This window comes from Trachypithecus francoisi, unplaced genomic scaffold (genome assembly GCF_009764315.1).
Source record: "Trachypithecus francoisi isolate TF-2019V2 unplaced genomic scaffold, Tfra_2.0 Lachesis_group1, whole genome shotgun sequence".
Taxonomy (NCBI): domain Eukaryota; kingdom Metazoa; phylum Chordata; class Mammalia; order Primates; family Cercopithecidae; genus Trachypithecus; species Trachypithecus francoisi.
In genome coordinates, this window is record NW_022681454.1 from 2,602,051 (window position 1) to 2,872,567 (window position 270,517).

The 270,517-nt window shown below is 47.4% G+C and overlaps 2 protein-coding genes across 10 annotated transcripts; one reads left to right on the forward strand and one right to left on the reverse strand.

Annotated features, from left to right (window-relative positions):
* The first annotated feature begins 1,621 nt into the window (after nt 1-1,621).
* FAM193A (family with sequence similarity 193 member A) lies at nt 1,622-198,833 on the forward strand. Of its 5 annotated transcripts, none has more exons than XM_033213510.1 (21): nt 1,622-1,778; nt 60,627-60,872; nt 88,707-88,840; nt 89,801-89,968; nt 95,322-95,556; nt 103,049-103,173; nt 109,779-109,926; nt 121,261-121,338; nt 123,010-123,122; nt 123,263-123,505; nt 125,992-126,145; nt 126,263-126,442; nt 136,217-136,468; nt 152,874-153,072; nt 154,044-154,316; nt 158,271-158,574; nt 159,623-159,806; nt 161,022-161,252; nt 163,539-164,400; nt 180,385-180,466; nt 198,034-198,827. In XM_033213510.1, the coding sequence occupies exons 1-21, from the start codon at nt 1,659-1,661 to the stop codon at nt 198,125-198,127; spliced, it is 4,425 nt and encodes a 1,474-aa protein (XP_033069401.1). In that variant the 5' UTR covers nt 1,622-1,658; the 3' UTR covers nt 198,128-198,827. The 5 variants fall into 5 exon arrangements, with proteins under 5 accessions (XP_033069401.1, XP_033069402.1, XP_033069399.1 ...); XM_033213511.1 differs by lacking the exon at nt 1,622-1,778 and adding an exon at nt 1,850-1,962 and having other exon boundaries at nt 88,704-88,840; XM_033213508.1 differs by lacking the exon at nt 1,622-1,778 and adding an exon at nt 2,868-3,404 and having other exon boundaries at nt 88,704-88,840; nt 198,034-198,833.
* Nucleotides 198,834-210,509: 11,676 nt separating this feature from the next.
* Nucleotides 210,510-230,412, reverse strand: TNIP2 (TNFAIP3 interacting protein 2). Of its 5 annotated transcripts, none has more exons than XM_033213514.1 (6): nt 230,051-230,412; nt 218,400-218,690; nt 215,565-215,654; nt 214,183-214,431; nt 213,877-213,996; nt 210,510-211,397 (listed from the first exon to the last, which is right to left on the reverse strand). In XM_033213514.1, exons 1-6 carry the CDS (start codon nt 230,324-230,326, stop codon nt 211,134-211,136), a joined length of 1,290 nt encoding a protein of 429 aa, XP_033069405.1. In that variant the 5' UTR covers nt 230,327-230,412; the 3' UTR covers nt 210,510-211,133. The 5 variants fall into 5 exon arrangements, with proteins under 5 accessions (XP_033069405.1, XP_033069404.1, XP_033069409.1 ...); XM_033213513.1 differs by having other exon boundaries at nt 218,388-218,690; XM_033213518.1 differs by having other exon boundaries at nt 229,986-230,373.
* Nucleotides 230,413-270,517: the final 40,105 nt, after the last annotated feature.

The following is a 270,517-nucleotide window of genomic DNA, read 5'->3' on the forward strand; positions in this document are numbered from 1 at the left end:
CCTCTGCCTCCCGAGTTCAAGTGATTCTCCTGTCTCAGCCTCCTGAATAACTAGGATTACAGGCGCACGCCGCCATGCCTAATTTTTCTGTATTTTAGTAGAGACGGGGTTTCACTGTGTTACCCAGTCTGGTCTCGAACTCCTAAGCTCAGGCAATCCACCCACCTTGGTCTCCCAAAGTGCTAGGATTACAGGTGTGAGCCACTGTCCCCGGTCATATTTAGTTTTTAATTTTTTTTTTTTTTTGGTGGAGCCTTGCACTGTTGCCCGGGCTGGAGTGCAGTGGCACACAATCTCAGCTCACTGCAACCTCCACCTCCCGGCTTCAAGCGATTCTCCTGTCTCAGCCTCCTGAGTAGCTGGGATTACAGGCGCCCACCACTAAGCCCAGCTAATTTTTTGTATTTTTAGTAGAGACAGGGTTTCACCATGTTGGCCAGGATGGTCTTGAACTCCTGACCTGGTGATTCGCCTACCTCAGCCTCCCAAAGTGCTGGGATTACAGGCATGAGCCACTACGCCCGACCTATCATTATTTTTATTCTTTTCTTCCTTTCATTTTGTTTTGTGTTTTTGAGACGGAGTCTCGCTCTGTGGCCCAGGCTGGAGTGGGATCTCGGCTCACTGCAAGTTCCGCCTCCCAGGTTCATGCCATTCTCCTGTCTCAGCCTCCCCAGTAGCTGGGACTACAAGTGCCCGCCACCATGCTCGGCTAATTTTTTGTATTTTTAGTAGAGACGGGGTTTCACCGTGTTAGCCAGGACGGTCTCAGTCTCCTGACCTCGTGATCTGCTTGCCTCTGCCTCCCAAGTGTTGAGATTACAGGTGTGAGCCACCGCACCCAGCCTCTTTTTTTTTTTTTTTTTTGAGAAGGAGTTTTGCTCTTGTTGCCCAAGCTGGAGTGCAATGGCACTACTGCGGCTCACTGCAACCCTCGCCTCCCGGGTTCAAGCTATTCTCCTGCCTCAGCCTCCCGAGGAGCTGGGCTTATAAGTGTGTGCCACCATGCCCAGCTAATTTTTGTATTTGTAGTAGAGATGGGGTTTCGATTTGCTGGCCAGGCTGGTCTTGAACTCCTGACCTCAGGTGATCCGCCCGCCTCGGCCTCCCAAACTGCTGGGATTACAGGCATGAGCCAAGGCACCCAGGCCTAATGGTCATTATTGTCATTCATTGATTCAGCAAATAGTGGGGTGCTGGGTGCTCAGCCCCTTGCTTTGCAGTAGCTTGGGTGTCAGAGGTGTGTGAGGCATTCCCAGGTTCTCTCCTGCCCAAGAAAACCTTTTGTCTTTGGGGATACTGGTGACACCATGAATCCCAATGCTGTGCAATGTGCTATGACAAAGGTAAAGGACAGGGGTTGAGGCAAGGGGCAGGTGTGAAGGCAGGGACAGTCTATGACACTGAAGGAGGCCAGAATCGCATTCCTACCCGCTCTCTCAAACTCCATGTTCAGTGGCAGGATCATCCAAAACCCTCTGATGGGGCGGGGGGCCTTTTATCTCCTAAGATGGTATCTGAGTGGCTTTAAGGGTAGCTTTCTTGTGATCACATGAGATTTCTGCTTGTGTCATAAAGAATGGGTCAGAGGATCAGGAGGCTGTGGCTGAAGCTGGGGCGGGTTGTGGGGACCCAGCACGAACGGTAGGGCTCGGTAAATGCTGAAAGTGGAGCCTGGCAGGCCGCACATCCCAATGCCAAGTCCGCCGCCTCTCGGCCTGACACCACCCCTGAAACCAAAAAGGGGAAATCATGTCCTTTGTGCCTCTGTGTCTGCGGTAAGCGGGGCCCTCCAGGGGGCGGGGCCGCCGGCAGGGTCCCCCGTGGCCCGGGTCTCAGGGCAGAGCTGTGCCTGGGGCTCGCAGATGTCTGCAAGGCCGCGGAAGGAGGAGGGTCCAGACACAGGCCCTTATTTCTGACCCGGACTTCTGCGAGGATCTGACCCAGCTAGTCGTCCCTGAGGTGCGTGAGTGCGAGGGTGTGGGAGGCGGCCGGATCGTCCTCGGGCTCCCCGGGGTAGCAAGGAACCGGGACCTCTGGAGAGAGCTTAATGGGGTAGCAGGGAGAGGGCGGGCTCGGGAAGAGCAACCTCTAGGCGAGGGGTTCTCGGGAACCGACCGGCGTGTCGCAGGCCCGGGCCCGGTCCAAGCTCCGCCGGCTCCGCCGCTGCCTCCGCACCCAGGCGGACCCCGTTGCGCCCCGCCTGGCTTTCCAGCGCCGCCCGAACCCCCACCCAGCCCACGAGGCAGGGATTCTGTGGTCCTCACTGAGTCATCTGGACCCGAACTAGACTAGCCCAAGGTCACCGGGCGTTCCTGGCGAGGCCAGGGCCGCGCCGCGCCGCCCCTGGTGCATCCCGGGAGCCGCGCCGGTCTGCGGCACCTGGGCGGCGGACAGGGGCGCGGGCGGGGAGGGCGGGCAGCGGGCGCCGGTCAGAGAGGCGGAACTCCCTGCCGCCAGCCCTGTAGTTCGCCTCGCGGGCGGCGGAGCGGCCTCCTGCCGGGCCAGCCCTACGTCCGACCACAACGCCCAGAAAGCCGCGCGGCGCGGGCGGGACCTGCGGCGACTAGCGCGGCGCTGACATCACCGCCGCATCCAGCTCCCTGGCCCCAGCCCCTCCCAGGGTCCGGGCCCTCGGCCTCGCACAGCCTGACGGGAATCGTGGTCCGCCCTCGGGCGCCGCCAGCGGCGGCACGGGTAGCACGGACTTCAATTCCCGGCGTGCCCTGCGCGCCGAGGCACGTTAACGGCAGGAGGGGGAGGGCAAGCAAAGGGAAAAGCGGCGCCCGGGGGGCGGAGTAAGGCGGGGTGGGGGGTGGGGGCCCACACCCCTCCCCCTCCTCGCTGCTCCTTCCCCCTCCCCCGACGTAAACTGGGATCCCTTTCCCCTTGTGTCCGCCATATTGGACTCTAACTCTGGTCAGCCGCGGCGCCGGGACTGTGGACTCGCGGTTCCTCCCGCCCAGCGGCCTGCCCCGCAGCTCCCGCCCGCCCCAGCCCTCCCCGCCCCGGACGCGACCCCGCGCAGCGTCCTCCGGCTGGCCGGAGCGCCCGCCGCCGCCGCCGCCTCAGCCTCCCCGCCTTCCCCGCCCTCCGCCGCCGCCCGCGGCCCCCGCGCCCGCTCTGCGCCCCTCTCCCCGCCCGCCATGAGCCCAGCCGACGCCAAGCGCGGGGCCAAGCGCCGGAAGAACAAGCGGGGCGGCGGCGGCGGCGGCTCGGGCGGGGGTAACGGTGGCGCGAGCAGCGGCAAGGCCGGCCCGGCGGCGGCGCTGCGCGGCTCCCAGGCCGCGGGCCTGGCGGCCCCGGGCAGCGCAGGAGGCCTGGTGGGCGGCGCGGCGGCGGCCAACGGGCCCCTCGGCGCGGGCGCGAGCGCGGGCGGCGCCGCCCCCGGAGGCTACTTCGAGGTAAGCGGCGGCAGCGGGCGGGGGTCGATGGCGGTACGCGGTCGCAGTCCCCCCGCGCCTTGGCGGAGCTCGGCCTCCCGCTGTCGGCCTGAGCGCCCCGGGCCTGGGAGCGGGATGCTGCGGGCGGGCGGATAACGGGTCCTGCGGCGCCGCGCTTGCCGGGGTCCCGGGGCAGGGCGGCAGGTGGGCCGTGCTTGGCGTGACGCGGTCTCTGTCACTTTCTTGAGAGGAGAACCTGAGCAGAGGCGGCGGGAGGGCGACACCGGGGCCGCCGCTCACGGCGACGGGCTGGTTCGCAGGCTGGAGCAGCCCCTGAACGGGCGGGGACGGCTCCCGGGTGCAGCTCCGCGCACGGCGCTTCGCCTTCCGCTGGACCCAGCGGGTGATGTCCGCGAGGCCCGGGCTTCTGTCGTGGAGCCTCGCCCGCTGCAGCAGCTCCAGAGCGACTGCGATTCCAGGGATGAGCAAAGCTGCCCTTTCGCTCCCAGGCCTTTGAAATGTTTCTCTCTGTCCGTCTTCGTTATGCCCTGCGCGTGATGAGTGAGAAAGGCCTCCCGGAAGTTTTCCTTTGGTCCTCCTGTGTGGTTATTTGAAATCTACCTGACAGCCACCTGGAGCTGGCAGCCCTGGTCCCTCCTCCCCCGCTTTGTTAAGTTTTCAAGGGTGTTTAGTGGTCTGGTTACTCAGGTATGTATTTAGGGTTCGAACTTAAGGAATTTGAAAGGTGTTTTTTTAAGTTTTGTTTATGAAGACAGCTAGCACACATAGCACCTACCAATTATGGATTCCTGCCACTTTTATTCAACCGTTGGTCACAACATTTTAGAGGGTACAGTATTTATAAGGGGGTATGTCATTGGCGCAGTCATTTCCAGTTATCCCATTGTCTCCTGAAAGAGAATAGATGTTTAAAAGTTGCGTTCTTATAACGTTATTTGAACTCTTAAATTATGTAGTTTTAAAGGCATTGCAATTAAAAACGAAATAAGCATTGGGAGTATTTTTGTGCTAAATCATGACAGAAATTGTTTTTTTTGTTGTTGTTGTTTGTTTGTTTGTTTGTTTTTTTTGAGACGGAGTCTTGCTCTGTCGCCCAGGCTGGAGTGCAATTATGGGATTATCTCAGCTCACTGTAACCTCCGCCTCCCGGGTTCAAGCGATTCTCCTGCCTCAGCCTCTCAAGTAGCTGGGACTACACGCATGCGCCACCATGTCCGGCTAATTTTTGTAGAGACAGGGTTTCACCATGTTGGCCAGGCTGGTCTCGAACTCCGGACCTCAGGTGATCCTCCCGCCTCGGCTTCCCAAAGTGCTGGGATTACAGGTGTGAGCCACCGCCCCCCGCCGTTTTTATTATTATTACATTGTTACATTAGGGTCTTGGGCCTTAGTGCTGGACTTCAGTCTCCCGAGATTGCCCTCATCCAGTATCCTGTGATCAAAACAGGCTGGAGATCAAAACAGGCTGTAGTTCTTGAGATCAAAGATGAGGCGGGAGCGTTTGGATCATTGGGGTTTTTAAGGGCAGTGTTTGCTGCTGTCGGGAAGGATAGGGTGGGGGGTTTGACTGTGCATATCCTTACAAAAAATATTGATAATTTTTGCTGTAGCTGGTTGTGAAACATTCATTTCTGTTGATTCAATAAAAACCAGTTGGTGGCACAATAAAATTTTTAGGTTTAGTCTTTCATACCATTTCAAGTTTTAATAATTCACATTTGCTTTGCAATACTTAGGTAAAATATAACTTTATTATTATTTTTATTTATTTATTTTTTCTGAGACAGAGTCTTACTCTGTTGCCCAGGCTGGAGTGCAGTGGTGCAATCTTGGCACACTGTAACCTCCGTTTCCTGGGTTCAAGCGATTCCCCTGCCTAAGTCTTCCAAGTAACTGGGTCTACAGGTGCCTGGCACCATGCCTGGCTAATTTTTTTTTGTGTTTTTAGTAGAGACGGGGATTCACTAAGTTGGGCAGGCTGGTCTTGAAGTCCTGACCTTGTAATCCACCTGCTTTGGCCTCTCAAAGTGCTGGAATTACAGGTGTGAGCCACCATGCCCGGCCCTATCTTTATTATTTTTGTCACATTATTCAAAATCAGATAACTGTATGCATATTATTATTGTTACTATTATCTTGCTAAGTTGCCCAGGCTGGCCTTGAGCTTGTGGTGTCAAGTGATCCCTCTCATCTTAGTTTTGCTAATGGTTTAGGGTACAGACCCTTGCCACTGTGCCCACCTGAGTATTATTTTTGACAGGACTGTGATATTCTGTTAAACTGGTATGCGTTAGGGTTGTTGTTTTAAAAGAGACATCGTCTCTCTCTGTTGCATAGGCTAGAGTACAGTTGCATGGTCATAGCTCACTGTAACCTCAAATTTCTGGACTAAGTAATCCTTCCAAGTAGCTAGGACTCTAGGTATGTGCCACCATGCCTGGCTGATTTTTACTTTTAATATAGAGACAGGGTCTCACTATGTTACCCAGGCTGGTCTTGAACTCTTGACCTCAAGCTATCCTCTCATCTCTGCCTCCCAAAGTGCTGGGATTACAGGCGTGAGCCACTGCACCTGGCCTATGGCTTTTGACCATAACCCACTCTTAAGAAATAAAATCTGTTAAGATCTAGGAAGCGTACACATAAATACAAACAACAAAAATTTCACAAAATATTTTAGGGCCAGGCATGGTGGCTCATGCCTGTAATTCCAGCACTTTGGGAGGCTGAGGTGGGTGGATTACCTGAGGTCAGGAGTTCCTCAGTCTGGCTGACAGATGATGAAACCCCAGAGATGGTGAAACCCTGTCTCTACTAAAAATACAAAAATTAGCCGGACATGATGGTGTGCACTTGTAATCCCAGCTACTCAGGAGACTGAGGCAGGAGAATTGCTTGAATCTGGGAGACGGAGGTTGCAGTGAGCTGAGATCTAGCCATTGCACTCCTGCTTGGGCAATAAGAGTGAAACTCTGTCTCAGAAAAAAAAAAAAAAAAAAAATCCCATTGTGGCTAACACGGTGAGACCTCGTCTCTACTAAAAATACAAACAATTAGCCAGGCATGGTGGCGGGCGCCTGTAGTCCCAGCTACTCCGGAGGCTGAGGCAGGAGAATGGCATGAACCCGGGAGGCTGAGCTTGCAGTGAGCCGAGATGGCACCACTGCACTCCAGCCTCGATGACAGAGTGAGACTCCGTCTCAAAAAAACGAACAAATGAACAAAAACAAACAAACAAAAAAAACTGGCCGGGTGGGGTGGCTCACGCCTGTAATCCCAGCACTTTGGGAGGCTGAGGCAGGTGGATCACCTGAGGTCAGGAGTTCAAGACCAGCCTGGCCAATGTGATGAAACCCCATCTCTACTAAAAATACAAAGATTAGCCGGGAATAGTGGTGGATGCCTGTCATCCCAGCTACTCTGGACACTGAGGCAGTAGAATTGCTTGAACCTGGGAGGCAGAGGTTACAGTGAGTCCAGATTGTGCCACTGCACTCTAGCCCAGGCGACAGTGCAAGACTCCGTCTCAAAAAAAAAGAAAAAAGAAAAAAGGCCAGGCGCAGTGGCTCACACCTGTAACCCCAACATTTTGGGAAGCCGGAGCAGAAGGATCAGCTGAGGTCGGGAGTTTGAGACCAGCCTAACCAACATGGAGAAACTCCGTCTCTACTAAAAATACAAAATTAATTGGGCGTGGTGACGCATGCCTGTAATCCTAGCTACTCTGGAGGCTGAGGCAGGAGAATCGCTTGAACCTGGGAGGTGGAGATTGTCGTGAGCCGAGATTGTGCCATTGCACTCCAGCCTGGGCAACAAGGGCAAAACTCTGTCTCAAAAAAGCAAAACAAAAAACAAACAAAATATTTAAATACTTTTCTGATCTTTTCCATGTAGTCTTATTAATACAATCTGTTTTATAGTTCACAGAATTAGTTCATTGTGTATTTTTTTGTTTCTGAGATGGAGTCTCGCTCTGTCTCCAGCCTGGAGTGCAGTAGTGTGATCTTGACTCACTGCAATCTCCACCTCCCGGGTTCAAGCGATTCTCCCACCTCAGCCTCCTGAGTAGCTGGGACTACAGGCGCCTGCCACCACACCCAGCTAATTTTTGTATTTTTAGTAGAGACAGGGTTTCACCACGTTGGCCAGGATGGTCTCTATTTCTTGACCTTGTGATCCACCCACCTTGGCCTCCCAGAGTGCTGGTATTACAGGTGTGAGCCATTGCAGCTTCTTTATTATGTACTGTTGAGTTGTGTGCTGCACCTTGACAGTTGCTTTTACTGTATTTTAAGCTTTTAAAATATGCCCCCATCTTGGATGGTATTTTATTTTATTTTTTTACTTTTGAGATAGAGTCTTGCTCTGTTGCCTAGGCTGGAGTGCAGTGGTGCCATCTTAGCTCACTGCAACTTCTGCCTCCTGAGTTCAAGTGATTCTCCTGCCTCAGCCTCCCGAGTAGCTGGGACTACAGGAGTGCACTACCACACCTGGCTAATTTTTTTTTTTTGAGATGGAGTCTCACTCTCTTGCCCCAGCTGGAGTGCAGTGGGGTGATCTTAGCTCACTGCAATGTCTGCCTCCTGGGTTCAAGTGATTTTCCTGCCTCAGCCTCCTGAGTACCCTCCTGGGATTACAGGCACGTGTCACCATGCCTGGCTGATTTTTGTATTTTAATAGAGACGGGGTTTCACCATATTGGTCTAGAACTCCTGACCTCGTGATCTGCATGCCTTGGCCTCCCAAAGTGCTGGGATTACAGGCGTGAGCAACCGCACCCGGCCATTTTTTATATTTTTGGTAGAGACAGGGTTTCACCATGTTGGACAGGCTGGTCTCGAACTCCTGACCTCAAGTGATCTATCTACCTGCTCGGCCTCCGAAAGTGCTGGAATTACAGGCATGAGCCACTGCACCTGGCCGATATTTTAAACTGTTAAAGCTGTCTTTAGTTTTTAAGTTTCTTTGTAAGTATTTTAATAATTGTTCATTAAAGAAAGTCTTTGTGGTAATTGGGGTAAAATATTCTTGACACAGATCACAGAAAGTCTTAATGTAATTCTGAAGCTTCTGAATTGTTTCCCCACAGATGGTGAGCTTTTTGGAATACCTTGTATGGTGCAAAATGGCACCCAAAACAATGTCAGCAAGAAACAGTGAGTGGGTTCTGGTCCTATGCTTCCCAGGGGGGCTTTCTGAGTCCCGGCAAGCAGCCTCTACACTCTGTAGTCACCAAGCCAGAAGGTGGATAAGAGAGAGGGCAGAGTGGAAGGAGTGTCCTGATTTTCAGGAGTGGTCGCAGTCCCACTGTCCTGTGTGCTGGACACAGCACTATGTGTTATACCCAGGACCACCTTCATCGAGGTGGCTGCTGAGCCAAGGAGGCTGTTGTTTCTGCATGTGGGTAGCTTCAACAAAGGAGGAGGGGCCGGGCGCGGTGGCTCAAGCCTGTAATCCCAGCACTTTGGGAGGCCGAGACGGGTGGATCACGAGGTCAGGAGATTGAGACCATCCTGGCTAACACGGTGAAACTCCGTCTCTACTAAAAAATACAAAAAACGAGCCGGGTGAGGTGGCGGGCGTCTGTAGTCCCAGCTACTTGGGAGGCTGAGGCAGGAGAATGGTGTGAACCCAGGAGGCGGAGCTTGCAGTGAGCTGAGATCCGGCCACTGCACTCCAGCCTGGGCGACAGAGCGAGACTCCGTCTCAAAAAAAAAAAAAAACAAAAACGAGGAGGACATGGGAGGAGCAGGAAAACAAAACTTAGCTTATCAGGTCTTTGACCCAAATCAGAACTCTTATACACAAAACTTGGGGAACCACAAATTCGATAGGCTCTGTTCTATGGGCAAGGTATCAACCTTGCACTACCTCAGTTTTCTTTTTCTTTTTTTTTTGAGATGGAGTCTCGCTCTGTTGCCCGGGCTGGAGTGCAGTGGTATGATCTCAGCTCACTGCAGCCTCCGCCTCCTAGGTTCAAGTGATTCTCCTGCCTCAGTCTCCCAGGTAGCTGGGGCTACTGGTGTGTGCCACCATGCCTGGCTTTTTTTTTGTATTTTTAGTAGAGATGGGGTTTCACCATGTTAGCCAGGATGGTCTCGGTCTCCTGACCTTGTGATGCACCCGCCTCGGCCTCCCAAAGTGCTAGGATTACAGGTGTGAGCCACTGCACCTGACCACTACCTCAGGTTTCTAGATGATAGGGCACCACAGGCTTGGTGATTCATACCTATAATCCCAGCATTTAGGGAGGCCAGGGTGGGAGGATTCCTTGAGTCCAGGAGTTCAAGATCAGCCTGGGTGACATGGAGAGACCCTCCCCCCTACTGCTTTATAGAATATTAAAATAAAAATTAGCCACCATAGGGACTGGGCGTGGTGGCTCGCGCCTGAAATCTCAGCACTTTGGGAGGCTGAGGTGGGCAGATCACTTGATGTCAGGAGTTTGAGACCAGCCTGGCCAAGATGGAGAAACCCCATCTCTGTCAAAAAATGCAAAAATTAGCCGGGTGTGGTGACGAGCGCCTGTAATCTCAGCTACTCGGGAGGTTGAGACATGAGAATCGCTTGAACCCAGGGGTCAGAGGTTGCAGTGAGCCAAGATTACACCATTGCACTCCAGCCTGCACAAAAGAACGAGTCTTTGTCTCAAAAAAAAAAAAAAAGTTAGCCACCATACAGTGTGTCCTCTGCTTTGCTGGTATGATCATTGTGTAAACAATGCTGGCGTGATTATTATGGATCTTTGGGGTACATCAGGGTGCACTTAGAAGCCTTCCGTGTGTTGTAGAAATTGCTACCATGGTGAAATTAGGTTATCATTAACTCTAGTTTACAGTTGCCTTAGTGACCTGAGGAAATAGGTTGAAGAAAAATGTAGAACTTCCTGTGTCTTAACTAAAATTAACAATTTTAACTTTAAAAAGTTTAAATGATTACCATACAGGCTTTAGAAATGGTGCAGCTGCAGAGAGCATGTCTGTGATTCAGTGTTTTTTGTATGTGTACACCTATGTAATGGATATATCAAGATAATTGTATATAATTCGGCACAGTGGCTCATACCATAATCCCAGCACTCTGGAAGGCCCAGGTGGGAGGATTACTTGAGGCCAGGAGTTCAAGACCAGCTTGGGCTATGTGGTAAGACTCTGTCTTTTTCTTTTTTTTTTTTTTGAGACGGAGTCTTGCTCTGTCGCCCAGGCTGGAGTGCAGTGGCCGGATCTCAGCTCACTGCAAGCTCCACCTCCCGGGTTCATGCCATTCTCCTGCCTCAGCCTCCCGAGTAGCTGGGACTACAGGCGCCGCCACCTCGCCCGGCTAGTTTTTTGTATTTTAGTAGAGACGGGGTTTCACCGTGTTAGCCAGGGTGGTCTCGATCTCCTGACCTCGTGATCCGCCCGTCTCGGCCTCCCAAAGTGCTGGGATTACAGGCTTGAGCCACCGCGCCCGGCCTAAGACTCTGTCTTAACAAAAAACTTAATTCTAATTAGCCTGGCCAGGCGCTGTGGTTCACGCCTATAATCCCAGCACTTTGGGAAGCCGAGGTGGAAGGATCGTGAGGTCAGGAGTTCGAGCCCCGCCTGGCCAACATGGTGAAACCCCATTCTCTACTAAAAATACAAAAAAAATTAGCTGAGTGCGGTGGCAGGCGCCTGTAATCCCAGCCTGACCAACAGTTTCCATTTAGTGGAAACTGCGTCTCCACTAAAAATACAAAACTTAGCCAGGCGCGATGGCATATGCCTGTAATCATAGCTACTCAGGAGGCTAAGGCAGGAGAATTGCTTGAACCCGGAAGGTGGAGCTTGCAGTGAGCTGAGATTGTGCCACTGCACTCCAGCCTGGGTGACAGAGCTAGACTCTATCTCAAAAAACAAAAACAAAAAATTTTTTTTTTTTTTTGTGAAGATGGGAGTCCCACTGTGTTGCCCAAACAGATCTCAAACTCCTGGGCTCAAGCAATCCTCCCACCTTGGCCTCCCAAAGTTTTGGGATTACAGGTGTAAGCCACTGTCCCAGCCAAAATTGAATGTTTAAAATGTGCATTTTAACAACTGTAGGTTCACATATCTACTACCGCAATCAGGATACAGAACGGTTTAATTGTTCACAAAAACTCCCTCATGTTATAGTTATACTCTCCCCAACTCCTAAAGTGTTGGCAGCCATTACTCTGTTACTTGGTATGATTTTATCTTTTGGATGAGTCCTATAAATGGACTCATACAGCGTGTAGTCTTTTCAGGAAGGTTTATTTCACTCAGTATAATGACTGAGAGTCATCCAAGTTGTTGCATGTATCAGTAGCTTGTTCTTTTTTACTGCTGTGTAGTATTCTGTTGTGTAAATGTACCACAGTTTGTCCATTTTTCCATTGGTGGACATTGGGGTTGTTTTCAGGTTTTGGTGATTATAAGCAGAGTTGCTGTAAACATGTCTATAAAGGATTTTTGTGTGAAAGTGAATTTCAGTTTTCTAGGTGAATACCAAGGAGTAGGAGCTGGTCATATGGGAACATTTTGCGAAACCGCCAAACTGTTATCCAGAGTGGATATACCATTTTGCCTACTCACAGCAATGTCTGAGAGTTCTAGTTGCTCTGCTAGCACTTGAGATTTTCCGTCGTTTTTGCCTACACTATTATTATTATTAATATTTTTTAGTAGAGGTGGGGTTTCGCCATGTTGCCCTGGCTGGTCTCAAACTCCTGAGCTCAGGCAGTCTGCCTGTCTGGCCTCCCAAAGTGCTAGGATTACAGGTGTAAGCCCTGGCCTAAACTATTTTTTAAAAAACTCGTTTTGTGGGCCGGGTGTGGTGGCTCATGCCTGTAATCCCAGCACTTTGGGAGGCCGAGGCAGGCAGATACTGGAGATCAGGAGTTTGAGACCAGCCCAGTCAAGGTTTTGAAACCCTGTCTCTACTAAAAATACAAAAAGTAACCGGTTGTGGTGGCACACACCTGTAATTCCAGCTACTCGGGAAGTTAAGTTGAGGCAGGAGACTCACTTGAACCTGGGAGGTGAAGGTTGCTATGAGCCAAGATTGCCCCACTGCACTCCATCCTGGGCAACAAGATCGAGACTCTGTCTCAAAAAAAAAAAAAAAAATTCTTTTTGTGGAAATGGGGTCTCACTATGTTGCCCAGGCTGGTGTCTTACCTTCTGGGCTCCAGTGATCCTCCCACCTTGGTTTCCCAGTGTTGGGATTACAGGTGTGAGCCACAGCACCCAGCCTTAAACTATATATTAGTTTATAATTCCTGACCTTTATATATATATGTATGTATGTGTGTGTGTGTATTTTTTTTTTTTTTGGAAGTGGAGTCTCACCCTGTCACCCAGGCTGGAGTGCAGTGGTGCGATCTTGGCTCACTGCAACCTCTGCCTCCCAGGTTCAAGCGATTCTCCTGCCTCAGCCTTCCCAGTAGCTAGGATTACAGATGTGCGCCACCACACCCGGCTAATTTTGTACTTTTAGTAGAGATGGGGTTTCACCATGTTGGTCAGGCTGGTCTCGAACTCTTGATCTTAAGTGATCTGCCCACCTTGGCCTCCCAAAATGCTGGGGTTACAGGCGTGAGCCACTGAGCCTGGCCTCTTAATACTGTAATAAATAGGTCTTTAGTGGTATCATAGTTTTAATTTGCATTTCCCTAGTGCCTAATAATATTGAACATGTTTCCTGTGTTTATATGCCATTCCTGTATCCTCTTGGGAGAAGTGTTTTATCAAGACTTTGCCTGTTTTTTTTTTTTTTTTTTTTTTTTTTTTTTTTTTTTTGAGACGGAGTCTTGCTCTGTCGCCCGGTCTGGAGTGCAGTGGCCGGATCTCAGCTCACTGCAAGCTCCGCCTCCCGGGTTTACGCCATTCTCCTGCCTCAGCCTCCCGAGTAGCTGGGACCACAGGCGCCCGCCACCTCGCCCGGCTAGTTTTTTGTATTTTTAGTAGAGACGGGGTTTCACCGTGTTAGCCAGGATGGTCTCGATCTCCTGACCTCGTGATCCGCCCGTCTCGGCCTCCCAAAGTGCTGGGATTACAGGCTTGAGCCACCGCGCCCGGCCTGTTTTTTTTTTTTTTAACTTTTTTTTTTTTTTTGAGACGAAGTCTCACTCTTATCCCCCAGGCTGGAGTGCAGTGGCCCGATCTCAGCTCACTGCTACCTCCATCTCCTGGGGTTCAAGTGATTCTCCTGCCTCAGCCTCCCCAGTAGCTGGGATGACAGGTGCCTGCCACCACGCCCGGCTACTTTTTGTATTTTTGGTATACACAGGGCTTCACCATGTTGGCCAGGCTGGTCTTGAACCCCTGACTTCAGATGATCCGCCTGCCTTGGCCTCCCAAAATACTGGGATTTCAGGCATGAGCCACCGTGCCTGGCCTACTTTGCCTATTTTTTGAAAGTTCTCCATGATTCTGAATTCAAATCCTTTGTCACATATAATTTGCCAACATTTTCTTCACCTCTGTGGCTTATCTTTTTATTGAGACAGTGTTTCATTCTGTCACCCAGGCTGGAGTGTGATGGCATGATCTCGGCTCACTGCAACTTCCGCCTTCCAGATTCAAGTGATTCTCATGTCTCAGCCTCCTGACTAGCTGGAGTTACAGGGGTGCACCACCACGCCTAGCTAATTTTTGTAGTTTTAGTGGAGATGGGGTTTCACCATGTTGGCCATGCTAGTCTTGAACTCCTGACCTCAAGTGATCTACCCGCCTCAGCCTCCCAAAGTGCTGAGATTATAGGTGTGAGCCACCACACCCAGCCTGTTAACTGTTTTTTTTTTTTTTTTTTTTTTTTTTTTTGAGACGGAGTCTCGCTCTGTCGCCCAGGCTGGAGTGTAGTAGCTGGATCCTGGCTCACTGCAAGCTCCATCTCCTGGGTTCACGCCATTCTCCTGCCTCAGCCTCCCAAGTAGCTGGGACTACAGGCACCCGCCACCTCGCCCGGCTAGTTTTTTTTATGTTTTAGTAGAGACGGGGTTTCACCGTGTTAGCCAGGATGGTCTCGATCTCCTGACCTCGTGATCCGCCCGCCTCGGCCTCCCAAAGTGCTGGGATTACAGGCTTGAGCCACCGCGCCCGGCCGACGTTAACTGTTTTTTTGCAGAGAAAAAAAAATTAATGTGAATGAAGTTCATTTTACCAATTTTTTATTTTATGGATCATGGTTTTGGTGTCATTTGTAAGATCTCTGTTTTAGCTCAAGATTATGAAGATTTTTTTCCCTCTATGTTTTCTTCCAAAAGTTTTATAGTTAACTTTTTTTTTTTTTTTTTGGTGAGACGGAGTCTCATTCTGTCGCCCAGGCTGGAGTGTAGTGGTGTGATCTTAGCTCACTGCAACCTGTGCCTCCCAATTTAAGTGATTCTTGTGCCTCAGCCTCCTCAGTAGCTGGAATTACAGGCGTGTGCCATCATGCCTGGCTAATTTTTGTATTTTTAGTAGAGACGGTATTTCGCCATGTTGGCCATGCTGGTCTTGAACTCCTGACCTTAAGTGATGAGCCGACTTTGGCCTCCCAAAGTGCTGGGATACAGGTGTGAGCCACTACACCCAACCTGTGAGCCGGTTTTTTGCAGAGAAAAAAAAAATTAATGTGAATGAAGTTCAATTTATTAATTTTTCTGTGTGGATCATGGTTTTGGTGTCATTTCTAAGATCTCTATTTTAGCTCCAGGTTATAATGATTTTTTCCTTCTGTATTTTTTTCTAAAAATTTTATAGTTTTACTTTTTTTTTTTTTCTGAGATAGAGTCTCGCTCTGTTGCCCAGGCTGGGGTGCAGTGGCACCATCTCGGCTCATTGCAACCTCTGCCTCCCAGGTTCAAGCGATTCTTCTGCCTCAGCCTCCCAAGTAGCTGTGACTACAGGCGTGTGCCACAGCACCTGTCTAATTTTTGTATTTTTAGTAGAGATAGGATTTCACCATATTGGCCAGGCTGGTCTCGAACTCCTTGTGATCTGCCCTCCTCGGCCTCCAAAGTGCTGGGATTACAGGCGTGAGCCACTGTGCCTGTCAGTTTTTTTTTTTTTTTTGAGAGAGAGAGAGAGAAATATTATATATTTATTTATTTATTTATTTTGAGATGAGTCTCACTCTGTTGCCCAAGCTGGAGTGCAGTGGCGTGATCTCTGCTCACTGTAAGTTCTGCCTCCCAGGTTCACGCTATTCTCCTGCCTCAGCCTCCCAAGTAGCTGGAACTACAGGCACTCACCACCACGCCCGGTTAATTTTTTATATTTTTAGTAGAGACGGGGTTTCACCATGTTAGCCAGGATGATCTCAATCTCCTGACCTCGTGATCTACCCGCCTCAGCCTCCCAAAGCGCTGGGATTACAGGGATGACTTCTCCTTTGACCTACAGTTTATTTAGAAGTTGATATGGTTTGGCTGTGTTCCCACCCAAATCTTGTCTTGAATTGTGGCTCCCACAGTTCTCGTGTGTTGTGGGAGGGACCTGGTGGCAGGTAATTGAATCATGTATGTAGGTCTTTCCCCTGCCTTGCTCCGTGATAGTAAGTCTTACGAGATCTGATGGTTCTGTGAGTGGCAGTTTCCCTGGGCAAGCTCTTTCTCTTTGCCTGCCACCATCCATGTAAGACCTGACTTGTTCCTCCTTGCCTTCCACCATGGTGGTGAGGCCTCCCCAGCCATGTGGAACTCGAGTCTCGCTCTGTAGCCCAGGCTGGAGTGCAGTGGTGCAATCTCGGCTCACTGCAAGCTTCGCCTCCCGGGTTTACGCCATTCTCCTGCCTCAGCCTCCTGAGTAGCTGGGACTACAGGCGCCCGCCACCACGTCCGGCTAATTTTTTGTGTATTTTTTTTAGTAGAGACGGGATATCACCATGTTGGCCAGGATGGTCCCGATCTCCTGACCTTGTGATCTGCCCGCCTCGGCCTCCCGAAATGCTGGGGTTACAGGCGTGAGCCACTGCTCCTGGCCAGAACTCTTTTTAAACTTCTTTTTCTTCCCAGTGTCGGGTATGTCTTCATCAGCAGTGTGAAAATGAATTAATACAGAAGTGTACTGTTTATATCTGTATCTTTCCCATTTATTTATTTATTTATTTATTTATTTGAGACAGGGTCTTACTCTGTAATCCAGGCTGGAGTGCAGTGGCATGATCTCGGCTCACTGCAACCTCTGCCTCCTGGGTTCAAGTGATTCTCCTGTCTCAGCCTCCCTAGTAGCTGGGATTACAGGTGCCTGCCACTGTGCCCAGTTAAGTGTTGTGTTTTTAGTAGAGGCAGGGTTTCACCATGTTGGCCAGGGTGGTCTTGACCTCCTGACCTCGTGATTTGCCCGCCTCGGCCTCCCAAAGTGCTGGGATTACAGTCTTGAAGCCACTGTGTCCGGCCACCTGTATCTCTCTATTACTGAATTCTTGTCTGATTTTTACCATTATAGTCAGAGATCATTCTTTTTATGATCTAAAATTTTTCAAAAAATTTAAGGTTTTATGGTCTGTTTAGGTGAATGCATATACACTTAAAAATGTATGTACTATTATTAGATGTTTTCTGAATGTCAGTTAGATCCAGTTGGCTGATAGTTTTATTTTGGTTGATGGTTTTGTTCGCTTCTATATTCTTGCTGAGTTTTTGTCTACTAGTTCTTTTGATTGCTAAGAGAGGAATGCAGTCTCTGCCTAAAATTGTAGATTTGTTCACTTTTCCTTACAGTTTATTTAGTTTTTGCTTCATGTACGTTTGAAGCTGTGTTTGGTGCATATACATTTAGGATTGTTAGGTCTTGGTGAATTGACCTTTTTGTCATTTAAGCTGTATCCCTCATCCTTGGTAGTTTCCTTGTCTCTGAAGTCGCTTTTGTCTGATACTACTAATATAGCCTCTCCAGCTTTCTGCTAATTAACATTCGCATGTTATATTTTTTCTATCTTTTTGCTTTAAACCTATCTATATTATTTGAAATGAATTTCCTGTACATAACTGCCTGATTAATTTTCGTTAATTATGCTTATTCATATTTTCATTTTAAATTGTAATGTGGGCCGGGTGTGGTGGCTCAAGCCTGTAATCCCAGCACTTCGGGAGGCCGAGACGGGAGGATCACAAGGTCAGGAGATCGAGACCATCCTGGCTAACATGGTGAAACCCCGTCTCTACTAAAAAAATACAAAAAACTAGCCGGGCGAGGTGGCGGGCGCCTATAGTCCCAGCTACTCGGGAGGCTGAGGCAGGAGAATGGCGTGAACCCGAAAGGCGGAGCTTGCAGTGAGCTGAGATCCGGCCACTGCACTCCAGTTTGGGCGACAGAGTGAGACTCCGTCTCAAAAAAAAAAAAAAAAAAATTGTAATGTGTATGTGAAATATACTTATTGGAGACCTCTTTTCCTGGCTTAATTACTAATTTAATATTTATTTGTTGCTGTTATAGGATCCTGCTTTGAATTGTATTTGATAAAGTTCTCTTTACTAGACTTTTTGACCCTGTAGGCTTTGTAAACTGATTTGCTAGATTACGTGAACATGGTGACACGAGCCATCTTCATTTTAGGGTTTGACCAGTATGAGTTCAAATCATAGGCCTCTATATACCATGGGCCTCTATAACATTTATTTTGTTTTTACTATAGAAGTAAGTTTCAGCTGGGCTCAGTGGCTCACACCTGTAATCCCAATACTTTAGGAGGCTAGAGATAAATATATAAATCCCCAAAACACATAAAAATCTGTAACTTAGGCCGGGCGCGGTGGCTCAAGCCTGTAATCCCAGCACTTTGGGAGGCCGAGACGGGCGGATCACAAGGTCAGGAGATCGAGACCATCCTGGCGAACACAGTGAAACCCCATCTCTGCTAAAAATACAAAAAACTAGCCGGGCGAGGTGGCGGGCGCCTGTAGTCCCAGCTACTTGGGAGGCTGAGGCAGGAGAATGGCGGGAACCCGGGAGGGGGAGCTTGCAGTGAGCTGAGATCCGGCCACTGCACTCCAGCCTGGGTGACAGAGCAAGACTCCGCCTCAAAAAAAAAAAAATCTGTAACTTAGTGACCAAATTCTAGATAATATTGGGGTCCAACCGATTATGAAAACTTACTTTATTTTAATGGAATTAGCAGCTGGGTCCAGTGGTTTACAGCCATAATCCTAACACTTTGGAAGGCCAAAGTAGGAGGATCCCTTGAGCCCAGGATTTTGAGACCAGCCTGGGCAACATAGTGAGACACTGTTTTTTTTGAGATGGAGTTTTGCTTTTGTTGCCCAGGCTGTAGTGTCATGGCCTGATCTCGGCTCACTGCAACCTCCGTCTCCTGGGTTCAGGCGATTCCCCTGCCTCAGCCTCCCAAATAGCTGGGATTACAGGCATGTGCCACCACGCCTGGATAATTTTGTATGTTTAACAGAGATGGGGTTTCACCATGTTGGTCAGGCTAGTCTTGAATGCCTGATCTCAGGTGATCCGTACGCCTTGTCCTCCCAAAGTGCCAGGGTTACAGGCGTGACCCACTGTGCCTGGCCAGTGAGGTATTGTCTCTTTTTTTTTTTTTTTTTTTTTTTTTTTGAGATGGAGTCTCACTCTGTTGCCAGGCTGGAGTGCAGTGGCGCGATCTCGGCTCGCTGCGATCTCCACCTCCCGGGTTCAAGTGATTCCCCTGCCTTAGTGTCCTGAGTAGCTGGGACTACAGGTGTGCACCAGCACACCTGGCTAATTTTGTGTATTTTAGTAGAGATGGGGTTTTACCACATTGGCCAGGATGGTCTCCATCTCCTGACCTCGCGATCCACCTATCTCAGCCTCCCGGAGTGCTGAGATTACAGGTGTGAGTCACCATGCCCAGTTGAGATACTGTCTTTACAAAATAAAAGAAATGAGCCAGGTGTGGTAGTGTGCACCCATAGTTCTAGCTACTCAGGAGGCTGATGTGGGGGGATCACTTGAGCCCGGGAGGTCGAGACTGCAGTGAGCTGCAATCGTGCCACAGCACTCCCACCTGAGTGACAGAACAAGACCCTGTCTCAAAAAAAGAAATGTTTCAATTTCTAAACTACCTTGGAGTAATTCCAATAATGTTTGTAGTATAGAATTACTGCTTGTTGTTTTCCTGAGGAAATTGACTTTTTCCCTTACATATGTTAATAGATGGTGATGTCAAGTAAAGAACATTTTTCTCTTGAATATTTTGAACACAGTATTAGATACAACTTGAAACTGAATGAGAGGTTGTAGAATCCAAATCTTTTGGCACAGGATTTTTAAAAATAAACATTTTATTTTAGAATAATTTTAGATTTACAGAAAAGACACCAAGATAGTACACTACCCCATTACCTGCAGGGGATACATCCCAAGACCCCCACTGGATGCCTGAAACTGCAGATAATACTCAACCCTAATATATACAGTGCTTTTCCTATGTGTAATACCTTTACCATAGGTAAAGCTTAATTTGTAAATTAGGCACAGTAAGAGATTAACAAAAATAACTAATAATAAATAGGACAATTATAACAATACACTGTAATGAAAGTTATGTGAATGTGGTCTCTGTCTCTTACTCAGAATATCTTCTTATACTGTCCTCACCTGTTTTTGAACTACAGTTGATCATAGGTAACTCAAACCACTGAGAAGTGCAGCTGTGGATGAGGGCAATGAGGGCTTACTGTTGTGCCTAGAGTTCTCTTCAGCCAGCTTTCCCTAATATGGATATTCTAGAGAACCTTAGTATATTTGTCAAAACTAAGAAATTAGTATTGGTACAATATTATTAACTACAGATTATTTGGATTTTTAAAATGTTCTGTTTCTGTTCCAGGATCGAATCCAGTACACCACAGTGCATTTAGCAGCCCACAATTTTAATTTTAATTCTTTTTAGTTTTCTCACCTATGAAATGGTGAAGCTTTTTTTTTTTGAGGCGGAGTCTCGCTCTTTTGGCTGCACCCGCCACCTTGCTTGGCTAGTTTTTTTGTATTTTTTAGTAGAGATGGGGTTTCACCGTATTAGCCAGGATGGTCTCGATCTCCTGACCTCGTGATCCGCCCGTCTCGGCCTCGCAAAATGCTGGGATTACAGGCTTGAGCCACCGCGCCCAGCCGCTGAAGCTTTTTATTTCCTTCAAAGGATTCCTGAGAGGCTAATTAATACTCAGTTTTATAGTATGGTAGTAATTTCATGTTCATGCTAAAATTCAGTAAAATAGTTAACTGTTGGCTGGGCATGGTGGCTCATGCCTGTAATCTCAGCACTTTGGGAGGCGGAGACGGACGGATCATGAGGTCAGGAGATCAAGACCATCCTGGCTAACATGGTGAAACACTGTCTCTGCTGAAAATACAGAAAATTAGCCGTGTGTGGTGGTGCGCGCCTGTAGTCCCAGCTACTTGGGAGACTGAGGCAGAAGAATCGCTTGTCACTGCACTCCAGCCTGGGTGACAGAGTGAGACTCTCTCTAAAAAAGAAAAAAAACCGTTTAATAGTGTACTACAAGACTGGGCGCTATGGCTCACGCCTGTAATACCAGCACTTTGGGAGGCCAAGGTGGGTGGATCAGTTGAGGCCAGGAGCTCAAGACCAGTCTGGCCAACATGGTGAAACCCTGTCTCTACTAAAATACAAAAATTAGCTGGGTGTGGTGGTGCGTGCCTGTAATCTTAGCTACTGGGAAGGCTGAAGCAGGAGAAACGCTTGAACTGGGGAGGAGGTTGCAGTGAGCCTAGATCATGCCACTGTATTTTGTCGTGGTTGACCCAGCGAGACTGTATCTCAAATGAAAAAAAAAGTGTACTACAATCTAATTACTTTTCCTAAAAATACTTGGTAATTATTTCACTTAGGTGAAAGTAGCCCACCCAGGCAAACGTTGTCTACAAGTTACTAGAGTCCAGTCCCTGTTGCCCAAGCTGGAATGCAGTTCCACTGTCATAGCTTACAGGCTGGAGTGCAGTTCCGCCGTCATAGCTCACTGTAGCCTCCCACTCCTAGGCTCAAGAGATCCTCTCACATCAGGCTGTCAAGCAGCTGGGACTACAGGCACAGGCCACCACACCCAGCTAATTGAAATTTTTCTGAGGGGGATGAGGATCTTGTATGTTGCCTAGACTGGTCTCAAACTGTTGGCCTCAAGCAATCCTCCTGCCTTAGCCTCCTGGGTATTTGGGGTGACTGGGATCACAGGTGGGAGCCACTGTACCTAGCTGCTTTCTGTCTTTAAAAGCAAACAAAATCAGGCTGGGTGCAGTGGCTGCACTGTAATCCCAGCACTTTGCGAGGCCGAGGTGGACAGATCACTTGAGGGCAGAGGTTCGAGACTAGCCTGGCCAACATGGTGAAACCCCGTCTCTACTAAAAATACAAAAGTTAGCTGGTCATGGTGGCATGCACCTGTAATTCCAGCTATTCAGGAGGCTAAGGCAGGAGAATTGCTTGAACCCAGGAGGTGGAAGTTGCATGAGCTGTGATCGTGCCACTGCACACCAGCCTGGGTGACACAGCGAGACTCCGTCTCAAACAAAAACAGAAACAAGCATAGGAAGACAGCTATAGTTATTGTTAATATTTTTCCTTCCTTTAAAAGAATAATGGGATGGTTTGGATCAATCATTTCAATTAAATATCTCTGCACAAACTGAATTGAACTGTTCTTTGTGTGTTTGTACATTTACAGATGTCCACACCTGTATTCCAGTGGGAATGCTGTGATGGTCAAATCATAGATGCATAGAACTTCAGAACTGGAGGGACAACAGCAGAACCCCTGTTTATTGCCTAGATAGTATTTGTTAGCTGAGGAAACTGAGGCCCGAAGACTTGAGTTCGAAAAATTCCTCTAATTGTTCTAGTCAGTGTCCCCTCACATACCTTTCAATTTCTGTTGGCTTTTGTCACGTCTCAGTACCAACTGAGATAAAGAAACCATCTTGCTATTCTTTTTTAATTTTTATTTATTGTAGAGACAGGATCTTGCTCCGTCACCCAGTCTGGAGTGCAGTGGCACGATTATAGCGCATTGTCAACTTGACTTCCTGGGCTCAAGCAATCCTCCCGCCTTGGCCTCCCAAAGTGCTGGGATTACAGGTGTAAGCCAGTGTGCCCAGGCCTGTCTTACTAGTCTGGTCTTCCTTACTCTTGCTGTAGTCTACTGCATTTTCTCTTCTTTGTGAACACACTCTGCTGCTTCCTCCTCCCTCTGGATGTCTTCCACCTGCCTTTGTACCTGAGCACCTGAATGTCTTCAGCTTCCTTTCGTGGCCCCTCACTTGCTCCTGCCACCCCTGTCTGCGAGACTCTGGCTGCACAGACAGCTGAGTGTCCTTGCTGTTCGCTTCCTTCCATCTCGCTGTTCCACTGCTGTCGCAGTGCCTCTGGGGCACTGCAGTGATCCTGACCTGCTTGTGTAGTGCGGCCTGCATGGCCTGATCAGGCCAGGTTTTTCTTAACTCTGTGCCTTTGTGCATGCTTTTCTTTTCTTTCTTTCTTTTTTTTTTTTTTTGAGATGAAGTTTCACTCTTGTTGCCCAGGCTGGAATGCAGTGGTGCGATCTTGGCTCACTGCAAGCTCTGCCTCCCTGGTTCAAGCCTCCCAAGTAGCTGGGATTACAGGCGCCCACCGCCATGCCCAGCTAATTTTTTGTATGTTTAGTAGAGGTGGGGTTTCGCCATGCTGGGCAGGCTGGTCTCAAACTCCGGACCTCAGGTGATCCACCCGCCTCGACCTCCCAAAGTGTTGGGATTACAAGTGTGAGCCACCGCACCTGGCCTGTGCACGCTTTTCTTTCCAGTGTGTTCTTCTGTCTTTGCCTGATTAACCCCTTTCTTTCTGAGATGGAGACCATGCTCTGTCCCTGTGGGAAGCATTCCTTCACCGTCCAAGGCCAGGCTGTACCCTCCCTTCTGAGTTCCTGTGGTGCCCGTCCTGGCTCAGCCACACCACTTAGACTGGATTGGAACATGTAAACGGTGCACTGTGGCCTGCTCAGCGTGTAGTACATGGACAGAAACATTGCTCAGAGAGCCAGGCTCTTTCCTCTTCACCTTTTTTGGGACATCTTTTGTCTTTTGATTTGGAAGAAAGCATCTATCCATTTTTCCAAAGTTAACTGTGTGCTCCAGGGGTTGTTAACTGATGGTTTTCATGAGTCTGTTAATTCATGGAAACTCACTGCAGAATTTATGTGTAGTACGTTATCTTGAGGCTTCTTCAAAACAGCTTTGTCGTTTCTCTCCTGTGTCTTGAATTTTTCCACTTCTGTTGGGTTGTTTTCCTTCGCATTCAGATTCTCTTTTCTTCCGTTCCCCTTCCTCAGTGTTTTTGTTTTTAGTTTTTGTGGAGGCAGGATCTCACCATGTTTCTTAGGCTGGTCTCGAACTCCTGGGCTGAAGTGATTCACCTCACCTGCCTCAGCCTCCCAAAGTACTGGGATTACAGGCGTGAGCCACTGCACCTGGCTCCCTTTGAGCTTTTTGCACGTGACTGTGATATCCACCTTTCTGGAACTTTCTTTTCCTTCCTCTGCGTGGCACCATGCCATTGTAGTTCTCCTCCTGACTGTTGCTTTGCTTACTCTCCAGGCTTTGGTGAACTCACTTATTTATGTCCTTATAACACAGGTTGTTCTATGTTGGGTTCTTCCTCTCAAGTTCACACTTAATATGTTAGGCATATGCTGGTAGAGATTTCTTTTTTCTTTTTTGGACAGGATCTCGCTCTGTCGCCCAGGCTGGAGTGCAGTGGCGCAGTCTCAGTTCACTGCAGCCTCTGCCTCCTGGGTTCCAGGCAGTTCTCCCATGTCAGCCTCCTGAGTAGCTGGGAGTACAGGTGCGCACAACCATGCCTGACTAATTTTTATATTTTTTGGTAGAGACCATGTTGGCCAGGCTGCTCTCGAATTCCTGCCCTCAAGTGATGGGCCTGCCTTGGCCTCCCAAAGTGCTGGGATTACAGGAATGAGCTACCATGCCTGGCTGCTTGTAGAGATTACTTTTTTTTTTTTTTTTTTGAGACAGAGTCTCACTTTGTCGTTGCCCAGGCTGGAGTGCAGTGGCGTAGTCTTGACTCACTGCAACCACCATCTCCCGGGTTCAGGTGATTCTCCTGTCTCAGCCCACCGAGTAGCTGGGATTATAGGCGCTCGTCACCCACCTGGCTAATTTCTGTATTCTTAGTAGAGATGGGGTTTCCCTCCACCGTGCCCAGTTAATTTTTGTATTTTTAGTAGAGATGAGGTTTCACCATGTTGGCCAGGCTGGTCTCGATCTCCTGACCTTGTGATCCACCCACCTCGGCCTCCCAAAGTACTGGTATTACAGGCATGAGCCACTGCGCCTGGCCTTTGATCTGCATTGCAAACAGTTATGGGTGAGTCTTAATCTGTTCTGAGGCAAGAGAGACGCTTCCAACTCAGGAATTTGTGTGCTTGACACTTATAGCTGTGGAAGCCTTGGCAGTTAATGAGCGCTCAGTCAGTACATTCTTGAGTTCTGCTGTATAATTTTAATTAAACTGGTCTTCACAAAAACAGAGGCTGGGCACAGTGGCTCACACCTATAATCCCAGTACTTTGGGAGGCCGAGGTGGGAGGATTGCTTGAGTCAGGAGTTCAAGACCAATCTGGTCATCTCTACGAAAAAAAAAAAACCTCCCAAAACCAAAACAGGTAGTCTTCAGAGAAACTCTGGATCAGAGGTAATGCTAATAGTGTACATGGAACAGTAAGGACGTTTATGGCAGAGCCAACACTTCTACTTCCTGAACAAGCTCTTCATTGGCCATGTAATGAAGTTTAAAAAAATCTCAGCAGAACTGGGAATCAGCCCTCAAAGATTATTTGAAATCTGGATTTACATCCACTTTTATTAATGACAAGCCATGCCTGAAGTGTTTATCTTGCCTTGAGATGTTAGGGAAGGAAAGTATATATAGCCTTCACATTCACCAGAATATTTTAAGCATTCAAAAGAGAAACATCACCTGTAAATTTTGCAGCTGTATTTAAAGTCATGCACTACACAATCTAGTATTTGTATTAAACTCAAAGAGAAACTCCTTTTTGAGGTTTCTAACTTTTATTTCTATATTGCTTAGGGTTCAGATGCAGAAGCAACTGTAGTTTTCATAGGCAGACATTTAATATGGAGAATTAGGAGCATTTAAAATTATTATATCTGTTTATTTTTTGAGACGGGGTGTTGTCTAGGCACTGGAATTCAGTCGTGTGATCATGGCTCACTGCAGCCTCAACCACTCAGGCTCAAGTGATTCTTTCATCTCAGCCTCCTGAATAGATGGGACTACAGGCGCCTCTACCAACCTGGCTAGTTTTTTTTTTTTTTTTTTTTTTTTTTTTTTGGATACGGGGTCTTGTTGTGTTGCCCAGGCTGGTCTCAAACTCCTGGGGTCGAGTAATTCTTCTGCCTTGGCCTCACTAAGTGGTGGGATTACAGGCATGAACCACCACCGCTGACCAGGAGCATGCAACATTTTTGAAAGGTCTGTTGGAAAAGGCTCTTGTCTGGGCTTCCGTGAATGACTTCCAGCACAAAAGGACAGCATTCAGCTGTGGAGGTGGTGGAGCCAGTCTGTAACTCTGCCACAAGTATCTAATACTGGGAACAAAATAGCCACCTACTATTTGGGAAAAGGATATTTTTCCAGTAGGGGATGGGGGAGTGAGCAGAATGGCAGAAATAATACATGGGAAGCAATATGGCAACAAAAGAAATACATTATTTTGTCAGTAAATATTTTTGGAGTATTCATAGACTCAATTCTAGGAGATTTGGAAGAGTAACTGGTTAGAATAAATGATGGTGTAGGGGTCTGCTCTGGGATGATGGAAGCACTTGTGGTTTTTTTTGTTCTTGTTTTTGATTTTTGAGATAGGGACTCACTCTGTCGCCCAGGTTAAAGGGCAGTGGCACCATCCATTGCTCATTGCAGCCTGAACTCCTGGGCTTAAGAGATCATCCTGCCCCAGAGTAGCTGAGACTACAGTCACGTGCCACCATGCCTGGTTAATTAAAAAAAAATTGCGGAGACAGGGGTCTTGCTATGTTACCCAGGCTGGTTTTTAACTCCTGGCCTCAAATGATCCTCCCACTGTGGCCTCCCAAATTACTGGGGGAGTATAGGAGTGAGCCACTGCACCTGGCCACATGGGTATTTTTATAGGTGTTAACTTGTTCTTTTTTTTTTTCTTTTTTGAGACAGAGTCTTGCTCTATCGCCCAGGCTGGAGTGCAGTGGCGCGAGCTCGGCTCACTGCAAGCTCCGCCTCCTGGGTTCAGGCCATTCTCCTGCCTCAGCCTCCTGAGGAGCTGGGACTACAGGCACCCGCCACTGCGCCTGGCTAATTTTTTGCATTTTTAGTAGAGACGGGGTTTCACCGTGTTAACCAGGATGGTCTCGATCTCCTGACCTGGCGATCCGCCCTCCTCGGCCTCCCAAAGTGCTGGGATTACAGGCGTGAGCCACCACGCCCGGCCAACCTGTTCTTTTTGATAGATTCTAGTTGAGTACTCTTTTGATGAGACACAAGCTTGTGGATTCTGAAATGATTTCGTTAGTAAACAAGGTTTTGTGGAAATACTGGATATACACAATGATAGGGTAGCTTTTTTTTTTTTTTTTTTCTGTAAGATGGAGTCTTGCTCTGTCGCCAGGCGGGAGTGCAGTGGCACGATTTCGGCTCACTGCAACCTCCGAGCTTCAAGTGATTCTCCTGCCTCAGCCTCCTGAGTAGCTGGGACTACAGGTGCCTGCCCCAGGCCCAGCTAATTTTTGTATTTTTAGTAGAGACGGGGTTTCACAGTGTTGGCCAGGATGTTCTCCATCTCTTGACTTCGTGATCCACCTGCCTCGGCCTCCTAAAGTGCTGGGATTACAGGCGTGAGCCACCGTGCTCAGCCAGAGTAGCCACTTTGTAATAAAAAAAATTAATGTAGTCCATCAGGTAAGAAACAAAAGTAAAAAAAGATTCTTGGGTAGGGCAGGATTGCAGAGAGAATAATATGCGAAATTGGTTTACCACATGATGCATAGGGAACTGCTTATAACAACCAGTTGAAGCCAGAAGCACTCCTGGGTCAGCCTGAGACCTTTATAGAGTAGTATATCTTTACAGTATTTTGTAATGAGGGGGGAGTAACTGAAAATACTTGGCAAGACACAGGGGTTTGCTGGCTGTCTTTTGGCAAAGGTAAAAGCATTGCCTATTCTGAAGGTGAACTGAGTGTTTTTCTTTTACATAAAGGTAAGTGGTCTAAATTTGCAGACCTTTGCTGTAATAAGTGGGTGTCAGTAGAAAGTCATCTAGCAAATTCAGTATTTTTGAGAAAAAGAAACACGTAACCTGTCCCCTCAAGGTAAAGGTGACACTTTAACAATGAGTGGAAAATTGCTTTTGGATAGAAAGTTGCTGTGCTCAGCATTTTGAAAATGGACGTTTAAGCCAGTCACGGTGGCTCACACCTGTAATCCCAGTGCTTTGTGAGGATGAGGCAGGTGGATCACTTGAGGTCAGAAGTTTGAAACCAGCCTGGCCAACGTGGTGAAACCCTGTCTCTACTAAAAGTACAAAACTTAGCTGGGTATGGTGGTGTGCGCCTGTAGTCCTCAGCTACTCGGGAGGCTGAGGCAGGAGAATCGCTTGAATGCGGGAGGCGGAGGTTGCAGTGAGCCAAGATTGCACCACTGCACTCCAGCCTTGGGAGACAGTGTGAGACTCTCAGAAAGAGAAAATGGATGGATGTTTAGAATTGTCTCCATTGTGTGTGTGTATGTTTGCTAAGAATAATGTAAATAGTCATCTTACTGCACACTTAAACTTGGAAATGAAATTTTTTAGCTTGTTTAAAAGCTTCCTTTTGTAACAATAGTGTCTTGAACTTATTTATTAAAAATACAAAAATGTGATACCTTCTGATTACTATGTAAGAATAAGGAACTCTAATGAAGAGGATGTAAATTGACTAGCTGAATTTCCTTTTCTGTTTTGTTTTGAGATGGAGTCTTGCTCTGTCGCCTAGGCTGGAGTACGGTGGCGTAATCTCTGCTCACTGCAAGCTCCGCCTCCTGGGTTCACGCCGTTCTCCTGCCTCAGCCTCCCTAGTAGCTGGGACTACAGGCGCCCGACACCACACCCGGCTAATTTTTTTTTTTTTTTTGTATTTTTAGTAGAGATAGGGTTTCACTGTGTTAGCCAGGATGGTCTCCATCTCCTGGCCTCGTGATCCGCCCGCCTCGGCCTCCCAAAGTGCTGGGATGACAGGCGTGAGCCCCCACACCTGGCCTGACTAGCTGAAGTTCAACAGAAACCTTGCATAATTAATTGGTGAGACTGAAAACCAGTTTTCATAATTGAGCAAGTGCAGCCAATGATCTGCTTCTTCTACTTCGCTTTATGTATCTTTGAGTGGGACCTTTTTCAGCAAAGATTGCCAGTAAAACTGACTCTCTAAATAATTGAATTTAGAGTACTCCTAAGATCTGGTTTTAACACAGAGTATTCAACCAAGATTTTTAAAATAATGAAGTACATTCAATCATACTGATCTCCTTAAGTTTTTTTATCATGATTTTTGGTGACACAACAAGTTTTGTGTTGTTAATAAAAAATACGTGAAGTACATTCAATCACATTGATCTCCTTAAGTTTTTTAGTCATAATTTTTTGTGACACAACAAAGTTTTGTGTTGTTAATAAAAAATATGTAAAAATACAATTTTATTTTCATCTCATTGTATGTTTCTATATTTTGTGTATTTTTTAATGAACATAAATTACATTCATTAACTGCTGCAGAGTGCCTTCTGCATTACCAGTAGGAATTACATGGTGATCTCAAAAGCCATGCACCTTGTGCCATGCCCAGATGAACAGGCACAGTTGTGTAGACGCAGGATATGTGTGCTCAGGCCTTACTGGCCAGGCGACCCTGCCGATGCAGTCTCCTGGTGACTGAGCAGGGACTCCTTGGGTACCTCAGTCATCTTTCCAGGTGGGTCCCTTCCTCCTTTCTTCCGTTACCTTATGCCTCTGCAGGGGTGTGGCTGTTGTCCTCCAGCACGTCCTGTTTTCATGTTGGGGTCATGGCTTCTGCCTTCACTCTTCAGAAGCCTGTTCTCTACTACTGCTCGTCTCCATTTCCCACCCCTCCTCCTGGTTCTGCCTCTGAGAATCCTTCAGGGCCTGGCTTGATGCTGCCTTTTCTTTTCCACTTACCTTCCAACCACAGTAGCAACTTCTCTAGTGATACTTTACACCTTTGTTTTACCTATACATTTATTATCTTTTATGAGATTGGTATTTTAAAAAATATGATGTTAGCTGTGGGCTTGTAAAATTTTTTGTTTAAAAGAGTGGAAGTTTGTTGAATATAGAACAATTTTAAGGCATACTACCTTGTTCATAGCCAGTAAGTGTTGTTGACTGAATCAGATTAGATATAGAATTAGGGATTTTTTAAAATTGTGTAAAAATTGTAATGTCTGTAGCTGGACTTGGTGGTGCACACCTGTAGTACCAGCTGCTCAGGAGGCTGAGGAGGGAGGATCACCTGCGCCCAGGAGTTTCAGGCTACAGGGAGCTGTGATTGTGTCATTGCACTTCAGCCTGGGCAGCAGCAAGACCCTGTCTCTAAAAATAAATAAATAATTTTAACATCACATTTGGGTCTGTAGAAGTTTTCTGCCATGTGAATTTAGACAGAGGCCAGCCAATTTCGTCTGATTTTCAAACGTACGTTCTAATCCAGCTATCCCCACAGTGAGGTGTGTGTGATTACCAGGTATAGTGACCAAAGTGTAAAGGAAAAAAATGAGAAGCATTCCAGTGAAAGAGCAGGAGTGATTATTTGGAGAATAGTAAATCTTAGGAATGATTGCTTGAATGTGGCTTTTTGTGTACAACACAATTGATTGAAAATTTAGTTACTTCTGATTCTGGATTATAGAAGGAAGGATTCTGTTAAGATTGTTCTTTTCCTTTTCCTTTGGCATGGAAGCTCAGAAAGTACAGAATTAAGACTTTAGATCATTCTGGAAGTTTAACACTAATGTAGTTACTCATTCAAATTCTTTTGTTGTTGTTATTTTGCTTTTTTTTTTTTTTTTTTTTGGTGTTGCTCTGTCTCCCAGGCTGGAATGTAATGGCACGATCTCGGCTCACTGCAGCCTCCGCCTCCTGGGTTCAAGCGATTCTCCTGCCTCAGCCTCCTGAGTAGTTGGGACTACAGGTGTGCATTAGCACACCTGGCTAATTTTTCGTATGTTAGTAGAGATGGGATTTTGCCATGTTGACCAGGCTGCTCTCGAACTTGTGAGCTCTGGTAATCCACCGTGGCCTCCCAAAGTGCTAGGTTTACAGGCATGAGCCACTGCGCCCGGCCCAGATTCTTGTGTAGAGCCATCTGATCGGAAACCCGTGTGTGGGGGTTGAGAAATTGTCGTGGAAACTCTGTTGCTAACAGTGGTGGAATATTGGATTGTATTTAGCAGTAATACAAAAGCAGCCCAAAGGTAGTTTATCGAATCATATTTATTTTATTGTCATAGTTAAGCACAGTTGTGCAGATGTGAGTTTAGTGCTGTTCGCCATTTTTATTATTGTTAAAACAAATTCTTTTTTTTTTTTTTTTAAAGAGACGGAGTCTCGCTCTGTCACCCGGGCTGGAGTGCAGTGGCCGGATCTCAGCTCACTGCAAGCTCCGCCTCCCGGGTTTACGCCATTCTCCTGCCTCAGTCTCCCGAGTAGCTGGGACTACAGGCGGCCGCCACCTCGCCCGGCTAGTGTTTTGTATTTTTTTTTAGTAGAGACGGGGTTTCACCATGTTAGCCAGGATGGTCTCTAGCTCCTGACCTCGTGATCTGCCCGTCTCGGCCTCCCAAAGTGCTGGGATTACAGGCTTGAGCCACCGTGCCCGGCCAACAAATTCTTTTTGAGACAGGGTCTTCTCTGTCATCCGGGCCGGAGTGCAGTGGCCGATCATGACTCACTGCAGCCTTGATCTCCCAGGCTCAAGCTATCCTCCTGCCTCAGCCTCCCGAATAGCTGGGACCACGGGCATGCACCACCACACCCGGTTAATTTTTTTTTTTTTTTTTTTTTGAGGCGGAGTCTCGCTCTGTCGCCCGACTGGAGTGCAGTGGCCGGATCTCAGCTCACTGCAAGCTCCGCCTCCCGGGTTTACGCCATTCTTCTGCCTCAGCCTCCTGAGTAGCTGGGACTACAGGCGCCCGCCACCTTGCCCGGCTCGTTTTTGTATTTTTAGTAGAGATGGGGTTTCACCGTGTTAGCCAGGATGGTCTCGATCTCCTGACCTCGTGATCCGCCCATCTCGGCCTCCCAAAGTGGTGGGATTACAGGCTTGAGCCACCGCGCCCGGCCACACCCGGTTAATTTTTAAAACATTTTTGTAGAGACGAGGGTATTGCTATGTTTCCCAGGCTGGTCTTGAACTCCTGGGCTCAAGTGATCCTCCTGCCTTGGCCTCCCAAAGTGTTAGAATTACAGTTGTAATCCACTGCACCCAGCTGCTAATTCCGTTAAAATAAAATAAATTTTCATAATCGGTTGGACTCCAGTATTATCTGGAATTCGGTCACAAAGTTACAGATTTTTAGATGGTTCTGGGATTTATATATTTATCTCTAGAATTTTAGGGTGGCAAATTGTTGAGGGTGACCATAATTTGATTTCGTCTCATTCAGATGCTCTTGAAGTTTGAACCACACTGTTAGGGTCAGATGCTGGATAAGTCAAATGCATCTGGAGGTTTTCACATCTAATAAGTTACAGAAACTGAGAGTATATCTTCTCTTCTTCACTTTTGGGTATCTTCTGAAATTGTGACTGAACTGCTAAATAGCCCAAAAGTTCTTCAGAATCCGAAATTCTGGACAGTTTGTCGGTAGTGAATGTTCGTAGTCCCCACTTGCCATTTGTTAAACTCATGGGGCCCGTTTGAATCTGTACTTCCTTGGACAAATCATATTACCCTTATATCTACCTGCAGGTTTGAATTCAGTGTGTTCAGATATCTTCGTTTGTAAGAAAGCAGTACATTCTATGAGTTACCGTGGATTTGGTAACCCTAACCCTAAATCTCTAAGTTCAGAGAGTCATTCTGTGCTAACGAAGCAACTCTCAATCTCTGCAGTGAGCTTTGGTGACATGGCTCAGGAGATACTGAAATAAACCAAATCTCCTTATGTTTTTTTCTCCATATATCTTTAACTTTTCCCAAGGTTCCATGAACTGTTATCCTCCTTGCAGAGGTCATGCCACGTCTTTCAGTATAGGACACAGCAGTAAAGGGCCTTCTAGCCTGCTCTATTGACTGGAATAATGGGAACTCATTTCTCCCCATCATGGTGACACAGGAAATAAGCCTTGCCACGTCTAGGTGCAAGGCTGTGGGCAGTTTAGGAGACAGTGTCTCTGTAGGTGGACCAGTTACCCCATGGGTATGGGCCTTGGTGAGCTCCTCCTCAGATCAGGGCTAGGCTAGTTTTCAGCCCCACTCCCTGGCCTGGGAGCTTTTGTGATTTAGGAGAATACGTATTTACTGCAAGTCTCACTCACAGATGGGCCTTACTCAGGTGGTCATGTCTCCCGTGTAGTAAGTCAAGCACTTTGAGTGCCGAGCACACAGGGCCTATTTCTCTTCTGCTTTACGCTTCCTCCCCTACCTCTGCCTGTTGTCTTCAGGGTTCACCCACTCAATTTCGCTTATGGAGTGGGCGGCGGCATGGGCAGCTGTCTGTGCTGTGGCTGTCTCCCTGTGGGGTGACTTCGCAGGACCTCTTTCCTGCCTTGTCACCTTACCCATAGGCTCTGCTCTTTAGTGACTCCCCTCCGTGGCCCCAGCCCTTCCTTCTGGCAGCCTCTAATGATGGATTACTGGCCAGTGTCGCTTTGTCTTTAGTTGACATTTCTCATAAGTGGACCAAATTATGTTTTTATGTCAGGCGTTGTCGTGGGTCCTGAAGAGAACAGCTGTATTGTACAGGCTGCCCTGTACCCTGTGGGTTAATTATCCATTCTGAGCCCTGGAGGAGAGGGCAGGTTCTGGGGTAGTAGGCACATGTGGCACCACCTTGCCAGCAGCTTGGAGACTAGTACTGGTTGGCACAGTGAACTTCTGTTTGGTTATGTATAAAAAATTTACATTTGTACTAGGGATTTGGGAATGAATGGCTTCTGAGGTAGAAGTCCTATTTAAAGAAGTCATTGTGGAAAGAGATTTTGAGAGGTATGTGTAGAGCGAATTACTAGACTAGAACTTTTTTTTTGTTGTTGAGAGAGTTTCGCTCTGTCCCCCAGGCCGGAGTGTAGTGGTGTGATCTTGGCTCATTGCAAACTCTGCTTCCTGGGTTCAAGCGATTCTCTCACCTCAGCTTCTCAAGTAGCTGGGATTACAGGAGCGTGCCACCAAGCCCAGCTAATTTTTGTGTTTTTAGCAGAGACAGAGTTTCGCCGTGTTGGCCAGGCTGGTGTTGAACTCCCGACCTCAGGTGATCAGCCTCCCAAAGAGCTGGGATTACAGGTGTGAGCCACAGCGCTCTGCCTAGACCAGAACTTTTGTTTACTACTTTCTAAATCTTGGTCAAAGGCCGGGTGCTGTGGCTCACGCCTGTAATCCCAGGACTTTGGGAGGCCAAAAGGGGCAGATCACCTGAGGTCAGGAGTTCGAGACCAGCCTGGCCAACATGGTGAAACCCTATCTCTACTAAAGATACAAAAAATTAGCTGGGCATGGTGGCGCGTCTGTAATCCCAGCTACTAAGGAGGCTGAGGAGGCGGAGGTTGCAATGAGCCGAGATTACACCACTGCACTCCAGCCTGAGCAACAAGGTGAGACTCTGTCTAAAAAAAAACAGAAACACAAAAAAACTGGGTGTGGTGGTGCGTGCCAGTAATCCCAGCTATTAGGGAGGCTAGGGCAGGAGAATTGCTTGAACCTAGCAGGCAGAGGTTGCAGTGAGCCAAGATCGTGCCACTGGACTGCAGCCTAGGCAACAGAGCAAGAATTCATCTCAAAAAAAAAAAAAAAAAAAAGTAACATTTCAAGTTTTCTAGTACCGTTTTCCCCTGAAATGAGGTCGTGTACGGTGCCTGAATGGAAACCTGATTGTCTGAGGTTGTGGTCTCACAGTGCTCACTGCAGTGGGGACTTAGGCGTTCTCCAGTCTTCCTAGGGACACTGTATGTCCTCCTGATTTATAAACTGAGAGATGGAAGTGAGATTAAAGGCTGTAGCGTGAGCCCAGGCTGCGTGTAGGTTGAGCCCAGGCTGAGTGTAGGTTGGAGTTATCAGTTCCAGGTAAGAGGAGCCCTGTGCCACAGCTTGGTGTGGGAGGGGACATGTTGCTGGCAGCTGAACATAGAGGAAGGGGCCTAGAGGAAGTGGGGGAGCTCATGTGGGACCTGGAGGGCTGGGGTGAGGATTTTGGTCTTTAAATGTAGTTGGAAACAGTTGAAGGGCTTTGAGCAGAGAAGGAATTTTTTTTTTTTTTTTAGACCTCTGGCTGCAGTGAGAATAATGGTTTGCTGGATAACAGTGGAAGACAGATAGAAGGCTTTTCTGTAATCCAGGGAGAAGCAACAGTGGCGATGGGGGTGAGAGAGAGATATGGGTTGAACGTAGCAGGATCAAAGCTAATTCTTAGGATTCTGACTTCAGAAATGATTTCCTCTGGCACAGGGAATACTAAAGAAGGGCTAGATTTGGGGAACAGCTTGTACATTTTGTTCTGTTTCTTTATTTTGGGTCTCATGCTCTTGGATTCGTGGTTGACTCAGCGTCAGATAAGCAGGAATCTCCTTTCTTCTTCTTCCTTTTTTTTCCTACCTCACTCTTACCTTCATGTCTCTCCCTCTCCTGAATGTGCTCTACTCTCAGAGGTTTGTGTATCTGGACATGCGTGAATCTGTGTTTTAAGAAGCCCCTGAGGCCAGGTGTGGCTCATGCCTGTAATCCCAGCTCTTTGGGAGGCCGCGGCTGGCAGATCACCTGAGGTCAGGAGTTTGAGACCAGCCTGGCCACCATGGTGAAACACGTCTCTACTAAAAATATAAAAATCAGCCAGTGCGTGGTGGTAGGCACCTGTAATCCCAGCTACTCTGGAGGCTGGAGCAGGAGAATCACTTGAACCCAGGAGGCGGAGGTTGCAGTGAGCTGAGATCGTGCCACTACTTTCCAGCCTCGGCGACAGAGTGAAACTGTTTTCAAAAGGAAGGAAAAAAAAGGCCCTTGTGTGGATGTGTGTTTTTATTGCCACGTGCGGGACATGGGTCCTTCTCTGCTTTCACCGCTTTGACTGCTCCATGCCTGCAGTCCCTCAGTGCTACTGCGCCACCCCTCGCTTGTGCATTTGTTCCAGGAGTGTCTGCTGGGCGCCTCCCTGTCGGGCTCTGTTCTAGACTCCCTACTGCCTGAAGCTGACTTTCCAGCTAGGGAGGCTGATGGACAAAGCCTGTCCCATGGTGGGAAGAGGTAGGGAGGGGTGGTCGGGAAAGGCCTTGCCAGTGTGGTGATACTTGAACAAGGCCTGAGGGAGATGAGGGGTGCGCCCAGCTCTTTGTTTTATCTGGGAGAAGAAGTTTCTAGCCAAAGGCAGACAAGCAGTACAGAGGCCTCGTCTGGGAGCACCCTTAGGTGTCCAGGTAATAAGGAGACCTGTGAGGCTGGAGCAGAATGAGTCAGAGAGGCTCGGGACAAATATGAAAGATTTTTGTTAAACAACTTTGGTTTTTGTTGTGTTATGAGGGGAGTGTGGGAGAGTTTTGTGCAGAAGAGTGATATTGTGTCAGTTCTGAAAGAGCTCCTCCAGATGCCTTGTGGTCGTGGGGGCAAAGGCTGGGGCAGGAAGACCAGTTAGAGATGCGGTGTCAGTGTGGGATGGGCGTCTGATGGGGCATGTGCTGCACCCTCTCGATGTGTGCTGTGGAACGTGGGGAGTGGAGCACAGGTGGAGATTGAGAGGGCTGGCCTGTCTCATGCCGAGACTGCTGCATCTGCTCACCTGCGTTGTCTTTGCAGTAGACGGTGCCTGAGCATCTTGTGCTCTCGTTCACTGCTGCTGCAGATGCCACCATGCATAAACTTGGCTTGGGACATGTTGAGTTCAGAGTGCCTTTGAGATATGCAAGGGGATATGTGAATTAGGCAATTGTACTACAGACATTGACCCCTAAATCCAACTTCTGGAAGTTGTGTGTATTGACGGTCATGGATGTGGTTGGTGGAAGAAGAGCATCAGGTGGGAAGTGGCTGAGAATGGAGCCCTGAGGGTCTCTAACGCTCAGAAGCGAAACGCATGCTTTCCAGGACTGCAGCCTCTTCTGTGGCATCCACGTTTATGTCTAACCTGCCTTAAATAAATGTGGAGCTGGGAGAGGGTAAATAAATACTACATGCATGGCATTTTTTAATGAGATGAAGTAATCATTTTAAATTAAAAACAAGCATTTAAAAATTTTATCTTTTCAGTGTTTCTTCAAAAACAACATTAAGTCATTAATTCTGACCTTTTGGCCTATTGGCAGCATTGGAAAGCTGAATGAAATCAAGAAAAACTTCTGGAGAATAGAAGCTTCCAGCCTTTTGGGTTTGTGACCCGCCTATGGGAAGGAGGCCTGGCATCTCTCCCCTCTGTTGGTTCACACTCCTCTAACTTCTTCCTCCTCCTCTTTCTCCCACACACAAATGTGTGCCATGCTCCTCTGCCTAGGCCTTGGGTCAGAGCCAGCACTAGGCCTTCCAGCAAGGGACATGAGTGACTGATCAGGCAAGGCAGCAGAGTGCACAGCAAGCTTCGGGGCCAGGGTGGCCGGGACACTTCTCAAGTGAGAGATGTCAGAGGCCTATTCCACAAGAAAGCATCGAATCAGGTCAGGTGACGAGATGGTGGAAGAAGATCCCAGGTAGCCGTGGCAGCATGTGCAAAAGTGTGGTACACCGGGGGCTTGGACATGGTGGTTGTGGAAGTTCGAGAACAGGAATAGTGGCGCTCAGTCAGGGCTAGGCATGAAGGAGGATCAGGAGCATGGACTTCATGGGGAAACCGTTTCGAAGATGCAGTTTATTAAGCAAACAATAATTGAGTTTTTAAATGTGTTAGATACTGGGATTTTTTTTTTTTTTGACATGGAGTCTCTTTCTGTCACCCATGCTGGAGTGCAGTGGCGTGATCTCAGCTCACTGCAACCTCTGCCTCCCGGGTTCAAGTGATTCTCTTGCCTTAGTATCCTGAGTACCTGGGATTACAGGTGCCCTCCACCACACCTAATTTTTGTATTTTTAGTAGAGACGGGGTTTCACCATGTTGGCCAGGCTGCTCTTAAACTCCTGACCTCAGGTGATCCACCTGCCTCGGCCTCTCAAAGTGCTGGGATTACAGACATGAGCCATCGTGCCCGGCCAGATACTGGGATCGTAACATTTAGAAGAATTATGCTCCCTGCCCTTCACAAGTACACACCATCAGCCATAAAGATGGGCCCTCTGCCCTTCACTGGTGGTGGACACTATCTTCCCTACATTTTCTTGTGTGTTGCTTGCCATGGTCAAATTACAAGGACATGTCACATGGAGTGGTCTCTGCCCTCAGGAGACTTAGGTCTCAGGCGAGTTAGACAACAGTGAGGGATGCAAGTAGCAGCAGTCCAGGACTCTTAATAGAAGAGAGGTCAGATTCCTTATAGTTCTTTTGGCACTACTGAATGATATATGCAGTAATACTGAGTAGCTGTGGCACACACCCAGTTATTTTTTATTTTTTATTTTATTTTTTGAGATGGAGTCTCGCATTGTCGCCCGGGCTGGAGTGCAGTGGCGTGATCTTGGCTCATTGCAACCTCCACCTCCCAGGTTCAAGTGATTCTCCTTGCCTCAGCCTCCCAACTGGCTGGGATTATGGGCATCCCCCACCTCGGTGCCTGGCTAATTTTTTTGTAATTTTAGTAGAGAGGGGGGTTTCACTGTGTTGGCCAGGCTGGTCTTGAACTCCTGACCTCGTGATCCCCCTGCCTCGGCCTCCCAGAGTGTGGGGATTACAGGCGTGAGCCACCGCACCTGGCACACCCAGTTATTAATATTAGAGCAGGACTCAGTGGCATGCACCTATAGGTCCAGCTTCAGGGGGCTGAGGCAGGAGGATGGCTTGAGCCCAGGGTTTTAAGGCTGTATTGCACAATGATTGTGCCTGTGAATAGCCGTTGCACCCCATTCTGGGTGACATAGTGACACTTGCTGTTGCTCTGCCTCTGTCTCCCAGGCTGGAGAACAATGATGCTATTGTGACTCAGCGTCTTGAGTAGTTGTGATTACAGGTGTACACCACCTGTTAATGCCATGGTGATGCCTGGTGAGACCTTATTTCTTAGAAGCAATCTAAATCTGTATATCTAAATACTAGCCAATGCTTATCAGACACTGTTCTCAACATCTATATATGTGTGTGCTTCTAGTCCTCAAAGTAATTTGAAATAGTAGGTGCTGTTGGTTACCCCAGTTTTATGCTGTGGTAATAGGCAAAGGCCTTTGCCTTGTTCAGCGCTTTGGGCTGAAGGGGCTCACGGAGATACTGTAGCAGATACAGAGGCAGCAGGAATAGTGATGTGCCGATTCTCTGACCAGTCTTTGTAGTTTAGAGCCAGTAATTACTGTAACATATTCACAAAGCATCTTGAGATTTTCATTTGGTTGCTTGGTTTTCTTACAGGTATTCATCTTAAAGTTACATTATCTAAGGTTTTAGTTGACATGAGGACTAAAACACCTGAACTTCTTTGAGAATATTATGGGGTCCATGTAATATTTATTCCAGGTAATTACTGTTATTACTACTTTTTTTCTTTTTTGAGAGGAAGCCTCGCTGTGTCGCCCAGGTGACATATCATACCTTACAAGATATTTTTGGTGTTAAACCTTTTAATTTTCAACTCCATGAAGTAAAAACACATTGTTAGTGCTTGGGATTATTGTGTTCCTTAGAAGACCCATTAAACTTTCTAGACCTGAAAATTTATTTGTGGTCATCGGTCTAGGTTTAATGTTATTCTTGCTGAATCAATTTTGACAATCTGTTCACTCAATTAAAAGTGTTTTTTTTTTTTTGGAGACGGAATCTCACTCTGTCACTGAAGCTGGAGTGCACTGGCATGATCTCAGCTCACTGCAACCTCCACCTCCTGGGTTCAAGTGATTCTACTGTCTCAGCCTCCTGAGTAGCTGGAATTACAGGCACCTGCCACCACACCTGGCTAATTTTTTTATTTTTAGTAGAGATGGGGTTTTGCCGTGTTGGCCAGGCTGGTCTTGAACTGCTGACCTCAAGTGATCCACCTGCCTCAGCCTCCTGAAGTGCTGGGATTAAAGGCGTCAGCCACCACACCTGACCTCTGATTCATTAACTTCTGTTTTAATATTTAGTAACAACTGGCGGGCGCCTGTGGTCCCAGCTGCTCGGGAGGCTGAGGCAGGAGAATGGCGTTAAACCCGGGAGGCGGAGCTTGCAGTGAGCGGAGATCGCACCAGTGCACTCCAGCCGGGGCGACAGAGCGAAACTCCGTCACCAAAAAAAAAAAAAAAAGAAAATTTAGTGACAACTCATTCCCATCCTCTTTAGGGCATTTCTGAATTGATTTCTAGTTTTGAGCTGTTCAAAATAATACTAGCAATTAGAGCTATGAACTTTAAGTATGGCATTGGCCAGACATCTAAAGTTTTGTTATACTGTATAATGTTCTCAGTTTTGTTGTTTTTCTGAATCTGTTCATTCAACAAACATCCATTAGCACATTATTATGTACTGATTACTGTGGTAGCTACTGGGAATATAATGACTATCCCCTATCCCTCTCTTCAGGTACTAAATATTGTTAGGACTGTAATTGTAGATTTATTTCTTTTGTTTTTTGTTGGTTTGTTTTTGAGACAGGGTCTTGCTCTATCACCCAGTGGTGCAGTCAGGCTCACTGCAGCCTTTACTTCCCAGGCTTAAGCAATTTTCCCACCTCAGCCTCCTTGAGTAGCTGAGACCACAGGTGCATGCCACCCTGCCCATTCCTAGTAAAGTAATCTGTTCCTTACAATATTTTTCTGGTTTTAATTTGCTACCCATGCATTTTTTTTTTTTTTTTGCATTTTCCTGCTTTATTTTGCTTGTGTTTGAAATTTCATCATTTTAATGATAATAAATAACTGCCATTTTGACTAATGATTATTGTGTGCTAGACTCTGTATCAAGCACTTGATTTACCATATCTCATTTGATTCTATGGCAACCTTCTGAGTAGGTTTTTTTTTTTCCCGTCAATCCTCCATTTACAAAAAAGGAACTGAGGCTTGGAGGGGTTAATTCTTGCTTAAGGGTAAACAGTGAGTTGTCTTCAGTCATTTTTATACTGTCTGTTTTAAGGACAGTTGACCCTTGAACAAAGCAGGGGTTAGGGATGCTGACCCTCTTGTGCTGTCAAAAATTTGCTTATACCTTTCAACTCTCCAAAACCTTAACTACCAATAGCGTACTGTTGACCAGAAGCCTTACCAATACTATAAACATTCGATGAACAGATACTTTGTTTCTTTTTTTTTTTTTTTTTTTTTTTGAGACGGAGTCTCGCTCTGTCGCCCAGGCTGGAGTGCTGTGGCCGGATCTCGGCTCACTGCAAGCTCCGCCTCCCGGGTTCACGCCATTCTCCTGCCTCAGCCTCCCGAGCAGCTGGGACTACAGGCGCCCACCACCTCGCCCGGCTAGTTTTTTGTATTTTTTTTTTAGTAGAGACGGGGTTTCACCGTGTTAGCCAGGATGGTCTCGATCTCCTGACCTCGTGATCCACCCGACTCGGCCTCCCAAAGTGCTGGGATTACAGGCTTGAGCCACCGCGCCCGGCCGATACTTTGTTTCTTATAGGGATTAGCTACTGTATTCCTACAATAAAGTAAGTTAGAGAAAATAAAATGTTTACTGTTTATTAAGTGGAAGTGGATCATGATAAAGGTCTTCATCCTCATTCTCTTTACATTGACTAGGTTGAGGAGGAGGAGGAGGAAGAGGAGAGGTTGGTCTTGCCATCTCAGGGGTGTCAGAGGCAGAGGAAGTAGAAGGGAATGCAGGCACACAGTGTAACTTTATTTTTGTTGAGGCAGGGTCTCGCTCTGTAACCCAGGCTGGAATGCAGTGGTGTGATCACAGTAAATGAGGTGGAGGTCTTGCTTTTGTTGCCCAGACTGGTCTTGAACTCCTGGCTTCAAGCAGTCCTCCCATCTCAGCCTCCCAAAGTTCTGGGATTACAAGTATGAATCACCACTACGCCTGGCCAGCAGTATACGTTTTAAATTAATCCAGAGTGTACCTTCAGATGATATCATGACTGGGCGCGGTGGCTCATGCCTGTAATCCCAGCACTTTGGGAGGCTGAGATGGGTGGATCACGTGAGGTCAGGAGTTCTTGACCAGCCTGACCAACATGGTGAAACCCCGTCTCTACTAAAAATACAAAATAATTTGCCAGGTGTAGTGGTACACGACTGTAATCCTGGTTACTTGGAAGGCTGAGGCATGATAACTGCTTGAACCTGAGAGGTGGAGGTTGCAGTGAGCTGAGATCGTACCTCTGCACTCCAGACTGGGTGATGGAGTGAGACTGTGTCTCAAAAAAAAAAAAAATGCTGTCATAGACCACTTCACAGTAGTACAAGAACCTTGTACAGTATATGGCCAATTCCTCCCTTCATCCTTTGTGCTATTGATGTTACACATTTTGCTTCTACATATGCTATAAACACATAGTACATTGCTATTTTTGTATTTGAAAATCAATCTTTAATTGCACTAAAAACGCAATTAAAAATAAAGCTGGCTGGGCATGGTGGCTCATGCCTGTAATCCCAGCACTTTGGGAGGCTGAGGCAGGAGGATCACTTAGGCCCTGGTGTTGGAGACCAACCTGGGCAACCTAACAAGGTCCTTTCTCTATAAAAAATAAAAAATATTAGCCAGGTATGATGGCACTTGCCTGTGGTCCCAGTTGGGAGGCTGAAGTGGAAGGATTGCTTAAGCTTGGGAGGTTACAGCAGCAGAGACCAGTGATCATGCCACTGTACTCCAGCCTAGGTGACAGAGTGAGGCCCTGTCTCAAAAACGAAAACAAAACAACAACAACAAAAAAAGTGAAAACACTGATTTTTCAGCAGTGAGAATGACTGTTATTAAAAAGTTAAAAAATAACAGATGGTGGTGAGGTTGTAGAGAAAAAGGAACGCTTATACATTGTTGGTGGGAGTGTAAATTAACCATTGTGGAAGATGGTATGGCAATTCCACAAAGACCTAAAGTCAGAAATACCATTCAACCCAGTAATCCCATTATTGGGTATATACCCAAAGGAATATAAATTGTTGTGTTACAAAGACACATGCATGCACATGTTCATTGCAGCACTGTTCACAATAGCAAAGACATGGAATCAACCCAAATGCCCATCAATTATAGATAGATTGGATAAAGAAAACATGGTACATATACACCATGGAGTACTATGCAGCCATATAAAAGAATGGGATCCTTTTCTTTTAAGGGACTTGGATGGAGCTAGAGGCCATTATCCTTAACAAACTAACACGGGAACGGAAAACCAGATACTGCATATTCTCACCTCTAGCTAATGAGAACACATGGACACATAGAGGGGAACAATACACACTGTGGCCTATCAAAGGGTGGAGGGTGGGAGGAGGGAGAGGATCAGGAAAAATAACAACTGATGGCTACTAGGCTTACTACCTGGGTGAAGAAATAATTGGTACAACAAACCCCTGTGATACATGTTTACCTGTGTAACCTGTACATGCTGCACATGTACCCCCCAAACTTAAAAAAATAAAATGACACATCCCCCCCATTTTGGAGCTAGGGTCTGCTGGGAAGTGTTGGATCACGGAGGTGGGTCTTCATGAATGCCCTCCCCATGGTAATGAATGAGTTCTTGCTTTGTTAGTTCACTTGAAATCTGGTTGTTAAAACGAGCCTGGGGCCTCCCCATTCTATCTCTGACTCCTCACTCTCTTGCCATATGATACATTTGTTCCTCCTTTGCCTTTTGCCATGAGTAAAAGCTTCCTGTGGCCTCACTAGAAGCTGAGCAGATGGCTGGTGCCATGTTTGTATAATCTACAGAACTGTGAGCCAAATAAACCTCTGTTCTTTATAAATTTTTTAAAAACCCACTGATTTGGCCGGGCGTGGTGGCTCACACCTGTAATCCCAGCACTTTGGGAGGCCGAGGCGGGCAAATCACAAGGTCAGGAGATCGAGACCATCCTGCCTAACATGTTGAAACCCCGTCTCTACTAAAAATAAAAAAAACTTAGCCGGGCATGGTGGTGGGCGCCTGTAGTCCCAGCTACTCTCAGGAGGCTGAGGCAGGAGAATGGCGTGAACCCGGGAGGCGGAGGTTGCAGTGAGCCAAGATCGTCTGGGCGACAGAGCAAGACTCCGTCTCAAAAAAAAAAAAGAAAAACCACTGATTTATTTTATTCCATTTTTGGGATTGCCATTTCTTTTGTAGATCTAGGTTTTGGTCTGATACCGTATTCTCTCTTTCTGAAATATTTTCTTGCTTTCTTTTTTTGGAGGCGGAGTCTTGCTCTGTAACCCAGGCTGGACTGCAGTGGCACAATCTTGGCTCACTGCAACCTCTGCCTCCCAGGTCCAAGCAATTCTCCTGCCTCAGCCTCCCGAGTAGCTGGGATTACAGGCGCATGCCACCACGCCCGGCTAATTTTTTGTATTTTAATAGAGATGGGGTTTCACCGTGTTGCCAGGCTGATCTCGACTCCTGAGCCCAGGCAGTCCGCCTGCCTCGGCCTCCCAAAGTGCTGAGATTACAGGTGTGAGCCACCATGCCCAGCTTCTGAAATACTTCAACGTTTTACGTGGGTTAGGTATGCTGGCAATAAATTGCCTGTTTTTGTTTGAGAAAGTCTGTCTTTCTCTATTTATTTATTTATTTTTTTTGAGATGGAGTCTCGCTCCGTCTTGCTCCAGCTCAGGCTGGAGTGCAGTGGTGCGATCTCGGCTCACTTCAAGCTCTGCCTCCTGAGTTCACACCATTCTCCTGCCTCAGCCTCCCGAGTAGCTGGGACTACAGGTGCCCACCACCACGCACGGCTAATTTTTTGTATTTTTAGTAGAGATGGGGTTTCACTGTGTTAGCCAGGATAGTCTCCATCTCCTGACCTAGTGATCTGCCTGCCTCGGCCTCCCAAAGTGCTGGGATTACAGGCATGAGCCACCGCACCTAGCCCTTTTCCTTTACTTTTAAAAGATTCCTTTGCTGGGTATAGAAGTGAGAGTTAAAAGCTATTTTTTTCCCCAAGATTTTAGAAAAATCATTCTCTTCTGGTTTTTATGGTTTCTCACAAGAATCCTGCTGTAATTGTTTTTGTTCTTCCATGTGTAATGTTTCTTTTATTCCTAGCTGCTTTTAATCTCTCCTCTCTTCCCCTGGCCCCCATTCTTTTCAAGACAAGGTCTTGCTCTGTTGCCCAGGCTGGAATGCAGTGACATGATCACAGCTCACTGCAGCTTCGACCTCCCATGCTCGAGCATTTCTCCACCTCAGGCTCCTGAGTAGCTGAGACCACAAGTGTGGTCTAATTTTTAAAACTTTTTTATAGAGATGAGGTCTTGTTATGTTGCCCAGGCTGCTCCCGAACTCCTGGGTTCAAGCAATCCTGTCACCCCAACAAGTGCTGGGATTACAGGCACGAGCCCTGTTGCATACTTGGTCAGTGTTTGTTTCCTTCCTTCCTTCTGCCTCCTTCTCCCTCCCTCCTCTCTCTCCTTTCTTTCTTATTTTCGTATTCTTGGTTGAGCATGACTTTTGTCCTAATTAGTTGTGTATCCAGTTGTCTTTTGTTTTGAGAAGTGAGGAAGTGATAGGACCAGGTGTTTGTTTTGTTGTTTGTTTTTTTTTTTAACGTTTTCTGTGCTTCTTGGATCTGCGGTTTGGTGTTTGTCATTAATTTTGGAAAATTCTCAACCATTATGTCTTCTGCTCTGTTTAGAGTTGGCCTCAGTTTATTATTTGATGTGTGTTATGCAGCACAGGCTTTGAATTTTTGTAGAGGCGGCTTGGATCTAGGATGAGGAGTGTTTTACCGTGGCAGTGTTTGAAATTCTGTTTTAAGTCTTTCTTTCTTGTATTTCACAGGCGGTTTCTTTGCATATTCTTCTCTCAGCTGTATTCTGCTGTTGGCTGTTGTTTGAAGCTTTTTGACTTGGAAGTGTGTAGTGGTAGTGGGGTGCTGCCTCCTTTTCTGGTTAAGGCTCAGTTTTTTTTTTTTGGTTGTTGTTGTTGTTGTTGTTTGAGATGGAGTTTTGCTCTTGTCTCCCAGGCTGGAGTGCGGTGGCGCAATCTCAGCTCACTGCAACCTCCACCTCCCGGGTTCAAGCGATTCTTCTGCCTCAGCCTCCAAAGTAGCTACAGGCACCTGCCACCATGCCCAGCCAATTTTTGTATTTTTAGTAGAGACGGTATTTCAGCATGTTGGCCAAGCTGTATTTCAGCATGTTGGCCAAGCTGGTGCCAAACTCCTGACCTCAGGTAATTTGCCCGCCTCAACCTTCCAAAGTGCTGGGATTATAGGCATGAGCCACCGCGCCTGGCCGAGCCTCAGTTTTAGACATGTCTAGTAACCCTGGACTTCAGAGGTGCAGCTGTCTCAGCTCCGCGTTTTCCCTGACTGGGTGTGTAATCTTGCCCCTTTTGCAGAACTAGGTCCCTCCTCTCCGTCTCCCCTTCCCCCAGTCACAGTAAGTGTTCACCAAAGCCTTCCCCCCCCCCGCCCCGGCCCCCCACAAATTAGGACTTTTGTTTCTGAGTGGAGATTGAGAGGAAGGATTTGTTTTTTGTTTTTTGTTTTGAGACGGGGTCTCGCTCTGTAGCCCAGGCTGGGGTGCAGTGGCGCGGTCTTGGCTCACTGCAAGCTCCGCCTCCCGGGTTCACGCCATTCTCCTGCCTCAGCCTCCTGAGTAGCTGGGACTACAGGCGCCTGCCACCGCGCCCGGCTAATTTTGTGTATTTTTAGTAGAGACGGGGTTTCACCCTGGTCTTGATCTCCTGACCTTGTGATCCGCCCGCCTCGGCCTGCCAAAGTGCTGGGATTACAGGCGTGAGCCACCACGCCCGGCCGAGAGGAAGGATTTGAGTGGAATTTCTTGCCCCTCCTTCCTGGCTCCTAGTCCCCTCCCTGCATTCTGCGCTACTGTCTGTGCTTCTTAGGGCTCTTTCAGATCTTTTCAGTGATTGCCTCGTGAGTACCACAGAGAAAAAGCCTGTGAAGTAGTGCAGGTGCTCCCAGTTTCTGCAGCTGCCAGAAATTGTCTTGACAGCCTGTACTCAGCCTTTTGCAATTTGTCTTTTATTCTTGCCGAACTCTTCTTACCGGTGTCTGATTGTGTCTACCCCAGGTGAGTGGATGTGTTTTCTTTCCCTGAAGGCACTTGAGATTATGGGCCAGTGTTTGTTCTGTAACCTCAGCAGGTTCAGAAACAGTCATGGATATGAAGTTAGTCTGGCTGTTTTGCACTGTAAGGGTGAGCAGTATGCTCTCCCAGCTCTCTTCATCCTAGTGCAGAAGCCAGAAGCAGCCATGTCTTGAGGAACAGAAGTTTTTTGGTGTAAGTCCAGTTTACCAATTTTTTTTAATGATTAGTGCTTTTGGGGTCTCAAGAGATCTTTGTCTACTCCAGGATTGGGAAAACTTTCTCCTTTGTTTTCTTCTAGAGGTTTTGTAATTTTAGCTGTTATATATGTATAGGTTTGTGATCTATTTCAAGTTCATTTTGGGTATAGTGTGAGGTGAAGTTGGAGGTGTCCCCCCCTCCATATTCATATCCAGTTGTGTATAATTTATTGAGAGAGCTCTCCCTATGGAATCACCTTGTTCATTTGTCCAAAATGTATTTCTTTAAAGAACATTTCTTAAAAAAATTAGCCATGCGTGGTGGCTCGCACCTGTAATCCCAGTTACTCAGGAGGCTGAAGCGGGAGAATTGCTTGAACCTGGGAGGCAGAGGGTGCAGTGAGTGAAGAGTGTGCCACGGCACTCCGGCCTGGGCGACAGAGTGAGACTCCGTCTCAAAAAAAAAGACCCCATTTCTAAAGAATATTTCTTACTGTTACTGTTATATACTATAAAAATGCATAAAAGTAATGTACAGGTTTGCAAATTAATTTGACCCCTGGTATAAGCACCGTTCAGATGAGGAAATAGAACATTACCAGGACTCCAAAAGCCCACTAAAGGCTACTACTTGATTACAGTTTCCTTTCATTTCCTTTTGTTAAACACTAAACAGCAGGGCGCAGTGGCTCACACCTGTAATCCCAGCACTTTGGGAGACTGAGGTGGGTGGATCATGAGGTCAAGAAATCTAGACCATCCTGGCCAACATAGTGAAACCCCATCTCTACTGAAAATACAAAAATTAGCTGGGTGTGGTGCTGCGTGCCTATAGTCCCAGCTACTCAGGAGGCTGAGGCAGGAGAATCGCTTCAACCCGGGCGGCGGAGGTTGCCGTGAGCCGAGACTGTGCCACTGCACTCCAGCCTGGTGACAGAGCAAGACTCTGTCTAAAGGAAAGGAAAAGGGAAAGGGAAAAAACTAAACATCTCAGTACTATAGTTTTGCCTGTTTTTGTACCTTATATAGATGGAAGCATCCATACTGAATAATCTAGGGTATACAACTCGTCTCACCCAACAATATTTGAAAGATTTGTTTTGAACTTAGCCATGGTTTATCCATTTTAATTCTTATGTAGTATTTCACTGTTGAGATGACCATTCATTCTACAGTTTATGGGTTAGTTCTAGTTTGGGACTGGCATGAATACTCTTGTACATGTATTTTGGTGCATACAGGACTTATGAGGAGAGGTAGATATCCAGAAAAGGAATTACTGGGTCAGTCTTCATGTAATGCCTATTTCCCAAAGTGGTTATACCTATTTTCACTCTCCCAGCAGTGCTTGAGACTTCCCATTGTTTCATGTTTTTGGTTGAGCATGGTTTTTGTCCTAATTTTTTATTTCAGCCTCTTTGGTGGGTAAATGGTGGTACTGTGATTTAATTTATCTATGATAAGTAACATCATCTTTTCATGTGTTTATGTCTATAGACCATTTGGGTCATCTGTTGTAAAGAACCTGTTCAAGTCTTTTGCCCAATTTTTTCAACCAAGTTGTGTAATCTTTTTCCTATTTTTCTCATTTTTCACTTTTTTTGGTCTTTTTTTCATTTTCTTAATGTTTATCTAATAGAAGTTTTAAATTTTAGGCTGGGTATGGCGGTTCACACCTGTAATCCTAGCCCTTTGGGAGGCTGAAGTGGGCGGATCACCTGAGGTCAGGCATTCAAGACCAGCCTGGCCAACATGGCGAAACTGCATCTCTACTAAAAAAACAGAAATTAGCTGGGCATGGTGGTGTTTACCTGTAGTCCCAGATGCTGGGGAGGCTGAGGCAGGAAGAATTGCTTGAACCTGGGAGGTGGAGAGTGCAGTGAGCCAAGATTGCGCTACTACACACCAGCCTGGGTGACAGAGCGAGACTGCATCCCTAAAAATAAATGATTTTTTTTTTTTTTTGAGACGGAGTCTCGCTCTGTCGCCCAAATTGGAGTGCGGTGGCCGGATCTCAGCTCACTGCAAGCTCCGCCTTTCGGGTTCACGCCATTCTCCTGCCTCAGCCTCCCGAGTAGCTGGGACTATAGGCGCCCGCCACCTCGCCCGGCTAGTTTTTTGTATTTTTTTAGTAGAGACGGGGTTTCACCGTGTTAGCCAGGATGGTCTCGATCTCATCTCCTGACCTTGTGATCTGCCCGTCTAGGCCTCCCAAAGTGCTGGGATTACAGGCTTGAGCCACCGCGCCCAGCCAAAATAAATGATTTTTAAATAGTTGAATCTGGGCTGGGCGCAGTGGCTCATGCCTGTAAGCCCAGCACTTTGGGAGGCTGAAGCAGGCGGATCACTTGAGGTTGGGAGTTCATGACCAGCCTGATCAACATGGAGAAACCCCATCTCTACTAAAAATACAAAATTAGCCAGGTGTGGTGGTGCATGCCTGCAATCCTAGCTACTCAGGAATCTGAGGCAGGAGAATCACTTGAACCTGGGAGGCAGAGGTTGCAGTGAACTGAGATCATGCCATTGCACTCCAGTCTGGGCAAAAAGAGCGAAACTCTGTCTCAAAAAACTGTGTGTATATAGTTGAATCTGTTGATCTTTTCCTTTATGCTTTAGTGCTTTTGGTGTCTGTCTTGAAAATGTTTTCCTTTACCCAAGGTCATGAGGATATTATCCATCATGTTTCACATTTAGGTCTATAATTACGGAATTTATTTTTGTGTATGGTGTGAGATAGGGGCCCAATTTCATTTTTCCCCCTGATTTGGGTATCTAGTTGTTCTGTGTTAACTTTAAAAGGCCATTCTTTCCATAGTATTGTAGAATGCCATCTTGGTTATAAATTTAGTGTCTGTGTATCATATCTTGATTCTATATTGTTCCTTTGTCTATTTTTCTTTCTTTCTTTCTTTCTTTTCCTTTCTTTTCCTTTCTTTCCTTTCTTTCTTTCTTTCCTTTCTTTCTTTCCTTCTTTCCTTCTTTCCTTCTGTCTTTCTGTCTTTCTTTCTTTCTTTTTTTTTTGAGACAAAGTCTTGCTGTGTCGCCCAGGCTGGAGTGCAGTGGCGTGATTTCAACTCACTACAAGCTCCACCTCCCAGGTTCATGCCATTCTCCTGCCTCAGCCTCCCTAGTAGCTGGGACTACAGGTGCCCACCACCTCGCCCGGCTGATTTTTTCGTATTTTTAGTAGAGACGGGGTTTCACCGTGTTAGCCAGGATGGTCTCGATCTCCTGACCTCGTGAACCGCCCGCCTCGGCCTCCCAAAGTGCTGGGATTACAGGCTTGAGCCACCGCGCCCGGCCTCTTTGTCTACTTTTCTATCCTTGGGTGGCCAGTAAGTACTGCATTCTCTGAAATACTGTAGCATTTTTTATTGTTGAGAACAGGGTCTTGCTCTGTTGCCCAGGCTGGAATGCAGTGGCAGGAGGATGGCTCATTGTAGCCTCAACCTCCTGAGCTCAAGCAATCTTCCCACCTCAGCCTTCTGAGTGGCTGGGACTATAGGTGCGTGCCACTATGCCTGGCTTGTTTTTAAATGTTTTGTAGAAACAGGGTCTCCCTCTGTTGCCCAGGTGATCTTGAACTCCTGGGCTCAAGCAGCCCTCTCACCCAATCCTCTCAAAGTGCTGGGATTACAGGAGGGAGCCACCATGCTCAGCCTAGTATAGCTTTTTAATAAGCCTTAATAGTCACTCTGTATTGTTCTTCATGAGTGTTTTGACTATTCTTGGCCCTTTATAATTTTATATGCTTTATGTGAAATTAAACTTCTATGTCTTAGTCCGTTTGTTTTGCTATAAGGAATACCTGAGGCTGGATAATTTTGCCCCTGGTTCTGCAAGTTGTATAAGAAGCATGGTGCCGCATTTGCATCTGGTGGGAGCCTCAGGTTTTTTTCACTTATGACACAAGGTGAAGAGGACCCAGTGTGTCCAGATGACATGATGAGAGAAAAAACAAGAGAGTTGGGGAAGGAGGTACCAGGCTCTTTTTAACAGCTAGCTCTCGGGGAACTAATAGAATGAGAACTCACTCAGTGCTGCAAAGACAGCTTCAAGCCATTCATGAGGGATCTGCCCTCATGACCCAAGCGCTTCCCGTTAGGCCCACCTCCAGCATTGGGTGTGATAGCACATGCCTGTGGTCTCAGCTACTCAAGAGTCTGAGGTGAAAGGATCGCTTGAGCCCAGAAGTTCGAGACTGGCCTGGGCGACCTAGCAAAACATCGTCTCTACTAAAAATACACAAATTAGCCGGGCGTGGTGGTGCATGCCTGTAGTTCCAGCTACTTGGGAGACTGAGGCAGGTGGATCACTTGATAGCCTGGGAGGTGGAGGTTGCAGTGAGCCAAGATCGTGCTACTGCAGTTCAGCCTGGGCAACAGAGTGATCCTGTCTCAAAATATGTAAATAAAAGAAAAAGAAAAAAAGTTTAAAAAGAAAGAACTGGGGTGGACAACTCTGAAGGAGTTTGCTTGAGAAAGGAAAAGATAGGCAGTGAGAAACTGGGGCAGAAGTGCCACTGAGAGGAGATCATTGTGTTTCTTCAGAATGGGAGACACAGCATGTTTGCATCCTAATGGAAGTGATACAGGAAAGAAAGAGAAAATGATGATATGAGAAGAGGACGGAATCAATGGGGTGGTCCTCAAGTGGCGACAGGGTGGGGTCTGGTGCACGTGGTTGCGAAGAGGTAGTTGGAGGACATTGGAAAGGAGGGCACAGGCACAGATCTGTGGATGTGTGGGAGCTGTGAAAACTACTGCCAAGTACTTTTCCAAAAGATTGCTGGCGCTCACACCACCCTCAGCAGTCTGTGAATACCCATCTTCCTTCATACTCCTCAGCACGGAGTGCCATGTCCCTGTTCTTCCCTACTGGGCACCCTGCTCTGCACTGACCAAGCTCGAGATCCCCACATCTACTCCACAGCTCCCCTTCCTCTCAAGTTCCCTCGTTAGGCTCAGGGACCTTGCCCCTTTCCTTGTGTCCTGCCATGAAAGTTCCAGTACCTCCTTACCTTAAGTCATCTCCTCATCTTTTGAATTATATGGACCATAAAATTTGTAGTCGTCAGCTTAGTGACTTAGCTTTATCAACATTGTATTACGGGAAGGAGAGGATTCTATAAAAAAGCAAGTATTGCCTGTGGGCCCCACTGTTTTAGGTCAGTGGCTAGCCTCTGGTTTGGCTGTCCTTGGGCCACATGCCTCCCTGCTGCTAGGGGAGCACAGGTGATGGTGATGGACAAGGTCCCATCAGAGATGTGGGTGACTTGGGGCATGTCAGGTGTGCAAATGACTGCTTTGGAATTGCTTCAGGTCAGTTAATTTTCAGATGCTACCTACCTATTCCATTTATTGTCTCTGAATAAAAGCCATTTTCAGCCATTTTTCTATTTAAGTAGTTTTATTTTTCCCTCTGGTCATTTCTGGGTATTGCTGTAAAGACTGTTAATACCTTACGCAAAATGACTGGTTACTTTGATTTTTCAGGAACCTTCAGAGATTGAAGGGGATACAAACTGCAGTGTGAGAAGTTAGCCCTTTTATACCAACTTTTTATTTGACCTTAGTAGATTAATTTTACTTTAAAGATTGGCAAAGAACAGTATGTTGGAAATACGTGTAAGTCTGCTGCTGTTAATAAATTCAAGCTGTTTTGCTCTTTTGCTGTATGGAGCTTGAATGTAGAGACTAGAAGTATTTTGTAGGTACTTGTTGTACTGTCCCATGACAGAGCAGGGATACAAAACTTGCCCTGGCATCCAGACGTGTTCTGAGGCTGGCTCAGACATTTATTTTCTTTTGGATAAGTAGCATCAAAACAAATAGTAATTATGTTGTTTAATAGACTTAGAACATAGCAACCACATTTGTATAGGAAAAACCATATTAGTAACATACATGGAGAAAAACATTTTATGTAACTATAGTTCCAACAAATACCACTATGCCTTCATTAATGCCTTAAAACCATCTTATTTACGTCTATGGAACCACTGGCCATTTAATAGGGCAATTCAGGGGCAATCATTAGAAACAGTTGCAGTTTTCATTAGATTTTTCTCGTTTTTTTTCTAATATGTAAACTGAAATTAAAAGTAAATCCTTCAGAGTTCATTCTTTTTTTTTTTTTTTTTTGAGACGGAGTCTTGCCCGGCCCCCCGGGCTGGAGTGCAGTGGCCGGATCTCAGCTCACTGCAAGCTCCACCGGTTTACGCCATTCTCCTGCCTCAGCCTCCGGAGTAGCTGGGACTACAGGTGCCCGCCACCTCGCCTGGCTAGTTTTTTGTGTTTTTAGTAGAGACGGGGTTTCACCGTGTTAGCCAGGATGGTCTCGATCTCCTGACCTCGTGATCTGCCCGTCTCGGCCTCCAAAGTGCTGGGATTACAGGCTTGAGCCGCCGCGCCCGGCCAGAGTTCATTCTTTTTTTTTTTTTTTTTTTTTTTTTTGAGGCGGAGTCTCGCTCTGTCGCCGGACTGGAGTGCAGTGGCCGGATCTCAGCTCACTGCAAGCTCCGCCTCCCGGGTTTACGCCATTCTCCTGCCTCAGCCTCCCGAGTAGCTGGGACTACAGGCGCCCGCCACCTCGCCCGGCTAGTTTTTGTATTTTTAGTAGAGACGGGGTTTCACTGTGTTAGCCAGGATGGTCTCTAGCTCCTGACCTCGTGATCCGCCCGTCTCGGCCTCCCAAAGTGCTGGGATTACAGGCTTGAGCCACCGCGCCCGGCCCAGAGTTCATTCTTAAAAGAAGTAAGTCCTAAAGGAAAACTGTTACGTTAGCTATTTAAAAGATTGCTGTAATAATGTAGAATCAATCACTGTTCGTTGAATTTGATTGAGTTTCCATATGGAACAGCCTTGAAATTATAAATTGCTGAGTATTTACTCTGTAAGATTACAGAAATTATCACAGAGCCTTACATACTTAAGGTAATTTTGTGCCTAACTCATGATATGATTGTTACCAATCCCTTTGTAACCACTGAGAAGGAGGTTTAAGTATTAATGTTAGTAATTGCTCTCCAGGGAATGCGTTTTGCTCAAAGAAACCTGCATATGCTTTGGGAAAGCTGAGTTCAGGAAAGAAAGGGAAAAGGGCACAGATATTTTAGTGACTACACATAACAGTGTTCCCTGGACTTGAGTGCAGGTAGCTAATAAAATATCACGTATAGGCTGGTCTTGGTGGCTCATGCCTGTAATCCCAGCACTTGGAGAGGCCGAGGTAGGCAGATCATGAGGTCAGGAGTTTGAGACCAGCCTGACCAACATGGTGAAACCCCGTCTCTACTAAAAATATAAAAATTAGCTGACCATGGTGGCACAGGTGTGTAATCCCAGCTACTCAGGAGGCTGAGGCAGGAGAATTGCTTGAATCCGGGAGGCAGAGGTTGCAGTGAGCTGAGATCATGCCACTGCCCTCCAGCCTGGGCAATAGAGCGAGACTCCATCTCAAAAAAAAAAAAAGAAAAAAAGATCATGTATAAAAATGCAGAAAATTGGCCGGGCACAGTGGCTCACGCCTGTAATCCCAGCACTTTGGGAGGCTGAGGCGGGCAGATCACAAGGTCAGGAGATCAAGACCATCCTGGCCAACATGGTGAAACCCCATCTCTACTAACAGTATAAAAATTAGCTGGGCGTAGTGGCTCCCGCCTGTAGCCCCAGCTACTCGGGAGGCTGAGGCAGGAGGATCACTTGAACTCGGGAGATGGAGGTTGCAGTAAGCTGAGATGGCGCCACTGCATTCCAGCCTGGTGACAGAGGGAGACTCTGTCTCAAAAAAAAAAAAAAAAGAAAAGAAAATTGTGGTTGAGGTAGACAAGACAAAGTGTGGATTATTGATTTGGACTAGTCATTTCAGTTCCCTTAGCATTTACTGGGTGCCTACCGGATGCTGGGTGCATTATAGACATTCATAATGTTGAGTATCTAATGGGAAGATGGATATGTGAAAGATAATTTTGTAGTATAATGAATATATGATAGTCTATAGAAAGTGTAGAAGTTGGCCAGGCGCAGTGGCTCACACCTGTAATCCCAGCATTTTGAGAGGCTGAGGTGAGTGGATCACGAGGTCAGGAGATGAGACCATCCTGGCTAACATGGTGAAACCCCATCTCTACTAAAAATACAAAAAATTAGCCGGGCATGGTGGCGGGCACCTGTAATCCCATCTGCTTGGTAGGCTGAGGCAGGAGAATCACTTGAACCTGGGAGGCAGAGGTTGCATTGAGCCGAGATCGTGCCACTGCACTCCAGCCTGGGTCACAGAGCAAGACTCCCTTTCAAAAAAAAAAAAGTGTAGAAGTTGTACAGTTGTTGTAATTAGCTGTGTGTGACATGTATTGATTGAAGGGTAGGGAGCAAAATTCACAGAAAAAAAAAGTTACCATAGTGGGGTTTGAAGGGATGCCTCCCAGTTGTCTCATAAAGGAAGGGCGGGGAGATTGGTGTTTTAGGGAAGCAAGCAGCAAGTATGAAGGAAGGAAGAGATAAAGCCACATAGTTGGATGGGGTGGGAGTGTGGAACTGTAAGGAGTTTCAAGTGGGTGATTTTGGAAGAACACACTGACCAAGGGCCTGGTGTATCCTGCTTGATCCTTTGCTGAGGACTTGATCTTTTTAGGCAGCAGGAACAATAGAAGGGTTTAAGGCAGAGAATGTTCTGGTCATAGGTGCAGTGTGAGGGGGTTTTGACAGGAGATGGAAGACAGGTAGGGGAGCAGACAGCCCTGAAGGCCAGTCGACAGGAGGCGGCAGTGTCACCAGCACGGGGCCTTTGTTTTGTGTGCCTCCGGCTTTAGCCTTCGTGGGGTTGTGCTACCGTTACCAGAGAGGATATTGCTTTTACTGTTTTTTTAACCCTAAAATGCCCTTTTTTCTTCATGTTTATAAGAAGTTTATCTGTAAAGTATTTTTAGTAAGTCTGAGTTTTCATGTTTAATTTGGAATTTCATTTTGGAAACAAATTTCAAAACTAGAATATAAGCCTAGCAAGAAAACAAATACTATTATGATTTAGTGTCTTTTATGATATACACACATCTCCCACCCCCATGCACACAGGCCACAATCACTGGGTGGTAGAAAAATCAGTTTATTCAGAAAAGGTAAAATACATCATAGATGTAGAACTCAGCTGTTAGTAGTGTTCCCAAAGTGTTTTCAGCAATACTGCCATCTTAGCCATATGTCCATATTCTCCTATGCAAAAATTTCTGGGTTATCTTGGTCCCTTACATGGATATATATACACATTTTATATGTTTACTTATTTCGTCTATGTGTGCGTAGGATTTGGGGGATGATACTAGTATAATGTTCATTCTGGTGTGTGTGTGTGTGTGTGTGTGTGTATGTATGTATATGTGTGTGTGTGTATATATATAAAACAAATATATATATATATATATGTGTGTTTTTTTGTTTTGTTTTTTGAGACGGAGTGTTGCTCTGTTGCCCAGGCTGGAATGCAATGGTGCGATCTCTGCTCGCCGCAACCTCCGCCTCATGGGTTCAAGTGATTCTCCTGCCTCAGCTTGAGTAGCTGAGATTACAGGTGTCCACCACACCCGGCTGATTTTTTGTATTTTTACTAGAGACGGAGTTTCATCATGTTGGCCAGGCTGGTCTTGAACTCCTGACTGCTTGATCTGCCTGCCTCGGCCTCGCAAAGTGCTGGGATTACAGGCGTGAGCCACTATGCCCAGCCTGGTACATCATATTTTTAAAAATATGAATGTAACTAGACTTCTGCTTCCAAGCAATAGGTAGTAACTAAAAGTGAATTTATCTTCCTCCCTCAAACAATGAAACAAAGCACAAAATGTACCAAATAGTAGTTTTCCAACACTGGACCACAGGCAGGCAGGACATGATCCCTGAGAGAAGGAGAATAACCGCAGCAAGCCCCAGCCTTGCCCAGGCTTCCTGCCTGGAGAGAGTCTGAAGGTTAGGACTTGGAGAGCTGCCCATACTGAGCCTGAGGATCTCCTTGATTGAGAAGGCTGAGTTGAGACTTTGGGGAGGCCAAAGTAAATTTGCAGGGCGGAGTACCAGAGTAGAGAGAACTGCAAAGAGGGGAAGGAAGAGCTCTGCATAGGGTTCTCCCCAAGCCAAGTTGAGGGCGCATAAGCACGTGCATGTGGGGAAGCCCTGCGCCTGGACTAGCATCCCGGAAGTGAGGAGCGGGACAAACCTGGGAGCTCACACAGGGCCAGGAGCAGTGTGTGTTCCCACCAGCCATTGTGGGAAAATCTTACAACCTGCAGGACCCTGGGTGGCAGCTCAGGGGGATATTGCCTCAGTTGTGGGTAAGAGGAAAGGCGCTCCTAGGCTGCCTTACAGAGCCTATAAGCCCTAAAAGGACCAGACTCTTCCCAAACAACCCTGCTATGGCCCACGACTAAGCTGAGAAACTGAAGGAATGAAAAAATAGCCAGCACCTGATGCTTCATGCTTGCCCCTGGCTCTTCTCCTCCTCTCACACCTCACAGGTGGCTCCTTCACAGCCTTGTCCACTTCCCTTCCTGCAGCCCTGGTCCAAGCCGCTGCTGTCTGGCTCCTAAGTTGCAGATAGTCGTTTCTTCCCATTCTCCCATCCCATCTCTCTGCACGCAGCCTCAGAGTTACGCCTTGACTTGAGTGGCCCTCAGCTCTCCTCCATCTCCCCTTCTGCTCTTGCCGGCCCAATGCCAGCCACTGGGCTCCCCACAAGGTACAGCCATGTGGGCTTCAGGGGTCTCCTCAAGGAGACCCTCACTGGCCACCAGATTAAAGGGCACAGATCCTCTTTGCTGTTATGTTTTTCTCCTTATCAGTATTTAATTAGTTAATATTTTTCATGTATTTGTCTTATTTATTGCCTTTGTCTTTGACAGTTTTCTTCACCATTGTGCTCCCAGTGCCTGGACCAGTCCCTGAGCATGTGGTGGGCTCAGTAAATCCTGGATGACTGCTGAATGTCCGGGAGCTGAGCTGTGTGCTCTCTAGTCTCTCTAGTCATTTCTGGCTCTTACATTATGATTTCAGGCTTGGGGACCTTTGGGTCTGTAGAGCCCAGCATCTCATTCTGTGATTAAAAGGGCAGGCCAGAAAGGTCTGATGGCTGTGGCTGGCTGTTCTGCCAGCAATGGGAGCTGTTTTCTAAGACCTGAGTAAAAGAGGTGGCTTTATATGGGGGTAAATCGGTGTGCTTTTTTTTTTTGGGTCATCATTTAGGTTTTTGGGATTTGTTGGTATGGAAAAATACACGGATTCTCATAGTATTCAGTGGTTTGAGTAGTCTGGCGCTCCCTAGGACACTGTGGGGAGGTAGGACCCAGTTCTCTGCCCCTGTGCCCCAAACATTCAGCTCAGGATGGCTGCTGAGCTGGGTTCGGGAAAACTCAGAACCCTGTGAATGTAACAGGAGTCAGCAGTTTTGATCACTGGGTCATGGAAACGTGAGAATATATATGAACATCTTTTGAGTCTTGCTGGTGGTGTCATTCATTCTTTCAATCACTATTTCATTTACTTATATATTGAGCCCCTTGTTTAAATATGTGCTTCCTGCCAGTCAGCAGGAAGTCTTAAGAATGGAGCCTGGGATCCAAATGAGAGCCCTCAGTGGCCGTTAAGGGGCCAATCTGTCATGCACACTGGGTCCTTTTGAATACCACCAGGTGGCGGGATGGGGAGACAGCTCGAGGCTGTGGGAAGAGCTATGGGGCTGGCCGGCCTTGGAGAAGCTTTTGGGTGGAGATGGAGACTGAAAAGCCAGAACAGCCTCAGCCAGGTCCGCTCTCTTCCCACCTGGCATGTCCTGCAGCAAGGGCACCCCACATGGCAGGAGAGACCAGCGGGGGTTCTCTCACCTCCACCTCACTGTGTGCCCTGGTTCTGGCTGCCTCTGGAGTGCCTCTCTCCAGCCTCTCCTCAGAGTTGAAGGGGCTTCCTCCTAAGGTGCAGAGGTAGCCCTGTGTGAAGGACCCGCCTTAGGATTGGGTTGATAGGGGTTAAAATCTTGTGTCTTCCCCCCCCAGCCCCACACTTGCTGACCTTGGGTCTTTACCCTCATTTCCAGGCACGTGAGACTCAGTTTCTTTCTTTTTCTTTTTTTTTTTTTTTTGAAACTGAGTCTTGCTCTGTCGCCCAGTTTGGAATGCAGTGGCGGGATCTCGGCTCATTGCAGCCTCCACCTTCCTGGTTCAAACGATTCTCCTGTGTTAGCCTCCAGAGTAGCTGGGATTACAGGTGCACACCACCGTGCCTGGCTAATTTTGTGTTTTTAATAAAGACAGGGTTTCACCATGTTGGCCAGGCTGGACCGACCGACCGACCGACCGACCTTCCTTCCTTCCTTCCTGCCCTGCCCTGCCCTGCCCTTTCCTTCCCTTCCCTTTCCTTCCTTCCTTCCTTCCTTCCTTCCTTCCTTCCCTCCTTCCCCTCCTCCTCCTCCTCCTCCTTTCCTTTCCTTTTTCCTTTCCTTTCTTTTCCTTTCCTTTCCTTTTTCCTTTCCTCTCCTTTCCTCTCCTTTCTTTTGACACAGGGTCTTGCCCTCTCACCCAGGCTAGAGTGCAGTGGCATGATCACAGCTCACTGCAGCCTCGACTTGCTGGGTTTTAGCAATCCTCTCACCTCAACCTCCCTAGTAGCTGGAACTACAGGTGTGCACCAGTACGCCTGGCTAATAGTTGGATATTTTGTAGAGGGGAAGTCTTGCTGTGTTACCGAGGCTGGTCTCAAACTCCTGAGCTCAAATGATATGTCACTTCTGCCTCCCCAAGTGCTGGGATCACAGGCGTAAGCAGCTGTGCCCAGCCTTCAGTTTCTTTTTCTGTATTTGTGTTTTAAAGGCTAATTTTATTTTATTTTTTGATAGAGTGGGTGGTTATCTTTTGAGAGGTTTTAAGGTATAATAATCTTGCCTTTTTCTCCTACCTCTAAGGCCGCTTCCCCTTGCCCCACATTGTAGGACCTATTTGAAAATGCAGATGTTTATTTACATCAGGTGATAGGGGATGAGCTCAGCATCATTATTGCTGGGCCTGAATGGCAGGCTGGGCCTTGAATGTGCAGCTGCCATCATTTCCCTGTTTATCTTGAATCTGGAATTTGGACAGCCCACCTCAGAGATGGTTTAGATCTGCAGACACACTTAAGCCAGAATTGCCATCTTGGGCCTGAGCCCTGGTATACAGATGCCTCTAGAATAGTGGTTTCAGACTTTGTTGGTGGTAACCAGTTTTGGTAAACAGTCTGAAAATCGAGGCTGACAATTTCTAGCGTGTGGTGAAAAAGTAATACAGAAGTCAAGGTGAAGGGCTTAATTGGACAATTTTCTAATTCGTGCTATCTAAGATTTTCTTTATGGCACTGTTATTTTATTTGAAGTATTATGAGTTTCTAGAACGTTAGGTTTAGTTTTATTCAATAAATTTCCTATTTTATGTTTCTGTATATAAGCATACATATGTATTTTAGTTTGTTTTACAACCATACATATATCTTAATATTGGCTTTATAGATGAGGTTTTGAAAATAGAATATTTTTTTTTTCTATTCCAGACTCCTTTTAGTTTTGGCATGAATCATAGGACACCACCCTACCCCGCTGGGGATTATTGTCTTCTGTGCAGAAGTGAACGGAAAGACTCCTCATTCTTAGAGAGTGGAATTAAGACTGCGAGCAAATTGGCCCTTTCCATGGCTCCCAAGGGCAACAGCGTGCTGCACCTGCCGCTATGGGTGTGCCCGGACTGCCGCAGGACCGTGGAGAAGGAGGAGAGGCATGGCGGCCTTGACCAGCCAGTGGTGAGTGGCTGCCAGCACAGGCAGCGCAGGGTGTTGGCTCCCCCGACCCCAGGTTATGGGGCCAGCTGGCAGTGAAAGAAATGGATTTGCTTTTGCTTCAGAGGGCACTCCCTCCTGCACCACCTTCTAGTCTGTTCCTCCTGGTCTTCCCTGCCGACACTGCAGTAGGTGGCAGGACACCTGCCCTCCTTGTCTGGGCATAATTCAGTCGTCAAGCTTTGTGGCCCTGAAGGGTGATTTTCGGCTTTGAGCTTAGTATTTCTTTGGTGGTGCAGTTTCTTGAAAAGGGAGTACAGTTTTCATGTGTTTAGTTCTCGGCAATTTGACATGCAGGTTAATTCTTTATCCGAAGCAGCTCTTAAGCCTGGCCTTCCCCTTGACTTGTTTGTGCCGCTTCAGCCTCTTGGAGGCCACAGCAAGGCCAGCAGGCTTGGCTGGGAAGGCCACACCCTTACTCTCATCTTTGACCTGATGGACGTTTTGGTGGGCCCTTGTTCCGGGCAGGCTTTCACATGTACTGTTTGGGATCTGGAAGGAGTTGGCTCTTGCAACTGTCTGAGGCCCCACATTCTAGGGCTCTTCTGTGCCCTTTGATTTCTGCTTGCAAGTGGCTAATTATTGTCTGAGCTCTTCTCTTCCTTCTGATACCTTGCTGTGTGCAGCCAGGAAGCATGTGCATTACCTGCTCCTCTGTTTTCTCCTGCAGAACTGCCTTGGGGGAGTCCTGGTGACAGTCTGAAGAGCATGTCCCCACTGCCTGGTGTGGGTTTCCATCTTTACTGGCCTTGAAGGCATGCTCCATCTCCAGGGCTCCATCTCTATCCTTGGGGTCTCGTTGTCTGAATTACTTTCTCACTCGGTCCCTCCCACACGTCCGCCTTTCCTGCTGTACTTCTCTTCCTAGCACTTATTTCTTTCTTTCTTTTTTTTTTTGAAACGGAGTCTCGTTCTGTCACCCAGGCTGGAGTGCAGTGGCGCGATCTCGGCTCACTGCAAGCTCCGGCTCCCAGGTTCATGCCATTCTCCTGCCTCAGCCTCCCAAGTAACTGGGACTACAGGGGTCCACCACCACGCCTGGCTAATGTTTTTTTTGTATTTTTAGTAGAGATGAGGTTTCACCGTGTTAGCCAGGATGGTCTCGATCTCCTGACCTTGTGATCCGCCCACCTCAGACTCCCAAAGTGCTGGGATTACAGGCATGAGCCACCGTGCCCGGCACTAGCACTTATTTCTAACATACTATGTATTTTACTTACTCATTTGGTTTGCTTTCTTCTTCATTAGAATATAAACTCCACAAAGGCAGCCGTTTTTATGGTTTTCTTTGTGTGGTTTTCGTTTGTTTGTTACCAATACCATTTGCTTTGCTTTTTGTGGTGTTTTTTGTTTGTTTGTTTTCTCCTTAAACTTTATCAACTCTTCTTCCTATTCCAGCCCTGCTCTTGCATTTTAGCCTGCCTCTGCCCTTGGGAACAGGCTTCTGCTGTTTGCACCTGGTTCAGAGGCCAGTGGAAGTGCCTATGGTTCCCTGCAGTTCATCTTGCCTGGGTTGGGGGAGGATCTCATTTCCCAGCCCCTGGCTTGTCTTGGTAATGGATAGTTTGTCAAATGAGCCTTTCTGTCCTCACCAGAAACAGTGACCTTGGGAACAGCAGAGGTGTAGTATTGACCTGTGTTTGTGGACTCAGACCATCTGTTGCTTTGTAGGTCGGCTTCTTTGTTGGAGCTGGCCTTTAAAAAAATAATATAATTTACCTTCCATTAAGATTCACTCTTTTTTTGCTTAAAAAATGTTCACTACCACAGTTAAGCTACAGAACATTTGCATCACCCCATAAAGTTCCCTTGTTCCCCTTGGTAGTCACTTCCCTTTCCCTACCCTAGCCTCTGGTAACCACCTACCTGAATTTTTTTTTTTTTTTTTTGAGGCAGAGTCTCGCTCTGTCACCCAGGCTGGAGTGCAGTTGCACAATCTTGGCTCACTGCAACCTTCACCTCCTGGGTTCAAGCAATTCTTCTGCCTCAGCCTCCCCAGTAGCTGGGACTACAGGCGCCTGCCATCACCTCGCCTAGCTAATTTTTGTATTTTTGGTACAGATGGGGTTTCACCATGTTGGCCAGGATGGTCTCGATCTCTTGACCTCGTGATCTGCCTGCCTCTGCCTCCCATAGTGATTACAGGCGTGAGCCATTGCGTCCAGCCTGACCTCATTTTTGTTCCTACAATTTGCTTTTTCCAGAGTGTCACATACACTTCTGTAACTTGCATGATGCTTTTGAGAGTCATCCAAAATGTTGCATGCATCCGTAGTTTCTCTTTTTCACTAATTGTACAGATAAACCAATTTATGCATTCACCAATTAATTGATGGATGTTTGTGTTGCTCCCACATTTGGGCTATTTTGAAAAAAGCTGCTATGACCATTATTTTTCTTTCTGTGGACATCCTTTTTATGTGTTGCTGGATTGATTTGCTAAAGTTATGTTAATGATTTTTGCATCTGTGCTCATGAAGGCTGTCTGTCTGTAGGCCTCTTACAGTGGTCTTTGGGGCCTCATAAAATGAGTTGGAATGTGTTCCTGTTTCTTCTCCTTTCTGGAAGAGTTTGTTAGAATTGGTATTATCTCTTCCTTAAACGTTATTGGTTCTTGCTTTCTGTTTCTCTTGTTCTGTTTGGTCAGATGCCAGACAGTGTGCAGTGAGCGTCAGGCTGGAGTTGTTTCCTGTTGTGCACCTGAGAGGCCAGGTCAGTCCAGTCGGCCTCAGCTGGGCTGTCTCTAGCACTGTGTGTGCTTGTGTGGGCCTGTAGAGGGGAGTTTCTCTCTACTACCTCCTTGGCAAGCTCTCCGATGGTGGCACCTTCTCAGTTCCCTCCTCTAGCCTGACTGTTGGGCAGCTCTGTGCTCACGGCCTTGGGGGCAGCTTTCCCAACGAACCTGCCTCTGCCCAGTGGCAGCCAGACTCTGTCTTGTATCTGCAGGGATCTGACCAGCCCGGTGTCTTGTGCTGGTCCTGGCCTGTGTGGGGCACATGCCTTTCTCCAGGACAAGGAGAAAGGCATGTTCCCTTCCTCTCAGCTAGTGGATTAGCCTGGAGACTTGGGCGCAGGTCTCCTGGGAATGAGTGGGAACGTTTCTTTTGGGGCTTTCCAGGAGTTAGACTCCCACACTTGACACTCTCAACCTTTCAGAATTTGTTTAAAGTTCAGCTGTTTTTTTCTAACCACTTTTATGGCCTCCTTCCACTTTCCTTCCTCTGCCAAAGGTGAAACAGTAAGTATGTCCCCTTGTCTGTGGAGAGGCTACTGCAGTTTGTTGTGTAATTCCCTCCGGCAGCCTGGTCACTTCAGCTCTCCAGTGGCCCAGAGATAGGATTTTATCATTTGTCCTGCTCTGGCTCATCCTTAGGGTCAGGGCTCACTCTCCCTCCGCTTTCTGCATCCAGAGGGGAAGTGGGTCTGAATTGCTGTCCTCTAGATAAGCATTCTGTTATCAGCAGTTGTAGGAGAATATTGGTGGGAATTTTTCTTAAATCCTACCTGACAGTTGCATGTTGCAGATTTCTCTGGAGACCTCTTCTTCCAAGACTGACCCATCCTAGCATCATGTCCTAGACATTGTCATGTCTGGAAACCTAAGAAATCTCCATTTCAAACTTTCATCTTGATCATTGTCTTTGTAGCTCACTTGCTTGACTGTCTTCTCTTGCCATAGTTTTTTTTTTTTTTTTTTTTGGAGACAGAGTCTTGCCTGTTGCCCAGGCTGGAGTGCAGTGGCACGATCTCAGCTCACTGCAGCCTCACTTCCTAGGTTCAAGAGACTATCGTGCCTCAACCTCCCGAGTAGCTGGGACTATAGGCATGCGCCATCACACCTGGCTAATTTTTTTTTCTTTTTTCTTTTCTTTTCTTTTCTTTTTTTTTTGAGACACAGTCTTGCTCTGTTACCCGGGCTGGAGTGCAGTGGTGTGATGTTGACTCACTGCAACCTCTGCCTCCTGGATTCAAGCGATTCTCATGCCTCACCCTCCGGAGTACCTGGGACTATAGGCGTGCAACACCACACCTGGCTGATTTTTGTATTTTTAGTAGAGACAGGGTTTCGCCATGATGGCCAGACTGGTCTCAAACTCCTGGCCTCAAGTGATCCACCGACCTTGGCTTCCCAAAGTGCTGGGATTACAGTCGTGAGCCACCGTGCCCGACCTGCCGTAGTTCTTTGACCTCATCTATCCCTATCAGTCCATGGATTCCATTCCTGTTCTGTTTATCATGTCTCCCTGACCTCACTTCTAGGGGCCTGAGTTCCCTGACTTGGCACTGTGACTCTTCCATGGCTCTCAGGCAAAGGCCCTGAACTTTTTTTGGTTATGCTGGTCTGGCCCTATCTCTTCCCTCCACGTGGCAGAATATTCCTGGAGAAAATTGCTGGCCTCAGTTTACTGCTTCCTCTTAATAACTTCATGACTCCAAGTCATGCATAGGCATCTGGTGCGTTTTTCTGGCTTAAGTACCTCCCCAAACTCCTTGGCAGGAACCCTTCCTTTTCCTTGCTTCTTAGACTACCTGCACACTCTTTACCCACCCCTTGCTCAGCTCAGCTATTGACCTTCATGCTTCAGGGATAAAATCAAAGCTAACATTGGGCACCTCCCTGTATCACCTCCAAACCCCCATAGCTGAGGGCGTTTTCTCCTCTCTTTCCTCTCCAAAGCCCACCCCCACTGGGCTTTCAAGTGCCTATCTGTTTTCATCTTCTTCAAGACTTTGTTGCTTTGATTATTGTTTTCCTCTGCCTTGGCCCATGACCGGTGGAATGCAAATACTCTGGGACTACTCATTCATGAATGACCCGCCTTTGGCCTCACCTGCCCTTCACAGCCATGTGTGTCTCTAGATAGATTCTAAAGTTGTGGTTCGGCCCCGGGCGCGGTGGCTCAAGCCTGTAATCCCAGCACTTTGGGAGGCCGAGATGGGCGGATCACGAGGTCAGGAGATCGAGACCATCCTGGCTAACACGGTGAAACACCATCTCTACTAAAAATACAAAAACGAGCCGGGCGAGGTGGCGGGCGCCTGTAGTCCCAGCTACTCGGGAGGCTGAGGCAGGAGAATGGCGTGAACCCGGGAGGCGGAGCTTGCAGTGAGCTGAGATCTGGCCACTGCACTCCAGTCCGGGCGACAGAGCGAGACTCCGCCTCAAAAAAAAAAAAAAAAAAGTTGTGGTTCACTTTCTTTAATGGTTAAAAGCTTGTCAAGTTAGTTTTGGTAAGTTATATTCTAAGAAATTGTCAGAGTTGCCGGCCGATGTGGCACATGCCTGTAGTTCTGGCTACACAGGAGACTGAGGCAGGAGGGTCACTTGAGCCCAGGAGTTTTGGGCTGTTGTGTGGTATGATAGCGCCAGTATACTGCAGTCTGGGCAGCACAGTGAGACCCTCTTTTAAAAAAAGAAAAAAAGAAAAATTGGCAGAGTTACTGGTATAAAGTTTTGTGTAATAGTCTCTTTTCACTTCCTACCTGATTTGTAGATTTGACTTTTTATTCTTTTTTTAAAAAATTTTTCCCCCTGAGATGGAGTCTCGCTCTGTCACCCAGGCTGGAATGCAGTGGTGCAGTCTCGGCTTACTGCAACCTCTGCCTCCCGGATTCAAGCAATTCTGATGACTCAGCCTCCCAAGTAGCTGGGACTATAGGCACGTACCACCACGCCCAGCTAATTTTTTTGTATTTTTAGTAGAGACTGGGTTTCTCCATGTTGGCCAGGCTGTTCTCTTTCCTGACCTCAGGTGATCTGCCCACCTTGGTCTCCCAAAGTACTGGGATTACAAGCCTGAGCCACCATGCCCAGCGACTTTTTATTTCTCATTATTTGTGCTTGCTTTCTTTTTCTTTTAAACTCGTTTTGTTAGAAGTCTGTCAGTTTTGGCCCAGCACAGTGGCTCACAACTCTAACCGTAGTCTTTGGGGGGTCAAAGCAGGAGGGTTGCTTGAGGCCAGGAGTTCAAGACCCACCTGGCCAACATAGCAAGACTCTGTCTATATAAAAAAAAATATATAGGCCAGGCATGGTGGCTCACGCCTGTAATCCCAGCACTTTGGGAGACTGAGGTGGGTGGATCACGAGGTCAGGACAGCGAGACCATCCTGGCTAACACGGTGAAACCCCGTCTCTACCAAAAATACAAAAATTAGCCAGGCGTGGTGGCAGGCGCCTGTAGTCCCAGCTACTGGGGAGGCTGAGGCCGGAGAATGGTGTGAACCTGGGAGGCAGAGCTCGCAGTGAGCTGAGATTGTGCCACTGCACTCCAGCCTGGGTGACAGAGTGAGACTCCGTCTCAAAAAAAAAAAAAAAGTCAGTTTTGTCTTTTCAAAGAAGCAGTTTTTAACTTTTAAAATGCTTTTACTTTGTGTATTTAATTAATTACTGCTTTTTATTATTATTATTTTTCAGATAGAGTCTTGCTCTGTTGCCCAGGCTGGAATGCAGTGGCGTGATCTTGGCTCACTGTAACCTCTGCCTCAGCCTCCTGAATAGCTGGGACTACAGGCATGCGCCACTGTGCCCAGCTAATTTTTGTATTTTTAGTAGAGACAGAGTTTTGCCATGTTGCTCAGGCTGGTTTCAAACTCCTGACCTCAAGTGACCCTCCCGCCTCGGCCTCCCAAAGTACTGGGTTGACAGGTGTGAGCCACTGCACCCAGGCAATTATTGCTATTTTATTTAATTAATTTATTTATTTTTTGAGATGGAGTCTTGCTCTGTCGCCCAGGCTGGAGTGCAGTGGCTGGATCTCAGCTCACTGCAAGCTCCGCCTCCCAGGTTTAGCCATTCTCCTGCCTCAGCCTCTGGAGTAGCTGGGACTACAGGCGTCTGCCACCTCGCCCGGCTAGGTTTTTTTTTTGTATTTTTTAGTAGAGACGGGGTTTCACTGTGTTAGCCAGGATGGTCTCGATCTCCTGACCTCGTGATCCGCCCGTCTCGGCCTCCCAAAGTGCTGGGATTACAGGCTTGAGCCACCGCGCCCGGCCTATTGCTATTTTATATACATGTATTATAAAATAGCATGTATATAAAATTAATATATGTGCTGTATATTAATATTTGATTAGTTGGTGCTCTGGTGAATGTGATATTAAAAAGATTTTTTTAGAGGCCCAAAAGAGAACAGTGCAAAGTTAGTTTCCTCTGGCTCTCTTTCTTTATCCTCTTTGCCTTCCCAGAGGCCTCCACTGTTGGCAGATGCTTGAATCTTCCTCTAGAGATTTTCTGTTCTTTTTTTTTTTTTTGAGACAAAGTTTCCCTGTTATCTCCCATGCTGGAGTATAATTGCATGATCTCGGCTAATGGAAACCTCCACCTCATGAGTTCAAATGATACTCCTGCCTTAGCCTCCTGAGTAGCTGGGATTATAGGCACGTGCCACCAACCCAGCTAATTTTTGTATTTTTAGTAGAGACTGGGTTTCACCACGTTGGCCAGGCTGGTCTTGAACTCCTGACCTCGGATGATCCACCCACCTTGGCCTCCCAAAGTGCATGAAGCCAGCCATGTGCCATGTGTGTTTTTTTTGTTGTTGTTTTTTGGGTTTTGTTTGTTTTGGAGAAGGAGCCTCTTTCTGTCATCCAGGCTGGAGTGCAGTGGCATCATCTTGGCTCACTGCAAGCTCCGCCTTCTGGGTTCACGCCATTCTTCTGCCTCAGCCTCCCCTGTAGCTGGGACTGCAGGCGCCCGTCACCACGCCTAGCTAATTTTTTGTTTTTTTTTTTGAGACGGAGTCTCGCTCTGTCGCCCAGGCTGGAGTGCAGTGGCCGGATCTCAGCTCACTGCAAGCTCCGCCTCCCAGGTTTATGCCATTCTCTTGCCTCAGCCTCCCGAGTAGCTGGGACTACAGGCGCCCGCCACATCGCCCGGCTAATTTTCTGTATTTTTTTTAGTAGAGACTGGGTTTCACCGTGTTAGCCAGGATTGTCTCAATTTCCTGAGCTCGTGATCTGCCCGCCTCGGCCTCCCAAAATGTTGGGATTAAAGTTGTGAGCCCCGGCGCCTGGCTTTTTTTTTTTTTTTTTTGCAGTTGAAGTTTTGCTCTTGTTGCCCAGGCTGGAGAGCAGTGGAGTGATCTCGGCTCACCACAACCTCTACCTTCTGGGTTCAAGCCATTCTCCTGCCTCAGCCTCCCAGTAGCTGGGATTACAGGCATGCACCACCATGGCCGGCTAATTTTTTTTTTTTTTTTTGAGACGGAGTCTTGCTCAGTCACCCAGGCTGGAGTGCAGTGGCACAAACTCAGCTCACTGCAAGCTCCGCCTCCTGGGTTCACGCCATTCTCCTTCCTCAGCCTCCCAAGTAGTTGGGACTACGGGACTACAAGTGCCTGCCACCACGCCCGGCTAATTTGTTTTGTATTTTTAGTAGAGGTGGGATTTCACCATGTTAGCCAGGATGGTCTTGATCTCCTGACCTCGTGATCCACCCGCCTTGGCCTCCCAAAGTGCAGGGATTGCAGGTGTGAGTTGCTGCACCGGCCGGTTTTCATTATTTTCTAATTTTTATTATTCTGTTTTCACCTGTGAATTATTTAGAAGTATGTGTAAGTATCCAAACACATATCTCTTGAATTATTATTATTTTGAGATGGAATCTCACTGTATCACCCAGACTGGAGTGTAGTGGCACGATCTTGGCTCACAGCAACCTCTGTGTTCTGGGTTCAAGTGATTCTCATGCCTCAGCCTCCCGAGCAGCTGGGATTGCAGGCGTGTGTCACCACGCCTGGCTAATTTTTGTATTTTTAGTAGAGACGGGGTTTCACTATGTTGGCCAGGCTAGTCTCAAACTCCTGACCTCAGGTGATCTGCCTCAGCCTCCCAATGTGCTGAAATTTCAGGCGTGAGCCACCACGCCCAGTCACTTGAATTACTTTTAATCATGTTGACTTTTAATTTAACGCTGTTATAGTTGAAAATCATAGTCTGTATTATAGTGATTCCTTATTAATCAGCTGTATTTGCTAGTTCTAATACATAGTTACTTCTTAAAAAATAGTTTGTGCTGGAAAATAATGTTTTCTCTGGGTTTAGGTAGAAGGCTCAGGACCTCATTAATTGTATTCTTAAATCCTTCTGTGTTCCTGTGGTTTTATTACTTTTTTGTGCTTAATCTGTCAATTTCTGAGTGATATTTAAAATCTCCTACTATGAATGTGTCTCTTTCCTTTCTTCCTTAAAAAATGTCTGTTTTTGCTTTACGTGTTTCAAGACTGTGCCGGGTAGAATACAGGTTAAAATTATTAAGTCTTCGTGTATTGTTCCTGTTACTGCATGGACCCATCTGTGGTCATGCCTTTCTCCTGAAGGGTGGTGTTTTCTGTTTGTTTAGCTATGGGAGCTCCCTCCCATTCTTTTTTTTTTGCACATCTGCACATCCTTTTAATTTTGACTTCTTTGTTTTAGTCTGTTTAGGTGTTCTCATGCAGTATATATAGAGGTAGACTTTATGTGGTTTTAACTGAGAGTCTGCTTTTCTTTTCTTCTTTCCTTTCTTTCCTTTTTTCTTTATTTTCTTTCTTCCTTTCTTCTTCCTCTCATCCTCTCTTTCTCTCTTTCTCTTTTCTTTTCTCCTTTCCGTTTCATTCCGTTCCGTTCCTTTCCTTTCCGATGGCAAGGTCTCACTCTGTCACCCAGGCTGGAGTGCAGTGGTGCGAAAACAGCTCACTGCAGCCTCAACTTCCTGGGCTCAAGTGATTCTCCCAGCTTAGCCTCCCGAGTAGCTGGGACTACAGTTGCATGCCAACAGCCCTGGCTAATTATTTATTTATTTTTTTAAAGTTTTTGTAGAGATGGGTCCCTACTGTGTTGCCCAGGCTGGTCTTGAACTCCTGTGCTCAAGCGATCCTACAGCCTTGGCCTCTCCAAGTGCTGACATTATGGGTGTGAGCCACCATGCCCAGCCGAGAGTCTGTATCCTAAATGGTGAAATCAATCCTTGTCACTTACTGTAATGGTTAATAGATGTGGGGTTGCCGGCGCGGTGGCTCACGATCTCGGCTCAATGCAACCTCTGCCTCCCAGGTTCAAGTGATTCTCCTGCCTCAGCCTACCAAGCAGATGGGATTACAGGTGCCTGCCACTGTGCCCGGCTAATTTTTGTATTTTTAGTAGAGATGGGGGTTTCACCATCTTGATCAGGCTGGTCTTGAAATCCTGACCTCGTGATCCACCCACCTCTGCCTCCCAAAGTGCTGGGATTACAGACGTGAGCCACCACATCCTCTTTAATGTCTGAATGATAGAACAAAGCTGGGTTCTTATATCTGCCTCTGTGTGGAACCTGTTGTGATAGGTTGTTCTAATTGAAGTGTTTGAACAAATATTTTATTGACTTTTTTAGAGAATTGTGGATATTTTTCTTTGATGCTGTACCAAACCATGACAAGTTGGTTTCTCAAGGGTTAGGCGTAGTGTAGAAGCTAAAACCAATTAGTGGCTTTTCCCTACACTGTTACGTGAAAGTCCATTCATCTGTCTTGTCCTCTGAATGGATATCTTGCCCATGCATGGCTTGTAACATCACATGTTGGTTATTTGTAAAGTATTGGTTTACTAAGGTAGACAGATTTTCCTGACATTAATACTTTTCATCATTATTTTTTAAAAATCATATTTGTTACAAAAAAATCATATTTGTTAATATCACCACTGATCTCATCAGAAAGGTCTTTAAATGTTGAGTTTTCAAGCCCACAGTGGCAGGTGCAAGTTTTCCAGAGTTCTAATTCTTGCTCAGAAAAATTATGATTATGAGAAAAGCTCATGGTCCCAAATAATGCCAAATTGCCTTGAAGTGACAGACTCATTTTGTTCATCTTGGAAAATATCTGACAAATATCCAAGTCCAAATAACCATAGTTTGGCCCATCATTCACTCTTTTGAAGTAAAACTGAACGTTTCACAGGTGAAGGGCCATTCAGCTCCCAGTGCACAGTGAGATTCCTGGAGGCCGGCTCCTCCCGGGGCATGCTAGAGAAATGCTTCATGTGTGCTTCCCACTTCCTTACGGAGAGTAGTCAGAAGACTTGTGCTCGGGGGTGGAGATTTATGCAAAATAATTATTTTTGCTGCATCAAGGACATTTTTAAGTGAAACTGGCTTTTTTCCCCCCTCACAGCTTTGAAGCGTGTGGCAGTGAAGAATGCAGCAGCCACTAGCATGCTTTGCTCCTGCAGTCTTTGTCCTCGCATTGGCGCTTAGCTCTTTTCCCCACCATTGTTTTTGCCCTGTCCATGTGAATGTCAGCACGGTGAAAAAGGCAGAGGAAATTTTGGTACTAATTTGAAAATAGTTTTGACTCGTGGGCCTGCTGAAGGGGGTTAGGGTGAAAATCCTATTTTGCTAGCCATTAGTAGTTAACCACAGATTTCTTTTTTTTTTTTTTTTTTTTTTTTTGAGGCGGAGTCTCGCTCTGTCACCCGGGCTGGAGTGCAGTGGCCGGATCTCAGCTCACTGCAAGCTCCGCCTCCCGGGTTTACGCCATTCTCCTGCCTCAGCCTCCTGAGTAGCTGGGACTATAGGCGCCCGCCACCTCGCCTGGCTAGTTTTTTGTATTTTTTATTAGAGACGGGGTTTCACCGTGTTAGCCAGGATGGTCTCGATCTCCTGACCTCGTGATCCGCCCATCTTGGCCTCCCAAAGTGCTGGGATTATAGGCTTGAGCCGCCGCGCCCGGCCAACTTTTTTTTTTTTTATATATCTATCTGGTGATACGTATCAACCAGATTTTTTTCTAGTATTTGGAGAATAATGCTTTCCCTTCTAATTCTTCATTATAGCTTTAACACTGAAATTTGTCAGAGAACTTAATTATCAATGATATGTTCAGGTTGGCGACTAGGCTTGTAGCATGGCCTTAACCTTGCTGCGGCTCTAGGCTGTGCTGGACCATCTGAATGGGGTCCTCCGACCATACTCTGAGAACCACATCTCTGTTGGGTTGTCTTTTTCTTATTGACTTGTGGGATTTCTTTATATACACTCAGTAGTAGCTCTTTATTGGTTATATGTGTTGCAGATATTGCCTGTTTCTTTTTTGTCTATCTTTCACTGTGTGATGATATTGCTTTATGAACACAGATTCTTTTTTTTTTTTTTACCTTGAGATGCTACCAGGGCAGCCACTCCCCACAGCCCCTGCTGGGGTCTGAATGTGCACAACGCACTTCACATCCGGGCGTGCAGCATAAATTGCAGAGTGTAAGGTGTAGCCAGCTTGATTTACTCCCAGATTAGTGCTTCTACGATCTACTATATCTCCTTGTAGATTGATCTTAACCTGAAAATTTAAAAAAAATTTTTTTAAATATCAAAAGGACTTCATTTTTCTTTTCTGTTTTCGAGACAGTAGCTCTCGCCCAGTATGGAGTGCGGTGGTGCAATCCCGATTCTCTGCAGCCTTCACCTCCCGTGTTCAAGCAGTCCTTCTGCCTCAGTCTCCCGAGTAGCTGAGACTACAGGTGCGCACCACCATGCCTGGCTAATTTTTGTATTTTTAGTATAGATGGGATTTTGCCATGTTGTTCAGGCTGATCTCAAACTCCTGGGCTCGATCAGTCTCCCTCTGTTGCCCTGGCTGGACCTCAGATGATCTGCCTGCCGCAGCCTCCCAAAGTGCCGGGATTATAGGAGTGAGCCACTGAACCCAGCCAAATATGATCATGAACCAGGGGTAGTGGGAAGCATGTTTAGATTGTGGGCAGGTCAGCAGTATGCCAATGGGCTTTGCCACCAGAGTCCTATGTCCTGGTGTGCCTCGGTACACTGTTTGCCACGGGCTTTGAGGAGAGTATTGGTTGGCTTAATAACATTCTATCTCGAGCCCAGAAGTAGCCCCCTGAAGGAGAAATTCAGACAGGGAAGAGAGATGTGATGGTTGAGATGTTTTTGCATAGTCCTGCAAGGGGACAGGCCTTACTATAAAAAAATCTTGCTCCATAATAGTCAGGACCAAGCCTGTGTTGAACTTAACAATTTGGTTTCAGCTAATCATTCATCTGTCTCTTTAAAATACAGTTGTTAATTTGAATTTCATCTTTTTTTTTTTGAGATGGAGTCTCCCTCTGTCACCCAGGCTGGAGTACAGTGGCGCCATCTCGACTCACTACAAGCTCTGCCTCCCGGGTTCACGCCGTTCTCCTGCCTCAGCCTCCCGAGTAGCTGGGAATACAGGCGCCCGCCACCACGCCCAGCTAATTGTTTGTATTTTTAGCAGAGACGTAGTTTCACCATGTTAGGATGGTCTCGATCTCCTGACCTCATGATCCACCCGCCTCAGCCTCCCAAAGTGCTGGGATTACAGGCATGAGCCACTGCATCCGGCTGAATTTCACCATTTTAAAAATACTTCACTTTAAACCACCTTGAGTTTTTATAGTTGTATAAAGGCTAAAAGACATGTTATGTTCCATTTTAACATTTGCATATGTTTAAGTAACAAAAATAATTTTAGTCTGGTGGGAGATGTGGTAAGGGGATGGCACTCTGGGGTAATTATTTTTTCTTTAAAGGGCCCTGAACTCAAGCATCCTGTCATAAAGAAGACTACTCGGCAAGTAGTCTTACGTTTCTATTTTTCTGTTTTCAAGGATGTTTTAGACTTCATTTTGATTATGGGCATTAGCAATTGTTGTCTTTATTCTCATATATCATATTATTAAAAACGTAAGTTGCATTTTATACTAAGGAACCAGATTCTCCAGTAGTTATTATTATGCCCATAAATTAATCAAGGCATATAGTCCCAACTTGAACCAGTTGTTTAAGTTTGCTGGCCTAGGGGCGTGGTGGCTCACACCTGTAATCCAGCACTTTGGGAGGCCGAGGTGGGCGGATCATGAGGTCAGGAGATCGAGACCATCCTGGCTAACACAGAGAAACTCCATCTCTAACAAAAATATAAAAAATTAGCTGGGTGTGGTGGCGTGCACCTGTAGTCCCAGCTACTCAGGAGGCTGAGGCAGGAGAATCCCTCTAACCCGGGAGGCGGAGGTTTCAGTGAGCTGAGATGGCGCCACAGCACTCCAGCCAGGTGACAGAGCAAGACCCCTTCTCAAAAAAAAAAAAAGAGTTTGCTGGCCGGGTGCAGTGGCTCACACCTGTAATCCCAGCACTTTGGGAGGCCGAGGCAGGTGGATCACCTGAAGTCAGGAGATTGGGACCATCCTGGCCAACATGGTAAAACCCCATCTCTACCAAAAATACAAAAATTAGCTGGGCATGGTGGCGGGTACCTGTAATTCCAGCTACTCAGGAGGCTGAGGCAGGAGAATCGCGTATGAGAGTTCCAGTTGATCTTCATACTTGCCAAGTGCTTGATATTGGCAGTCTTTACTTATAGCCATTCTAGTGGTTTGTAGTGTTATCCTTCATTATGGTTTTAATCTGCATTTTCTTAACGACTTGTTGAGGATCTTTTCATGTACCTATTTTCCATTTGTATCTCTTTGGTAAAGTGGCTGTTCAGATCTTCTGCTCATTTTTATTGAGTTGTCTTAATGAGCTGTGAGATGTTTTTATATAATCTCAGTACAAGCCCTTTATTAGACAGGCTTCACAAACATTTTCTCTCAGTGTGTGACTGGCATTTTCATTATACAGCACTGTCCTCTGAAGAGCAAAAGTTTTATATTTTGATCAGATCCAATTTGTGTTTTTAAATGATTTTGTGCTTTTGTGTTCAATGTAAGAAATCTTTGCTACTCAAGGTTATAAAGATTTTTTTGCCCTGGCCAGGCGCGGTGGCTCACGCCTGTAATCCTAACACTTTGGGAGGCGGATCACGAGGTCAGGAATTCGAGACCGGCCTGACCAACATGGAGAAACCCCGTCTCTACTAAAACTACAAAAATTAGCCGAGGATGGTGGCACACACCTGTAATCCTAGCTACTTGGGAGGCTGAAGCAGGAGAATCACTTGAACCCAGGAGGTGGAAGTTGCAGTGAGCCGAGATTGCACCACTGCACTCCACCCTGGGTGACAGAGCAAGACTCCATCTCAAAAAAAAAAAAAAAAAAGGTTTTTTTGCTGTTTGTTTTTTTCTGTCTTAATAGTTTTAGCATATACATTTAGTTCTGTGAGCCAGCCACCTTGAATGAAGCTTTTATCTGTTGTAAGGGTTAAGAGTCATCTTTTTTTGCATATTGATATCCAGTTGTTCAGAATGATTTATTGAAAAGACAATTTTATCTCGTTGAATTGCTTTGGGACCTTTGTCAAAACTCAGTTGGTCCTGTATGTATGGAACTATTTTTGGATGCTGTGTTCCACTTTACATATATACCTGTTCCTTTGCCAGTACCATACTATCCTGATTCTTGAAGCTATTTATACTAAGCCATGAAATTACGTAGATGTCTGCCAACTTTCTTCTTTTTCAAAAGTGGTTTCGATATATTAGATCCTTTGCATTGCTATGTAAACTTTAGAGCCAGCTTGTCAGGTTCTACAGAAAAGCCTGTTGGGATTTTAATTGGCATTGTGGTGATTCTATAGATCAATTTGGGGGAGAATTGACACCTTAACAATATTGAGTCTTCAAGTCTAAGAACATGGTAAAACTCTGCATTTATTTAGGTCATTTAAGTTTATTTTCAGCATTGTTTTGTAGTCTTCAATATATATATATAGTCTTTGCACATCAGTATATTAAAAACTTTCCGGACAGGCACGGTGGCTCATACCTGTAATCCAGCACTTTGGGAGTCCTACGCAGGTGGATTGCTTGAGGCCAGGAGTTTAAGACCAGTCTGGGCAACATAGTGAGATCCTGGCTTTACAAAAAATAAATACATTTTCCCAAAGTATTTTATATTTTCTTGCTATTTTAAATGTACTCTAAAAAGTTTCAATATTTGTTTATTGCTAGTACATAGAAATTCAGTTTTTTTGTTTGTTTGTTTTTGGAGGGGAGGGATATTGGCCATGTATACTGTGAAAACTCATTTATTAGTTCTGTGGGCCTTTTGGTAGATTCCTTAGGATTTTCTTTCTTTTCTTTCTTCCTCTTTTTTTTTTTTTTTTTTTTTTTTTTTTTTTTTTGACAGTTTTGCTCTTGTTGTCCAGGCTGGAGTGCAATGGCGCCATCTCGGCCCACCACAACCTCCACCTCCTAGGTTCAAGCGATTCTCCTGCCTCAGCCTCCCGAGTAGCTGGGATTACAGTCATGTGCCACCATGCCCAGCTATTTTTAGTAGAGAGGGTTTCTCCATTTTGGTCAGGCTGGTCTCAAACTCCCGACCTCAGGTGATCCTCCCTCCTTGGCCTCCCAAAGTGCTGGGATTACAGGTGTGAGCCACCATGCCTGGCTTTTTTTTTTTTTCCCCCTTTGAAACAGAGTCTCGCTTTGTAGCCCAGGCTGGAGTGTAGTGGCATGATCTCGGCTCACTGCAACCTCTGCCTCTTGGGTCCCAGTTCAAGCAATTCTCTTGCCTCTCAGCCCCCCGAGTAGTGGGATTACAGGTGCACACCACTGTGCCCAGCTAATTTTTGTATTTTTAGTAGAGATGGAGTTTCACCATGTTGACAGGCTGGTCTTGAACTCCTGGCCTCGTGATCCACGCGCGTCAGCCTCCCAAAGTGCTGGGATTACAGGCCTGAGCCACTGCACCCGGCCTTCCTTAAAATTTTCTATGTAGATGATCATGTCGTCTACACATAATGTGTTTCTCCCTTTGCAGTCTGTATGTCTTCATGTTTTCTTGCCCAATTCCACTGACTAGGTCTTCCAATGTGAGACTGAATAGGAGTGGTGTGAGTAGGCATCCTTCTCTTCCTCATGATCTTAGGGGAAAGCATTTGGTCTTTTATCATGTAGTATAGATCAGATTGAGGAAATTTACTTACATTTTTAGTTTGCTAAGAATTATCATTATGAATAGATACTGACTTTTGTCATACTCTCTACATCTGTTGAGATGATAACAGAGTTTTCCTTTTTAGTTAATGAAATAAATTATGGTGATTTTCAAAATGTTGGAAAACCTTGCATTCCTAGGATAACCCACATTTGATTGTGATGTGTTATCTTTTTGCTAGGTTGCTGGATTGGATTTACTAATGTTTTGTTAAGGATTATTGTGTCTATGTTCATGAAGGATATTCGTCTATAAATTTCTTGTCTCATGTCTTTGTGTGGTTTTGATGTTAGGCTAATACTTCGTTAATAAAATGAGCTAGGATGTATTTTCTCTTTGATTTTCTGGAAAGGAAAAGTTTGTGTAAAATTAGCATTATTTCTACCGTAAGTGTTTGGGAGGATTCACCAGTAAAGCTATCTTGGTCTGAAGTTGCTTTATTGGGAAGATTTTGAACTACAAGTTCAGTTCATTTGATAGAGGTTATCTGTTTCTTTGTTAGTGAACTGTGCTAGTTTTTGTCTTTAAGGAAAGTTGCCCATTTTATATTAAATGTTGTGACATAAAGTTGTTCAGAATATTTATTATCTTCTTAATTTCCATAGAATCTGTAGTGATTGCTTCCCTCTTCTTTTTATTCCTGATACCAGTTTTTTGAGTTTTGTCTTTTTTCCCCCTAAGACTGGCTAGATAATTTAACTGATCTTTTCAAAGAACCACGTTTTGTTTTAATTGCTTTTCCATTTTCTTTTTTGTTAATTTTGCTCTTTATTAATTTCATTCCTCTTATTTTTTATTTATTTATTTTTAAGAGCAGTCAAACGAAGCAGTGGGAGTCAAGAAGGAACAAAGAAATCTGTAGTGGTTGTGAACAGTTAGTTATCAACAGCACTGCATTTGTACCAGCCTGTTTTGGTTTCTTAAGGTGGAAGTTTACATTGTTTTATCTGAGACCTTTCTTCTTTTCTAATGTGTTTAATTCTATACATTTCTTTTAAAATTTGCACCAATCACACAGGATCTATAAATTTCTATCTAAGCATTCCTTTAGCTGCATCCCACAAATTCTGATATGTAATGGTTTTCATTCTACTCAAAATATTTTATAATTGCCTTTATGATTTGTTCATTGACCCATGTTTTGTTCAGAAGTATGTTTTTATTTTATTTTTTATTGTTTTTTTGAGATGGAGCACCTCTCTGTCACCGGGCTGGAGTGCAGTGGCGCAATGTTGGCTCGCTGCAACCTCTGCCTCCCGGGTTCAAGCAGTTCTCCTGCCTCAGTCTCCCAAGTAGCTGATACTAGAGGCGTGCGCCACCACGCCCAGCTAATTTTTGTATTTTTTGTAGAGATGGGGTTTCACCATGTTGGCCAGGATGGTCTCGATCTTCTGACCTCGTGATCTGCCCGCCTCGGCCTCCCAAAGTGCTGGGATTAGAGGTGCGAGCCACTGTGCTTGGCCTATTTTATTTTTTTAGACAGAGTCTCACTCTGTGCCCAGGCTGGAGTGCAGTGGCGCGATCTCAGTTCACTGCAACCTCTGCCTCCCGGGTTCAAGCAGTTATCCTGCCTCAGCCTTCTGAGTAGCTGGGATTACACGTGCCCGCCACCATGCCCTGCTAATGTTTGTATTTTAGTAGAGATGGTGTTGCCCAGCCTGGTCTTGAACTCCTGAGCTTGGGCAGTCTGCCTGCCTCAGCCTCCCAAAGTGCTTGGGTTAAGGCGTGAGCCACCATGCCCAACTGAAACTTCTAAATGTAACTATGGATTGGTATATTTCTTTCAATTTCTACTTTATGTATTTTGAGCTTTGTTGTTAAAGTATTTACCATTTAGCACTGTTATTTCTAATTGTTGAATTAATGCCACCATCATCAGCATCAGCATCATCATCTCCCTCTTTGTTGTTACTGATACTCCTTGTTGTGAAGCAAATTTTGTCCTATACTGAGAGCCACCTAGCCTTTTTTGATTAGTGTGTACAAGGAATATGTCTTTCCAACCTTTCTTTTTAACCTCTTTATCATCTCTTGTAGCTTAGGAGCTCTTGCTTTTTTAAAGACCAGTCTGACCTCTGCTAATAATTGTAGTATTTATACTCGTTCCCTTTAATGTAATTATTGATCTGTTTGGGTTTAAACATACCATCTTGCATTTTTTCTCCTATTTTTCCCATCTGTTATTTATTACTCTTCTTTTAAATGAATTGAATTTTTTTGAAACGAGGTCTCACTCTGTCATCCAGGCTGGAGTGCAGTGGCACGCGATCTCTGCTCACTGCAATCTCCACCTCCCAGGTTCATGCCATTCTCCCACCTCAGCCTCCCGAGTAGCTGGGACTAGAGGCGCCCGCACCATGCCTGGCTAATTTTGTTTTTTGTATTTTTAGTAGAGACGGAGTTTCATTGTGTTAGCCAGGATGATCTCGATCTCCTGACCTCATGATCTGCCCTCCTCAGCCTCCCAAAGGGCTAGGATTACAGGTGTGAGCCACCATGCCCGTCCAATGAATTGAATATTTTAAATGGCTGGGCGTGGTGGCTCTCGCCTGTAACCCTAACACTTAGGGAGGCTGAGGTAGGCGGATTACCCAAGCTCAGGAGTTCGAGACCAGCCTGAGCAACACAAAGAAACCCCGTCTCTACTAAAATATAAACATTAGCCGGGTGTGGTGGCATGTGCCTGTAATCCCAGCTACTCAGGAGGCTGAGGCAGGAGAATTGCTTGAACCCGGGAGGCGGAGGTTGCAGTGAACTGAGATTGCGCCACTGCACTCGAGCCTGGGCGACAGAGTGAGACTCCATCTCCAAAAAAAATTTTTTTAAAAATGAGTATTTTTTGATCCATGTGTTGGTCAGAAGTATGTTTTTATTTTATTTTATTTTATTATTATTATTTTTTTGAGACAGAGTCTCACTCTGCGCCCAGGCTGAAGTGCAGTAGTGCCATCTTAGCTCACTGCAGCCTCTGCCTCTCGGGTTCAAGCGATTCTCCTGCCTCAACCTCCTACGTAGCTGGGATTACAGGCACCCACCACTGCATCCAGCGAATTTTTTTATTTTTAGTAGAGGCGGGGTTTCACCATCTTGGCCAGGCTAATCTCGATCTCCTGACCTCGCGATCCACCTGCCTCGCCCTCCCAAAGTGCTAGAATGACAGGTGTGAGCCACCGCATCCAGCCTATGAATATTTTAAATTCTTTCATTTTGTCTCCTGTTGACCTTACTACCTATATTTCTTTTTCTTTGTTTTATAATTTTTTATTTTTATTTTTATTTTTTTATTTTTTATTTTTTTTTTGAGACGGAATCTCGCTCTGTCGCCCAGGCTGGAGTGCAGTGGCCGGAGCTCAGCTCACTACAAGCTCCGCCTCCTGGGTTTACGCCATTCTCCTGCCTCAGCCTCCCGAGTAGCTGGGACTACAGGCGCCCGCCACCTCACCCGGCTAGTTTTTGTATTTTTTAGTAGAGACGGGGTTTCACCGTGTTCACCAGGATGGTCTCGATCTCCTGACCTCGTGATCCACCCGCCTCGGCCTCCCAAAGTGCTGGGTATTACAGGCGTGAGCCACTGCGCCTGGCCTGTTCTATAATTTTTTAGCTATGGCTTCCACTTTTCAGCCTCTACTCTCAAAGAATAGTATACCACTTCACATATAGTGTAAGTACCTCACAGTAGTACACTTGGAGCACCACCATTTCTGGTGCTAACGTAGTCGCGTATTTTTCTTACATGTATTATACACTTCAGCATACATTGTGGTGTGTTTTTTTTTTCCCCTTGCTTTAAATAGCTAATTATCTTTTTTAAAAGACCTTATAAATAAGTTATTGACCCACATCTTTATCATGTGTGGTGGTCTCCATTCCTTTGTGTAGATTCACTTTTCATTTGGTATTATTTTTTCTCTATCTCAAGAACTGCCTTTAACATTTCCTGTAGGCCAAGGAAGCTTCTGTTTGAAAGCTTTTATTTTGCCTTTGTTTTAAAAAGATATTTCTGTTTGGAATTTGAGGTTGTTGGTCATTTCTTTCCTGGCCTCCCCAGTTTGTGAGGAGAAACATGTTGTCATCCTTATCTTTGCTCCTGCATGTGTAAGGTGGTGACTCGTTCCTCTGCTTCTGAGATTTGCACTTTATCACTGGTTTTCAGCAATTTGACGGTGACAGGCCTCTGTGCTTTGCTTTGTGTTTAGTGTGCTTTGGGTTAATTGAACTTGTAGTGAGTGTGGGCTTATGTGTGTGAGTTTATAGTTTCATCAAATTTAGAAATATTTCAAGTATTTCTTCACATAGTCCTCTTTTTTTCTGGGATGTTAGACATCTTGAGTTTGTCCTACAAATGCTTTGTCCATTTTTTCAGTCTTTTCTGTGCTTCATTTTGGATTAATTAATTAATTAATTAATTTCGAGACAGAGTCTTGCTCTGTTGCCCAGGCTGGAGTGCAATGGTATGATCTTGGCTCACTACAACCTCCACCTCCTGGGTTCAGTGATTCTCCTGCCTCAGCCTCCCAGGTAGCTGTGATTACAGGTACCTGCCACCATGTCCGGCTTTTTTTTTTTTTTTTTTTCCGAGATGAAGTTTCACTCTTGTTGCCCAGGTTAGAGTGCAATGGTGTGATCTCGGCTCACTGCAACCTCTGCCTCCCAGGTTCAAGTGATTCTCCTGCCTCAGCCTCCTGAGTAGCTGGGATTACAGGCATGTGCCACCATGCCCAGCTAATTTTGTATTTTTAGTAGGGACAGGGTTTTTCCATGTTGGTCAGGCTGGTTTCGAACTCCTGACCTCAGGTAATCCGCCCACCCTCGTCCTCCCAAAGTGCTGGGATTACAGGTGTGCGCTACCATGCCTGGCCAATTTTTGTATTTTTTAGTAGAGGTGGGGTTTCACTGTGTTGGTCAGACTGGTCTCGAACTCCTGACCTCAGGTGATCCACCCACCTTGGCCTCCCAAAGTGCTGGGATTATAGGCGTGAGACACCGTGCCTGGCCTGGATTATTTTTGTTGCCTGTGTTCAGGTTTATTGGTGTTCTGATCTGCTTAATCTGCCAAGTCTATTTAGTGTATTTTTTTCTTTTATATCTTATTTCTCAGCTTTGGAAGTTTCATTTTATTTATTTATTTATTGACATCTTCAGTTTCTCTTCCCATCGTGTTTATTTTTCCTCTGTTTCTTGAACATATGGAGTTTCTTTATAATTGCCAATTTTAGATTCTTGACTGTTAGTTGTATCTTCTCTGTTTTTTGGGGGATCTGTTTCTTTTTTTCTTTTTTATTTTTTTGAGATGGAGTCCTCGCTCTGTCACCCAGGCTGGAGTGCAGTGGTGCGATCTCGGCTCACTACAACCTCTGCCTCCTGGGTTCAAATGGTTCTCCTGCTTCAGCCTCCTGAGTAGCTGGGATTACAGGCGCGTGCCACCCTGCCCAGCTAATTTTTGTATTTTTAGTAGAGATGGGGTTTCATCATGTTGGCCAGGCTGCTCTCAAACTCCTGACCTCAGATGATCTGCCTGCCTCGGCCTCCCAAAGTGCTGGGATTACAGGCGTGAGCCACCATGCCTGGCCTGGGGAATTTGTCTCCCTCCCTCCCTCCCTTCCTCTCTTTCTCTCTCTCTTTCTCTCTCTTTCTCTCTCTCTCTCTCTTTTTTGAGATAGTGTCTCTCTCTGTCACCCAGGCTGGAGTACAATGGCACGATCTAGCAATGGCACGATCTAGTCTCACTGCAACCTCCCCTTCCTCGGTTCAAACGATTCTCCTGCCTCAGCCTCTTGAGTGGCTGGGATTGCAGGCTTGTGCCTCCATGCCTGGCCAAATTTTGTATTTTTAGTAGAGACGGGATTTTGCCATCTTGGTCTGGCTGGTCTCGAACTCCTGACCTCAAGTGATCCACTTGCCTCATCCTCTGAAAGTGCTGAGATTACAAGCATGAGCCACCACACCTGGCCTGGGGGGTGTTTCTGTAGATTGGCTTTTCCTCCTTCTTAAGAGTCATTGTCCTGCTTTTGGTTTTGTTTCTGGATGCTGGACATTGTGAATTTTACATTGTTAATAGTTGGATTTTGTTATTTTTCTTTTAAATTGTGTTAGACTTGGGTGAAACATGACTGAGGTTAAATCTGTATATTGTTAGTGCTATAATGGGACACATTTAAGGATTTAATATGTAGTCATTATGTACCCTATTTTAAGACTTACCTTCATCTCGTCTCCAGGAAATGTTACTTTCAAGTTCTTGATTGCTCTTCTGAGTGTACTGCATTCCAGCCATCATCATAGGTGCTGATGTACCATAGTGAGCGAGTAGATAGGTTCTGGCCCTCATGAACTGATTTTCCAGTGTTGAAGACAGATAAAAAACAAGAACGCAAGTAGAACACCAGGATTTTAGATAGCAGTTTAATAGGGATTAACTGGGATGTTAGGTTGATGGGGAAGCCAGAGCTCAGGAGATGGGCACTGCACCCATAGTCAGAACAAGCACGTGTTTAACATAACGAATAATTAACAAGTGGTGGGATGCGGTGGCTCACGCCTGTAATCAGCACCTTGGGAGGCTGAGGCAGGTGGATCACCTGAGGTCAGGAGTTGGGAGACCAGCCTGGCCAACGTGGTGAAAGCCCTGTCTCTACTAAAAATACAGAAATTAGCCAGGCATGGTGGTGGGCTCCCGTAATCCCAGCTACTTGGGGCTGAGACAGGAGAATCGTTTGAACCCAGGAGGCGGAGGCTGCAGTGAGCCGAGATCACAGCATTGCACTTCAGCCTGGGCAAGAAGAGTGCAACTCAAAGTAATTAACAAGTAGCAAGAGGTCAGCCACCCAGATCTGTAAAGTGAATGCTAAAGAGTATGGCCAGGGCAGATCTAGGGAGCAGCCACTAATGGGAGCTTAGGGAGGGGACTCGAGAAAGGAACAAACTTGGAAGAGGCCCTGACATGGAGGGGGTATTGTTATGCCCCACTGGGTAGCAGAGAGACTCCCTGAGGTCCTGCGGGCTGGGACTGAGTGCTGGAGAGTGCTCGTGTCTCAGTCCCCTGCACACCACTGACGAGGAGCTGCCTCGGGGTAAGAGCAAGATGAGAAAAGCACAGGAACCTGGAGGGAGACGCCTTCTTCAGTGTCCCTGTAGCACCTTCCACCCACACGACCACACATTGTACCTACCTGCTGGCAGAGGAGAAATGTTTATAGGGTGCAGCTCCTTCCTTGTAAGTGTGGTGAAGAAGGGTGGATTTGGAGTTGAGAGGCAAAAAAATCAGTTGGCTCAACCAGCCTCCCTGAGTAGGTGATCTTTTTGCTAAGGCCTACCTAATGGGACAGCACTCTACAGTCTACCAGAAACCATTCAGAGGCTCATGGGCTAAGGGTACGAGTCAAAGGGAACAAGGGCAGTGACTTAAAAGCAGAACTTTGACCTGAGCAACCTTGAAAGCTGTGGTAAGAAATACAGTGTTGCTCCTCTGGAGTGATACAGTGTTTGCTCCTAAGGAGAACAGAGGTTTTATGTTGGGAGCTCTGTGATCTCACTCTGCTGCTGCCTGGAGAATGGATGATTAGCAGGTACATGTGGAAATAGGTGTGCCACTAGAGAGCGGCAGTGCAGCTGTGCAGGCAAGAGGTGATGATGGCTTAGACTGGGTTAGAAGCAGTGGAGGAAGAATGGGTGGATTGTGGAGGTATTTAGGATTGAGGTGGAGTGGACAACTTTGCTGTTAGATGGCTGTGGGATGGAGAAGACTGTGAACCTTACTTGTTGAAGGGAACGGACCCGCTTGGGAAACAGCCTCCTCTACCACTGCCCCTCTCCTTGTCCTACCATGCCTCATCAATCAGAACTCCATGGCCTTCCAGCCACTTTTGGTATGGGAGTAGCCTCATTTTCAGGTACTCAGGTCCAGTCTACATAAAAACCTAAATGTGGCTGAGCATGTTGGCTCACGCCTATAATCACAGCACTTTTGGAAACGAAGGCAGGTGGATCACTTGAGCTCAGAAGTTTAAGACCAACCTGATCAACATAGTGAAAACCTGTGTCTACCAAAAATACAAAAAGTTAGCCAGGCATGGTGGCGCACGCCTATGGTCCCAGCTACTCAGGAGGCTGAAGTGAGACGATTGCTTGAGCGTGGGAGGTCGAGGTTGCAGTGAGCCAAGATTGCACCACTGCACTCCAGCCTGGGTGATAGAGCGAGACCCTGTCTCCAAAATAAAAACCAAAAACAAAAGAAACCTAAATGTCTCATCTAATTAATCCAAAGCCTCTTTCCCTCAAGTTAAGTGGTGGCAGGAGTCCCCACGGGCAGAGGGCGGTGGTGTATGTCCTGCCTCCTTACGCCTGCCCTGTTCCTCCAGGATGGAGAAGGGGCTCTGGAGTGGAGACTTGGGGGTCTTTGTTCTCTTCTGGGTTGTCTCGGGTTCTTTTTGGCCCACTAGCACTAGGTCTGTGGTCCTAATGGGTGGCCCAGTGGTTGCTGGCTCTTCCTTAGGGGAGGCTGCTGTAGTGTGCTCAGGCTGCTGCAACAAAAATACCACGGGCTGGGCTGCTTATAAACAGCGGACATTTATATCTTATAGTCTGGAGGGCTGGAAGGTCTAAGATCAAGGTGCTGGCAGATTGGTGCCTGGGAAAGGCTGAGCTTTGGTTCATAGCTGGTGCCCTCGCTGTCCTCATGCGGTGGAAGGATGTGACAGCTCTCCGGGGCCTCCTTTATAAAAGGACATTAATCCCCTTCACGAAGACGCCGTCCTCATGACCTAATCACTTCCTAAAGTCCCCACTTCCTGATACATTACCTTAGGGGTTAAAATTTCAACTTATGAACAGGGGCGGGCGGGAGCACAAACATTCAGAACAGAGCAAAACATTCAGACCTTTGGCACTTCTGAGACCTCGGTAGGGACTTCATGCTGGACTCTCTGGTTGAGTCACTGTGTGGCACAACCAGCCTGCCCCCCTCCCCCTACCACTGCCATCCCGCACTCTGTCCCCCTTCCCTCATGGTGTAATTCTGGGGTCAGCTTCCCAGCAGGACCTGTTTGGGGTGGGATTCTTTCAGGATGACACAAGCTCTTGCCCTTCTGTGTGCTGGTGGCCGCTGAGCTAGGTCCCCTGCTGTCTTAATCCTCTGCCCACTTAGCAATGCTCAGGCTTTTCTGCTGCAGGGTCTTTTCTGCAAGGCCTGCACCAGTGTCTTTGTGTCCCAACTCCACAGCACCCACCACAGGCCCTTAGGAGTTTCCTTGTGCTTGGCTCAGCAGCAGACTGTGGTGGTGCAAGCCTCTGAACAGACCTGGCCAAGTCCAGCCCAGGGTGAGCCCCCGGCTCCCTGCCGTACGCCACCACCTGTCTCTCTGAGGGCTTGTCTCAGTGGCTTCATGCTTGACTGGGGGAGGGGTTGGTAAGGAGAGCACACTTTTCCTTGTGGGAAGCAGAGTGGGAATAGTGCAATACTCATGACTTAGGTGAATTCCTTTCTGGAAGTCTCTCTTGTGACTGATTCTCTTCCTCAGGCTGTGGGGATCGGGGGACGCAATGATGATGGAGCTGGCAGCCCCTATCGTGAGCCTGGGGAAGCCTTTCTAGCACCCTGCATCACCCTGTGGGCCCCCTCAGCTCTGAGACCTGAGCCCCTTTCCCCAGGGAGCAGAGTCCTTCTCAGGACCTGTTCTAGAAGAAGCCCCGGTGCCCGATGGGTGGGTGGCTGAGCAGGGGGAGGAACCTAAGGTTATGTTGTGTTTCTCTAGTTGTTGGTGGTGAAATCTTTTCGGTGCTTACTGTTGGGCATGGGACATAGGAAGGTCTTTGCCCAGTGTTCTTTCTCTTTTTTTTTTTTTTGAGACAAAGTCTCGCTCTGTTTCTCAGGCTGGAGTGCAGTGACGCGATCTTGGCTCACTGCAACCTCTGCCTCCCAGGTTCAAGCGATTCTCCTGCCTCAGCCTCCTGAGTAGTTGAGATTACAGGCGTGCACTACCACGCCTGGCTAATTTTTATATTTTTAGAAGAGATGGGTTTCACCACATAGATCAGGCTGGTCTTGAACTCCTGACCTCAGGTGATCCACCTGCCTCGGCCTCCCAAAGTGCTGGGATTACAGGCGTGAGCCATCGTGCCCGGCCAAGTGTTCTCTTAAGCCTCCTTGTTCCTCAGTCAGAGCAAGCAGTGCAGGCTATGGTATTCCCCAGGACGGAGAGGCCTCTGCCCCAGCTGCTTGATGCTAGGCTCAGAGAGGCCACTAGGTTTCTACCAAGTGCTGTCTCAGGCGACCATGGGCACCAGAGGTGCCCACTGAAGTGATCATCATGTGTGCTGATTAGGACACTGGGAGTAAAACTGTTCGTTTTTAAATTTAATATCAATTGATTTTTATACTTTAAAAAAAATTTTAAATAGAGACGAGGTCTTGCTATGTTACCCAGGCTGGTCTCAAATGTCTGGGCTCTTCAAGTGGTCCTCCCATCTTGGCTTCCCAAAGTGGTAGGATTACAGGTGTGAACCACCATGCCCAGCCGAATTGTTTCCTTTTTGTGTGCATGTGTCTGTGTGACAATGTCTCTGTCACCCAGGCAGAAGTGCTGTGGGGCATGATCACGGCTCACTATAGCCTCAACTTCCCAGGCTCAAATGATCCTCACACCTCAGCCTCCTGGGTAGCTGGGACTCCAGGCGGGCTCCGACACGCCCGGCCTATTTTTTGTATTTCTTGTAGCAGTGGTGTTTCACCGTGTTGCCCAGTGATCCATCCACCTTAGACTCCCAAAGTGCTGAGATTACAAATGTGAGCCACTGCATCCAGCCAAGATAGTTTCTTTTCAATGTCTAGGTTTTACAGTTTTTTAAAAGGCATTTTCCTGAGCAGTTAATAAAAAATTGATGCCTTGAACATTTTAACATAACCGGTCTATTCTGTTCTCTTTTTAAAGCAGAGCCAAGATTTTCTTCTTCACTCCTCGCTTGGTGGCTCCCAGCCAGAGGCCGGCAGTGGTGGGAGGCTCGCTCTGGGTGCACAGACGCTGCCTTCGGACACCGCATGCTCGTGCGAGGCCTGCAGTGAGCGCAGGTATGTGACGTGTGTGCCACGTTGCTCACACCTGTCTACAGTGACGTGCAGACCTGCATATTGGAGCTGGACCGAGAAACTGGGCTAATGTGACAGACAGCAACAAGAGTAAAGGCGATTGCTTCGCTATTGTGAGAAAGATCCAGATGAGTAAGACAAAAACTCCCGCTCTTGAGGAACTGGCACTAGGAAGCATCCTCACAACAAGAGGAGGAGTCCTTAAATAATCAGAATCTAAGAGCAGCCTCAGTGAATGAGAGGAATGATGGGGGTGGGCCTGACTGGCTGCCGCTGAGTGGCTGAGGGGAGAGCCCAGGAGCTCGTCTTTTTTTTTTTTGAGATGAGGTCTGGCTCTGTCCTCCAGGCTGGAGGGCAGTGGCGTAATCTCGGCTCACCACAACCTCCGCCTTCCAGGCTCAAGTGATTCTCCCACTTCAGTCCCAGTATCTGGGACTACAGGTGCGCACCACCATGTGGAGCTAATTTTTATGTGTTTTGTAGAGATGGGGCTTTGCCATGTTGCCCAGGCTGGTCTCAAACTCCTGGACTCAAACAATTAGTCCGTCTTCACCTCCCAAAGTGCTGGGATTACCGGGAGCAGATCTAAAAATGCTCTGTGCTCTGGCTCAGGAAGGAATGCATGTAGCCAAGTGGGGGCCAAAGGGTGGGGGCAAGGCTGCCCATTAGGTACCTTGGAGGTGAAGGCCAGATCAGCAGTGGGGATGTGGGTACCTTTATTATGGACAGTAGCCACAGATGCTCCTGTCATCTGTGCAGTGGCTAAGCTTTTAACGCAGAGTGCACCCTGGGAGCTGTGCTGGGGATGCCATCACCCTGATTGCCGGCTCCTGGGAGCTGGGCAAGGTACAAGAGTCTGGGAGGTCCTCTGAGGACAGTGTGCTAGGTCAGGAAGGGCAGCAGATTGTGGTGAGTTTCTAACCTTCCTGTGTTGTCTCACAGAGAAATTTCGTCAGAGGCGGACCGGGAACCTCAGCAGCTGCAGAACTACTGGTCAGAAGTGCGCTACACGGTGCGCTGCATCTACCGCCAGGCAGGGACCCCGCTGGCAGATGACCAGGACCAGTCTCTGGTGCCTGACAAGGAGGGAGTAAAGGAGCTCGTGGATCGGTACATACCACCCCTTCCTGTTGTGGCCCTGTGCAAACCCCTGCCCTGCCTGCTGCGCTTGGAGCCACTCCTTTCAGGATGGGCTTTCCTTACAGTGCTCAGCTGGGCTTGCTCAGCCTTTGGTGCCTGTAGCGTCTGCAGCAGATGGACTGGCAAAAGCGAACCCCCTAGACCAGACATCTTGAATTTTTCTGATTCCGATGAAACGCTATTGCCTGTGTAATTACACAAGAAATGTTTCTGTCACTTGTTTGTGTGAAGACTGATGACAATACCTGCCTTTCTGAGTCCCCCTGTGCCAGGGATGATGCAGAGTACTTTTTTTTTTTTTGAGGCGGAGTCTTGCTCTATCGCCCAGACTGAAGTGCAGTGGCCAGATCTCGGCTCACTGCAAGCTCCGCCTCCCGGGTTTTACGCCATTCTCCTGCCTCAGCCTCCCGAGTAGCTGGGACTACAGGCGTCCGCCACCTCGCCCGGCTAGTTTTTTGTATTTTTAGTAGAGACGGGGTTTCACTGTGTTAGCAAGGATGGTCTCGATCTCCTGATCTCGTGATCCGCCTGTCTCGGCCTCCCAAAGTGCTGGGATTACAGGCTTGAGCCACCTCGCCCGGCCGATGCAGAGTACTTTTACAAGCACTCTTGCCTTTATCAACCCAAGGAGAAAGGCAGAGTTAGCCCATTTACGAAGTGAGAAAATGGGGCTCTGTGAGGTTGGGTAGCTCGTGTATGTGCCTGTGGCTCATGAGGCCGAGACAGCCGAGGCATGCCTGGCTGTGTGGCTGTTTGTCTTGATGCCGCAGCCATTCTTCAGCAGATACCTTATGCTCAGTAACCACACAGAATTTGAGGTGGCCATAATTTTTTTTATTCCTTATAGTTTGATGTAACTTTTTTTTTTTTTTGAGACGGACTCTTGCTCTGTCACCCAGGCTGGAGTGCAATGGTGTGATCTCAGCTCACTGCAACCCCCGCCTCCTAGGTTCAAGCTATTCTCATGTCTCAGCCTCCCGAGTAACTGGGATTACGGGTGCCCACCACCGTGCCCAGCTCATTTTTGTATTTTAATAGAGACTGGGTTTCGCCATGTTGGTCAGGTTGGTCTCAAACGTAATCCACCTGCTTTGACCTCCCAAAGTGCTGAAATTACAGGCGTGAGCCACTGTGCCCAGCGACGTAACGTATTTTTATGTTTTTTGAAATGTTTCAAATGAAAGCAACAGATTTGAGATGGCCATTTCGTGGGTTGATTCTCATTTGGGTTTCTTTCTCATATTTTGAATGCATCACATTTGGGAGAGGTTTTTTTTTTTTTTTTTCTGCCTCCCCTCAGAGTCTCACTCTGTCGCCCAGGCTGGTGTGCAGTGGTTGTAATCTCAGCTCACTGCAACCTCTGCCGCCTGAGTTCAAGTGATTCTCCTGCCTCAGCCTCCTGAGTAGCTGGGATTACAGGCGCCTGCCATTGCGCCCAGCTAATTTTTGTATTTTTAGTAGAGATGGGATTTCACCATCTTGGCCAGGCTGGCCTTGAACTCCTGACCTTGTGATTCACCCACCTCGGCCTCCCAAAGTGTTTGGGATTACAGGCGTGAGCCACCATGCCCAGCCGGGAGTTTTACAAAGTGATGTTTGCTGTGCAGTAGATTTTATCCTGGAGGCAAGGATAGTGATTAGCCGTAGATTAGGTTAACTCATTGAATTCAGCCAAGTATGTTCAGGGTTTGACCTGTGAACCACCGGTATTGCAAGAGGTCCTTCTCTGTGGTATGTGCTTTTATTAGAAGTTAGGTTTCCAGCCAAGCATAGTGGCTCACAGCTGTAATCCCAGCACTTTGGGAGGATTTCTTGGGCCCAACAGTTCAAGACTAGCCTGGGCAACATAGTGACTGGTCTCTACACAAAATAAAAAAATTAGCCAGGTGTAATGAAGCACACTTGTGGCCTCAGTTGCTTGGGAGGCTGAGGCACGAGGAGCTCTCATGCTCAGGAGTTCAATGCTGCAGTGAGCTAGGATCGCTCCACTGCACTCCAGCCTGGGCAACAGAGTAAAACCCTGTCTCCAAAAACAAAAACAAAGAAACAACAAAGGAAGTTAAGTTTCCTAGTGAGTATTAGGAAAAAATGTATAACCTTCACATCAAACCTATTACTTCACAGATTATTAACGTTGCAACTTTAGTACCTTAGAGTAGCAGCCAGTGTGTGGTTGATGTGCCAGTATCTGTTGGATGTATGTGTGAGTTAGTGAATGAGCTTCCATAGCGTCTTCAGCATATCGCTGTCTCTTTTTTTTTTTTTTGAGACGGAGTCTCACTCTGTCACCCAGGCTGGAGTGCAGTGGCACAATCTTGGCTCACTGCAAACTCCGCCTCCTGGGTTCACGCCATTCTCCTGCCTCAGCCTCCTGAGTAGCCCAGACTACAGGCACCCGCCACCACGCCAGCTAATTTTTTTTATTTTTAGTAGAGATGGGGTTTCACTGTGTTAGCCAGGATTGTCTCGATCTCACCTCACAAAGTGCTGGGATTACAGGCGTGAGCCACCATGCCCAGCCTCGCTGCCTCCTTTTTTTTTTTTTTTTTTTTTTTTTTTGAGACGGGGTCTCACTCTGTCACCCAGGCTGGAGTGCAGTGGCTCCATCTCGGCTCACTGCAAGCTCCGCCTCCCAGGTTCATGCCATTCTCCTGCCTCAGCCTTCCGAGTAGCTGGGACTACAGGCACCTGCCACCACGCCCGGCTAATTTTTTGTATTTTTAGTAGAGATGGGGTTTCACCGTGTTAGCTAGGATGATCTTGATCTCCTGACCTCGTGATCCACCCGCGTCAGCCTCCCAAAGTGCTGGGATTACAGGCGTGAGCCACCGCGCCCGGCATGCCTCCTTTTTTTTTTTTTTTGTTGAGACGGAGTCTCGCTCTGTCGCCCAGGCTGGAGTGCAGTGGCCGGATCTCAGCTCACTGCAAGCTCCGCCTCCCGGGTTTACGCCATTCTCTCGCCTCAGCCTCCCCAGTAGCTGGGATTACAGGCGCCCGCCATCTCGCCCGGCTAATTTTTTGTATTTTTTTTTTTAGTAGAGACGGGGTTTCACCGTGTTAGCCAGGATGGTCTCGATCTCCTGACCTCGTGATCCGCCCGTCTCGGCCTCCCAAAGTGCTGGGATTACAGGGTTGAGCCACCGCGCCTGGCCGCCTCCTTTTTATATAACTTAAAAAAAAAAATCTGGCCGGGCGCGGTGGCTCAAGCCTGTAATCCCAGCACTTTGGGAGGCCGAGACGGGCGGATCACGAGGTCAGGAGATCGAGACCATCCTGGCTAACACGGTGAAACCCCGTCTCTACTAAAAATACAAAAACTAGCCGGGCGAGGTGGCGGGCGCCTGTAGTCCCAGCTACTCGGGAGGCTGAGGCAGGAGAATGGCGTAAACCCGGGAGGCGGAGCTTGCAGTGAGCTGAGATCCGGCCACTGCACTCCAGTCTGGGCGACAGAGCGAGACTCCACCTCAAAAAAAAAAAAAAAAAAAAAAAAAAAAAAAATCTGTTTGCGAAATTATCACGTGGTTATTTCCTTAAATTTATAAAATACAGAAATAGACCCAAAAAAATAAAATAAATAAATAAAAGGGATGTAAGTCTGACATGCTTAGAGAACAGTGACGTGGGTGTCCAGTCTGCTTCTGAGTTTGGTTGTCTCTGTCAAAATTTGACTCTTCTGTGGCTTTCTTCTAGCAGATGAAATGCATTCTGTTTCAGAGGACAGTTTTTTATACTAGTAGTTGAAATTAAAATTGTCATACTCAAAAAAAATTACTGTTTATCTGAAATGTACTAACCATAATAGGAATCCCATCCATCTACACTATTTTTTAATCCACATTTTCCATAAGACTTCACATGTTCCATTGCAAGATTTTACTTGGCACTTGTCTTTTACAGCCTAGCTAGGTAGTATGGCAATTTAAAAATAGAACAGGTGACAACTTTATTTTCTTTTGACATAATATGGTATGTAGAAGGTGAAAGGATTTACTATGTAAAATCCAGGAGCTGTAGTTTAATACATTTTACAACTCATTTTTATTAGAGTGATGAACTCAAACTGGTTTATCCTGGTGATGGGTTGTGGATGAATTTTTGTTACTACATCAGTGGTTTTAGGTTTCCATCTAGAGGCTCCTGGATTAAAATACAATTAAATTTAACCATAGCAATGCCAGTACTGTAGAATAAGTTTTAAGATGTGGATTATCATACACGTATTTGTGTCAATAAAAAAAATCGATTATCCCAAAGTTTGGAGGGAAATTCATGAAAATGTTCATTGCATTTGTGGCTTAGTCATGGGACATGTATTATTTTTTTCCTACTCTTCAGCCTACAATTTTTTTTTTTTTTTGAGACAGAGTCTCATTCTGTTGCCCAGGCTGGAGTGCAGTGGCGCTAGCTATCTTGGCTCACTGCAAGCTCCGCCTCCTGGGTTCACACCATTCTCCTGCCTCAGCTTCCCGAGTAACTGGGACTACAGGTGCCCGCCACCACGCCCGGCTAATTTTTTGGTTTTTTTGTTTTGTTTTCAGTAGAGACAGGATTTCACCGTGTTGGCCAGGATGGTCTTGATCTCCTGACCTCATGATCCTCACTCCTCGGCCTCCCGAAGTACTGGGATTATAGGTGTGAGCCTCTGTGCCCAGCCTTCAGCCTACAAATATTATTTTACACACCTTTATTGCTTTTTTGGTGGGATAATTTTTAAAAAGGATAAACTGTGTCTAAAGTTTCCTCTTTTGATAAGCCTATTACGAACCCGTTTGGATTGTACACTGAGCCTGTAGAAAGAAGGAAAGAGCAGGCTGCCCCAGATCTGCAGCCAGGTGGCACCTCTACTGGGATCAGTGGTTTTTACTTGTTAACATATAAGCCTTTAAAGGAGTTAGTTGTCCCCAGCCTCGTGTCTGAGCGTGTTCGTCTGGGGCCAGCTGCTGAGAGGTGGTAGCATGCTCTTCCAGCTGTGTGAGTTCATGCAACTCACCCAACCTGTGTGGGCCAGAATGTCCCATCTGTAAAGCAGGCACTGAACCTACACGCAGCAAAGTGAATTAGTGCATGTGCATGAACTGTGCCATGCAGAGGAAGCTCAATAACTGTCACTTTTCCTGTTAGCTCACTGGTGACACTCTGTGCCCCGGATTCTCCATCTGTTAGGTGGGGTGATTGTGCCTCTCACAGGTGGTTATGAGGAAGATGACTGTGTGATCATCCAGAGGTGGTCACCTGTTGAAGGGCTTCAGAAGAGATGCTCACTGACATCACAGCACCCACGGGCCCTGGTAGGCAGGTCCTGGTGACTCTCTTCTCTGTGCAGGCTCTGTGAGAGGGACCCCTACCAGCTGTACCAGCGTCTGGAACAGCAAGCTCGAGAGTACGTGCTGGAGATGAAGGTCCGCCTGCTCCGGCAGCTGTCAGCTGTGGCCAAGGTGAAGGCACCATCTGGCCTGCAGGGTCCACCGCAAGCGCACCAGTTCCTCTCCCTCCTGCTTGAGGAGTACGGCGCCCTCTGCCAAGCCGCACGCTCCATCAGCACCTTCCTTGGCACTCTGGTAAGAGAGAAAACGTGTGTTTTTCTTTCTGTTTGGATGAACCGAAGAGAAGCATGTGGCAAGAGGAAGCTTCTCATGCTTGTATGCCGACCGCGCTGTCACACCCGCACACACTGTCACAGGCCCCTCTCCTCTGTGGGAGAGGACCTGTTTCCTCTCCTATTTGTCTTTCCTCTGGACTTTGCCACTGGATAAGAGCATTGGGTGGATTGATAACCAGGTGTCACCTCATGGAAGTACCGTTTGGAGGGCCGTGAGGCCCAGGGAACAAGGCATGGGGCAGTTTGAGGGCAGCACCTGTATGTGCCTTTATAAGGAGACAGAGAAGTCTCCAGTGTCCTACTTAGGTTGTTCATTCTTTTGTTGCTGTAGACAGAGCTGTTATTAGGTGAAATGCCCATGAAGAGCGTGAAGGCTATAGAGAACAGCTTGTTTACAGCCCAGTGGCATTCATTCATTCATGCATGCATGCATGCATTCACCCAATAAGCCAGCACTGAGTTAAGGATCTGCTTGCAGTCTCAAGACAGGCCCTGTTCCCATCCTTGCCAATGGGGATCTGGCAGTCCTAACAAAAGAGACACACAGATGGGTCTGGCCCTCTCAAAAGAGGAATCACCATATTGGGTGGAAGGCGCATGGTACAGAAATATGGTTACGGGTAGGCTGCGGTCAATTCTCAACAGCCTCAGTGCCCCCGCGGTTTGGAAGGAGACCATGCGTTCCAGAGATAAGCCCTCAAAGCTTCCTTGACTGTTACTATTCATCTGTGGAGTTTTACATCATCACTTAAACTTTAGTATTAAATAATACTTATGTGTATTTGGGTGGTAGTTTTAGGTGCTTTCTTTCTTTAAATAAAGAAAGGAATTTATTTCTTATGGTTAAGAAGGCTGAGAAGTCCAAATTTGAGGGGCCACATCTGGTGAGAGCCTTCTTGCAGGTGGGGACTTGGACTCTGAAGAGTCCAGAGGTGGTACAGGGCATCACATGGCGAGAGGGCTGAGTATCTAGTTTTGGGTGCTTTCTTAGTGGTAAAACTACATTTTGAAACAAATATAGTAAGCACTGGCATTGGTCTTTATCTGATTCTCAAGTTGATGGACCCTCTTTGGAAAAATTTACATATAGCCTGGGCATGGTGGCTCATACCTGTAATCCTTGGATTTTGGGAAGCCAAAAGTGGGAGGATCGCTTGAGCCCAGGAACTTGAGACCAACCTGGGCAACATGGGGAGACCCCATCTATACCAAAAAAATTTAAAATTAAATTAACCAGGAGTGATGATGCGTGCTACTCAAGAGGCTGTGAGGCAAGAGGATCATTTGAGCTCAGGGTTGAGGCTGTGGTGAGCCCATGCACTCCAGCCTGGGCAAGAGAGTGAGATGCTGTCTCAAAAAGAAAAGAAAAATTACATACATATAATTGTAAGTCATTTCAGGGGGTTCACAGACTTCCTCAAGCTTCACTGCACCAAGCCATGGGGAGGTATCTATTCTGAGAAGAGGCAGCGAGGTGAATGGGTAGGGTGAGGGGTGGGGGCGGGGTGGGGGGGCAGTTATTCCTGTTTCAAGGTCTTGAGTCCACTGGGTAGTGCCACCAGGCTTCCTTCTGGTACCTCTGCCTTCCTCTGGCATCTCTCGCAGCACTGCCTCCCCATCTCCACCTGAGAGTCTGCCCACCCTTCAGAGGTTCAAATCTAGAGCCTCTCCTCTGTCTTTTACAAGAACATTGGCTCAGGTTAAGAAGGATGCTGTCCAGCCCACCTAAACCTGGTGCCCAGAGAGACTCTGGTAGTGAAGAGAGCTGCTGCTGCTCTCCAGAAAGTGCTGGGGAGGTCTGTGCCTCCTCAGATAGTTACCATAGGACACTGTTTTATGAAGCTGACAAAAATTAATTTGATTATTAGAGCAAATTGCTAGCAGTTTACATAGAAATAATTTCTTGTGGCTTGAGGCCGGGTGCAGTGGCTCACACCTGTAATCCCAGCACTTTGGGAGTTCGAAGCGGGCAGATCACCTGAGGTCAGGAGTTCGAGACCAGCCTGGCTAATATGATGAAACCCCATCTCTACTAAAAATACAAAAATTAGCCTGGCATGGTGGCGGGCACCTGTAGTCCCAACTACTTGGGAGGCTGAGGCAGGAGAATCGCTTGAACCAGGGAGGCAGAGGTTGCATTGAGCCAAGATCGTGCCACTGCGCTCCGGTCGGGGTGACAGAGCGAGACTGTCTCACACACACAACAAAACAAAACAAAAAAGAAAAGAATTCCTTGTGGCTTGAAAAAAATGCACATACTCTGAAGCTGTTTGATCAGTGTCTTTTTTCACTTCCTTTACACATAGAAATATCCACATTGATTTCTAGGGGTCCAGCAGACTAGATAGCCTTAACTATTCCTTCCTCCAAGGGAAACAACTGAATTTACTAGATAGTTACAAAATAAGCCGGGCGTGGTAGCTTACGGCTGTAATCCTAGTATTTTGGGAGGCCAAGGTGGTTGGGTCACCTGAGGTCAGGAGCTAGAGACCAGCCTGGCCAACATGATGAAACCCCGTCTCCACTAAAAATACAAAAAATTAGCGAGGCATGGTGGCACGCGCCTATAATCCCAGCTACTCGAGAGGCTAAGGCAGGAGAATCGCTTGAACCTGGGAGGTGGAGGTTGCAGTGAGCCGAGATTGTGCCACTGCACTCCAGCCTGGGCAACAAGAGCAAAACTCTCTCTCAAAACAAAGATGAAATGTTTTAAAGTGTATAACTGAGATGGCATGAAAGGGAATAAGTCGTAGTGGTGAAAAACCAGTTGAAAGTTGGAATCCTGAGAAATATATGGACTTGAAAGTCAGCATTTGCTGCAGGGATTTCTTCTGATCCTGGGAGACAAGATACAACCTAGCCCAGGATGGGGTCTGCACATAATGCTGGGACTGTAAGTGACGACACCCTCAGTAAGGTTGAAGTGGAAACTCCGGGCACCGAAAGGGACAGCAGGGATCTGCAGCTCTCATGTCCTCGGGTTGGGGGTGCGGGGAGTATAACTTCCCAGAGACTTGGTAGCTATCAACCAGCTGCCACATGAGCTGGAGTCTGAATAAATGTTGGTGTAGTATGAAACAGCCCAAGCCTGGAAGTTACTTTACAGTGGTCCAAGATTGCTGGTAAAGTCAGGCAGCATGCACATCACCTCCGGAAGTCTTCAATCTGACCTCAGAGAATTCAAATAGATAAAATCCCCCCAAATGAGCAGCTCACAGTAAAAAAAGTCATAAAACACAAGGTTCATGGCAACACATTTGAAAGCGAGCAGAAGCAATAGACAGAATCACATAACAAAGACATTTAAATGTTCAAAAAAGAATATAGAGTAACTATGTTAACTGTGCTTAAAGAAACTTTGTAAAAGTTTGAAATTGGGAGTTAAGGATTAATACTCTAAAGAATGATCATTCAGATTTGAAAAAACTAAAACTAGAAACAAAAACATATTTTTCTGGAAAAGCTTAATGGATAGATGAAACAATAAACAGCTGAAAAGAGAACTGGTGAGTTGCAAGAAGGAAGTGCAGGAATTCTATAGACTGTGACTCGAAGAAACAAAGAGATGGGCCGCGGAAGAGAGGTTGGGACCTGAAGGATGCGGTGCAGGTGTCTAGCCACCAGTAACCACAGTCCCCAAAGAGAAGCAGAGTAAGGGTGGAGATGATAGCTGAGAAAGTCTCAGGATTACTGAAAAATACTAGCGTTCAGCAAGGAAGCTTATCAGATTTCCCAAATAAGATGTTGAAAAAGCCTTCTCTGGATATAGGATAGTGACAGCTACAGAACGTCAAAGAAAAAGTGATCTCAAACACAAAATACAGGACTTCGTTGAAAATGGTCTGTGAGATGTTGTAATGTAGAATTCTGGATTCTGGGTGGAGACTACAGTGAATCTCTATGTACTCCTTACCCAGATCCACAGTTAATCAGCATTTTGCCACTCTGACTTCATTATGCCTTCTTTTTCTTCCACTTTCTCTTCCACCCTCTTTTTGATGCAGTATTTTAATATGGGTTCCAGACAATGTGCCTTTTTGTCTTAGAATATTTCAATAAGTGTCTCTAAAAATAGTTATCCATTATCTTACGTAGCCACAGTTCCATTGTCACATCCATGAAGACTGACAGTAATTTCTTATCGACTAATGCCAGCCAATCTCTTTTTATGGTTGGGTTATTCCAGTCAGAACCCAAAAATCTTCACAAATTTATAGCCACATTGTTACATTGCCATCCAGTGATCTATGCAGCACCAGCTTAAGATAAACTCAGTGTCTCAGTGCAGTAATTCTCAACAGTTTTGGACTCAGGCTCCTTTATACTTAAAAATTTAGGACCCCGAAGTGTGCTTTTTTGTGCAGACTTATATCAGTACTTGCTGTATTGAAATTCAAACTGAGAAATTTTTTGAATGCTTATTGTCATTTTAAAAATGTAAGCTCTCATTAGATTACATAAATTGCATATTTAACATATATTAGAGAATGTAACAAACAATACACTTTTACATTAAATAATGTAACATAAACTACGCATGTAAAAATAACTGTTTTCCAGAATAAAACATTGTTGCCCAGGCTGGAATGCAATGGTGTGATCTTGGCTCACTGAAACCTCTGCCTCCCGGGTTCAAGTGATTCTCCTGCCTTAGCCTCCCAAGTAGCTGGGATTACAGGTGCCCACCACCACACCTGGCTAATTTTTTTGTATTTTTTTTAGTAGAGACGGGATTTCACCATGTTGGCCAGTCTGGTCTCGAACTCCTGACCTCAGGTGATCTGCATGCCTTGGACTCCCAAAGTGCTAGAATTGCAGGCATGAGCCACCGTGCCCAGCCAACATATTTCTTAAGAGTGAGTCACTCACGCTTCTTCAGATCTCTCTGTAGAAGCAGTGGGAGCTTCATCTTCTACATTCAGTCTGTTGTCATAGGTTGTCTGGTTGAAGTTACTGAAAAAAATTCAACTTTTTACAGATACGTAGTTGGAAAAAGGAAGAATTTTTTTTTTTTTGAGACGGAGTCTCGCTCCATCTGAGGTCAGGAGCTAGAGACTAGCCTGGCCAACATGATGAAACCCCATCTCCACTAAAAATACAAAAAATTAGCCAGGCATGGTGGCACACGCCTATAATCCCAGCTACTCGGGAGGCTAAGGCTATAATAGTGAAGTCTAAATTTTCATCCACAAATAAGAAATATCTCAAATATGCCGTTATTTCTGTCTGTTGTAGGAACTACATTCTAAACATCTTGTCTTCCTTCTTCCAAACCCCCAAGCCTTTTTTTTGTAGTGGGAAGCAAGAACAGTCTGCATAGCCTGCCCTTAGGTCACTGACAAGCCTTTCTGCCTGTAGCTCAGGAGTTCTTCCATAGGCCTCACCTCTCGTAGGAGCTGTGACAACATACCCTGCAAAGCCCATGCCTGCGTGCCCAGTCCGGTTATTTGAGCCCCTCTGTGCTGGTTCTACACCTGTCGATAGGGCATGGCAGGGCAGTACCAAATTCACAGGGAGCTTACTGGAGGCATTAAATTCAACGGTGAGGACAGTGCCTGGCCATGCTAGACACTCAGGTGTTAGCATGTGTTACTTAAGTAAACTCCAAGTTGATTTCAGGTTGTGAAGTGAGTCTGATATCTGTTTGTCTTGCATGCCTCACCTAGAGGTGTAATTTTAGATTTTATTAAAAATGCTGAACATCTTTATAAATCAGCCTTCACCCAGTGACCACTAGCAACTGGCCCAGAAAGCCAGATTTGTGATTCCACTCATAGGCAGGCAGGTGGAAATGGCTATCCTAGAGGTTTCCAATGGAGGCCAGGCAAAGCCTCAGCTCTTCCAGGAGGCCCCTCCATCAGCTGGTTGCCAGCCTGGTCTGATCCGGGTGCTGCATTCACTCCCATGTACTCTTTGTCCTGTAGCTGAATCGTAAGTCAGGTTACTGCCTACTGTTCTGTTCTCCGGCAACCCCTGGAGAGCAACGGACTACTTTAGCAGGAGCTAAGTCTTTGTGTCCTCGTACCTGGCACAGGGCCTGGGCAGCATGGGCTTGGGCACTTCACCTGCTTCATTATTATGAGCACATTTGTGGGTTCCAGTCTGGGGCTGGTTATCAGTTACCTGGCCCCAGTCTCCTGCCACATGCATTTTTCCTGTACTGAATGTGCTTGCTCTGAGATGTGCTTGGTGTGAAACAGGAGTGATGATGTTTCAGTCTGGGAGGCACTGGTGAAAACACGATGAGGAAAAGTGTTGGAAATGTTAACAAAATGGAAGGTTTGAGGTTTTCTGCAGATGGTGTAGATTCATTCCTGAATCTCTCAGTGCTTGTGTTTCCAGGTATGAAAACAGGGCTATAACCAGCAAGGCTAGCACACAGTGGTCTAGCAGTATCACTGGTGTGCTGTCTCCAAATGTGTTTGTAGGTGTTTACTTTGAAGAACAGAAGTTAATCATTATAATTTGTTCTCTCAGCCCCCATACCAACTAGGGTTATCAGGTGACATAACAATGAAATCTTTGTGTCGTTCATTTGCTAAGGTCTCCATCAACTCAGCTTGGCTATATTGTAAACAGGAGCAGACCTCTAAACCCAGTCCCTGTGAGTGACCCGACTCAGGAGACGTGGAGTAGCCAAGCATGATGAAGTGCAGCTTCCAGAGCTGGCGGTTGTTGAAGTCAGGAACATTCACCCTAAGATGTAACGTGATCTGAACACAAATAGTGTCCGTGTAGTTGACAGAGGGAAGCATGGATTCACACACGCATGGTTGTAGCAAGACTTATTAAATGTGACCATTACATTTAGGAAAGGTAATAATGGCATCAGCCTCAGTGGTCTTGTGTTGGGGGCTTGTTGTACATCTCTGTTGACATGACTGTCTATGATGACTGGGACACTTCTAGGTTTTCATGGTATTAGCTAAAGTAATTGACGAGTTTGCCTATGTTTATTAGGAAGACAAAAAAAAACCTTACCTCTAATAGGGTCTTGCAAGTGGAGAAATTGTGTGTATTAATTAAAATGGAAGGTTTCTCCAAATAGGTAAGAAAATTATTACCCTTTGGCATCGAGGGACTTGATGTATCTAAACTGTCTGAACTGTAAGGGCTTTCATTACATTTTAAAAGTATAATTGTGAGAAATGACTCTCAAACATGTGCAGTTAATGCTTTGTCTCTGTGCACACCTGTCATCCCTGTCTTTGCGGCCCTTCTAAACTTGCCATCTAGACTGACTACATGTCCTTGTAGTCAGAGTTCTGATCCACTGTGTGACTTGGGACATACAGGGAACAGCACTTATAAGCTGAACACTCTGGGCCTGTGAAGAGGGTTGTGTGTGTGGTGTGGGGAGAGGGAGAGCGGGGAGGGAATCCCTCTGGGAATTTTCAAGTCTTTAGCAATTCACTACATATTCTGTTTATCTTTTTCTTTTTCTTAACTAGGAAAATGAACACTTGAAAAAGTTCCAAGTGACGTGGGAACTGCATAATAAACACCTGTTTGAAAATCTGGTCTTTTCAGAGCCACTTCTTCAGAGCAACTTGCCCGCACTGGTGTCACAAATCAGGTATTTGGCCTTAACCTGTATATGTCTTTGTGGTGTGACAGCACAGTATTTTCTCCTGACTGGTGTACCTGAGTACCACCACGTATGAAAGTTCTTGCAGGAAAAATAACAGGGCTTCGAGAAAAAGATAGTTTGGTCCAAAAACTCAAAACCCGAGAAGTAATACAATTAAACTTTTAAATGCTACTAAGATTTAACACCATAAATTCCTCATACAGAAAAGCTACAGTAAATATAACACTTTTCCTTGACAAGACCCATCCTTGGCCGGGCACCTGTGGTGTGGTTCGTGCTATGGCTCTTGGACATGCAGGGGAAATGGAGGAGGGAAGAGGCCCAAGTCTGAGGGTGCCTAAGGCCCCCTGGATACAGCTTGGTGTCTCCTACACATTCCCTTGCTACCTGGGGCTGTGTTGTTTTGTCTCCTGGTGTAGCGCTTCCATGTGGCTTCCTCACGCTTGGGAGGCTGGCTGGGTTCTGTGCTTTCACTGAGAAAGGGATGCAGGTGCAGCAGTCACTCATGGGGTATCTGCTTGGGGTCATGTGTTTGCCCTGTGGTACCACGTTCAGTTAGGAGGCGTATTCCTCCTGATGTCATGTCACTCAGCAGAACGCTGAGGTCAAGACCAGCCTGGCCAACGTGGTGAAACCCCGTCTCTATTAAAAATACAAAAATTAGCAGCAAAAATTACAAAAATTGCACAGCAGAACACTGTTCCCTGCACTGAGTCATGCATGAGCTACCAGAGGTCTGCAGTCTGGTGATTTTGTTCTTTGGTGTTTTGTTCTATTTACCACGTGAGCACATTCCCATAATACAGACCCATCGTGACAGCAGCCATCTACATTTGACCACATTGATATATACTTAGGGCCGAGTGTGGTGGCCCGTGCCTGTAATTCCAACACTTTGGGAGGCCTTAAGTGGGCGGATCACCTGAGGTCAGGAGTTTGAGACCAGCCTGGCCAACATGGTAATACCCCGTCTCTACTAAAAATATCAAAATTAGCCGGGTGTGGTGGCACACACCTGTGATTCTGGCTGCGCAGAAGGCTGAGGCAGAAGAATTGCTTGAACCCCAGAGGCAGAGGTTGCAGTGAGGCGAGAGTGCACCACTGCACTCTAGCCTGGGCGATAGAGTGAGATGCTGTCTCGGGAAAAAAAAAATTGTTAGCTTCACAAAGCAAGGGAATAAATTGTTCTGTTGACTACACCAGTTATTGCTATTTTATTTTACTTATTTTATTTTTGAGACAGTGTCTTGCTGTGTCACCAGAACTGGAGTGCAGTGGCACGATCTCAGCTCACTGCAACCTCCACCTCCCAGGTTCAAGCGATTCTCCTGCCTCAGCCTCCCAAGTAGCCAGGATTGGGATTACAAGCTTGCACCACCACGCCTGGCTAATTTTTGTATTTTTAATAGAGACAGGGTTTCACCATGTTGGCCAGGCTGGTCTTGAATTCCTGGCCTCAAGCGATCCACCCCCCTCAGCCCCCAAAGTGCTAGGATTACAGGTATGAGCCACTACGCCCAATCTGCCTTTTTTCTCTTAAAATCTGTGTATTAGGCCGGGCACAGTGCTTCACACCTGTAATCCCTGCACTTTGTAATCCCTGCAATCCCAGCCGAGCCGGGCAGATCACGAGGTCAGGAGATCAAGACCATCCTGGCTGACATGGTCAAACCCCATCTCTACTAAAAATACAAAAAATTAGCCGGGTATAGTGGCGGGCGCCTGTAGTCCCAGCTACTTGGGAGGCTGAGGCAGAAGAATGGCATGAACTCGGGAGGCGGAGCTTGCAGTGAGCCGAGATCGTGCCACTGCACTCCAGCCTGGGCGATAGAGCGAGATTCCATCTCAAAAAAAAAAAAAAAAAAACAGAAAAAAACAAAACAACAACAACAAAACCAAAATCCGATTATTGACCCAGTCTTTGTTTCCTGTATTCACAAATTTTATTCGAGGGGTCCTGACCATCTCCACTTCATAACCTTACCTCTAGAGAAAGCATTAAGTAAAAGAGAGTTGAGGACAAAAAGATCAGAAGCTGCACGTGGTGGCTCATACCTCTAGTCTCAGCTACTTGGGAGGCTGAGGCAGGAGGATTGCTTAAGCCTAGGAGCTGGAGACCAGATGGGGTAACAGCAAGACCTCATCTGTTAAAAAGCGAAAAAAAAGGGCTGGGTGCGATGGCTCATGCCTGTAATTCCAGCACTTTGGGAGGCTGAGGGGGGCAGATCACGAGGTCAGGAGATTGAGACCATCCTGGCTAACACGGTGAAACCCCGTCTCTACTGAAAATACAAAAATTAGCCAGGCGTGGTGGCACCCACCTGTAGTCCCAGCTACTCGCGAGGCTGAGGCAGGAGAATGGCATGAACCCGAGAACGGAGGTTGCAGTGAGCCGAGATCATGCCACTGCACTCCATCCAGCATGGGGGACAGACAGAGCGAGACTCCGTCTCAGAAAAACAGAAAAAAAAAAAAAAAATCAGAACAAGGTGTTATGGGGGGTGTGGCCAGCTGGCAGGTGGGCCGCAGACTCTTCCAGTGTTCCCTGTGCCCCGACTTGCTTCTTAGCCATTCCTTCCCTTCTGTGGCCACTGTGTATCAAGATTGGAAAGTCCTTAATGTGACCCTTGCAGAATAAAAGGTATCGGAAGAGAATTCACAGTGGTGAATCTGGAATGTGGAGTAGACTTTGTTCCTGGTTATGACGTTCAGATATATCAAAAGCACTTTTCATGAGAAGACATGCATCTTGGGAGAGGGGCTCTAAAAACAAGATTCCAGGGTATCTACCTTAAAAAAAAAATTTTACTGGTAAGCCAGTGAGTTTCGTCGGCCTGTCAGTCTATAGGTGGGTGACTGAAACCTGAAGTGCATCATGAAACTCCCATCTTTTTCTGTGCCCTAGTTCTGGATTTTCTGTTTGGTCATTGGGTATTAATGGTCAGACTCCAACCATGAGCCATGTCTCCAGTGTGGATGCCGGGGCTCAAGCTGCAGTCTCACTTCTCACTTTCGAGACCCAGAGACAGTTGAGGGAGAAGGATAAACACAGACAGAGACAGAGTGAGACCAACCAGCGCGTTCCCTGAGCAGCACTGATGACGCCAGGACGCACCATGCCTTTGTACTCTGCACCTGACTCCCTTGTCAGCCTGAGACTAATTCAAGATAATTCAGATCTGCATTGCTAGTGTACAGATAGACATTTAACAATTCATAAAAATTTTGCTACTGATTACATACAAACACCCCTAAAGCTTCTGTATCATGAAATACATATTGTACAATCCATCCACTTAAAATGTACAATTCAATGGCTTTTGATATATTACATTTTTTTTAAAATTACGGTAAAGTATATATAACATAAAGCTTACCATTTTAACTATTTCAAGTGTATATTTCATTAACATTAATTATATTCATAGTGTTTATAACCATTACCACTATGTACTTTAAAATTTTTTCTCACCCAAAACAGAAACTCTACCCATTAAACAGTAAATCTGCATTGCCCCCTTCTTTTTTTCCCCATAGCCTTTGAAAGTCTGTAATTGGCAGGCTCCTTCCCCTGACTCCCCACCCCTTTTTGTCTTAAAATGTATCTATGAAAGAACTGGGCCATCCGTCCTGGGGGTGCCTTGGTCTGATCCTGCGTAGGCGTGTTCACAGAGCCGTCTGGTCACCTCCATCCTCTGTCCTGCCTGAGAATGGGTAGGATCTGAAGGCTCTGGACGGCTCTGCTCAGATCCCCTGGCAGGCCGAGGCATAGGTGGGGGGTGTTTCTATCAGGGGCACATCCCTCAGGCCTGCTTCTCTTTGTGGTGGGTGTCAGTAGCCCAATGTGGGCTTCACTTTAAATATATGTTAAATTCGGCTTATCAAATTTACCCAAACCAATGTTATTTCATTCTCTTTATCAATAATAACGTTTCACATACACATTATTGGTAATGTTACAGTAAGCCTGTTTCCATGCTGCTGTCTTGTATTTGCAGGCTCAATATTTAGATAGAAACCTGTTGGCTGAGCCATTGATTTAACTCAACCCTGTGGATAGTCCCTGTGACTCTTGATCCTATCACAGCTTTGCTTGCGGGGAAGCCCTGTGCCTGCAGATTGCTTTCCAATTACACCACCAAAGAGATCCACAAACCCCCTCCCCCACCCGCTTTGCACTCCCTTGGCTCCAAATAACCTGAATTCTATACATTGGAAGAGATAAATTCTTACTTCCAGGAGGAGTGGAACAAGGAACACATGACAGGGTATAATGCCGCATCCCAGCGTTCCAGATGGAGCAAGTAGGGGCAGGATGGAATTGGGTAGAAACCAGATTCTGTATGAAGAATGGAAATGAGTCACAGAAGAGCAAGGCTGGCAGAGGAGAAGTGGGAGAAAAACGACTTCACGGGCTGCAGTGTGGCAGAAGCCCGGCGCCACTGGAGTCCGTGTCTTAAGGAGTTTTGTCTCCTGAGGGGCAGAAACAGCCTTAGGAGAACAGTTTTGATGTTTTGAAGTAGCCTCAATCCATGTGCATCAGTGTTGTTTCTTTCCTTTGTGCTTCCCTAAATGACTGTCCAGTTACACCTAACCTCTGCTGCCTCCCCTGGAGAGACTGCAATAGGTGAGCGCACAGATGGCTTCAGTAGCTGCGAGGTTCCCAGGTGCGATTCACCTGAGGGTGGAGATAGGTCAGAGGAGAAGAGGGAGTCATTCCTGCCCATTTCACCCATGAAAAGATCCTAATTTCCACATAGCTTTATTGTTTATTCTAAAATCATTAGATTGTCATGACAAATAAAATTCCGAAAAAATAGAAAGTCATAAAGTTAGGTTTTATAAATAATTTAGTATTACACATTTTTCCCCATGTCCACTACACGTATTTTTAAACATGCTATAGTCATATCTTTAGTTTACCATGGGCATATTTCCGTTTCAAAATATGTATGTGTACATATACATGAATGTATGTGTGTGTGTGAATGGGTAGACATAATTATAAAATTGGTAATAAGTATCTAGTTATCAAGTACTGATTCTTCTAGATGTGCCATTGTTCATTTGGTGGCTTCTAGTGTTTTATATACACAGTGCTGATCCCTAACCTTGCTTAGAGTCTTTGAGCTCTTGATATATTATAAACGTTGTATTTGATTCTAAGCCATCCTTGTCAAGATGTCTTTATTTCATTTATTTTGGCTCACACTGATAGATTCAGGTATTAGGAACATGAGTTTTTTCTGGTAATAATCTACATGTGTCTCCACACCTATATGCGTTCTCCTCCTAACCCCAGCCCCCAGCCTTCTGTCTCCCAAGCGCCATCTTGCTCACAGTCTCTTCAGAAATCGAGGTGTTTTTTCTCACTGTCCACCTGCATGTTTGTCTTCTGTTTCCTGTTTATTTTCTCATTTTCCATCTTGCTATCTCTCTTTTTTTTTTTATCTTTTTTTTGAGGCAGAGTCTCCCTGTCTGCTAGGCTGGAGTGCCGTGGTGCAATCTTGGTTCACCACAGCTTCCACCTCCCAGGTTCAAGCGATTCTCCTGTCTCAGCCTCCTGAGTAGCTGGGATTACAGGCATGTGCTACCACACCTGGCTAATTGTTGTATTTTTGGTAGAGACGGGGTTTCTCCATGTTGGCCAGGCTGGTCTTGAACTCCTGACCTCAGGTGATCCGCTCCCCTTGGCCTCCCAAAGTGCTGGGATTACAGGTGTGAGCCACTGTGCCCGACCGCCATCTTAATACAATGTAATATAGTAGACAGAAAACTGTAACTATATTTCTTCAAGTAAATCAAATTTTGTTTTGCTTTATTTGAAAACCAGATCTAAATTTTATGTCTCATTAAATGTTTTGTTTTCTCTGAGCCAGTTGTATTTTCAAGAGTAAAATAACTTTGCATCCCCATATTTGTTTTTTATTATCATTTTTAATTTTTATTTTTATCTAATTTTTTTATTTTGCAATTCCATATTTGGTAAACTGAATTGTTAAGCCATAGTCTTTAGAGACATGTTGTTCAGTGCTCATTTGTTTTCTGAGAAGCTGTTGTTTCTTTGAGCTTCTCTTTTTTTTTTTTTTTTTTTTTTGAGACGAGTCTCGCTCTGTAGCCAGGCTGGAGTGCAGTGGCGTGATCTCGGCTCACTGCAGCCTCCACCTCCTCGGTTCAAGCAGTTCTCCTGTCTCAGCCTCCCGAGTAGCTGGGACTATGGATGCCTACCACCACACCCAGCTAAATTTTTTTGTACTTTTAATAGAGATGGGGTTTCGCCATATTGGGCAGGCTGGTCTCGAACTTGACCTCAGGTGATCCACCCACTTCAGCCTCCCAAAGTGCTGGGATTACAGACGTGAGCCACCGTGCCCAGCTGAGCATCTCCTTTTTACAAGTCTGTCCCAGTGGCCTTGCATGGGGATCTGTTGATCCCTCACAGCTCCTTGCTGTGGTGCAGAGTGGCACCCTGTTTTCCATGTTGGGAGGCGAGTTGACAAAACAGGTAGTAGCAGCAGGAAGCACATTTCTCATCTCTGCTTCAGAGCCTTTGAGTTCTTTCCTTTGTTACAAGGCCTTCTCTCTCCTAGGCTAGGAACCACCACACACGACACCTGCAGTGAGGACACATACAGTACCTTGCTACAGAGGTACCAGCGCTCCGAGGAGGAGCTGCGCAGAGTCGCCGAGGAGTGGCTGGAGTGCCAGAAGAGGATCGACGCCTATGTCGACGAGCAGGTGAGTGCCACCCAGGACCACCACACCCGCGCACACCCTCACATGGCCACGTTGAAGGCAGCACCAAGACACTAGCTTTGTCCTGAGCTGCAAGTCAGGAATTCCCGACTGAGGCCCAGAGGCGCATGTGGGTAGCCCCTGTGTGTCAGCTGCTGGTGTTCCAGAAGGGATGGGAAACCTGTTGGCATCACAGATGGCTTAGGCCTCCTGTGCCTGAGGTGTGGTGGCAGCAGTTGGTCAGGTTCTCCTTGGCTTGGGCATACCCGCTATCACTCACACAGGCTGTCACCCAGGCTCTGCACCCCAGGTAGGAGGTTTTGTTTTGTGTGTGTGTGTGTGTGTTTTTTGAGATGGAGTTTCACTCTTGTTGCCCAGGCTGGAGTGCAGTGGTGAGATCTGGGCTCACCCTAACCTCTGCCTCCCGGGTTCAAGTGATTCTCCTGCCTCAGTCTGCCGAGTAGCTGGGATTACATGTGCCACCACACCCAGCTAATTTTGTATTTTTAGTAGTGACAGGGTTTCTTCATGTTGGTCAGGCTGGTCTTGAACTCCTGACCTCAGGTGGTCTGCCTGCCTCAGCCTCCCAAAGTGTTGGGATTACAGGTGTGAGCCACTAAGCCCGGTCCAGGTAGGAGATTTTTTAAGTCCAGGAGCCATTTACTGAGCACTCTGCTGTTGAGAGCTCATTGTCCATCTGTAGTCTAGAAGGGAGTGCAGACACGTGCACAGGTGGCAGGTGGCTCATGAGGTGGAAGATAGAAGAAGGAGGGCACCTACTGGAGGTGGATCCGAAGGGAGGGTGCTCAGGTAGCCCTAGCCTCTCAGAGCAGGGCTTTGAGATGGTGCCCCCTCTTTCTCACCCCTGGCCTGCCTGCTCTCCTAAAGCGGGGTTGGGCCAGGAAGGAATTGAGAGCGGCCCTGGTTTAAAGATGACAGTAGTGTGAGCAGTGGTAAAGGAGGAGTGACTGAGTTATTTATCTGTTGCACTTTGGAGACTCTCTGTAGGAAAATGGAACCTGGGTTCTAGCCTAAGACGTGTGCTGTTTCCATGTCTGCCCTGGCATGGTGAGTGCCACGTGGATGCCAGCCGTGGCTCCTTGTCAGTGTTCCTTGTCAGTGCTGTGAGGGACTGGGAAGAAGGAAGAGACTAGCATGTGCTCACTGCTCCCGAGAAGTGTGTCACTGATTTCACAGTTACAGGCCGTGTTTTCTGTTGCTGTTCTCTACTGCGGCCACAGGGACTAGAGCTACAAATGGTCTGTTTGGATTTTCGTGGGTTTTCTCTTACTCCATTCTTCTGCGTTCTCAGCCTCCCAAAGTACTGGGATTACATTTGTGAGCCACGGCACCTGGCCTGCTGGCTTTTTTTGAACCTTCATCAGCTTCAGTGGAATAAGTTCCAACTTTATCACATGCGGAATTCTGTGCTGTTGAGCTTGTCTTGGGGCAAGTGGCCCTGAGATTCTCCCATGACTCTGTCTGCGCTTCTTTCTTGGCCGCTGTATGCACAGCACATCAGGGTGAGAAGGGGCCTTGGAGGTCAGTTTGGTCCTGGGAGACTCCCTCTGTGTCCTGTGCCTCATGGTGAGGCCTGAGAGAGCAGTTGCTGTTTTGTGTTTTCTTCAAAGTGGGTGTATTCCTAATTCATGTTTTTGTCTGTTTTTGCAACCAGAGACTTTCCAGCTGTGGCTTATCACTGACCAGCGACTTCTTAGCCTGGACTACTGTGAGAGCAGGGTCTGGATGCCAGGTGGGGAGGGCAGAGTCTCCCACTGCAGCAGCACCTCAGCAGCCTTCATCTCGTGAGACCTGGAGCATCCCAGGGGCTGCAGCTGTGCCATGTGGGGACAGCACAACAGAGAGGGCGCTGAAAGCTGCATTCCCCTCTGCCATCTGTGGGTGTACCAGCCGATTTTCACAAGTTTGCTGTTCTGGTAGAGGGAGCAGGAGTTGGGGGAAGCTAGGATAGTGGGCATTAACCTGCTTCAGGAAGTGGGCATCTTCAGCACAGGCTCTTCAGGGCTGTGGCCGTGCAGGAGGGCCAGTAGTGTGTCCAGGCCACCACTCCCTGGGATGTTCTTGACTTGGGTCCCAGGGAGAACCCTGCATGGCAGTCAACACCGGAATGCAGTCCTGGATCTGCTCCTATGAGTGTTCCCTCCCTAGTCTTAGTTTCCCACCTGCAAAATGAGATAATGACATTAGGTGATGTTTTAGTTTTATACGAGCTTTTGATTCCAAATAAGTTTTTTGTGTGTTATTTTTAAAAAGCAAAACTGGCCAGGTGCAGTGGCTCACACCTGTAATTTCAGCACTTCGGGAGGCTAAGGTGGGAGGATCACTTGAGCCCAGGAGTTTGAGACCAGCGTGGGCAACATAGTGAGACTTTGTCTCTACAAAAAATTAGGCTTAGTGCCATGTGCTTGTGGTTCCAGCCACTCCAGAGACTGACGAGGGAAGGATCACTTAAGACCAAGAGTTCTAGGCTGCAGTGAGCTATGATGGTGCCACTGCACTGTAGCCTGGGTGACAGAGTGAGACCCTGTCTCAAAAAAAAAAAAAACAAAAAGAAAACAGCCAGGCTCAGTGGCTCACACCTGTATTCCCAGCACTTTGGGAGGCTGAGGCAGGTGGATTACTTAAGCCCAGAAGTTTGAGACGAGCCTGGGCAACATAGATAGACCTTGTCTCTACAAAAATACAAAAATTAGCCGGCCATGGTAGCGTGCACTTGTGGTTTCAGCTACTCGGGAGGCTGAGATGGGAGGATTGCTTGAGCCTAGGAGGTCGAGGCTGTGGTGAACTATGATCTTGCCACCACCGCACTCCATCCTGGGCAACAGAGTGAGACCGTATCTCAAAAAATGAAAAAAAATATAGGCATAGGGACAGTAAATAGTCCCTGTGTTGATACTGTACTGTGGGCCGCTGGTTACTGGGTACCCTATAGGGCAGGGATCCCCAACTCTTGGGTCACAGACCAGTACTAGTCCGTGGCCTGTTAGGAACCAGGCCGCACAGCAGGAGGTGAGCGGTCGGTGAGCAAGTGAAGCTTTGTCCGTATTTATAGCCACTCCCCATTGCTTGCATTATGGCCTGAACTCCAGCTCCTGTCACATCAGCAGAGACATTAGACCCTCATAGAAGCACGAGCCCTGTTGTGAGCTGCGCGTGCGAGGGGTCTGGGTTGTACACTTCTCATGAGAGTCTAATGCCTGCTGATCCGTCACTGTCTCCCATCGCCCCCAGATGGGACCGTCTAGTTGAAGGAAAGCAAGCTCAGGGCTCCCACTGATTGTGCATTGGGGTGAGTTGTATAATTATTTCATCCTATATTACAGTGTAGTAATAATAGAAATAAAGTGTACAGTAAATGTTATGAACTTGAATCATCCCAAAACCATCCGCTTGCCTCACCTGGTCTGTGGAAAGTTGTCTTCCATGAAATCGATCCCTAGTGCCGAAAAGATTGGGGACCACTGCTCTAGAGCACATCCCATGGCACCTAAGCAGGGTGGTTTATTGAGAGTACAGAGGAGGGGAGGAGCAGTGAGATCTCAGGTCATCAGCAGACACTGTGAAGGAAAGACCTTGAGAAGGAAAAACAAAAGGCGGGAGGTCAGTTTTTCTTCCTGGCTCACTCTTGTCACTGGGGCTCAAGGGAGCGAAGCTGATCTGCTCTGGCCTCACAGAGGAGCGAGGTGTGAGAAGCCACAACCACCCTGGCTGGGAGCAGAGATAGGAGCTCAGGTCTCTGAAGCCCAGGGAAGGGCCACTGTGCAGGGCAGGGATTCAGGACTCCCAGAGAGGCTGCTTGTGGGAAGCACGTGAAAGGGTCCTTAATCTGAGAGTGTCTCCGTTGACGACATAGTGTCACCTGCTGAGTCTCTGTCTTGCCAGCATGAGCTGCAGTCAAGTTGTATTGCATTAGGTCATTGAAACCTCCCAAGTGCATAGGACCCTGCCTACCTTTACCAAGGACCTCATAAAAAATAGGTGCCCCAAGCACCTTCTGAGTAGGCATGGATAGCTCCCCACAGTACATTATAATCGCAGCAATGGTGATATTTGCCTTTGGCCCAGAGAACACTGTGTCAGGGTACTCCTCCACAGTCTTGTTAGTGTTTGTAGCAGTAACAGATGTGCAGATGGAGAAGCTGGGTGTTGATGAATCCACTGGAGAGTGTCATCAGACCCGGAAGGGTGGGCATATCAGTCCGTTTTCACACTGCTATAAAGAACTACCTGAGGCCAGGTGTGATGCTCACACCTGTAATCCCAGCACTTAGGGAGGCCAAGGTGGGTGGATCACCTGAGGTCGGGAGTTCAAGACCAGCCTGACCAACATAGCGAAACCCCATCTCTACTAAAAATACAAAATTAGCTGGGCGTGGTGGCACATGCCTGTAATCCCATCTACTCAGGAGGCTGAGGCAGGAGAGTCACTTGAACCCAGGAGGCAGAGGTTGGGGTGAGCTGAGATTGTGCCATTGCACTCCAGCCTGGGCAACAAGAGCGAAACCCTGTCTCAAAGAAGAAAGAAAAAAAAAAAACAACATACCTGATTCTCGGTAATTTGTAAAGAACAGAGGTTTAATTGATTCACAGTTCTGCATGGCTGGGGAGGCCTTAGGAAACTTATAACCATGGCAGAAGGAGAAGAAGAGGCAAGGCACATCTTACGTGGTGGCAGGAGAGAGAGAGCAAGAGGGGAAATGCCACACTTTTAAGCCATCATATCTTGTGGGAACTCACTGTCATGAGAACAGCATGGGGGAAATCCGCCCCCATCATCCCATCACCTCTCACCAGGTTCCTCCCCTAACATGTGGGGATTACAATTTGACATGAGATTTGGGTGGGAACAAAGGTGAACCATATCAATGTAACAGGTTGACGTGATGTCACAGGGCAGACGTGGAAGATCCTGTAATCAGGGTGGTAGCAGCCTCGCTGCATGTCCTCAGGACACCTCTAACCAGGCTGGACACCCTTGGCAGGGAAGCATAAGGGACTTGAGGTTGCTGGCCTGAGCGGTCAAGAAATGACCATTATGAAGCAGACATTCAGCTTGTCCCAGACAGCCCCCGGGAGCAGAGTCTAGGCCCCATGTAGATGTGTGTGATCAGAAAGAGTCCCTTGCAAGGGTCGTTCGAAGGCAGAGTGGGCTGTAGTGTGGAAATGAGTTCCCCATGATAGGGAATATGGAGAATAGTTGGAGAGGTGTTCGGACTAGGTGAGCATGAGGTCTCATCTCAGATTTCATTTCAGGGACACATCTGTCCCTGACTGGGGCGGGTGGCCTCTGTGCCTGGTACTCATTGTTTCCTAGGGATTTGCAGAGTACCCTTCAGGGGAGGCACCTGTCTGCAAGCCTAAGTGCACATCAGCTTTGCCTGTCAGCAACGGTGACTTGCGTGTGCCAGTAGTTCCTGTCCTGGTGTTGAACAGGAGATGCTGGCCTGTTGTAGTGAAGCTTTGAGTCTGGAAGCTTTTCTGCGTGGAACTCCCACCTCTCTTTCTCCTGCATTTGGTGTTTTTCTTCTGTAGGATTGACGCTGTTCACTTGATTCATCCCTGGTGGATTAGTCCATTCTTGCACTGCTATAAAGAAATACCTGAGACTGGATAATTTATAAAGAAAAGCAGTTTAATTGGCTCACGATTCTGTGGCTGTATAGGAAGCATGGCTGGGAGGCCTCGGGCAACTTACAATCGTGGTGGAAGGGGAAGGGGAAACCAGCACATCTTACATGGCCGGAGTAGGAGGAAGGAGGGTGGGGAGGTGCTACACACTTTTAAACAACAACCAGATCTCCTGAGAACTCACTATCACTAGAACAGCACCTTTGGGGAAATCTGACCCCATGATCCAATCACCTCCCAGCAGGCCCCACCTCCAACATTGGGGAATACAGTTTGACATGAGATCTAAGCCATATCACCTGGCTTTCCCATCATGTGTCAATATAAGTTTCTGAGGTTATGAATCCCTTGTAACCTTCAGGTGACTTCAGAAAAATAGTATAGTTAGTGATAACATAGGGGAAGAGATGGAAGAGAAGGAAAATGAACCCTTACTGAGCGCTGGGCCAAACCCAGTGTGGCTAGAGCCTCACTACTGCTTCCTGGTGTTGCCACATCTGCCGGTGGCAGGAGGCTCCCGAGGGCCTCAGTCAGGCAGGCCTGTTGGGGTTTAGGTCAGCGGTGACCTAAGTAGCATAACATCCTGCCCCTAGGAGCCTGGGGTGCTTGCTGTCCTTAGTTCCACATGTGATGGAAATGGCAGATAAAGTTCTAGTTTCAGAGATTCATTTCTCCAACTGAACTGTAACTAAACGCAAAAATGCCTTTAAGGAAATTCCTTTACTAAGACTGAAAAATCCTTTGGGAATAGTAATTTCTTGATGTATCTGTTTCTTGAAGTTAAACATTTATTTTGAACTATTATATATGGTATTATTGCTTTGTTCCAGGAAAGATAGTATCTATGTAAAAATAACATATACATATTCTCTCTAGGGAGAAAATATAGTGTCACTTAAAAAGTAAAGTGTATTTCTTAGGCCGGGCGCGGTGGCTCAGGTCTGTAATCCCAGCACTTTGGGAGGCCGAGACGGGCAGATCACGAGGTCAGGAGATCGAGACCATCCTGGCTAACACGGTGAAACCCCGTCTCTACTAAAAATACAAAAAAACTAGCCGGGCGAGGTGGCGGGCGCCTGTAGTCCCAGCTACTTGGGAGGTTGAGGCAGGAGAATGGCGTGAACCCGGGAGGCGGAGCTTGCAGTGAGCTGAGATCCGGCCACTGCACTCCAGCCCCGGGCGACAGAGCCAGACTCTGTCTCAAAAAAAAAAAAAAAAAAAAAAGTAAAGTGTATTTCTTTAAAATTGCATGTTACATCGTTTTTACAAAGAGAAAACCAGTCTCTTCACTAAAGCAACCAGAAGATGATTTTTGTTTTTTGAGACGGAGTCTCTTTCTGTCACCAGGCTGGAGTGCAGTGGCATGATCTTGGCTCACTGCAACCTCTGCCTCCCAGATTCAAGTGATTCTCCTGCCTCAGCCTCCTGAGTAGCTGGGACTACAGGCATGTGCCACCACGCCCGGCTAATTTTTGTGTTTGTAATAGAGACAAGGTTTCACCCTGTTGACCAGGATGGTCTAGATCTCTTGACCTCGTGATCCACCCACCTCAGCCTCCCAAAGTGCTGGAATTACAGGCGTGAGCCACCACACCTGGCCAGGAGATGCGTTTTTATTTTCACTCTCTTGTGAAGAAACCATGAGAAACAATCTGCCGCTAATACAATTGAGGGAAATTGAGCCACTTTAGTAACATCCAGAGAATAATAGTCATTCTGGAACCACGTATGCATGGGTGGAAGGTTGCGGGGAGCTGAAAACAACAGAAATTTATGCTCACAGTTCTTGAGGCCAGAAGTTCAGAATCAGTATGTTAGCAGGGCTGTGTTCCCCTGAAGGCTTTGGGGGCAGCTGCAGTGACCCCTGGAGTTCTTGGTTTGTGGCCACTCCACTCTCCACTGGAGCCATTTGTAATGCGCCGTTTAATTAAAAACCTTTGAATGAACATTGGTTGCTTCTAATGAATAACATTTTAGAAATTTTATACTGATTTCAAAGATTTTAAAATGTTGAATACGTGTAAAATAATTGAGTCTCTGTTCACAAATAAGTATGTATGTATGTGGCAAGAGAGTGGTAAGTTTTTGTTTGAGATGGAGTCTTACTCTCTCACCTAGGCGGTGGTGTCATCTCAGCTCACTGCAACCTCCGCCAGCTGGTCTCAAGCAGCCCTCCCACCTCAGCCTCCAGAGTAGCTGGGATCACAGCACACACCACCATGCCTGGCTAATTTTTTTGTTTGTATTTTTGGTAGAGACGGAGTTTCACCATGTTGCCCAGGCTGGAAGTTTGAAATCAATTATTTTTATGTTTGTTTTCTAAAATTCATTCTTTGTTGTTTGACACATACATAAGCCTGCAGGTACCCAAATTTGTTCCCCCCGCCGAAAAAAAAAAAAAAAACAAAAGAAAAAATTTACCCAGAAGCTGTAAGGAGTCAAGGAAGAGGTTTTTATTGATGTTATTTATCAAACAACTCTTACACTCTACACTAAGATTTTATAATAGCTGCAGACATATACAATGAAAAGGGAGAATTGGCACCCATATTGAATCTTTCCATCCAAGAATATGGTATGTCACTCTTTTTTAAGGTTCTTTAAAATATCTTGTATTATGGTTCTATAGTTTGTAAATCTTGACCCATTTTCTGCCTCCATAGTCTGTAGTTTGAGGGGCTCCTATGACCGGCATCTTGAGCGGGGAAGGTGTATTTAAAGCATTCTTGCTGGAAACTGGGAAAATGGAGATGCCCTGTGACCAGTCGTCTTGCCAGATGCCGGCATTAACTCTTGTAGTTTTTGAGTTGAGTCTTGAATCTGGGAGTCTAGGAAATCACAGTATCTTCTACAAATAATGATAGGTTTATCTCATCTTTTCCAGCATTTGTCCCCTTTTTTTGGCTTCCACTAGGACCTTCAGACCAGTGTGAATAAGAGCATTGATACTGGCACCCTTGTCCAGTCCTGGCTTCGAGGGGCTGCTGTGAGTGTTTCACCATGAAGTTTGATGCTTGCCATACAGACTTTTGATACTTTCTAGCAAATTAAAGAAGTTTACTTTTATTTCTAGTTTATTTAGGCTATCATTTAAAAAATAAAACAGGAAGATGTCAAAACTGGTGGTATGATTTTTCTTACATCAATTTTTATATGAATTAAGAGTTTAGGTTACCTAATTTTGAGACATTCTTGCATTCCTGGGATGAAACGCTAGTAGATCATGATATGTCATTCTTTATTCCATTATTAAATTTGTTAGCTGATACTTGATTTAGGACATGTGTGTGCGCGTGTGCGCCTGAGTGTGTGTGTGTGTGTATGTGTATTTGGATAGCTATATAAAATTATTTTTAGAGACAGGGTTTCACACTGCTGGCCAGGCTGGAGTGCAATGACGAGATATTAGTTCTCTGCAGCCTCAAACCCCTGGGCTCAAGCTATCCTCCCACTTCAGCCTCCTGAGTAGCTGGGACCATAGGCACGTGCCAGTGTGCCAGCTAAATTTTGGCTTGGTGCAGTGGCTCACTCCTGTAATTCCAGCACTTTGGGAGGCCAAAGCAGAAGGATCGCTTGAGCCCAGGAGTTTGAGACCAACCTGGGCAACATAGGGAGAACCCCATCTCTACAGGGGAAAAAAAGAAAATTAGTCGGGTGTGGTGGTGTGTGCCTGTGGTCCTAGCTACTTGGGAGGCTGAGGTGGGAGGATCACAGGCCCAGGAGGTTGAGGCTACGGTAAGTTGTGATCACACCACTGTAGTCCAGCCTAAGTGACAGAGCGAGAGACCTTGTCTCAAAGATAATTTTGTTTACAAACAAATGAAATTTTTTGTAGCGGTGGGGGTCTTGCCTTATTACCTAGACTGTTCTCAAATTCCTGGCCTCAAGTGATCCTCCCACCTTGGCCTACCAAAGCGCTGGGATTATAGGTGTGAGCCACTGCATCCAGCTAGGATTTTTATATCTATATTCTGAGGTATAATTGAGTTGTCTTGGTCTTTGAGGTCTTGTTTTGTATAAAGGTTGTGCTAGCTTCATAGAATGAATTGAGAAACTCTCTGCGTTTTTGCAGTTTTCAGGAATAGTTTAAATTTTCTGTCCCATAAAGGATTTGATAGAGCCTACCGTAAAACTTTGGGGCCTAATTCATTTTTACAGGGAAGAATAACAAGAACTATAGATCTTGTCAGCCTTTTTCATGTATATGACATTAGTCTATCTCAGGTTTCCTTCTGTATCAAGTCAGTTTTACAAATGGAATTTGGCTCAAGAAGTTATCCACATCATTTAGTAAAGAGTTGTAAGCTCACACCTGCAAGGCTAGGGAAAGCCACAGAAATGGATGATATGGCGTAGAGCAGCCCCAGAGTTCCTGTGGTGCTCATGGCCATCACCACCCTCACCTTCGAAAGTGCCCTCAGTTGGGATAGGCCCTAGTGGAGCGTGGGTCATGGGTAGTGAAGGCCACACCTGGGTGTGCGTGCATGTGTTCTCCTGTTCTGTGTTTGGGGCAGTCCCCACTTGGGTCCAGCAGTCTTCACAGGGCCACCAGAGCTGCCGAGTTGTCAAGAGAAGCCAGAAATCTGGATTATTAGGTGAAATCTCGAAAATTTTTAAAAAGAGGCATTGTGCAAGTCGGACAAAACAGCCCATGAGCCCCTTGTTTGCAACTCTTCTTTAGGTATTGCAAAGTATCAACTTAAAAAGATACTTTGACTCATAGTTTAAAAAACAGCCTTCTGGCCAGGGAGCACAGTGGCTCATGCTTGTAATCCCGGTACTTTGGGAGGCCGAGGCAGGTGGATCACTTGAGGCTAGGAGTTCAAGACCAGCCTCGCCAACATGGTGAAACACCGTCTCTAGTAAAAATAGAAAAACGAGCCGGGCATGGTGGTGGGCGCCTGTAATCCCAGCTACTCAGGAGGCTAAAGCACAAGAATCGCTTGAATCCAGGAGGCACAGGTTGCATTGAGCCGAGATTGCACCACTGCACTCCAGTTTGGGTGATAAAGCGAGACTCAGTCTCAACAAAACAAAATAATCTTCATGTGTACCCATATCCTTTCTCAATCCTGGTTTTTCGTCGGTTTTTTTTTTTTTTTTTTTTTTTTTTTTTTAACGTTACCTTTTTCCCCCTTTTTCAGCCTTGGCAGAAGTTTACAGAACCGACTTTCGGTTTTATTAATCCGAAAAGCACATTTGCTTCTCTGTTTTCTCAGTAATGTCTCTTTTTGCCTTGAATTCCTTCCTACTTCGTTAGTTTTGCTTTGCTTTGCTTCTTAAGACTCATGCCTGTTAATAGCTCTTCCTTTCCTGTAGTCTGAGCTCTTTGTGTGGCAGGACCAAGTTACCATCATCTTGCTTATTTCTAACACATTCAGGGCACATAATGGGCATTCAGTAGATAGTGAATGTTCATCCACTGTATTGACAGATTTAGTCAGAATATCTTAATTTCTCTTTTTAATGTTTATTCATCTCTTTCATGTGAGAAAGTACTTGTGATGACTGAATAAAACAAAGAAATACCTGTTAACAAGTTTGTAGTATTGTATCTTGATCGTTTGCAGATGATGTTTCTCATGTATATATCATTTTAAGAAAGTCTCCTCGTGAAAATGTCTTGTATAATTGTCGCAGGTATTAAGGTTTTTCTTTTTTTTTCTTTTTTTTACATCCTCTTACTAGATGACAATGAAAACCAAGCAGCGCATGTTAACAGAAGACTGGGAGCTTTTTAAACAAAGAAGATTCATTGAAGAACAGGTAAGCTTGTCAATAAGAGAGGCAATTAAAGGAAGTAGAAATCTGTCCTGACAGCAAATGACTTCTCTGCATGTTGATGTGCTCTGTTAGAACAGCATTGGAGGACCACATTGGCATGTGCTGCCAGCATTAAAAACTGTTCAAGATGGTGTTTTTAATCTCAAGATAAACTAATTTTGTTCACCTATTTCCTTATTTTCCACATATGCCTCAAGAAAAACCCATGTGTATTGAGTGGCCTCTCTATCCCACAGGAGCCTTGGGTATTTTGCAAAGGATATTACCTGAGTCCCCATAGTCCCCTATGAGGCAGGTGATGTCATCTGCAGTTTACATATGAAGGAGGGTGATAGGGTGAGGTTAAGGATGTTGCCTGATGTCCCAGAGCTGGGATGGGGGCCCAGCATCCCCAGACAGAGTGCTCAAACCTCCAAACAGTGCCAGGCACCGGTGGTGCCTTCAACATGGCAGCTGGCAGATCTGGACTCTCCCTTCCTCAACTTCCTGGCAGTGCCTCCTCCAGGCAGGTTTGTGCTCCACTTTTGCTGGTGCTGTTTGGCAGAGCTTGCTAGCAACATCGTGTATCTGGTCTTGAGGCCCTTGGCTTCATCTGGAAACTTGGCTTCCCCCGATCTCCCATCCACGTGCCACACCGACTCTCTTCCTGTTCTCTGCCACTTGTCTCCATCTCCTTTACGAACTCCAACTTCATTGGCCTTTCTGCAAATATTGGTGATTCCCTGGCCTTGACCCCATGCCTGTCTCCACATTTACATGCTTGTGGTTTCCTCTGGGCACCACAGGTATACAGATGGCACCAGTGTTTTGGCATGCTCACCTCTTCCCTTTCCCCATTCTGCATGTGTCCTGCGCTTTTGTTGTTGTTTTGAGACCAAGTCTCACTCTGTCACCCAGGCTGAAGTACAGTGGCGTGAACTTGGCTCACTGCAACCTCTGCCTCCCAGGTTCAAACGATTCTTGTGCCTCAGCCTCCCGAGTAGCTAGGATTACAGGTGCCAGCCACCACGCCTGGCTAATTTTTGTATTTTTAGTAGAGATGGGATTTCACCATGTTGGCCAGGCCGGTCTCAAACTCCTGACCACAGGTGATCCGCCTGCCTCTGCCTCCCAGAGTGCTGGGATTACAGGCGTGATCCACCTTGCCTGGTCATCCTGTCCTTTTGTGTGGCCCTTCCAGCTGCCACCTGTCCCATTGCCAGAGTGGGTCCAGAGTTCTTCTTTGAAGTGCAGATGCTCACCTTGTCTGTTGGAAGTTGAGGCGCCATTTCGTCAATAGCTCCCAGGCCCATCCTTTGCCTTCCACGTGCCAGTTTTCATTCCTACAGCTCTGTTCTCAGTACCTTGCAAGTACCAAGCACATGGCAGACGGTAAAGGTCGGGTGTCTGCAGCAGGTGTCTGTTGTGAGGGCACACTGCAGCATGTTTGCTGAAGACAAAAGCGATTAGGGTTTCCCGGTACCTGAGCCCTTTGTGGCTCAGCCCCCTGCTTGCTACCGCCTCCGGGTCTGCTGCCCCTCTGTTCCTGGTCCTGTCCCGCTGAGGCAGCAGTGTCTGTGAACATGATACATGTTAGCAGAATTACTGAAAAATAATGAGCCATGTCTTGGGGAAGGGTCTTGCAAGATTAAAGCATTTTAAAATTTCCTCTAGTTAACCAATAAGAAAGCAGTTACTGGCGAGAACAACTTCACGGACACCATGAGGCACATGTTGTCGTCCCGGCTGAGCATGCCTGACTGCCCCAACTGCAACTACAGGAGAAGGTAAGCCTGGATTGTGGTGCTGGCGCGGCGGGCCTGTGAAACCTTCAATGGGCTGAGTGGAGGCCCAGAACCGACCCTTAGGAGCATGGTCTAGTCTTCTGCGTTGGCTGGCTTGGTAACTGTCCTTAATTCCTGATCAGATGTGCTTGCGATGACTGCAGCCTTTCACACATCCTCACGTGTGGTATCATGGACCCCCCCGTCACTGACAACATCCACATTCACCAGCTCCCACTTCAAGTGGATCCTGCTCCTGACTATCTTGCTGAGAGGAGCCCGCCCAGCGTGTCGTCTGCAAGCTCAGGGTCGGGCTCCAGCTCTCCCATCACAATTCAGCAGCATCCCAGGCTCATTCTCACAGACAGTGGCTCAGCGCCAACTTTGTAAGTTGTGACTTTGTAATAAAGTTTCAGAAATTTAAGTCGTCTAGTAATGAGAAACACATACAATCATGTCCACAGAAGTATGGACATCGTTATTGTGCTTTTTGTGACCAGGGACCCTGAGATTTTTAAAGCAACTTCTAAAACATGAAATCAGTAAACCCAAACTTTTAACACTGTTTATCTGAAAATAAAAATGGTAAATTAATAAAGGCCAGTAAAGAAAAAACGTGTTAGTATGCAGAGAAGAAGTGTCTCTAATTCTGGCTTCACATCTCCTCATTCTCCTGAAGGGTGACCAATCCGCCATCCGTCCTGTCTCTCTGTCAGCCCAGCACTCATGCTTGTTTCACGTCTTGCTACAAGACTCAGGTGATCACTTTAGCAAAAGCAGTTGAAGGTTTCTGTTTCTCATGTTCCCGCATGATGAGAAGTGCATTTTGTATTAGCAGGGTGACTGTGCAGCTGTCACGACTTCACATTGTAGTTGGCCGGTCCCAGATTTCTTCGCAGTTGTGACCCTGTCATTTGGGGAGGCTTCACGTGCCGATTTCCAAAAGGGTTGTGCATGAACGTATGTAGTTGCTAAAGTCATCTTGGGTTTAGTTTACATGTATCGTGGAGCACACAGGCATCATGTTCCCTGTGGCGGTGTGCAGTGGGAGAGATTGTTGTTCCTGACCTTGGCCGTGCAGCGTTTCTGGGATTTCTCTGACCAGCTGACTTGTGTTCATTCCCTCCGTCTGGATTTCTCATGGTGACTGGCGTTTTCCTTCAGTCTTTCCATTTTCAATTTGGGCTTGTTCTCAGACAAAATAATTCTTAAAGGACTGGTCTAAACTCACTGACTCTCTTCGTACAAAGATTGCAGGCTGCTGTTTATTGCCTTAGAGACACTGTGTTCTCTCCAGGGCACAAGAAAGAGTGTAGACATTTTTGCAGCTAGCTGCTATCCAACTTCTTACTGAAACATAAAAATTAAACATATATAGCCTAATGAAAATTGAAGATGGAAAATTTCATCCCTGTTCATTTGTCACAGCTGCTGATGTCAGTTATGGTCTCTTGTGCCACACGTGGTAGTGGAAGAAATTGGCTGTGAGAGCCTTTCTCCTTGGGCTGGAACTGCCCATCGCCAGTTACCAGGAGGCTAGGTTCTCAGGGCATCTGGGCCTTCAGCAGCTTGTGATCAGTGTCTTCCAAATGTAAACTATGATTTGAAAATCTCCATTGTTATCTTTTGATTTATATTGTCTCTTTCTTGGTGCCTTTTCTAAGTTGGTTAAAAAGAACAATGTGATTGTAGTCACTGTACCACAGTACTTTTTGGACCTTATGGGTTAGATATTTGTGGAGCTAGGGCTAGTGAAGCCTCCTGCCATCACGTGGGGCAAATGGCTGAGTTACTTCACTAGAACATCAGTTTTCTCATCTGTAAATGGTGCTGGTGGTCATCCTCAGGAGTGTGTGTGAGCGTTGGCCAAGGCAGTGTCCCAGGTGCAGTGGGCCTGCAGGAAGTGCTAGGACTCTGCACCTTGTGGGTGCTGTTTGTACTTCCCTCTGGTGAGCTCCAGACTCTAGCACGTTACTTGTAATGTGTTGAAAAGACACCTGAATTTGGTAGTCCTGGACACTCTTCACTCATTGTAGGAAGTGAGATCACAATGAGTTCCTAGGGTTTTGCCTTCTGGAGGTTGCTGTGTGCCCAGGCTGAAGATGGACTCAGTGCATGTTTTTGTGGACCTTGGAGCATCTGTTTGCACTGAGTTTGAATGTGCCAGTTCTTTTAATGCACCAGAAGATTATACATCTTAAGTAGTCTCTGTAGGCTAAAGCCTTGAAATCTGTTTAAAATTAATTTCAGTACATTTTTCATTTGTCTGTTGCTTAGATGTCTTGCTAAAGCTGATGTCTAATTGTGATCATTAGTGACCAGGCCATGACTGACCTTAAAGCAAAAAAAAAATAGTCTTCTGTTACATAAGTGCCTTTAAAGTTTTGTTCAACTGTTTCTGAAAATTTCAGCCCTGAGTTGAAAAAGCAAACACTAAACAGCTAAGGTTAAAAAAGCAAACACTAAACACCTAAGATTGCCATCTGTACCCCTAAATTTTGTTGGCTTGGGAGTAGCAGAGAGACTAGTTTTATACCAGCACTCTTCAGGTCAAATGGAAACGTTATGTCAATCAGTCTGGTTAAATTTTTGTAGTTTCCTTGATATTTCTACTTTTGGAGGTTTTTTTGTTCTTCCAGATGTTACATTATGTTATGTTAATGTTAATTAACATTAGCAAATGTTAATCTTCCAAGCATTTTTGTCTTGTTCAGGTTACTAAGACATGTTAGTAGCATGAATGATACTTAACTGATACTCTTTGTAAATGAAAGCAGTGATCTGTCCAGGAAATATCTGTGCTTAGTGACTGGTTTACTCACCGTCCTTCACAATTGGATGACCTCACAGTGCCCATCTCTGCTTGTATCAGTTGTAGTGATGATGAAGATGTTGCACCATTGTCAGCCAAATTTGCTGATATTTATCCACTGAGTAATTATGATGATACTGAGGTGGTGGCCAACATGAATGGAATCCACAGCGAATTGAATGGTGGTGGGGAAAACATGGCCCTGAAGGATGAGGTATGGACATGGCTTCTTCGTAGCAGCAATAAATGACATAAAATGATGGTCTGACATTTTAATTTTTTATATTACTCTGTTTTGAAAAGTGCAAATTATAAACGATTGTCTTTAAAGTCTCCTCAGATAAGCAGTACCAGTAGTAGTTCCTCAGAAGCTGATGATGAAGAAGCAGACGGCGAGAGTAGTGGGGAGCCCCCAGGGGTCCTGAAGGAAGATGGAGTGCTGAGAAGCAGGAGTCCCAGGACAGAGGAGAGCAAAGCAGACAGTCCACCCCCATCCTACCCAACACAGCAGGTAGGACTTTGCTTTCTGTTTTGCCAAGTATCTCTTTTTCTGTGTATATTTTTTCTAAACATGAACATTACTGAATACAAAATTATTCTGTTTCCCATAATTTCTGAAGGTTAGAACTGAAGAGAATCAAGGCATACTTACAATCTCCATTTGAATCTTGTTTTTCTTGCTCGAATATCAATCTGGATTTCGCAACACCCCATAGCAGCTCTATGGAGGCCTTTTTTGTCTGTATAGAAGCAAAGAGAGGAGTTAAAAAAAAATAGTGGAATATTAAAATTTCAGGAAAGATTTGTTTTTCCTATTCATTATCTGTTTTTCTGTTAGCCAAAGGCGAGGGTACCTTATTAGCCTTTTTTCTCAGAATTTCATAAATAGATGCTTAACCAGTTTTTGGCCAGGCACAGTGCTCACGCCTGTAATCCCAGCACTTTGGGAGGCCAAGGTGGGTGGATCACTTGAGGCCAGGAATCCAAGACCAGCCTGGCCAACGTGGCAAAACCCCGTCTCTACTGAAAATACAAAAATTAGCTGGGCGTGGTGGTGGGCACCTGTAATCCCAGCTACTTGGGAGGCTGAGGCTTGAGAATTGCTTGAACCCGGGAGGCAGAGGTTGCAGTGAGCCAGGATTGTGCCCCTTTACTTCAGCCTGGGCGACAAAGCAAGACTCTGTTTAGAAGATAATAATAATAATACAATAATAATAAGCGGTTTTTAAATGAAAGAACAAATGGAGGTCAAAGTGCTTGACTGATTTATTAGGTAATATAAATGTAACACTCAGATGGTAAAGGTGATGTTGAAAGGTCTATCTGGGAAGTCTGACCACGTCTCCTTACCAGTTTTTTCTTCTATGTGTAATGTTTTTGGTGTCTTATCCAAGAAAACTTTGCCTAACACAACACTGTTTTCTTTTAGAAGATTTATAATTTTAGTTCTTAGATTCTATGGTCCATTTGACTCAACATTTGCTTATTGTGAGGTGAGGGTATAATTCACCTTTTCGGCATAGGTAGATATCCAGTTGTCTCTGTACTGTTTGTCAGAAGTACCCTATTGAATTGCCTTGGCCATTTATTGAAAATTTATTGAAAATGAATGGACTATAAATGTAAGAGTTTATATTTGGACATTCCATTCTATTCATTTTATCTCTGTGTCGGTCCTTACACCCATAGTGCATTTGACAACTGCTTTATGGTAAGTTTAGGAAAATGGGATAGGGTCTGCCCTCCAGCTCAGTACACCTTTTTCTCTCTCTCTTTTTTTTCTTTGAGACGGAGTCTCCCTCTGTCACCCAGGCTGGAGTGCAGTGGCGCGATCTTGGCTCACTGAAACCTCTGCCTCCCAGGTTCAAGCAGTTCTTCTGCCTCAGCCTCCTGAGTACCTAGGACTACAGGTGTACACTACCACGCCCGGCTATTGTTTTGTATTTTTAGTAGGGACGGGGTTTCACTCTATTGGCCAGGCTGGTCTCGAACTCCTGACCTCGTGATCCGCCCACCTTCGCCTCCCAGAGTGCTAGGATTACAGGCGTGAGCCACTGCACCTGGCTGGTATACCTTTTTCAAAATCGTTTATGCTGCTGAAAGTTCTTTGCATTTCCATATAAATTTTAGGATCTACTTGTCAACTTCTACAAAAAGCCTCCTTGGATCTTGATAGGGATTGCATTGAATTCTTAAATATATATTTAGAATTCTCTAGTGAAATCCTCTGGATGTGGTTGTGGTCTTTTATTTGTGGGATGATATAGATCAGTTTAGGGAGAATGCAATCCTAACAAAATTGAATCTTTTAATCTATGAATATGCTTTTTCTTTCCATTTATTTAAGTCATCTTTAATTTTTCTCAGCAGTTCTAAAAAAATTCCAGTCTTTGTGTCTGGAATGTGTAAGTATTATATGTTTTCATTCACAGTAAAAGGTATTTTCTAATTTTAATTTCCAACTGACCATTGGTAATACGTAGAAATACAATTGGTTTTTTTATATTGGTCTTGTGTTCTGCAGCTTTACTAAACTTGTTTATTCTAGTAAGATTGGTTTTTTGTTGTTGTTGTTGTTTTGATAGATTACTTTGGATTTTCTATATACAAGATCATGTTGTCTGCAAATAAAGTTTTAGTTCTTCCTTTCCAATCTGGATGCAATGCTTTTAATTTCTCTTCCCTTCCCCTTCCCTTTCCCTTTTCTTTCTTTTCTTTCTTCTTCTTCTTCTTTTTTTTTTTTTTGAGACGGAGTCTCGCTCTGTCGCCCAGGCTGGAGTGCAGTGGCCTGATCTCAGCTCACTGCAAGCTCCGCCTCCTGGGTTTACGCCATTCTCTTGCCTCAGCCTCCCGAGTAGCTGGGACTACGGACGCCCGCCACCTCACCCGGCTAGTTTTTTGTAATTTTTAGTAGAGACGGGGTTTCACCCTGTTAGCCAGGGTGGTCTCGATCTCCTGACCTCGTGATCCGCCCATCTCGGCCTCCCAAAGTGCTGGGATTACAGGCTTGAGCCACCGCGCCCAGCTTCTTTCTTCTTTTTAAGAAACAGAATCTCACCCGGTCACCCAGGCTGGAGTGCACTGCTGCGATCATGGCTCAGTGCAGCCTCAAACAACAGCTGAGCTCCAGCAGTCTTGCTCCCTCAGCCTCCCGAGTAGCTAGGACTACAGGTGTATTACAACTACAGGCATGCGCCACCATGTCCAGCTTAAAAAAAAAAAAAATTTTGTAGAGATAGGGTCTCACTATGTTGCCCAGGCTGGTCTTGAACTTCTGTCCTCAAGCGATCCTCCCATCTCAGCCTCCCAAAGCTTTAGGATTATCGGTGTGAGGCACCACACCCAGCCTGGATGCTTTTACTTTCTCTTTTTTTCTTTTTTTTTTTTTTTTTTTTTTGAGACGGAGTGTCGCTCTGTTGCCCAGGCTGGACTGCAGTGGGGCTGTCTGAGCTCACTGCAAGCTCTGCCTCCCGGGTTCATGCCATTCTCCTGACTCAGCCTCCTGAGTGCTTTTAATTTCTTACTCTTGCCTTTTTGAGCTAGCTGGAAACAGTACAGAATAGAAATGTTGCAAGCAGACATCTTTGCCTTGTTCCCAGTCTTAGGGAAAAGCATTTAATCTTTGACCACTCTTTAAATGTGATATCAGGTGCAGGTTTTTCATAGATGCCCTTTATTGGGTTGAGGAAATTCTATTCTACTCCTAATTTCTTGAGTTTTTTTCATGATTTGAATATTGAATTGTATTGAATATTGAATTGTTTGGTTTTTCAAATGTCTTTTCTGCATATATTGGTATCTTGTGGTTTTTGTTTTTTATTTTGTTACCATGGTGTGTCACATCAGTTGATTTAAGGATTTTTTTTTTTTTTCTTGAGACGGAGTCTCGCTATGTCGCCCAGGCTGGAGTTCAGTGGCCGGATCTCAGCTCACTGCAAGCTCCGCCTCCCAGGTTCACGCCATTCTTCTGTCTCAGCCTCCCGAGTAGCTGGGACTACAGGCGCCCGCCACCTCGCCCGGCTAATTTTTTGTATTTTTTAGTAGAGACGGGGTTTCACCATGTTAACCAGGATGGTCTCGATCTCCTGACCTCGTGATCTGCCCGTCTCGGCCTCCCAAAGTGCTGGGATTACAGGCTTGAGCCACCGCGCCCGGCCGATTTAAGGATATTAAATCAACCTGTGGTCCTTGGGATAAATCCCACCTGGCGGTGGTATATAATCCTTTTCATATGTTCCTGAGTTGGTTTACTAATATTTTGTTAGGATTTTTGCATCTGTGATAATACTAATAAAATATATTGGTCTGTAGTTTCCTATCTCTGTGATGTCTTTGTCTGACTTTGGTATCAGAGTAATACTGGCTTCATAGGATGAGTTAGGAAATGTTTTTTTCACCTGTTTTCTGAAGGAGTTTAAGATTGAGAGTTCTTAAATATTTGATAGACTTCACCAGCAAAATCCTATAGGCCTGGTCTCTTTTTGTGGGAAGATCTGTAATTACTAATTCAAGTTTCGTGTACTTGGAATAGGTCATTTCCAATTCTCTATTTCTTATTGAGTGAATTTCAGTAATTTTTGTCTTTGTAGGAATGTACTCATTTAAGTTGTCTAATTTGTTGGCATAAAGTTATTCTATTCTGTTGTAATCCTTTTTAATTCTGCAGTGCCTGCAGTGATGTTAATTCTTGATTTAGGTAATTTTATCTTCCTTTTAATGGCTTCAGTCACTTGGGCTAAAGATTTGTCGATTTCTCTGTTTTCTTTTCTGTGTCATTGGTTTCCATTCTGAAATTCATTATTTCTTTCTATGTTCTTTGGGTTCGGCTTACTCTTCCTTTTCTAGTTTGTTGAAACAAAAGCTTAGATTATTGATTTTAGAGCTTCCAAATTTATTGAGACTTGTATATGCCTAACATATGGTTTACCTAGGCCGTGTTCTATGTGTACTTGAAAATAATTTATATTTTGCTCTTGTGTGGAGTGTTCAGTAAATGAAAGTTTGATCAAGTTGGTTGATGGCATTGTTCAAGTCTTCTATATTGTCTTGGTCTATTCAGGCTGCCATATAAGGACAGTAATCCCATTCCTGAGAGTAGATCCTTCCAAAGTCCTTATCACCTAATACCATCACTTTGGAGGTTAGGCTGTCAACATAGGAATTTTGGAGGGGCACAGATACTCAGTTCATAGTATGTATTCTTACTGATTATCTGTCTGGTGGTTTTATCAGTTACTGAGAGAGGCATATTAAAGCCTTCAAGTTGAACTGTTGGATTATTTCCTTCTCCTTTCAATTCTTCCTGGTTTTGGTTCATGCATTTGGGGGTGATGTTATTGAATTATTATGATAGCTCCCCTGATGTATTGCCCCTTTTATCATTATAAAATGTTTGTCTACTAGTGTTGCTTAAAGTCCGTTTTATTTGTTTTGTTGTTTTTTTTTTTTTTTGAGACGGAGTCTCACTCTGTCACCCAGGCTGGAGTGCAGTGGCCGGATCTCAGCTCACTGCAAGCTCCGCCTCCCAGGTTTATGCCATTCTCCCGCCTCAGCCTCCCGAGTGGCTGGGACTACAGGCGCCCGCCACTTCGCCTGGCTAGTTTTTTGTTTTTTTTTTTTTAGTAGAGACGGGGTTTCACCGTGTTAGCCCGGATGGTCTAGATCTCCTGACCTCATGAACCGCCCGTCTTGGCCTCCCAAAGTGCTAGGATTATAGGCTTGAGCCACCTCGCCTGGCCCTGTTTTATTTGTTAATATAGCCACTCCACCTTCTTGGGTTACTGTGTACATGTTGTATTTTTCCATCCTTTTACTTTCAGTTTCTTTGTGTCTTTGGATCTAGAATTTATCTAACATCTTTTAGTTGGGCCTTGCGTTTTTATCCTGTGTATGTCATTATCTGCCTTTTAAAATATTAAACAAAATTTTTAGTGCACCATTTTAATTCTTTTGTTGATTCTTTTTTAAATTTTCTTAGCAGCTGCTGTAGGGTTACAGTATGCATCTCTTGTGAATGTTGGTGTAAAAAAATGAACAAAAATTAAAATACAACATGTGTCTCTTTTTTTCTTAGAGACAGGGTCTTGCTCTGTTACACAGGCTATAATGTGGTGGCATCGTCATAGCTCACTGCAGCCTCAAACTGCTGGGCTCAAGCAGTCTTCCTGCCTCAGCCTCCATAGTAAGCTGGGACTATAGGCATGTGTCACCATGACCGGCTAATTTTTTAAATTTTAGTAGAGACAGGGTCTCCCTGTGTTGCCCAAGCTTTGTCTCAAACTCCTGACCTCCAGTGATTCTCCCGTCAGGAACTCCCAAAGTGCTGAGATTACACTTAACCACTGTACCCAGCCACAATATGCATCTTTTTGTTGTTGTTGTTTTTTGATACAGAGTCTCGCTCTGTCACCCAGGCTGGAGTGCAGTGGTGCAGTCTTGGCTCACTGCAACCTCTGCTTCCCGAGTTCAAGTGATTCTCCTGCCTCAGCCTCCCAAGTAGCTGGGATTACAGATGTGGATCACCACGCCCCGCTAATTTTTGTATTTTTAGTAGAGACAGTGTTTTGCCACGTTGGCCAGGCTGATCTCAAACTGGCCTCAAATGGTCCGCCTACCTCAGCCTCCCAAAGTGCTGGGATTGCAGGTGTGAGCCACCATGCCTGGCCACAATATGCATCGTAATTTATCACAGTCTACTCCAGGTTACTACTGACTTAATTCCAGTAAAATATACAAACTTTTCTCCATAGTGACTCCATTTCCTTCTCCCTCCTTTGTACTATTATTGTCCTATATATGATTACATTTGTATATGTTATAAATCAATAATATGTTTTAATTACTGCTTTATACAGTTTTATAATTTCTAGAGCAAATAAAAGAGAAAAATAATGTTTATATAGTGCCGGCTGGCCAGCCGGCCTGCCTGCCTGCCTTCCTTCCTTCCTTCCTTCCTTTTCCTTCCTTCCTTCCTTCCTTTTCTTTTTTTTTTTTTTTTGTTGTTGTTGTTTTTTTTTTGTTTTGTTTTGAGACAGAGTCACACTCTGTTGCCCAGGCTAGAGTACAGTGGCACGATCTTGGCTCACTTCAACCTTCGCCTCCCAGGTTTAAGCAGTTCTCCTGCCTCAGCCACCCGAGTAGCTGGGATCACAGGCAAGCACCATGGCACCTGGCTAATTTTTGTATTTTTGGTAAAGATGACGTGTCGCCATGTTGACCAGGCTGGTCTCAAACTCCTGGCTTCAGGTGACCTACCCGCCTTGGCCTACCAAAGTGCTGGGATTACAGGCGTGAGCTACCACGCCTGGCCTGTATTTATACATTGTTTTCTATTTGCTAGCTGGCTAGTCATTTCTGGCATTCTTCATTTTAAATTCTGCCGAATTTAAGTTACCATCTTGTTTTTACCTTCCTTTAGTATGTCTTACAGGACTAGTTTGCTTGCAGTTAATTCTCTGTCTTTTTGTGTAAATATCTTTATTTGGCCTTCATTTTAAAAAATAGACTGGGTACGGGGGTGGCTTACGCCCAGCACTTTGGGAGGCTGAGGCGAGTGGATCACCTGAGGTCAGGAGTTCGAGACCAGCCTGGCCAACATGGTGAAATCCCATCTCTTCTAAAAATACAAAAATTAGCCAGGCGTGCTATCATGTGCCTGTAATCCCAGCCACTTGGGAGGCTGAGGCAGGAGAATTACTTGAACCCGGGAGGCAGAGGTTGCAGCGAGACAAGATCGCGCCATTGTACTCCAGCCTGGGCGAGAAGTGAGACTCTGTCTCAAAAATAAATAAATAAATAAATAGATAGATAGATAGATAGATAGATAATAGAGTGGTTGTTTTTAGGAGTAGCTTTAGATTCACAACAAAGTTGAGTGAAAGGTACAGAGATATTCTATGCCCAGTGTCCCTACACACAGCCTTCCCCATTATCAAATTCTACACCAGAGTGTTACTTTTGTTATAGTCATCAGGTGTCAGACTGTTATAACAGTCAATTCTCCTGGCAGCCTGGCTTTCTCAAGAAGGTGTTTTAGTAGGGTCTGGGGTCATCTTAGGGACTTGGCCTTGGGCCGCAGGAAGCCTTAGGTGGTCATTGTGTGCCAGAGTTCTGCAGCTCTCAGTATCTCTTTGTTTTTATCCATCTTAAGGTTCACTGAGCTTGGATCTGTAGATCGATGTTTCTCATCACATTTGGGGAGTGGAATGTCCCGGTGTTATTATTTCCTTCGGAGCTGGGTTCTGCACGTGCTGGAGTGCTTCGCTGCTCTCCACCGGCCTCTCAGCATCTGTGTACTTTCCCCTCGTCTCTTCGCTCAGTTCTTAGATCAGTGCCATTGCTCTTCTTCAAGTTCACAGATGATTTTTCTGCCATTTTAAGTTTGCTTTTGAGCCCCTTTAGTGAAATTTTGGTTTAGCTGTTGTACTCTTCACCTATAGAATTTATAGTTTACTGTTTTTTTGTTTCTCTTTTTTTATGGTAATTCCCTATATGTTGAATCTTTGTTTTCATATTTTCCTTTAATTCTCTGAACATGTTATAACAGCTACTTTGACATCTTTGTGTGCTAATTTAATATCAACCCACTCCTGTTAACCGTTTGACTATTTATTTCCTGCTTGTTGGTCACATAACTTTTTTTCCAGACAAGGTCTTGCTCTGTCACCCAGGCTGAAGTGCAGTGGCATGATTACAGCTCACTGGAGCCTTAAGCCTCGACCTCCTGGGCTCAAACAGTCCTCCCACCTCAGCGCCTCAAGTAGCTGGGACTACAGGCACACACCACCATGCCTGGATAGTTTTTGTACTTTTTGTAGAGATAGGATTTTGCCATGTTGCCCAGACTGGTCTCGAACGCTTGGGCTCAAGTGATCTGCCCATTTCTGCCTCCCAGAGTGTTGGGATTACAGTTGTGAGCCACTGCGCCCGGCCTAGGTCATACTTTTATCTTTGCTTGTCTCATAATTTTTTGTTGAAAACTGGACATTTTAAATAATGTAATAACTTTGCATTATCATTTTTTCCTTTGAGGGTCTTTTGTTGTCTTTTGTTTGTTTCTTTGTTTTTATTATTTCCTGCACTTCAGTTGCAGGATCTGTATCTCCCACATTATGTGGCTGTGGATATCTCAGCTCACGTCTTCTCTTCTGCTTTTTAGCTTGGCTTCGAGACGTCTGCCCTTTGTCCGCCTGGCTGATTGGCCAGCTGATGATTTGGGCGAAGGTTGCCCATGCACTTTGAATCCACAGGGGCTCCCCTGTTGGTTGAGGCACTGTCGGCTGTGGGGTGAATGCGCTCAGCGTTCAGCCAGTTCTCAAGCCCCTGTTGGTGCCTCCCTCCAGCCCCTGAGGTGTCCTCAGTGCATGCTTTCCTGGTCAGCCAGCGAATTGTGGACAGTTTAAGAAGCCCTTCTGTGGCGCTCTCATTTCCAGGGTTCTCCCTATTAGATTTCTGTCTCCTCTGCCACTCACCCAAACTGGGACCTCAGTCTCATGGGAACAGAGCTGCAGGCTTCCCTATTTATTCCCTTCTGAGTTCACTGCTTTTACTGCTTCACCCCTCTGCCTGACCAGGCTGCTGTTTTTGGCAGCAGGGTTGGTTTGCACTGGCATCCCTGTAGTCACAGAACTCCTGTGCTCGCTGCAGACTGAGTACAGGTGCAGGAAATGGAAAGGGTCCCAGACAAGAAGGTCTGGCAACTTGCTGTTCTTCCCTGAAGTTCTAGCTGATTTACATGAATAAATGTGTCTCAGTATTTTCCTTGGGCTGATTTCCAGAGCCTCAGAATGGTTGCCTTTGACAATTGTGTTCAGTTTTACATTTGCCCTGAGGGAAAGGAGCCACTGACCTCTTCACTCCACCATATCCATAACCGGAAGTCACATCTCTGCTTTGTTTTGGAGAATTTGTGTGTAACCATTTAGAAGCAGTGTGAGCCCAGTGGAGCACGGTCATCCCTTCTCTACCCTGTCGTCTTCACCAGTTCCTTGTCCCTGCTCACATGTGGGAAGTGAAATTTTCTGCATTAGGCGTAGGATGCAGAACCGCTCTACCTGAGTCTGTCTGTGGAATGAGGTACACCTTTCCTCTCTGTGCAGCTTCTTCAGTCCCAGTCTCTTGGGGTCCCTCCTTTTCCTTGCATGGAAGGCCCTGGTCAACTCAGGGTGTCAGGAAAAGCCCACTTACCTTTGCATTTGCTTTGTAACTACTTGGCAGAATGTGACTGACTTTAATTCATACCATTTATTGTTTCACTAAATAGGTTTTTTTTTTTCTTTCCTCTTAGGCTGAACAAGCTTCAAACACTTGTGAATGTCATGTTTGTAAACAAGAAGCTTCTGGACTGACACCGTCTGCAATGACAGCTGGAGCCCTTCCTCCTGGCCATCAGTTCATGAGCCCAGAGAAGCCCACACACCCTGCACTGCACCTTTACCCTCACATCCATGGACACGTGCCTTTGCACACTGTTCCACACCTGCCACGCCCTCTCATCCACCCCACCTTGTATGCAACGCCCCCCTTCACACACAGTAAGGTAAGTCAGGGCAAAAAGGGTCTGAAAGCTCACTCTTCACTGAGATCCTGCAGGAGTACGTAGTCAAACAAACAGAAATCTGTGAATTAGCAACTTGCGTAGGATAGCATTTGCTCTCAATAGGAAGGTCTAGCAAGTGTTTCCTTTCACCATAATCTCTTAAGCCCTGTAATTTTGAACCTTTACAGTTGTAGCAATCATTAAAAACAACTGTGAAGATCATAGTCCTTTTATTCAGAATTAAATAAAACAGAAGGATTTTTCAGGTGATACGTCTAACAGGTTAACCCTAGGGAATACTTCCACAGAAGTCCAGTTATCTGCTTGTGATCTTCCAGGGCTTGCTCTTTTTCTTAACGTGATAGAGTCCTCTAACACTGGCTGGACTCTACGGGGTCTAAAATGACTATGCTTCTTTAGCATTTAGAAATACACAAGCCTAAATAAAGGAGGAGCCCTAAGTGTGATGCCACAAAATTATAACGCCCTGCAGGTTATGGAGCACTGGGGAGGGGAGGGTATAGACAGGAGAAGCTGCCAGAAACCCAGTGTGAAGAGCCCATTCAGGAAGTGGAGTGAGGATCTAGAAATAAGTTGATTTTTATGCATTTCTTCTAAGAGAACCTCATGTGTTTACTTAGTATCATAGCCTTTACAGCGAAATTTTTAGGCTGGTTTCATTCTTTGGACCTTAGATAGCTTTGCCTCTCTAGTTATTTTGAGCTTACCTTTACTGGAATGACTCACTGTAATTCTGATTGTTTTCTTTTATTTTCTTTGTACCAGTTATTCTTGTCCAAAGGTAGCTCTGATCAATCAAAAATAAAATTTATTTCAAACTCTTAATTTATTATTTAAAACAATGATTTTAAGCTGGAACAGAAAGGGAGGAGGACATGACATGGAATGATTTTTTCCAGACCACATTTTTGCCAAACACGTGTGTGTTTTCTCCCCTCCAGGGGTCACTGTAAAGTGGGGTACATGTAGCCCATAAGTGAGCTTTGTTGTCTGTTTGCTAGGGAGAGGCACAGGTGGAAGATTAACAGACACAGGTTTAGAATACAGTGTAGTAACTTTGTCACATCTATTGTAATTACTTGACACAACCATCCAAATTCATGCTTAAATTTTGTTAGATTGAATATTGCTCAGTTTGAGCATTTAATGATGTCTTAATAATAGAATGGGCCGGGCGCGGTGGCTCAAGCCTGTAATCCCAGCACTTTGGGAGGCCGAGACGGGCGGATCACGAGGTCAGGAGATCGAGACCATCCTGGCTAACACGGTGAAACCCCGTCTCTACTAAAAAAACACAAAAATCTAGCCAGGCGAGGTGGCGGGCGCCTGTAGTCCCAGCTACTCGGGAGGCTGAGGCAGGAGAATGGCGTGAACCCGGGAGGCGGAGCTTGCGGTGAGCTGAGATCCGGCCACTGCGCTCCAGCCCGGGCGACAGAGCGAGACTCCGTCTCAAAAAAAAAAAAAAAAAAAATAATAATAATAATAGAATGCTTTTTAATAGCATTTTTCAGGTGTATAGTCAGAACTAGGCTATCTTCATGGTCCGCCTGGTTTGTAGCCTGATTTTCTCTGGGTGTATGTGTAAAGTTAGGAAGTTTTTCACTCCTTGCTATTGCCTGAATAGAGGTCTGTTACCTAGTTCCGAGAAAAGATAATATTCTGTTATATATTTTTGCTGGTGGAAGCTATTCAATAATTAGTTCCTAAAAATATTTTAGTTCCTAAAATAGTAACATTGATTATTACTAAAGACTGGGGGCCCCTTTGGTTAAAAATTGATTATTTTTCCCTGGCTTTTGACCTTTTCTCAGGAAATTAGAGATCTATATATGGGTAAAAGAAGAAAAACATATTTTAGGAGCATCATTTGTGTCTATTATCTGTTCTTTTGATACCTGTTAAACTTTAATCATATAGAAAGATTAGAAAAGCAAATATGGATAGAAAAGCAATTATGAAGGTCAAGCCATATGCGGTAGAAGTCATATAGAAATTTAGAAATTTATAACTAAATGTTATTTCTACCACTTTTGTCAACTGAAGACTATTCACTGATTCATTTAAAATATGTTATGTGGTGGCCATTATTATGTGGAAACATAAGATACAATTATCAAAATATTTCATTTGCATCTGGTATGAAAATGTTCGTTACTGTAAACAAACTTGAATTGTCACTTACCAGGTCTTACAAGATTAGTTTGTGTTATTTGACTTAGTTTGACTTAGTTGGATGCTGTGACCACATCTGTGCCTAAATGCATAATGCATTAGCAGCCCTGAAGGGGTCTCCTGGTCCACCAGCGAGTTGTGGACAGCTTAAGAAGCAAATGAGCTGTATCAGAATAGCACAGATTTCAGTGACATTGGAGGACATTTCAAAAAGCAAACGAGCTGTATCAGAATAGCATACATTTCAGTGATATTGGAGGAAGTTTCTTAGAGATAATCAACAGGAGGATTGTTGGATAAGAAGTTCTGAATGTAGGGAGGCAGAAGGTGGGTGCTTAACGTGGAGGGGGCCTTGTGTGCTTCTGACCTGCCACTGTGTCTGCCATCACTTTTGCATTGTTGGGGCCTTGGGGAGTTCCTGCTGTGCTGTGGTCACAGTTGTTGCCTTTTAAGACGTTACGTCATTGTAGTTGTAATTCTTTTAATTCATATTTTTGGCATTGTAGGTAAATATTTAGTACCTAAAATGTTTAGCATGAGTACTATGAAAAATTTATTTTCTGGCCAGTTGTGGTGGCTCACACCTGTAATCCTGTAATCCCAGCGCTTTGGGAGGCTCAGGTGAGAGGATTGCTTGAGCCTGGGAGCTCAAGACCAGGGCAACATAGTCCTGTCTCTACAAAAAAAAAAAAAAAAAATTCTTGAAATTAGAAAGACTTGAAGACTAATTTCTATTTTGAAGTGTCTTCATACCAGTGACGTATTGAATTTATATATTGAGCATAAGTTATTTGAAAGTTCAAAGTAATTGCTGAGAAAAATACAGTAATGAAATACTACATAAAATAAAAACTGTAAGTGCCAGAGCATTTAATTTCCAAATATTTGGGGATCTCCCGACTATCTTTTTGTTACTGATTTCTACTTTAATTCCATCGTGATCTGAAAGCATGCAGTGTATAATTTCTGGTTTTTTGAGTTTATTAAGGTATGTTTTATGGCTCAGAAAATGGTCTGTCTTGGTGAATGTTCTGTGTGAGCTTCAGAGGAATATGTGTTCTACTGTTGCTGGATGAAGTGGTCTTCAGATGTTCGTTATGTCCAATTGATTGATGGTGCTCGAGTTCTGTCAGTCAGCAACTATGTTCTGACTGATTCTCTGCCTGCTGGATCTGTTCATTCTGATTGAGGGCTCTTGAAGACTTCCATTGTAGTAATCGATTCATCGGTTTCTCCTTGCACAGTTATATCAGCTTTTGCCCTGCAAAGTTTGATGCTTTGTTATTAGTGGCACACACATTGAGGATTGTTATGTCTTCTAGGAGAATTGACCCTTTATCATTATGTAATGCTCCTCATTACCACTGGTAACTTCCCTTGCTCTGAAGTCTGCTCTGCCTGAAATTAATATAGCTCCTCCAGCTTTCTTTTGGTTAGTGTTAGCATGGTATATCTTCCTTCATTGCTTTACTTTTTGAAAAGATTTATTATAGTAACATATGCATAATATAAAATTTACAGTCTTAACCATTTTTAAGTGTAGAGTTCAGTGGTCCATCTCCATAACTCTTTTCATCTTGTGAAACTGGAGGTTTTTACCCACGAAACAATAACTCCACTTTCCCCCAACCCTGGGCATCAATCATTCTACTTTATGTCTTTATGATGGTGACTATTCTAAGTACCTCCTGTACATGGGATTGTACAGTATTTCTCTTTTTGTGACGGGCTTATTTCATTTCACTTAGTGTAACGTCCTCAGCATTTATTCATGTTGTCGCATATTGCAGAATCTCCTTCCTTTTTAAGGCTAAACAATACTCATCATATGGCTGTACCCTATTTTGTGTCTCCGTCAGTGAACAGTCACTTGAGTTGTTTCCATACAGTAGCTACTCTGAGCAGTGCTGCTGCAAACATGACTGTGCAAATATTTCAGGACCCTGCTTTCAGTTGTTTGGGGTGTGTACCCAGAAGTGGAATTTATAGATCATATGGTAATTGTATTTGTAATTTTTGGAGGAACTGCCATCGTTTGCTACAGTGGCTGCACCATTTTACATTCCCACCAGCAGTGCACAAGGGTTTCAGTTTCTCCACATCCTCATTATCACTTGTTATTTTCTGTTTTGCTTTTTTAATAGTAACCATCCTCATGGATGTAAGGTGGTATCACACTATAGGGCTTTTTTTCTTGTGTAAATGACCGTAGACACATTGTAGTTTTGATTTGCATTTCCTTAGTGTTGAGTGATGTTGGCATCTTTTCATGTGCTCATTGACTGTTCGTATATCATCTTTGGAGAAACGTCTGTTGAAGTCCTTTGCTTGTGTTTGGATCAGGTTTGTTATTGCTGTTGCATTTTAGTTCTCTCTGTATTCCGAATATTCGTCCGTTATCAGATAAATGATTTGCAAGCATTTTCTCCCATTCTGTGGGTTGACTTTTGACTCTGTTGATAGTGTCTGTTGATGCGTAGCGGTTAACAGTTTTTCATGCAGTACGATTTGTCTGTTCTTTGTTGCCCGTGCCTTTGGCGTTACATCCGGTAAATCATTGCCAAATCCAACGTTGTGAAGCTTTTGCCCTCTGTTTTCTTCGAAGAGTTTTGTTCTTTGCTTACATTTAGGTCAGTAATCCATTTTTAGTTCATTTTAAAATATGGTGTTAGGTAAGGGTGCAACTTCATTCTTTTGCATGTGGATATTCAGTTGTCCCAGTACCATTTGTTGAAAAGACTGCCCTTTCCCTATTGTGAAGGATCTTGCCATCCTTGTCAAAAATCATTTGACCATATATCTGAAGTTTCATTTTTGGGCTTTTTGTTCTGTTCCATTGGTCTGTATGTCATGCTGATACCACACTGTTTTGATTGCTATATCTTTGCAGTAAGTTTTGAAATCAGGAAGTGTGAGTCCTGAGTCCACCAGGTTTGGTGGTTTTTGTTTTTTGTTTTTTGTGTAAAGATTGTTTGGGTTGGCTGAGCGCAGTGGCTCACACCTGTAATCCCAGCACTTTGGGAGGCCAAGGTGGGTGGATCACGAGGTCAGGAGATCGAGACCGTCCTGGCTAATACAGTGAAACCCTGTCTCTACTAAAAATACAAAAACTTAGCCGGGCGTGGTGGCGCATGCCTGCAGTCCCAGTTACTCGGGAGGCTGAGGCAGGAGAATCGCTTGAACCCAGGAGGCAGAGGTTGCAGTGAGCTGAGATCGCGCCATTGCACTCCAGCCTGGGCAACAAGAGGGAAACTCTGTCTCAAAAAAAAAAAAAAAAAAGATTGTTTGGCTTATTCAGGATCCTAAGAGATTCTATATGAATTTAGGATGGATTTTCTATTTCTTCAAAATATATCATTGGGATTTTGGTAGGGGCTGCATTGAATCTGTAGATCACTTTGGGTAGTGTGTACATTCTAACAGTATTGTCTTCTAATCAATGAATATGGTGCGTGTTTTCATTTTTTTTTTTTTTTTTAATTTCTTAGAGCAATGTTTTGTAGTGTTTGTTTGAGATAGTCTCCCTCTGTTACCCAGGCTGGAATGCAGTGGCATGATCCCGGCTCACTGCATCCTCCACCTCCTGGGTTCAAGCAGTTCTCCTGCCTCAGCCTCCTGTACAGGCATGTGCCATCATTCCCGGCTGATTTTTTGTGTTTTAATAGAGATGGGGTTTCCCCGTGTTAGCCAGGATGGTCTAGATCTCCTGACCTCATGATCCGCCCACCTTGGTCTCCCAAAGTGCTGGGATTACAGGCATGAGGCACCACGCCTGGCCTGTTTTGTCAGTTTTTAAATTTTTATTTTATTTTATTTTATTTTGAGACAGAGTCTCGGTCTGTCGCCCAGGCTGGAGTCCAGTGGCGCCATCTCGGCTCACTGCAAGCTCCGCCTCCTGGGTTCACGCCATTCTCCTGCCTCAGCCTCCTGAGTAGCTGGGACTACAGGTGCCTGCCACCACGCCTGGCAAATTTTTTTGTATTTTTAGTAGAGACGGTGCTTCACTGTGTTAGCCAGGATGGTCTGTATCGCCTGACCTCGTGATCTGCCCACCTCGGCCTCCCAAAGTGCTGGGATTACAGGCGTGAGCAACCATGCCTGGCCTATAGTTTTTATGGTACAACTCTTTCACTTCTTTGGTTAATTCCTGTTGGTGTTTTGTTTTGGTTTGGTGTTTTTTTGAGACAGAATCTCACTCTGTCGCCTACGCTGGAGTGCAGTGGCATGATCTTGGCTCACTGCACCCTCCATCACCCAGGTTCAAGTGATTCTCCGGTGTCAGCCTCTGGAGTAGCTGTGATTACAGGCACGCGCCTCCATGCCTGGCTAATTGTTGTATTTTCAGTAGAGACGGGGTTTCACCATGTTGGCCAGGCTGGTCTCGAACCCCTGACCTCAAGTGATCCGCTCGCCTCGGCCTCCCCAAGTGCTGGGATTACAGGCGTGAGCCACTGTGCCCAGCCCTAAATTATTATTTTTGATGCTGTTTTGAATGGAATTGTTTTCATAATTTCCTTTTCCGACTGACCATTGTTAGTGTATAGACAAACAGCTGATTTTCAAGTGTTGATTTTGTATCTTCCTACTTTGCTGAATTCATCTATTCTAACTGACATTTTTGTGGAATCTTTAGAGTTTTCTACATGTAAAATCATACCATCTACAAAGAGAGATAATTTTACTTCTTCTTTTCCAGTTTAGATGCCTTTCTTTTTCTTGCCTATTTGCTCTGGCTGAAATTTCAAATACTATGTTGAATACAAGTGGTGAAAGCAGGCATCCTTGCCTTGTTCCTGTTACTTAAGGAAAAGCTTTTGTTTGTTCACCATTGTTTGCTGTGAGTTTTTCATATATGGCTTTTATTATGTTTTGGTAGTTTTCCTTCTATTCCTAGTTTGTTGGGTATTTTTGTTATGAAAGGGTGTTGAGGCCGGGTGCGGTGGTTCACGCATGTAATCCCAGCACTTTGGGAGGTCAAGGCAGGCAGATCACGAGGTCAGGAGATCGAGACCATCGTGGCTAACACAATGAAACCCCGTGTCTACTAAAAATACAAAAAAATTTGCTGGGCGTGGTGGCGGGCGCCTGTAGTCCCAGCTACCCAGGAGGCTGAGGCAGGAGAATGGCGTGAACCCGGGAGGCGGAGCTTGCAGTGAGCCGAGATTGCACCACTGCACTCCAGCCTGGGCGACAGAGCGAGACTCCGTCTCCTTTAAAAAAAAAGGGGGGGGGGGGTGTTGAATTTTCTCACATGCGTTTTCTGCACTAGTTTTGATGATCTTTGGCGTTTTCCAGTCTGTTAATGTGGCATGTTAACATTGATTACTATTTATACATTGAATCATCCTTGCATTTTGGGAATAAGTCCCACGTGGTCATGGTGTATGAATCTTTTAATATGCCGCTGAATTCAGTTTGCTAGTATTTTGTTGAGGATGTTTGCATGAATGTTCATAAGCGATACTCGTTTGTAGTTTTTTTTGTTTGTTTGTTTTGTTTTTGAGACAGAGTTTCGCTTGTTACCCAGGCTGGAGTACAATGATGCGATCTCGGCTCGCTGCAACCTCCGCCTCCCAGGTTCATGCGATTCTCCTGCCTCAGCCTCCCGAGTAGCTAGGATTACAGGCATGCGCCACCAGGCCCAGCTAATTTTGTATTTTTAGTAGAGACGGGATTTCTCCATGTTGGTCAGCTGATCTCGTACTCCTGACCTCGATCCGCCACCTTGCCCTCCCCAAGTGCTGGGATTACAGGCTTGAGTTGCCGCACCCGGCCCTGTGGTTTTTCTTACAGTGTCTTTGGCTTTGGTATGGGGATATGCTCAGGACACGAGTTAGAAAGTGCTCACTTCCTTCAGTTTTTTGGAAACTTTGAGAAAGATTGGTATTAATTATTTAAATATTTGGTAGAATTGACCAGTGAAGCCATCAGGTCTATGGCTTTTCTTTATTGGGTGATTTTTTTTTTGAGACGGTGTTTTGCTCTGTCACCCAGGCTGGAGTGCAGTGGCACAATCTCCACTCACTGCAACCTCTGCCTCTCAGATTCAAGTGATTCCCTAGCCTCAGCCTCCAAAGTAGCTGGAACTACAGGCACTTGCCACCACACCCAGCTAATTTTTGTATTTTTAGTAGAGACAGGATTTTGCCATGTTGGCCAGGTTGGTCTCAAACTCCTGACCTCAGGTGATGCACCTACCTCGGCCTCCCAAAGTGCTGGGATTATAGGCATGAGCCACTGCGCCCAGCCTATTGGGTGATTTTTGATTACCAATTCAATCTCTTTACTAGTTACAGGTTTGTTCAGACTTTTCTATTTCTTTATGATTTCATCTTGATAAGTTTTGTGTTTCTAAAATTTTTTTCATTTCATCTGTTTTATCCAGTGTGTTAGTGTACAGTTGTTCATAATACTTTCTTTTTTCTTTGAAATAGCATCTCACTCTGTCACCCAGGCCAGGAGTACAGTGGTATGATCATAGCTCATTGCAGCCTCAAACTCTTGGGCTCAAGCATTCCTCCTGCTTCAGCCTCGCAATAGCTGTGACTACAGGCATGTGCCACCACTCCCAGCTAATTTTTTTTTTATTGTTTTGGACTCTACCAAAGAGAAGACAGGGTCTTACTATGTTGCCGTCTGGACTGAAACTCCTGGGCCAAAGCAGTCCTCCTACCTCAGCCTACCAAAGTGCTGAGATTATAGGCGTGAGTTACCAAGCCCAACCAATACTTACTTTATTTTATTTTATTTTATTTTTTTGGAGATGGAGTCTCTCTCTGTCGCCCAGGCTGGAGTGCAGTGGCACCATCTCAGCTCACTGCAAGCTCCGCCTCCCGGGTTCACGCCATTTTCCTGCCTCAGGACTACAGGCACCCGCCACCACACCTGGCTAAATTTTTGTATTTTTAGTAAAGACAGGGTTGTTCACCATGTTAGCCATGATGGTCTCAATCTGCTGACCTCGTGATCCGCCCACCTCGCAAAAGGCTGGGATTATAGGCGTCAGCCAGGTTTCTTATAGACATGTATAGTTGTGTTTGTTTGTTATTTTTAGAGATGGAATCTTGCTATGTTACCCCAGCTGGACTTGAACTCCTAGGCTCAAGCAATCCTCCCACCTTGGTCTCCTGAGTAGCTGCGACTATAGGCGCATGCCACCATGCTTGTTGTTTTTTGATATACTCTGATAATCTTTGTCTTTTCATTGGTGTATTTGACTCTTCACATTTAAAGTGATTTTTTAATGTATTTAGATTAGTATCAGCCATGTTTGTCATTGTTTCCTATTCAGAGTCTTTTCTGCCTTCTCTACTTTTAATTAAGCATTTTATGATTTTTATCTCCTCTCATATCAATTTTATTTATATTTTTTAAAATTTCTGCAGTTGCCCTAGTGTTTACAATATACATTTTGAGTTAATCTAAGTCCCTTTTCAACTAACTAATGTAAAACAGGTAACATTTAACAGATTACTCCCGACCCCTCCCTATTCCCTGTGACATTGCTGTCATTATTTTCACTTATCCACATGTTAATCACCCGGTACAGTGTTGATGATTACTTTCAACAGTTATCTTTTAGATTAATAGGAAGAAGAAGATACTTTATTTTGTCTTTATTCCTTCTCTAGTATTCTTCCTTTCTTTATGTAGATTTCTGACCTTCTGTCTGAAGGAAATCTTTTGACATTTCTTGCAGGGCAGGTCTGCTGGTGATGAGCTCCCTCAGTTTTTGTTTGTCTGAGGAAGTCTTTATTTCTCCTTCACTTTTGAAGGATAATTTCGCTGGACACATAATTCTAGGTTGGTAGTTTTTTCTTTGAACACTTTAGATCTGTCTAACTTCCCTCTGTCCTTGCTGGCATGGTTTCTGGTTTCTGACAAGGTGTCCTCTGGAATTCTTTTCCCTGTTCTTCTGTAGGTCCACTCGCCCCCACCCAGCTGCTTTCAAGATTTTCTCTTTTTTTTGTTGTTGTTTTTTGTTCTTTTGAGATGGAGTCTCACTCAGCCACCCAGGCTGGAGTGCAATGGCACGATCTCGGCTCACTGCGACCACTGTCTCCCAGGTTCAAGCGATTCTCCCATCTCAGCCTCCAGAGTAGTTGGGATTACAGGCACCCACCATCATGCCCGGCTAATTTTTGTATTTTAGTAGAGACGAGGTTTCACCATATTGGCCAGGCTGGTCTTGAACTCCTGACCTCAGGTGATCTGCCCACCTTGGCCTTCCATATCCCATAATCACACCTGGGATTACAGGTGTGAGCCACGGCACCTGGCCAAGATTTTCTCTTTTTCTTTGGTATTCTGCAGGTTGAATAGAATATGCCTTCATGTAGCTTTGGGGGTATTTATTCTACTTGATGTTCTCTGAATTCCTTGGATCTGTGCTGTCAGTTGTGAATTTTGGAGACTTTTCAGCTATTACTACTTCAACTGTTTCTCTAGTCTCTCCTTCCAGCATTCCACTTCCCAGGTGTTGTATCTTTCGAAACTGTCCCCAGGTTTTGGATGTGTTGTTCTATTGGGGGGATTGTTTCTAGTTTTGGTTTTAATTCTTGTTTCTCTTTGCCTTGCAGTATGGGAAGCTTCTGCTGACATACCTTGCAGCTCCCTGACTCTTTCCTTGACCGTGTCGCCTCCTGATGAGCCCATCACTGATAGTCTTCGCTTCTCTTACATTGTTTTTATTGCCAGCATTTCTTTCTATCTGTCTGCTCACATGGCCCCCTTGTTCTTGCATGCTGTCTACTTTTTCCATTAGAGCCTTTAGCCTACCAATCATTTTCAATTTCCTGTTGGATAATTGCCATCCATGTTATCTCCATGTTCCTGCAACCATTCAGTTGTCTTTCTCAGCCTCTGGTGAGATTGGTGTTAGACCGTCTTCTGTTCTGCATCCCTAACACTCTCTTGCAGGTTTCTCATCTCCTTGTCTCTCAGTTCAGTGTTCTGAGAACTTTTTTGGAATCAGTCCTCCAGTTCAGTGATTCTGTAGTGGTGCCTAGCCTGCCACTTAAGTTCTAATTCCGACTATATTTGTATATTTAAATATATTTAATTTACTTTTTTTTCCCAAAGATACCTAGTAGCTTTTTATATTCTCTTGTTCCTTGTTTTTCTTTCTTTCTTTCTTTAAGCATTTCACACATAGTTACTCTGTGTTTGAATGAAACCTTGAGCATCCAGGTTCGTTTTCTGCTGACGTCGCCTGTGGTATATTATTTCCTTGTGCGGATGGATTCTATTAGGAGGTTATGTTTTGCTCAGCTTACTCTGTGAGAACCCAGAGGCCTCCATAGTGTGCTTCCCTGTGAGGGTTGGCATCTGCTGGTGCGAGAGCTGCCTGAGACCTGGGCTCCTCTCAGGGGTCTCCAGACTGCGGCCCCCACACGTCACTGTGGCAATGAGGTGCGGCTATTCCTTCCCTTCACCTCCACTTCGCTTCTCTCATCACCTCCTAATACTTCTTTTCATCCTTTGCCTTTGTTCTTAGCAGTTGGTTACCAAAGTGTTCAGTGTCATTTCTCTCAGATCTAGAGCTAAGTAGCCCCTCTTACCCAACAAGGCCCAGACCAGGGGGGAAGAACGGCCTTCTTCAAGTGAAGAGCAAAGCCGAGCAGGTGTGGCTGCACCTCGCTGCTCCTCCCACCTGCTGTCCACATGGCCTAGGAGTAGGAAGTCACAACTACAGGGCCTGAATCTATACCGGAACCCAAGGCATGTGACTTTGAATCCTGGGTCTTTTTCATCCAACACGGAGGATGTACTGTGAAACAGTTGATGTACTAAGAAAGGGCCTAGACGTGAGGACAGGGATGTCTCAAAGTTTCCACTGAGAACTTTACAGTGGAGCATTTGCAGTGGCCACTGGGTTCTGGCCCTCCAGAGTTTGGTGTATCAAGTGGGGCCTGGTGACGTGGTGCAAGGGGAGGACCGGGTGCCAAGTAGCCTTGGGTCCCTTGTTAGCTTCGAGGGCCAGGGTGTGTCTTTACACCCCCTCTCTAGGTTACTTTGAGACTTAAGTAAAACCACTGGAAAAGCATTTAATGCAATTAAAACACGATTCGGTTACATACAGTTTAAAGTACAAGTTCAGATTTAGATTGGGGATGTAAAGCTGTGTGGATAATAGGGTCATAAATAGGTTGCAATTTGGGGATCATATTGTGATCTTTGACTTGCATGTTCTTTTAGAGCTGAGATTCAGCTCTTCCAGCCTGAAAACTGGCACAGCCAAAGCAAAGGTAGTCCTTCACCTCTTCACCATCTCTGGAAGAAATACCAAGAAACCTTAGTTAAGCAGAGAGTTTGTCATCTTAACCTTTTCGTTACCTGGGGTACAGCTGGAACTCATTTTTGCTCGGATGCTTAGTGTTGGGAACCTCTCACGTGTGGGCCTCGTGACTCAGTCTGCGGCTCTTGCTCCTCGTGTCTTGCACCCATGTTCCATGTCTGAGTGAGTGTGGGTGGTAGAGGACAAGCGAGTCACCCAGCTCCCGGATAGACTCAGTGCGTGCCCAGTGGAAAGCAGTTTGTTGTGTTTGCATTTGTGTCAGAGCTTTCATTTAAAGCAACAGTTTTCCTTTCCTATGGATTACTTATTTTATCTCAAAGTGGATAAAAATGCAAAACAACTGCTAGTTGAAGCTTTGTGGGTTTGTATAATGAGTGAAGTCCGTGTTCAGATTCAATAGCATGGTCCACATTCTGAGAGAGTTCCTTTACAGTTAGCTCATTGGTGGACTTACAAAGTCATGGTCCAAAAATGGTCTAGGTGACAGACACCTATTTTTTCCTGAAGGAAATCCATAAGCTATTGAGATCAGTAGGCGTCTTCTGCAAAAGCATTAAAGAAAATACAACTTTTTTTGCTACTGATCCCTGTTACTTTTGTCCCTACTACTGGGCCTCCGTTTTTGAGTAGGTGGGGTTCTGCACAGTGTGTAAATCGAATGCATAGAATCATTACCATATGTTTCCAATATTACAGTTGTATAGATGCATTCCCTTATTCCTCTAAGCTAGACACTGTTCAGCAGACACTTATTGAACACCCAATATGTGCCAGGCCCTGTGCTATATTCTAGGAAGACAAAAATCGGTTAGTCCTGGCCGCTCTTTTCAAAGACTTCACAGTCAGAAGACAAAAACAAGATCAAAATATGACAATGTTGTGTACATACCTAATGGAACTCCCAGATGCTAGGCAGAAAAGTAACACTGAACAGAGAACATTGTAAATGAGCCCACAGGTGGTTTTGCAGAGGAAGTGATGCTGAAACAGGGTTTTAAAGCATAAGCAAGAGCTCTCTGCACACACATGGGTGGTGGAGCCAAGGCTGTCAGCCAGGCTTTTCAAACCTGAAACCAAACAACTTCACGGTTGTGTCTTGAGTCCAGGAGGTACTTACATAGCTTCAGAGCCCTGAGAGTGCTTCTAGTCAGGGTTTACCAGCTGGGCCAGCACGACGGGACTGCTGCTCAAAGCCAGCAGGTTGGCATCTGTCAGATGTTTCTGCCCCTTACTAGAAGGTACTCAAGACCCAAGTCTTCTACTTGTTACTTTTCATCAATTACTTCTCAGCAAAGCAGCTCTTAGCTTATCACTGCTTTGTAGAAATGGGTATTGAAATGCGTTTTTTTTTTTTTTTAATTTTCCTGGCTCTTGTCCCGTGGGGCTCCCATACCAGAACAATGACTTCAGGCCCTTGCCTGTAGCCTGGGTGGTCCGTCTGGACCTGTTTCTTCCTGCTGTTGAATCTTGAGTGTCTGCTCTACCCTCCTCTCCCCCTTTGCCATCCTGGGCCTGTTTCAGGTCAGTGGACTCACTGAGCTGTCCAGCAGCCCAGAGGGACGTGCTTCCTCTCTGCTCCGAAGCACTGTGGGAGAAGGGCAAGGTGGAAAGGTTTGGTTGGTTGGTCAGGTGTTTTGTGTCCAGGGACTTTATGTCTGTATAAGTAGTCTCTATATAGAAGTCTCTAAGACTGTTGTCTTAGAAAATGAAAGCAGGGCACCGTCACACTCACTGAATACTTACTATGGGCCAGACAGTGTGCTCAGTTCTTACTATAACCCTGGAGGTAGGTATCTCCAGATTACAGATGAGAAAACTAAAGCACAAAAAGATTGAGTGATTTGCCTGAGGTCACACAGCTAGTAAAAGGGAGAGCTGGCATCCGAGCTCGCCAGACTACAGAGCCCAAAGGCCAAGACGTGGGACTAGAGTTAAGATCTGTCACCTGAACGTGCCTCCTCATAGTAGAGCCAGCAGGGGTATCTCCTGGACTAGATGTGCAGTCCCAGCTTTCATCTTGATAGCTCCAGAATTCCTCCTTTCCTTGCACTTTCACTGCCATTGCTTCATCCTTTCTCACCCCCTGACTAACCACTTGTCCTCCTTCCGCCTTCTGGTTCATCCACAGTATTGCCACAAATTGATCTTTCCACTAAGCTGACCAAATCATCTCACTTTGCTGCTTAAATCCCTCTGTGACTCCCCAGCCCCTTGAGGACAAAGTGATACAAAGTTGTCTTTGGCCTGGCTACTGCCCCCACTCAACCTGGAGCCTGTCAGGGTATGGCACTGTCATACCTGTATATGCACCATCCCTTTGCTCCTAACCCCTTCGTGTCCTCCCTGTGGCAAAGCCAGGCCTGCAGGATTCTGCCAAACCATTGCCCATTCTTCAGAACCCTCCAGGGAACCCTCCCGCTTGAGTTTACAGAATTCAGTGCTCATTTCTGCATCCCAGAGGATGTGATGACCAGGTTGCCCATAATTGGACATTCCTCCACTCCAGCGGACAGAAGTCCTGCTGAGGGAGATCCGTATGTCTGCCCAGCATTAGCAAGGACTAGGGGAGAAGGGCCAGCATCCAGATGTCCCACCTCATCCTAGAGCTCATGTAATCTGGGGAAAGGCAGACATTAAACCAATAGGCTACAAGTAGGTCTTGAATTATAACTGTGGTAAGTGCTAACAGGGAAAATGACGGATTTTAGTCTGTTCAGTGGGAAGGCTCGCCTTAGTCTTGGGTGTTGGGTCCTGGGTGGTCACAGCAAAGGCAGTGCCATCTTCTCTGAGGAAGTGATCTTTAGGCCAAGGCCTGCAGGATGAGTGTGAGTGCGGTAACGAGCTGAGGCTCGCACATTCTAGAGCATGGACACAGCACAAGCAAAGCTTAGGGCCAAGAAGGTGAATAGGCGTGTGCTGGCCAAGGGGAGGCCTGTGTGTCCAGGGCCTTGGTGAGCCGGAGGGTTGGAGGAGGTAGGCCCAGCTCCCTTGGATCTTTTCAGGCCAGAGCCTCGGGAAGCCATTGCTGCGTCCTGAGCAGGGGAGTGACGTGCTTGAATTTACATTCAACAAAGATCACTCTGGCTGTGATGGGAAGAAGGACTGGGAAGAGTTCCTGGTGCAGATGTGTAGGCTCTTGTGCTGCGCCACTGTGAGAACGTGGTGCTTAGGATCTCCTAAGGAGGTCAGCAGCCAGGGCCTGGTGCCTGGATAGCGGCTGAGGCAGAGGGAGGACCCAAGGGGGCCCCAGCCTGTGCAGGAGCAGCCAGATGGCTAGTCACTCAATAAATGCATGGATGTTGGCTAGCCAGCTGGCCAGACCCTGATCACCTTCCCTTGGTGCCTTCAACAGTGGTCTGTCCCACAGGGCCCAGGGCAGGGCTTGCCAGTGAGGCAGCTCCTTTGAGAATGCCCTGGTCTTCAGAGCACTGTATACAAATTCCTCTAGTTCATTAGATTTGCACTGTACTTTGCCTGGGTATAAGAGGTCAGTGTGTAAGGGTTTTATCCATTTTCATCAGTGATTCCAAAGTTGACTTATCAGTGATGATCATTAAAATGCTTGCAGTGATGATCATTAAAATGCTTGCTGAGATGAAGCCGTAGAAACAGATCTTACGACGCACATGACACACTCACATGTGACCCAGTAGGAATGCTGAGTTGTCTAAAGTTTGTTCAGATACACTCCTCAAGGCATCGGTTGCTTTTCATATCTACATCTGGTTGAAATTTGACCTGCCGTGTACAGTCTCATAAATCAAGTCCACGTTTTGTGAGATGTGCGCCCCGTGGGCCTCAGCTCATGGCGAGCACATCCCATGAGGCTCATAATGAATTGTCTGTCTGTAGTTTACTTACCTAGGTAAACAGAATATTAATTTTGATATGTGATTAGAAAATTTTTTTTTGTAGGCTTTACCGCCAGCACCTGTTCAGAATCACACAAATAAGCATCAGGTATTCAATGCATCTCTTCAAGACCATATTTATCCGAGCTGTTTTGGGAATACTCCAGAGTGGAATAGTTCTAAATTTATAAGTCTTTGGGGATCAGAAGTGATGAATGATAAGAACTGGAATCCTGGCACTTTCTTGCCAGATACAATTTCTGGTAAGGAATTTGTTAAAACTTTCTTAAAGTTTTAAAATAACCTGAGTAGATTGACATCTTTGCCGTAGTCTCCCGTGGAAACCCTGGCGCAGCTGTAGCCAGCCGCTGCTCTACCACCTCGGTCTCCAATCCTGCTCCATCCTCTCGCATCTGCCACCAGTCAGTCCCACTGTGTGACTGAGCAGAGCAAGACTCTGACTCCATGGCTGCCTGTCAGACCAGTGAGCCACATGGGCGTGGCGTCCGCACTGCTGAGGGTCTGGTGACCATGGTTGGGTGCCCGGCCTTCAATTCTCGAGCAGTGGTGACAATCAGACCTCAGCGCCCCCTGGTGCACAGGGGCAGGAAGAAAGTGCCACAGTCGACTTAAATCTGTGACTCACACTCCTTCCTCTGGTTACTGCATTGGCCCCACATGGCATCTCTCCCCTTTACTAGCTCCTTCCTCCCCAGCTACCTCAGCCACTGAGGCCCAGCTGTTACTTCAGTCGCAGGGTCAGGGGCACCTGAAAAGGGGCTGGTGCCTACCCCTCATCTCTGTCTTCCTGTGGCCAGAGCTCCTGGCAGCCCCACACCCAGCCCCCGCGTGTGCCAGAACAGCAGACTACACTTGACATCCTGATCTCTGCTTGGGAAGGATTTCTAGCTGTGTGACCTTGGGCAAGTTGCTTGGCCTCTCTGAGCCTCAGTTTCTTCATCTTCTTAGGATGGGAGTAATAGTATCAACCTCAGAAAGTAGTTTTAAGACTTTACGTAACTTTGGAAAGCACCTAGCACAGAAATTGGCACATAGTAGGTGCTCAATACAATTTTTTCTTAGATTAAAAACTAGTTGACTTACTGTCATCCCAGTGGGATCCTGACTTCAGTAGCACCCCCAGTGTCAAATGTTCAGTCATCAGCATGTCTTTCAGAGTTTAGCTAAGTATGATTGCTGTCAGAAGCCATCATTTTCCTGTTCTTCTTTGAAGGGAGTGAAATATTAGGGCCAACACTCTCAGAAACAAGACCAGAGGCCCTTCCACCTCCACCTAGCAATGAAACACCTGCAGTCTCGGATAGTAAAGAGAAAAAGAATGCTGCAAAAAAGAAGTGTTTATACAATTTCCAAGATGCTTTTATGGAAGCAAACAAAGTTGTCATGGCCACGTCATCAGCCACGTCCTCCGTGTCCTGCACAGCTACCACAGTGCAGTCCAGCAACAGCCAGTTCAGAGTGTCATCCAAGAGACCTCCTTCAGTAGGTAAGGCTTGAAGGCTCCCTAGCCCTCGGGCTCTGCAGGAAGCCTGGGTTTACTGAATTCTCATCTTTGTAACTGCCTTTTACTTGGCCCAGCCCAAGGCGTAAGTGTAATTAACTGACCAAAAATGCTCACACACACACAGCTGATCCCGAGAGCTGATCCCTGGGACTTTGATTAGAATTGTAGCTATTGTGCTAGGTTCCTCTGGAGCTTCGCTGCACCGTCTTGCTTTTGTCTCTGTTTCTGTTGTTCTTCTGTGATAGGAAGAGGTTATTGCTTGCTTTCTCTTCTCTTTTTCTTTTTCTTTTTCAAGATAGGGTCTCGGCTGGGCACGGTGGCTCACGCCTGTCATCCCAGCACTTTGGGAGGCCGAGGCGGGCGGATAACGAGGTCAGGAGATCGAGACCATCCTGGGGAACACAGTGAAACCCCGTCTCTACTAAAAATACAAAAAAATTAGCCGGGCATGGTGGCAGGCGCCTGTAGTCCCAGCTACTCGGGAGGCTGAGGCAGGAGAATGGCGTGAACCCAGGAGACGGAGCTTGCAGTGAGCCGAGATTGCGCCACTGCACTCCAGCCTGGGCGACAGAGCAAGACTCCGTGTCAAAAAAAAAAAAAAGATAGGGTCTCACTCTTGTTCGCCCAGGCTGGAGTGCAGTGGCACAATCTCAGCTCACTACAGCCTCCACTTCTTGTGTTCAAGCGATTCTCCCACCGTGGCCTCCTGAGTAGCTGGGACTACAGGCACCCACCACCATGCACGGCTAATTTTTGTATTTTTTGGTGGAGACGGGGTTTCTGCACGTTGACCAGGCAAGGAGATCATTGCTTTCTGAGCATGTGGCAAGATTTCTCAGAAGCTGCTTTAGGAAAATGCTGAGCAGATGTGAGCTGGCTCCAGGAGGCCTCACTAGCCAAAGTTGGGACAGATTGAGCATTAAAAGGAATGAAGAGGCTGAGTGCAGTAGCTCTCAGCATTTTGGGAGGCTAAAAGGGGAGGATTGCTTAAGCCTGGGAGTTTGAGACTAGCCTGGGCAACATAGTGATGAGACCCCGTCTCTAAAAAAAAAAAAAATTTAAAAAACAGTAAGGAAGTTTGACTATAGCATACAAATAAAGTCAAGAATCCAAAGGGATTGGGGTGCTCAAACAGAGCAGTAGGGCGGGAAGCTCCTTCTTCTAGAAGCACACCTCCTCCAAATGTGTAAGAAGGATAGGAGTGGCACTTCAGCATGCTGCGCCCCTGGGGTAACAGCTGGTGCAAGTATGCAGCATTCATGGAGGTTAACGAGGGATATCAGTTTGGGGAATGGAGTATTTCTGCTGTTCAGAAGCAGCACCCACAGGGAACTGACAGATTACACAGGAATGGTGAGCGCCTGTATTAATCCATTCTCACGGTGCTATGAAGAACTACCCAAGACTGGGTAATTTACAAAGGAAAGAATTTTAATTGACTCACAGTTCCACATGGCTGGGGAGGCCTCAGGAAACTTACAATCATGGTGGAAGGTACCTCTTCACGGGGGAGAGAATGAATACCCAGCGAAGGGGAAGCCCCTTATAAAACTGTCAGATCTCGTGAGAGCTCACTCGCTAGAACAGCATGGGGGAAGCCCCCACCATGATTCAGTTATTTCCACTGGGTCCCTTCCACTACACGGGGGGATTATGGGAACTGCAATTCAAGAGGAAATTTGGGTGGGGACACAACCAAACCCTATCACTGGGGACTGACAGATTACAAAGGAATGGTGGGTGCCAGACTCTGGAGGGACCTCGCAGACAGTGCCATGCACATCACCATGAAACAGAGAGATACTGGTTGCATCCCATTGCCACAAACTCAGAAGAATCCAACATAATATTTGCAGGATTTGTGCCCAGAACGTTTTATCTAAATCTACCGAGACAAGACAAATGCAAATGGGCAGACAGGTGGCCTATTAAAAAAAAATGTTAGGCCAGGTGCGGTGGCTCATGCCTGTAATCCCAGCACTTTGTGGGGGCCAAGGCAGGCGGACCATGAGGTTAGGAGATCGAGACCATCTGGCTAACACAGTGAAATCTCGGCTCTACTAAAAATACAAAAAAATTAGCTGGGCGTGGTGGTGGGCTCCTGTAGTCGCAGCTCCGTGGGAGGCTGAGGCAGGAGAATGGCGTGAACCTAGGAGGTGGAGCTTGCAGTGAACCAAGATCACGCCACTGCACTCCAGCCTGGGCGACAAATCAAGACTCTGTCTCAAAAAAAAAAAGTTAGGCTTGTGAAAAGAGAAAAGGGTTAGAAGAGGCTGGGTTGGTGGGAAAGCTATAATTGACATGTGAAGGAAATTGGAAAATTGAATATGGGTTGTACCTTAGATGAGAGTATCCTGTCAATGTTTTTTTTTTTTTTTTTTTTTTTTTGAGACAGAGTCTCGCTCTGTCACCCAGGCTGGAGTGCAGTGGCCGGATCTCGGCTCACTGCAAGCTCCGCCTCCTGGGTTCACGCCATTTTCTTGCCTCAGCCTCCAAAGTAGCTGGGACTACAGGCGCCCGCCACCTCGCCCGGCTAGTTTTTTTGTATTTTTTAACAGAGATGGTGTTTCACCGTGTTTCTCTTTTTTTGTTTTGTTTTGTTTTTTTTGTTTTTCTTTGTTTTCTTTTTTCTTTTTTTTTTTTTTGTTTATTTTTCTTTTTTGTTTCTCTTTGTTTTGTTTTTTTTGTTTTTTTTGGGGGGGGGGTTTCACCGTGTTAGCCAGGATGGTCTCGATCTCCTGACCTCGTGATCCGTCCATCTCGGCCTCCCAAAGTGCTGGGATTACAGGCTTGAGCCACCGTGCCCGGCCTTCCTGTCAGTGTTAAATGCCATTGAGGTGATCATAGTATTGTGGTTATTCAGCAAAATGTCAAAAAATGAGAGAGAGAGAGAGGGAGGGAGGGAAAGAAAGAAAAGAAAGAGGAGAGAGACGGGAGGAAATTTTTAAGTAAAAAGCTGGGTACAGTGGCTCACACCTGTAGTCCCAGCACTTTAGGTGGCCCTGGTGAGAGGATCGCTTGAGCCCAGGGGTTCAAGACCAGCCTGGACAACATAGTGAGACCCTGTCTCTTAAAAAATAAAAAGGTGATTTTTTTTTTTCCCCTTTGAGATGGAGTCTGGCTCTGTCGCCCAGGCTGCTGGAGTGCAGTGGTGTGATCTGTGATCCTCCTGCCTCAGCCTCCCAAATAGCTGGGACTACAGGTACATGCCACCATGCCCGGCTAATTTTTTCTGTTTCTAGTGCAGACAAGGTTTCACTAAGTTAGTCAGGCTGGTCTCTATCTCCTGACCTTGTGATCCGCTGGCCTCAGCCTCCCAAAGTGCTGGGATTACAGGCATGAACCACCGCACCCAGCCAAGAAATTTTTTTTTTTTTTTTTTTTTTTTTGAGACGGAGTCTCGCTCTGTCGCCCAGGCTGGAGTGCAGTGGCCGGATCTCAGCTCACTGCAAGCTCCACCTCCCGGGTTTACGCCATTCTCCTGCCTCAGCCTCCTGAGTAGCTGGGACTACAGGCGCCGCCACCTCGCCCGGCTAGTTTTTTTTGTATTTTTTTTTAGTAGAGACAGGGTTTCACCGTGTTAGCCAGGATGGTCTCGATCTCCTGACCTCGTGATCCGCCCGTCTCGGCCTCCCAAAGTGCTGGGATTACAAGCTTGAGCCACCGCGCCCGGCCCAAGAAATTTTTTTAAAAAAACAAACTGTCGATGTTCTGAGGAGTTCATGCTGAAGTGTTTTAGAGGCGAGTGCAATTTGCAGACATTCAGCCGAAAAGTGTATGTGCATGTAAGAAATAAAGTTTGTAAACAGGACAGAGTATTAGGCCGTGATGATGAAGCAGGGTGAAGGATGAATGGGCACTCTCTGTGTGTTCTTTCAGATTTTCCGCAGGTTTGAAACAAAAACTTGGCAGTGACTCTCACCTCTCTAAATGCAGGTGACGTGTTTCATGGCATCAGCAAGGAGGACCACAGACACTCGGCCCCAGCCGCCCCGAGGAACAGCCCCACGGGCTTGGCCCCCCTCCCAGCGCTCTCGCCTGCCGCACTCTCACCCGCTGCGCTCTCACCTGCCGCGCTTTCACCTGCTTCCACACCTCACCTTGCAAATCTTGCAGCCCCATCATTCCCCAAAACAGCAACCACAACTCCCGGGTTTGTGGACACACGCAAGAGTTTCTGTCCTGCACCCCTGCCCCCGGCCACAGATGGCTCCATTAGCGCCCCTCCAAGTGTCTGCAGGTGAGCCAAGTCCTGGTTGGGGACATGGGAGCACTTTGGAAAATGGGTGTTTATACTGCACTAGCACAGCTAGTGCTTCCCAGGGACCATGCAGTTGAAAAGCTTAGTGAAATGCTGAGGGAACGCAAGGATGTCCCCAGCAGAGGCCATGGGTGGAGGGGCTCCCATCTCAGCCTCTAGTTCTGCAGACGGAAGAGCAGGGGCAGTGGGCTGCCATGGAAAGGTAGGCTAGTTACCCCTAAACACTGACAGCATCAGGGGCGTACATTGTTATTTGTTGTATAAGTTGTATTTGTTATACCTAGCATGGAATCAGAAGAAAATGAATGAAATGTGTATAGTAAAAACACAATACAACAAACACTCAACAGGTTTTTGTTTTGTTTTGTTTTTGAGACAGAGTCTCGCTCTGTTGTCCAGGCTGAAGTGCAGTGGTGCAATCTCAGCACACTGCAGCCTCCATCTCCTGGGTTCAAGTGATTCTCCTGCCTCAGCCTCCCAAGTAGTGAGACCACCATGCCTGGCTAATTTTTGTATTTTTAGTAGAGACGGGTTTCACCATGTTGGCCAGGCTGATCTCGAACTCCTGACCCCAGGGGATCCACCTTCCTCGGCCTCCCAGAGTGCTGGGAGTACAGACGTGAGCCACTGCACCCAGCCAGACTTTCCTTTTAAGACAATTTCTGTTACCTTTGAACTTGCCTGTTTGAAGCTATACCCCTTCTCCCCCTTAGTATGGAAGTTGTGGTGGCAGGGACAGTCTTAGAAGGAGTCATTGGAGAGACTACGTGTTCCTGTTCAGTGGCGCTCTATGAGCGCTTTGAGGGACCGCCTGCATGCGTGCGCACACGCCATGCCTCCCACGTGAGCCCCTGGCCAACGTCTTTGGTGCATGTGTATGACTCCCTAGGAACCTTGGGGCTATGCACCCTCTGCGCTGCCTCTTGTCTGTGAAATGGGCAGGACAGTGGGTGGTCATGCGCAACAATGGGAGTCATTGCCTCCCGGGGCCGGCCACTTGCCAATGAGCTTGTGTGCGATTTTGCAGTGACCCTGACTGCGAAGGGCACCGCTGCGAGAATGGTGTCTACGACCCACAGCAGGATGATGGGGACGAGAGTGCAGATGAGGACAGCTGCTCTGAGCACAGCTCCAGCACCTCAACCTCCACCAACCAGAAGGAGGGCAAGTACTGCGACTGCTGCTACTGCGAATTCTTTGGGCACGGCGGGGTGAGTGCGTGAGGTCAGCGCGTCATGATGTGGGAAGTGTGCAGCACACGGGCTCCTCTGCAGAAATTCTGCACCTCTAGGATATATCCATCGTAAAGAAGCAAAGAAAAATATTTGCCCAAAGATTTAGCCATAATGATTTTTTGCTTCATTTTTACATTTTGTTTGTGGTTTTTAAGGTAATTGGTAAATCAGGGGTGCAGTATTCCTACTGAATACCCATTGTTAGGAGGTTGTTAACCATGGTATATCCATATGGTGGAACATTGTGGCCAGTGACAGCAGCGTTGTGTGTGTGCAGTTGGATTTCTCTTGTTTGAATACAGAGGGCATTGGTACACACACGTACTTGTCCGTCTTTCCAGAGCTGTGATTTAATTTTTACAACCAGTTATCACCCGCAGTTTAAGAGGGATGGGTGGTAGGAATAGCAGGGGCTTATAGTTGTTCTTTTTCTGCTTTAGCTCTGTTTGCATTTCCTAAAATGTGCACATATTTTTATAGTAAGAAATTTGTCAGTAGGATTCAGGGCAGGTTTTTTTTGTTTTTGGCACCAAAAAGGAAACCTACAAATGGATAGAAAGATGCTACAGACACATTTATTGACATGAAAAGATATTCACACCATATTAAATAACAAGTAGAGACCAAGCACGGTGGCTCATGCCTGTAATACCAGCACTTTGGGAGGCCAAGGGAGGAGGATCTCTTGAGCCCAGGAATTGACCAGCTTGGGTGACACCGTGAGACCCTTTCTCTACAAAAAATGAAGAAAATTAGCTGTGGGTGTGACGGTACATAGCTGCTTTGCTCGAGCCCAGAGACCAAGGCTGCAGTGAGCTATGATTGCACCACTGCGCTCTGGCCTGGGTGACAGAGCAAGACCCTGTCTTGAAAATAAGTAAATAAATAAAGTATATTAATCAGAATTTGTAATTGTTTCCTTTTTAGTTTAAAAATCCACTTATGTGCATAGCTGTGCATGTTTTACCAGGTTTTTCATGAATATGTAAAATTTGAGGATAGGTATCAAAATGCCACTTTTGGATGACTTGCTGATAGGTTTTCCTTTTTTTCTGCTGGTTGTTTTATTTCCTTATTTTTCACAACAAATATATACTACTTGAGTAATAAAAGTTTATTTTTGGAGGTGTGGTCTGAAATTTATTACATTCAAAATTTTTAAAACTTAAGCGTAACTGTTGTTTTTCTCAGCCTCCAGCTGCACCAACAAGTAGAAATTATGCAGAAATGAGGGAAAAGCTTCGCTTACGGCTGACCAAGAGGAAAGAAGAGCAACCTAAAAAAATGGATCAGATCTCAGAAAGGGAAAGCGTCGTTGACCATCGGAGGGTGGAGGATTTATTGCAGTTTATAAACAGCTCTGAAACCAAACCAGTGAGCAGCACGCGTGCAGCGAAGCGGGCAAGGCATAAGCAAAGGAAGGCAAGTGACAGGTCTCAGCACGTGGAAGTGCCAGGTCTGAGGGCATTTGAGGGTGCCGTGCAACACCAGTCTCCAGGCAGGGCTGAGCTACAGAAGGTTGGGGCTCTGACGTGCGTTTACTTGCCCACAACATTGCTTCGAGAGCCAGCCTGTCGCTGGTGGCCTCAACTGGAGACTGGCAGAAAACTTCACTTTGTGTTTTCAGGAAAGTACTTCCCCTTTTGTAGAATGGGTTTGTTCTTGTGCTGGCTGTCATGAGGGCAGCAGCAGACACTCCAGCTTTATCTGTTGGAGAACCTTCTTTTCCAAGAAAGGAGCCCTCAACTGTAGAGATGGTAGAAGAAAGGCCCAGGTGGGCTTTTGGGGTGTGTGGGTGAAGAAGTGTCTTTGATATGAGACTGGGGCGGGGCACTTGGCACAGGGAAGTCTTCTGGACTCAGGTCTGAGCATGTCCCCCATGCTCTTCTTGTCCCACTGCTGTTCCAGATGAAGACCAGTACATGGCATTGATTAGAGGGGAGGAAAATAAGTCTTCATGGGAAGGCATGAGCAGTTCCTTCCTTTCCAGAGGGCATGGTGTGTCACAAAAAGCAAATGTCAAATAGAAAAAAAAATTAGCCAGGCATGGTGGTGTACGCCTGTAGTCCCAGCTACTCAGGAGACTCAGGTGAGAGGATTGCTTGAACCTCAGAGGTGGAGGTTTTAGTGAGCCAAGATTATGCTACTGCACTCCAGCCTGGGTGACAGAGTGTCTCAAAAGAAAAAAAAAAACCTTTTCTCTTGGAGGATTTTCTAAATGCCCCTATGCTGGAGCAGTTCCAAAGAGCCTTCTGGTTTCAGCTCCCTAAAAATGTCAGGCTCCAAGAGCCAGACCTCAGTGAGCAGATGGGGGCTGCATGCAGAGGGAACTTGGAGGTTCCTGGGGCTCTGATAGTAGGACAGTTGTCTTGGGAGGAGGCCAGGTTTCTGTCTGCGGCATGGTCAGGCAGAGAGGTGAGGAAGAGGATGATCCCACAGTGGACCAGAGGGTGGGCCCGATGTCCTGTGTTACTTCTATCTTAGCTGTTGTGATTGTTCTACCCTCAAGAGCTCTGCTCATACCTCGCAGTCCTAAAGTAGGTTTAGACTGATTATTGGGCCTGATTGGGAGGCTTTAGGGGAGAAGCCTTGTTCTGTGCCCCAGAAGACTGGGGACTGCTGGAGTGCGGGGAACATAGTGTGTCCTCCATTCAGGAGTGTCCAGCATCAGGGGCTTGGGGAGTACTTTTCTATTTCTCTAGGAGAAATGCTTTTGCCAGAGTTTCTCATAAGCCCCAGCATTTCTAAAGGTTGGTGGTGGGTGGAGCCGTGCTCCTGACACTGATGACTCCCATCTGCTCTCTGAACACAAAGAACAGTTTCCATTTGTGCCCCTGGAGTATGTATGTATGCATCACTACTCAAAGGCAGTCTTCACTTGGGATGAAAATTAGTTTTCCATCAAGTTGGACAGTGAGTCATTTGCTCTGTCCCACTAGTGAAAATATATGGCACTTTTGTTTATCTGCTAGGGTGGGAAGAAGGAATTTCTGTTTCTTTTACTACACATTTCTTTCTGTGGTGCCATCACAGCTCATTGCAGCCTCGACCTCCTGGCTTCAAGCGATTCTCACCTCAGCTTCCCAAATAGCTGGGACCACAGTCGTGCGCCACCACATCCAGCTAATTTTGATACTTTTTGTAGAGAGAGGGTTTTGCCGTGTTGCCCAGGCTGCTTTCGAATTCCTAGGATCACAGGTGTGAGCCGCTGCACATTTCTTACATTCCCTGTTCAGGTGAATGCATCAGCCTTCGCCTGGAAAGGTGGCCAGAGTTCTGGCGGCACGTGTGCAGCCTCAGTACTGCCCAGGCAGGCTGTGGTATTGGTTACATCATCCATTCCTCCAGGCAGCATGATGCCTGCCGCACCTGTGAAGGGGTAGCTGGCTCCCTGGATGTGTGCCTTGCAGCTGCTTTGCCCTTGGTTACTGTGTTTAGCACCAGCTCAAAGGCTATGGGGAATTTTTTGTTAACTACCACCCCCCCACCCAAAAAAGGAAGCATATACTTTAGTAAATAGGTGAAGTTTAACAATCCTGTAGAGTAAGAGAATTGGAGATGGGTGTGTGTTAAGTTCTGATGTATTACAGCCTCTTCAGAGTTTATGTTCCATATGTGATTCGTTTTTAAAATTATCTTAGTTTTTCTGTATGACTTAAGTTTTAGCACTCACTGTAGTCTTAGACTGCCTTCTTTTTGCATTGGCAGCTGGAGGAGAAAGCTCGCCTGGAAGCAGAGGCCAGGGCCCGGGAGCACCTGCACCTCCAGGAGGAGCAGAGGCGGCGGGAGGAGGAGGAGGAGGAGGAAGAAGAGGAGGAGCGTTTCAAGGAGGAGTTTCAGAGGCTTCAGGAGCTTCAGAAGCTAAGAGCTGTAAAAAAGAAGAAGAAGGAGAGGCCAAGTAAAGACTGCCCCAAGTTGGACATGCTCACTGGAAATTTCCAGGCAGCAACAGAGTCTGTCTCTAACTCTGAAAACATCCACAATGGCTCACTAGAGCAAACTGACGCACCAGAAACCTCTTCTCAGTCCCCATCCAGGCATATGAACCACTCAGAGCCCAGGCCAGGGCTAGGGGCTGAGGGGGATGCCGCAGACCCCGTCATCACCAGAGACTCCAAATTTCTCCTCCCCAAGGAGGTGAATGGGAAGCAGCATGAGCCACTCTCTTTTTTCTTTGACATCATGCAGCACCATAAGGAGGGAAATGGCAAGCAGAAGCTGCGGCAGACCAGCAAGGCCAGCAGCGAGCCAGCAAGAAGGCCCACAGAGCCACCCAAGGCCACAGAGGGGCAGCCCAAGCCTCGGGCCCAGACTGAGTCAAAGGCTAAGGTGGTTGATCTCACATCCATCACAGAGCAGAAAAGAGAGGAGAGAAAAGTCAACAGTAATAACAATAACAAAAAGCAGCTGAACCACATCAAGGAAGAAAAGTCAAACCCAACCCCTATGGAGCCCACCTCTCCCAGCGAGCATCAGAACAACAAGCTGGTGCTGGCAGAGTCCCCTCAGCCAAAGGGCAAGAACAAGAAAAATAAGAAGAAGAAAGGAGACAGAGTCAACAATTCAATTGGTAAATACAGAATAGCGGGAAGGTATTTCTGAGCGGTGCCTGGTTTTCCACGTGTGATGTGCTAGTATGGGAAAACACTGGGCTTGGTGTGCTCTCGCCGTGTGGCCTCCCTCCTGTAGAAAAGAGCGTAGAGGGGCTGGGCATGGTGGCTCACACCTGTAATCCCAGCACTGTGGGAGGCCAGGGTGGGCAGATCACCAGAGGTCAAGAGTTCGAGACCAGCCTGGTCCTGTGAAACCCTGTCTCTACTAAAAATACCAAAAAAAATTAGCTGGGCTTAGTGGCGCGCCTGTAGTCCCAGCTACTCGGGGAGGCTGAGGCAGGAGAATCGCTTGAACCTAGGAGGCAGAGGTTGCAGTGAGCCAAGATCGGGCCATTACACTTCAGCCGGGTGACAGAGGGAGACTCCATCTCAAAAAAAAAAAAAAAAAAATGTAGAGGATTTCTACCCCCTCCAGTTCCCCAACTGTAGTTCCCCAACATCAGTATTTCCCATGTTTGCTCCGTCATTCTCTCTCCCTCTCTCTGTTATTTTTCTGGACAGAATGAGAGTCACTTCATACATGACACCCCTTTAATCTAAAATACTTCTGTGTATATTTCCTCAAGATAAGGACACTTGGACACTTATAAAACCATAGTACAGTGATCAAAATGAAGAAGTTGACACTGATCCAGTGCTATTCTCTAATGGTAGACCTTACTCATGTTTCTCCAGTTTTCCCTTTAACATCCTTTATAGCAAAAAAAAAAACCTCTTATTTCTCCTGATGTGGGATCCAGTCCAGGATCCCATGTCATATCTCTTTAATTTCTTTTCCTTTGGATCGGTTTCTCTGTTTTTCATGACCTTGACTTTTTTGAAGAGTGCAACCCATTTATTTTTTTAGAGTAACCCTTGGTCAGGGTGTATGCCCCATGTCTTCCCAGTCAGATTCAGATTCCATGTTTTTGGCAGCAGCACCATTGATGTGACCAGTCCCTGCTGGTGTATCCCACCAGGAGGTGGATGATGGTGTCTGTCCTATCACTGGTGACAGGAACTCTGATCCTGGGTTGAGCTGGTCTGTCCATTTTCACTACGGTCAAGTTAATATTTCTCCTTTGATAATTAGTAAGTGTCTTATGGGGAGACAAGTATCCCGTTTTTATTGAACATTCACCAACTAGTTGTAGCATCCATTAATGATTCTTGCCTGAAATGTTTTATTGCTGTGTTGTCATATGGTGATTTTTTTTTTTTTTTTGAGATGGAGTTTTGCTCTTGTTGCCCAGGCTGGAGTGCAGTGGTGTAATCTTGGCTCACCACAACCCCCGCCTCCCGGGTTCAAGTGATTCTCCTGCCTCAGCCTCTCAAGTAAATGGGATTACAGGCATGCACCACCACACCCGGCTAATTTTGTGTAGTAGAGGTGGGATTTCACCATGTTGGTCAGGCTGGTCTCAAACTCCCGACCTCAGGTGATCCGCCCGCCTCAACCTCCCAAAGTGCTGGGATTACAGGCGTGAGCCACTGCCCCTGGCCCCAGTGGTGATTTTTCTAATATTATTCTTTCTTTCTTTTTTTTTTTTTTTTTTTTTGAGACGGAGTCTCGCTCTGTGGCCCAGGCTGGAGTGCAGTGGCCGGATCTCAGCTCACTGCAAGCTCCGCCTCCCGGGTTTACGCCATTCTCCTGCCTCAGCCTCCCAAGTAGCTGGGACTACAGGCGCCCACCACCTCGCCCGGCTAGTTTTTTGTATTTTTTAGTAGAGACGGGGTTTCACCGTGTTAGCCAGGATGGTCTCGATCTCCTGACCTCGTGATCCGCCCGTCTCGGCCTCCCAAAGTGCTGGGATTACAGGCTTGAGCCACCGCGCCCGGCCTTATTCTTTCTTTCTATATTTGTTACTTGCCATTCAACTGTAGGAAGAGCTTTCCAACCCCATGTTTTTTTTTTTTTTCCATTAATTCAGTTATATCAGGATGGATCCACGAATTTTTACTTGATGCTATAGATTAGAATCTTTTACAAATGCTATTTATGTTGCTGTTCTGATTGTCTGAGATTCGGTCAGTGGGAGACCCTCAGAATGGCTTTTTCCTTAGAGGGTTTGATGTGGCCCTACCAGCCTTTAAGCACTTTATACTTTCTGTCGTGGTTCGATGCTCTGGGCTCATCTCACGTCTTCTCTCTCGCAGCCCTGAACCAGCCGTTTCTCCAAGGAGCCCTGTTCTTTCTTGAACAGTGGTGTTCAGAAACCCAGACCTGGACACTGCCATATGGCATTGCTTCTAGGCCCTCTCAGTCAGCAGAGCGGGAGGAGTGGGGGTGTGAGCGTGTGCACATGAGCGCCTGCCACCTACACACACATAGATGTCTGTTTTATCTAATTGCTATGTACAGGCCGTGAGTTCCACAGATATCCCAGCCCCACTCCTGTGCTACAGCAAGTGTTCTCCCTTCCCCCGTCCACCTTTGTAACTCCTTAGATAGTAAGAACCTGGACCCCATCATCCATGGTGCCTTTACTGACTTGCCGAGTCCTACAACACAGGTAGCGGGTTCAGAAGTGCCTACCTTTACCCCGATGGAAAACTCCGGGCATGCTTTTGGTATTTGTTCAGTTCTTTTTGTCTTTGGCTAACTCAGGGTGTGGTGATAGCACTGAATTTACAAATGACTTAAATTAGTTCTTTGCACCTTTAGTACAATTATGCTACTCATTTAAAACATATCTGATAGCATTTTTCCATTTGTATTCCATTTTGTTTTCTCCCCTACCCAATCCCTCTTTTTTTTATCTGTTTCCACCTACTCCCTGTAGGTAACTAATGAGTTTCTTACTTGCTTTTCTTTTTTACGTAAAAGGTAGTATATTACAGATTTGATATTGAGTTTTGGGTTTTTTTCTACTTAATATATTCTGGGAATCACTGCCCATCAGTTCATAGAGATTGTCCTCATTCTTTCTGCAGCTGCATAGTACTCCGTTTAAAGTGTGCTGTGATTTCTTCAGTCACTCTTCTATGTGCCAGCATTTAGGGTGTTTCTAATGCTTTGGTTTTTTGTTTTTGTTTCTGTTTTGAGGTGGAGTCTCACTCTGTCATCTAGGCTGGAGTGCAGTGGCACAATCTTGGCTCACTGCATCCTCCATCCCCCAGGTTGAAGCAGTTCTCTCAGCCTCCCAAGTAGCCGAAATTACAGGCAGGTGCCACCATACCGGCTTATTTTTGTATTTTTAATAGAGATGAAGTTTCACCATATTGGCCAGACTGGCCTTGAACTCCTGACCTCAAGTGACCTGGGACTACAGGTATGAGCCACCGTGCCTGGCCTCAGTGCTTTGTTTTAATCATTACACCCAGTGCTACAGTGAGTACTTGTGTGCATATGTATTTCCATATTGTTTGGAGGTGCTTCCTTGGAGCATTTTCCCAGAAGGGAGAGGGCTGGGTCAAAAGGTAAGTGTGTTCCCTGTGTGGTGGCTCATGCCTGTAATCCCAATACTTTGGGAAGCCACGGCAGAAGGATTACCTGAGATCGGGAATTTAAGACCAGCCTGGGCAAAGTAGAAGACCCCGTCTCTACTTAAGAAAAAAAAAAAAAGACACTTAGCTGGGCATGGTGGCGCACGCCTGTAGTCCCAGCTACTCGGTAGGCTGAGGCAGGAGAATCACTCGAGCGCAGGAGTTTGAGGCTGCAGTGAGTCATGATTGCACCACTGCACTCCAGCCTGGGTGACAGAGTGAGATCCTGTCTCTTAAAAAAAATTTAAAGCAGCCGGGCACAGTGGCTCACTCCTGTTATCCCAACACGTTGGGAGGCCGGGGCGGGCGGATCACGAGGTCAGGAGATCGAGACCATGCTGGCCAGCATGAAACCCCATCTATACTAAAAATACAAAAATTAGGTGGGCATGGTGGCTTGCACCTGTAATCCCAGCTTCTTGGGAGGTTGAGGCAGGATAATCACTTGAACCGGGGAGGTAAAGGTTGCAGTGAGCCAAGATCACACCACTGCACTCCAGCCTGGTAACAGAATGAGACTCCATCTCAAAGAAAAAAAAAAATGTAAGGCTGGGCACGGTGGCTCACATCCATAATCCCAGCAGTTTGAGAGGCCAAGGCAGGCAGATCACTTGAGGTCAGAAGTTCGAGGCCGGCCTGGCCAACATGTGGAAAGAACCCTTTCTCTACTAAAAATACAAAAATTAGTCAGATGTGGTGGTACTCACCTATAGTCTCAGCTACTGGAGACACCGATGCAGGAGGATCACCTGAGCCCAGGAGATGAAAGTTGCAGTGAGTCAAGATCACGCCACTGCATTCCAGTCTGGGCGACAGAGCAAGACCCTATCTCTAAAACAAAATAAAGTAACAATTTTTAAAAAGGTAAGTGCTTTCATAGTTTTTTTGCTAGCTACATCCAAGTTCTCCAAACCTTCCAGTCAGCCCACCCACCAACAGCATCTGAGTGCCTGTTTGGCCACAGCCTTGCTTACAGAGTATGTTGTCAGGCTTTTTAACTTTTGCCAATCCATTAGCTGCAGTAAGCCCTCAGTGTAGGTTTCATTTGCATTTTTCTCTAATTACAATGAGGTCAATATTATTAAGGTCTATTTCTTTTTGTGTGTATGAATTTTCTATTCATACCTGTTTCTCATTTCTTACTAGGTTTTTGGTCTTTTCCCTTTTGTATTTAAGAATTTTTTATACAGTAGGGACATTAACCTTTTACCCATGCAGTGTATGCTGCAGACATTCTCTCCCAGTTCATAAGTTGTCTTTGACTTTGTGTATGCTCTTCAGTCAGGAAATGTTCTTCCTTTTATGCGGTCAGCTTCTTGATTTGTTATTGCCTCTGGATTTGGAATCATTGTTAGAAAGCTTTACCCTAACATTGTGGGTAAAGAGGAACACACCCATGCTGCCTTCCAGTATTTGTGTAGTTTCATTTTTTTCGTTTATATCCCTAATATGTTTGGAAATTTTTCTTCTGTGTGGTGTGAAATATGGATCCAATTTCTCTTTTTCCAAATGATTAATGAGTTGTCCCAGCACATTATTATTATTTATTCTTTTTTGGGGGGGTAGGGTATAGGGTCTCGCTCTCTCACCAAGGCTAGAGTGTGGTAATGTGGTCATAGCTCACTGCAGCCTTGAACTCATGGGCTCTAGTGATTCTGCTGCCTCAGCCTCCTGAGTAGCTGGGACTACAGGCATGTGCCACCATGGCTAATTTTTTTTTTTTTTCCTTCTTTTAGTAAAAACAGGGTCTTAACTACATTGCCTTAGCTGGCTCTAACTCCTGGGCTAAAACAATCTTCCTGCCTCAGCCTCCCACAGTGCTGGGATTACAGACGTGAGCCACCATGCCCGGCCTTAGCACCAGTTATTAGAAAGTTCATCCTGGACCAGGTGTGAGGGCGGTGGCTCATGCCTGTGATCCCAGCACTTTGGAGGCCAAAGCAGGAGGATCACTTGAGCCCCAGGAGTTTGAGACTAGCCTGGGCAACATAGTGAGACCTCATCTCTACAGATATTTTTTTAAAAACAGCAGGGCGTGGTGGTGCACACCAGTAATCTCAGCCACGTGGAAGGCTGAGGCAGGAGAATCACATGAGCCCAGGAGTTTGAGATTACAGTGAGCTATAATTGTGCCATTGCACTCCAGACTGGTCTATAATGAGACCTTGTTTCTACAAAAACAAAAAAATGATAAAATCATCTTGTCCCAGTGATTCAAGATGCCACCTTTGTCTTACAATAAATTCCTTCCTTTCCTTTCCCTTTCCCTTTCCCTTTCCTTTTTGAGACAGAGTTTCACTGTTTTTGCCCAGGCTGGACTACAGTGGCATGATCTCAGCTCACTGCAACCTCCGCCTCCTGTGTTCAAGCAATTCTCCTGCCTCCACCTCCCAAGTAGCTGGGATTACAGCCATGCACCACCATGCCTGGCTAATTTTGAATTTTTAGTAGAAACGGGGTTTCTTCTTGTTGATCAGGCTGGTCTCAGATTCCCAATCTCAGGTGATCTGCCTGTCTTGGCCTCCCAAAGTCCTGGGATTGCAGGTGTGAGCCACTGTTCCCGGCCTGTCCTACAGTGAATTTCAATATTCACTTGGGTTTGTTTCTGGAATTTCTCTTCCTTTCCTCTCTGTTTACTTGTGTCATTATTACATTTAGTTATTTTTAGAGGCTCTACATGTTTTAATATCTTGTAGGGCTATTCTCTCCTAACAGCTTTTCCAGCTCAGTATTTCCCAGGCTATTTCTTGTTTGTATTTCCATATGAACTTTAGCATCAATGTGTCTGGCTCCATTTAAAAAAAAAAATTTGTTGGGGCTGGGTGTGGTGACTCACACCTGTAATCCCAGCACTTTGGGAGGCCTGGGTGGACGGATCACCTGAGGTCAGGAGTTGGAGATCAGCCTGGCCAATGAGATGGTGAAACACCGTCTCTACTAAAGATAAAAAAAATTAGCCAGGCGTGGTGGCTACCACCTGTGGTCCCAGCTACTTGGGAGACTGAGACGGGAGAATTGCTTGAACCCGGGATCCAGAGGTTGCAGTGAACCAAGGTTGCTCCACTGCACTCCAGCCAGGGCAACAGAGTGAGACTCCATCTCCCCCCACAAAAAAAGCAAAACTTGTTGGTATCTTTATTGGAATTGCATTGTACTTGTACATTAATTTAGGGAGAATTGATGTGTTTATGATATTGATCATTTCTTCCAAGAACAAGAGATGTTTTTCCATTTGTTCAAGTTTACTTTCGGGTCATTCAGGAATGTTTTAAATTTTCTCTTATGTATTTTTCACATTTCTTACTAAGTTTATTTTTCAGCATTTAATCACCTTTGTTTTTAATTTAAATGGAGTTTCTCCACTATTATATTTTCTAATTCTGAACTATCCAATACAGTAGCCACTAGTCATATGTTATTGTTGAGCACTTGAAATGCGGCCAGTTCAAATTGAGAAGTGTTATAAGTGTAAAATATACACTGGATTTTGAAAACCTATTGTGAATAAAAAAAAGTGAAATATCTCAATATAATTTTTAATATTGGTTACATGTTTAAATCCTACTATTTTGCGTAGATTTAATTAAATATATTACTGCAATTAATTTCACCTGTTTCTTTAAAAACTTTTTTTTTTTAATGTGGCTTTTAGAAAAATCTTATGTGTGTGGCTCAGACTCAGATTCTCTCTCTTTCTCTCTCTCTCTATCTCTCTCTCTCTCTTTCTTTATTTCTTTCGAGGCAGAGTCTCACTCCATCACCCAGGCGGGAGTGCAGTGGCGCAATCTTGGCTCACTGCAACCTCCGCCTTACTGCGGCCTCTACCTCCCAGGTTCAACTCCACCTCCCGGGTTCAAGCAATTCTCATGCCCCACCCTCTCAAGTAGATGGAATTATAGGTGCCGCACCAGCACACTCATCTAATTTTTGTTTAGTAGAGACCAGGTTTTACTATGTTGGCCAGGCTAGTCTCGAACTCCTGACTTCAAGTGATCCTCCAATCTTAGCCTCCCAAAGTGCTGGGATTACAGGCATGAGCCACTGCGCCCAGTCTCAGATTGTATTTCTGTTGGATAGTGCTGCCCTACCTGGTTATTTGTGTGTGAAAGCTATTGATTTATATATGTATGATTTTATTTATTTATTTATTTAGAGATGGAGTTTCACTTGTTGCCCAGACTGGAGTGCAGTGGTACAATCTTGGCTCACTGCAACCTCTGCCTCCCAGGTTCAAGTGATTCTGCTGCCTCAACCTCCCAAGTAGCTAGAATTACAGGCAAGCAAAACCACGCCCAGCTAATTTTTTGTGTTTAGTCGAGACAGAGTTTTACCATGTTGGTCAAGTTGGTCTCGAACTCCTGACCTCAGGTGATCCACCCATCTCGGCCTCCCAAAGTGCTGGGATTACAGGCGTGAGCCACCACGCCCGGCTGTATGTTAACTTTATTTTTTTATTTTTATTTTTATTTATTTTTTGAGATGGAGTTTCACTCTTGTCACCCAGGCTGGAGTGCAATGGTGTGATCTTGGCTCACTGCAGCCTCCGCCTTCTGGGTTCAAGCTGTTCTCCTGCCTTGGCCTCTTGAGTAGCTGGGACTATAGGCGCACACCACCACACCCAGCTAGTTTTGTATTTTTGGTAGAGATGGGGTTTCACCATGTTGGCTAGGCAGGTCTCGAACTCCTGACCTCAAGTGATCTGCCCTCCTTGACCTCCCAAAGTGCTAGAATTACAGATGTTAGCCACCTCGCCCTGCCTATATGTTAACTTTTTATCTTCTACTTTACTGAATTGTTTTATTGTTTGAGTCTTGCTGTTGATTCTCTGGGGTTTTCCAGGCATTCTATTATATATGTGTACAAACAGAGAAAGCTTTACTTCTACTTTTTCAATTCTTATGCCTCTAATTGTTTTCTTTTACTTAACTGCATCTTTTCTGATCTTAACAGAAATGTCTCTGGTGTTTCCACATTAAGTAAGATGTTGGCTTTAGGGTTCAGGTTTATATATTATAAGATAATTATTTGAAATTAGCCACATTAAAAAAATTTAATGTTAAAAAAATATCCAGCGATTCCTCATCTCTTGAGTGTTTTTCATGAGGAATGGGTGTTAAACTTTAAAGGTTTTCTAGCATCTGTGGAGATAACCATGATGTTTCTTCTTAGACGTATTAATATGGTGTTTTATGTTATTTGATTTTTAAGTATGAACTGAACTTGAATTCCTGCAATAAAGCTCACTTGATTGTGGTATATTCTTTTGTTTTGGGATTTGTTTACATTATTTAATATATGTACACCTGTATTATTTTTAGGAGAGATGGGTCTGTGACTTCCGTTTTTGTTCTGTCTGTATTAGCTTTGAGTATCAATATTATACTTGCCTCATAAAAAGAAGTAGGAAGTTTTTGTCTGGACACAGTGGCTCGTGCCTCTAATCCCAGCATTTGGAAAGCCGAGGGGGGTGCAGATCACGAGGTCAGGCATTTGAGACCAGCCTGGCCAACATGGTGAAAACTCATCTCTACATTTTCAGTGATCTGGAACAGTTCACTCTGGGACCATCCAGGCTTTAAAGGTTTGATAGAAATCCCTTTGCAAGCCCCGTGGACCTGGTGTGTTTTCTGTGGTCCTTGCTAGCACTCTTCTCTCATCTCTGGAAATTATTCTATCTCTAGTGAGGTTAATTATGGTAAACCATCTTTCTGTAGTAAATTATTCTTTTCAACTAGATTTTCAAATTTATTTACATAGATATTTGCAAGGTAGGCTCATCATAGTTTTAAATTTCTTTGCAATGACTATTTTCACCTGTCATTTCTTAGTTTGTATATTTTTCCTTTCTCCCTATTTTGCCTAAGTTAATGGTTTGTGTATTTTGTTAGTTTCTTAAAATCTTGTTAATTTATTATTTAGGTTTACTGTTTTTCTTTTTTTTTTTTTCCGAGACAGTCTTGCTCTGTTGCCCAGGCTGGAGTGCAGTGGCGCCATCTCAGCTTACTGAGCTCCGCCTCCTGGGTTCACGCCATTCTCCTGCCTCAGCCTCCCCAGTAACTGGGACTACAGGTGCCCACCACCACGCCTGGTAACTTTTTTGTATTTTTTAGTAGAGACGGAGTTTCACCATGTTAGCCAGGATAGTCTCCATCTCCTGACCTGATCCAGCCACCTTGGCCTCCCAAAGTGCTGGGATTACAGGTGGGAGCCACTGCACGCAGCCTACTGTTTTTCTTTACCTCCTTTCTTTCTTTTTTATTTTTTATTTTAAGACAGAGTCTCAGTCATTGCCCAGGCTGGAGTGCAGTGGCACAATCACGGCTCACTGCAGCCTCAACTTCCCCAGGCTCGGGTGATCTTCCCCCACCACCTTCTCAAGTAGCTGGTACTACAGTTGGGCACCACCACACTTGCCTAATTTTTTTGTAGTGTTTGTAGGAACAGCATTTTGCCAGATTGCCCAGCCTGGTCTCAAACTCCTGGGCTCAAGCCATCCGCCCACCTAGGCCTCCCAAAGTGCATGATTACAGGCATAAACCACCGTGCCCAGCCTACCTCGTTAATTTCTGCTTTCGTCTTTGTTTTCTTTCTGTGTTTTCTTTGGTTTTACTTTGTAGGGGGTTTTTCCTAACTTTTTAATTTAGAAATTTAGTTCATTTTGTTTTTTTCTTCCATGTTTATTGATAAAAGTGTTCAGCACATGGAACTTTCCTCTGATCTTTTTCTTAACCATATCCCATGGAGTCTGATAGATAATTTTTCCTTTTTTTTGTTTTGTTTTGTTTTGTTTTTGAGATGGAGTCTCTTTCTGTCACCCGGACTGGAGTGCAGTGGCACGATCTCAAGCTCACTGCAACCTCTGCCTGCTGGGTTCAAGCAGTTCTCCTGTCTCAGCCTCCTGAGTACCTGGGATTACAGGCATGCACCACCATGCCCGGCTAATTTTTGTATTTTTAGTAGAGACGAAGTTTCACCAAATTGGTCAGGCTGGTCTTGAACTCCTGACCTCATGTGATCCACCTGCCTTGGCCTCCCAAAGTGCTGAGATTACTGGTGTGAGCCACTACCCCCAGCCTCCATTATTTTTTTTAAAGAAATTCTGGGCTGGGCGCCATGGCTCATGCCTGTAATCCCAGCACTTTGGGAGGCCGAAGCAGGCCGATCTCTTGAGGTCAGGAGTTCAGAAACCCCCTATTTACTACTAAAAATACAAAAATTAGCTGGGTGTGGTGGCACGTGCCTGTAGTCCCAGCTACTGGGGAGGCTGAGGCAGGAGAGTCGCTTGAACTTGGGAGGCAGAGGTTGCGATGAGCTGAGATTGTGCCACTGCACTCCAGCCTGGGAGGCAGAGTGAGACTCCATCTCCAAAAAAAAGAAATTCTGTAATTTCCATGTTTTTTTTTTCTTTCACTCGATAGTGTAATAGGCAGCTTTAAGTTTCCAGGTAGGAGAAACTTTTTTATTGTTAATAATTTATAGGTTTTTTTCATTGCGATCAGAGAATATTGTTTTTCTGTTTTGCAAAACCTATTGCTACTTTCTGAGGCCCAGTGTATGTCAGCTTTTGTAACTCCTCCATGTGTACTTGATAGAAGTATATTTTCTTGGGTCTTGGTATAGAGTTCACTGTGAGTGGGTATATATATACATATGTATTTACATATGGAGATACATATATGTATATACCTCCATGATACATTAATTCTGTTGTTTAGGTCTTCTGTATATCCTTATTTTGTGTCCTCATGGTCTGTCCTCTGTGGCTTCTTATTACTATTATTATTATTATTTTTTTTTCTGAGACAGAGTTTCGTTCTGTCTCCCAGGCTGGAGTGCAGTGGAACGATCTCGGCTCACTGCAAGCTCCGCCTCCCGGATTCACGCCAGTCTCCTGCCTCAGCCTCCCAAGTAGCTGGGACTACAGGCACCCACCACCATGCCCGGCTAAATTTTTGTATTTTTAGTAGAGACGGGGTTTTCCCATGTTAGCCACAATGTTCTCGATCTCCTGACCTCGTCATCTGCCCGCCTCGACCTCCCAAAGTGCTGGGATTACAGGCATGAGCCACCGCACCTGGCCCTGTGGCTTATTATTGATACGTTTCTGTTTTTCTTGCATCTCCTGTTTCTGTGTGGTTTGGTGCACATTCCTGTGATATATTCTTAGTTACTTGTGGCTTTTTGTGTTGAGAAGCGGCCACCTTCTGGTTGTGCTTTGTGCCTGCGGCCTGATCCTGCTCTGTCTGCATTGTGATTGCTGCCCCTGCTCTCTTCGGTCCGTTTGCCTGAGGAGGCAGCCTTGTCCTTGGCCCTTTGTTTCCAGCCTTTTCCTGAGTGCCTTGGGTTTAGGTCGTTCTCAAAGCAAACCTCAGGTTTGCTTTGTGAGCCAAATTGAAAATCTTCTCTTCAGTCAGTTAAGCCCATTCACACTTAGTGATATAGCTATGGGGTTGGTCTCAACCCTGTCATTATTTTATAATTTCTGTATTTTATATTTACTGTGTGTTTTTCGTGTGTGTGTGTTGTGAGTTTTTTTGCTTTTTTATTTCTAAAAAAATTTGGGGGCCAGGAGTGGCTCATGCCCGTAATCCCAGTGCTTTGGGAGGCTGAGGCAGGCAGATCACCTGAGGTCAAGAGTTCAAGACCAGCCTGGCCAGCATGGTGAAACCCCATCTCTACTAAAAAATGCAAAAATCAGCCGGGCGTGATGGTGCATACCTGTAGTCTTAGCTATTTGGGAGGCTGAGGCAGGAGAATTGCTTGAACCCAGGAGGTGGAGGTTGCAGTGCGCTGAGATTGTGCCACTGCACTCCAGCCTGGGTAACAGAGCTAGACTGCCTCAGAAAAGAAAAAAAAAAAAAAAAAAAAAATGGCCAGGCACGGCTCACACCTGTAATCCCAGCACTTTGGGAGGCTGAGGCGGGCAGAGCATGAGGTCAGGAGATCAAGACCATCCTGGCCAACATGGTGAAAACCCCGTCTCTACTACAAATACAAAAGTTAGCTGGGCGTGGTGGCGTGCACCTGTAGTCCCAGCTCTCAGGAGGCTGAGGCAGAAGAATCACTTGAACCCAGGAGGTGAAGGTTGCAATGAGCTGAGATCATGCCACTGAACTCCAGCTTGGCAATAGAGCAAGACTCCATATCAGAAAATTTTTTAAAAAATTAGAGGTATTAGGAAAATTGGTGCTTTTCTCCGAGTGCATTCCTATAGACTTGCATACCCCACTCATGCTCCTTGGGCCTGGGTTCCCTGTGTACCCCCTTGTGGCCTGCCATGTTGGCATTAGGAGGTCCTCTGACACCCACTCATTGCCTCCACAGCAGGCAGTGAGTGGATTCCATTCTTTGTGTTTTGCTCTTTTCCTGTCTCCCTGTCTCTCGTCTTCCCTTTTCTTTTCTTTTCTTTTTTCTTTCTCTTCTCTTCTCTTCTCTTCTCTTCTCTTTTCTTTTCTTTTCTTTTTCTTTTCTTTTCTTTTCTTTTTTTCTTTTCTTCTTTCTGAGATGGAGTCTTGCTCTGTCGCCCAGGCTGGAGTGCAGTGGCACAGTCTCAGCTCACTGCAAGCTCTACCTCCTGGGTTTACGCCATTCTCCTGCCTCAGCCTCCCGAGTAGCTGGGACTACAGGCGCCCACCACCACGCCCGGCTAATTTTTTGTATTTTTATTAGAGACGGGGTTTCACCGTGGTCTCAATCTCCTGACCTCGTGATTTGCCCTCCTCAGCCTCCCAAAGTGCTGGGATTATAGGCATGAGCCACCGCACCCGGCCCCATTTTTCATTTGTGTTGTTTCTGCTCTGTCAGAACACACGATATTCGTAAGTACACAGTTTACTACAACAGGGCTCCTGCTTGCCTCTGCTGAGTGTTCCCAGGAGTCTTCAGGTTGGTGAAGCTCATCCTCAGGCAGTGGCCTTGAGTGGGGCCACAGAAGTCCCTGAGCTCTGGAGAAGTAAGCTTTGGCCTGTTGTATTGTCAGTGAACAGATAGTTTGGTTGGATATAAAATCCCTGGATCAGCTGATTTCTCCTGTGTAATATAGTGTGGTAGTTGTAAAAAATTTCTTCCTGATACCAAATTGGTTCAAGTTGAGTTTCATGTTTTTCTTACACTAAGATTTTATAGACTGATTACTCTAGTTCTAGTCAGGAAAAGAGAATATTAGAGATCTCTTTATTATGACAGCACTTCCAGCAGACATGCCACTCTGTTTCCTTCTCAAGTTGGAGCCGTGTTCTTCCAGAACTTCTTGTGAGTGGCTGCTGACATCATGCTTTCTTAGACCTTCACTTTTTGTACATCTGGAAATGCTCCGGCCCCCTCTCACCCTTGCTTGTGCATCAGTTTCCTGGGTCAGTGGACAGTGTTCTGTGCTTGCTTTCTGCTGCTTGAGTTTTTAAAAATGGAGACTCAGAATGCTTTCCCATACCCTGAAGCACCTCTCTGTACAAACATGTGCAGCCTGCTGTGGCTGGGGGCTGTCCTCACTCTCCAGTCACATCCGCTATTCTGTGCCAGGATTGAGCCATTGACTGCGTTTCCTTTAACCTAATCTTTCCCTTCCTCCTGAGTGTAGATTACCAAAGGTTGACTTTCCCAGGCCTTTCCCTGAGCACACCCAGCCTTCATTCCTAAACCACCCAGTCCCCAGTGGCACCAGTGACTGTGGCGTCCACCCTACTGTGTGCACTCAGGGATACAGTTGGGATCCGAGGTAGCCAAGGCTGTGATAGAGCAGGTCCTTAGAGAGAGACTTGTAAGTGACATTTCTGTGAACAAACACATTTGAAAGCACTTGCCTGGTGCTGGGTGAGTCGTCAAAAATATTAGCTATTATGCAAGTAAAACATGCCTCATGCTACCATGGCAATTCCCCAGTGGTAGAAAGAAATGGAGTGTTTATTAAAGGTTCTGAAAAATTGCACCGTGTTGAGGACTGCGGGGAAATGGAGACTCACCTTTAACAAAGAAATGTCAGTGGTTCCTGTCCTCTTTGTTCACATTGATGGGGCTGGATGCTGTGTGCACTGCACCCCCCACCCCATCCCAGCCCAGATGTGTGCTGCTGGAGTCTCTTTGATACTCAAGGCTCAGATAAGGCCCCGGGAAGGTGCTCAAGATTGAATTAGATGAGTGACCAGAACAGAACAGAGGAGTAGAAATTCTCAAACTTGCCTGAGAGTCTAGGAAATTGAGTAATCCTCAATGATTTCCCTGCTATCCTGCCTGTTTGCTTTTTTTTTTTTTTTTTTTTTGAGACGGAGTCTCGCTCTGTCGCCAGGCTGGAGTACAGTGGCCGGATCTCAGCTCACTACAAGCTCCGCCTCCCGGGTTCACGCCATTCTCCTGCCTCAGCCTCCCGAGTAGCTGGGACTACAGGCGCCCACCACCTCACCCGGCTAGTTTTTTGTGTTTTTTAGTAGAGACGGGGTTTCATCGTGTTAGCCAGGATGGTCTCCATCTCCTGACCTCGTGATCCACCCGTCTCGGTCTCCCAAAGTGCTGGGATCACAGGCTTGAGCCACCGCGCCCAGCCTATCCTGCCTGTTTTCAAAGATGGTTGTGTAATTGCAGCATGAAATGTAGCCTTGATATTTGTTTGGAACAACTTGAAAGTGTTTGGCCAGGCACAGTGGCTCACACGTGTAATTCCAGCACTTTGGGAGGCCAAGGTGGGTGGATCATTTGAACCCAGGAGTTCAAGACCAGCCTGGGTAACATGGTGAAACCCTGTCTCTACCAAAAATATAAAAATTACACAGGCCTGGTGGTGCGCACCTGTGATCCCAGCTACTCGGGAGGCTGAGGCAGGAGGATTGCTTGAGCCTGGGAGACGGAGGTTGCAGTGAGCCGAGATCATGCCTGGGTGACAGAGTGAGACTTCATCTGAAAAAAAAGAAAAGTAAAGTTTTGATGAAATCTCTGGATGTCATATGGGTGAGGTGAATGCCTGGGAGAACCGCCTTCCTGTACGGTTGATGTCTGGGTCCTCTTCCGGTCGAGGGCACATTGGAGGAATGGCACTTTCCTTAATATGGGCCTGCCCTCTGGATAGCTTCTGCTGGCAGCTATGCTCTGCCTGACACCAGCAGAAACTTTGGGCAGTCCCTGGGCTTGCATGCAGTTTAGATTTCTGGGAATGTTCTTGCTAAAGGGCTCTCTGATGGGCTGCCTGTCATGTAATGACCAGTCACATGGGGAGTCTAGGTTCTAGCAGACATGTCTTCTAATGGGACCTAAAGCCACGGTTGCTTTGCTTAGCAGACCTGTGAGTTCCGCAGTTTCCGGGTCAGACCTGGATGTTCATAAACACACCAGAGATCTGTCCTCCTTTGGCCTTCTGTAAAACCTTGTTTTAGAAAAACATGTACAATTTTTGAAGTTGTTTAAATTGAGCGAAGCCAAATGATTTCTTCTGTTCTGATAAGATAGCCTGCTACTGTAATTTGACTTGCTGCTTCTCTTTTATTTTACAGATGATGTCTTTCTACCTAAAGATATTGACCTAGACAGTGTGGATATGGATGAGACAGAGAGGGAAGTGGAGTATTTCAAAAGGTAAATGTGGAGGCTGTGTGTCTGAAACCATGGTGATCGTGTGCTTGCCATACATGTTTGGTTTTCTGTCTTTCCGCGGCACTTCTAGTTGTCTTAGACGAAGTTACATCAAGCAAGCCATGCAACCTGGCTACTGAAGAGCCTTGTAGCAGGACAGGCCAGCCACACACCCCCCTCCCCCACTCCCAGCACTCACAGTCACTTCTCCTCCCCCTCACATGCTAGAAAAATAGTTGATGGCAGTGGCTTCCCCCTACCCCTCCCCACCAGCTGGCTGTCTCACTTCCGAGGTGGTGACTCTCAAGGTATCCTGGGCCAGCAGCGTCTCCTGGGGATACAGGCCCCTCCCTAGACCTGCTGGATCAGATTCTGGGAAGGGGCCAGCATCTGTGTTATTGAAAGCCTTCCGGGTGACCCTCACATATGCTGATGGTTGAACACACTGGAGCAGTATGCTTTTAAGAAGAAAAGTGGCATTTTAGATACTTGCTGTTTTCCTGATGGGCAAATTTTATCCGTGCTATATGTTCTATAATGTTTTATCTACTGTGTGAATTAATGGTAACAAAATTTTGTTTTATTTTATTTTATTTTTGAGAGGGAATCTCGCTCTATCACCCAGGCTGGAGTGCAGTGGCACGATCTCAGCTCACTGCAACCTCTGCCTCCCGGGTTCAAGCAATTCTTCTGCCTCAGCCTCCGGAGTAGCTGGGATTACAGGCACCCGCCACCACACCTGACTGATTTTTGTATTTTAGTAGAGATGGGGTTTCACCATGTTGACCAGACTGGTCTCAAACTCCTGAGTTCAGGTGATGCACCTGCCTTAGCCTCCCAAAGTGCTGGGATTACAGGCGTGAGCCACCATACCCGGCCTATTTATTTCATTATTTTATTTTTTGAGATGGAGTCTCTGTCGCCCAGGCTGGAGTGCAATGGTGTGATCTTGGCTCACTGCAATCCCCACCTCCCAGGTTCAAGCAATTCTCCTGCCTCAGCCTCCTGACTAACTAGGATTACAGGGGCCCACCACCACGCCTGGCTAATTTTTGTATTTTTAGTGGAAATGGGGTTTTACTCTGTTGGCCAGGCAGGTCTCAAACTCTTGACCTTAAATGATCCACCCACCTTGGCCTCTCAAAGTGCTGAGATTACAGGTGTGATTAAGCATTCATTTGTATTATAATAAAAACAACAAAACTGGACTAGAGGCTGCACCTGGTGGATCACGCCTGTAATCCCAGCACTTTGGGAGGCCAAGACATATCACTTGAGGTCAGGAGTTCGAGACCAGCCTGGCCAACATGGTGAAACCCCATCTCTACTAAAAATACAAAAATTAGCTGGGCATGGTGATGAGTGCTTGTAGTCCCAGCTACTCAGGAGACTGAGGCAGGAGAATCGCTTGAACCTGGGAGGCAGAGGTTGCAGTGAGCCGAGATCACACCACTGCACTCCAGCCTGGATGACAGAGAGAGACTTTGTCTCAAAAAAAAAAAAGTGAGGTAGGCATGCACCTGTTGTCCAAGCTACTCAGGAGACTGAGGCCAGAGGATCACTTGAACCTAGGAGTTTGAGGTTGCAGTGAACTATGATCACGCCACTGCACTCGAGCCTGGGCAACAGAGCAAGACCCTGTCTGAAAAAAAAATTTTTTTTCCCCAAAGAATAGATACATATATCGATTGTGTTCTTTAACCACAATGTATTTTAATCAGAGATTTATTATAAATCAATTTTTAAATCACAGAATATTTGGAAATCTAAAAGTATAGAAGTTTAAATTCATGAGTCAAGTAAGAAATCAGTCTTTTTTATTTTTTTGAGACAGAGTCTCAGTCTGTTGCCCACACTGGAGTGCAGTGGTGTGATCTCCGCTCACTGCAACCTCTGCCTCCCGGGTTCAGGCGATTCTCTTGCCTCAGCCTTCCAAGTAGCTGGGATTACAGGTGCCCACCACCATGCCCAGTTACTTTTTTTTATTTTTAGTAAAGATGAGGTTTCACCATGTTGGCCAGGCTAGTCTCAAATTCCTGACCTCAGGTGATCCACCCGCCTCAGCCTCCCAAAGTGCTGGGATTACAGGTGTGAACCACCACACCCAGAGAGTCAAAATTTTTAAATACACAGAACTAAAAGATAATTAAAATATTGCATATGGAAACCTGTGGGATGCCGAAAAAAGTTAACTTTTTAGAGCTGTTTATATAAGGCTATAATTGCCTAAATTCGTTTTTAAAAATCCTGGAACATATTGAGTTAAAGATTTCCCTTGAGAAATTAGGAAAAGAACAACAGAATAAACCCAAAGAATATATAAAGAAGGAGATAAGGGAGATAATGAAATAGAAAACAAAGACTTGGTAGAGAAGATCAACAATGCTAAAATTTGATTGATTGAAAACACCGAATAAATCTTTAGGAGACAGATTAAGAATAATAGGGAAAAAAAGACACAAAATATAGCATAATTAGATGGAAGAAGAATTAGGATGTTGATAATGATCAAAGTCAGGTGATGGCTATGTTCATTATACTGTACTATCCGTTTTTGTGTGTGTGTGAAAATGTCTGTAATTAAAAAACAAAAAAATAAAAACAGTTGCCGGGCGCGGTGGCTCAAGCCTGTAATCCCAGCACTTTGGGAGGCCGAGACGGGTGGATCACGAGGTCAGGAGATCGAGACCATCCTGGCTAACACGGTGAAACCTCGTCTCTACTAAAAAAATACAAAAAACTAGCCGGGCGAGGTGGCAGGCGCCTGTAGTTCCAGCTACTCGGGAGGCTGAGGCAGGAGAATGGCGTGAACCCGGGAGGCGGAGCTTGCAGTGAACAGAGATCCAGCCACTGCATTCCAGCCTGGGCGACAGAGCGAGACTCCGTCTCAAAAAATAAAAAAATAAAAAATAAAATAAAAACAGTTTTGGCCGGGTGCTGTGGCTCATGCCTGTAATCCCAGCACGTTGGGAAGCCAAGACAGGTGGATCACTTGAGGTCAGTTCAAGACCAGCCTGGGCAACATGGTGAAATCCTGTCTCTACAAAAAAATTAGCCAGATGTAGTGGCATGCGCCTATAGTCCCAGCTACTCAGGAGGCTGAGGTGGGAGGATGGCTTGAGCCCAAGAGCTGGAGGTTGCAGTGAGCCAAGATTGTGCATCTACCCTCCAACCTGGGTGACAAGAGCCCTGTCTCAAAAAAAAAAAAATTTTTTTTTAATTTTATAAATGTATACGTGAAAAGGAGGAAATAACTACAGATACTGGAGAGATTAAAATAAGAGAACACTATGAACAACTTCATTACAGTTGACTTTAAAACTATGAAATGCAAAATCAACCCAAGGTAAAAATAGCCTAAATGGTCCAGTAACTACTAAAGAAATGAAAACAATAGCTGTAAGTCTCAGTGAGAAAACTACATTTTAACAGTTTTACCGAGAATTCTACCAAACTTTCAGACTTTCAAAGAATGAATTATCCAGTCGTGAGCAAACTCTACTAGTGCATTTAAATGAGTGAGACAGCATACATACAAGTGAATACTCCCTACTTTGTCTTATGAGACAAGTAAAATTTGATACCAAAATCTGCCCAAAACAATACCAGAAAAAAGGAAAAATCGCAGGTTTGTCTCGCTCATATTAGATGCAAAAATCCTAAAGAAAATATTTTCCAGCAGGCTGAGGCGGAGAATCGCTTGAACCCGGGAGGCAGAGGTTGCAGTGAGCCAAGATCATGCCATTGCACTCCAGCCTGGGCAACTAGAGCAAGACTCCCTCTCAAAAATATTATCATACCTACATCGGTGTAATTTAAAAAAAAAAACAAAAACAAATTAATATACCAAACCCAGTAGCAGTGTATTTTAAAAAGCAGTATACCATGACCAAATTGGTTTATCCCAGGAACGCAAATAGTGTTTCATATTAGAAAATTCACTTTATTGGCCAGGCGTGGTGGCTCACGCCTATAATCCTGGCACTTTGGGAGGCTGAGGCGGGCGGATCACCTGAGGTTGGGAGTTTGAGACCAGCCTGACCAACATGGGGAAACCCCGTCTCTACTAAAATACAAAATTAGCCAGGTGTCGTAGCGCATGCCTGTAATCCCAGCTACTTGGGAGGCTGAGGCAGGAGAATCCCTTGAACCTGGGAGGCGGAGGTTGCGGTGAACGAAGATTGCGCCATTGTACTCCAGCCTGGGCAACAGAAAGACAATCGGTCTCAAAAAAAAAAAAAAATCTTCATTCCTCCCTCCCTTCTGACAGAGTCTCACTCTGTCACCTAGGCTTGAGTGCCATGACACAATCACTGTTCACTGTAGCCTTGACCTCCCCAGGCTCCAGCAGTCCTCCCACCTCAGCCCTCCAAGTAGCTGGGACTATAGGCACGTGCCACCATGCCTGGCTAATTTTTTTTTCTTCTTCTTTTTGTAGAGACGGGGTTTCAACACATTGCCCAGGCTGTTCTCGAACTCCTGGCCTCAAGTGATCTGCCCACCTCAGCCTCCCAAAGTGCCAGAATTACAGGTGTGAGCCCCCGCACCCATCTAGAAAATCCACTAATGTTAGTTGCTACATTAATATATGAAAAAGAGCCATATGATCATGGATCAGTAGATTCCAAAAAAAAAAGTATTTTACATTCAACCTTAAATTGTAATTCCTAGGCTAAAGGAGTAGAAAAGAAGAACTAAAACTCAGTTTTACAGGTGATCTAATTGTCTACATAGGAAATATAAAAGAACTGACAGCAAGGGGCTAACTGTGTAGGATCAGTACAGAAGTTATTTGCTTTTGTTAATTTTTGTTTTTAAACAGAGCACGGTGGCTCATGCCTGTAATTTCAACATTTTGTGAGGCTAAGGTGGAAGGATCACTTGAGTCCAGGAATTTGAGACCAACCTGAGCAACATAGCGAGATACTGTCTCTACAAAAAATAAAATAATTAGCCAGATGTGGTGACGTGCACCTGTGGTCCCACCTACTCAGGAGGCTGAAGTGGCAGGATTGAGCCCAGGAGATCAAGGCTACAGTCAGCCAAGATGGCACCACTGCACTCTAGCTTGGACAACAGCGAGACCCTGGTTTTTTTTAAATTAGAAAAAAAAGGCCGGGCACGGTGGCTCAAGCCTGTCATCCCAGCACTTTGGGAGGCCGAGACGGGCGGATCACGAGGTCAGGAGATTGAGACCATCCTGGCTAACACGGTGAAACCCTGTCTCTACTAAAAAATACAAAAAAAACTAGCCGGGCGAGGTGGCGGGCGCCTGTAGTCCCAGCTACTCGGGAGGCTGAGGCAGGAGAATGGCGTGAACCCGGGAGGCGGAGCTTGCAGTGAGCTGAGATCCGGCCACTGCACTCCAGCCTGGGCGACAGAGCGAGACTCCGTCTCAAAAAAAAAAAAAACTTATTTTTCTCTACACCCACACCACAGATAATTAGAAATGTAGCTCAAATTAAAAGAGTGTTTATAATAGCACCAAAATCTCTGCAGTATCCACAGATAAATGTGACAAAAGTTGCATAAGACTTGCATACAAAAGACTATGAAACTTTACTGGAAAACATTAAAGAAGATCTAAATCACAGAGATTCATTATCCAAAGATAGGAAGGGCTAGTTTCATAAAGCTGTCAAGGACTGGCCATAGCGGCTCATGCCTGTAATCCCAGTGCTTTAGGAGACCAAGGCGAGGGGATTGCTTGAAGCCAGGAGTTTGAGACCAACCCGAGCAACATAGACCGCAACTCTACAGAAAAATTAAAAATTAGCCAGGCACGGGCCAGGTGCCGTGGCTCATGTCTGTCATCCCAGCACTCTGGGAGGCCGAGAGGGTGGATCACGAGGCCAGGAGATCGAAACCATCCTGGCTAATACAGTGAAACCCCATCTCTACAAATAATACAAAACATTAGCCGAGCGTGGTGGCGGGCGCGTGTAGTCCCAGCTATTTGGGAGGCTGAGGCAGGAGACTGGCGTGAACCCGGGAGGCGGAGCTTGCAGTGAGCCGAGATTGGGCCACTGCACTCCAGCCTGGGTGACAGGGAGACTCTGTCTCAAAAAATAAAAAAAAATAGCCAGACATGGTGACACATGCCTTTAGTCCCAGCTACTCAGGAAATTGACACAGGAGAATCCCTTGAACTCAGGAGTTTGAAGCTTCAGTGAGCTATGCTTATGCCACCTCACTCCAGCCTAAGCAACAGAGAGATCCTTTCTCCCAAAACCAAACAAAAAAAACAAAGGCAAAAGATTAGGATCCCACAGCAAGCTTTTGACCAATAAACTACAAATTCAGCCTGACCAAGGAGCCGATGGCAAGACCAGGGGAGGTGCTGCTGTTTCATGGGTTTGCAGCCAGTGAACCCTCCCTCTCCTGCTGGAGGAAGGCGTGGAGTGACGGGAGTCCCTACCCACCACTCCGGGGAGCATAACTGTTAAATTACTTTGGAAAAGAGTTTGAGGGCCGGGCGCGGTGGCTCAAGCCTGTAATCCTAGCACTTTGGGAGGCCGAGACGGGTGGATCGCGAGGTCAGGAGATCGAGACCATCCTGGCTAACACGGTGAAACCCCGTCTCTACTAAAAACTACAAAAAACTAGCCGGGCGAGGTGGCGGCGCCTGTAGTCCCACCTACCTGGGAGGCTGAGGCAGGAGAATGGCGTGAACCTGGGAGGCGGAGCTTGCAGTGAGCTGAGATCCAGCCACTGCACTACAGCCTGGGCGACAGAGCGAGACTCCGTCTCAAAAAAAAAAAAAAAAAGAGTTTGGCAGAATCTAGCAAAATTGAAGTTGTGCCTCCCATGCAAGCCAGCGAACAGCTGAGAGGTTCTCCTGCATGTCCCCGGGGGGCGGGACAAGCAGGAGGCAAGCAGTAGCTACGTGTTCACTGCCGTGTTCATACCGCAGCGAAGATGAACAGACTGCCGGCTCATGGAGAACTCTCACAGACATGATGTTGAGTGAAATAAGAAGCTGTAAGACCATGTACATACAGTGCAGTTCCCTCGATACGAGGCCACACAGCACAACCATACTACCATTTAGGATGCCATAGAGAAATCATGAAATTACCAAAAACTATGGTGGACTAATTACTCCAAACACTAGAGCAATGGCTACCTCTTCGGAGAGGACAGCGTGGCGCCATGGTTAGCAGTGTCACGTTTTGTGACCTGGGGGTGCTGTGACTCAGGATTCTGCATGCTGGTTATGTGGATGTTCTGTGTGTCAGATACCGTGTGCATGTCTCACGTAGTCTGTAGTTGACAAAACAGGCCTGATGCGGAGGCCACTGTGTCTGGGGTGCAGGTGGTATGGGGAGGGGCAAAGCCAGGTCACACTGGGCCTGGGGGCCTTAGAGAGCAGCGTGAGTTCTGTGCCCATGCTGCAAGAACCTGTTGAAGCCGTGCGATGGTTTGGATTGTATTTCTTCCTTGAATGGCTTGGAGCAGGAATGTGGTTGATGTTCTCGAGCACTCTATTCTAGCTGCCGTGTCGAGAAAGGGCACGGAGGACAGGGTGACACATGCACTAATGGAGACAGGATTACTGATTGTCAGAGTTAGGAGGGGACGGCAGAGGCAGGAGGTAACATCACAAACTCAGGGCTTGACTAGCTAGGGCCAGGGAAAGAGAATTTGGATTCTGGGAGATGACACAGTCAGCCCTTCCAGTTTGGGGGAGTGAGGGGCTCAGTCTCATAGAGGCTGCCAGGCAAGAACACTGTTGGGCATTTACAAATGTTTGTGGTTGAATGAATGAACCATAGTTTAAGCAACCATAATTACACCTAATGGATGGGTGACAATAATAACCATTTTCAGGTTTCATTCAGATTTGGAGACAAATAAGTAATAAATAAATAAGTAAATAAGTAAGTAAGTAAGTAAGAAAGAGACAGGGTTTTGCCGTGTTGCCCAGGCTGTTCTGCAACTCTGGAGTTCAGAGGAGTCTCAAACCTTCCAGAGTGCTGGGATTGTAGGAATGAGCCACCACACCTGGTCCAGTGTTTCAATTTTGCTTACAAAAGTATACTTTAGGCCAGGCGCGGTGGCTCATGCCTATAATCCCAGCACTTTGGGAGGCTGAGGCAGGAGGATCACGAGGTCAGGAGATCAAGACCATCCTGGCTAACATGGTGAAACCCCATCGCTACTAAAACTACAAAAAAAGGCCAGGCGCAGTGGCTCAAGCCTGTAATCCCAGCACTTTGGGAGGCCGAGACAGGCAGATCACGAGGTCAGGAGATGGAGACCATCCTGGCTAACACGGTGAAACCCCGTCTCTACTAAAAAATACAAAAAACTAGCTGGACGAGGTGGCGGGCGCCTGTAGTCCCAGCTACTCAGGAGGCTGAGGCAGGAGAATGGCATAAACCTGGGAGGCGGAGCTTGCAGTGAGCTGAGATCCGGCCACTGCACTCCAGCCTGGGCGACAGAGCGAGACTCCATCTCAAAAAAAAAAAAAAAAAAAAAATTTAGGTGTGGTGGCAGTCTCCTGTAGTCCCAGCTACTCGGGAGCCTGAGGCAGGAGAATGGCATGAACCCAGGAGGCGGAGCTTGCAGTGAGCCGAGATCTTACCACTGCACTCCAGCCTGGGCGACAGAGCGAGACTCTGTCTGAAACCAAAAAAAAGTATACTTTAGGCAGAGCACAGTGGCTCACGCCTGTAATCCCACTTTGGGAGGCCAGGGCGGGTAGATCACGAGGTCAGGAGTTCAAGACCAGTCTGGCCAAGATGTTGAAACCCCCTTTCTACTAAAAATACAAAAATTAGCTAGGCGTGGTGGTGGGCGCCTGAAATCCCAGCTGCTCGGGAGGCTGAGGCAGAGAATTGCTTGAACTAGGAGGTGGAGGTTGCAGTGAGCTGAGATTGTACCACTGTACTCCAGCCTGGACAACAGAGCGAGACTCTGTCTCAAAACAAAAATTTTTTTTTTGAAGTAAAAAAGACTAATTTAGAATTTAAAATTTGATTTTAGGAAGTATGTCAAATATCAGAGGTTTAAAACACTTGATATCAAAATAAGATCACAAAGTAAGTTACTCATTTAATCAAATTAATAATTCAAAGGTTTCAAAAAGCAAAAACCTTTATCTTTTGATAGAAGACTCTGGTTTTGGGGGTTGGGGTTTTTGGGGTTTTTTTTTTGAGACCGAGTCTCACTCCATTGCTCAGGCAGTGGTGCGGTCAGGGCTCACTGCAGCCTTAACCACCAGGCTCAGGTGATCTTTCCACCTCAACCTCCTTGGTAGCTGGGACCACAGGTGTGCACCACCACGCCCTGCCTGAGACTCAGTTTTCTCAGCAGTCAGAAGACATGATGAAAACGGCATGAGGCCAACAGAATATCTTTTTTTTTTTTTCCAACTTAAAAGATAATTGATAAAATATTTTGTTATCTCTTATTAATACTACATGAAATCTTATTGAAAAGAGAAAACCAGTTACATCAGGGTATTACTATTAATTGTAGTGAAATCTTTTAAACAGATCCATCCAGTCTCAAGTCAGCTTTGACCACACAAGATTTCCATAAATCTTTTATAACCTCTTAGAATTGTCTCATTCACTTCCTTTTCCCAACTTTCTGTATTCATTTTTTCTTTGCCATCTTTTTTTCAACTTAATATCACTTTTAAATAACCTCTGAAGTAGTCAAAATCACTTTTTCCTTTGACAAAACCACATCCTTGTGTTTTTCTTATAACCTTTCTTACCAAAACACATCTTAGTTTTCTTACGTATTCTATATATAGAACTGTTTTCCTGCTTATCTCTACTTTACGATATGTTAGAATTTTAACTTTTAGTAACCTATAGTGAAAACCTAAGAAATAAGCAATTATTAATCTTTTGTTTATCTGAAATAAGAAGCCAGGCACGGCGTTCATACCTTGTAATCCCAGCTATTTGGGAGGCTGAGGTGGAGGATCACTTGAGCCCAGGAGTTTGAGGTGTGAGCTGCGATTGTGCCATTGCACTCCAGCCTGGGAGATAGAGTGAGACCCTGTCTAAAAACAAAACAGGATAGAGAAAGAATTTAAACTTTCCAGTCCATGAAGCTTTACGTTATTCTTGGCAGCAATCGTGTCAGCAAAAAGAAAAGCGGGCTAAGAAAGTGCATATAGTTATCAAGGGTTACAGAAGAGAGGAATTCAGTCAACTGAGAAGCTTTTTATTATTATTATTATTTTAACTTTTTGAGATGGAGTTTTGCTCTTGTCACCCAGACTGGAGTGCAATGGTGCAATCTTGGCTCACTGCAACCTCTGCCTCCCAAATTCAAGTGATTTTTCTGTCTCAGCCTCCTGAGTAGCCTCGATTACAGGCACCCACCACCACGCCCAGCTAATTTTTTTGTATTTTTAGTAGAGACAGAGTTTCACCATGTTGGCCAGGCTGACCTTGAACTCCTGACCTCAGGTAATCCACCTACCTCAGCCTCCCAAAGTGCTGGGATTACAGGCGTGAGCCACCTCGCCTGGCCCTCTTTTTTAGATAAAAAATAATATGTATATATATATATGTGTGTGTGTGTGTAGATATATATAGAAGGTGCTTGCCTGGGCAACACAGCAAGACGTCATCTCTACAAAAAGTAGAATCAGCTGGGCATGGTGGCACACTAGTAGTTCCAGCTACTCGGGAAGCTGAGGTGGGGGAGGGTCACTTGAGCCCAGGAGGTCCAGGTTGCAGTGAGCTGTGATTGCACCACTGCACTCCAGCCTGGGCAACAGAGTAAGACGCTGTCTCAAAAAAAAAAAAAAGTATCACATCCAGTCAGTGAAATGTGAGAGCAGGCACATCCTATCCCCTCCCCCACCTCAAACTAAGTAATCCGCCTGCTGTATAGACTCTAGATAGAATGTGGCCAAAGTAGCTGTAAATTAACCTCTTAATGTTGTCATATACTAGATAACTCACATCCTATAGTTTAATAGTTTATAGGCAATCATTATCAATATAATTTCTATAAACCAATGAGAATTCTTGACAACTTTTTTTTTTTTTTTTTTTTTTTTTAAAAGACAGTAGTCTTGCTCTGTTACCCAGGCTGGATTGCAGTGGTATGATCTTGGCTCACTGCATCCTTGACCTCTCAGGCTCAATTAATCCTCCCATCTCAGCCTCCTGACTAGCTGGGACTACAGGCGTGGGCCACCAATCTCAGCTAATTTTTAAAATGTTTGGTAGAGACGGGTCCATTATGTTGTCCAGGGTGGTCTCAAACTCCTGGATTCAAGTGCTCTATCTGCCTCGGCCTTCCAGACGTTGGGATTAGAGGCCTGAGCCAGCAAGCCTGACCCTGACCAACAACTTTTGTAATCACCTCCTCTCCTAATTTGTTCTTTTTTCTTAAAAACTTGAGTTGTTGATTCTAACCCCCTTCCCTTTCTAAAGAGGCAAGAGATTCGGGTTTCGGGGGAAAGGAAGGAAAACTGCCTTCTCTGGCCTCGCTTCACAGCATGGGATCCGGGTCCCGGTACCGGCAGTTTGGCTCCCTTCCTCTTCTGGTTTCATTTTTTTTGGCCTAAATTACACAGCATGCTTTTAAAATTGCTGCTTCCCATTGTTTGTAATTTGGACCCTTTTTTCTCCCTAAATTTGTGACCAAGGCCAGGTGCAGTGGCTCATGCCTGTAATCCCAACACTTCGGGAGGCCAGGAGGCCGAGGCGGGTGGACCACTTGAGGTCGGGGGTTTGAGACCAGCCTGGACAACATGGTGAAACCCCACCTCTACTAAAAATACCGAAAAAATAAAAATTATCCGGGTATGTTGGTGCACATCTGTAATCCCAGCTACTCTGGAGTCTGAGGCAGCAGAATCTCTTGAACCCAGGAAGGGGAGGTTGTAGTGAGCCCATATCATGCCATTGCACTCCAGCCTGGGCAACAAGAGCAAACCTCCGACTCAAAAAAAAAAAAAATTGTGACCAGCTGGTTGCAGTGGCTCACGCCTGTAATCCCAGCATTTTGGGAAGCTGAGGCCGGTGGATCATGAGGTCAAGAGATGGAGACCATTCTGGCCAACATGGTGAAACCCCATCTCTACTAAAAGTACAAAAATTAGCTGGGCGTGGTGACTCTCACCTGTAGTTCCAGCTACTTGGGAGGCTGAGGCGGGATAATTGCTTGAACCCGGGAGGTGGAGGTTGCAGTGAGGCGAGATCGCGCCACTGCACTCCAGCCTGGCGACAGAGTGAGACTCCATCTCAAAAAAAAAAAAAAAATTGTGACCAATTCCTGTTAGTTTTAAACTGGTGCATGAAGGTGAGTTCTCTCCCTGGCCCTCAAGTTATGAGATGTGGAAGTTTGTTTTAGAGAGGGCTCTCAGTCGCTTAAGGGTGTAAATCTTCATTGTTTTGTTTGTTTGTTTTGAGACGGAGTCTTGCTCTGTTGCCCAGGCTGGAGTGCAGTGGTGCGATCTCCGCTCACTGCAAGCTCTGCCTCCCAGGTTCACGCCATTCTCCTGCCTCAGCCTCCCAAGTAGCTGGGACTACAGGTGCCGCCACCACACCTGGCTAGGCTAATTTTTTTTTTCTTATATTTAGTAGAGACGGGGTTTCACCGTGTTAACCAGGATGGTCTCGATCTCCTGACCTCGTGATCCGCCCGCCTCGGCCTCCCACAGTGCTGGGATGACAGGCGTGAGCCCCCGCGCCCGGCTATTTATTATTTTTTGAGACACCTTCTCTCACTTTGTCATCCAGGGAATTAGCTAAGCAGCATTCCTGCTGAACTGGATTTGAAACAAAGTTACAGCTCCTTAGAGCCACTACAGACTTCCTTCCTCAGTGGGTACCTTTAGCTTAGGATAGCCACTCATAGGATTAATTTGAATTTACTTACATTTATTTATGACTTGACCATTTGGGATACCCATTTGTCATCTTTTCTACTAAAGGAAACTAAAACATTTCTCTCTCAAATACTGGGTGTTGCTGAACTGAAGACAGTGCAGGGGGCTCTCTCCACCTCTCTCATGTTTGCCTAAAGGTAGGACGTAAATCCTTTTTTACTGAAGACAGCTACTTAGCAGCCCACAGGTGGTGCCAGTGGGGCCAGAGGAATCTGTGAGCAAACTTTAAACCCCAAAAGACTTTTTAAAAATAAAGTCTCAGTTCAGGCTGAAGTGAAGTGGCCTGATCACAGTTCACTGCTGGGACTTCAGATGCGCCACCGTGCCTAGCTAATTAAAAAAAAAAAAAATTTTTTTTTTTTTTTGAGACCGAGTTTAGCTCTTGTTGCCCAGGCTGGAGTTCGATGGCGCAATCTTGGCTAACCGCAACCTCTGCCTCCCGGGTTCAAGCGATGATTCTGCCTCAGCATCCCGGGTAGCTGGGGTTACAGGCATGTGCCGCCACACCTGGCTAATTTTCTGTTTTTAGTAGAGGCGGTGTTTCTCCATGTTGGTCAGGCTGGTCTCGAACTCCTGACCTCAGGTGATCCGCCCGCCTCACCTCAGCCTCCCAAAGTGCTGGGATGACAGACATGAGCCACCGCACCCGGCCCAATTGTTTTTTTTTTTTTCTTCGGTAGAGAAGGCATCTCTTTATGTTGTCCAGTCTGGCCTCTGGGTGTCTTTCCACCTCGGTCTTCCAGAGTGCTAGGATTACAAGCGTGAGCTACCACCCCAGCCCAACCCCATGCGTTTACCTTCCCTCATTTTCCCAACTTTTGGCACTAGTCCCATGGGCAGTTTCATTTTTCTACTTTCCTGTCTCTTTAAATCTTCCACCTGGCATTTGTGCATAGACTGTCAGCTGAGAAGCTGAGACCTTCGAAAATATGGCCTGACCGACGTGGTTTACACCCTATTTGCAGCTAGCAAGACTTTCTTTAAGCTACTCTTGAGGGAGGCCTGGGGCTGAAATTTTGTTCCCTCTTTAGAGACCTTGGTTAAAGCCATAAAGGGATTCTTAATTTTGGTCTCATGCATGTCTGTGTGTGTTGGTTTTGAGTCATTTGTGCAGGTATGCCCTTGAATGGTTGTAAATTTCTGGTTTACATTTAGAATATGATAGGGGTTTGTCGTTGTTTTGTTTAGCCTTCTCCTAAGCTAAATGAAACCATATACTCAGAAACGAAACCGTTTATTAAAACATTCAAAGACAAATAGCTTTAAATAGTGATTACCCTAGACCTCTAATAAGCAAGTATGTTCCACCTCCAAAACTTTTTTTTTTTTTCTCTGAGGAGAGGACAAAGTCTGGTTCTATCCGCCCAGGCCGGAGTGCAGTGGCGCATTCTCAGCTTGTTACAGAGGGCAACTAGTCAGGCATGAGCCGGGCAGGGGAGGGCCTCCTCCATCCACCAGGGACGTCAGGCGACCATCAGTGATGGTTAGGCAGTTGTTGCACTGCCTGAAATAATCACTGGTCCCAGCCAGCACCAGGGAAAGGCAGTTTCCCCAGTAGACAAACACCTGAAGCTGGTGCTCAGCAGCTTCCTGATAAGATCTCAGGAGCTGGGCACCTGAGCTCAAGCATGTGCACTAAGGCACAAAATGGTGGAGTTTAACTGGTGTGTGACCTTCCAGGTACATTCCACTGGTAAGGGAAGATCGCCTCAGGTGAGCACACACACGCGCCAGTAAACACACTGCGCATGCTCCCTCCCAAGTGCTAGCAGACCACTGTGTGTGCTTGCAACCCACCCCAAGGGAGGAATCGGGAGAAGGGATGCAAGACCCTCAAGTATGCCAACATCTAGAACCCTACGTCAGAGGCCAGACGGGGCACTTGTCTCTCTATGCCAACATCTAGAACCCTACGTCAGAGGCCAGACGGGGCACTTGTCTCAGTTGCCCACTTGGCCTCTTTCAAGTACACTTTCCTTCCTTTTGTTTCTGCTCTAGAGCTTTGTGGTTTTTTGTTTTTTTGTTTTTGTTTTGTTTTTGTTTTTGTTTTGAGACGGAGTCTCGCTCTGTGCAGTCTCGCTGGAGTGCAGTGGCCGGATATTGGGTCATTGCAAGCTCCGCCTCCCAGGTTTACGCCATTCTCCTGCCTCAGCCTCCCGAGTAGCTGGGACTACAGGCACCTGCCACCTCGCCCGGCTAGTTTTTTGTATTTTTTAGTAGAGACAGGGTTTCACCGGGGTAGCCAGGATGGTCTCGATCTCCTGACCTCGTGATCCACCCGTCTTGGCCTCGCAAAGTGCTGGGATTACAGGCTTGAGCCACCGCGCCTGGCCGAGCTTTTTAATACTTTCACTCCTGTTCTAAAACTTGCCTCAGTCTCTTTTTCTGCCTTATGGCCTTTGGTCAGATTCTTACATCTGAGGAGGCAACAATTGAGGCTGCTGCAGACACGTACAGATTTGCCACCAGCGACTCAGATACCTGCCACTGGCAACAGGCTCACTGCAGCCTCCGCCTCCCAGGCTCAAGCCATGCTCCCACCACAGCCTCCCAAGTAGCTAGGACCACATGTGTGTGCCCCCACACCTGGCTAATTTTTGTATTTTTTTGTAGAGATGAGGTTTTACCATGTTGTCCAGGCTGGCCTTGAACTTGTAAGCTCAAGCGATCCACCCACCTCAGCCTCCCAAAGTGCTGGGATTATAGGCATGAGCCACCATAGCAAGGCTTTATTATTTTTGAGACAGGGTCTCACGTTTGTCACCCAGGCTGGCGTGTGGGGGCACCATCACAGCTCACTGCAGCTTTGACTTCCCAGCCTCAAGGATCCTCCCACCTCAGCCCTGAGCAACTGGGACCATAGGCACGTGCGTATGTGTGCTGCCACTCCTGGCTAACTTTTTACTTTTTGTAAAGATGGAGTCTCACTATGTTGCATAGGCTGGTCTCAAACTCCTGGGTTCAAATGATTCTCCAACCTCAGCCTCCCAAAGTAGTAGGATCACAGGCATGAGCCACCGTGGCCAGCTTCAAACCTCCTTCTTGATGTCAATTTCAGGAAGGAAAAACCAAGAAACAAGAATGTTGACTATTTGCCCATCTAAAACCTGACACAGGAATGCTTTTAAACAGCTTTAGAGTTGAAAGTTGACTTAATTAAAAGCTAATATTTAGGATATATGTGTATACAATGTTTTTGAGGCCTCTGCTCTCTATAAAAGCTTCTTGGGCCGGGCGCGGTGGCTCAAGCCTGTAATCCCAGCACTTTGGGAGGCCGAGACGGGCGGATCACGAGGTCAGGAGATCGAGACCATCCTGGCTAACACGGTGAAACCCCGTCTCTACTAAAAACTACAAAAAAAAAAACTAGCTGGGCGACGTGGTGGCGCCTGTAGTCCCAGCTACCCGGGAGGCTGAGACAGGAGAATGGCATGAACCCGGGAGGCGGAGCTTTCAGTGAGCTGAGATCCGGCCACAGCACTCCAGCCTGGGTGACAGAGCGAGACTCCGTCTCAAAAAAAAAAAAAAAAAAAAAAAAGCTTCTTGGCGGCCGGGCGCAGTGGCTCACGACTGTAATCCCAGCACTTTGTGAGGCCAAGGCAGGCAGATCACGAGGTCAGGAGATCGAGAGCATTCTGGCTAACACGGTGAAACCCCGTCTCTACTAAAAATAGAAAAAATTAGCCAGGTGTGGTGGTAGGTGCCTGTAGTCCCAGCTACTTGGGAGGCTGAGGCAGAAGAATGGCATGAACCCAGGAGGCAAAGGTTGCAGTGAACCAAGATTGTGCCACTGCACTCCAGCCTGGGCAACAGAGCGAAACTCCATTTCAAAAAAATAAGTTAAAAAATTAGCTAGGTGTGTCCAGGCACGGTGGCTCACACCTATAATCCCAGCACTTTGGGAGGCCGAGGCGGATGGATCACTTGAGGTCAGGAGTTTGAGGCCAGCCTGGTCAACATGGTGAAACCCTGTTTCTACTAAAAATACAAAAATCAGCTGGACGTGGTGGCGGGCACCTGTCATCCTATCAGGCGGAGGCAGAATCACTTGAACCTGGGAGGCAGAGGCTGCAGTGAGCTGAGATCACACCATTGCACTCCAGCCTGGATGACAAGAGCAAAACTCCGTCTCAAAAAAAAAAAAATGCTGGGTGTGGTGGTGCATGGCTGTAGTCCCAGCTACTCGGGAGGCTGAGGCAGAGAATTGCTTGAACCTTGGAGGTGGAGGTTGCAGTGAGCCGAAACTGCCACTGCACTGCAGCCTGGGCAAGAGAGTGAGACCCTGTCTCACAAAAAAAAGGGGGATTTCACCATGTTGCCCAGGCTGGTCTCGAACTCCTGAGTTGAAGTGATTTGCCCTCCTCAGCCTCCCAAAGTGCTGGGATTACAAGTGTGAGCCACCACACCCAGTCTGGGCCTGATCATTTAAGGGGGCTCACAGTTCTCAGATTAAGTGTGTTTTCTTTCTCCGGACTCCCTCTGCCCACCCACTCCTCCTCCCGCGTCCTTTTCCCTTCTCAAGTGCAGCCTGTGGCAGGGCCTGGGGGGGACCCTTGACACCGTGCCCCTCACTGAGAATCCAAAACCCCGACCCCGCAGTGAGTTTCTGGCAAGAACAGGAGCGTGATAGGCTTTGCCAAGCACCAGCTTGGTTGTGGGCGGTTTCCTTCAGTGACTGTTTGGCTTTTTATCTTGGCAGGTTCTGCTTGGATTCTGCTAGACAGACCCGACAAAGACTGTCTATCAACTGGTCCAATTTTAGCTTGAAAAAAGCCACCTTTGCTGCCCACTGAATGAGGACTGCCTGGAGAGGGACACGCGAGAGGCAGGCCAGGCTGCACCACTCCAAGAGCCATGCCCCTCGCTGGCACCCCAGAGCCGTGGTGCTTGCCAAGGGCTGTGCAGAGCTGGTGCTGCCTGAAACCCCAGACCGAGAAGTTGATGCTCGGCCCACGCTGTTAGCTCGTGTGCGTGTAGTCTGTGCGTGAGACTCCTTCGATTGTAGCTCTGTGCTGTCGGATTGGAACAGTAGTTCCCGCCAAGTTCTCCCACCACCACGGCCTCGGAGGCCTGGGCCGTGGCCAGATAGGAGTTTGCATCATCCACGTGGCTCCGTTGCCTCTGCATTGCGCCCTGTCCTGTCATCTGTCCTCACCGGGGTATCGGCCATCACTCAGCTCTCCTGTGCCCCTGCGTCCCACCCTCGGCGGGCTGGGCGGGGCAGGCCTCCTTTGTTCTCCACAATCTACTGTCTCCGAGTGTACACGTTGCGCTGTTTGTGTTTGATCCCCCCTGACTTGTAGCCAGCTTGTGTAAGATCCCTTGCAGAACGAGAAAGTTAAAAACAAGCCCACCCAGTACTCACACCATCAAGTCTGTTATAGAGTGTACGACTGTATTAACACGGAGGCCTGCCTGGCTACTTTTTTAACATATTGTTAAGTAATATTAAAATCATGTCTTTCTTTTTGAAAGATGGAATACATTAGTACAGCAGGAGACCTTGGCTGCTTCTTTCTGCTGGGGGGTTGGGGGGATAGTGGGAGAGGGCATGCAGGTGATGTGTCCACCATGGGGGAGCCAGGGCACCACCCCGGATCAGGTCCCAGGTCTCTCCAGGCAACAGCTCAGCGATCCTGGTGCCCCCGCCATCCTCTGTGTGCCAGGCAGAGCAGGCAGCAGGAGACAGAAAGCTCCCAAGGAGCTGCATCATGGTTACTTCTCACCACCTAGAGCACTCAGTAGCTCCCACTTCTCCCAGCCTCATGTTCCACCTGCCTCTGTGCCCCATCAAAGTATGACTTCACGCAGAGTGAAAGTGAAGAGGGCAGGGCCTGGCTGGGGAGAGGGTAGGGAGGGCCAGCTTCTGGAGGCATTTGGACGATGAGGCCACAGGATTTCCTGGTGGACAGGACGCAGGTAGGAGGAAGAGGGGAAGACCTGTGCTGTGCGCCTGGAGGTGGGACTGGAGACCAGTTCTGGACGGTGAGTCTGGGATGCCCACCAGCCACCCAGGTGAGAGGTCTGGAACTTGGGATGGTGGGACTGGAGATCCGATTCTGGACAGTGACCAGCCACCCAGGTGAGAGGTCTGGAATTGGGGTGGTGGGACTGGAGACCTGGTTCTAGACGGTGAGTCTGGGATGCCCACCAGCCACCCAGGTGAGAGGTCTGGAACTGGGGACTGCTGTTCATGGACTGAGCCTGTGTGAGGGCTCCGCAGGGGTGAGTAAATGGGATGGGGGCCAGAGCTGTGGAACCAGGAAGGCAGAGGGTGAGGAGGCTTCGAAGCAGGTCAGGGGAGACAAGGCCCGGGGCAGCCCCGCCCAGGCATCAGTTTGCAGGAGAATGAGGTGGGGACTAGAACTCTGGAGATTGCACGAGAGCTGAAAAAGGGTCGCCAGCCAGGGGGAGGTACAGCACGAGGAGCTTTCCTTGCCTTTTTTTTTTTTTTTTTTTTCCAGGTATGAGGAAGAGAACATTGCTTTGTTCGTGGGATGATAGGGCAGAGAGTGAAGCAGGTTGGGCCATGACCGCAACAGTAGTGTCCTTGAGAGGCAGAAGCCCCAGTGCAGGGCAGGCCCCCGGGACTCCAGCCTCATCTTCTGACTGCGGTGGGGGCTGGGAAAAGGCCCAGGCCTGGGCCTCGGCCTATGGGGAAGCTGCCTGCCCAGGCCCCCAGAGCCTGCCCTGCTGTCTCCTTGGACAGCCTTGACACCATGCTGGGGACAGTCCCACATCTGCATCTCCGCCGCCTCTTCCGGTAGAACTGTGCCTGTTGCTGAGGGAAACTGCAGGGCCCTGAGTGGTGATGGGGAACTCTGGGTGCCCCAACACACTGAGTACCACGCTGGGACCTAGGGGCCCTCAGACGCGCGAACTGGGCACTCCCATCACCTCCATGGCGACCCTGCCTGCGGCTTCACAGCTCTGCCCGCTCTGGCCCCTGACCTGCACCTGCTCACTTTGGCCCTCAGGCTCCCAGCCATTCTCCTGGCCATGCCCATGCCAGGACGGATCTTCCCCTATTTCCCTGGAAACCACTCATCCTTCCAGCATCCCAGGATGCTTGTAGAACATCCAGCTCCAGGGTCCCTGACTTGATGGGAGCCCCTGGGGTTCCTGGTGACATCACTTCCCTGTGGGAGAGGGTGGGGCCGCCCTGGGGGAGCCTCACACTTGACTCACTCATTAGCACAGGGTGAGTATCCTTTATCCCTTATCTGGCATCCTCAGTACCAGAAGTGTGTCCAGTTTCAGACTTTTTAGATTTGGAATATTTGCGTCATACTTACCAACTGAGCATTCCTTTGTGTGTGTGTGTGTGTGTGTGTGTGTGTGTGTGTGTGACGTAGTCTTGCTCTGTCGCCCAGGCTGGAGTGCAGTGGCCCGATCTCAGCTCACTGCAAGCTCTGCCTCCCGGGTTCACGCCATTCTCCTGCCTCAGCCTCCCGAGTAGCTGAGACTACAGGCACCCGTCACCTCGCCCTGCTAGTTTTTTGTATTTTTTTAGTAGAGACGGGGTTTCACCGTGTTCGCCAGGATGGTCTCGATCTCCTGACCTCGTGATCCGCCTGTCTCGGCCTCCCAAAGTGCTGGGATTACAGCTTGAGCCACGGCGCCCGGCCCTGACCGAGCATTTCTTTTTTTTTTTTTTTTTTGAGACGGAGTCTCGCTCTGCCGCCCGGGCTGGAGTGCAGTGGCCGGATCTCAGCTCACTGCAAGCTCCGCCTCCCGGGATCACGCCATTCTCCTGCCTCAGCCTCTGGAGTAGCTGAGACTACAGGCGCCCGCCACCTCGCCTGGCTAGTTTTTTTGTATTTTTAGTAGAGACGGGGTTTCACCGTGTTAGCCAGGATGGTCTCGATCTCCTGACCTCGTGATCCGCCCGTCTCGGCCTCCCAAAGTGCTGGGATTACAGGCTTGAGCCACTGTGCCCAGCCTGACTGAGCATTTCTAATCCAAAAATCTGAAATCCAAAATGCTCCAATGAGCATTCCCTTGGAGCATCATCTTAACACTCAAAAGGATTTGAATTTTGGAACCTTTCGGGTTAGGCATACTCAACTTGTAATAGTCATGAAATGAAACAGAATAACAATAGCTAGAAAGGAAACATTAACAGTGAACAGTTGTATTGAGAAGCTTACTGTTTTCTGCACCCTCAGCTCTGAGCCCTGCTCAGATATTTAGCCTGGGCAGAGAAACAGGCAGTAAAACAGATAGCTCCTAATCTCTTCCCAAAGAAAATGACTTCGTTTGCAAGAATGAAGAGGTTCAAGCCTGAAGGCACTCTCAGAAACAGTGGAGGCCGTGAAACCCTGGCAAGAGAGACAAGATACAGGCTCAGCTATAGGCCAGATAGTTTGCAGGAGATAACTGAGGAAGAGAAGAGCTGGGAGGAGGCATCCAGGGGTCAGAACGAATATCACACAGTATTCCTAGAAACTCTTCAAAGGAGTCAGAATTTGATTGGATTTGTTTGTAGAGCCATGTGTGCCCCAGGGCGTTGTGGAAAACAATAGAGTTGGCAATGAGTGGCTTAACTGCTGAATGTGGTCAGGGAAAGAGGAAGAGAACTCTTACCACAATGACTTTCATCCCAGGGTGACTGGGCACACACAAAGCTGCACACCCTGAGGAGCAACATCATAGGCTGAATACTAGTGGGCAGTAGAAAGAAAACAATGATACAATAAGGCTGCAGCAAATGAATATAGAAATTATTTTAAAGGAACCAAATGGAAATTATACAATCTGAAAAGTTTATATATGTATATATATTTATTATTTTTTTATTTATTTATTTTTTTTTTTAGATAGAGTCTTGCTCTGTCACCCAGACTGGAGTGCAATGGCAACATCTCCGCTCACCACAACCTCCAGCTGCTGGGTTCAAGTGAGTCTCCTGCCTCAGCCTTCCCAGTAGCTGGGACTACAGGTACGCAGCACCATGCCTGTCTAATTTTTTTTATTTTTTGTAGAGACGGTGTTTCACCATGTTGGCCAGGCTGGCCTCAAATTCCTGACTTCAGGTGAGCCACTGCACCCAGCCTAAATTTTAAAATTAGCAGAAGGAAGAATAAGTGGATTTGAAGATAGGCTGATAGAGATTATGCTAGCCAAAGAACATAGAGAAAAAATATGAACATAATGAAAATAAACAGTCTCAGAAAAATGTGGGACACCATTGAGCATACCAGCATATGTGTAATGGGAATGTCAAAAGGAGAGCAAAGAGCAGAAAAAATATTCAAAGAAATAATAGCTGAAAACCTCCCAAACTGAAAAATGGTAACACATCCCAGAAGTTGAAAATGTTTATATTAAGAAAGAAGAGGCCGGGCGCGGTGGCTCAAACCTGTAATCCCAGCACTTTGGGAGGCCGAGACGGGCGGATCACGAGATCAGGAGATCGAGACCATCCTGGCTAACACGGTAAAACCCGTCTCTACTAAAAAAATACAAAAAGCTAGCCGGGTGAGGTGGCGGGCGTCTGTAGTCCCAGCTGCTCGGGAGGCTGAGGCAGGAGAATGGCGTAAACCCGGGAGGCGGAGCTTGCAGTGAGCTGAGATCCGGCCACTGCACTCCAGCCCGGGCGACAGAGCGAGACTCCGTCTCAAAAAAAAAAAAAAGAAAGATCTCAAATCAGTAAACTAATTTGTCACCTTAAGACACTGGAAAAAGAGCAAACTAGGCCTAAAGTAAAAAGAAGGAATAAAATCATAAAAATTAGATCAGAAATTAATGAAATAGAGGATGCAAAAATAATGGAGAAAATAAAACCAAAAGTTTTAAAAAGGTAAACAAAATAGACATCTTTACCAAGACTGACAGAGAAGGATTCCAATTACTAGAATCAGAACTGGCCACAAATAAAATGGATTTTAAAGGAATACTACAACAATTATATGCCAGCAAATTTGGTAATTTAGATGATGTCTTAGTCCATTCATGCAGCTATGACCAAATATCACAGACTAATTTATGAAAGAAGTTTATTTCTCACAGTTCTGGAGGCTGTGAAGTTCAAGAGCAAAGTGCACCAACAGATTCAGTGTCTGGTAAGGGCTCACTCTCTGCTTCCAAAGTGGCACCTTGTTGCTGTATCTTCTTATGGTAGAAGAGCAAAAAGGGAATTAAGATGATCCGATCCTTCAACCTCTTTTATAAAAGCTGTTTTCCCATTCGTGATGATGGAGTATTCATGACTTGAACACTTCCCAGAAGGCCCCGCCTCTTAATACTATCACCTTGGGCACTAGGTTCTAACATATGAACATATAAACCATAGCAGATGAAATGGACAAATTTCTAGACAGGAAGAAACTATAAGAACTGACTCCAGAATAAATAGACAATCTGAATAGACCTATAATGAGTGAAGTATGTTGAAATAGTAATTTAAAACGAGAAAAAGTACCCACAAATCTCAAGCCTAGAAGTCTTCACTGCTGGATTTTACCATACACTTAGAGAAGAATTAAAACCAATTTTTCAAACTCAGAAATAGAAGAAGGAACACTTCCCAACTAATTCTATGAGGCCAGTATTACCTGATACCAAAACTAGACAAAGACATCACAAGAAAACTACAGACTAGTATCTCTTATGAATATTGATACAAAATTCCTCAACAAAATACTAGAAAACCAAATCCAGCAACATAAGAAAAAAAATATACACCATGATCAAGTGGGATCCCAGGAATGCAAGGGTGGTTCAATATCCCACATATAATTAATGTAATACATCATATTAATAGAAATTTTAATTGCATGATCATCTCAATAGATGCAAAAAAAGCATTTGACAAAATCCAACACTTTTGCACAATAAAAGCATTTCACCAAGTGTGAATAGAAGAGAACTTCCTCAACCTGAAGAATGACATCTACAAAAAACTTAACAGTTAATATCCATAATGTGGTGAAAGACTGCATGCTTTCCCCCTAAGATGAGGAACAAGGCGAAGATACCTGTTTTGCGGTTTCTCGTCAACATTGTGCTAGAGGTTGTAGCCAAAGCAATTAGGCCCAGGAGCTCAAGCCTGCAATGAGCCATATTCACACCACTGCACTCCAGCCTGGGTGACAGAGTGAGACTTTGTTTCAAAAAAATAAAAATACAACAATAAAAGAAATAAGAAAAAAAATGAAGCTACACCCCTATCTTTCACCATATACAAAAATCAAATCAAAATGTATTAAAGTCTTAAATCTCAGACCTCAAGCTGTGAAACTACTAAAAGAAAACATTGGGGAAATTCTCTAGGATACTGGTCTGTGTGAAGATTTCTTGAGTAATACCCCAAAAGTACAGGCAACTAAAGCAAAAATGGACAAATGGGATCACATTTAAAAAGTGACCAGGTGCAGTGGCTCATGCCTGTAATCCCAGCACTTTGGGAGGCCAAGGTGGGCAGATCACAAGGTCAGGAGATCAAGACCATCATGGACAACATGGTGAAACCCCGTCTCTACGAAAAATACAAAAATTAGCTGGGCATGGCGGCACATACCTATAATCCCAGCTACTTGGGAGGCTGAGGCAGGAGAATCACTTGAACCTGGGAGCTGGAGGTTGCAGCGAGCCAAGATCACGCCACTGCACTCCAGACTAGTGACAGCTAGACTCCGACTCAAAAAAAAAGAAACTTAAAATGCTTTTGCACACAAAAGAAAACAATAAAATGGAGAGACAGCCCACAGAATGGGAGAAAATATTTGCAAACTTTCCATCTGACAAGGGATTAATAACCAGAATATATAAGGAGTTCAACTCAATAGGAAAAAAATGTAATAATTTGATTTTAAAATGGACAAAAGATCTGATTAAACATTTTCCAAAATAAGACGTTCAGGCCAGGCACGATGGCTCACACCTGTAATCCCAACATTTTGGGAGGTCAAGCTGGGTGGATCATTTGAGGCCAGGAGTTTGAGACCAGCCAACATAGTGAAACCCTGTCTCTAGTAAAAATACAAAAAAAAAAAAAAAATTTCAGGGACTTTCTATCTCAGTAAAATTTCTAGGGCTCCAGTGGTGTGGGACCTGTTGGGATATTCCTTCCAAGGTGAAGGATAAATTGCCTCATTTGGTCCCTCCTACAACCAAAAAGAGCCACAATGCTTAGTGGGTCTATTTGGATTTTGGGGGCAACACATTCCTCACTTAGATGTGTTACTCCGGCCCATTTATCCGCTGACCCAAAAGGTGGCCAGTTTTGGGCCGGGCGCGGTGGCTCAAGCCTGTAATCCCAGCACTTTGGGAGGCCGAGACGGGCAGATCACGAGGTCAGGAGATCGAGACCATCCTGGCTAACACGGTGAAACCCCGTCTCTACTAAAAAATACAAAAAACTAGCCAGGCGAGGTGGCAGGCGCCTGTAGTCCCAGCTACTTGGGAGGCTGAGGCAGGAGAATGGCGTGAACCCGGGAGGCGGGGCTTGCCGTGAGCTGAGATCCGGCCACTGCACTCCAGCCTGGGCGACAGAGCGAGACTCTGTCTCAAAAAAAAAAAAAAAAAAAAGGTGGCCAATTTTGAGTGGGGTCCAGAACAGAAGGCTCTGCAACAGGTTCAGGCTGCTGTGCAAGCTGCTCTGCCACTTCGGCCATATGACCCAGCAGATCCAATGGTGCTTGAGGTGTCAGTGGCAGAGAGGGATGCTGTTTGGAGACTCTGGCAGGCCCCCATAGGTGAATCACAGCAGAGCCCTCTAGGATTTTGGGGCAAGGCCCTGCCATCTTCTGGAGATAACTACTCTCCTTTTGAGAGACAGCTCCTGGCCTGTTACTGGGCTTTGGTGGAAACTGAACGTTTGATTATGGGTCATGAAGTCACTATGTGACCTGAACGGCCCATCATGAACTGGGTGCTTGCTTCCCCCCCCCCCCCCCAAGACGGAGTCTTGCTGTGTTGCCCAGGCTGGAGTGCAGTGGCACGATCTTGGCTCACTGCAAGCTCTGCCTCCTGGGCTCACGCCATTTTCCTGCCTCAGCCTCCCAAGTAGCTGGGACTGCAGGCACCCACCACCACGCCTGGCTAATTTTTTGTATTTTTAATAGAGACGGGTTTTCACCGTTTTAGCCAGGATGGTCTCAATCTCCTGACATCGTGATCTGCCTGCCTCAGATCACATGCTGGGATTACAGGCGTGAACCACCGCGCCCGGCCAAACTGGGTGCTTTCTGACCCATCACCATAAAGTAGGTCGTGTACAGCAGCATTCCATCATCAAAGAGAAGTGGTATATATGTGATTGGGCTTGAGCAGGTCCTGAAGGCACAAGCAAGTTACATGAGAAAGTGGTTCAAATGTCTATGGTCTCCACTCCTGCCACCCTGCCTCCTCTCCCCTAGTCTGCACCAATGGCCTCATGAGGAATTCTCTATGATCAGTGGACAGAGGAAGAGAAGATGAGGGCCTGGTTCACAGATGGTTCTGCACGATATGCAGGCACCACCCGAAAGTGGACAGCTGCAGCATCACAGCCCCTTTCTAGGACGTCCCTGAAGGACAGCAGTGATGGGAAATCTTCCCAGTGGGCAGAACTTGGGGCGGTGCACCTGGTTGTGCACTTTGCATGGGAGGAGAAATGGCCAGATATGTGATTATGTACTGACTCATGGGCTGTAGACGATGGTTTGGCTGGCTGGGGCTTGGAAGAATGGGCTTGGAAGACAATGGTCAGAGGCTTGAAAGAAGCATGATTGGAAAATTGGTGACAAAGAAATCTGGAGAAGAGGTATGTGGATGGACCTCTCCGAGTGGTCAAGAACTGTGAAGATATTTGTATCCCATGTGAGTGCTCACCAATGGGTGACTTCAGCAGAGGAGGATTTTAATAATCAGGTGGACAGGATGACCTGTTCTGTGGACACCACTCAGCCTCTTTCCCCAGTCACCCCTGTCATTGCCCAATGGGTCCATGAACAAAGTGGCTGTGGTGGCCGGGATGGAGGTTACGCATGGAGATTCAGCAACATAGACTTCCAGTCACCAAGGCTGACCTGTCTACAGCCACTACTGAGTGCCCAATTTGCCAGCAGCAGAGACTAACAGTGAGCCCTCAATATGGCACCATTCTTTGAGGTGATCAACCTGGTGGCAGGTTGATGATATTGGACCTCTTCCATCATGGAAGGGGCAGAGGTTTGTCCTCACTGGAACAGACACTTATTCCTGATATGCGTTTGCCTGTCCTGCATGCAATGCTTCTGCCAAGACTACCATCTGTGGACTCACGGAAGGCCCTATCCACCGTCATGGTATTCCACACAGCATTGCCTCTGACAAAGGCACTCACTTTACAGCCGAAGAAGTATGGCAGTGGGCTCATGCTCATGGAATTCACTGGTCTTACCATGTTCCCCATCATCCTGAAGCAGCTGGATTGATAGAACGGTGGAATGGCCTTTTGAAGTCACAATTACAATGCCAACCAGGTGACAATACTTTGCAGGGCTGGGGCAAAGTTCTCCAGAAGGCCGTGTATGCTCTGCATCAGCGTCCAATATATGGTCCTGTTTCTCCCATAGCCAGGATTCACGGGTCCAGGAATCAAGGGGGTGGAAGTGGAAGTGGCACCACTCACCATCACCCCTAGTGATTAAGTAGCAACATTTTTGCTTCCTGTTCCCACGACATTACGTTCTGCTGGCCTAGAGGTCTTAGTTCCAGAGGGAGGAACGCTGCCACCAGGAGACACAACAGTTCCACTAAGCTAGAAGTTAAGATTGCCACCTGGACACTTTGGGGTCCTCCTACTTTTAAGTCAACGGGCTAAGAAGGAGTTACGGTGTTGGCTGGGGTGATCGATCTGGACTATCAAGATAGAACCAGTCTCGGCCAGGCGCGGTGGCTCACGCCTGTAATTCCAGCACTTTAGGAGGCCGAGGTGGGTGGATCACATGCAGCCAGGAGTTCGAGACCAGCCTGGGAACATGGTGAAACCCTGTCTCTACAAAAGAGATGGCCAGGCGCGGTGGCTCACGCCTGTAATCCCAGCTCTCAGGGAGGCAGAGGCGGGAGGATAGTTTGAGCCCAGGAGTTCGAGACCTGCCTGGGTAATATAGCGAGACCCCGTCCTCCACAAAAAGGAAAAAAAAAAAAAAAAAAGACAAAAGAGACAAAAATTGGCTGGGCACAGTGACTCATGCCTGTAATCCCAACACTTTGGGAGACCAAGGCAGGCAAGGTCAGGAGATCGAGACCATCCTGGCTAACATGGTGAAGCCTCGTCTCTACAAAATACAAAAAATTAGCCAGGCATGGTGGCGGTCGCCTGTAGTTCCAACTACTCGGGAGGCTGAGGCAGGAGAATGGCGTGATCCTGGGAGGCGGAGCTTGCAGTGAGCTGAGATCACACCACTGCACTCCAGCCTGGGCGACAGAGCAAGACTCAGTCTCAAAAAAGAAAAAAAAAGATGGAATCGGTCTCTTACTGCACAACAGAGGTAAGGAAGAATATGCGTGGAATACAGGAGATCCATTAGGGCATCTCTTAGTATTACCATGCCCTGTGATTAAAGTTAATGGGAAACTACAACAGCCCAATCCAGGCAGGACTACAAATCACCCAGACCCTTTAGGAATGAAGGTTTGAGTCACTCCACCAGGAAAAAAAAAAAACACAACCTGCTGAGGTGCTTGCTGAAGGCAAAGGGAATACAGAATGGGAAGTAGAAGAAGGTAGGCAGCAATACCAGCCATGACCATGTGACCAGCTGCAGACACCAGGACTGTAATTGCCATGAGTATTTCCTCCTTTTGATGAAAACATTTGTACATGTGTACACGAGTACTAAGAAAATCTCTTCATTTTGTTTCCTTTCTCCTTCATCGTGTGACATAAGATTTACTGACTTCACATCAACATTTGTTACCTTGGCTGGGTGCAGTGGCTCACGCCTGTAATCCCAGCGCTCTGGAAGGCAGAGGCAGGCAGATCACCTGACGTCAGGAGTTCGAGACCAGCCTGGCCAACATGGCGATACCCCATCTCTACCAAAAAGATAAAAATTAGCCCAGCACGGTGGTGGGCGCCTGTAATCCCAGCTAATCGGGAGCCTGAAGTGGGAGAATCGCTTGAACCTGGGAGGCGGAGTTTGCAGTGAGCCGAGCTGAGATCACACCACTGCACTCCAGCCTGGGGAACAAGAGTGAAACTCCGTTTCAAAAAAGTATGGGCGGGCGCGGTGGCTCAAGCCTGTAATCCCAGCACTTTGGGAGGCCGAGATGGGCGGATCACGAGGTCAGGAGATCGAGACCATCCTGGCTAACACGGTGAAACCCCGTCTCTACTAAAAAAAAAACTAGCCGGGCAAGGTGGCGGGCGCCTGTAGTCCCAGCTACTCGGGAGGCTGAGGCACGAGAATGGCGTAAACCCGGGAGGCGGAGCTTGCAGTGAGCTGAGATCTGGCCACTGCACTCCAGCCTGGGTGACAGAGCAAGACTCCGTCTCAACAACAACAACAAAAAAAAGTATTGGTACCTTTATGTAATAGTATTTGGTTTGGGGATTGGTGCATTTCCGGTTGTATGAAGGATCGTTGTATTATGTTAGGTGTAATTGTGACTTTTTGTCTTTATTTGAAGATTACTACCTCAGGAATACGTATGGGTTCAAGTTGACAAGGGGTGGACTCGTGATGGTTAATACTGAGTGTCAACTTTTGGACTGAAGGATACGAAGTATTGATCCTGGGTGTGTCTCTGGGGTGTTGCCAAGGAGATAGATTCACATTTGAGTTACTGGGCTGGGAAAGGCAGACCCACCTTCAGTGTGGGTGGGCACCATCTAATCAGCTGCTAGTGCTGCTAGACTATACGCAGGCAGAAAAGCGTGCAAGGAGACACTGGCCTGGCCTCCCAGCCTCCATCTTGCCCTTGAACATGGGACTGCATGTTCTTCAGTTTCAGAACTCGGACGGGCTCTCCTTGTTCCTCAGCCTATTGTGGGAACTTGTGATCGTGTGATCGATACTTCACACACTCCCCTTGATGTATCTATCTATTCCATTAGTTCTGTCCCTCGAGAGAACCCTAACACAGCCAGGCTCCCAGTAACCCCCTTGTCTTGGTGACTTGGCAGAGGGCAACAGCAGGAGCGTTTTCCCGTGCCAGCTGCTGTCAATACTGCACCCCAGCTTCCAGCACACATTCTCAGAGCAGTCACAGTAGCAAGAACGTTTATTATAAAAATAGGTGGATAGAGTAAGTGTGCTTTAACTTCCGGACAGATGACAGTGCTACTGCGACGCAGTTTCTCAGGGCAGACATGCGGCTCTGCAGTGGCGGGGGCGGCCCCCCTAGTGTGATACACAGCCGCAATACTCCATTTGACAAACCTCCTGGTTCAAGGCAGAGAGGAGACACCTTATTCTACATAACAGGATGGGGCTTCCACCCTAGGGACCATACAAGTGACCCCCCATAGGCAGCCACCCCTTTCTGGCAAGCTGTGGCATGCCCAGGTGCAGGCTAGGGGAGGGGCTGGTACGCTAGCACCAGATTGCTCTGGCTTCAGCCTGATGGAGACACAGACCGGGACCTCCCTCTGCCAGATGTTCTTAACCCCATCTCCACCTCCAGCCTCCAGCCTCACTGGCAGTTCCCTGTGACCCAGCCTGTTCCATAGCCAAAGGGGGACCAAGGGAGTGATCACAGTGCCCCGCACCTATTTAGGGGCCTTGGATCTCAGGAGAGCTCAACCCATGGCATCTGAGAGTACCCACCCTGTCCCTGAGGGCAGCTGCGCCGGGCCAGGGGGCCGTTAAGGGCACGGGTGAGTCTCAGTCACTGGCAGCACTCAGCCACATGCCTGAGCAGCTCTTCACCTTGCTCGTCACTGAAGCACTCCAGGCAGTGAGGGCACTGAAGGTCCCCCTGGCCTCTCTGGGCCATGCCAGGATGCCCGCCCTCTGCAGGGGGTTCCAACTGCTGGGCCCCAGTCCCAGGCCTCCAGGCATCAGGCACCATAAGCTCCAATGCATCGGTGGCCAAGTACTTGGCAGCTTTGCTCCCAACATGGATCCGGCAGGCGTCTGGCTCCTGAGAATCCTGGAGAAAAGGCAAAGGTCTATTTACATGGGCTGTGCTGAAGGTCACAAAGTCTGGTCTCAGGTCCCAGCAACTAGAGGCACTTCATCTATCCCTGAGCGGAACTTCAGTCTCTCACTTTGCTTCCTGCTGTGCCCCAGAGCCCAGACAAGGGGGTGCGCAGTGAATGACTGAGGCGATGGCACCCACGCTCCCTCATGCGCTCATGAAGAAATAGGCCCTAGCGTGGTCCACTCCCCAGCCCCTTGGTGGAAGTCCTGTTCAGCTGGACCCATCGGCGCTAGGAGGCCCGACGGATAAGCTGGCCCTGATGATGTAGCCCACACACCACTGCAGAGTGGAGGCGGCACAGCCTCTGGTGGGGAGCTGGGAACACTCAGTCCAAACCCTACTCTGCACCTCCTCTGTGGGGCTTGGGCGCGCTCAGCACTCTGGGGCTCAGGAGGTCCCTCAGTAGCAGCAAGAGGTATCCCTGGCTTGGCCCCACCAACCACTTGGCACGGCCTGGCATGCGTTCTCCCAACATCCGTCCTGAGGCACCACAGCCTACGGCCCTCACTGCTTGTCTGTGAACTTCATTCCAGTAGGCCTTGCTGCTTCCACTTCCTGTCTGAATGTGGCCTTTCCCCAGTGGGACTACAGCTTATCACCCAAGCCTTCAGCACCACTGTCCCTGGCTGTGCCACCCAGGGACTGAGCAACCCTCGAGGGGCCACAGGCTACTGTTGAAAGGGACACAAAGGCCACTTAGTATAAAGTCTGCAGGCCCCACCAGAAACTTGACCCTCAGGGGTAAGAATCTGGGCCTGCACGTCTGGAGCCAGTTCCTCAGGTCCGAAATCTTTGAGAGGTGGCCTGAGACCATCCTCATGATTGTACCAACAGTGATCCTTCAATCCAAATCACATGCTTCCTTGAATTCGTGAAGGCCAGAAAACCCACATGTAGGTCTGTTGCAAGATGTTCCCATTCCTGCCTCGGGGACATGCTGAAGAATCCCTGTGCCAGGGACTTAGGAGAATCTGAAATTGGGGGATGGGGAGCTGCCCATACACATTCCATTCTGTGATGCCAAGAAGGCTGCGGGGGCTGGGCAGCGGCTTGAGGCAGGGCCTGCTGTGGCTGGTGAAGCCTCCAGTGCCTCCCTGTCAGCCTGTGAACTTAACGGAGGACGACACAGTGCCCCGCCAGGTTCCTCCTCCCTCATGCACAAGTACAAACAGCTGCCTGTGTCTAGCCCTCTGCTGCAGACTTAGTCCAAGGCTGTGTTAGAAAGGTGTCCACCATGACTCTCCTGTGCCCTTCAAGCAGAGGAGAAGCAGAAGCCACAGAGGCCCAGTGGCTGCTTGGAGCAGGGCAGTGGGGGTGGCCTCACAGCCCCAGGGTCCCTGTTCACACCCTGAAACACGAGGCAGCTCAGCGTGGCATCCCAGCTCCAGCCCGGGGTGCATCGTTTCTCAGGAGGTATCACTACTGTTCAGTCTATGCCAGGAGAGGAAGCTCTTTGAGTGGGGCCCAGGGCCATTCCCAGGGCCAAAAGTGTGTCAGATACTTGATGAGGAGCTAAATAAACAAACTTCTCCTGGATTTTTTTTTTTTTTTTGAGACCGAGTCTGGCTCTGTCGCCCAGGCTGGAGTGCAGTGGAACGATCTCGGCTCACTGCAAGCTCCGCCTCCCAGATTCACACTCTTCCCCTGCCTCAGCCTCCCGAGTAGCTGGGACTAAAGGCGCCCACCACCTCGCCCGGCTAGTTTTTTGTATTTTTAGTAGAGACGGGGTTTCACCGTGTTAGCCAGGATGGTCTCGATCTCCTGACCTCGTGATCCGCCCGTCTCGGCCTCCCAAAGTGCTGGGATTACAGGCTTGAGCCACCGTGCCCGGCACTTCTCCTGGAGTTTTGCAAAGCACGTCAGTGAGGAGAAGGAAGAGGCCATGGGTCATACACTGGAGAACCTCACCGCTTCCCATTCACGCCAGGCCTCCCTCAAGGTACCCCATGGTAGGAAGAGCACTGAGCCCAGGGGTGGAGTGAGGGGCCCCCGGCCTGCAAGGCCCAGCTCCACGTGCCAGGCTGAGCTGGGGGATGTTACTGGACACCCCGGGCCCTCATATCTATGTGAGAGGGTAAGCAGGGTTCCCGCCTCACAGACAGGTCAGGACATGTATGGAGCTCACGCTTAGAGGCCCGAGACATGCCCTCTGACTGCATGGCAGTGACGGACGGGCCCTGAGGACAGCCACCTGTCCTCAGGCCGCCATGCCAGCCTCCTCCCTAACTAAACAGTACAACAGGGAAGCTTTCCATGACCACGCCCAGGTACTAGGCCAGGTGGCTCTCCCCAGAGCAGGGAGGGGCCTACCACAACCCTCATCACCAGCAAATCAGGGCCTTGGCAGACACAGAAAGGCTCTAAACTCATGAGAAGAAAAACAAAAACACTAAACCTAAGCAGGAAGAAAAACACCTTCATACCCTACCTGTCTCCAGGACACCTGGTGCAGCAAAGAGGTGACCTTTTCCTCCAGCTCTTGAATCCTACTTTGAGCCCGTTCCCGATCGGCCCTTTCTGACATGAAGTCATCCTTGTAAGCGAGAATCTGAAGAGGCGAGACACACATTTCTGTTCAAGGAAAGAGAAAGTGTCCCCCGGCTTCTCCCACCCCCACCATGACCACTGCCCACTCAGTGCCACCAAGCCTTCAGCCCAGCCTGTCCCATGATTTCGGCCACCACCAGCCAGCAGCCATCTGGTCGGTGCCGTCCAGAGCCCGAGGGACAGACACCTGCTGTTCCAGCATCTGCACCCGCTCCAGTGCAGCGTCCCGGGCCGTCCTGGAGGCCGCCAGCTCCTGCTTCACTTCTGCACAGTCGTTTATTTTCTCTTCCAACTGTCTGTTGAGCCGGGAGATCTCCTTCCTCATCAGCTCGGGCTCATGTGGGGTCTGCAGCCCCCTGAGCTGCGCATGGAGCCCCCTCACGTACTCGTCCCTGCTGGCGTCATAGCGCTGCCACTTGGCATTGAGGTCTTCAACCTGAGGAGGTGGAGCCGGAAAGCTCATGGCGAAGGCAGCGGGCAGAGCTGCTCAAGCCACACCCAGGGGGAACCATTCATCAGCAGTGATTTGCTGAGTGAGTGTTTCCTCCTTTTTTTTTTTTTTTTTTTTGAGGCGGAGTCTCCCCGTCGCCCGGGCTGGAGTGCAGTGGCCGGATCTCAGCTCACTGCAAGCTCCACCTCCCAGGCTCACGCCATTCTCCTGCCTCAGCCTCCCGAGTAGCTGGAACTACAGGCACCCGCCACCTTGCTCAGCTAGTTTTTTGTATTTTTTTTTAGTAGAGACGGGGTTTCACCATGTTAGCCAGGATGGTCTCGATCTCCTGACTTCATGATCTGCCCGTCTCGGCCTCCCAAAGTGCTGGGATTACAGGCGTGAGCCACCGCGCCCAGCAGAGCGTTTCCTCTTAAATGGAAGCTGCCCCTCCCTGTCCTGTAGAGAGCAGGCACTAGGCCCACGAGAGAATCCTGAGGCACCGTGATGACACCCGGATGCCACCAGCAGAAACAGAGGTGCACTCGGTGCAGCTTTTCTGTCTTAGAAAATGTACCTCCTGGCCGGGCACGGTGGCTCAAGCCTGTAATCCCAGCACTTTGGGAGGCCAAGACGGGCGGATCGCGAGGTCAGGAGATCGAGACCATCCTGGCTAACACGGTGAAACCCCGTCTCTACTAAAAAAAATACAAAAAAGTAGCTGGGTGAGGTGGCGGGTGCCTGTAGTCCCAGCTACTCGGGAGGCTGAGGCAGGAGAATGGCGTAAACCCGGGAGGCGGAGCTTGCAGTGAGCTGAGATCCGGCCACTGCACTCCAGCCCGGGTGACAGAGAGAGACTCCGTCTCAAAAAAAAAAAAAAAAAAAGAAAAGAAAATGTACCTCCTGCTGGAATTCTTGCATCTCCTTTACTGACTTGTGGATTAATTTTGGGGGATGGAGACGGACAGGACACATCCTGTATGTCGTTTTAAGCAAAAAAGTCCAGTGTCTAGGGACTGTGTGTATCCAGTCACAGTGGCCAGAGGGCGGGGGCAACCTCTGGGCCTCGGCCGAGGAGAGAACCCTCACTGACAGTTTGTAAGCTGCGTGTTCTCAACCAAAATGTGGAAGACACTCACGTGAGTCACCTTCTGTTTTAACAGTTGATTTTCTTCCTGCAACTTCTCAATAACACTCTGGACAGAGGTCTGCCCACCTGTATGTTCTGACTGCATGAGGAAGGGACAGAGAGAAGACAATCTGTTACATACAGCAAGAGGGGAGAAAGCTAGACCCAGAGGCTGAGGCCACAGATGATCACTGCATCCCCCAAGGCAGCGGGTAGTGATCATTCACTTGGCAGAGAAGCAGAGCAGGGACAAGCGACCACCTTCTCCCTGCCCAGGCCCACCCCTACCAGGCCCAGGCCAGAGCCCGGACGGACGGTCTTCAGGCCACATCACCTTTGACACCGTCCTTATCCCATCCTACCTACCAGTTTGAGCTGCTTGTCTTTTAAATATTTGGAATGTAAATATTCTCAAGTCATAATGTCTACAGGGATTGACACACCAGACATGATCAAGTCTTCTCTTTGCCAGAGGTTTGCCATTATCACAGACAGCAGGGAGGGCAGGAAGCCGAATCCCATTGTAAACCAGAGATCTCCAGTGAGGGGGCCCCCAGCTGCCCAGGGCGGGCCTGGCCACGCACCCTGCTTACCTCCCTTGGAGCCCATGACCCTGTCCTGTCTGCAGACAATCGGGTTCAACCAGGTGATTCTGGACACAGCAATCTAACCTCTGCCCCACACAGGGTCAGGAGTCATGGAAGCCACAGCCCAAACCAACCCCCACTAACAACTACAGACCTGAGTGAAGTCTCATGAAACTCATGGGTACTCTAGAATTCTGACTGTATATCAGTGACATAATTTTTGAGAATTCCCCCCGACTGACAAAGGAAGTGCATGTCCTAACGCAGCCTACACCGGGAAGCCCCGGGTGACTCAGCTGAGTTCAGGGCTGAGAAGTGACACTTATTTAGAGACTGTGATGAGGGCCTACGCTGCCACTGGCCCCACCCCCGCCTCAGGCTCAACACTGTGTGTGGCTCCTTTCAAATCCCCAGCGGGAAATGACACGCTGACTCAAAATCAGACCAGAATACCCGGCCTCCGCCCAGACAGCACTTTTCCTTTGGTTTCTGAATGCAGCTGTGTCTCTCTGAGGTTCCCCGCCTGGAATCCACCCAGCTGAGGTGGGCAGTTCTCAGACCAAGCTTCTCCCCAGTGGGCGCCTTGCTGAGGCTGCCGACGGGTGCAGGATGTACTGTCTGCCGCAGAACATCCCAGCCTGTGTGTTTCTTTTTTTTTTTTTTTGAAACGGAGTCTTGCTCTGTCGCCCAGGCTGGAGTGCAGTGGCTGGATCTCAGCTCACTGCAAGCTCCTCCTCTCGGGTTCAGGCCATTCTCCTGCCTCAGACTCCCGAGTAGCTGGGACTACAGGCGCCCGCCACCTCACCCGGCTAGTTTTTTGTATTTTTTAGTAGAGACGGGGTTTCACCGTGTTAGCCAGGATGGTCTCGATCTCCTGACCTCGTGATCCGCCTGTCTCAGCCTCCCAAAGTGCTGGGATTACAGGCTTGAGCCACCGCGCCCGGCAAGCCTGTGTGTTTCTGCATGAACCTTGGTGGTGCCTCAGAGAAACGCCTAGAAAGGACCCGAGCAAGAGGCCCTGTGCCCGGCAGTGCGAGTAAGGTGGGGCCTCAGCCTGGATGAGATGTGCACAGAGCGCCTCCATGTCCCTGCCTGCCACACACAGACCCCACAGGCACCAGCGAGATGGAAGGTGTCTGGCTCACAGTGGCCGCAGCACCTGGCACACACATGCCTTGGCCCGCTACTCCCTACTCTTCTGCCTAGGAGCCTCCTGGTTTCTCCTGATGCTGAAACTCCCACAGTCCCTCTCTCTCACACTGGACCCCACAGAGAGCTACAGCCCAGATCCAGCCTATCCTGGAGGTCCAGTGAACCCTTCTTTGGCCCTCACTGTCACCTGGTGCCGCTGTACCCTGGCCCTTGCTTTGATGATGAGGCTGTGGCCCTGAGCCAGGTCTCCAAGCTTGTGGGAGGCCGTGCTGCTGGCAAGGACATGCCTAACGCCAGCTTTGGAGATGGTGGTTCCAGCTGTGCCTGGATCCACTCAGACACACTGAGCCTGCAGAAGGCGAGCACTCACGGTCCTTCCAGGAGTTGTGGGTGTGGAACTGGAGGCACGCCCTGTCCCCAGCAGTACCACCCGGCTCTGCTTCAGTTTCCTCAGATGAGGAGGATGTGACTGTACTTCCTCCAGGCAGCTCTGCCACCCTCATGTCTTCCTCCTCATCCTCAGCTGAGGCAGATGAAAGCCAAGTGCCACCTTCCCACCTGGGAGCAGGGTCAGCTACAGGCCTGGTGCTGGGCAGTGCGGTGGTTGCCTGCTTTCCTACTACATGGTGCATGTTCCATCATTTTAAAAGAAACCCGGCCGGGCGCGGTGGCTCACGCCTGTGATCCCAGCACTTTGGGAGGCCGAGGTGGGCGGATCACAAGGACAGGAGATCGAGACCATCCTGACTAACACGGTGAAACCCCGTCTCTACTAAAAAGTACAAAAAACTAGCCGGGCGAGGTGGCGGGCGCCTGTAGTCCCAGCTACTCGGGAGGCTGAGGCAGGAGAATGGCGTGAACCTGGGAGGCGGAGCTTGCAGTGAGCTGAGATCCGGCCACTGCACTCCAGCCTGGGCGACAGAGCGAGACTCCATCTCAAAAAAAAAAGAAACCCTTGGATGAGCGAGCTTTGTCCCGTCAGCGGACTCTGGCTGCTGAGAACAGAGTGGGTTCTGGGACACCCCCGGCCTCTGTGATCGGGGCCTGCAGGCAATGTTCCCAGCACACAGGGTTCTTCAGCACAGTCTGCTTACACTGTGGCCTACCTGGTCAGGACTTCCCTCCCCCACATTCCTGTGTGCATGCTGTCGTTCATCCAGACACTTGGCCAGATGCTGACACATGTGGGCAGTGGCGGTCAGCGTCCTCCGTAGCTGATGGGTCTCGTTGGCCAAGGAGCGGCACAGGACATCACTGGCGGCCCGGGCGCGCTCCCCTTCCGCCATGCTCCTCCGTAGCAGGACGACTTCCTTCTCTCGCTCGTGCTGGGGCTGGCTCAGTAGCTGCTGCATCTCCCTCTCTTTTTCTTCTAGTCGCTCAGTCAGCCTCTCAATTTCCTAAGCGGAAGATTTAAAAGCACAGTTGACTGAATTAAAAGCAGCAGTGTCGAGAGCAAATGTTCAGAAAGCAAAAGGAGGCCTGGCATGGATGCCCCAACACCAGACACAAACACACTCACTCCGAAGTCAGGCATCTGAACTAACACTCACTCAGAAGTCGGGCATTTGAACTATTAACTCTGGAGTTTTTCGGCCTACAATGTTCTGTTCTGAAACTTCATCTTAAATTTTTTTTTTTTTTTTTCTGAGACAGAGTCTCGCTCTGTTGCTCAGGCTGGAGTGTAGCAACATGATCTCGGCTCACTGCAACCTCCACCTCCCAGGTTCAAGCAATTCTCCTGCCTCAGCCTCTACAGTAGCTGGAATTATAGGCGCCCACCACCACATCCAGCTAATTTTTGTTTTTGTTTTTGTTTTTTTTTTGAGACGGAGTCTTGCTCTCACCCAGGCTGGAGTACAGTGGCGCGATCTTGGCTCACTGCAAGCTCCGCCTCCCAGGTTCACGCCTGTCTCCTGCCTCAGTCTCCCAAGTAGCTGGGACTACAGGTGCCCGCCACCATGCCCAGCTAATTTTTTGTATTTTTAGTAGAGACGGGGTTTTACTGTGTTAGCCAGGATGGTCTCGATCTCCTGACCTTGTGATCGACCCACCTTGGCCTCCCAAAGTGCTGGGATTACAGGCGTGAGCCACTGCGCCCGGCCCAATTTTTGTATTTTTAGTAGAGACAAGGTTTCACCATGTTGGCCAGGCTAGTCTCGAATTCCTGACCTCAGGTGATCTGCCCACCTTGACCTCCCAAAGTACTGGGATTATAGGCGTGAGCCACCATACCCAGCCCTTTTTTTTTTTGAGGCAGGGTCTCACTGTCACCCAGGCTAGAGTGCAGTGGCACAATCATGGCTCCCTGCAGCCTCAGCCTCCCCAGGCCCAAGCGATTCTCCATCCTAACCTGAGTAGCTGGGACTCTAGGCACGTGCCACTGTGCCTGGCTAACATTTTTGTATTTTGTAGAGACAGGGTTTTGCTGTGATGCTCAGGCTGGTCTTGAACTCCTGGGCTCGAGCGATTCAGCTGCCTTGGCTTCCCAAAGTGCTGGGATGACAGTGTGGGCCACCGCACCCCGCCAAATTCTGTTTTCACAAGCAAGCCCATCATTTTAGATTTCATATCAAGATGTTGTTTTGAAATGAGGGTCTCGCTATATATAGCCCAAGCTGGTCTTCAACTCCTAGGCTCAGGCAAACCCCCACCCCAGCCTCCTGAATAGCTGGGACTACAGGCTCAAGCCACCACACCCAGTTTTCATCAAATTATCAAAGTGGCAATTCCAAGCACTTTTTTGATAGGAAAGGTAGAAACTCCACTGTAGTGGGTGACCCCCAAAAGATGTCCGCCACCAAATCCCCCATTCCCCAGTATCTGGGAATGAAACCTTATTTAGAGATAGGGTCTTTGCACATGTAATTAGTTAGGGTGGGGACAAACTGGATCAGGACGGGACTGGTGTCCCAAGAAGAAAACAGAAGTCTGGACAGACACACAGAGAGAAGGAGGCCATGTGACAACAAAGATATGAGTGACATCTTGTGGATAAAGGCCAAGGAACACCAATGATTGGCGGCCCCCACAGGAAGCTGAAGAGGCGAGGAAGCGCGTTCTTCCCTAGAACCTTCAGAGACAGCTGATGCCTTGGTTTCCGGCTTCTGGCCTCTAGAACTGTGAAAGATTAAATTGCTGTTGCTCGAAGCCCCCGGTTTGTGTTACTTTGTTACAGCAGCTCTAGAAAATTAACACACCCAACCCCAGTTACTTCTTAAAGAATTGAAAAAGGTTCTTAAAATGACAATTTTTTCTTGAGACAGGGTCTTGCCCTGTCACCCAGGCTGGAGTACAGTGGTGCCATCATGGTTCACTGCAGCCTCGACCTCCCAAGTTCAAGTGATCCCCTTGCCTCAGCACCCTAATGAGTTGGACTACAAGTGCAGGCCACTGTACCTAGCTAATTTCTGTATTTTTTGTAGAGACAAGGTTTCACCATGTTGCCCAGGCTGGTCCTGGACTTGAGTGATCTGCCTGCCTCAGCTTCCCAAAGTGCTGGGATTACAGGCAAGAGCCACCACATCTGACCTGACAATTTTTTAATACCTGGCCTTAAATTTGTGCTTTTCCATTTTCAAAGACTCCTCCAAAATAAACAGTACATTACATGAAGGAGGTGAAGCAGGCACAACTAGTCCATCCCACAAGTGAAGAAACAGTTTCAGAAAAGTCAGGGAGGAGCCCAGGCTTCCCCCAGAAGCGGCAGGAGAAGGGTCCAGCCTCTGTCTCTAGTACTTGAGGTGAGAAGGGACAAAGACCAGGAACCTAGAATGTTCTCATCACAATGGAACAAAATACTAAGCCCTATTACTGCAGGAACCCTAATTCTTTTTTTTTTTTTTTTTTTTTTGAGACAGGGTCTCGCTCTGACACCGAGGCTGCAGTAGAGTAAATCAAAGCTCACCAAAGCCTTGAACTCCTGGGCCCAAGTGATCCTCCCATCTCAGCCTCCCGAAGAGCTGGGACCACGGGCTCGAGGTCAAGGCTGCAGTGGGCAGTGATGGTGTCACTGCACTTTAGCCTGGGTGACAGTGAGACCCTCTTCAGGGATAAAAGACTTGGGGCAAAACCCGACTTCTGTTTCTGTTTTTGTTTTTTTTAATACAGACAGGGTGTTGCTATGTTGCCTAGGCTGGTCTTGAACTCCTGGCCTCAAGCAATCCTCCCTCTGCCTCAGCAGGAGTCACTGTGCCCAGGTAAAATCTGATTTCGGAGCCTCCTTCCTACACTGGTCAAATGCTGACAGCAGGAGAAGCAAACGACCCCACCAACAGGAGGGCAGCACGCCCACAGCCCAGAGATCCTGACGGCTCCCTCTCACCTCCACACCTTAGTACTCAACACTGAGCCCAGCCCCACACAGATGCCCAGTAAATGGGAATATGACTGGGCCATATGGAGACAGATCAGGACCCAGGCTCTATGCTCAACCCATGGGGGCAGACCAGCCCTGCAAACGGCTGCCCCACATATCCTCCCCTTAGCAGCATGTAGGGACCCAAGACCCCTCCAGGCCCCGGGGTTCTGGCATTTGTCCCTGGCTCTAAAGTTGCAGAGATGTGTGCTGGTTTACCTGTCTGAGTGCCTTGTCCAGTTAGTAACAGTTCTTAGGACACAACAGCACCTCGACCACTGTGGCCAGAAAGCAAGGTATGTGCTGGAGATGTGGCTCTACACACACGGCACAGCACATGGACTAGTCAGCGACGGGGCAGCCATCTCTCAGGAAAGCCTGTCGCTGGGACCCACAACCCCACGCTCCACGCTCAGAACAAGTGTCAACAGCTCTATTCATAGTCTTGTGGACTGACCTTAAAGTAAGAGGCACAGGCCAGGCGTGGTGGCTCACGCCTGTAATCCCAGCACTTTGGGAGGACGAGGCAGGCGGATCACGAGGTCAGGAGATCGAGACCATCCTGGCTAACATGGTGAAACCCCATCTCTACTAAAAATAGAAAAATTAGCCGGGCGCGGTGGCGGGCGCCTGTAATCCCAGCTACTCAGGAGCCCGAGCAGGAGAATGGTGTGAACCCAGGAGGTGGAGCTTGCAGTGAGCCGAGATCGCACCACTGCACTCCAGACTGGGCGACAGAGCCAGACTCAGTCTCAAAAAAAAAATTAAAAAGATAAGAGGCACAGTGGCCTCTTGGCTTACAGGGCTGCTGTAACAAAGTACCACAAACAAAGTACCACAAAGTACCACAAACTTGGTGTCTTAAACAACAGAAGTGTACTCTCCCAAAGCCTGTAATCCCAGTACTTTGGGAGGCCAAGATGGGAGGATCACTTGAGCCCAAGGGTTGGGACTAGCCTGGGCAACATGGCAAAACCCCGTCTCTACAAAAAATACAAAAAATATTAGCCAGGCAGGGTGGCGGGCACCTGGGATCCCAGCTACTCGGGAGGCTGAGACAGGAGGATCACTTAAGCCTGGGAGGTCAAGGCTGCAGTGAGCTACGATCATGCCACTGCACTCCAGCCTGGGCAACGGAGTGACCCTGTCAAAAAGAGGGGAGGGGAAGGGAGGGGAGGAGAAAAGAAAAGAAAGGAAGAAAGAAACAAGGAAGGTGGCTGGGTGCGGTGGCTCACACCTGTAATCCCAGCACTTTGGGAGGCTGAGGTGAGTAGATCACGAGGTCAGGAGTTTAAGACCAGCCTGGCCAACATGTTGAAACTCCGTCTCTACTAAAGATACAAAAAATTAGCCAAGCGTGGTGGTGGGCGCCTGTAATCCCAGCTACCCAGGAGGCTGAGGCAGGAGAATCACTTGAACCCGGGAGGTGGAGGTTGCAGTGAGCCGAGATCATGCCACTGTACTCCAGCCTAGTGACAGAGCAAGACTCAGTCTAAAAAAAAAAAAAAAAAAAGGAACAAGGAAGGAAAGAAAGAAAAGAAGAGAAGAGCCAGGCGCGGTGGCTCAAGCCTGTAATCCCAGCACTTTGGGAGGCCGAGACGGGTGGATCACAAGGTCAGGAGATCGAGACCATCCTGGCTAACACGGTGAAACCTCGTCTCTACTAAAAAATACAAAAAACCTAGCGGGCGAGGTGGCGGGCGCCTGTAGTCCCAGCTACTCGGGAGGCTGAGGCAGGAGAATGGCGTAAATCCGGGAGGCGGAGCTTGCAGTGAGCTGAGATCTGGCCACTGCACTCCAGCCTGGGTGGCAGAGCGAGACTCCGTCTCAAAAAAAAAAAAAAAAAAAAGAAGAGAAGAGAAAAGAAAAGAAAAGAAAGAGCCAAGAAAGCAAGCAGAGCAAAGCTAAGCTAAGCTGGAAGGGAAAGGGGGCTGATATGCCAGGACCAGGCAAAGCCTACGAAGCGGGTCCCTAGAGTGGTGACAGGACGGGCTTGCGCAGTAACAGGTTGCATAACGAATTGGTGCCATTATTCCAGAAAGTATTAACCAGAGGGGCTTTGCAAAGCTGTCCACTCAGGCCTTGTGTTACAGATGAGGTAAGGTCTTAAGTCCAGCTGTGGCTGCAGTGAAGATCACAATTCTCTGGCCTGATCTTGCCCCATCACACACTGACCACAGCTTGATCACAGATGCACTGGTCAGCTGCTCCACTCCCTGAGCCTCAGCGCTCTCTCTGGGAGCCCTCAGTCCCTATTGGTCCAGGGTTCCTGCTCCTAACGGGCTCACTAACACGGCCATAGATGAGGGCAACCTAGCCACAGCTTGCTTCCTGCTGTGTCTTTGACTCTGCACTGCCACCTCAGTGAACCCAGGGCCTACAGGAGGTGACAAACCTCTCCATTCTTCCACAGGTCCTGTGATTGACCTCAGATTGAATGCTGGGATGAGCAATAAGTATGTAATTGCATAAGATACCAGATAAGGCCAGGCACAGTGGCTCACGCCTATAATCCCAGCACTTTGGAAAGCCGAGACAGGAGGATCCCCGGAGGCCAAGAGTTTGAGACCAGCCTGGGCCACACAATGAGACCCCATCTCTACAACAACTTAAAAAGGTAGCCAGGTGTGGTGGCTCTTCGCCTAGAGTCCTAGCCACTCGGGAGGCTGTGACGAGAGGGCTGCTTGAGCCCAGGAGTTCAAGGTTACAGTGAGCTATGATGGCCCCAAGGCATTCCAGCCCAGGTGGCAGTGTCACAGAGCAAGACCCTGCCTCTAAAACAAACAAACAAACAAACACAACTAAATCATTAAAATGGGCCGGGCGCAGTGGCTCAAGCCTATAATCCCAGCACTGTGGGAGGCCGAGACGGGCGGATGAAGAGGTCAGCAGATCGAGACCATCCTGGCTAACACGGTGAAACCCCGTCTCTACTAAAAAAATACAAAAAAACTAGCCAGGCGAGGTGGCGGGTGCCTGTAGTCCCAGTTACTTGGGAGGCTGAGGCAGGAGAACGGCATGAACCCGGGAGGCAGAGCTTGCAGTGAGCCGAGATCCGGCCACTGCACTTCAGTCTGGGTGACAGAGCGAGACGCCGTCTCAAAAAAAAAAAAAAAAATCATTAAAATGTTCCTTAAATAATTAAAAATCCCATGCGGGGCATGGCAGCTCATGCCTGTAATCCCAGCACTAATCCCAGCACTTTGGAAGGTCAAGGCAGGAGGATCACTGGAAGAAAGGAGTTCTAGACCAGCCTGAGTGACACAGCAACATCCCGTCTCTACAAAAAAATAAACAGAATTAGCCATGTGTGATGGCAAACTCCTGTGGTCCCAGCTATATCGGAGGCTGAGGCAGGAGGATCATGTAAACCCAGGAGGTTGAGGCCGCAGTGAGCCGTGTTTGTGCCACTGCACTCCAGCCTGGGTGGCACAGTGAGACCCTATCTCAAAATAAATAAATAAATGAAAATCCCAAAACAAAACCTATATGCTCACATGTTGGTAAGACAGGACCAGGGCCAGTAATACTGGGACCACAGACCTAATTCTATCTGAGGCTACCAGGAAGCTGCAATAAGCTGCTTGGTGAGTGGCCAGATACACAGGACACAGGGGACACATGTGAGCTGAACACCAATGGCCACCAGACGGCAAGTGTACTGCTCTGGTTGTGAGGTCCCTGCATCCTCTGTCCCACCAACATTCTGGAGATGAGTTCAGAGTGGCCGTCCGGGTCCTTGGTCTGTACTCATCTGTGGCTCCTGGTGTCCACAACTCTAAAACCTGTTGGTGTAGACCAGGGGACCTCTAAACTTCCCTTCTGCTCTAGTGAGTCGGGATCTACCTTCCAGAAAGAGGGAGAGAGTGGAGTAGTGGAGACACTGGCTGCTAAAAGTATTTTAAATGATGCAGATACTGACAACCTAATATTAAGCGGAACTGTATACACAGCATGAACACAGCCATGCCAAGTGTACACAGAGGAAAAACAGGAAGAAGGCATGCCAAGAGATTGACACGAGTCATCCCTGCACTGAGGGATTACAGTGGCTATTTTATTCTTTGTTTTTCAGATATTCAAAATTGCTTTTATAATTTTTTTTTTCAAAGGCATGTTTCTTTTTCTCTCTAAAATTAGGCTGTGGGGCCAACCCTGGAAACAAAAACTACCTTTCGCAGGCTACTGCCTTTGCAGGTTTAGTTTCTTTCCTGGGAAAACTAGGATGACAGCCATGAATCAAATGGAGTAACAGATGCCAGAGCTCACCCAAATGTTCCAGATGCTTGCAAAGACTATTGCACAAAAAAACCGTTACTCACACTGCTGTGGTGGTGCTTATAGTTTATCACCAAACACAGACATAAACATCACAGACAAGGACAAAGAGAGGAAAGTTAGGATTTGTGTCTATTTTTTTGAGACGGAGTCTCGCTCTGTCGCCCAGGCTGGAGTGCAGCAGTGCAATCTCGGCTCACTGCAAGCTCTGCCTCCCGGGTTCACACCATTCTCCTGCCTCCATCTCCCGAGTAGCTGGGACTACAAGCGCCCACCACACCTGGCTACTTTTTTGTATTTTTAGTAGACACGGGTTTTCACCGTGTTAGTCAGGATGGTCTCGATCTCCCAATCTCGTGATCCACCCACCTTGGCCTCCCAAAGTGCTGGGATTACAGGCAGGAGCCACTGCACCCAGCCGAGGATTTGTGTCCATAATCAGACACAGAGGCTGCATTTGCCATTGCTCCCAGCATAGAGTTGAAGCGCCACTAGTGAAAGACACATGCATAGGTGAGGGCTGTAAGGGACTCTAGAACACAATATGAGTACACTGACCTTGGACCCAAGACACACATGCGCGTGCACACACACCATACACACACACACCATACACACCATACACACACCATACACACACACCATATGCCCACACACCATACACACACCATACACACCATACACACACACACCATACACACCATACACACCATACACACACACACCATACACACCATACACACCATACACACACACACCATACACACACACCATACACACCACACACACACACCATACACACACACCATACACACCATACACACACACACCATACACACCATACACACCATACACACCATACACACCATACACACACACACCATACACACCATACACACCATACACACACACACATACACACACACCATACACACCATACACACACACCATACACACAACACCATACACACACACACCATACACACCATACACACCATACACACACACCATACACACACACCATACACACCATACACACACACCATACACACACCATACACACGCACACCATACACACACACACACCATACACACACACCATACACACACACCATACACACACCATACACACACACACCATACACACCATACACACACAACCATACTCACATCATACACACACACCATACACATGCACACACAAACCATACACACAAATCATACACACCATACACACACACCATACACACACACCATACACACGCACACCATACACACACACCCCATACACACACACCATACACACACAAACACCATACACACCATACACACACACCATACACACCATACACACACCATACACACACACCATACACACCATACACACACCATACACACACACCATATGCCCACACACCATACACACACACCATACACACACACCCCATACACACACACCATACACACACAAACACCATACACACCATACCACACACCATACACACACATAGCATACACACCATACACACACATACCATACATACACATACACACACACACCATACACACAGCACACACACCATACACACCATACACACAGCACACACACACCATACACACCATACACACACACCATACACACGCACACACACACCATACACACCATACACACACACCATACCACACACCATACACACACCATACACCATACACACACACCATACACACCATACACACGCACACACAAACCATACACACACACCATACACACACGCACACCATACACACACACCATACACACACGCACACCATACACACACACGCACACCGTACACACACACCACATACACACACACCATACACACACACCATACACACGCACACACACCATACACACCATACACGCACACACACACCACACACACACCATACACACACACCATACACAACACCACACACACACCATACACACCATACACACACACCATACACACCATACACACACACCATACACACCCACACACCATATACACCATACACACACAACCATACACACATCATACACACCACACGCACACACACCATACACACACACCACACGCCATACATACCATACACATGCACACACACACCATACACACGCACACACACCATACACACATGCACACCATACACACCACACACACCACACACACACCATACACACATGCACACCATACACACACCACACACACGCGCGCACACACACACCGTACACACCAGACACACACACCGTACACACACACACCATACACACCATACACACACCATACACACCATACACATGCACACACACACACACCATGCACACACACCATACACACCATACACACACGCACACCATACATACCACACACACACCATACACACACCATACACACGCGCACACACACACACCGTACACACCATACACCACCACACACCATACACATGCACACACACACCATACACACGCACACACACCAGACACACCATACACACAACACACCATACACACCATACACACACACCATACACACGCGCAAACCATACACACACCATACGCACGCACACATACACCGTACACACCATACACACATACACTGTACACACACACCATACACACCATACACACACCATACACACATGCACACCATACACACACCATACACACGCACACACACACAACCGTACACACCATACACACACCGTACACACACACCATATACACCATACAAACACATCATACACATACACACACACACCATACACACCATACACACACGCACACCATACACACGGACACCACACACACACCATACACACACCATACACACACCATACGCACACACCGTACACACACACACCATACACACACATCATACACACCATACACACAATACACCCCATACACACACACACAACCCATACACATACACACCATACACACACACACCCCTTACATGCACACACCATACACACACCATACACACACACACACACCATACACACACACACCATACACACCCCTCAGAATGTGTCTCCTGCACACACACCTCAAAACACCCCTAAGAACCAACCGGAACATACACACTACACACACAGCATACACACTACACACGCACACCCCTCAGAATGTGTTCCCACACACGAACTTCAAAACACCCTTAAGAACCAACCTGAACCTACACAGCACACACAGAACCCTAGAACTGCACCAATCCCCCTCCTCAGAACCCAGTGCCTCCTCCTCCTCACCAACCCCCCAGGACCCAGTGCCCTCCCAACCTCCCAGTTGCCAGCATTCCCTTATCCCCTTCAGAACCTTGCGCCCTCACCCGCCCCAGGACCCAGAGCTCCCTCACCTCCACCAGGACCTGGTCCCCCCTCCAACCCCCCAGGACCCGGCACCCCTTCACCCTCCAGGACCCAGCACACCTCAGCCCATGGTGTCCCATTACCCCTCGCAGAACCTGGTCCCCGTCTCTCCCCTAGGACCCAGGGTCCCCTCACCCTCCAGGACCTGTTGCCCTATCACCCCCAGGACCCAGTGCCCCCTCACACACCCCAGGAATCAGTGCCCCCCCTCTGCCCCAGGACCCAGCACCCCTCACTCCCTAGGACCCAGCACTTCCTCAACCCCCTCAAGACCCAGAGCCCCCTCACCCCACAAAGACCTGTGGCCCCCTCATCCACCGTGGCTGCCTCACTCTCCAGGGCCCCCTCACCCTCCAGGACCGTTTCACCTGCAGGGTGTAGCACCCACTCACCCACCCAGGACCCAGCGCCCCCTCACCCCCCAGGACCTGGTGCCCCTTCAACCCCAGGACCCAGCACCCCCTCAATCCCCCAGGACCTGGTGGCCCCTCAACCCTTCAGGACCCGGGGCCCGCTCAACCCCAGGTCCCGGTACTCCCTCAACCCCTCAAGACCCGGGGCCCGCTGACCCACCCAGGACCCGGCACCCCCTCACTTCCCAGGCCCCTCACACCCAGCACCTGGTGCTCCCTCACCCGTCAGGACCTGGGACCCGCTCACCCACTCAGGACCCGGCGGCCGCCACACGCACTCTCGCGCCCGCAGCACCTCTGATGCCCACCCTGGTACCTGGCGCATCTGGGCCTCTGCGGCGCCGCCCTCCTGCCGCCGAAGCTGCTCCCGGAAGCGCGCAACCTGCTCCAGCAGCGCGTCCACCAGGGACGGCGCGGCGTCGCCCTCCAGCGCGGCCAGGCGGGCGCGGAGGCGAGCGATGAGGGCGTCGCGGGCGGCCAGCTGGTCCTGCAGGCGGCGCAGCCGCTGTCCGGCCTCGTGGTACAGGGTGCAGAGCGCAGCGGCTGCGCGCGGGGTCCCCTCCCAGCCGCCCAACACCGGGTCCCGGGACATGGCTGTAGGCCTGCCCGGGAGGCCGCGCGGCCGCCGGCAACTTCCGCGCCCGGACCCCGCCGGCTGCCGCCCTTCCCGGAACTTTCCCCGGTACGCCCCGCCCACCCGCCGCAGCCCGGCTCCGCCCTCCGTCGCGCAGCCCCGCCCAACGGCAGCCCGCCCCGCCCCTTCTCGCCCGGCCCCGCCCCTCCTACCGCCGACAGCCCGGCCCCGCCCTTGCCGTCCGCAGCAGCCCAGGAGAGTCGGCCTGGCCCCCGAGGCTGACCACGCCCCAGCTGGTGCTGGGCTTATTCCAGTGGCCCCAAACACGCGCCTCTGAGGAGTTGTCGCAGAGTCGAACTCAGCCCATGGCCCAGGGTTGGGAATTCATCAGCCTCTGATGGAAAGAAGAGCTTAAAGACAACCCCCAAGCGTTGGAGCTGAGTGTGGGTCTGAATCTGCCCGCGAGGCTGCAGGCGTTGTGGCCACAGGAGCCGCAGAAGTTCCAGGAGCTGAGCTCGCAGCGCACCAAGCACGTGTCATTAGTTTCGTCACCTGGGGACACTGAGTTCAGAGAGCGCTCCAACCCCTGCCCCACACGCCGTTTCTGTTTCTTTTTCCTTTCCTTTTTTTTTTTTTTTTTTGAGACGACTTTTGCTCTGTCATCCAGGCTGGAGTGCAATGGCGCGATCTCGGCTGACTGCAACCTCCGCCTCCCAGGTTCAAGCGATCCTCCCTGGTGGCTGGGATTACAGGCGCCCGGCACCAGGCCCAGCTAATTTTTTTGTATTATTTGTAGAGATGGTGTTTCACCATGTTGGCCAGGCTGGTCTTGAACTCCTGACCTAGGTGATCCGCTGGCCTCGGCCTCCCAAAGTGCTGGAATTACAGGGGTGAGCCACCGCAGATGCTGCTTTGTGAGGTGGCTAGTATGGGCCCGCGGGGCAACCTTCCTGCTAGATGGTGTTCTTAGAGCAGAGGCAGCAGGAAGCCAGCCCCTTCCCACCCTTTCGCTTGTCCATCGCTTTCCTTCCCCAAAATTCCCAAACGCTAGTGTTTTTCCACAGCCCAGTCTTCCCCACAATGATGCCCAAGCACACATGGGGTCTTTCTAAGTTTCCCTACTCGGGATCGGGCAGGGGTCTTCCCTGTGTGTGCGGGCAGGGGTCTTCCCTGTGTGTGCGCTTGCCCACAGGCCCCACCCCTGAGCAGCATCCTAACTTTCTTTCTTTATGTGATCCACAGCCAAGCCTGGGCTGAGCCTGGGAAAACACTCACAAGCTTGTAGAATCAGACAAGCCTATAAGCAAAACCAGAGCCAGCCAAGTGTTTAGGGCCTGGACATTGGGCTACACAGACCTGGCTTTGCTTTGGAAGGCTCCTTCTTACCCATCAGAGCCTGGGCTTCCTCTCAGCAGAAGGAAGGGCAGCGTGAGTGCCCACCCTACCTGGTTGGACGTTGTGGGGACTAGAGGGTGGAGTGTGCATGAAACACTTGTCCAGCGCAGTGGCTGCTGCAGGGCAAGCCCACAGTTCACGTGGCTATGGTTACGAACAATGCCAGCTGATTGGCTGGGGCATGGGTGGAAAAAGCAAGACTGGACCCAGAGCTGTTAGAGGCTAATGTGTGGCCTGGGGCAGGTCATTGCAGTGACCTTGAGACTCTGCCTCAACTGTAAAAGGTGCATTTTACAATCTGCAGTCTCTCATCCAACAGCCTTGGGATCAGGTGTATTGTCTTGTATTGTATTTATTTATTTATTTAGTTTAGATGGAGTCTTAATCTGCCGCACAGGCTAGAGTGCAGTGGCATGATCTCTATGATCTCGGCTCACTGCAACCTCTGCCTCCCAGGTTCAAGCGATTCTCCTACCTCAGCCTCCCAATTAGCTGGGATTGCAGGCACCTGCCACCACACCTGGCTAATTTTTTTGTATTTTTTTTTTTTTTTTTTTAGTAGAGAAGGGGTTTCACCATTTTGGTCAGGCTGGTGTTGAACTCTTGACCTCAAGTGATCCGCCCGCCTCAGCCTCCCAAAGTGCTGGGATTCTAGGCATAAGCCACCATGCCAGGCCACCAGGTGTATTTTAGAAATGAGGATCTTTGGATTTCAAATAGGTACATATAACTGGGGTAGCCAGCCTCCAAAGAGGATCCCCCCCCTTCCAATATCCATGCTCCTGTGTAGTCCCCTCCAATCCACTGGAGAGGGCTGACCTGGGTACCTAAGAGGGTACTGCAGAAATGATGGAGTGTGACTTCTGTAGCTAGCTCCCACAAGACATCATGGCTACTGCCTTGCCCCTATTTCAGAGCTCTGGAGGAAGCCACCCACCCTGTCGTCAAGTAGCCCTGTGAAGAGGTCCATGTGGCAAGGAACTGAGGCTTCATGGCAGCAGCCGGCACCCACTTGCCCACTGCAGTGAGGAAGCCACCTTGGGACTGTATCCCCTGATGCTAGTCAAGCCTTCAGAAGACAGTAGTCCCCACTGACATACTGACTGTGACTCCATGGGAGACCCTGGACCAGAACCACCTAGAGAAACTGCCCCTGAGTTCCTGACCACAGAAACTGCATGAAATAATATATGCTTATTGTTGTTTGAAGCTCCTACCATTTGGGATAGTTTGTTCTGCAGCAATGGAAAATGAACAGCTAAAATCTGACTCAGTGCTCCCACTAGGGCACAGTACAGCACCACAAAACCAGAGAGATTACAATTTCTTGCAAAGACAGGGTGACCATTCAGACTGTGAGACGAAGATCAGAAAAAGCCTTGTAGCTGTTCAAGTCAGATTTTGCACCACCTTTAAGAAAAACATTTTGGGGGCCAGGTGCAGTGGTTCATGCCTATAATCCCAGCACTTAGGGAGGTCAAGCAGGAGGATCGCTTGAGCCCGGGAGTTGGAGCCCAGTGTGGGCAACATAGCAAAACCCCGTCTCTACAAAAAGTTAAAAAAAACTAGGTGAGGCTGAGCGCGGTGGCTCAAGCCTGTAATCCCAGCACTCTGGGAGGCCGAGGCGGGCGGATCACGAGGTCGGAGATCGAGACCATCCTGGCTAACACGGTGAAACCCCGTCTCTACTAAAAAAAATACAAAAAAACTAGCCGGGCGAGGTGGCGGGCGCCTGTAGTCCCAGCTACTCGGGAGGCTAAGGCAGGAGAATGGTGTAAACCCGGGAGGCGGAGCTTGCAGTGAGCTGAGATCCGGCCACTGCACTCCAGCCTGGGTGACAGAGCGAGACTCCGTCTCAAAAAAAAAAAAAAAACTAGGTGGATGTGAACCATCTGCCTGTAGTCCCAGATACTCAGGAGGCTGAGATAGGAGGATTGCTTAAGCCCAGGGGTTTGAGGCTGCAGTGAGCCGTGATTGTGCCACTGCTCTCCAGCCTGGGCCACACAGTGAGACCCTGTCTCTGAGAAAAAAAAGAAAGAAAACTATTTTGGGTTTCTGAGCTTTTTAGATTTCAGAATTGCAGATGAGGGATCCCAGTCCTCCAAGAACACTTGTCTTAGAGGGTGTTGTAAATATTCAGTAAGGTCACATGGGAAGTACCCAGCATGCTCTTGCCTTCAATGCAAATTCAGGTACCGGGCCAGGCACTGGGGACTAATGGGCAGACATTGTAATAGTGGAGACAGATCCTTTTCAAAACAAGAATAATTGTAACGTGAGGAAATTTTGTGTAAGGAAAGGAAGGGAAAAATGTGTATAAGGAAACAATAGGCTGGGTGTGGTGGCTCATACCTGTAATCTCAGCACTTTGGGAGGCCAAGGGGAGTGGATCACTTGAGGTCAGGAGTTCGATACCACTCTGGCCAACGTGATGAAACCCTGTCTCTACTAAAAATACAAAAATTAGCTGGGCATGGTGGCAGGTGCCTGTAACCCCAGTTAGTAGGGAGGCTAAGGCAGGAGAATTGCTTGAACCCAGGAGGCAGAGGTTGCAATGAGCCAAGATCGCACCACTGCACTCCAGCCTAGGTGACAGAGTGAGACTCTGTCTCAAAAAAAAAAAAAAAAAAGGAGGAACCTAACTTTAAAGAGAGTGATTAGAGACATAGAGACAAGGTAACAGTCCAGCTCTGCCACCTAAAGGGTGAGAAGGAGCCATGCATGAGAGCTGGCTGAGTGAGTTCACAACTGGGTACAGCCTGGAGTCGGGCAGGAGCTGATACAGGGAGCATTTTCTTTCTTTCCTTTCTTTTCCTTCTTTTTCCTTCCTTCCTTCCTTCCTTTTTTCCTCCCTCCCTCCCTTCCTTCCTTTCCACATTCTCTTTCTCTCTTTTCCTCTCTCTTTCTTTCAAGGCAGGGTTTCACTCTGTCACTCAAGCTGGAGTGCAGTGGCGTCATCTCAACTTCAACCTCCACCTCCCGGGTTCAAGCGATTCTCCTTCCTCAGCCTCCTGAGTAGCTGGGACTACAGGCTTGCACCACCATGCCCGGCTAATTTTTGTATTTTTAGTAGAGACGGGGTTTCACCATGTTGGCCAAGCTGGTCTCAAACTCCTGGCTTCAAGTGATCTGCCTGCCTTAGCCTCCCAAAATGCTGGGATTACAGGCGTGAGCCACCGCGCCCGGCCGGCATTCACTTTCTGTGTTCTGAAACTTATCTGGATTTGTGCGGGATAGGGTTAATGCAGCAGGCCTAGTGTATTCAACCCTACACATTCCAAAAAAGGGATTGGTCCTAAACCTTTTGGAATATCCTACCTGATAAGAGTGTCTTTGATTATGTGGGGGCCTTGGACCACACCAGGTAGTCTAAGCTAACTAGAGGCCTTTGGGTCATGAGCTTGAGCTCTGAAGGAGCTGGAGACCGAGTAAGTCAGGTCAGCCACATAGGCACTCCACACTCCACACCCATGTGATCAACCGCTAATCAAGACTCTGGACACGAAGGCTCGGGTGAGCTTCCCAGTTTGCCAACGCTCCCAGTACTGCCAGGAGAGTGATGTCCTGTGGGTACTTGCACCTGGTCTCCCCCCAGGCCCTGCTCTATGTGCCTTTTTTTGCTTTGCTGATTTTCTTCTGTGTGCTTTTGCTGTGATGAATCATAACTGTGAGTCCTTCTACTAAATCCTCAAACCTGAGGGGTGTCTTGACAACAGAGCTTTTTGCAGCAAATATGTATTTGTGCTAGATGGACTGTTGCTCCCAGCTTTTTACCACCTCCTGCCATGCCCTTTTGCCGTGTGACTTTGGGTACCTGCTCTGGAGTAGACCAAGTCTGTCCCTGCCTGCTTGAGACTGCGTGGCCAGTGGATATCAGCAGAGGTAAGGCAAGGGAAGGCCTAAGGCAAGACACCAGCCCCCCAGAGGAGCAAGCCCTGGGTAGCTGCTGATCCCAGAATGGATCAGTGGAGTAAACCTGAGCCCCACCCACAGATGAAGCTGCTGAGGCCTGTGTGGTCCCCCGGCCCTGCTGTTTTCAGACACATCTGCACTCCTCTCTGCGGCTAACTGTGGACCAGCCATTCTGAAAGAGCCCATTACAAACCTCCTGCCTCAGGACTTGGCGCCTGCTGCTTCAGTGCCTGGAATGCTCATTCCTTCCAGGTTTTGCACGAGTGCCGCCGGGGGTAGGGCTCACAGAGGGGCACTGTGGCAGGAACTGGATGTGGGCGTCAAGGTGGCCACAGAACAGACGGCTGGGTCAGCTCCCCAAAGAGAAGCCCCGAGCTGCCCAACAGGTCCCTCTAGGCCCCACACTTCAGAGGCAGGGCTGCCACGCATGCCTCCTGGGTCACCTCTTGGCGTCCCATGGCCCCTGTGGGGCTCCTCCCTGGCATACCCTCACCTCTGGGCTCCCCAGGCTCCAACTCAGCAGGGCGGTGGGAGGTTGACAGGAGCAGGAAGGGCATGGGAGGGCTCAGCGGGGCGTATGAGGGGTGGGCAGAGCCCACCTGACTCACCCTTTCTCTTCCCCTCCTCCTTTGGGCACCTTCTTTGACTCCCATAGGCTCCTGGCTCAGACCTCTCCACTCTTCCTGGCTTTCCTTCAGGGAGGTCAGAAAAGTCAGGGACCCCTGGATAAAGACCAGGAGAACACCATGCAGGTATCTGGGCCAAGAACCTCCTAGACAGAGGGCCTGGCGAGTGCAGACTCCAGGGACCTGTGTGGGGCCTGATCAAGCCCCTTGGAGGAGTCCAGAGGTGGCTGGAATTGGAGCAAGCGTGGGGGAAGGATTGGAGTAGCCATGGGAGGGACAAGGACAGACTGAGCCCCAAACATCCCCGTCGCCTGGCCCAGCCCATGGATGGTAGGCAAAAAACACTCAAAAGCAGGCCGGCCTCCAGGAGGGTAGGGGTCTTCTCCCACACAGGGGTCCCGGCTCAGGGCCGCCGCCCTTCCCGCCCCCACCCCACCGCCCAGTGCCCGACCTTGGGAAATCATCGTGCTCTTTGTCCTGTCCTGAGCCAATGCATTTGCCTTGTTGAGCCCTTAGGAGCCCTTAGGAACAGAAAATATAGGGAGCAGCTGGCAGCCACCATCACATTTGCTCCCGGAAGGCAAGACGAGGCAGAGAAAATTCCAGAACCCATTTAAGCGTTTGGGACCCTGAGGTCACCGTGGGCTACTGGCAGGCTCGGGGACACAGCGGGTACAGAAGGGGTCTCTGGAGTTTCGTGAGGAAGTATTCGGGCTGTGTGGCCCCGTGACCCTGGCGGGACGCTGCCAGCGGAAGCGGGGCGTGCTCGGGGCTGCGAGCAGCGGGGGCGCAGAGGGGAGAGCCAGGGACCGGGCGCGGAGGAGCAGCAGGTATGGGACCCTCCGGGTGGGTGCGTCCCTGCGGGCTCTGCGGCCACACCGCCACCGTGCGCAGCGGCCCCATCAGCGCATGTGCAGGATGAACCCCGGACACGCGCCCAGAACCGTCTCGTGACCCAGTGATGAACGCTCTAATCTTACAGGATCCGTGTTCAGTTCCGCGTCCGCTCAACCCCAGCCTCCGCGGGAGGCGCTGGCCCTCGCGGCGAGTGTCCACGAGGAGGCGGTGTGGACCCGCGGACCCCGGACCAGGCCTCAGGCAGGGCCAGCGCGAGCGCCCCGCCCAGTCCCGCCCCGCCCCGCAACCCGCGCCCGGACCAGCACCGCCAGCACCTCTCCACCCTCGCTCGGGAGTGGTCTCCACGTTTGTCTCAGAGCAGACCCGCTCAGTTCCCCAGCATGGGCCCCTGAGCGCTGGGGGCAGTCTGTTTGTTTGTTTATTAAGACAGTCTTGCTCTGTTGCCCAGGCTGGAGTGCAGTGGTGACATCTCAGCTCACTGCAACCTCCCTCTCCCGGGTTCAAGTGATTCTCCTGTCTCAGCCTCCTAGGTAGCTGGAATTACAAGTGCACACCACCACCCCCGGCTAATTTTTGTATTTTTAGTATTGACGGGCTTTTGCCATGTTGGCCAGGCTGGTCTTGAACTCCTGACCTCAGGTGGTGGGCCCGCCTCGGCCTCCCAAAGTGCTGGGATTACAGGCGTGAGCCACCGTGCCCGGCCCGTATTTTTATTTTTTGAGACAAGGTCTGGCTTTGTCGCCCAGACTGGAGGGAGTGGTGTCATCTCGGCTCACTGCAACCTCTACCTTCCAGGGTCAAGCAATTATCCCACCTCAGCCTCCTGAGTAGCTGGGACTACAGGTGTGTTCCACAACACCAGGTTAATTTTTATATTTTTTGTAGAGAATTTTTTTTTTTTTTTTTTTTTTGAGATGGAGTCTGGCTCTGTCGCTCGGGCTGGAGTGCAGTGGCCGGATCTCAGCTCACTGCAAGCTCCGCCTCCCGGGTTTACACCATTCTTGTGCCTCAGCCTCCCGAGTAGCTGGGATTACAGGCGCCCGCCATCTCGCCCGGATAGATTTTTGTATTTTTTAGTAGAGACGGGGTTTCACCGTGTTAGCCAGGATGGTCTCGATCTCCTAACCTCATGATCCGCCCATCTCGGCCTCCCAAGTGCTGGGATTACATGCTTGAGCCACCGCGCCCAGCCTTTTTTTTTTTTTTTTTTTTTTTTGAGACGGAGTCTCGCTCTGTCGCCCAGGCTGGAGTGCAGTCGCCGGATCTCAGCTCCCTGCAAGCTCCGCCTCCTGGGTTCACGCCATTCTCCTGCCTCAGCCTCCCACGTAGCTGGGACTACAGGCGCCCCCACCTCGCCCGGCTAGTTTTTTGTATTTTTAGTAGAGACGGGGTTTCACCGTGTAGCCAGGATGGACTCAGATCTCCTGACCTCGTGATCCGCCCGTCTCGGCCTCCCAAAGTGCTGGGATTACAGGCTTGAGCCACCGCGCCCGGCCAGATCTTTCCCCTCTCTAGCCTTGATGATTGCATCTGTTCAATGAAAATTAGCCACAGCTTACTTTTGTCCTGTGTTAAAGACATTTGTAGCAAACATCCATGATAGCTGGTGTGTGCCAAGTTCTCTGCTGCTCCCAGGCCACCTCATCTGGATGAGGGTGATGTGCCCGTAAGGTAGAGGTGATGCCACCTGTAAAGGTGATGCCCAGGAGAGCTGGATAGCCCCTGGGCTAGGTGGTGAGGGTGGCTCTTAGGTCTTTGGTGGCTCCCATTCCTTGTCAGAGCCATTTTCCTCCTCCCAGAAGTCGCTATACTGGCCTCCTTCCTGTTCCACCCCAGCCCCTCCACACAGAGTGGGGGGTCTGTATTTCATTCCCCACGGAGCCTTCATCTCAGCTGCCAGTGACAGTTCAGGTGCCGTTTGAGGCATGTGCTGATAGCCACGGTGTTACCTCTCAACTCCAGTGTTGGGTGGTGGCTAAAGTGTAGTCTGCAAATTACGATGTTTGATGGTAAAGCTTAATACTGATTGGAGTTATTTATAACAAAGAGGTTTTTGGAGACAGAAACTGCCGAGGAAGACAAGCCCCAGGAGAGATGCTCCTAGGGGCGAATTAGGTACCTGGCAGCTCCCTGCAGGCTCCTCCCCAGGTTCAAAAGTCCCTTCAGGTGCGAAGAGCCCAGGGGAAATGTAGTCCTCATTGAACAGCTGGGAAACTGGGGCTCAGAAGGAAGGACTAACTACAGCTTTGGTGGCCCCCAGGACAGAGGGCAGGGCTCCCCATACCCCCAGACCCAGGCCCTCATATTCCTCCACCAAAGGCTCAGGAATTTGTGGCTCCCTGTAGAAGTGTGGGTGACAGGGAGCTAAAAATAAGCAGGATAGCTAGAAACTGGCAGGGAGCCAGATCCCCTCCAGGAGGAAACAGAGACTGTTCTGCGAGAAGACGGCTTGGAAAAAAAACTGTCATTAATAGCTTCAAGAAGGAAAGATAAAATTTTGTATTTATGAAAAAAGAACTGGGTGCCATAAAGAAGGAACATTGAGAGAATATAAAGAGCACTTGGAAATTAAAAATAGGATCATGGAAATTGAAAACTCAGTAGAAGAGTTAGAAGATAAGATTGAGGAAATTTTATAGAAATTAGAGCAAAAAGTTGAAAATAAAGCCCCGTGCAGTGGTGCGTGCCTGTTGTCTCAGCTACTCAGGAGACTGAGGCTGGAGGATCACTTGAGTCCAGAAGTTCAAGACCAGCCTGTGCAACATAGCCAGATCCTGTCTCAAAAAAAAAAAAGGTGCAAATGAGAGAAAAAAAGGAATTGAAGGACCAGTTTGGGAAACCTAACATCTACATGATATGTCTAGATAGGGAGAACAAGGAGGGGAGAAAATCATCAAAGAAATAATCCAAAAACATTTCACAGAAATTAAACTCAGCTGGGTGCGGTGGCTCATGCCTGTAATCCCAGCACTTTGGGAGGCCGAAGTGGGTAGATCACCTGAGGTCAGGAGTTTGAGACCAGCCTGGCCAACATGGTGAAACCTTGTCTCTACTGAAAATACAAAAATTAGCCAGACATGGTGGTACACGCCTGTAATCCCAGCTACTCAGGAGGTCAAGGTGGGAGAATTGCTTGAACCTGGGAGGCGGAGGTTGCAGTGAGCTGAGATCATGCCACTGCACTTCAGCCTGGGTGACAGAGTCTCACTCTGCTCAAAAAAAAAAAAAAAAAAGGAAATTAAACTCAAGTTTCTGGATTGAAAGGACCCGTTGAGTGCTTAGAACCAAGAATGAAAATAAAAGTGTACTTAAGGCACTTCAAAGGGAGTTTCAGAACATGGGAGACAAAGAGAAGATCCTGTCAATATCCAGAGAGAAACAATCAATAGGTCCTGGCCAGGAGCAGTGGCTCACGCTTGTAATCCCAGAACTTTGGGAGGCCTAGGCGGGCAGATCACTTGAGGCCATGACTTTGAGAACAGCCTGGCTAACATGGTGAAACTCCATCTCTACTAAAACTACAAAAAATTAGCTGGGCGGGGTGGCGGGCACCTGTAATCCCAGCTACTTGGGAGGCTGAGGCAGGAGAATCACTTGAACGTGGGAGGCAGAGGTTGCAGCCAGTCAAGATCGCCCCATTGTACTCCAGCTCGGGCGACAAGAGTGAAACTCCATCTCAAATAAAAACAGAAAAACGGCCGGGCGCAGTGACTCAAGCCTGTAATCCCAGCACTTTGGGAGGCCGAGACGGGCGGATCACGAGGTCAGGAGATCGAGACCATCCTGGCTAACAAGGTGAAACCCCGTCTCTACTAAAAAATACAAAAAATTAGCCGGGCGAGGTGGCGGGCGCCTGTAGTCCCAGCTACTCGGGAGGCTGAGGCAGGAGAATGGCATAAACCCGGGAGGTGGAGCTTGCAGTGAGCTGAGATCCGGCCACTGCACTCCAGCCTGGGCGACAGAGCGAAACTCCGTCTCAAAAAAACAAAACAAAACAAACAAAAAAAAAACAGAAAAACAGTAGGTCCTGTACAACTGGCCAGGATCAGAATGGCTTCTGACTTCTCAACAACACAACTAGATGGCTGAAGTCAGTGAATGAAAGCTCTCAAAATTCTGAAGTTGAATGATTTCTAACCTAGATTTTTATACTTAGCCAAACTATTAATCATGAGTGAGGGTAGAAGAGAGAATTTCAGAATGATAAGCCCTCAAAAAATGCACATCCCTGGCCCCTTTCTCCGGAAGTGACTCCAGGGTGTGCTCGTCAAAGAGAGAGTAAACCAAGAAAGAAGAGAGAGTAAACCAAGAAAGAAGAGAGAGTAAACCAAGAAAGAAGAGAGAGTAAACCAAGAAAGAAGAGAGAGTAAACCAAGAAAGAGGAAGTGGTGGGATCCAGGAAGCAGGGGATCCTACAGAAGACAGAAGGGTAAAAGAATGCTGGTGAAGGGAGGCCCCAGGGTGAAGGCTATGCCCCAAGCTCACAAAGCAGAGTCTATTTTGAGTTGGCAGCATGTCTGACGTACTGAAATGCTTTGGGGGAGACTGGGACATTTGGCAGAATTTGGAGTTGAATTAGTAATAATAATTTTTTTTTTTTTGTATTTTTTAGTAGAGACGGGGTTTCACCATGTTAGCCAGGATGGTCTCGATCTCCTGACCTCGTGATCCACCTGTCTCGGCCTCCCAAAGTGCTGGGATTACAGGCTTGAGCCACCGCGCCCGGCCAGTAATAATAATTAAAAAAAAAAAAAAGGAAGCAAAATTAGAAAGACAGCATTTATTAACTCCAGGGGAAACAAGAAGTTAAGCAGGGAAGGGAGAGTTATGATGACCCATTACATAGCTCAGGTATGAAACAGTTCCTGCCGTCCTCTCACAATGTCATCTGTGACTCTTGACCTAAATCAAAGATGATACAGTGATACTGGAGGTCGGGAAGTAGCAACGTAAGTGTGCTTTTCAGGGATATGAAGGTGAAATCAAAAGAATGAGCTGAAAGTTGAAGTCAGTTGCCTCCAGTGATGTGAGTACAGGGGACTGCTGTATTTTGTAAGCAGCCTTGTAAAACTAGGTAGCTGTTTAAATTGTGTGCATGTGGCCGGGTGTGGTGGCTCACGCCTGTAATCCTAGCACTCTGGGAGGCCGAGACGGGGGATTGCTTGAGCCCAGGAGTTCGAGACATGCCTGGGCAAGATGGCAAGACCCCATCTCTACAAAAAATAAATTAGCTGAGTGTGGTGGTACACACCTGTAGTCCCAGCTACTTGAGAGGCTGAGGTGGGAGGATCGCATAAGCCCACGAATTTGAGGTGGCAGTGAGCTATGACTGTGCCACTACACTCTAGCCTGGGTAACAAAGTGAGACTCTGTCTCTCTTTAAAAAAAAAGAAAAGAAAAAGAAGGAAAGGAAAAAAAAGAAAATGTGCATGTATAACTGATGAAAAGTAGAAACTAACTTTGAAACACACTCATGACTTACATGTCCAGTTTTACCTTGTTGGTAAGTCAGCAGGAAATGAATTGGTACCTCGAGATTGACAGATTTCTGTGCAGTACTAGTGCATGTCCCTGTTGTCACAGGGCTACCCGGCACCCCCCTAAGTGTGGTATTGATAGGGAAAAGAGCTTTTTACCAATTCAGGTCTGTGCACACCAGCAGAGGAGCACCCCTCAGCAGCCTCCTGCACTGGCTCATGCAGGGAGGGAGCAGGGTTGCTGCTGGGGACTCCCATCATGCTGCAGTTGGGGCTGTATGACAGCACAGCCCTACCCTGCTAACACCTGGCCAGGCAAAGCGTGCCACTGTGGGGTTCTCATTGACTGATCTTTTCTTTTGAGATGGAATCTTGCTCTGTCGCCCAGGCTGGAGTGCAGTGGCATGATCTCGGCTCCTTGCAACCTCCACCTCCCTGACTCAAGGGATTCTCCTGCCTCAGCCTCCTGAGTAGCTAGGATTACAAGTGCCTGCCACCACGCCCAGCTAATTTTTGTATTTTTAGTAGAGATGTGGTTTCGCCATGTTGGCCATGCTGATCTCGAACTCCCGACCTCAGGTGATCCACCCACCTCGACCTCCCAAAGTGCTGGGATTACAGGCGTGAGCCATTGCACCTGGCCCAACTGATCTTATAATGAGCACACACATTAATGTGTAGTAATAAAATGTTGCTTTTACCTGTCATTATATATAGGGGTGCCACTAAGTTTTATCTTCAATGAGCAAAAATGCTATCTCATTCTTCTCACTTGTATTTATTTAATTACTAGTGAAGTAGAACATTGTCTTAGTTCATTTTGTGGTGCTGTAACAGAATACCCAAGACTGGGTCATTTTATAGAACAGACTTCCTTCCTTCCTTCCTTCCTTCCTTCCTTCCTTCCTTCCTTCCTTCCATCTATCCTTCCTTCCTTCCCTCCTTCCCTCCTTCCCCTGCCACCAGGCTGGAGTGGCGTGATCTCAGCTCATTGCAACCTCCGCCTCCTGAGTTCAAGTGATTCTCCTGCCTCAGCCTCCCGAGTAGCTGGGAGTACAGGCGCCCACCACCGTGCCCGGATAATTTTTTGTATTTTTAGTAGAGACAGCATTTCACTGTGTTAGCCAGGATGGTCTCGATCTCCTGACCTCATGATCCTCCCTCCTCGGCTTCCCAAAGTGCTAGGATTACAGGTGTAAGCCACCGCTCGCGGCTAGAACAGATTTATTTCTTCCAGTTCTGGAGTCCAGGAAGCCCAAGATCTAGGAGCCCACACTGGGACAAGGGCCTCCTTGCTGCATAATCCCATGGAGGAAGGTGGAAGGGCAAGAGGCATGCCCCAGAGAGAGAGAAGGGAAGGAGGCCAAACTCGTCCTTTTATTAGGAGCCCACTCCCGTGAGAACTAACCCGCTTCAGCTAGAATGGCATTAATCCATTCAGGAGGGCTTGGCTTATTAAAAAGTCCCGCCCTTCAACACTGGGGCACTGGGGACTAAATTTCTTTTTTTTTTTTTTTTTTTTTTTTTTTTGAGACGGAGTCTTGCTCTGTCGCCCAGGCTGGAGTGCGGTGGCCGGATCTCAGCTCACTGCAAGCTCCGCCTCCCGGGTTTACACCATTCTCCTGCCTCAGCCTCCCGAGTAGCTGGGACTACAGGCGCCCACCACCACGCCCGGCTAGTTTTTTGTATTTTTTAGTAGAGACGGGGTTTCACCGTGTTAGCCAGGATGGTCTCGATCTCCTGACCTCGTGATCCGCCCGTCTCGGCCTCCCAAAGTGCTGGGATTACAGGCTTGAGCCACCGCGTCCGGCCTAAATTTCTAATACCTGAACTTCAAGGGACACATTCAAACCCTAACAAACATGTTTATTTATTCATTTGCCTTTAGAGACAGGGTCTCACTTCATCACCCAGGCTGGAGTGCAATGTCACCATTGTAAATCATTACAGCCTTAAACTCCTGGGCTCAAGGGATCCTTCTGCTTCAGCCTCTTGAGTAGCTGGGACTATAGGTGGGCACCACCGTGCCGAGCTAATTTATTTTTATTTCTCAGTAGAGACCGGGGTCTTGCTATGTTGTCCAGGTTGGTTTGAACTCTTGGCCTCAAGCAGTCATCTCACCTCCACCTCCCAAAGTGCTGGGATTATAGGTGTGAGTCAACGTACCCTGCCAGGGATTGATAGATTGATTGGTTGATTGATTTTTAGTGACAGAGTCTTGTTCTGTCACCCAGGCTGTAGTGCAGTCGTGTGATCATAGCTTACTGCAGCCTCGACATCTTAGGCTCAAACGATCCTCTTGCCTCAGCCTCCTGAGTCATAAGATTTTAAACTATGGGCATTTTAAGTTTTGTCATTCACCCTGGCACTTTCCTGAGCAACTATAAGCCTCAAGTGTTTCATTGTCAAAGAGTGGTCAAGGGAAGTTGCCCACTAGGGCTCATGGTACCACTGATCTCTTGCAACAGCTGGGGTCATGGGCGAGTTCTCATTCAAACTCCCAGCTCTACAAATGTGGGTTTGAAGCTCTCCAAGTTTATTTGAGCAAAATAGATCAAATTGGTTCTGATAATTCACTGGAGTGGACTCAGCTGGAGGCCTCAGTTAGGCACTTTCTTTTTTTTTTTTTTTTGAGATGGAATTTCACTCAGTCGCCCAGGAGGGAGTGCAGTGGCATGATCTGGGCTCACCAAAACCTCCGCCTCCCAGGTTCAAGCAGTTCTCTGCCTCAGCCTCCTGAGTAGCTGGGATTACAGGCATGTGCCCCCACGCCTGGCTAATTTTTGTATTTTTAGTAGAGGTGGGGTTTCACCATCTTGGCTAGGCTGGTCTTGAACTCCTGACCTCATGATCCACCCGCTTTGCCCTCCCAAAGTGCTGGGATTACAGGTGTGAGCCACTGCGCCCAGCCCACTTTTTTTGATGATGGGTTCATTTCAATTCAAGGAGTCCGTGAAGACTGAAATTGGCACAACTAACAGAATCAATTGGAGTGTCTTGGCTAAAGATATTACTGATTGACAGACATCAGATCCACTCCCACTGGAAAACAGATTGATCCCTTATAAAATAGTTATGCTCATACCTCTAATAGAGCTTCACCTGTCTCCTCTTGGCTTACTGCAACTTCTGCCTCCTGAGTTTAAGGGATTCTCCTGCCTCAGCCTCCCACGCGCACCACCACTCCTGGCTAATTTTTTTTTTGTATTTTTAGCAGAGACAGGGTTTCACCATGTTGGCCAGGATGATCTCAATCTCTTGACCTCCTGATCCGCCCACCTCAGCCTCCCAAAGTGCTGGGATTACAGGCGTGAGCCACAGCACCTGGTCAATACTGCAAGACTTTAATGCATTGTGACAAAGTGTACTTTTGCCATTGACTGAGGACAATCAAACCTTTCACAATCTAGAACCTGGAAATTTGGTCTTGTGGAAACTACATCAGAGAGAGACTGCCCTTGAACCCCACTGGAAGAGACCATACCAAGTTCTTCTCACCACCCACACTGCAGTAAAACTTCAAGGCCTCCAACTTTGGATTCACATCTCCTAACTCAAAAGGGCCCCTCCAGGCTCCTGGAACTGTATATATGTTGGAGACCTCAACGGAAAGCTGACGAGGGAGGTTTTTCTTTAGACGCAGATGGGATCCCGGATGTGGGCGGCTTTCCCAAGGTCACAGATCAAGACTTCTCTGTCATCACGAAAGCTTTATATTTTTTCCTTGTTTTAATTTCCTGTTGTCTTAATCCCTTCCCTTTCCTTACAGGAGACTCCACGGGACCATAATCTGTGGTTTATCTGTGGACCAAAACTGCTTTAGCACAGCCTTATGCTCTAGCAAGAAACCAGAGAAATTGTTGAGTCTGTGGGCTAATGCCCCCCCAAATCAGGAAACAATTCCACTGATGCCAGTGCCTCTCCATATTCCCCATAAGTCCCCTGGGCCAGGCGCGGTGGCTCATGCCTGTAATCCCAGCACTTTGGGAGGCCCAAGCAGGTGGATCACCTGAGGTCAGGAGTTTGAGACTAGCCTGGGAAACATGGTGAAACTCCGTCTCTACTGAAAATACAAAAATTAGCTGGGTGTGGTGGTGTGTGCCTGCAGTTCCAGCTACTCAGGAGGCTGAGGCAGGAGAATTGCTTGAACCTAGGAGGTAGAGGTTGCAGTGAACCAAGATTGTGCCACTGCATTCCAGCCTGGGCGACAGAGGGGAGACACTGCCTCAAGAAAAAAAAGTCACCCTGAAACCCCAAAGGACAGTGGAAAGCTATCCTTGATTTTTTTGTTTTTGTTAGAGACAGAATCTTGGTCTGTGGCCCAGACTGGAGTGCAGTGGCATGATTTCAGCTCACTGCAAGCTTGGCCTCCTGGGGTCCGGTGATCCTCCCACCTCTGCCTCCCAATTATCTAGGACTACAGTGGTGCACCACCAAGCCCAGCTAATTTATTGTAAAAACAGGGTCTTGTCCTGTTGCCCAGGCTGGTCTCAAACTCTTGGGCTCAAACAATCCACCCACCTTGGCCTCCCAATGTGCTAGGATTACAGGCGTGATCCACCGTGCCTGTTCTATCCTTGATATTCTAGACATCACTGCTAATGCTTTTCTTTTCTTTTTTCTCCTCTCCTCTCCTCTCTTTTCTTTCTTTTTTTTTTTTGAGACGGAGTCTTGCTCTATTGCCCAGGTTAAAGTGCAGTGGCGTGATCTCGGCTCACTGCAACCTCCGCCTCCCGGGTTCAAGCCATTCTCCTGCCTTGGCCTGCCAAGTAGCTGGGATTATAGGAATGCGCCACCATGCCCGGCTAATTTTTGTATTTTCAGTAGAGATGGGCTTTTGCCATGTTGGCCAGGCTGGTCTCCAAACTCCTGACCTCAAGTGATCCACCTGCCTCGGCCTCCCAAAGTGCTGGGATTATAAGTATGAGCCACCGCGCCCAGTCAGAGCACAGTTTAATTTTATACTTTCTAGAGAGACATGAGACATCAATCAACATATGCAAGATGAACATTGGTTCAGTCTGGAATGGCGGGACAACTCAAAGCAAAGGCAGGAAGACTCCCAGGTCAAAGTAGATGAGAGGCAAATGGTTGCATTCTTTGGAGTTTCTGATTAGACTCTCCGAAGGAGGCAGTCAGATCTGCATTTATCTCAGTGAGCAGAGGGGTTACTTTGAATAGAATGGGAGGCCCTGAGTAGTTCCCCAGCTTAACTTTTCCCGTTAGCTTAGTGATTTGGGGGCCCGAAGATTTCTTTTTTTTTTTCAGATGGAGTTTTGTTTTTGTTGCCCAGGCTAGAGTGCAATGGTGTGATCTCAGCTCACAGCAACCTCTACCTCCTGAGTTCAAGCAATTCCCTTGCCTCAGTTTCCTGAGTAGCTGGGACTACAGGCATGCACTAGCATGCCTTTTTTTTTTTTTTTGAGATGGAGACTCACTCTGTTGCTCTGTTGCCAGGCTGGAGTGCAGTGGTGCAATCTTGGCTCACTGCAACCTCCACCTCCCTGATTCAAGCAATTCTCCTGTCTCATCCTCCCGAGTAGCTGGGACTACAGGCACCACGACCAGCTAATTTTTGTATTTTTAGTAGAGACAGGGTTTCACTTTTAAGCAAAAAGACTTTAGCAACATTTTAAGCAAAAAGTCAAAAAGATTGGTTCAGTCCATGCAGTTAATTCCTCTTCTGTTTGATATCCATGAACATTTTAGCTTTCCATGAGTCCTGAAAGTTTTTCCTCTATTCTAATATCACAATCTCCAAAGTTATCAGAAACATGCATTCAAGAGCATCTGTTAGAGTTTTATAGGTGATTATAAAACCACCTTCTAAAGAGGACCAAAACAAGACAACAATTGTCCGTGGATGACAAAGTTTTATGGCAGCCATAGTCAAAAACATAATTGACAAGGAAATTTGCTACCTCTGTGGCACACAATAATTTTAACGTTACAATTATGACTGTTACTGATAATGTACACCAAGTCATATCAGAATTACAGGATTTTCCCATAATTTTGGAAAACATATCAATAACATATTTATACAAATACAGCCCAAAGAACACCAAACACCATTTCATATTTGACAATGCTTCCTGTCTAATTTTTATACCAAAGAAGTGAAATTATGTCATTTTTGAACTTTAAGGAATCTAATATCTTAAAGGATTAATTAGGTCAGAAAAATACATAATTTATCATTGGATTTTGGAAAGTTTGTCAAATATCAAAGCTTTAAAACAATTGATATCACAAAATAGGATCACAGATCATTGTAAAATAGGTCACTCATTTAACCAAAGTGATAACTCAAGGATTTCAAAAAAAGGTGAAAACCTTCATTCTTTGAGAGAGATTTAATTTTCCAAACAATAAGTCCTACTAAAAACACTATGAAGCCAATTAAATTTATTTCTCTTTAGGTCTTTTTTTTTTTTTTTTTGGATACAGAGTTTTGGTCTGTCACCCAGGCTGGAGTGCAGTGGCACAGGCTCAGCTCACTGCAACCTCTGTCCCCTGGGTTCAAACAATTCTCTCGTCTCAGCTTCCTGAGTTGCTGGGACGACAGGTTCATGCCACCACGCCTAGCTAATTTGTGTATTTTTAGTAGAGATGGGGTTTTGCCATGCTGGCCAGGCTGGTCTCAAACTCCTGACCTCACGCGATCCACCTGCCTCGGCCTCTCAAAGTGCTGGGATTACAGGTGTGAGCCACCATGTCAGGACTTAAATTGTTTTTTCAAAATTTTATAAACAATCTATAAAATGTTAATCTTGACCATAAGATACAACCTCATCAGCCTTTTGAAACCTTTATAACCTTTATTAAGAAGTCCGTTAATGCTTCAAAAAAATCTTGTTGGCTGGGCACGGTGGCTCAAGCCTGTAATCCCAGCACTTTGGGAGGCCGAGATGGGTGGATCACGAGGTCAGGAGATCGAGACCATCCTGGCTAACACAGTGAAACCCCGTCTCTACTAAAAAATGCAAAAAGCTAGCTGGGCGAGGTGGCGGGCGCCTGTAGTCCCAGCTACTCAGGAGGCAGAGGCAGGAGAATGGCGTGAACCCGGGAGGCGGAGCTTGCAGTGAGCCGAGATCCGGCCACTGCACTCCAGCCTGGGTGACACAGCAAGACTCCGTCTCAAAAAAAAAAAAAAAAAAAAAATCTTGTTAATCTGACACACAGGCTCATATGCTGGTCTTGCATCAATGTGCCTTTGACATTTATGCTTATAGAGAAACTAAACCTAGTTCATCTTTCAAAAATCAGCCCTTACAATCTCACACACCCACCTCTTTGGTGATAGTCCCTGGGCCTTAAGGAGTTGAGTAGCTTTAATTTCTGGCCCTGCATCTGAGGAATGCAGTTTATTCTGAATGGCAACTTCTCCCCTGGGCCTGAAGATGAGGCTTTACTGTCAGTATTTAAGATGTGGCAGAACCTGGTGTCTTTTTTAGACCTAGCATCATTGTCTGGGGTAAATACCTAAGATTCATTGTCTCATGGCCACGGAAAACTAGGACTCGGCACACCAGAGTGAGGTTAAGAGCAGAAGTTTAATAGGCGAAAGAAAGAGAAGAGATATCTGCAGAGAGAGGGGTCCCAGAGAACATGAGTTGCCACTTCCACCGTGAAGTGAAGGAGGTTTTTTTTTTTTTGAGACGGAGTCTCGCTCTGCCGCCCAGGCTGGAGTGCTGTGGCCCGATCTCAGCTCACTGCAAGCTCCGCCTCCGGGGCTCACGCCATTCTCCTGCCTCAGCCTCCCGAGTAGCTGGGACTACAGGCGCCCACCACCTCGCCCGGCTAATTTTTTTGTATTTTTTAGTAGAGATGGGGTTTCACCATGTTAGCCAGGATGGTCTTGATCTCCTGACCTCGTGATCCGCCCGTCTCGGCCTCCCAAAGTGCTGGGATTACAGGCTTGAGCCACCGCGCCCGGCCTTATTTATTTATTTTTGAGATGGAGTCTCGCTCTGTCTCCCAGGCTGGAGTGCAGTGGCGCTATCTCGGCTCACTGCAAGCTCCGCCTCCCTGGTTTACGCCATTCTCCTGCCTCAGCCTCCCGAGTAGCTGGGACTACAGATGCCTGCCACCTCGCCCAGCTAGTTTTTTTTTTTGTATTTTTTAGTAGAGACGGGGTTTCACCGTGTTAGCCAGGATGGTCTCGATCTCCTGACCTCATGATCCGCCCGTCTCGGCCTCCCAAAGTGCTGGGATTACAGGCTTGAGCCACCGCGCCCGGCCTACAAGGACTTTTAAAGCACATATGGAAAGATACGTGAATGTAATAACCTTAATTTAAAACCTTTGTCCCTCAGGTTCAAGTGATTCTCAGGCCTCAGTCTCCCAAGCAGCTGGGATTATGCCAAGGTCAGCTCAGTCGGGAAGACCCTAACCCACCAGCACTAGAGGAATTAAACACACACACAGAAATATAGAGGTGTGAAGTGGGAAATCAGGGGTCTCACAGCCTTCAGAGCTGAGAGCCCCGAACAGAGATTTACCCACATATTTATTAACAATAAGCCAGTCATTAGCATTGTTTCTAAAGATATTAAATTAACTAAAAGTATCCCTTATGGGAAACGAAGGGATGGGCTGAATTCAAGGAGAGATTCATTCTTTCCACTATGGCTTGTCCTTGAGAATTGTATGGGATACCAGTAATGTGTTTAGTATTCCACATAGAGAAAAATGTAGCTAGAGCTTGGCTAGTATAGCTTGGGGCACTATCTGTTTTAACAGAAGCTGGAATGCCCATCACTGCAAATCACTGCAAAAGATGACATTTAACACAGGCAGAAGATTCTCCTGATTGGCGTGTAGCCCAGACAAAGTGAGAAAAGGTGTCCACACACACATGCACATAAGCTAGTCTCCCAAACGAGGGAACATGGGTGACATCCTTTTGCCAAAGAGTTAAGTTCCAATCCTCGAGGATTAACTCCTCCTGTAAAAGATGAGGAACGTACCATTTGGCAAGTTGGGCATCGCTGGATGATAGCTTTAGCTTCTTTCCAGGTAATGCTGTATCTGCGTCTGAGACCAGAAGCATTGACATGAGTTAAATTGTGGAAATGTCTGGCATTAGATATTGTATTAGCAACTAGACAATCAGCCATTTGATTCCCCTCAGTCAAAGGTCCTAGAAGTATGAGCCCTAATGTGAGTGATGTAAAAAGGGTGCATTCTACTACTAACTGCTGTTTGCAATTGGGTAAATAAAGTCATCAGTTGTTCACCTGTATGAAATCGTAACTGAGCATTTTCAATTAACTGTGTGGAATGAACTAGGTATGAAGAATCAGAAATCACATTAATAGGCATATCAAAAGCAGTCAATACCTCAATTACAGCTCTAAGCTCCACTTTTTGAGCTGAAGTATAGGGCATCTGGAAAACTTTACCTTTTGAGCCAAAATAAGCAGTTTTACCATTACTAGACCCATCTGTAAAAACCTTCTCAGTACCTTCAATTGGTTTAAATTTAGTTATTTTAGGGAGAATCCAATTCGTTAATTTCAAAAACTAAACAGTTTTGTTTTAGGAAAATGATTATCGTGAATACCCAGAAAGTCAGCTAAATGGGTTTGCCAAGTAAGACTGTAAAAGCTTGCTGTATTTGTGCCTTCATGAGAGGGACAATAATTTTTCCAGGATCATATCCATGTAATTTAACAATCTGAGTTCTCCCAGTCCTTATGATAGTAGTGATTTGATGTAAATAAGGAGTTAGAGTCCATGAATTAGTATGTGGAAGAAGAAGCCACTCTACTAAGTCCTGTTCTTGGACAATAACACTGCTGGGTGAATGCTGAGTTGAAAGAATTAGCAAATTGGCCGGGCGCGGTGGCTCAAGCCTGTAATCCCAGCACTTTGGGAGGCCGAGACGGGCGGATCACGAGGTCAGGAGATCGAGACCATCCTGGCGAACACTGTGAAACCCCGTCTCTACTAAAAAAATACAAAAAACTAGCCGGGCGAGGTGGTGGGCGTCTGTAGTCCCAGCTACTCGGGAGGCTGAGGCGGGAGAATGGCGTGAACCCGGGAGGCGGAGCTTGCAGTGAGCTGAGATCCGGCCACTGCACTCCAGCCCCGGCGACAGAGCAAGACTCTGTCTCAAAAAGAAAAAAAAAAAAAAATTAGCAAATCTAGAGTCTTCTCTGGATCTATTCTATTTATTTGAGCTTATGGGACTTCCTTCTCAATTAGTAGTAACTCTGCCTCGGCCTCCTCTGTTAATTGCCGAGGGCTAGTGAGACTAGGATTTCCTCTAAGGATAGAAAACAGATTACTCATGGCATAGGTAGAATGCCTAGAGCAGGTCGTATCCAATTAATGTCCCCTAGTAATTTTTGAAAGTCATTTAATGTTTTCAGTTGATCCCTACATATGGCTACTTTCTGTGGCACAATGGTAGTGTCATTTACTGAGGTCCCCAAGCAGGAGTAAGGAGTAGTAGTCTGAATTTTGTCAGGAGCTATAATTAACCAGCATGAGATACTGAACTTTGCAAGTGATCATAACATTGGAGTAATATTTCTCGAGTGGGGGCAGCACAAAGTATATCATCCATACAATAAATAATGTAGGCCGGGCGCGGTGGCTCAAGCCTGTAATCCCAGCACTTTGGGAGGCCGAGACGGGTGGATCACGAGGTCAGGAGATCGAGACCCTCCTGGCGAACACGGTGAAACCCCGTCTCTACTAAAAAAATACAAAAAACTAGCCGGGCGAGGTGGTGGGCGTCTGTAGTCCCAGCTACTCGGGAGGCTGAGGCGGGAGAATGGCGTGAACCCGGGAGGCGGAGCTTGCAGTGAGCTGAGATCCGGCCACTGCACTCCAGCCCCGGCGACAGAGCAAGACTCTGTCTCAAAAAGAAAAAAAAAAAAAAAAAAATTAGCAAATCTAGAGTCTTCTCTGGATCTATTCTATTTATTTGAGCTTTATGGGACTTCCTTCTCAATTAGTAGTAACTCTGCCTCGGCCTCCTCTGTTAATTGCCGAGGGCTAGTGAGACTAGGATTTCCTCTAAGGATAGAAAACAGATTACTCATGGCATAGGTAGGAATGCCTAGAGCAGGTCGTATCCAATTAATGTCCCCTAGTAATTTTTGAAAGTCATTTAATGTTTTCAGTTGATCCCTACATATGGCTACTTTCTGTGGCACAATGGTAGTGTCATTTACTGAGGTCCCCAAGCAGGAGTAAGGAGTAGTAGTCTGAATTTTGTCAGGAGCTATAATTAAACCAGCATGAGATACTGAACTTTGCAAGTGATCATAACATTGGAGTAATATTTCTCGAGTGGGGGCAGCACAAAGTATATCATCCATACAATAAATAATGTAGGCCGGGCGCGGTGGCTCAAGCCTGTAATCCCAGCACTTTGGGAGGCCGAGACGGGTGGATCACGAGGTCAGGAGATCGAGACCCTCCTGGCGAACACGGTGAAACCCCGTCTCTACTAAAAATACAAAAAACTAGCCGGGCGAGGTGGCGGGCGCCTGTGGTCCCAGCTACTCGGGAGGCTGAGGCAGGAGAATGGCGTGAACCCGGGAGGCGGAGCTTGCAGTGAGCTGAGATCCGGCCACTGCACTCCAGACCGGGCGACAGAGCAAGACTCCGTCTCAAAAAAAAAAAAAATAAATAAATAAATAAATAAATAATGTAACACTGTGAAAACTTTGTGCGAGTAGGTTCAATTGCTTGCCACTGGCAAATTGTTGGACTGTTTAACATGCCTGTGGCAACACTTTCCAGTGAAAACGCTCCACAGGCTGTAGGTTGTTTACTGCAGGAATTGTAAATGCAAACCATTCACAGTCTTGCTCAGCTAAGGGGATAATAAAGAAACAGTCGGTTAAATCTATGACTATTAAGGGCCAATTTTTTGGAATTATAGCAGGAGAAGGCAATCCTGGCTGTAATGCTCCCATAGGTTGTATAACTGAATTGATGGCTCTTAAGTCAGTTAGCATTCTCCATTTACCTGATTTTTTTCTTAATTAGGAAAACTGGAGAATTCCAAGGGAAAATGTTGGAGCTCTGTGCCCATTTTTAAATTGTTCAGTAACGAATTCCTCTAAAGCCTCCAGTTTCTCTTTATTTAGCAGCCATCGTTCTACCCAAATTGGCTTATCTGTTAACCATTTTAAAGGTATAGGTTCTGGAGGCTTAACAATGGCCACCATCAAAAATTATTTCCTAATCTTTGGCAGGATTTGTTTTTCCGCTTGAAGTGGTTCTTTCAAACCTTGCAAATTTTTTCCTAGTCCCATACCAGGGACATACTCCATGTCATGCATTGTATGTTGACTTTGAGGGCTATATAATTGTTCTGGAATTAGAACTTGAGCTCCCCATTGTTGTAATAAATCTCTCCCCCATAAATTTATAGTTACAGAAGTTATAATTGGTTAAATAGTCCCAGGTTGTCCATGGGGACCTTCACAATGCAAAATATAGCTACTTTGATATACTTCAGGGACTTTTCCAACTCCAACTATGTTAAATTGAGTCGGGTGAATTGGCCACATGGATGGCCAGTGCTGTAGAGAAATGATTGAAATGTCTGCCCCTGTATCTACCAAACCTTTACATTTCTTTTCCTGAATAGTTATTTCACAGGTAGGACGTTTATCAGTAATTTGATTTACCCAATAAGCTGCTTTGTCTTGTTTATTTGTGCTTCCAAATCCTCCCGTTCGTTTAATTTCACTTTTTCGCATTTCCACATACGGCACAATGAGGAGCTGTGCTACGCGCTCTCCTGGCTCTGCTTTCCAGGGAACAGAAGTAGATATAACAATATGAATTTCCCCATTGTAATCTGAATCAATGACTCCTGTATGTATTTGTACACCTTCGAAATTTACATTAGACCTTCCTAGAAGTAACCCTATTGTCCCTGCTGGCAAGGGTCCACAGACTCCTATTGGGACCTTTTGTGGGGGTTCCCCAGGCAAAAGGCTCACAGCTTTTGTGCAGCATAAATCTACTGCAGCACTATCAGCTGTGGCGGGGGACAGACATTGCACAGGGGTGAGGGAGTGGCCTGAGCTGGAAATGCCCTGGTTTAGAACGGGTCCCGGGACGGGCCCCTCATGGCGTTCCCCAAAATCGGGCTCCCATCTTTATCAAACTTAGGGTGACATTGATTAGCCCAATGTTTTCCTTTTTTACATTTATATTTCAGACTCAGCAGTTTTTTTCTTCCCCTATCTGGTGGCCTGACTTGCTGATTTTTTCTACATTCTTTTTTACTATGACCATGCTTCCCACAGTTAAAACAAGCTCCAGGAAACAGAGTATTTCCTTTATCCACTCTCAGTCCTGCCATTGCCTGTGCTAGCAGAGTAGCTTTATGCAGATTACCTCCGATACCATCACAGGCCGTGGTATAATCAACTAAATGTGCTTTCCCTGGGATAGGTCACAGGGCAGCCTGGCAATCGGGATTAGCATTGTAGAAAGCTAATAACTGCAGCGCTATATCCTGAGCAGCCGAATCTGCAATCATCTTTTTAAGAGATTTCTGTAACCGAGTTATAAAATCAGCATATGGTTCTTTGGGTCCCTGTTTTATAGCACTAAAGGAAGGGTATTGTTCTCCATCTGAAGTGATTTTTTCCCAAGCTCTAATGCACACTCCTCTAAGCTGTTCTGTGGCCTCATCCTGCATGACCACTTGTGCATCTAAACCAGCCCAGCCGCCAACCTCCAAAAGTTGGTCTGCAGTTATATTAATTTGAGGTTGGGCTTGGGCATTGCAAGCAGCCTGAATGGAAGCTTCATCTGCCCACCAAGCTTTAAATTGTAAGAACTGAGCAGGAGTTAGACAAGCTCGAGTAAGAGAGGCCCAGTCAGCAGGAATCACCCACTGGAAACAGTAACATTCTTTAACAGTCCCATTACAAAAGGAGAACCTGGTCCATACTCATTTACAGCTTGTTTAAATTCTTTGAGTAATTTAAAAGGAAAAGGTTCAACTGTAGTTATAATATTTCCCTGTTGATCTGGGGGGTGTATTCTAACAGGGAACTGCCAAGCCTCTAAATCACCCTCTCGTCTAGCTTGCTGAATTCCTACCTGAATAGAACTAAGAATGGTCGCTTGAGGCACTGCTCCAATAGTCACTGGGGTAATTACTTTTTTTTTTTTTTTTTTTGAGACGGAGTCTCGCTCTGTCGCCCAGGCTGGAGTGCTGTGGCCGGATCTCAGCTCACTGCAAGCTCCGCCACCCGGGTTAGGCCATTCTCCTGCCTCAGCCTCCCGAGTAGCTGGGACTACAGGCGCCCGCCACCTCACCCGGCTAATTTTTTGTATTTTTAGTAGAGACGGGGTTTCACCGTGTTAGCCAGGATGGTCTCGATCTCCTGACCTCGTGATCCGCCCGTCTCGGCCTCCCAAAGTGCTGGGATTACAGGCTTGAGCCACCGCGCCCGGCCGTAACTACTTTTTGCCCAGTGTCCTCCGGAAAACAAAGATCTGGAGGGTCTTTTTCTTCAAAATAATAATGAGGGGGTGCAGAAAGGTAGGGATGAACCTCTCCCTCCTTTGCCGCTTTAGCTGGCAAATAAACATGCTCTGTAAACTCTTCTGTTACTTCGCTATACTCTCCTTCCTCCTCACCATCAGTGTGAAAAAGTTCCAAGGTGGAACGAATCACAGCCCACACCCGTCCCATTGTTACCCTGACGCTTCTGAGCTGCCCTTCTTACTCACCACGGGGATTGCTTTAAGAGTACTCAGGTGTCGGCCGGGCGCTGTAATCCCAGCACTTTGGGAGGCCGAGGCGGGCGGATCACGAGGTCAGGAGATCGAGACCATCCTGGCTAACACGGTGAAACCCCGTCTCTACTAAAACATAAAAAAAACTAGCCGGGCGAGGTGGCGGGTGCCTGTAGTCCCAGCTACTTGGGAGGCTGAGGCAGGAGAATGGCGTGAACCCAGGAGATGGAGCTTGCAGTGAGCCAGGATCCAGCTACTACACTCCAGCCTGGGCGATAGAGCGAGACTCCGTCTCAAAAAAAAAAAAAAAAATGTTTTTTAAAACAAATGTTTTAAACACTTAAATTCCTAAGTGTCTAAACTACGTTCTTCCTTAAAAATGCAAGAGTAGGCCGGGAGTGGTGGCTCATGCCTATAATCGCAGTGCCTTAAGAGGCTGAGGTGGTTGGATCACTTGAGGTCAGGAGTTTGAGACTGGCCTGGCCAATATGGCGAAACCCTGTCTCTACTAAAAATACAAAAATTAGCCGAGCATGGCGGCGCACGCCTATAATCCCAGCTACTTAGGAGGCTGAAGCAAGAGAATCACTTGAACCTGGGAGGTGGAGGTTGCAGTGAGCCACAATCACACCACTGCACTCCAACCCAGGCAACAGAGCAAGAGTCCATCTCAAAAACAACAACGAAAACAAAACCCAAGAGTAGCCTCTGTTGTAATAACTATTTTAGTAAAAAAAACAAGTGAAAAAATTTTTGCTCAAAAATAAAATAAAAAGGCCAGGCATGGTGGCTCACGCCTGTAATCTCAGCACTTTGGGAGGCCAAGGTGGGCAGATCATGAGGTCAGGAGATCAGGACCATCCTGGCTAACACGGTGAAACCCCGTCCCTACTGGAAACACAAAAAAGTAGCCAGGTGTGGTGGCAGGCACCCGTAGTCCCAGCTACTCGGGGGGCTGAGGCAGGAGAATGGCGTGAATCCGGGCGGCAGAGCTTGCAGTGAGCCGAGATGGTGCCACTGCACTCCAGCCTGGGTGACAGAGCAAGACCTTGTCTCAAGAAAAAAAAATAATAAAAAATAAAATAAAATAAATAAAAAAGACAAGGTCCTAGGAGAGAAAAACAAAAACATGAAGGCCTTTTAAATACACACATGCAGGCCGGGCGCGGTGGCTCAAGCCTGTAATCCCAGCACTTTGGGAGGCCGAGACGGGCGGATCACGAGGTCAGGAGATCGAGACCATCCTGGCTAATACGGTGAAACCCCGTCTCTACTAAAAAATACAAAAAACTAGCCGGGCGACGAGGCGGGCGCCTGTAGTCCCAGCTACTCGGGAGGCTGAGACAGGAGAATGGCGTGAACCGGGAGGCGGAGCTTGCAGTGAGCTGAGAGCCGGCCACTGCACTCCAGCCTGGGTGGCAGAGCAAGACTCCGTCTCAAAAAAAAAAAAAAAAAAAAAACACATGCACACACGCACACATACACAATACATCTTGGATGTTAGCCTTTTACTTAAGCTGACTTTTAACCATTGAGCTCCTTAAAACAAAAAATCCCTTAAAATCTCATTACCATATTTTAGCTAGGACAAATTGCTGCTACTTCAGAAGTACCAAGTATCAAGCCAGAAAGGGCTCGATTTAGGAACCAAACCCAGGCTGTCACAGTGAAAAAAAAAAAATGCAGGACCTTAGCTATGGAACTGCAGGGTGGAGTGACAGCCATTGCTCTTTCAGTTTGGCATGGCTCACAACAAGGTGGCCTTGTTATGTAAATAAAACCCCTTAAGTAGTCAAAATCAAAAATGTTTCCTTTCTTGGCCAGGTGCGGTGGCTCACATTTGTAATCCTAGCACTTTGGGAGGCTGAGGCGGGGCGGGGACAGGGGAGGATCACCTGAAGTCAGGAGTTCAAGACCAGCCTGGCCAACACAGTGAAAACCCATCTCTACTGAAAATACAAAAATTAGTGGGCCGGGTGCGATGGCTCAAGCCTGTAATCCCAGCACTTTGGGAGGCCGAGATGGGCGGATCATGAGGTCAGGAGATCGAGACCATCCTGGCTAACACGGTGAAACCCCATCTCTACTAAAAAATACAAAAAAAATCTAGCCGGGCGAGATGGCGGGCGCCTGTAGTCCCAGCTACTCAGGAGGCTGAGGCAGGAGAATGGTATAAACCTGGGAGGCGGAGCTTGCAGTGAGCTGAGATCCAGCCACTGCACTCCAGCCCAGGCAACAGAGCGAGACTCCGTCTCAAAAAAAAAAAAAAAAAAAAAAAAATTAGCTGGGCGTGGTGGCGGGCTCCTGTAATCCCAGCTACTCGGAGGCTGAGGCAGGGGAATCACTTGAACCTGGTAGACGGAAGTTGCAGTGAACTGAGATTGCGTGTCTCAAAACAAAAAAAAAAAACACTTTCCTTCTTTTTTTTCCCCCTTTTTTTCTGGCCTTTTTTTTTTTTTTTTTTTTGAGACAGAGTCTCGCTCTGTCACCGGGACTGGAGTGCAGTGGCCGGTTCTCAGCTCACTGCAAGCTCCGCCTCCCGGGTTCACGCCATTCTCCCGGGTTCCGCCTCCCGGGTTCACGCCATTCTCCCGAGTAGCTGGGACTACAGGCGCCAGCCACCTCGCCAGGCTAGCTTTTTGTATTTTTTAGTAGAGACGGGGTTTCACCGTGTTAGCCAGGATGGTCTCGAACTCCTGACCTCATGATCCGCCCGTCTCGGCCTCCCAAAGTGCTGGGATTACAGGCTTGAGCCACCGCGCCCGGCCTTTTCTGGCCATTTTTCTCCCCCCAGCACATCACCTTTGTGTGTGTGTTGGGGCGGGCGGGGGTGTGTCATTTAGCCACTTTAGAGACCTTGTTCCCCATAATCTGGAACTTTCCTTTGGAATTGATCAAGTCAGATAACAGTTGGTCAAACCCAATGGGAAAAAGACTGAAACAACAACAAAAAACAGTTAAGCAAAACAAACGATCACACAGCTTATATGATTACTGAGTGTTCTAAGGATAAGGAGAGATTAAGACCAGCTGGTTGTTAATCTTAACTTCAGCCAAGACAAATGGCAATTCAGTTACTTACCCAGGGATGGGTCTCAGGCTGCAGACAGTTCTCTTCCATCCTAGAAGCAGGAAAAAACTCCTCTTCTCTGTTGGAAGCAAGCTGTAACTCCACAAGGAGTTACCTACCTTCCATCGTCATGGAAACAGGAAATCGTGCCTTCCTTGTTGGAAGCAAGTAAAACAAAAAAAGAGGAGTTGTACAGCAAAATAAACTCTAAATCTTGACCAAATTTGGGGAGATGAGGGATTCTCTGGAGGGGGTGCTCTCGGACCTCAGCAAATTGTACTATTGGTTTGAGCCATAAAGTGAGCTCATTCCGGTACCAAGCACGGATAGGAGATTTGTCAAAAGTCAGGGGCGTCTTCACTCACAATCCCTCCGTGGTTACCAAAATGTGAACCCTGAAAACCTGAGACAGGTCTCAGTTAATTTAGAACATTTATTTTGCCAAGGTTGAGGATGTGCACCCGTGACACAGCCTCAGGAGGTCATGACGTGCCCAAGGTGGTTGAAGCACAGTTTGGTTTTATGCATTCTAGGGAGACGTGAGACATCAATCAACATATGCAAGATGAACATTGGTTCCATCTGGAAAGGCGGGACAAGTGGAAGCAAATCCAGGAAGACTTGAAGTGGGGAGGGGCTTCCAGGTCATAGGTAGATAGGAAACAAGTGATCACATTCTTCTGAGTTTCTGATTAGCGTCTCCAAAGGAGGCAATCAGAGATGCATTTATGTCAGTGAGCAGAGGGGTGACTTTGAATTTAATGGGAGGCAGGTTGGCCCTAAGCAGTTCCCAGCTTGACTTTTCCCTTTAGCTTAGTGATTTGGGGGCCCCAAGATTTATTTTCCTTTCATAGACTGTATATTCTGCAGTTGTTGGGTAGAATGATCTGTGAATATCTGTTAAGTATATTTGTTTTATGGTATACTTTAAGTCTATTGTTTCTTTGTTGACTTTCTGTCGTGATGACCTGTTTAGTGTTGTCAGTGGAGTACTGAAGTCCCCCACTAATCCTGTGTTGCCCTCTATCTCATTTCTTAGGTCTAGTAGTAATTATTTTATAAAGTTTTTTATAAATTTGGGAGTTCCAGTGTTAGGTGCATATATTTACGATTGTATTTTCCTATTGGACTAGTCTTTTTAGCATTATTAATGACCTTCTTTGACTTTTTTTAACTGTTGTTGTTTTAAAGTTTGTTTTGGCCAGGTGCAGTGGCTCACGCCTGTAATCCCAGCACTTTGGGAGGCCAAGGCGGGCGAATCACGAGGTCAGGAGTTTGAGACCAGCCTGGCCAACATCGTGAAACCCCATCTCTACTAAAAATATAAAAATTAGCTGGGCATGGTGGCAGGCACCTGTAATCCCAGCTGAGGCGGGAGAATCACTTGAACCCAAGAGGTGGAGGTTGCAGTGAGCCGAGATTGTGCCACTGCACTCCAGCCTGGGCAACAAGAGTGAAACTCCGTCTCAGAAAAATAAATAAATAAATAAATAAATAAATAAATAAATAAAGTTTGTTTTGTCTAACAATAGGTACTCCTGCTCACTTTTGGTGTTCATTTGCATGTAACTTCTTTTTCCACCCCTTTACCTTAAGTTTATGTGAGTCCTTACATGTCAGGTGAGGCTCCTGAAGACAGCAGATTCTTGTTTGGTGAATTCGTATCCATTCTGCCATTCTGTATCTTTTACGTGGAGCATTTAGGCCATTTACATTCAATGTCAGTATTGAGATGCGAGGTACTCTTCTATTCATCATGCTATTTGTTGCCTGAATACCTTGGGGTTTTTTTTCATTGTGTTGTTGTTTTATAGGTCCTGTGAGATTTATGCTTTAAGGAAATTGTATTTTGGTGTGTTTTGAGGATTTGTTTCAAGATTTAGAGCTCCTTTTAGCAATTTGTGTAGTGCCACTTTAGTCGTGGTGAATTATCTCGGCCTTTGTCTGAAAAAGACATCTTTGTCTTATGCCTGTAATCCCAACACTTTGAGAGGCTGAGGGAGGCGGATCATGAGGTCAGGAGATTGAGACCATCCTGGCTAACACAGTGAAACCCCGTCTCTACTAAAAATACAAAAAAAAATTAGCCAGGCCTGGTGGCGGGCACCTGTAGTCACAGCTACTCTGGAGGCTGAGGCAGGAGAATGGCATGAACCTGGGAGGCGGAGCTTGCAGTGGACCGAGATGGCACCACTGCACTCCAGCCTGGGCAACAGAGCGAGACTCCGTCAAAAAAAAAAAAAAAGAAGAAAGAAAGAGAAAAAAGGCATCTTTGTCTTTTTTGTCATAAAAAGTATCTTTTTGGCTGGGTGTGGTGGCTCATGCCTGTAATCCCAGCACTTTGGGAGGCCAAGGCAGGCGGATCACGAGTTCAGGAGATCCAGACCATCCTGGCTAATAAGGTAAAACCCCATCTCTACTAAAAATACAAAAAAAAATTTAGCCAGGTGTGATGGTGGGTGCCTGTAGTCCCAGCTACTCAGGAGGCTGAGGCAAGTAATGGCATGAAACTGGGAGATGGAGCTTGCAGTGAGCCGAGATCGCGCCACTGCACTCCAGACTGGGCGACAGAGCGAGACTCTGTCTTCCCCCACCAAAAAAAAAAAAAAGAAAAAGTATCTTTCCTTCATTTATGACGCTGGATACAAAATTATTGGCTGATAATTCTTTTGTTTAAAGAGGCTAAAGATAGGACCCTAATCCCTTCTAGCTTGTAGGGTTTCTGCTGAGAAATTTGCTGTTTATCTGATAGGTTTTCCTTTGCAGGTTACCTGATGCTTTTGCCTCACAGCCCTTAAGACTTTTTCTTTTGTCTTGACTTTAGACAACCTGATGACTCCAGGTGATGATCTTTTTGCAATGACTTTCCTAAGTCTTCTTTGAGCTTCTTGTATCTAGATGTCTAGATCCCTAGCAAGGCCAGGGAAGTTTTCCTCAATTATTCCCTCAAAAATGTTTTCAAAACTTTCAGATTTCTCTTCTCCTCAGGAACACCAATTATTCTTAGGTTTGATCATTTAACATAATCCCAAACTTCTTGGAGGCTTTGTTTGTTTTTTAAACATTCTTTGTTTTTGTCTTTGTTGGATTGGGTTAATTCGAAAGCCTTGTCTTCAAGCTCTGATGTTTTTTCTTCTGCTTGTTTGATTCTGTTGCTGAGACTTTACAGTGCATTTTGCAGTTCTCTAAGTGTGCCCTTCACTTCCAGAAGTTGTGATAGTTTTTTTTAATTCATGGTATCTATTTCACTAGAGATGTTTCCATTCATACCCTGTATCATCTTTTTAAAATTTCTTTAAGTTGGACTTCCCCTTTCTCTGCTGCCTCCTTGATTAACTTAAGACTCAACCTTCTGAATCCTTTTTCTGGCCATTCAGAGGTTTCATCTTGGTTTGGATCCATTGCTGGTGACTTAGTGTAATCTTTTGCGGGTGCTGAAGAACCTGGTTTCATCATATTATCCGAATTGTTTTTCTGGTTCCTTCTCATTTGGGTAGACTATGTCAGAGGGAAGGTCTGGGACTCGAGGACTGCTGCTGAGATTCTTTCGTCCCACAGGGGTGTTCCCTTGATGTGGTGCTGTCCCCTTTCCCCCAGGGATGGGGCTTTCTGAGAGCCAAACTGCAGTGATTGATCTTTATCTTCTGGATCTAGCCACCCAGTAGAGCTACCAGGCTCTGGACTGGTACTGGCGAGTGTCTGCAAGGAGTCCTGGGATGTGATCTGTCTTCAGGTCTCTCAGCTGTGGATACCAGCACCTGCTCCAGTGGAGGTAGCAGGGGAGCAAAGTGGACTTGGTAAGGGTCCTTGGTTGTATTTTTGTTAGGTGCACTGGTTTTCTGTTGGTTGGCCTCCAGCCGAGAGGTGGTACTCTCAAGAGCACATCAGCAGTGGTAGGATCAGGTGGTGGGTAGGGCCATAGAGCTCCCAAGAAACTATGTCCTTTGTCTTCGGAGTTCCTCAGCTGTCCCACGGAGCCTGCAGCAGCAATCCACGTCCTTCAAAGGGTCTGTGGATTCTCTCGGCTTTCCTGGTATGTTCCTGTAGTAGTTCTTGGAGCAAAAGTTCACGATGTGGGGCTCCACATGCTTCTCTGACCATCCAAGTGAGAGCTACAAGTTAGTCCTGCCTCCTATCCGCCATCTCCCCACAACTGTGGTTCTTCTTTTTTTTTTTCTAAGACGCAGTCTTGCTCTGTCGCCAGGCTGGAGTGCAGTGGCACAATCTTGGCTCATTGCAGCCTCCACCTCCCGGGTTCCAGGGATTCTCCTGCCTCAGCCTCCTGAGTAGCTGGGATTACAGACACATGCCACCATGCCCGGCTAATTTTGTATTTTTAGTAGAGACAGTGTTTCACCGTGTTGGTCAGGCTGGTCTTGAACTCCTGAACTCAGGTGATCCACCCGCCTCAGCCTCCCAAAGTGCTGGGATTACAGGCATGAGCCACCGTGCCCGTCCAACTGTGGTTCTTAATCACCATTGTGTTCCAAAGAAAGACTGACCAACGGGACTTGAATGCTGTTGAACCATCTTCATTGCCTGAACTTTGAATTGTTTGGTTTTGATCAGTCGGTTTGCAGAGCCTCCTGTTAATGAATGTGCTTCAGTTTCTTGTATCATCCTCCTGAAAGCCATCAGAACAGTTTCTCTGAGGCACTGTCCCCTCAAGTGTCTTAAATGCTTGTATGCAGCCATCCTTCGTACATCAAATGGTCTCACCACAGTTAGAGGAACAAAACATGAAGAAAACATCATCATCCAACTAACGACATTGTGAATTATGAAATTCACATTGAGACCAAACAAATCCATTATGATGGTGACAGAAAGTGACGCCAGTGCCCAAGGTTTCAGTCAATTGCTCAAAATTGAGAGGCTGACTAAAAGAGCCAAAGGTTAAATTAACTTAAATTGGGCCTAAAACTGCCTCAGCATATGGCAAACCCCAACCTAACTTAATCTGTAAACAAACTGCAGCCTGAATATACTCCCAGGTTAGATTAGTGTTTGCTATAGTCACAGGACTCTTTGAAAGAAGTCTGAGTCTTGGCCCATCAGAGCAGCTGAGCTTTCAGCCAATCACAGGCTGCAAACCACTCAGGCAGGTTCAAAGAAGGCAAGCACCTAGTTGTAGCCAATCAGGCGATTTCTGTGTCACTTCCTTTGTCCATAAATACTGACTGCCCAAGTTGTTGGATGGAGCTCTTTGAGCCTCTACTGGTTCAGGGTGCTGCCTGATTCAGGAATCATTTCACTGCCCAAATAAACTCTGCTAAATTGAATTCATCTAAAGTTTTTCTTTTCTTTCTTTCTTTCTTTTTTTTAATTTTTTTTTTTTGAGACAGAGTCTCGCTTTTGCCCAGGCTGGAGTGCAGCAGCACCATCTTGGCTCACTGCAACCTCCACCTCCCAGGTTCAAGTGTATCTCCTGCCTCAGCCTCCCGAGTAGCTGGGATTACAGGCGTGTGCTACCACACCCGGCTAATTTGTGTGTTTTTAGTGGAGACTGGGTTTCACCATGTTGGCCAGGCTGCTAAGTGGCTTCAGGGACGAGAAGGTGTAAGGATGTGAAAAGCACCTGGTACTGTACCTGGCACGGGACGTGCTCCAGGAGGGCTGAGGGTGTGCACATCCCCAACTGGGCCTCACATCGTCACAGGCCAGACCTTGTTGAGCTCTGCGTCACCACCCCCGCCCCCACTCTCCTGCTGCCTCCTCAGTGTGATGGGAAAGTCCCCACCCTTGGGGTCCTGAGTCTTCTGCTGTTCCTGCCAGCTCTGGGCTAGGTGGGGCAGCTCATCTTTCCAGCTTCACCCCGGTCAGAGGCCGGGAGGAGAGGCAGTGCAGGCTGGGGGCTCAGAGGCAGGGCCACTGGACCAGAGCCATTCTGAGCTACTTGGTGAGCCCTAGTAGAACCGCTGATAGAACCCCACCCTCCACAGGCTCACTGAGGGCAGCTGGCCACGCCTGACCCTGAGCTGGGCACATCAGAGGTGCCCCTGAGTGGAGAGGTGGCACTGTAGGGCATCACAGCATTGGGAGCTCACACATAAGTGTCCAAGTCATCGGGCAGAGGGTGGCACTTTGGGGAGGGATGTTCTCAGGGCCGTAGCGGGGGCCTTTCGGGCTGCCAGCATGGTTTAGAGGACCCACAAGTGTGGAATTAAGGCCAAGGTTCCACTCCCAAGGATGGAGAAGTGGAAGGGGGAGGGAGTGGTCCTCTGGGTCCTGGGCTGGGCAGGCGGCTGAAGGCCTGGCGAGACCCCTTCAGAACCCACTTGTGGCCAGGTAGGATGGGGAGTTCTGGGTCCTGGTGGGGTGAGTCCCTCATTCACTCCTGCCAAGGCAGCCCAGTCTTGCCAGGGCCCTGGGAGAGGCCAGGGGAGCTGAGGTAGGAGCAGCCCTCAAGTGCCTCCTGGGGTCCCCTCTCCCAGGAGGCCTCCTAGGCTCATCTGTTCCCCTGTTCCTCCCTGCTCTGGTCATGAAGGGCTTTGCTGTCATGCAGGCCACCTTGCACCTCATGTCTCAGTGTCCAGCGCTGGCTGGGAAAGGGCTGGCTGCCTCTCCTGGCCCTGGGCTGGGGTAATAGGTGGGGACCCCTTGGGGTGACGTGGGAACCTCACCATTGTTGAAGGCCACAGCTTCCCCTTCCCAAGCCCCACATGGCTTCCCCTTCCAGACCTCAATGCATTCCTGAAGGTCACGTGGCTGGCAGGAGGCGGTGGTGGGGGTGGGGAGTGCCAGGAGAGGGGGCGTTTTTGGAGGGAGGCAGGTGGGGCAGGCTGTTGTGTACAAACAGCCACCTCCCGCGGCGCAGGGGCCGGAAGTGGCCTCGGAATAGATTTGCACTGCTTGCAAGTTCCAAATTGGGCTCCGGGGGTGAGAGCAGGCGACTCTGGATGTAAAAATAGAAAAGCTAGTGTGTGCGTGGGTCCTGGGTCCTCTGCCCACAGGCCTGGTGTTACAAAATAGAGCTTCCTAGCAGGACCTGCCTGACACCCTCATTTTATGTAGAAAATTGACTCAAGCAAACCTCAGAGGACAGAGCCAGCAGCTGACTTGGGCTAGGGGTGTGGCAGCCAGGCAGGCAGGGCAGGCCCTCCTGGGGAGTGCCGGTGGCCTGGGGGTGCTGGCTGGCCCTTGACCATTGTGAGCTCTGGCTCTATTTCCCTCGCTGTGCCCTCTAGGGCTGTGCCCCTGCCAGGAGAGTCCTCCCAGGTTGTGGGAGCCCAGCTCAGTCCTATTGTCCCCCAGAAAGCCTTCGCAGACGTCGTCAGCCTTTACCAGCTCTCAGGCTGGCCAGGAAGCCAGGCCTGTCCCGGGCACGAGCGGCAGCGGGCGAGCTGGCTGTGGGCCCCGCCCTCCACAGACTCACTGAGGGCAGCTGGCTAGAAGCCCACAGGCTGAGGCCACCCACTGAGGATGTTTTCTGAGCAGGGCCCCGAGCTGGACCATCCTGGGGACCACAGCGACTGGAAGAGCCCTGCCCTCAAGGCGCCCCAGCCTGGGGAGTGGGATGGAGTGGGGAGGAAGGCTAGTTCTGGGCAGTGTGGTGGGTGAGGCCTGGGATGTAGGTGCGCATCTAGGCATGACTGTGGGGGTCTGGGGAGGTCCCCTGGGGTAATGCTACTGAGCTGGCTTTCCCGGGATGACGCTGGAGGGCAGTGGAGGCAGAGGGGAGGCCAGCATGCAGGGAACTCTGGCTTGGGGTCTGACTGAGACCCGAGAAGGCCTCCATGCCTCCACCCCTCGCCCAGCACACACATCCTACTATCCCACCCAACCTCCACTACTCCCCCTCCAGCGCCGGGCTACTCCTTTCCCTCATTCGGCAAAGGAGAAAACATTCCCCATCCCACCCAGGGCAAGGCGTGAGGCAGCCAGGCCTGGCCTGGGATGCAGAGACTGCCCAGAGCCTGGAGGGGCCGCTCCCGCCCAGCCCACCCTCCCTGCCAGAGTGCCTGCCACCAGCGCAGCCTCCTGGGAGAGATGCCAGCCCCCAGCCCTGTCCTGAGAGCCAGCCTGATGCCTGCGTGTGAGGCCCAGCCTGCCTCCCCAAGCTCCTCTTCCCATGAGCCACATCCTCCCCCACACCCCTCTCTGCCCCTCCCTCCAGTGCTGGGCTGTGTGCCCAGGGGACTGGACTGTGTGGCAGGATGACTCCAAACAGCCTCCCCCAGGTAGTGGGGATTGGGGGAGGTAGGGTGGGAACCTGTCCCTTCCCATCCCCAAGGAAGCAGGTGGGCAGCCTGTGGCCTTGGCCCTACTCAGGAATTGCCTCTCCTAGCGAGGCAGCCTGGTGAGGTGGTACATGGTATCACTGTGGGGCCACTCCTTGGAAGCATGGACCCTGCCCTCCCACCTGTCCCTGTCCCCAAAACCTGGCTAGGATGGGCGCGATGGCCCACGCCAGTAATCCCAGCATTTTGGGAGCTGAGGTGGGTGGATCGTTTGAGCCCAGTAGTTCGAGACCAGTCTGGGTAACATGGTGAGACCCTACCTCTACAAAAAATAAAAAATAAAAAATAAATAAAAATTAGCTGGGTGTGGTGGCAAATGCCTATAGTCCCAGCTGAGGTGGGAGGCTCACCTGAGCCCAGGAGGTTGAGGCTGCAGTGCCACTGCACTCTAGCCTGGGCAACAGAGTAAGACCCTATCTCAAAACAAAAAACAAAAATAACACCTACCTAGCTCCTTCCCTGGGACTGCCCCTTGAGGCCTTTGACTGTTCATCCACCAATCATTCACTGGGAGTCTATTTTGTAACTCCGGTGCCCTGGAAACAGAGCCTAGACTGAGGGAAGCGAGGGCCCAGGCACACCGGCTAAGGGTGATCTAGGGGCAGGAATGGCAAGTGCAAAGACCCTGAGGTGGGAAGGTGCCTAGGCGCTGGAGGAGACGGGAGGCCAGTGTGGCCAACAGAGCGGGGCTACAGAGAGAGGACTCAGGAAGCAGGCTGGTGGTGCAGGCTCGGTCTGGGCCCTGCCCATGCCAGGACGGAAGGCATTTGCCTTGGGGGAGGCGGGAGCTACGGAAAGTTCTGAGTGAAGAAGAGACATGACCTGACTCACACTGTGACTGGATCCCTCTGGTGTAACGATGGACACTGCCAGGCAAGGGCAGGAGAGGGAGGATGAGACAGGCAGGGACTGAGAAGGGCAGGATTCTAGGTGTACTTTGCCGACAGAACCTTCAGGGTGGACTGGATGTGGGGCGAGAGGAGAGGCATCAATGCGGACAACTCTGGGGTTGCTGGCCTGGGGAAGGAAAAAGAGACTCGGGAGGGGTCCCTGCTGGCGCATAAAGGCCCCTGCTGGGAGGCCTGTGACCCTTAGGCCAGCAGCAGATCTCGCCCTCCCTGTCCTAACCGCCAGCCTCGCCCTCAGCAGGGTCCTGCCCCACCCCCAAGACAGCAGCTGCTTCTGCCTGTTCTGGGTCCTACTGAATCAGTGGCATGCCGATGGCACCTGGGGGATGGGTGTGGCAGGGGACCAGCCCCCTGCTCTTTGACCTTGTTCTGTGAGTGTGGTTGGGGTGTCACCATAGGTTTCTATCCCAGATGCGCCCTGCAGAGGCCTGCTCCCCAGCTGCCTGCCAGCCAGGGGTCCTCACCTCACCTCTGCTCACCTGCCCTGCACACCCTCCCAGCAGGTGAGGTCATCCTCCTCACCCATGCCTGCCCTGTCAGCCTCAGCGGAACCCCTAGGTGCCCAGAGGCTCTGGCCTCAGCCTCCAGCAGCTTCTTGCTCGGATGGGTTGCTAGGAGCTGCCCTGAGGCCCCAACTAGGTTTCCTTCCTCTCATGCCCTGGGGTTGGACTGGTAAGGAAGAAAGGAGTAATATGAGATGTCAAATTCTCCCCAAGGTGGAGGCTGCATCCTGTTCCCCCTGTTTGGCCGAGGTGCCCTGCACAGAGGCGATTTGCATTTCTGGGTGATCATTCTCTGGGCGCCTGGTCTGTCCACACTGTCTGCAGTGACCCTGCTCCATCAACTCTGAGCTTGGCATCTGAGGCCAGCCCTGCACACCCTGCCCTGCAGTCAGGCCCTGGCGGGGCAGCACCGACGTCTGGCTTTGCTCTACTCCCCTCCTGGTCTCTGCTCCTCTCCCCAGCTGGCCCTCTGGGAACAGGACATTTG

Coding starts and splice junctions, on each gene's coding strand:
- TNIP2 (XM_033213513.1), bottom strand. CDS start 230,326: ATGTCCCGGGACCCGGTGTTGGGCGGCTGGGAGGGGACCCCGCGCGCA. Junction 214,432..215,564: donor TAAAACAGAAGGTGACTCAC/GTGAGTGTCTTC, acceptor CCACCTCCTCAG/GTTGAAGACCTCAATGCCAA. Junction 213,997..214,182: donor TGCAGATGCTGGAACAGCAG/GTGTCTGTCCCT, acceptor TCGCCTCTTCAG/ATTCTCGCTTACAAGGATGA.
- FAM193A (XM_033213508.1), top strand. CDS start 3,147: ATGAGCCCAGCCGACGCCAAGCGCGGGGCCAAGCGCCGGAAGAACAAG. Junction 60,873..88,703: donor GCGGCCTTGACCAGCCAGTG/GTGAGTGGCTGC, acceptor CTCTTTTTAAAG/CAGAGCCAAGATTTTCTTCT. Junction 153,073..154,043: donor CTTGCCAGATACAATTTCTG/GTAAGGAATTTG, acceptor TCTTCTTTGAAG/GGAGTGAAATATTAGGGCCA.